The sequence below is a fragment of the Acomys russatus genome, chromosome 22, assembly GCF_903995435.1.
Source record: "Acomys russatus chromosome 22, mAcoRus1.1, whole genome shotgun sequence".
Lineage (NCBI taxonomy): Eukaryota > Metazoa > Chordata > Mammalia > Rodentia > Muridae > Acomys > Acomys russatus.
Window position 1 is genome coordinate 2179778 of NC_067158.1, and position 288358 is coordinate 2468135.

The 288358-nt window shown below is 39.6% G+C and overlaps 1 protein-coding gene across 6 annotated transcripts; it reads left to right on the forward strand.

Annotated features, from left to right (window-relative positions):
* The first annotated feature begins 15746 nt into the window (after window positions 1–15746).
* Ccdc85a (coiled-coil domain containing 85A) lies at window positions 15747–235537 on the forward strand. 6 transcript variants are annotated; one of them, XM_051164826.1, is made up of 7 exons: window positions 15747–16372; window positions 22221–23175; window positions 180559–180635; window positions 225220–225354; window positions 228416–228535; window positions 231439–231537; window positions 235303–235537. In XM_051164826.1, exons 1-7 carry the CDS (start codon window positions 16112–16114, stop codon window positions 235390–235392), a joined length of 1737 nt encoding a protein of 578 aa, XP_051020783.1. In that variant the 5' UTR covers window positions 15747–16111; the 3' UTR covers window positions 235393–235537. The 6 variants fall into 6 exon arrangements, with proteins under 6 accessions (XP_051020783.1, XP_051020784.1, XP_051020785.1 ...); XM_051164827.1 differs by lacking the exon at window positions 231439–231537; XM_051164828.1 differs by lacking the exon at window positions 225220–225354.
* The last annotated feature ends 52821 nt before the right edge of the window (window positions 235538–288358 follow it).

Consider the following 288358-nt stretch of genomic DNA (forward strand, 5'->3'; position numbering starts at 1 on the left):
TTTACAAATGTGGGAGCCCTTGTATTTGTGGCATAGATGTTCAGAATTGTGATGTCATAGTGGTTGAGTTTTCCTTTGATGAATATAAGGTGTCCTTCCTCATACCTTTTGATTAATTCTTCTTAAAAGTCTATTTTATTAGATATTAGAATGGGTACTCTAGCTTGCTTTTTGTGTCCATTTGTTGGAAGACCTTCTTTCAGACCCTAATCCCAGATAATGTCTATCTTTTTGTATGAGGTCTGTTTCTTGTATGTTGGTCCTGTTTACACATCCATTCTGTTAGTCTGTGCCTCTTTATTGGAGAGTTGAGACCATTGATGTTGAGAGAGATTAATAAACAGTGCCTTTGTAGTTTGTCTTTGTATTCCTAAATTTTTTATTTCGGGGATTCCCTCAATTTGTACTTTCTTTTTTGCTTCTATTTCCATTTTCAGGTCTTCAACTGTTAGTAGTTTTGTTTGCTTCAATATTTTGTTTTTGTTTTTTGTTTTGCTTTCTGGGTGTATGTTTATTTTTCTGTTTTTCTTTCTATAAGGGATTTACTCATCTCCTCCAATTGTTTGCTTCTGTTTTCTTGTCTTTTTCTGAGGAATTAATTAATTTCCTCTTTAAGGACCTCGTTCATCTTCATATCACTGGTTTTACAGTCTTTTTCTTGTGCTTCAGTCATGTTGGAACATTCAGGAACTATTCTAGAAGGATAGCTGGGCTCTGAAAGAGACTCATTTCCCCTTTACAGTTTGTGGCTTTACACTAGTCTCTAGGCATGTGGGCTTGGGGTGATTACAGGCCTAGCTGCTGATGTCTGGGCTTGTTATGGTTGGGTGGGCATTTTCTTCCTCGCTTTCTGTTTTCATTCTAGGTTTTCAGAGTGTGTTGGCTGAGTGTTGCTCACTATTCTGACTTTCTAACCTGGTGGGCTCATAGGGGAGCTTGCTGGTTTTGCAGGCTGGGGGAAACGAAAGCGAGGGGGTAGATTGTCAGAGGGATCCACAGGAAGAGTGGAGAGGTGAAGTAGAAGCTGCAGGTAGAATTCTGTTGCAAGACTAAGGGTGACCAGGCGAATTGGGTCTGGGGTAATACAGAGAGTGGAGAATGTCTGCAGGTCTTCTGGCAGGTATGGCATGTGCTATTGTCAATTTTCTATTTCAAGTAATGTTGCCTTAAATACAATTTAGAGTAAACATAATTACATATAAATTATTTTTCTTATCATGATTCACAAAAGTGAAAATCTTGGTTTTCAGGCAACCAAATATTGATGGCTTGCAATAAATACTGCTTTGTTGTAGGAAGCTGTATCATGTTACATTTTCATTAGGAATTTGAAAGTGCATTTTCTACATGCCTTTGATATATGTTGGAATTGTACTTATCAGTTTGATAGATAAGATGTTTCAGTAGTCTGGATAAATAATCAGCCCTCTACACCATGGGATCTGCATCTTTAGATTTGCTCAGCATCTGGTCAACAGTACTTGGGAAAGTTGTATTTGGAGTGAACATGTAGACTAATGGTTCTTTTCTTCATTCCCTAAACAATTGCACACCACATACACTTACAGTGTATGTAGGAAGTATACATATCATAAAATGAACTAAATTACACAGGCAAGTGTGTGCAGCTTATATTTTACTTAAGAAAGTTGAATATGCATGGTATTTTTGGAATTATGACAGGGAAGGAGTGTCCTGGATCTCCCACACAAAATAAACTGAAGGTACTTGTATCATAGAAAGAAGCCTTCAACAAGTTAGCTTGGTTACTTGTAGTAAAGTCTGATTTTAGATGGGTGCATGTTCATTAGTCCACTTAACAAGTTTTAAAATGATTTTCCACAAAGGAAGGGGCATTATAACTTCACATTTGGTGACTATAAAATATTTAGCTGCTTTATGAAAATTAAAAAATGATGATGTTGTTATTTCTCCCCTTCCATTCTATTCACCACCCTTTCCCTTCCTTTTCCATAAACAACTGTTTTATTTTGTTTAGGATGTATAGATGTATATTGTGGTTTATTTTAAGCATCTGTGTATTATATTCAAAATACTGTTTTAGGTTACATTTTACATCACTAAACACTACATTAAACAATTAATCTTTATCCTGCTGTCATGAGCATATCAGATTTCCTTCTAAGTGTTCTGAAAAATCCCTTCATGTACTTTTGAGGTAAAAAAAAAAAAAAAGAAGAATATCTGTGCCTAATTAATCATGGCAGAATAATAAAATGAACATGTACATGTTGCTATTTGTAAATTAAAGATACCATGAAGTTTTACAGTTACCTCTGTCTACTGTGGATAAATAAGTTTCTATGAGAGAAGCAAAACTTCCAGGGGATCTTCAATTAGCAGTACTCTCCAGGACAGTATAGCCTTAGGGAAAGACAAATGTCCCATGTATACTGCATGTTCACTGGGTTCAGGATGTACAGCATACCACTGAGTATGTGGGGACAGTGTGGGTGTCTCATGTTGCAGCATGCCTCTCCCACCACACTATGGAGTGTTATGCAAGTGACTTATTGCTACCTCTGGAATCTGGACAGTAGTCTTCCGTGATCTGTAGGTTGGATGTTTCTAGACTGCTAGTGGTTGCCTGAAATCATAGAAAGCACCAAACTCTACGTGGACTTCTTTTCTCTTATACACATGCCTATGATAAGATTTGACTTCTAAGTTAGGCACAGTCAGAGATTAAAAATAATAACTAATAATCAGATAGAATAGTTATAACTACTATCATGAAATCACCAACATCACTATTCTTGAAATTTTGAAGTTATCATTAAGTAAAAACATACTTGAGCAAGGATTTCTGTGTTACCTCAACATTTGATGCGATGACCAAGATGTTTGTGACTAGTGAATGGGTAGCACTTATGACGTGAATGAGCCAGACAAAAGAGTGACCATGTACCACAGATAAGTGTGTAGGACTACAGTCTCCACAGTCTCACTCAGTGTCTGCCATATAAAAGGAAGCACTCAAAAAGTATTTGCTAGGCAGGTATTGTGGCAAATGATTGGGAGGCTAAAGCAGAATCATTTGAGCTGAGGAATTAGGGTCCAGCCTGGGCCATGTGATAGAATCCCATCTCTTAGAAACATTGAACAGATGAATGGATGAAGAGAAAATCAGTCTAGTATTAACCTTAGAGAAAGAAATAGTGCCACAGGGATCCCAATCGCCCACATGGTGAGCAGTTTCCAAGGAAACAGCTTGTAGTGGCTAATGGTCTAGGATCTGTCCATAACTGGCTCTCTTCGATTGGCATGAACACTACCATACATCTCAGCCCTTCTCATCTTGGTGAATCTGACTAGGTTATGATGATTAAGTGTATCAGAAATGACCAATGCTATCCAGTGCAGACATTTCAGCCAGCATGCCATGCCAAAGCTTCTTGTTCTTCTCTGGCAAGGTGGTTTCACATTCCCGATTGTCCGGTGTGTGTACAATACATTGACTGCCATGCAGCTTTCCACCCTGTGCCCATGTGTATTGAAACCACTTCTCTCTGCTCTTCGAAGCTGCACTGAGATCAGGAGAAACTCTTACTGAGATGTTCAAGTTGAGACCTCAAAACCAAATGGAAGCATCTGAGGCAACTCGGTACTCAAAGCAGAGGGAAATAAGAAAAGACCAAAGCCCTAGTGTAGGACTCAGTTCAGTGGCTGAAGTGGATACGGAGCACGAGGGACTGTGGCTCAGGCCAAGAGATGAGAGAGAACTCAGATTTGGATGGATTAGCTTTGAGAGGCCCACTGAACGTCTGTGCTGTGCATGGGCATCAGATTTGTGCACTTTACAAGGAGACTGGTGATAAGCCATGTTTAGTGGCTGGTCTAGGTGGTCAACTTTCTTGCATTAACAGGTGTCAGAGACAAGAAAAACACACCTCTGTTTGTCTGTTGGGGCATTTGGATTGACATGTAAGATAGCAATTGGTGAGGAAAGGCATGCCTTCTGTGCAAGCAGCAACTTTCATTGGGCTGTAGGTCCTGGTGGAGAGAAGTCGAGGTAGGCAGCAGACCTGGGTGGGAAGCCATTTTCTTTGCTGAGCAGTGGTGTCTGTCACCACTGCATTCATACTCCCAAGCTGTGTAATCCAGTCCAATAAATAAATCCCTTGTATAATATATGCACATTCTTTTGTTTCTGTTATGCTAAAAGATCCTGAGTAGGTCCAGGTACACTAAGTGAAGAGTTAAATACTGAAAGCATTTGGAAACTTGGCTCATGAGTCTTGTGAGCAGGTTGGTTTGTGTTTCATTTTCCCAGCCACTGAGATTCAGCTGTTTCTACAGGAATTGATATTGATTTATCAGCAACTACAGTGGCACATGAGAGCTCTCTTACACCATTAATGGTCAGAATTTGACCCTCTGAAATAAAGGACCTATAACCACCTGTCTCTGAGATTCTGCCTCCTTGTGTCTAGAACTCATTTCCAGGTTTTCACATGTTAGTCATGAGCACAGAAGTTTATTTTAATATAAGGAAATTTATTTATGTTTATCTTTTAATTTGTTTTCAATTTTGAGAATTATATGAATAGCTACATTGTGTTTGCATTAACTTGAGCCCCCTTTCTCTTTGTCCAACTCTTCCTATGCCCTCTAATCTTCTTTTGAATTTATGACTTCAATAATAATAACAACAACAACAACAATAATAATAGTAGTAGTAGTAATTATCACGATTATTATGATATGTATACATATACATCTTACAAAGTCCAGTTAGTGTTTCTCAGGTGTTCATGTGCTTAGGACTACTAACTTAGGCATGGGTAGCCTGCCATGGGGCTTGTCACTGAAGAAAACTGGCTCTTTCTCCCTTAGTAGCATTGGCTGCTTGCAACTGCTTGTCTAGAGGTGGGGCCTTCTGAACTTTTTCCCCATCCATGTTGGAATGCTGGATTTTTTTTCCAGGTCATGTGCTAGCAAACCTATTGTTGAGAGTTTATGGCTGGCAGCTTCTCTGTCATGTCCAGGAGAAACCATCTTTCTGCAGCATTCCTGATCCTCTGGCTCTTACATTCTGGCTGTTCCCTCTTCATGATGCTTCAAGCCTTAAGTGCATGTAGGGGTTATGTTGTAGAAGGTCCAGTGGGGCTCAGCCCTCCACAACCACGTGTTCTCTGCACTTTGTACATCGGTGAGTGTCTGTAATGGCCTTGATCTGTTGGTAAAAGAAGCATTTTTGGGGGGATGCATACCTGCACTTCCGGCATAAGCACAAGTATTTGGAAAGCAGCTGAAAACTATATTATTTTTTAAAATATCAGTAATAGGTTTCCTTCTGAGGTGTGTGGCCTTTACAGCCATGAGTTCTTGGCTAGGCTTACAGTACGGGCATGAGTTCTTTCCTATTAACTTGTTCTTCAGCCCAATTAGGTCGTTGCTGTTACCTCTAATATAGAAGTGCCGCCATTGCACCTTTGAGGTTTCTTGCCAGGCTGGTCATTGTTGTGTTCAGTTTAAAACATGGTGGGACTGTTGATAAGTTCTTCCTTGGCAACTTGCCAGGAAGACCCTCCGACGCTATGAGTTGTTCTCGAGAAGGAGGCTCGATCAGCACGGGCTGGATCTTTCCAAGCTCAGTGATGGAAGTGTGAGGCATCTTCAGCCACAGGGTGTTACCTTCAAGTTCTGGCGGGCAACCAGGAACAGTAGCCTATATTGTGGGGGCCTGATGGACCTCCTGCCTAGCAGCTCAAAGGAAAGTATCAACTGCTGGTATTGGGATTTTTGTCATTTAGTCTTTGGCTCCTGGTGGAGCATCATCCTCCCTGTGGGGTAGCTCCATATACACTGTATCTGTACATGAATGTATATATGTCTATCTTGTAGAATATAGGTTTTCCTATGGCTTTTTCCAACATCCTTAGTATTATTAGTATTATTCTCCCCCCTCTTCCACTCTTCCACTATATCATTCTTCTTCCCTTCTTCTATGTTTGGTTAATATTTTATCTTTTCAGAATAAAAAAAATTACATTTTCAATGCAGAGTCACATTTAGTTTCTAAGCCTGTTACCATAGCAAGAGCTCTCTCTTCCTCAGCTTTCCCTGCCTGCATTGTTTATATTTTTTGGCCAACATCTGAATCATTTCTCACTCTCATGGCACTGTTGTTTATTCCCTCCCTTGTCTTTGTTAAACATTTGTACACTGTACATGTGAAATTGCATGGAGACGTTATGTGTGCCCCTCTCCCTTGTTCGTTTGTAGAAGAGACAGATTCATGTTGATTGGTTGTGTTCTGAGGGCAGCTGCACAGTGTTCTGAGGCTTTGGGGCTTTCCACTCCTAGTTGTCACACATGTGCTGAACTTGACAGCACCCTGTCTGTGGCTGCTAAACAGTGACTCATCCCTTCTGTTGTGATTTTGCACCAGTACCATTTCTTGGACTTGGAGCTCCCAGAATGCTTACTCAGTTTTTATTTCTGTTTATTTTCCAGTGCGTTTTTTTTTTTTTTTTTTTTTTTTTAATATTCTTGGCCTTAGGGAACGCTCATTTTTCCTTTCCTGTATTTTGATTTTGTTTTTTGATTTTCTCCTTTTCTCTGTTCTCTTATTTTCATACCAGGTGAACATTTTTTGTGGACTTTCCAGCTGTGGACATTTGTGGTTTTATTATGTTTTTTTTTTTCCACTGAAAGTGCATGTTCAGCACTGCACCTTTTCTCTGTGTACTTTACTTAACTCAGATGCTTTTCTGGGAAGACTCTATGTTAAAAATAAACAATAAGAAGACTATTAAAAGGATGTTTCATTGCAGCACATTATAAAGTGTTCTGCCCTTTCTTGGGGTATTAGATGTAGCCTATAGTGATGCTCAGTCCTGAAACCAATGGAAGTGAGAAAGGATAGATGAGTGAGGCCTAGGAAGGCAAGACTCTCAGTTCATTTCTGAAGAACATGGACAGTTCTTAGAGCAGATATTATATAGGCCATGGGAAGAGCTACTGCATGATTTAGTAGCCTGATTTCTCTACTAGGGTACCCAGCTCAAGGAAAATGGAGCTTGGAGCACAGTCCATGGCATACACTGCTGCACGGTGATTGATTTTATGTTAACTTGACAGAGTCATTTTATATATGTGAATATTTGATTTAAAATATTCTGGGCAAGTCTTTGAGTTATTTATACACAAGCTTAGCATCTGCACAGTAGACTGAGTAAAGCAATTGTACTCCCCCTACTGCAAATGGGGCTCATATAATCAACTGAGGTCCTAGCAAAAAAAAAAAGGTAGAATGAGGAAGAATTCTCTGTCTGTCTTCAAGCTGAGACAGTTGTTGTTGTTGTTTTCTGATTTCTCACTTAGACTCAGACTGTAGCTCACACAACTGCTCATCTCATTCCCAGATCTTCAGAATTACATAAGTTGATGTACTGTTGGCTCTCTAGCAACTAGGTCCAACTCTTGGGTCTCCTCAGCCTCTGTGACTATATTATATAAGAAATCTATTTGTGTAGGTGCTCTATCTTTCCATCCATCCATCCATCCATCCAGTCTGTCTACCTGGATTTGTTTATAAGGAGAGCCCAGAGTAACACATGGCTGGACACATCACTGAAAAAACAAAAACAAACAAAAACAAAAAACAAAAACAAAAACAAACAAACAAACAAAAAAAGAGGGCCTATTACTAAGCCATACAACTCTTTCCTTGTGGATTATCCAAGGTCTCAGAATTGACTTGGGCATGGATGTAGAATGGTTGGTTAACTCCCATTCCCCTTCCTTTCAATGTAGCTTAGGGTTTGGCTGTGGGGTGAAACTCTTGGCCCCTGCATAGTCAGCATTGCAACTCCAGAGGAACAGAAACAAACAAGGGCAGAGTCCCTTTGTTAAGTTAGTGGTGAATCCTCAGTGGACACTCTGCTGGGTGGAAAAAGACAACAACATAGAGACGAAGAGTCTCTATCAAATGTCACATATTTGGTCACATACTATATTTTCAGAAACTTGTTCCTTTTACTATTTTTACACAAAAGACCTGATACATATTGACATTCCTATTTTAGAGGAACAAAACCTAGAGCTAGTGGTGAGAGTCCATGGCCTTGTTGTAAACGGGAATCAGTTTTATTTCCTAATTAAACTGTAACCTAGGCTTCTGAAAGCTGGCCATCTTTACCTGTAGTCCCACAACATTTCAGATTTTACTAAAAATTTCTCATCTCAGTTCTTATGCTTTTCTTAAGAACAAATATTGGGAATCTTGGTGGTATAGACTTCTTTGGCTTTTGTGGTGAGATAACGGGTCTATCATTATATATGCTGGTGTGCTTTTCTGCAGTCATTGCTAAGACCTGTTCTGTTCTAATAGCTGTAGAGATGAGAATCCATACACTTTCAAATGCACACGGATAGCACATGGGGACATATTATCTCTAGATACACAAACACACACACATAGCACATGTACAACATGGCCATTTTGTTCAGTGATTTGCTGAAATTAGTACTCAAACTTTATTCAGGCCAACATGGCACTTTACAGGGACCTCTGTGACAGAAGCTAAATGAAAGGTTATGTTTTCAGTACCTGATATGGTTCTTATCCTCGGCCAGTACTGAATAAATTGCAGGAATATTATCGTGCAATTGAGAATTCTGTGTGCCCTAGGGAGAAGAGGAAAGGCATTGAACTAGAGAAGCATGTTTTGGTTTTTTTTTTTTTTTTTTTTTTTTTTTTTTTTTTTTTTTTGTGTTTCCCACTACTCAAATTGACTTTATGATTTCTTGAACTTTTACAAAAACTTCCCTCTGGGGCACTGAATGCAAATTAAAGCAACATTGTTATCTACACATTGAACCAGAAATAACCACCTTAGAGGAACAGCACATTATATTTACGAGCATTAATAAGAGATTCCTGAACAGTTGTCTAAGCAATGGTGAGCCTCATATTGACACATCACCCAAGGAGGGTGGGTGAGCGTTGTAGGCAGAGAATGTTTAAAAGAAAATGGTAGAACAGATCTCAAAAAAATGCTTCAGACATGTCACTGCTTTCCCAAAGGTTCGGTTCTAAGTCACAAGGCTATGACCTGTTAGGAACAGGAAAAATTACAGTGTGCATTCTTAGGCCTCAAGTGAGCTTTCACTCTTTTTGACAAATGAAAGCAGGATGAGCCTTGTTTCCCACCTCATACATGCTTGGATGCGATGGAGGCTTGACCACTCCACAAAAGAGTTCCCTCTAGAAAGGAACACGTTAGATTATAAGGGCTGGCTTCTATTTGACTCTGGTTTGTGTCAGCACCTCACAGACTCTGGTGTCCTTACATATCACATGGGGAACCTGTTCAAAGGCAGGTGCCTCTTCAGTACTCCTGAGATGCAGGTGGAGCGCCTGACTGCCTAATGCTTCTGGCCTAATGCTGTGTGTCTTAGGGGATATAGTAATGACACAGTGTGAAGCTCCCTCTCTGGTCCTTTGGTCCCTTTCTACTCTCCCACAAGTGAAATCTCTGGGTGCCTGGGGTTCCTACTCCCTATTGCTGTCATTTCCAACACTGTTCAACATTTGTTGCCAGGAGTATTTAAGAGGGCTTTTTTCTCACTCATTTGGTTCTCCTCAGTAAGTCCAGTGTCTCACAGACTTACAGTTGTTTACATCCCCAAAAGCATATTGCTATTGTTCCCAAAGAAATTACAGTAAAAGTCCCAGAACACTGAATTCCTTAGCTTCCATGAATATTCATTCCTCCAAAGACTCAAATGGACTCTATCTTACCTTTCTTTTTAAGAATGATAACTCATGGCATTATGAAGGCAATCTTAGCCTTAGAATCTTCCCTATACCTATAGTTGGACAGACAAATGGTACAGATAGATGAAAATAGGACTCACGGGACTTTCTTAGGCATTCCAAAGACTCAGAAAGGAGTCTATATAAAAAAAGGAGTTGTCATGACTCTTGTTCATGGAAGAAGAAGAAGAAGAAAAAGAAGAAGGAGAAGGAGGAAGATGAAGAGGAGCAGGAGGAGGAGGAGGAAGAGGAGCAGGAGGAGGAAGAGGAGGAGCAAAAAGAAGAAGGAGGAGGAAGAAGAGGAAGAGGAGCAGGAGGAGGAGGAAGAGGAGGAGGAAAAAGAAGAAGAAGGAGGAGGAGGAGGAGGAAGAGGAGCAGGAGGAGGAGGAGGAGGATGAAGAAGAAGAAGAAGAAGAAGAAGAAGAAGAAGAAGAAGAAGAAGAAGAAACAACAACAACAACAACAACAACACATCAGATGAGACAGGTGGGCCAGGGTCCAAACAGTTGCATTTACGGATGCTCCAGAAATAGCCTTCCATGGGCTATGGAGATGGCTTAATGGTTATGAGCACTTGCTGCTCTCGCCAAGGATCAGAGTTTAATTTTTAGCACCCAAGTTAGACAGCTCATAACTGTCTATAACTCGAGCTCCTGGGCATCGGGTGCTCATTTAGTTCCCTCTTTTGAACTCTGTGGGCATGTGCATATACTTTCACATAACCCTTTACATGTAACTAAAAATAGGGGCTGAAGAGACGGCTCAGTATTTAAGAACACTTACTGCTCTTACAGAGAACAGTGATTTGGTTTCTAATGGTCACATGGAGGCCCATAACCATCTGTAATGCCAGTTTTAAGAAAGCTGAGGCTACTTCTGGTCTCCACAGGCACTAAACATACCTGAGGGTAACATACATACATGCAGGGAAACACAACCATAAAATATAAGTAAGTAAATATTAAAAGAAAAAGAAAATAAGTGGCCTTCTAATAGACATTTGCAGAGCTCACCTCTTACCAGTGGCATGCAAGTTCTTGGAGAAAATCTGTATTATGAAACATACCACTGCTAGGGGCTCCCTATGTTAAATACTCTCAATCCAGGTGGGCGTGGTGACGCACACCTTTAATTCTATCATTGTAGAGGCAGAGGCAGGTGGATCTCTGTAAATTGGAGGCCAGCCTTGTCTATAAAATGAGTCCAGGACAGCCAGGGATCTATTCCACAGAGAAACTCTGTCCCAAAAAACAAAACAGAAACAAACACACACACACACACACACACACACACACACACACACACACACACATCAAACCAAAGCAAACCAAACCAAGCCAAACAAAAGAAAAAACAAAAACAAAAAAAACCAAAAACCACAAAACAAAAAACAAAAAAAAAAAAAAAAAAGTAAAAGAAACAAAAACAACAACATCAAAAAACCTTTCTCAATCCTAAAAGAGCTGCCCATGGAGTCCTCTGCAGCTGTGCCTCCGATGAAACTCACAGTTTAAAGTGAAAATAAAAGGTTAGTGGTTGTGAGCTTAGCCTTTAACAGCTGAGCCATCTCTCCAGCAGCACAAGGAGACCATCAGGGCAGGCAGATCTGGACTTAGGGGTGCTTGTACAAACTGTTGAACCAACTAAGCACAAGGCATGCAGTAACCTAGACCCTCTGTTCAGCTCTAGCCAATGGTTGTGGAGAAGGCGGGGATCAACTATGACGTAAATGCATGACCCATGTTTAATCACTTCCCCTTGGTGGGGAGGCCTGGTGACACACAAAGGAAGGGGAAGCAGGCTATCTGGATGAGACATGATAGGCTATGTTCAGATGGTAGGGGAGGAGGTCCTCTTCTGTCAGAAGTCTAGGGGAGGGGAATAGGGCAGATGAGAGAGGGAGGGAGGGAGGGTAAGAACGGGAAGATTCAAGTGAGGGGATAATAATCGGGATGTCATTTGAATAAATTATTTTAAAAATTCGTTAGTGGTAAGAACTGATCTTGCACTCCTGCCTCTTTAGCATATCCTGAAGGCAGCTGTCCTTAATCCCACCATGCTCATGTTTTGTCATGGCCTACATAGCAATTTCTGGCCACACAGTGAGACCCTGTGGGGGTAAAAAGGATGGAAGTACATAACTGCGCATGTGTGTTGTGAAGGAACCGATGTGGTGGATTCAAGATGAAGAGGTCCATTTTCGGAGATGCTGGTCAGTGATGGCATCTGTTATGAAGTTGTGAAGCTGAGGTGAGGGGATCACTCAGCTGCATGGTGGTGCTGAAGCAGGGAGTTTCCTGCGTGACTATCTCTGATGGGCACAACACTAGGTTTAGAAACTCCTGCCAGTGCTCCTGAGACAAGCCACTACTCATGCCTCTTCACCAGAGGGCAAGAGACAAAAGATCAACTTCTGCTGTCCTCAAAGCCTTTTCTCATTTTTTATTTTCTCATTCACCAATACCCAAACTTTTTCAGTTTTTATTTGCTTTTTAAATTTTCAATTATTTTATTGTGTGTTCTTACTTTCATATTTTATTTGCTCTTTTGTTAGTGTCCAAACCCAGTCTCATTGAATCCACATGGCACGAGGACCTCAGGCTGCCCACTTGGAGGCTTTTAAGCCTCTCCTCCCTCTTCTGGTGAATGTGGACGTCAGAAGCCACCCCGTTATCAGCTGCAAGGGTTTGGACTGAGTCTCTACCCTGTTCTCGGCAGAATGAGCTAGTACCGTATGTCCTGTAGGTGATCGCCGAGACTGTGAGAAAACACTTGTCCAGGATGGCCATGGAGCCCTAGGGGTGGACAGGGAGGTCTGTTCTGAAGGGCACTGAGCAGGATCCCATTTTTAGCCTGCTATTTATAACATGGGGGAAACTTGACACAAACATCTTGGTTGATGCTGCAGCTGTCAGAGCCTGGACTATTGGAGAAACAGAGTTGACTTCCTTCCTGAAGAGCAAGATTCAGTGGGAATACCTTTGCGAACATGTGGCTGGGTGTGGTGTTTTCACTTGCAAGGCTCCTCACCTCCATTTCAGAGGCATGAGCAGAAGCACTCCTGCAGGTGCACAAGCAGCACTGGGCAGGTGCAGTAGGGACTTTGCCTTGCAGGTCAGGCCTGCTGGGTAGGCTCTGCACTTAGCACTCTCTTTTCTCTGATCCTGAGGTTATGGATTCTCAGAACTACTCCAAGTGATGGGGCCAGGAGGCAAGACAGTGGCTGTGATGTAGTGTGTGGTTGGTTGTTTTCCCACACGGAGATCACTTCAGGAAGTGGCCTTCCTACTGTGCTTCTCTTGCCTGCACATCAGCACACAGGCACTGCGGGGACTGAACTTCAGACACAGCGCAACAACCTCTACCGGGCTTCTGTGACAACTGCTTAACTTGCCAGATGTGGTAGAGGATTCACTGATAAACGAGACCTTTGCTCTCTAAAAATGAAGAGGGTTGCGTGGGATCAGCGGTATTCACTAGCTGTAGAGCCCCAGAAAGACAGCAGCCAATACAGGAAGCACAGTCATGCTTTGTTCTAAGTGGCAATCTATTGGTTTCCTGTTGTGGCTATAAACCTACTGCCCGAAAACAACAGGAATGCAATCTTTCCTAGAAAGCCAGAAGCCTGAAATGAATCTTACAGAGTTAAAAATCAGTTTATCAGAAGGCTGTGTTCCTCTGAAAGCCCTATATAGGCTCTATCCGTTTCTGTGTCTTCCAGCTTCTAGTGGCTGAAACAGAGGCTGGAGGAGATTGGAGGCTCCAGCCGTGGCCTCTGTGATCCTACTACCTCCTCCCTCTTCCCAGACTGGGTGAGACTGAGGATGGGGAGGTGTGTTTCCTTTTCTATCCTTGTAACCACCATGCAAGAAGAAACTTCTGGGGGGTATGGGTGTATTTTGGCTCATGGTTTTAGCAAATAAAGTCCATGGGCACTGAAGGCATAAAGCTGGACTCGGAACTTAGGCATCAAAGGTGAACTGTAATGCATTTATGCTGCTTTGCATGTTTCATGGGAAATTGGCTCTTAGTGAAATAAGGCAGAATGTTCTATGGCTGCCTGTGTTACTCTGTTCAACACAGATAAATGAGATTTACCCTACCTTACCATGCAGATTGATTTTATTTGATATCATAAGCAAAAATAACAAAACAAAACAAAACCCAAAAAACCTTGTCAACTGAATGCGTTTTTGCGGAAATTTGAGACTAAGTCATTATAGCCACATTTTCCCCAATTTTAAACAATTTTGAAAATGTCTCAACTGTGCAAAATGTCTCCAACTTCCCCAATATCACAATATTAAACTGTAATTAATATTTTTAAAATTAAGAGTACTTGTGTATATGTTGTAGGTTGTAAGACAATCCAAACAAAAAGAATAAAAGAACCCGGACAAAGAAAGGGCCCTGGCAATTTTGTTCCCTTCAACCATCTTTCTTTTCTCCTCTTTTTATTTAGTACTTACTCCAACTTAGGAAGTAGGTCCTGTCTTAAAGAGCTAAGGGGTTCACGGAGGGAAAACTCATTTTCTTAGTTGGCTTATTTTGGGTGACTCACCAACATTAGACAATTATTTCCCATGGTTCTGGGAAGTCTAAGATTAGGGGCTAGTAGTTGAGGTGCCATCTGCTGAAAGTGCATCTTGCCTACAAAGGGTCCTACAAAGGCAAAAGAACACAAGGGAAAAAAGATGGAAAGGACCAAAGTTAAGCCTGTTATAAGTCCTGAGGACTGGATTCCTGTTGTCTATGAGTAAATCCCATGGTGGTTCCAAGGTTCTGACAAGAAGCTGCTCCTGGTCACTTAAATGCATTTCTGGTCCTTATATTGTCAGGGCCTCGTGCATCCAATCCTTCAGGAAAATCAATTTATTTTTCAGCAAACAGGATTGTACTGTACGTAACCAGAGGCTAGCCCAAACGTAGAACCCAGAGCATTTGGATAGGACCATCAAAGGCCAGCCTCTCCTGCGACATAGAGAAATAGAAAGCTCAGTAAGTATTGGTTGGTGTTTCAGCTCTTCTACGGAAGAGCCTTGCTTTGCCAAGGGCACCAGGTGTGCCGATCTGAAAATCCGGGCCCCAGGAGAAGCAGAAGCTATTTTTTCTAAAGGCCTTGATGTTTGTCAATTGAATGGTTAAAACGTCCAGTACTTCCGCCAGAGGAGGCTTTTTCATGAGGTGGTGAGTTTTTAGAGAAAACAAAGGCCTAGGGATGGGGTGGGTGTCCCCTGTTTTTCTGAGCTTGAAGATTTTGTGACCTCTGGTAATGTTTTTCTTCCCTCTTCTCCAGTTCCCCGAAGCATATTCAGCTAGCTGTTCATAGGTCTTTTTCTCGAATTTTTGCATCTGCAATTCTTCCAAGTACTGAATGTCTCTCATTTTGGTCAGCAGGCTGCCTCTCCTTCATCTCAGGGAGTGGAGTCTGACTTGCGGAGGTGGAGGGAAGGGGACCATCTTCAGTCACTTGGTGGCGCGCTCGAGCCTTGCAAGGCCCTGGCGACTCCTGCTCCGCACCTGCTCTCGATTCCAGCCCCACCCGCACCCCTGTGCTCTGGGAACCGCACCCCCAGCCATCCCTGGCAGCACAGCACCCAAGTGTTCTGGGTCTCGGGAAGCAGCTGAGCGGCATCTGCGTCTAGCCCTAGCTGGAGGCGCTGCGGGATGCAGGCGTCCCGGGCACCAGCCCCTTCTCCCGGCCGCTCCCCAACTCCCGCCCCTCCTCCTCTGGGCTCTGAAAACCCAAGCCTTTCTAGAACAGTTTAGGATCCTAGGCAGGGCTGCAGCCAGCCGGCGGCAGCAAGCCTTCGGGGAAGGGCTCGGCGCTCTCCAGTCTCCTAGGGAAGACCGAGTGCTGAGCAAGCCCTGGGCATCTAGAAGAGCATCGGAGCCTCCGGCTGAGCAAGGGGGAGAGAAGGGCTTGTGCGTGTGTGTGACAGACCGTGGGGGGTGAGGGGGGGGGGAGACTGTCTGGATCTGGGCGGAGGAGAGGGCAGGGGATTGAGGCACCCTCTGGGTGTCCCCGCCCGCTCCCGCTCTCCGGCGCCCTTCACCATGGACTTGCGCAGAGTTGGGACGGACCACTGCAGCCACCGACAGACGGCTGTCGGGCCCCGGGACTCGGCAGGTACGCGCGAGTGGATGGAGAGGTAGGATGGCCGCGCAACGCGATCTTCGCCGTCCCCACGCAGCGGTCCCCGGGCGGTGCCGCTGACTCTGCGAGCACACAGGGGTGTGGGCGGAGGCCGCCCAGCCGCTCCCGCGCCTTCGCCAGTCGCTTCGGCTCTTACACCCACTCGCACCTGCCGCTGCGCGGATACCATGTCGAAGGCGGCTGGAGGCGCGGCGCCGGCGGCGGAAAGTTGTCCCTCGGCTCCGGCCAGCGTGTCCGCAGCCACGGTCGTGGAGGATCTGTCTAAAGTGACGGACGAAGAGCTGCTTCAGTGGAGCAAGGAGGAGCTGATCCGCAGCCTGAGGCGCGCGGAGGCCGAGAAGGTGAGCGCGATGCTGGACCACAGCAACCTCATTCGTGAGGTCAACCGCCGCCTGCAGCTGCATCTAGGCGAGATCCGAGGGCTCAAGGTGAGTACTGGGCCTAGATAGGAGACTGGGCTGGGCGGGGCAGTGATCTGGGAGTCGCGGGTGGGATGGGGGGGGGGGGAATCAAACTTTCGCTCCTCCGTCAACAGGTGAGCTTCTCCTTCCTCCTAGTAGCACCCCTTGTCCCCATCTCCAGCCCTTTAAAGTTTTCCAAACTTTGGAGGCTTTTGCCTTTCTTCTTATGGGGACTTGGCATCTGGCTTTCTCTCTGATGCTTCTGAGACTAAGAGAATAGGAACCAAGGATGCCAGAAGTCAGAAAGGGGCACGGTGAGTACAAGGAGACTTTAATGTCCCAAGAAACCTAGAAAGTCGATGCTTCAGGAATTAGGTTACTGTACCCCATGGGAGAAGACTAGCGAGCTTGCCAGCCGAGGACATCTTCACCTTTAGGGGTCGGGTGTAGCTGCTCTGGCGCCACTAGCTTTCTGGAGAACAGAGGGCAAAGAAAGGACACCACTGCTGGGAAGAGTAGAGAAGCTTCGGGTCCCTCCCCCATCCCCAACCTCCCACCAAGGGCCCGTGTGAGTGTGACTCCGTGCTGGGTGCAGGTGAGAGTGATTTCTGCCTTCAAGTCTTTTACTGGCTCCCATGATTTTCTTCTGTAATAAAATTGGCGTCACCTGGAGTTGCTTTACTTCCCTGCGCTCTTCCCTCTGGATTCCACATTAATTTTAGTAAGCACGGGTGGGGGCAGGTGTAGAGAGCTCCGGGTAAGTGTCCTTGCTGATACTTTGATTTTGAGCCAGGTCTGTTCCCAAACCCACGAACTTTCTTTTCCCTTTGGAGAGCTCCAATGTGCCAGCCAGGCTGCTGCAGACCCGCCGCCAGGAACCGCCCTGCCGCTGTGCACTGCAGACTTCCTCTTGCTCACAGCTAGCCTGGTGCCTGCTGGTATTCCTTCCTCTCATTGTTCTGCTTTTGTTTATAGGAAGCCAGACACAAACGAAATCAATGTTAGGAACCCCGGGGACCAAATTTCCTCCAGGCACAAATTGTTCAGTCTCCTGGTGCTCCAACTCTGGGATTCTGGGGTACTGAGAAATGTGAAGGACCGGATGCTCCAGGCTCACCTATGTGTGAGCCCCAGTGGAGATGGCTCCCGCAGGTCCAAACCCAGTGTCGCACACTCCCCAGAGTAGGTGCAGATATGAACATTCCCACAGTCAAATCCTTCTCGTTTTAATCTATTACTAATGGAGTATTTATTTAAGTACCAGGCTCCCTGGGGAAATGAGAGGAAGGCTAGGGTAGAAGGAAAATGGTCTTGGAAGTACGTTGGAATTAAGAACGCTCACCTATCAGGGAGGTAAGCTTGTGTAATTCGTTTCTCAGATCCTTGTTTTATCGATATAATGTGAATGATAAGATCTACTTCCTAAAGGTGTTGTGAGAATAAGATACAACAGTATGCAGGGATGCTGATGCTGGAAAATATGGTGGTTGCTGTCATCAGTCTTGGCAATAGCCTCTTTGTGATGCTCCAGTTTAGTCTTCTTTCATGGTTTGAAACACACTGTGCCTTGGGAGAGTCTTTAATTACCTTTTTCAAGATTCCACCCAGATGAAGAACTAATATTAACAGCTCAAGGCAACCTTGGGAGTTCTTTCAGGTTGGGTACACCGACTGTGTGCAAGTCTAGAAGAGGGTGTGGAGAAGCGGTGTGAGCATCACACTGTGTGGCCACCCCTCCAGCAGCCTCATTTGGAGAAATAGCTCTTGGGACAGTTAAGAGCAACTTTGCCCCAAGTAGGCAACTTTGAGGTCTGGATTCATGACCCAATATTGCAAGGCTTTTGAGCTACCTCCTTAGCAAGTTTAGAGGTGATGAAGGCTGGTTGCTATGCTGTTCTTGCATGGCTTGGACCTCAGAACCCCAACTAGGGGCAGCAAGGAGATGGAGAAAGGAGGAGACAGCAACACACAGACACACAGAAAAGTTGAGATCAGGTGAGATATGCTCACTCTGGTGGAGGAATAGAGCTATGGCACCCTTCAAGCTCAGCATGTTTCTTATATACAGTTGACCAGGGAGGCAGAGTTATTGCATATAGGTGAACAAGGAGGTGAGTGTAATACATATATTAACAAGGAAGAAGGTTTGCCTAATCTCCATAGGAGCAATCTCCATATGGGAGCAGTCTTCAAGGTCCCTACATCTGGTGAAACTACAATAGGTTGTTCTGCACACACTGTCAACATTCATATTTGGGCCTGAGGAAGGCCTTGCCGTCCTTCTGAGCCTCACATGGGGAAGGTTTTGCCACCTCCATGGGACCATTAGGGTCCTTGTCGTGGCGGTGCCCATGGTATCAGCACACATTCGCCCAGAACATCACTCACTCCTTACAGGTCACTTTCTGTTGCAGATTCTGCTCCCCTTTTGTGATAGATATGGTAGACATCAAGCTTGTTGTCTATCCTAAGTGCACTGTGGTTTGAAGGCTCTTTTTTTTTTTGAGGTCAGTTTCCTTGCTTCTGTTCATCAGTTTGTACCAGAGCTTCCCTGGATCCCATAGTAAGCCATGAGTGTGCCTGACTAAATGAACCATAGATATATTTTGTTATTTTTGTCTTAACTGGAAGAAAGTGATTCCTTTTTGTGGGTGGTCTGAGGGCTTGATACTCTTGAAGACTATAAATGCTGGCTAATTGGAACCACTACTTCTCTCTGTGACCTGTCTTTAAAGATCATATCTAACTATTTTGAAGTGACTAGGTGGGAGTACCATTATACAGTTTGATAAACTTAGGGAAGCTGTTGACCCTTCATCTCAACCTTCTGATCTGTTCCATTTGGGATTTCAATAATACATGTGAGTTCATGAGTGTTAAACATTATACAGACACAGAGACACCAATGAGTTGAGTTCATCAAGGTCACACAGGTGTGTACTGTCCAGAAAAGGCTTAGTGGATATTCTTTGTGTCTCGTATGTAGACATCAAGTCATGGTGGCAGGATATTTTGGTTAGAATGTTAACACTGTAAGCATCTAAGAAGCATCTGTTTGTACTGATGAGCCTAGAATTCTGGTGGGGACTGCTTCGGAGGATGAGTAGCTGTAGCTTTGTTGCCTTGATTATATTAATTTCACCACTTTCTCTTGTGTTAGCTACTTTGATGTTGCTGTCATAAAACACCATGACCAAGGTAGCTTAAAAAGAAGAGTTTATTTGGGCGTATGAATCCATGGGACAATAATTCATCATGATAGCAAATGGCATGCTAAAAGGACATCTAGTGCTTTTTAAAAAAAGAAAGTCTATATCCTAATATGCCATATTTGAAGAAGCTAGCTCATAAGGGTACTAGTTCAAGCTGGTGGCTTTGTTAGAGGGTGAAGAAAATGGATCAACACTGAAGACAGATAATATTCCTAAGAACATTAATAATAGGAAGAGGGAGTCACTGGGAGATGTGAATGGACCACCTGCTCTGCAATGTCAGAAAAGCATCCATTTCACTTCTTAAGGAAAGCCTATGATAACAGTTGTCCTGTGCAATATAGTTATAGATAAGTCAAGAACAGCTAAGGCATTGACAAATTCAAGAGCTTTCAGGTAGAAATTCATTTTCAATGAAGACCAACACAACTTGAACTTCATCTCAAATGCCTGGGTGGACCTAATGTTGAATACATTTTGAAGTTTATCAAGATTGATTTTGTTTGGTATAATTTTCTTTGAATACCCAAAATTTCTGATTTCCTCTAAAGCATCAGTATCAAGGGCTAGCTACCCCCTCCAACTGCACACCCATGCCAACATAACAGGGGCTGTCTAAAAACAGCACAGATTCTTTTCTCAGTTGATCCAGCTGTAGCTTCTTTGGGCTATAGGCCTAGAGCTGTAAAAAAATCTTCATGTCCACAATGTGTGTTGTGTCCATTGTACATAGGATAGCACAATGAATGTGTCGCATATACAGAGATCAGACATCTGCTTCTCACACTGTCATGATTCTACATGTGAAAGGAGATGAAAGTGATGTCTGGCGGATGCTCAAGTATGTCAGAGGCTTTGCATGCTGGGTAGGAGATTCATCATATCATGGTGGTATAATGGTTCTAGAGGATACTTCTCAGAGGAAGTGCTCATGTTGTCAACTTCATAGTGGTAAGAAGGAGATATTTTCTTTTTTTTAATTTTATTTATTTATTTTTTTTGTTTATTTATTTATTTATTTATTTATTTTATTTATTTTTTTTGATATTTTCTACTCTGAATGCATAAGCATCATCTGATAGAAAAGGGATTTATTCGTTTTCCCTGGCAAAGGGAGGTACCCGAGGTGTTTCAGGGCAGGCTCAGTATGCAGAAAATGGTTTTGAAGACCCATCTGGCAAGGAGTGTGTGCTGGAGGTCAGAGAGGGAAGTCAGAAGACAGAAGACAAGGTAGGGGTAGATGGCAGGAGGAAGGGCAGGTTTTCCCATAGCATCTGTCACACATGAAACCTCTGTCTGGACTTGCCTTTTGATACTCTTTAACAGAGGGAAAGCTGTGGGATCCTGGGTCCTAGGGTCTCTTAGATGTTTGTGAATGTATTCCTGACATTTGCACTGGTACCTAGTACCTAATCAGTGCCTACTAACTCTTTGTGAGTGAACAAATGAATCACTATTCATTTGAAGTAGACAGAGACAGAGCATGTGGGGCTGTGTGAGCCTTGAGGGATTTTGCATTGTGTTCTATAGGCAGTGGGAAGCAATTACAGCTTCCAAGGCAGGAATAAAAAGTTTAACTTTTGGAAGTCCAAGTCCTAAAGGTTTGTTTGGCTCAGAAATGGAAGGTGAGGGAGCAGATACGGGGATGGCCCTGTATTCCTGTAAAGATCAACAGGTGGAGGTGAGGTTTGCTAAGACGAGCAATTTGGGGAGAAGTATTAGAACAGGAAGAACAGCTTTGGTTTATGGTAAGTGTGAGTTGCCTGGGTGAATTTCCAGTGTGTATGGGCAGTAAGGGTGGACACGGTGGACTGAAATGTCCCTAGGGGTGCTGTGCTTTTCACTAGTGGCTGGGGGACTGGGCTGATCTTGCCCTGTTGAGTCTGAAAAGAAATGCTGCCTCAGGGCCTATCACCAGTCACAAGGCACAACCAACTTTCTTTTCTCTTTTTCTCTTCTCTTTTCCTTTCTTCTCTCTCTCTCTCTCTCTCTCTCTCTCTCTCTCTCTCTCTCTCTCTCTCTCTGTCATGAAACTCACTGCCTAAATTAGCCTTGAAGTCCTAGGGTGGCTACCGCCTGCCTCAGCCCCTCAGGTTGCTGGGATTACCTATGTGAGCCACCAGTCCACTATCTTTGTTTCTGGAGTGTAGGGCAAGGGCATCTTGTCTCCAGACTTATTTACTGTTATAAACTGGCTGCTCCCAATTGCTGCCAGAGTGGCGCTCCTTGAGGGCCATGTTCTTCTGTAAGACCCATAATTATTTCCTCCTAAACATTGGGGGGTGAAAAACTGAATAGAGCAACTGGTAGAGTATCCCATAGCGAACATAACCAATGCCTATAGCTTAACATTGTGGTCAACTTCAGTCTTTCACCTTTCTGTGGTCTTTCACCTGACACTCCCTGGTTCTCAACCTTCCTAATGCTAAGACCCTTTAATATAGTTCCTCGAGTTGTGGTGACCCCAGCCATAAAATTATTTTCGTTGCTACTTCCTCATTGTAATTTTGTTACTGTTATGGATCATAAAGTAAATATTTTTTGGAGCTAGAGGTGGAGAGCTGCAGTAAGTATTCTTCAGTTCTAAGGCCTTCCATAGCGAAGGTCTAGGCTCCACACCCTCTCTTCTGTCTGCGTCCTTTGAACTCCGTCTCTTTTTTCAGGATATTAACCAGAAACTCCAGGAAGACAATCAGGAACTAAGGGACCTGTGCTGCTTCCTGGATGATGACCGGCAGAAAGGCAAAAGAGTGTCCCGAGAGTGGCAGAGATTGGGTCGCTACACAGCTGGAGTGATGCACAAAGAAGTGGCCTTATACTTGCAGAAGCTGAAGGAGCTAGAGACGAAGCAGGAAGAAGTGGTGAAGGAGAACATGGAGCTCAAGGAGCTCTGCGTGCTGCTGGATGAGGAGAAGGGGGCAGGATGTGCCGGCAGCCGCTGCTCCATCGACAGCCAGGCTAGCTTGTGCCAGCTGGCTGCCTCCGCTGCACCCTATGTGCGGGATGTGGGTGATGGCAGCAGCACTTCCAGTACAGGCAGCACTGACAGTCCAGACCACCACAAACACCATGCCAGTGGGGGCAGTCCTGAGCATCTACAGAAACCCCGGAGCGAGGGCAGCCCAGAGCACACCAAACATAGGAGCACCAGCCCTGAACATCTACACAAACCCAGGGCTTCCGGGACCGCAGATCACCCCAAAACACTGAAAGGACCCAGCCCTGAGCACCACAAGCCCTTGTGCAAGGGCAGCCCAGAGCAACAGAGGCACCCTCATCCAGGGAGCAGCCCAGAAATGCTGCCTAAGCACGTGTTGAGTGGGAGCCCTGAGCATTTCCAGAAGCACAGGCCAGGGGGCAGCCCAGAACATGCCAGGCACAGTGGAGGGAGCCCTGAGCATCTTCAGAAACATGCCCTTAGTGGGAGCCTGGAGCACCTCCCCAGACCCAGGGGAACAAGCCCAGAGCATCTTAAACAGCATTATGGAGGCAGCCCTGATCACAAACATGTAGGTGGTGGTGGAGGCAGCGGCGCGGGCAGCAGGGAGGGCACCCTCCGGCGGCAGGCTCAAGAGGACTCATCACCCCATCACCGGAATGTCTACAGTGGCATGAACGGTGGGTCAGTACGCGCTGGGGAACTGCTTTGGCTTGGCAACTCAGTAGACCATTATGAATGCTGAGGTGATCTCCAGCAGTATTAAGAAGAGGGAACGTTGCCTAAAGGGGCGGGTAGGTAGGACACCTAACGTTTGCCCGGAATACTGATCATGTGTTTCTTCTCCTCGTTCCCCTATTTATTTCATTTTCGACAACGATCAGTCAGCAGTAGCTTGGGTGTGAGGGGTTACAGAGGAAAGGTGACCTGTACCTCCCGGGCTGCTGAGTTGCCAGGGAGAAATTGGTTCTCTCTTGGATAAAAATAGATTCTGTGTCTCTGTCCTTGAAACTTTTCCTAGCTATATGTTGTTTTCTACCAGCTATCTCTTGTGGCACGGTTTCCAGGTGAATCCAGTGAATAGCTTATATCAGGAAGAAATGAATATTTAAAACAACCAAGAAATTCCATGTTCCTAAACGGACTCCATGGGGTTTGCATGTGTACTCATGCATGTTGCCTTTATCTTGACTTTAAAATTTTATTTTCCTGTTGGCTTGGTAGCGTAAACCAGTGATCTTTATCTGCATTAAAATGCAGCAAATGGTTCCTTCCCTCAGAACCTATCACCCTGTTATCCAAAGTCTCAACCATACTGAACAGGATGCTCTTACAGTGCAGGAGACATCTTTCTGGGTCATTTAAATGTGCCTGTTTAAAACGGTGCTCTGTCTGGAGGCTTGAGAGCGGAACATCCACTGTGTTTGCTGAGGAGACGTTTTACTACAGCTCTTAAACCTTCCAGGAGAGGCTTAATTTCTGCATCTTGGTTCTGAAACCACTTCGAACTTTAAAAAGAAATCATTCCTTAAAGAAAATAAAAAAGCTTCCCCTCCTCCCATTCTTTTGTGTTATCCATGCTCGGGTTGGGGTGGACATGGTTGGTGTTTATCAACAGTGGGGTTTCCACTCTAGATATCTGAGGTTTACCATTCTATTTGAGATCTGCTCCAGAGTCTGTGAACAGCAGCCCCAGGCAGGGGTGGAGGTGGCTGCCAGTTTTCAGCAGTGACACAAAAGGGTACATTTCCAATTTTGTGCCTGGGGATTTACCTGCGGAGTTCATTTTATCCTCGCCCTTCTCTCTAGTGCTGAAACGGATGCTGGAAGTTTGCCCTCAGCATAGCCAGTGTCCTCCTGAGTGGAAGGCCAGTGGGTGGAATACAGAGCTGCTGGTTGCTTTGTGGTTCACACTGGGAATCCAGTACCCTGCAGCAGTGCCCTGATGGCCATGGGCAGCTTTGGCCCCTTACTTCTCCACAAGAGACCAAAGTCACTTAGAAAGAGAGTTTGCTTGCTGCTATCATGGCCTGGGTGACTGGTTGTAATGCTTCTCTTCAAGGGCCACAAAGGGGTTAATGAAAGGGTGAAATTAATGAATTTTCCAGTTCTGATTACCTTTTAATGAGCTTGAGAAGTGACTCTGTGTACTATTGTAAGGAAGCTTTTCTAAAAACAAAAGACTGAGGGAAAAGTGATTCACTTACAAAACGGTTCTTTAAATAAAGAATTACACTTTATTTTTTATCTTATTGTGTTTAAAACATTACTATTATTTTCATTTAAAGATTACTGTATATGTTTATTAGGTAAAATGTAGTGTATTGGTACTATATATATATATATATATATAAAATGTGGCATGCTTAAATTAATCTAATTAGCATATCCATCATACAGCTTACTAGCCATATTTATGGAAGGATGTTTGAAGTTCGCCTTATCAGTTTTTTATTTTTTAGATACATAATATCTTGCCAGTGTCTGTAGTGACCCTGTTGTGCCTACTCCTTCTGACTGTCTGTCTGTGTGAAACATTCAGCACCAGTGGAAGAGTGTTTGTGTAGCAAGTGCAAAGCCCTGTGTGAGCTTGGTCTTCAACTCTGAAAAAACAAACTAACGAACAAACCCAGTTGATCAAATATGTTTGAAAATTGAATGCCATGTATGTAGATTTGTTCTTTGGTTTGACCTTGTCTTGGATATTCAAGATCATGTTAATTTAAGATGTTTAAAAACCATTTAGGTTTTGGTAAAGATTACATTGACACTTTTGATAGCTTAGAGTGATTTTACGGCATCAATTCTTCCCATCCATGATTATAGAATATCCTTTACTTTATCTCTATTTTTCTTTTATTTATTTCATCAGTTTTATAGTTTCAGTATACAGGTTCTTTACCTCTTTATAATTGCATGAGTGTGGTATATTTTTGTGGCTTATGCACATATATGTTCTTATATGGAGTTTAGAGGAAGGACATCAGAAGTTATGTTGTATCTTTCCTCTCATTCCCCTGAGATAGGGACTCTTGAACTTGGAGCTAGGCTGGTGACCATCTGCCTCTGCACTCCACCCCAGTGCTGGGCTCTCAGACATATGCTGGGCTGTACCTGGCTTTTCATATGGTTGCTGGGGATTAGAACCTAGTCATTATGCCTGTATAGCAAGTTCTGTTCTCTACTAACCCATCTTAACAGAACCTCCATCAATTTTTCTAGATATTTTTGTTACATGTTGTTCATTTTGCTAGTATAAATAGGATTCCCCCACTTAATTTCCTTGTTGAATGGCAGCTAGTAGCTAAGAGGATCGTTACTTACTCAGAGACTCTAGGTTAATGTGTTTTGACTTCACCTAATTTGATTACCAGTTCTAACAAGTTTTTGTAGATAATTCAGGGAATTCTATATAAAATCGTGTTATCAGCAAACATTGGCCAGTTCACTTCTTTCTTTCCTATCAGGGTGTCTTTGATATTTGCCTTCACAAGGGCTTTCAGTCCTGTGATAAATAGAGCGATGGGAGTGGCCATCTTAGAGGAAAACTTACACTTTAGCTGTTGAGTGTGGTGTGAGCCACGAGTTTGCAATGGCTTTTACCCGACTGAGGCACATTTCTTCTCCAAGGTGTTGACGTCCCTTTTATGAAAAGATGTTGATTTTTGCCAAGTGCTTTTAAAGGTAAACCTTCAGATAAAGATGATATTACACATGACTTATCATTATCTGAATTCAGGTAAACTTAGTAGGTAAAAAATAACCTTGAAAATTTAACAGTTTAATAATTTAACTAGATTTAATAATCTAGTATAATGGTTACATTATTAAAAATTTCATATTTCAATTTCAATTCTTGTATGTAAGTGTTTTCATTCTTAAGTAATGGCTCTTCTGCTAAGAGTTGATATCCTCACCAGAGTAATTCCAGCACATTTGCATTGCATTTTTATTTCAATAATTAATTGGAAAATGAAGTGGCACAATGAGATATTTACGGATCATCAACCTGTAAACTTAGGCATTGGTAACTTGGATTTATTCTGCCATTACAAATTAATTTTTTATATGGATGGTAAAACATACTTTTCCCTACTTTTAAATCTACACACGATTTGTTGTACTCATTGGTGTATGAACAGATAAGAACCAGCCAGGAAGTTAATCCTGAATTGCAGATTGGCTGAGTCATTTCCAGAGACACTCTGTTTGGGGTTGGTGTGAAATATGAGTGATGTGGATTAAGGCCTTGCATATTTTTGCATGAACAAAAAGCACGTGAAAGCAAGTTGGGAAGACGGTTTAACCTCTGCCAGACCGAACCATTAAAACTGTGTGCTGGCAGGGCACACTCTTCCTGCCCCGGTGGGTTCCATCATTACCCGCATCTGCCCTCTAGCTCCAGAAGTTTCTCCTTGTCCTCTCCCCCCTATTCCTTCCCCCAACCTGATCCCTCCGATTCCCATCCCTACCTGCCCCCAGTCCACCCACAATATCTATTTTATTTCCCCTTCCCAGGAGATCCCCATGTCCCTAATAATGCCCTATTTGTTATTTACCATCTCTGGGTCTCTCGGTTGTAGTATGATTATATTATTTACTTAACACCTAATGTGTACTTACTAGTGAGCACATTTGTCTTTCTGGGTCTGGGTTGTCGCATTCAGGGTAATTTTTTTTTCTAGTTCCATCCATTTGCCTGGAAATTTCATGATGTCATGGTTTTTAAATGAATAATGTTTCATTGTGTAAATATACCACATTTTCTTTATTAATTCTTCATTTGAGAGACATCTACATTGTTTCCAGTTTGTGGCTACTATGAATAAAGATCTATGAACCTGGATGAGCAAGTGTCTTTGTGGTAGGATGGAGTGTTCTTTGGGTATATGCTTAGGAGTGTTATAGGTGGCTCTTGAGATGATTCAATTCCCAATTTTCTGAGGAACCACCTTTTTGATTTCCATGGTAGCTGAACAAGTTTGCACTCCCACCAACAATGGAAGCATGTTCCATTTTCTCCATATTAGCCGGTAGGAGAGATGTAATACGGAGACTCAGAGTAGTTTTAGATTTGCATTTCCCTGATGGCTAAGGATGTTGAACATGTTTAAAGAGTTTTTCAGCCATTTAGGGTTCCTCTATTGAGAATTTTGTTTAGATCTGTTCCCTAGTTTTAAATTGTATTGTGGTGTTTGTCTAGATTCTTGGGTTCTTTATATATTCTGAATATTAGCCATCTGTTGAATGTGGAATTGATAAAAATAATTTTCCATTCTGTAGGCTGCTCCTTTGTCTGACTGACAATGTGCTTTGCCTTACAGAAGCTTTTAAGTTTCATGACATTCCATTTGTTAATTGTTGACCTTAGTGCGTGCACTATTGGTGTTCTGTTCAGGAAGTTGTTTCCTGTGCCAATTCGTTCAAAGATATTCCCCACTTTCTTTTCTATCAGTTTTAGTGTATCTGGTTTATGTTGAGGTCTTTGACTCACTTGGAATTGAGGGTGATAGATATGGATCTATTTGCATTATTTTACACTCAGACATCCCGTTAAACTAGCACCACTGGTTGAAAATACTTTCTTTTTCCCGACATGCATTTCTGGCTTCTATCAAAAGTTAGGTGTCTATAGGTGTGTGGGTTTATATCTGTCTCTTCAATTCAATTCCATTAATTGATGCGTCTGCTTTTATGCCAATATCATGTGATTTTAATTACTATAGATCTGTAGTAGAGCTTGAAATCATGCATGGGTGATGCCTCTTGTCCTACTATTGTCCAACTGTTCTCTTTGTTTGTTTTCCCACATGAAGTTGAATATTGTCCTTTTAAGGTACACAAAGAATTGTGTTGGAATTTTTACAGAGACTGCATTGAATCTGTATATTACTTTTGGTAGCATGACCATTTTTTATTATGTTAATCTTACCAACCCATAAACATGGGAGATCTTTCCATTTTCTGATAATCTTCTTCAATTTCTTTCTTCAAATCCTTGAAGTTTTTGTCATACATGACTTTAATTTGCTTGGTTAGAGTTACCACAAGGTATTTTATATTATTTGAGGCTATTGTGAATGGTGTTGTTGATTCCCTGATTTCTTTCTCTGTCAGTTTGTCATATGTATAGAGAAGGGTTACTTTTTTTTTTTTTTGAGCTGATCTTGTATCTCGAAACTTTTCAGAAAGTGTTTTTTAATTGTAGGAGTTCCCTAGTGGAAATTTCAGGGTCATTTATGTATACTGTCATATCATCATCTGATACGATACTTTGGGTACAGTATGTATCCTCTTGATCTCCTTAGCTTGTCTTATTGCTGCAGTTAAAACTTCAAGTACTATACTGAAGAGATATGGAGAGAGTGAGCAACCTTTTAGTGGAATTGCTCGAGTTTCTCTCCATATACTTTGATGTTGGCTATAGATTTACTGTAAATTGCCTTTATTATGTTTAGCCATTCCCCTGGCATCCTCAATCTCTCCAGTACCTTTATCATGAAATGGTGTTGGATTTCCTCAAAAGATTTTTTGCCAACAAATGAGATGATCATGTGGGTGTTTTCCTTTCAGTTTATTTATATGGTGGATTACATTTACTAATTATCATATGTTAAACCATCCCTACATTTCTGCGATAAAGCCTACTTGATTGTAGTGGATGAACTTTTTGATGTAGTTCTGGATTTGGTTGACAATTGTCTGTAATTCTCTTTCTTTGTTGAGTCTTTATGTGGTTTGGGTATTAGGGTAACTGTGACCTCATAAAATGAATTGAACAATGTTCCTTCTGTTTCTATTTTGTGGAATAATTTATGGAGTATTGGTGTTAGCTCTTCTTTGAAAGTCTAGTAGAATTCTGCAATAAAATCATGGTGATGTGATAGGATGCAAAGACTTATTTTCACTTTCTTTTATCTGTTGAGACTTGGTTTGTGGTTGATTTTGGAGAAATTTCCATGAGGTACTGAGAAGAAGGTATATTCTTTAGTATTTGAGTGCAATGATTTGTAAATATCTATTAGGTGCCTTTTAAAAATGAATATAATGTCCGTTAGCTCCAGAATTTCTCTATTTAGTTTTTGTCTGGATGAAGTGAGAGTTGGGTGTTGAAGTCTCTGACAATCAGAGTATGTGACTTAAGTGGTAGTAATGTTTCTTTGACAAAAGTGGGTATGCTGTGTTTGGAGAATAGATGTTAAGAATTGATATATCATGCTGGTGGATTTTTTTCTTTGAATATGCAGTGCCCTTCCTCATTTTTTGATAGATTTCACCTTGAAGTCTATTTTTAAAGACATTAAAATGGCTACACCAGCTTGCTTCTCAAGTCCATTTGCTTGGAATACCCTTTTCCAACCCATTACCCTGAGGTGTTGGTTACCCTTCATGTTGAGATGTGTTTCTTGAATGCAGCAAGCAGATGGATGGTTCCTTTTTTCATATTCATTCTGTTTATTTGTGTCCTTTTACTAGGGAATTAAGTCCGTTGATATTGTGAGATATCAGTGACCAGTGATTGTTAAGACCTGTTATTTTATTGTTGTTATTGTTTTTGGTGGCGGCGGTGGTGGTGGTGGTGGTGGTGGTGTGTGTGTGTGTGTGTGTGTGTGTGTGCACTTTCCTTCTTTTTTTTTTTTAGTTAACCTCCTTGGTTTGGATTCTTTCTTCTAGCATATTTTCACACTACATCTGATGCTTCTGGTTGAGATGCTAAGGCATAAGAGATGGAATCTGCAGTATTTGTGGTTGGGATCTTGTTTTGCTTCCATTCATCAGAGGAACGACTTCTTGACTCTCCATATGAATCAGTCTCTGACATATGTGTACTTTTCAGACAACATTCTGTAGGACTGGATTTGTAGATATATATTGTTATTGGTAATATTTTCTGGGCCTTTGATCTGATATTTTTCTTATGTATATATTCCCATTATTCACAGATTTAGTTTTTTTTTCATATTGTCCCAGATTTGCTGGATGTTTTGTGTCAGGAATTTTTTAGATTTAACAGTGTCTTTGACTGATGTATCCATTTCTTCTTCAATGCCTGTGATTCTATCTTCTATCTCTTGTATTCTGTTTGTGAAGTTTTCCTCTGTAGTTACTGTTCACTTACCTAGATTTTCTTAATTTTCAGGTTCCCTTAGTTTGTGTTTTAAATAAAGATTGCTTCTATTTTTATTTTCAGGTCTTGAAAAGTTTTATTCATTTCCTTTAACAGTTTTTTTTCTTTCCTTAGAGGCTTTACTCATTTCCTCCAGTTTTCTTTTTTGTGTTTTCCTGGCTTTCTTTAAGGGATTTATTAATTTCTTCTTTAAGGACCTCTATCACCTTCACAAATTTGGTTTTAAGGTCTTTTTCTTGTGTTTCAGTTGTGTTGGAAAATTTAGGGCTCTAGTGGTAAAATAGCTGGGCTCTGGTGGTGACATACTGCCTTGGCTGTTCTTGGTCATGTTCTTAGGCTCATGTCTAGGCATCTGAGTTTTGGGTGAGTATAGGTGTAGGTCATGGATTTTGAGTTTGGCTTTGTTAGATAATGCTTTGTTCCTTGGTTTCTGTTTTCTCTGGTCGTCTGGCAGGTGTGGCCTATAGTTTAGCAATGGGTTTACATAAGATTTGGAGGATGGAGTTCTTCTGGTCTGTGTGGCCTCTCATTCAGCAGGTGGTGTCTGCTGGAGTTGGGGGTGAACAAGGTGACAAGGAGGGTTGGGGTGATTGGGAATAAGGTGGGGCACTGTGAGGGGGGTCTGTGGGCAGGTTGCCTATGTGATGTTCTACAGCCAGAGCAGCTTCTTTCCAAGCTGGGGGTTTCTGCTTGAATTAGGGGCTGGGACATGACAATGAGGGGAGAGGGAAGACTGAGGATAATGGGAGGTACACCAGGAGAGTTGGGGAGGTTCAAGGGAAGGTGGTCTACCTGGACTTCTGGTGGTCAGTGTGTCTCTACCTGAGTTGCTTTTGAGCACATTTCAGTGGACAATAATTTCTTGTTCTCCATTACCCTAGTAATCAGGATATATGGGAAGAAATTCTCCACTTGGTATAAGGCAAGGTCTCTTTAGAAATGCTTTTGAGCTCACTGGCGGGAATACCAGAGTTATACGCCCAACTCTTCAGAGAATCTTGCTCCTTCTTGTGTTGGCAGTTTAGAGACTATCTCTAGAGACAGAAAGAGAGGTAGTGTCTCCAAACAAGTCTTCATTTATAGGAGCAAATACAGCTAGATGCTACTGGTCCTTCCAGGTCGGCAGAAGGCAAAATTAAAGACAGGGTTTTCTTCATGGCTCAGACTAATCTGCTTCCTCTTCTACCTCCCCAGTGCTGTGATTGCAGGTACCCTTGGTTCATGAAACTATTCTTCATTGAACTGATTTCCATCTTGCCCACAGGTTAAATTTACTGTATCTTTGAAAACATAGTGTTTGAAGCCTTTACTCAAGTATGTATATAATGTTGACTGGCTGCTCACCACACACAGTTTCAGAAAGCACTTACTACTGGTATGAATGGCCAGGCCAGGGGAAAACCACTTCAAGTATAAGGAGCCATGGGTTAGTGTAAAAACCTCATACACTAGAGCATTCTGGGAAGAAGAGTGCTGAATATAGAAGGTATCATGACTCTTCACTCCAATCAACTCTAGGCCTGGGTTGGTTGAATGTTCACCTACTCTGAGGTAGAAGAATCCATGGTTTTGGTTGTTTCAGTTGTTTGACTTCTTTGAGGGAAAGGTTGTCATGTGAGCAATGAAGGATTGCTTTAGTATTTAAAGGCTCTGTGTCCAGCTGGAAAATGGAATATGGCTTCCTAACTCATTCATGGTGGATATTGGTGGTGCATCATGCAAGCTCTGCAATGCTGAACATTTCCCACAAGGCAATGCTGCATTTCAAACCTCCCACTCCGTTCCTTTTTTACCCAGAGTTTTACCCTGCTCCTAATTTAATGCCAATGTTATTAATGAATAGAAAAAAAAAAAACATGGTGAAAGTAGCTTTATCTGTGAGAGTGAGATAACCTGTGTGAAAGGAACTTGGCAGGGTTTCTCCATGGCAAAGTTATCTGGATTATGCAGTGGTATATGATAGCAGAACTAATCACTCTTACAAACCTGTTGTTTTGCTTTAAAAACAAAAGCTAAAGCATTACTTATTTATACATCCAGACAGTAGAAATTAAAGGTCTCTTGGGAGATCTTCATTTATAAAATATTAGACCTGAATTTCATCTCATGTATGTTGTGTTGTGTTAGTTAATGAAATCGATAGTGCTTTTTCTTGAGACCTTAGCATGATTTGTAACCTTATCCTTAGTTTGAAAGGCAATCAATTGAAGAATTTTTGAGAAGTAGAATTAATGCAGCGTACTTACTAGTATGTGTAAAGCATATCACATTAATCATAAAAGCCATTTGATTGAATGAGGTAAAAATCACAAAGTACCTAAGAGACAAGCCATTGGAAAATGCAGATGGTTTAGCTCAATCTAAAATTATTTGAAAAGTAGAGTTTATTATACCACACTTGTATGTGCAAAGCATGTTGCATTAATCATAAAATATCGATTTATTGAATGATAAAAACTATTTCAAATGCTACAGCTTTTATTTGTGAAAATCACAGAATATCTGAGAGGCCGTTGGAAAACTTGGGGCACATTTATAACAGTATCAGCTGGTGCTGTGATCAGTCCCCCGTGCCCCACTGGACATGATTCTACAAAGCCACGTGTGTTCTTTAAATCTAGGTGGCCGGTCAGAGATTATTCATGTTTGCCTAGGTGTATGCATTTATGTACATTTTGATAACTTAAATTTGTATCTGAACAATGCCAAACACTTAACTGATTGTTTAGTCAAGCAAATATTGAAATGCCTCTGTCAACCTGCCACACGAACTGTTGCCGTGAAACCATTCAAGAATCTCTTTCCATTGATGAAAAGCCTATTCTTTTACACCTAATTTAAATCTTTAAATATGTTCTGGCAATTGAAACTTTTAGAAGATAAAGTTGAAATAATAGGATCATTGAATTAATTGGGCTTTTGAGCAAAGAATGGGAAATACAAACCTCTGAGCTGCCAAGTTTCATCAGGTAAAGACCTTTAAAAAATGTCCTATGGATATATTTGTATGGGTAGATGCTTATCACCATGTGAACAAGCAAGTACTATGGGGACACAAAAAATATAGACATGCCTACTCAGTGATGATGCAGTTTCCTGGAATCATTGTTGGGATCTCATTTAAACTTCACTGGTCAGAAACAAAACATGAACTCAAATGTGAACTTTTGCCAAAGTAATAAGGCATTGATCAAACACAGTGCTCGCGGGAACACACTTCCCAGACTGGAATTTCTGACAATAGGCTTCAACATTTCTCAAACTGCATTCATATCCCTGGATGGACACATGCTCTCAGTGGCACTCCTTTCCGTCTTCAGCGGGCATCACTCACATTGTCATATCCAATAGTCTCCTGTAGCTTGGGGAAGTGGAGAGCCACGCCATTTATAACTGCGTTTAGAAGAGAAGAAATGGCTTTGTGCTGCTCTTCTGTGAGTAAACTGTTATCTCCGTGTATAGGAAACTTCAGGAGCAGAACTTTAGTTCTCCTAACTTAGGCTTTTGTTTTCTTCTTTCTCTCTCCACTACTCTTGATGTGCAGTGTATGTACGTGTGTGCTTGAATGTAGGAGCATTCGTGTGGATACGGAGGTGTCTGCTGTCTTCTATACTACTCACTGTATCTTTTGGACATGCTCTCTCCTGAACCTGGAATTTCCTGATTAGTTAAACTGGCTGTCCAGCAAGCTCAGGAGATTTGCTTATTTTCCATGCCCCTCCACTGTAGGGCTTACAGATGTGTGTGATTTGAACTCAGGTCGTTCATTATGCTTAGCAACTCAACTATCTCCCAAGCATCTAGTTTGCTTTTTCAATATTTATTCTTTTTTTTGTATTAATTTATTCTTGTTACATCTCAATGTTTATCCCATCCCTTGTATCCTCCCATTCCCCCCCCCCCCATTTTCCCATTATTCCCCTCCCCTATGACTGCTCCCCTATTACCTCCCCCTGTATATGCTCATAGGGTATCAAGTCTCTTCTTGGCAACCTGCTGTCCTTCCTCTGAGTGCCACCAGGTCTCCCCCTCCAGGGGACATGGTCAAATGTGAGGCACCAGAGTACGTGAGAAAGTCATATCACACTCTCCACTCAACTGTGGAGAATATTCTGACCATTGGCTAGATCTGGGAAGGGGTTTAAAGTTTACCTCCTGTATTGTCCTTGGCTGGTGCCTTAGTTTGAGCGGGACCCCTGGGCCCAAATCTGCCTATCATTCAATATTTATTCTTTATTTCCCATGTCTAGACTATACTTCAGATAACTGAACTTTTCTGTAATATTAGTACTCAAACAGCTATGCTTCCAGCACTTTTAACATAGGCACACCTTGCTCTTAGTGATATTTTAACACATAATGTGTATGATGAGTATTGTATATATTTATGAAATTAATTTTTAATTTGATTCTGAGACATATTCAGGATAGTTTTGTGTTCTGAAGTGAGCTGATTTTAAGAGAGCTAGGAAATTTGAAAGCAGACCATGAAACACTTGAACAGACACATAGGATCTTGGTGCTCACTTATGGTTGTCTGTAGTCTGTTAGTTTCAAGTTACTGCTGTGCATAACAGAAACTGCTTTCTCTTCAGAGTGTCATTCAACTGTTTCTAGGAGGAAGAAGTGCCGCTCTTTTGTGAGCAGAGAGGCGGGAAGATGGCAGAGGGCACAGCAGGTTGTGGCTTCATCCTGATATAGGCAAGGCTGCCTCTCTTCTCTAAGACAGGTGATAATTTGGCTGTGTAGCATGACTGTTTACTTACAGTGTTCATGTTAGTACTCTGAGTCCTGTGTATTCAGGAGTCACTGTCGCTCAGACTAGCAGGAAGAATGGACGAGTCTTCAGCTGAAACTGGGCACACATTCAAGGTTTGAGTAAATGAGACTTCAGGAAGAGAACCTTCAGAGCTTTAGTCCTTTAGGCTTTTCTGTGAGGCAAAATATAATAGATTTTGTAGTTAATGATACAAAGGCTTTACCTTATTTGCGTAGTTTCTCTGATTTTCCTACTTCCACTTTTCCTTTTCCTCGTACTCATTCATTCCCTGCCTTAGTTCCTTCCTTCCCTCCTTCCTTCCATCCTTCCTTCCTTTCTTTCTTTTCTTCCCACTCCCCCACTCTCTCTCATTTTCTTTCTTTTTAGTGTTTGTGTTTATGTGTACATGTGTGGGAGGGTACATGTGTACATTAGTGTTTGTGTGTATATGTGCCTGTGTATGTGGGGGTAGTGGTACATGTGTGCATTAGTGTTTATGTGTATGTGCCTGTGTGTTTGGGGGTACATGTGTGCATTAGTGTTTGTGTATATGTGCCTGTGTGTGAGGGGGTACATGTGTGCATTAGTGTTTGTGTATATGTGCCTGTGTGTGTGTGGGTACATGTATGCATTAGTGTTTGTGTATATGTGCCTGTGTGTTTGTGGGGGTACATGTGTGCATTAGGATTTGTGTATATGGGTGCTTTTGGGTACATGTATGCATTAGTGTTTGTATGTATGTTTGTATGTATGTGTGTGGGTACATGTATTCTTTAGTGTTTGTATGTATGTGTGTATGTATGTGTGTGTGTGGGTACATGTGCACATGAGTGTGGAAGCCAGAGGTAACTTCAGGTGTTGTCATAGAAGGCTTTCCCATCTGTGTTTGAGATAGAGTTTCCCACTGAGCACAAGAGCTCACTAATTGGCTATAGTGTCTTGCTGTTGCGCCCTGGAGAATTGCTTGTCTTTGATGGCCTTTCCCACATCCTGTCTCCTTCCAGCAGATCTGGACATACGAACATTCACCAAGGTTTGCTCTTATGTGTATGCTCAGTATCCAAGCTCAAGTCCCCGTATTTACAAATGTGAGGCAACTCTGTCATTAAAAAAAAAAAAAAATTGACAACTGGGCCATCTTCCCAGCCCTCCATACGTCTTTGTTCTTGACCAGACAGAGAATTAGGTATGTATATTCACTTACCATTGAACACTGTGGATATAAATGTTTGAGTGACTTTTTCTGCATGTACCCCTTCCACCTTCACGCTGTTACAGACAAGAAAACTGATTTCTTGAAATCTGACAAGTGAATATTTACAGCACCATTTTTTTTTTTTTTTTTTTTTTTGCCTGCTGGTACTGTTGGGAGATAGAATATTTTAGTTGACTTTTTAAAAAATATGTTTTACATTTAAAAATTGAAGTACATAATTTTCCCTTCTCTTCCACCCTTCATCCCTTCCCATGCACCTACTGCTTTCTCTCTACCAAATTCATGCCTCACTTATTTACTTATTTAGTCATTTAAAAATTTTTGTTATTGTTGTTGGTCTTGTGTGTGTGACTAAATATGTAAATATAAACAGCTAAGTCTGTATAATGCCACTTGGGTGTACATAATTTCATAGCTTACCATTTGCTATTGGATAACCAATTTTGGGACTCTTCTTTGGGGAAGATTATTTCTCCTGTTCTCAGAATTCTTTGTGTATAGTTCTTTAGCATTGAGACGCCATGATATTCCGCCTTCCATATGAGTGTGTCTATTGGTGTCATCTTCAGCTCTTGCTTTAGCAGTTGAAGAGACTTCACAGGTGTAGCTTCTCTGACATTTCTAGGAGACTAATATCACAGCAAACTTCCTGTTATATTGGCTCTTGCAATCTTTTTGCCCCTTTCTTCCACTATAATTCATGAGCTTTAGGTACAAGGGTTGCGTTGCTGATGTATCAGTTTAGGGCTGGTACCACACAGTTACTTGTTCTAGGTGTTTCAGTCTGTTGTGATTTTCTAGAATTGTCTTTGTCTACTTCAAGGAGCCACTTATTTATTTATTTATTTATTTATTTATTTGCTGAAGGGTGAAACCTATACTTGTGTACATAAGGATAAATATTCAAACATTCAGAGTGTAAGTAAGGAATCATGCTGGTTTAGAAAAGAGGCAATTTAGGTTTTCTTCCAAGATCCGTGACTTCAGTAGCTCTGAGTAATTAACTAGATTTACAGTACCAGGCATGATTTGTACCGTGTTGAGTGGGCTTTACATCCAATTAGAGGGCTTTTGATTACTGACAAAGTATGCCTGCTACTGTTGCACTTTTAAGGATAACATGTTATGCTGGTTATTGATTTAGTTCACAGACATTATAGCTGGGTAGGACTATTGTTGCATTGCTCCCTTGGAAACTTGCGTAGTGCTTTCTGATATGATGAAAGTCAGTCCTCAGGGAGGAAGAATCCAAGTCAGATCTGGTCCAGTCTTCCAGGTCCTATGTACCAAGTGCATGTCTTTATCCAATAGGGATTTACTTGCAACCTCTGGGAGGCAACCAAGGACATCAGTAGCCTATAATGTTTCAGGAGTCACTTAGGCAACTCTGACCATCAACTCCAAAGGGGGCTTCTCATGCTTGGTCTTGGAATTGTTTTTGTTAGTTTATTGTTCTTTGAGGAACCAGATAATAAATATTTACTTAAACTATATATGTATATGTATACACAGACCTATATATTATATATCATTTTAGGTAGCTTGTGCTGGCTAGTTTTATGTCAATTTGACACAAACTAGCATTAATGGCAAGGAAGGAGCCTTGTTTGAGACGATGCATCAATACATGATACTATTTCAATCTCTCTGAAACGTTAATGCTTCCCCCTGCAAAATGTGGTCTTTTCTTGGTCTGTTTTAGAGAATGTTTCATGATCTAGTGAGTAGAATGTATCTTATTTGGTGTTTGGATAAAATATTCTGTAGATAACTGTTAAGTCCATTCAATGTACGGTCATTTAATTCTGAGGTTTCTATGCTTAGATTGTTGTTGTTGTTGTTATTGTTGTTGTTGTTAGGGTGATCTGTTTATTGAAGAAAGTGGGGAATTGAAATAATCTACTATTAGATTGATGCTAATCTGTCTGTAATTTTAGTAAGTTTTGTCAAATTTGGTACACTGTGTTTGGTAAATGTATGTTTAGGATAGTATGTCTTCTTGGTTAATTGTTTCCTTGGTTAGAGTGAAGTGGTCTTCTTTATATGTCCTGATTAGTTTTTGCTTGAGGCCTGTCTTCTCAGATATGATAGAAACACCTGCTTGTTTCCTGGTCCTGTTTAACTGGAGTACTTTCATCCATGCTGTCACCATAAGGAGGTGCTCAGTGTTGGATGACAAAACTTTTCCTGAGGAGACATAACACACACATTTAATTATCCTGCATGGGGAACCCCTGACAGACCAAAGTATGCATATCATCAAATTCCAGGTGGTGAGCCAATGAGTTCTATAAATAAATTTGGGTTAGTTATAGGGATAAGGATGAAGGGTTAATTACAGGAGCAGAAATGATTCAAAGGAAGCAGAACAACTCAAGCCCATCCCAACACAGTTAACAAATCACAAAAGATGGCAACCTGAAGGACACTATACAGCCTGCAGGGAGCTTGGCAGATTGGAGAACATCCTTTCAAAGAGTCTGGGGAGCTCCACTAGTTTCTGCTTCTTCCATACATCTAGTTGAGTCCCAGACTCTTCTTTTTAGCTTGAGTATGCTTGTCTGAGAGAAACTTTCATCTTGGATTGTTTACTCTGGCAGGGATGAGACCTAGTGCATCTGGTCAGATTTAGGGACTTCTGAAGCTATTTGGAATTTACCTTTCTACTCTGCTTCAGGATGAACTGAAGTTTGGAGGAAACTGTTATATGGATTTTGTTTCTTGGCCCAGTCAACCTTCCTGTGTATTTTGACTATAGAATTGAGTGTATAAATGTTTAAATTTATTATTAAAAGGTATGTGTCTTCCTTACTATTTTATTGCTGAAAGAAGACAGTACAATCAAGGCAGCATTTAAGAAAGCATTTAGATAATGAATTGCTTACACGTAGGGTTAATCCAATTATTGTGGCAGGGAATGTGGCAGTAGGCAGGCAGGCATGGTGCTGGAGCTGAATCTGAGAGCTCCCATCTGATAGCCAAGTTGCAGACAGAAAGAGAGTGAAAATGAGCAAGGAGAGAGAGAGAGAGAGAGAGAGGAGAAAGAAAGAGGGGCGACTTGGCCTCCATGGGATTTTAGAACTTCAAAGCTTACCCCCATATCACAGCTTTTCCAACAAGGCCACGCCTGCTCCAACAGAGCCACATCTCCTAATCCTTCTCAGACAGTTCTACCAACTGGGAGCCAAACATTGAAGATGAGCCTATGGGGGACATTCTTATTCAGACTACCAAGTGCATATTTGTCCTGTTTTTTTTGTTTTGTTTTGTTTTGTTTTGTTTTGTCAACTTGACACAAGCTAAAGTTATCTGGGAAAAGCATGCTCAGTCGAGAAAATGCCTTCGTCAAATTGCTTGCTGTCAAGTCTTTTGGGGCATTTTTTTTTTTATTAATAATTGATGTGGAAGGGCTCTGGTGGTACCTTTCTACCTTTCTGTGGCATAGGTACTGGTGTATTAGAAAGGAGGCTGAGCAAGCCACAAGGAACAAGCCAGTAATGATCATATTCAGGTACTATTGTGTTGTAGTTGTTTACCTGTTCAGAATAGTAACTTATAGTCCAAGAGCCACAGACCATACCATGTAGCCTGTGTGTCTGGAGGGTGTTATCATCTAGGTTAATTTAAGAACAACTTGATATTTGCTTAATGACAAAATCACCCTTAGAAAGTATTCCTGCTGCAAACAGTGGGGTATGCTACTTAGGAGAATGAGGCCAGGGTATCATTTGAGTCTAGGAGTTCCGGGTTATAGTATGCTATGCCAATAGAGTGTCCTCACAAAGTTCAGCATCAACATGGTGACCTTCAGTGAGGGAAAGTGGGGACTGGAGGGTTGGAAGTTTCCCAAGGCAGGATGAAATTGCTCAGGTTGGTAAGTATTCCCCCACCCTAGTGTATGTGAGCAAGTGCCCAAACCCACATGTAGCTACTTATTTTATTATAAATTCAGTTGTGACTATGTACTTATTTCAATATTTAAAAATAGGAAGTAGGGGAAAAAAGAAATTAGGATAGTGTAGTTATGTTCAGTTCAGAAAAGCACATAACATACAACTTAGTTATGGAGTGTTCTGCACTACAGATATCAAAGTACTCAAGGCTCCAGTCTTTGGGAGAAGAGAACTAAATCAGACTGTCTGGTTTCCAGTTAGCATAGGACTAGAGAAATTCAGTTACTCCTAGGGCACAGAGCAGTTTTATGAAGAGGACAGGACATTTGTTCTGGCTTTCAAGGCCATTTGAGGCAGGAGTTGCTTAATAAAATGGAGCCATTCTTATCCCATATATGTAAATTTCAATAACTGAGAGACATGGGATGATGAGAATGTGAGAAAGGTATCTGGCAGCAGACTCTGCTTAGAAAAAATTCTAAAGGAGACCAGATGGCTATCTGATGACGTGAGTTCAGTTTATTTCCTAGGGTTCTCTGGTCAATGTATATGGGGTATACAGTTTCCAACAGATATGCCATTGCTCAGATAAATTTTTTTGTGGCATAGGTTTTTATCAGTCTTATTCTGGGGTCCAGCAACCTTGATGTTCACATGGAATCTGCCTACTCCAAGGATGCATTTTTTTGAGATGCTTTCTTGGCAAGATGGACTGGCCTTCATCCAATCCTTACATACCCATTGTACTAACAGCCAACATGCTATGTGTCTGGAGAGGTGTCAACTTCTGGACAGCAAGCAGCAGAAGAGAATGAGACCAGCAGTGAGAGGATCAGCCAGATGGCAACACCAACTGCTCTCAAGAAGCTTTGCTTTTAATAACTCGGTTTATTGCAAACAAAACTAATTAAGCCAGTTATTCTGACTATGATACTATAGGCAGAAATTTAAAAAAATACACACGTTCCACTTTTGATGGCATTTGAAAGGTCAGAATACCTGAAATTTTTTCTCATAGCAGTTGGTTCATCAAGCTACACTTGAGATTCAAACTAACTGTATTCATTAATTCAGCATCTCTCTGATTTCCCTAGACAGCAGGTGCCAATTCACCCTTCCACCTAAAGAGAATACGAAGACCCCGGAAAGCGAGTCTTGCCTGTAGATGATGAATTAGATGTGATTTAATGGGTAAAGAAGATAAGAATCTACTTATGACAAAGAGGAGAACGAACACAGAAGACAAAGGCAGTCTAGAGATAGCAGTTTGTGAGGGGGAACCTCCATAAAGAATTTGAAATAACATGTCTGTCAGGTGATGCATACAGCTCACGAGCTTAGGTTGATTTGCAGGGCAGGCACATTCAGTGTTACAGAAGCTACCCAGAGTTACTCTTCCTGTGAAGCTATGGTGGGGGGCGGGCGGGAAAGCAGTTGAAGCAACAATGTATGCTTTACATATGGGGATGAGGATGGCATACTTATAATTATTCTCATAATTACATTTGAGGCTTTGGAATAGATCTTAGCCAGGTGGCTCGTTATGAATATAATGATATTTGTGGGAAGCCATTAGGTGTCAGGCTTCACAAAAATCTGTAAGGCACAGACTTGAACTTGCTTTTTTCTGCAGCGTCTCCTCAGCATTTATACAGAAATCAATTCCTCAGCCTTTTCTAGCCTAACACTATATATAACGTAGGTTTCATGTTTAATATCTTCGGATTTTTGTGTTGTAGTTTCAAAAGAGAGTGAGCACACACTAGGAATTGGGCACAAATACATCTCTGAAAACATTTACCTAGAGTATATCCAGTCACACATACAGTTGGCACTGTCCTAGAAAAGAGCCTGGATAGCATTGCTGTGCTGTTGACATTGCACATCTAGTTTCTTTTATGTGTATGAGTGTCTTCGGAAATTCACCCACATGGTACAGTAACATACAGATACTTATCATAAATGAGTTCATCTGAGACTTGTTTATATAGATTTACAACAATGGAAAATAATTTGATAGCCCCCACCCCCTGGCCTCATCCTTTTTCTAAATTCCATTTCAATTCTGAGCATAATGATAAGACTTTGCTGTGAAACTCCTTAAGATGATGAAATGTTGAGCAGAGTTTAAAGAGTGTGATGTGTTAACTTGCGAGGGATCATGGGGTGGGATGGTGCCGCGTGTGCCCTGCTGCAGTTTACACACAGAGTTGGCTCTGATGCTTTCTCAGTGTGTGACCTTTCTACAGGTTGAAACACTGTGGGCATCATCATCTTACCACGTGAAAAGCTGGGAGGAAGTTTTATATCACAGCTTCAGAATTTGGACTTCACAGCTAAAATGCTGTTTTTTTGTTTTTTGGGTTTTTTTTTTTTTTTTTTTTTTTTTTTTTTTTTTTGATACAGGGTTTCTCTGTGTAGCCTTGGCTGTCCTGGACTCACCTTGTAGACCAGGCTGGCCTTGAACTCACAGCAATCCACCTGCCTCTGCCTCCCGAGTGCTGGGATTAAAGGTGTGTGCCACCATGCCCGGCCAAATGCTGGGATTTTTATCTAGCAGCTTTTTACATCTTTGAGTATGGACAATAAAGTTACAATCTAATGCCATCATTTCCTCAAAGAGCCTTTGAACATTTAAAAATAAATATATACAAAGTCAACAGAGAGCAGCCTGTGTCCAGAAAAATAGCTGATGACATTTTGCTGATATGTACCTTAATGTTTTATTTGTTTGTTCTGGACTAAAACGTAGTTCTGGGTTCTAATTCAACAATGCCATCCACTGTGAATTTCTAGTATAAAATATGCATTGGGAATTTATTTTCATTCCAGTTATAAAAATGTAGTTTCACGTCAATAAACATAGGCAGAGTTGAGGTGAGAAAGCTTGGAGACACAGCCCCTGTGGTTCCTATGGCTTCTTTTGATTCCTCTCACTGGCACAGGAGGAATGAACATTCACAGGCCAGGAGTTCATTCAGCTTGAACTGGGAGCCCCTTTTCTGATCTTTTACCCCATCTGACTTTCAGAAAATTTGAAGCTAGGCTTAGTCTCAGCATGGAGAATGAGGGCAGTTTCTAAAAAGAATTATCTGGAAATGTGGAGATTTCACTATGCATGGCACCATTGCTTTGAGTTCTGTGTTCCCCCTTGTGCATGACAGGAAAGTTGTGAGAGCACTAGCAGCCAGTCTAGTATGGTGAGTGGACACTTTCCTTTTAGCAGCCCCACAACAATAAATATGAACACTACAGGTGAGCAAGGAACTCAAGAAACTGCATGAGGGTGATGTGGGCTCATATAGTTCGAAAGTCTGATGGTTCTGTGTCTTTGACCTGAGCAGGTCTCAGATGGCATGAACACACGTGCTGGCCGTTGTAGACTGTGCATTCTATCACGACACTTGCCTTCCTTTTTCTTATTGCTTAGTGTGAGAGTAAGCTGGAAGGTCAGACTGAGGATATTGCTTTCTGTTCTGTGATAGCTGAGTTATCTCAGAACTGCTGTGTCTGTCTCATCAGATGGCAGAGTATGACTTATCAACTCATTTGCCGGGGGGAAAGCAAGCCACTGGCAAGCTAACGGCCATGACTCCTGGCTTTCTTTGTACTTTATCGTGTTCTGCATTAGCAGCTGTTATTGTCTGTTTCAAGCACAATAACAGAATTACTGAGAATGGCTACTTTGTAAAGAGGTGAATTTTGGCTCATGAATTTGTAAGTTCAAGAATATGGGTCCACATAGGAAGACCATCAAGGCTGGTGGATCTGGACCCAGGGTGGCCTGCACAAACTGCTATACCAACGACGGACAATGCATGCAGTAAACCTAGACTCCCTATTCAGATCTAGCCAAGGGACATTTTATTCTCTACAGTTGAGGGGAGAGCAGGGACTGCCCTTGACTGAACTCTGGTGCCCCCTATTTGACCACTTCTTGGTGGGGAGGCCTGACAGCACTCAGAGGAAGGGGAGGCAGCCTATTTGAATGAGACTTGATTGGCTGGGGTCATATGGTAGGGGAGGATGTTCCTTTCTGTCAGAGGTCTAGGGGAAGGGGGGATGGGAAGATACAAGTGAGGAGATAACAAGCAGGATGTAGTCTGAATAAATTATTTTTTATAAAAAATAAAATAAAAAGCAAAAAAACAAAAACAAGGATGTAGGCCTAGTGTGTGCTTGACTTCTGGTGAGGGCTATGTTCTTTATTCTGCTCCAACCCACGGCAAAAGTGGAAGTGCAAGAGAGCAAGGAAGATGCCAGACTCACCTGCTGTCTAGATAACTAATCCATTCAGGCAAGAGGTAAATTAATCTCATGACAAATTAATCTCTATTAAAGACCCTGCTGCTGCTCAGTACCATTGTCACACTGAGAAACAAGCCTCAGTTTTGAGATGGACGAATCCTATTCACTTTATACCACCATATGTTGACTGTACTTTCCAGGAAATCTTTGGCTAAAGATGCATGCTATCCAATTCCTTTGGCACTTTAATGCGGTTATTTTATAACAAGAGCTCAAACTTGTTTGGGATAAAGCCTTCCAGAAAACTGGGAGGGGTGTAGTAACTTAAGGGAGGAGGGGGGGGGAACTGTAGCAGTTTCATTACAAATCATTGCCTTGACTAATCAGGCAGCCATGCATTCTAAATAATGTCAGGGATAATGGAGATTTATCACAGCAAATTAAGGGCTAATCAGAGTGTGTCCTGCGATAAACAATAAAGCGTAACAAACAGAAACGACGGTACAGGAAAGCACGAGCTGGTCAAAGGCTAGTGAGTGTGGGTGGTAGAAGGAAGACCGAGCCTTCACACATCTCTCGTATAAATTTCTACACTGTTCCAAATGCTAATGAGAAATTGAAAATACACCTCTGCTTATGCATTCTGCAAATACTTATCTTTGTATGATAAAAGCTACCGGGTAGGGTGGCATAGTAAGAGGTGAAAAGTTCCTGCTCAGACGTGTCCACCACAGAAGGGATTTAGTAATGAGACCAGTATATAGCTAAGAACCTGAGGGTCAGGGTGCTATTGGAGCTGTGGGATTTCATGGTCTGGGGCATGGCTCACAAACTGCACACCATATTAGGGTTGGCCACTCCAAAGAGGGATGATGTGCGGTTGGTTTCTGAGTAGTGTTTGGGTTTGGATGACAGGCATGTGTGAGCTGCCTGAGAGCTGTAGAGGTGAAAATAAGTGGCATTAGAGATCAGCGAGGAGGTTAGTAGGTCTGTTCTGAGCTCTTGCTTATGTTGAAGTAGGTTGCTTTAGATTGTATGCTGAGGCTACGTTGCTTAGGTATTACATGTCATCCCTGAGTGTTTTCTAATACCAACATTAGTTTATCACATAAGGAGTAGTGGAAAATGTTCTCAAAATTGCTGCCTTTCTAGTGAAGGTGACCAAATACACAGCAAGAAACAACTTCAGGGAGAAGTATGTTAGGGCTTATGATCTAAGGAGTTAGAGTCGTCATGGCAAGAAGGCACGGAGGCAGGCCACTCCATGGAGGCCATAGGGCAGGGTGGATTGGCAGCAGCTGCCTGTTCACATCTCCTTGGTGGGAGAGGAAGTAGAGCAAAGGATGGGGTATAAACAGGTTTGGGGTGTAACATGAAGACCTGCCCCCAGTAACTACTCTCTCGTATTCTCGCTACCAACTGGGGACCAAGTGTGCAAACAGTGGAGCTGCCAGAACAGTGCTTCATTCTTTCCACTTTGCAATTAAACTTAGTGGACCAGGGAAACTAGTACCTTAGTAAAAACAACAACAACAAAAAAAAAACCACATCTCATTGGAATTTTATGACTCAATTTAATTCTAATAGTTTATGCTTTCCATTTCTTTTCTTAAGGGCTCCTGAACTAAAACATTTTACATCAGTACTTGAGGGATTTATTTACCATCCAATCCTCTTCCAATTTTTATTTTATTTTCCAAGCTGGTGTTACAATGAACTATGATTTTGCTGTAGTTGGGGGTTTACAATAAGAGAGTCACCAGTTAAGAGTATTTATCCCTTGATTGAAGCTTCTGAGACAGTAAGAAATACACTATAAAGGTTTTGGGAAAAGATGTTCTAGTTGTCCAGAAGGCAGGCATACATTGGCTGGCAAGTGAAAAGCAGTCAACCAGTTCTTTACAACAAAGGTAGAAAAATAACCTGGGGACATTGGTCTGCTCCGGCTCCTCAGGTATAGCAGGGAATGTTGCTTTGACAGTTGCATTTGATGCTTTCTCACTGTGGTGTTTTGACCTCACCTTCTTCTGCAGTTTCTCTATCAGCCTTTTCATGATTTTCATATCTTGCTTCACTGAACATGTGGAATTTCTTGGGATTGTTGAAGGTGTGTGGGGAGGAGCAGGGCCTCAGTCACCTTACTGACCTCATTGCAGATATCGCTCAGTCAAAGCATCTCTACCTTAAGCTGGTTGATTATTGATGCTTCTGCTTAATGTTGTCCTTGAAAAAAGTGTGACTTTTTAGAGTCAGAGCATCATGGGTCTAACCCCGTGAAACTAAAAGAGACAATAATTTTGGATGTTCAAGTCAGACTTCGGTGTCTGTAACTAGATGTTTCTGAACAATACTGTTTCTTTTCTTTTTGTGTATCTTTGCAAAATTGTGACTTCAGTTACTCCTCCTATGTATCCATCATCTGGTCCTAGTTTTCAGATAGTGTGTTGGCTAGTGTCAAGTCAAACTGACCCAAGTTAGAGTCACCTGAGATCACAGAACCTCAATTGAGAAAATGCTTCTAGAACAGTGGTTCTCACAGGTTGTGTCCCCTTTGAGGGTTGAATGACCCTATAACGGGGGTTACAGCCTCATAGTCTTGGGTTCTATAAGAGAGCAAACAGCAAGCCACAGAGAGCAAGCCAGGAAGCAGTACCCTTCCGTAGTCTCTGCATCATATCCTGCCTCCAGGTTCCTGGTCTGACTTTGTTCAATGATGGGCTATGATGTGGATCTGTAGGCTGCCAAAGTCCAATCCTGCCAGGGTTCAGAGCCCAAAGGAGGATGTGTCGAATAGGCGAAAGAAGATTTGGACCAAGAGGTGTAGTTTATACATTCTGGGGCTGAGACAACTCTAGCCACCTTTATTTATTTGTTAAGTATTTGAACCAATGATCCCTCAAGGTCTTCCTAGCCTTTTGATGATCATCCAGCTGGTGTTTGGAAAAGATAGGTGGGCAGACTATTATCAGAACCAGGTTTCCATCTGGAGAGCATAGATGGATATCAGCTGATGGTACCCAGACAAGACCCTCATCTTAACTCAGCCACATCATCTGTATTAACAAACAGAGGAGTAGTGATCTGTTCTGTTCCCACAATCCTCAGAGACACACAAGCATGAATCACAGATCAAGCTTTCTCTTCCTGATTCTGGGGAAATGTCTGTCACAGACAAAGTGAAAGTAAAAACTTCCATCAGCAAAGCCAAAAATGCAAACAAGGTAAACCAGAGCTGGACATTCCCTGGGGAAAGGCCAGGGGCCATTCCCATAGGCCTTGCCATGTGGAGAGCCAAGCCCTCAGGCCTTGCCATTCCCAGAGGAGCCTTGGCCACTACTAGTAAGCCAAATAAATGCTTTCTTCTTCAGCTTGATTTTGGACATGGCATTTCATCACAGTCATAGTAACTTTAAGATACCTTCTGGAGTTGGCGAGGAAACAGTATAATTTCCTTAAAAGAAATCAAGCTTTCTGCTGCCTACTATAGCTACTGAGATGAGGGCAATACTTGGGACTCTTAGGAAGTAATAAACCATTCTTAAAATACATAACTCTATTTTATATTTGAACCCATGAGCCCTTACCCTTTCCTGTGTTAACCCATTCCTCTGTGGTCACTATGTTATAGAATCTGCTTTAATGTCTTAATTTGGTCAATGTGATCTTTCTGTGATATCAGATACCAATACAAAAGTTCGAGTTCCAACTTTAGTTTCTTACTCTGCCCTGCCTTCAATTCTATAGTATTACAAGAGCACAAAGTTTTTTTTTATAGGCAGTTTCTTTTTATAGTATTCAGAATGCTAATTTTATTAGCCTACAAGCAACTAAGCTAAATGGCTGCTTATAGCTAATTCTAAGTATAAATGAAATCTGAGTGCTGTCTCTCCCTGCTACCCCTTGAATACACACACAAAAAAAATGCATGTATAAGCCAAATGCAGGGATGGCAACACTGCAAGCTCAGTTCCATGGCGTCAGAGTCTTTTGAAAGGGAAGTGTGCGATGGAGCATGGGAGCCTTCACTCCATGTAGCCCCAGCTGCCAGGATGGTAAGCTGACGAAAATCCAGAAGTGTTGGCAAGAGTTTGCTTGGCACATGGGGACTGACTTTCCTTTGTGTCCAGTTACGTCCTCAGCCCAGCTCCATTCAAATGGGCTTTCAGCTCATAGTGAATGAATTGGCTTCAGGATGATGAAAGTGATAGCACCCCCATTTCCAACTCACCTCTTTTACCACTCCCAGGCTTGTCCTGCACATGTGGTAGGTGAAAGGCTGCTGAGGCAAAGGAACACTATTAGTGGCCTCTTTCAGTTGTTTAGTATGTCTATTTTAGACAGAGTTTTTAACGTATTGACTGTGATGAACCAGCTCTATTGATAGGCCTCCACTTGCTATAAAAAAATTGGAGAACATGCTATTTCTGCTTTTGAGACCTAACAATGCATATAGTAGGAATAAATGGTTGTGATATGTTAACAAATTTTCTTTTTATCGAAGTGTCAAAACACAGAATAAGGGAAGGCCAGATCACTCCTCAACTGACAAGGACTACTTATATTAGTTATTTATTTGCTTGCTTGCTTGTTTAGCTACTGTTATGCATAGGCCCCACATTGTTGTTTTATGGTCATGGCTCCTGGCTACCTGAGCTTATTTTCAACCTCTGAACTTACTGGTCCCTGGCTTTGGTTGGCATAACCATGGCTTCCTGTAAGTAAACTGTGACCTGTAAACTCCAGGGGAGATTTGGATCTTGGACTGTTGGTGGGAGGACTGTAGTCCTCAGCAGAGCCGAGTCTCACATACTGCATAAGGAAAAGAAGCACCAGAAGCTCCAAGTGAAGGCTTTCTGAGGCCCTGCAGATGTGAAGGGCTGTACCTGATGGTCTAGTTATATAGTACTTTATTTGGTCCATATGGTATTGTGCAACCAGAAAAATTATATACAAATCTGCTTTTCTTAACAAACTGGAAGACATCCTGACCTTGGCCCTTCATCCACATGCAACAGTGGAACCAAACCTTTGGCTGCCCTTGAAAGGAATATTCCATTTTTTATTTCTATATAGTAGTACAGAATGTTGTAAAACAGCAACTGTTTCGTTATGTTTAAGGATTCCACATGTCAGAGAGAATAGATTTCCTCTATACATTATGTGGGATCTTAGCCAGAGGACTTTTGTTCTGCGATTGGAGTCCTGTGGCTTTATCTTTACATACGTGTCACATGCCTAGGGTGGGAGAAATGTGTCATGTTCTTTGGGCAATCTGTGGTCTGTGGGGGCGATTCCAGAATTCCATGTGGTTTGAGTTCCAATCTGAATGTTAACTGTGACAGAAAGACTATCAGGTGGAAAGCTCCTTCATGAAGCTGAGTTAGCATGACTGACAGGGAGAAACTCCATGGAGGCAGGTCATTCTTTGGGGCCATGTCCTGTGTTTTCACTTGCAGGGATGTGCTCTCATCCTCATCCTTACTTTCCATTTCCTAGCACTGGGTATCTGCACTTCTCCCTGTCTTCTTCCTAGGGATGTGACCATCACTTTAGAACATTTTTAAATGTTCTAAGGATATTGTCACTATTGTTGCATACAATGAAACCATATTTAGTAGTTCGTGGAACTCCCAGAAACTTGAGAAACAAGAAAGTCCAGCTTCAACAAAATTAAAATGTCTGAAAGTAGCATTGCCATCTTTTTATTTTCATTGAAGTTGAGCTGTTGAAGGAAGTAACTTCAGTTGGAATAGTGAATCTACCTCTCGCTCTTGGGTGTCCAGCATTTCAGACCATCTACAGACATGGGCAACTTGTTCTCCCAAACAAGCACTCCTGCTGCCTGTCTCCCGCTCTGTTCTTATTCCCTCAGCTCAGACCCACATTGCTTCTCTCCTGGGACCTGTGGCAGTGGGACCCTTACCTTTAATTTCCCATCATCTCTAATATCTTCCTATTTCAAAGTGTCCTGTATTTTAGAGTGATCTGGAAGACATCTATCAGAGTAGATGAGAAGGCAACAATGAGTTTCATTGCCACAGGGGGAAAACACTCCCCCTTTTTTGTACGTTGTACAGAAAATCCAGGCCTAGTTTAGCTTTTATACCTTATATCCAGGTTGCTTCATTCATCTAACACAGTGGTTCTCAACTTGTGGGCCTCTCATGACCCCACTAGGGATAAAATCACCCTTTCTCAGGAATTACATATCAGATATCATACATATCAGACATTTACATTATGACTTGTAACAGTTGCAAAGTTATAGTTATAAAACAGCAATAAAAATAATTTGATGGTAGGGAGTTCACCACAACATGAGGAACTGTGTTAAAGTGCTGCGGCATTAGAAAGGCTGAGAACCACTGCTCTAACATATCCACACTTCAAGCTGCTTTGGTTATAACTGGCTGCTTGCTTCTAAGTATTTGCTAGGTACATGTCCTAGAGTTTTATTGCTGTGAATAGATGCCGTGACCATGGCAACTCTTATAAAGAAAAACATTTAATTGGGCCTGACTTACAGTTCAGAGATTTAATCCATTATCATCATGGCGGGAAGCATAGCAGCACACAGGCAGACATAGTGCTGGAGAGCTGAGAGCTCTGGATCTGGATCTGCAGGAAGCAGGAAAGGAGAGATTGGGCTGGGCTGCAGCATTTAAAACCTCAAAGCCCACCATCAGTGACACACTTCCTCCGATAAGGCCACACCTCCGATAATGCCATTTCCTATGGGGATCATTTTCACTCAAACTACCACAGCGTATCTGGCCAAGGTTTACACTGGAAACCTTCTCTTGTGTTAGGCTTTCATTTAGGTTTTATTCCAAATGTATGATTGCTGTGTTTTTGTAGCATACCATAACATTTATATCAGCAGAATAGTTTGTTTGCTGTTTGTCTTCCCAATTCAAATGTAGACTTCTTAAGGGAAGTAAGCCCTTTGTTTCCATCCATCAATACTTGAAATAATAGGGTTCTTACTAAGTGTCTGTGAAGGGGCTGGCTGATTGAAGTGCAACAGAGATCCCCTCCCTCTCTGAACAGCAGTATTCTATGTGGACTTATACTGGGGAGAGAAGGCTTTGGGTTCATATTTGATAGAGAGAATGCATCACTTCCTGGGTTGTTCACACTACAGGAGAAAACATATTTATTTAGGAAGATAAATAGGGGCCATCTTTATTTTAAAAAAAAATGTCTCTTGACTCTGTCTTTGTGTGTATCATCAAAATATAAAGTTCACAGCTAAATGTCAAGAAATGCTTTCCTTTGTGGGTAACTGAGGTTGTCATCCTTTTCGTGGGTCCTCCTGTGAACAGCCTCTATTTCCACAGAAGATCTATTAGAAGCTGCCTGACAGGAAGGGGAACATGCTCTCGGGAGCCAGGAGAACCCTGTGCAGACTCTGGTGTGATGTTTTCATACACTGTACACCAGTGAGGATACTTTACAGTATGTTTCAAAGGCTCGTCTGATTTGTAGAGTGTGCGCAGCAGTTTCTGGAGAATGCTGAAAAATGCTAGATTTTTTTCCCCCTCTGGAGAGAACATAACAGTGCACTTCCATTTTTATTTGCTTGACAACAGAATAGCCACGTCCTTTAACTCTTATCTGCTGATTGTGTCCTTCCAACCTGGGCAGCGAAGAAGCTAATAAGCCTCACATGTGAGTTATCATTAACGAGGCACAAAAGAGTCATAACCTCACAGAGTCACAAACACTGGAGGGGAAGAGCTTTCAATGCAATAGAGGTGTTCTTTATTATCATGTTTTGAGACACAGGCTTATGCAGCTAGGCTAGTCTTGACCTTGACATACAGCTGACGATAGATAACCTTGAAGTTCTAATCACCCTTGTACCCCAGGTGCTTGGGTGACAGTCATAACTACCATGCCCAGTTCATTCATGTCAGTTCTAACAACCCCATATAGGTCACTTTGGTCACCTTAGTTTATCAAAGTAAGCATTGAGGTAGGCTTTGGCTGTCTTCAGACTCTCACAATTTTAGGTCCACTTAGTCCTGGAGCAAAGCCAGCATTTCCCGTGTATCTCTTATTCCCCGTAGACATGGGCTGAGAGTGGCTCCATGACAAAGTAATACTGGGGGTGCCTTGTTTGACAAAGATCTGACTCAAACTCAGGATCAGGTTTTGTGTTGCCAAGAGACAGAACTAAGAGGCTAAGGTTGCCTGTTCGAAACAAAGGATGTTTCCTAGGAATGGCTCTCTCATGGAGGATGCTAGGGGAAGGAAGGAGGAGAGAGATAAATTCTCCTTGGATCCCTGCGCTCCAGGAACTAGGCCAAAGAGGGATTGAGCTGCCTCTTAAAATTTTTATTATTCTGCACTCTAGGAACCCTTTGAAAAAGAGACTAATGCACATTTAATGACTGGATTTTAAAGAGTATTTATTTCAAGTATAGAAAGTTGAAGTGATTTTCTTTTCTGCCTTACCTCAGTTCAGGCGTAAAAAATCAAAGCCTGGTAACTGGAAATAGAACAATCTGAATAGCCTCTTTTCATAAATGTGGCCTGATCACAGAGGCTACAGGTTGGTAGGGAAACTTTAGGAGTGACCTGAAAGTTCTGGGAAGGTCAGTCAACAGCAGGATATGGCAGGTAATGAAAGACAGACAGTACAGTTCTAGACACGTCAACAAGGCTGTGTAGACATGAGGACCAGGATTGGCGGATGGAAGATGGTGATTCTGAACAAGACTGAGATGTGCCTATATGGATAAGCATTACTTTCTCCCCAGAAATCAGCTTACTGTGTAGTTAGCAGTGTAGGCTCTGGGGACACATAGATTACATCCTGGCATTTCCAAATGCTAAGTGAACGACCTTAGACACGTCCCTATAACCTTGAGATTTAGGGTTTGTCACTAAAAATAGTGTGCTGTATTTGTACATGTGTTTTGCCTGAATGTGTGTGTGAGCTCCATGTGTGTGCAGTACCTATGGAAGGCAGAAAAAGGTCTCCTGGGACTGGAGTTACAGTGGGTAGTGACCCACCATGCTGGTGCTGGAATTGAGCTGATCTTCTGGAAAAGAAGCTAGTGTTTTAAATGACCAAACTACCAAGTCATCTCTCTAGCTCAAGAGCTCTCATTTCAAAGAAGAGTATTATAATAATTACCACATTATAGAATGTTGAATTAAGCGAATTGTGTAGGTAAACCAACGATACCTGTATGCAGTTAGTGCTGCATAAATGTTTAATTTGAATTACTGGGATTTCTACCATGCTGTTTGCAAACTATGGGTGAGAATCAATGGTAAGTTAAGGGGAAGCCTTTACCAGTATGCATTTGGCCAGTGATGTTTGTGGCTGGGATAGTTTGAATAAGAATGCTCCCCATGGATCCATATATATGAAGGCTTAGTCATCAGGGAGAGGCACTACTTGAGGGATTAGGAGGTATGGCTTTGTTGGAGTAGGTGTGACCTTGTGGAGAAAGTATGTCACTGGGGTTTTAAAAGCCCAAGCCTGGCCTAGTGTCTCTCTCTGCCTGCTGCCTGTGGACCTGGATGTATAATCCTCAACTTCTCCAGCACCATGCCTGCCTGCCGCTATGCTCCCCACTATAATGACATTGACCTTAACCTCTGAAACTATAAGCAGCCCCAGTTAAATACTTTCCTTTATAAAAGTTGTGGTGTCTCCTCAGAGCAATAGGGCACTGACTAAGACTGTGGCTTATACTGAGGCATATGGTTCATTATGAGTTAATTTTTATGAAGTCGCAAAGTCAGTGTCCACTGTTTTGGGGTCCATATAGACTGACAGTTGTCTCAATGCTGTCTTGTGGAAAGAGATTCTTTCTCTTTTGAACTGCTTTGTTCTTGTTGCCGCTGTTAAAGGTCAATTGAGTACAACTGTGTGGATCCATTTCCGAGTTTTCTCCTCTGTTTTGTTAATGTTTGTATCTATTCCTCTGGTAATTTCACAGTGTTGATGGTTAAACAGTGGTTCTTTAGAGTAACTGCAGAACTGCTCTAAGTGTTTTAGATGAGTCCTACAATCCCATCGTTCTTTAGTATCCTGCTGCCCATTCTTGGTCTTTTGTTTTTCTACATTAAAATTAATGCATTGAGCCGGGCGTGGTGGCACACACCTTTAATCCCAGCACTCGGGAGGCAGAGGCAGGCGGATCGCTGTGAGTTCGAGGCCAGCCTGGTCTACAAAGCGAGTCCAGGACAGCCAAGGCTACACAGAGAAACCCTGTCTCAAAAAAAAAAAAAATTAATGCATTGATATACAAAATATATTTTGTTGGGAGTTTTAAAGTTCACTAAACCTGTAGATCAAGTTCAGAAGAAATGGCATCTTGATTATATTGAGACTTCCAGTTCATGGGCATAGATTGTTTCTCTACTCAGGTGTCTCATTTCTTTTATCAGTTTTGTAGTTTTCTGCATATAGACTCATTTTATAGGCTGTTAAATATTTTAAATCTTTTAACTGCCATTTTAACTGAATTGTTTTTAAAATTCTGAATCCCAATTATTCACTATTATAGTTCTTAGCAGTAGTTTTCTTTTTTATTTTATTTTATTTTATTAATTTATTTAGATTACATTTCAGTTGTTATCCCATCCCTTGTATCCTCCCATTCCTCCATCCCTCCTGCTTTTACCCTATTCCCCTCCCCCATGTCTGTGACCAAGGGGGACTTACTCTCACACTTTATGATAATAGGCTATCAAGTCTCATCTTGGTAGCCTGCTTATCCTTTCTCTGAATGCCACTAGACCTCCCCACCAAGTGGAAGTGGTCAAATATGGGACACCAGAGTTCATGTCCAAGTCAGTCCACATGCTCCACATAACTGTGGAGAACGTCCTGTCCATTGGCTAGATCTGAGTAGGGGTTCAGTGTTTACTGCATGTATTGTCCTTCGTTGGAGCAGTAGTTTGAGCTGGGACCCTGAGCCTAGATCGGCCTATCCTGATGTTCTTCTTGTAGATTTTTAGGATCCTCTAGATCCTTGTATTTCCCTATCCTCCCATACTTCTCTCACTTAGAGTTCCATTAGGATGTTCTCACAACTCTCCCAATCTCCTGATAAGTGAAGACTTTCATGGGACATGCCTCTTGGTGTAGTGTCCAATTATAAGTGAGTATATATATATACCATGTGAGTCTTTCTGCTTCTGGGTTAACTTGCTCAGTATAATCGTTTCTAGTTCCACCCATTTGTCAGCAAATTTCAGGATTTCCTTGTTTTTAATAGCTGAGTAGTATTCCACAGTGTAACTGTACCACAGTTTGTTTATCCATTCTTCAACTGAGGGACACTTAGGTTGTTTCCAGGTTCTGGCTATTATGAATAAGGCTGCTAAGAACATAATTGAGCATATGCCCTTGTTGTGTGGTGAAGCATCGTCTGGGTATATTCCAAGGAGTGGAATAGCTGGGTCTTGAGGAAGCCCTATTCCCAGTTTTCTGAGATAGCGCCAGATAGATTTCTGAAGTGGATGTACAAGTTTCCATTACCACCAGCAATGAAGGGTTGTTTCTCTTTTTCCACATCCTCGCCAGCATATGCTGTCGCTTAAGTTTTTGATCTTAGCCATTCTGATGAGTGTAAGATGGAATCTCAGAGTTGTTTTGATTTGCATTTCCCTGATGACTAAGGAGGACGAGCATTTCTTTAAGTGTTTCTCAGCCATTTGATATTCCTCTGTTGAGAATTCTTTGTTTAATTCCAAGCCCCATTTCTCAATTGGGTTATTTGGTTTGGTGGTATTTAATTTCCTGAGTTCTTTATATATTTTGGATATTAGACCTTTGTCAGATGTAGGGTTGGTGAAGATCTTTTCCCAGTCTGTAGGCTGTCACTTTGTTCTCTTGACAGTGTCTTCTGCCTTACAAAGCTTCTCAGCATCACGAGGTCCCTTTTATTGATTGTTGATATTAAGGCCTGGGCTGTTGGTGTTCTGTTCAGGAAGTTGTCTCCTGTGCCAATGTGTTCCAGGCTCTTCCGCACTTTTTCTTTTAACCTATTTAGTGTCTCTGGTTTTATGTTGAGGTCTTTAATCCACTTGGACTTGCACTTTGTGCATGGTAACAAATATGGGTCTAATCCCATTTTTCTACATGTAGACATCCAGTTAGACCAGCACCATTTGTTGAAGGTGCTATCCTTTTTCCATCAAATAGATTTGACTTTTTTGTAAAAAATCCTGTGACCATATGTGTGTGGATTCATATCTGGGTCTTTGATTTGATTCCCTTGGTTACCCAGCCTATTGCTGTGCAGTACCAGGCTGTTTTAATTACTGTTGCTCTATAGTACAGCTTGAGATCAGGTATAGCGATTCCTCCAGAGGATCTTTTTGTTGTACAGAATTGTTTTAGATATTCTGGAATTTTTTTTCCATATTAAGTTGAGAATTGATCTTTCAAAATCTTTAGAAAATTGTGTAGGTATTTTGATAGAGATTGCATTGAATCTGTAAAGTGCTTTTGGTAAGATGGCCATTTTTACTATGTTAATTCTACCGATCCATGAGCAATGGAGATCTTTCCATCTTCTGATGTCATCTTCAATCTCTTTCTTCAGAGATTTGAGGTTTTTTTTTTTTTTTTTTCAAACAAATCCTTCACTTGCTTCCTTAGAGTTACCTCTAGATATTTTACATTGCTTGTGGCTATCGTGAAGGGTGTAGTTTACGTAATTTCTTCCTCTGCATGATTTTCATTTATATAGGAAGGCTACTGACTTTTTTGAGTTAATTTTTTATCCAGTCATTTTGCTGAAGGTATTTATCAGTGATTGGAATTATCTGGTGGAATTTGGGGGGTCACTTATGTACACTATCATATCATCTGCAAATAGGGATAATTTGACTTTCTCCTTTCTGATTTTGATCCCCTTGATCTCCTTTTGTTGTCTTATTGCTCTGGATAGAACTTCAAGTACTATATTGAAGAGATATGGAGAAAGTCAGCTGCCTTGCCTGGTCTCTGATTTTGGAGGAATTTCCTTGAGTATCTCTCCATTTAATTTGATTTTGGCTATCGGCTTGCTGTAAATAGCCTTTATTATGTTAAGGGATAAGCCTTTTATGCCTGATCTCTCCAAATCTTTAAACATGAATGGGTGTTGAATTTTATCAAATGCTTTTCCTTCATCTAAGGAGATGATCATGTGGTTTGTTTCTTTCAGTTTGTCTATATGGTGGATTACATTGATTTCTGTATATTGAGCCACCCCTGCATGGCTGGAATGAAGCCTACCTGGTCATGGTGAACGATATCTTTGATGTATTTGTTTTGCAAGTATTTTATTGGGTATTTTTGCATCAATGTGCATAAGAGAATTTGGTCAGAAATTCTTTCTTTGTTGTGCCATATTGTTTTGGTTTTTTTGTTCATGTTTCTATGCTGTCCTTTAGTCATCTTGCTGTGTTTGATGCTGGGAGACATCTTCTGGAGTCCCTCACTGGTCTTGAGAGCAGTTTGTTGGTGAGTGATTATAGGTTGTAAGCTTTTGCCTGTGGTGGTCATGGAACTCTTCCCTGGGACAGGTAGGTGTCCTGGTTTTGGCTCTTGAAGACTTTTCTCCACATCCTGAGATCCCCACTTGTTTAGCTGAGGTAGGTGCTCATGCTCTGCAGCTCTAGTATCAGTCTGAGGTAGTGTATGTAGAGCTGGTTTTCCTATCTTTGGCTGGCCTTCGAATACTCTGCCCTTGGGCTCTGGGGATTTGGGTCCTAGGCTCAGATCACCATCACATGCTTGAACCCCTGCTGGCTTCTAGAAGTTGTTTAGGTTTCTGCCTGCTCTAACCAGGTAGTGGTACCTCGGTTCTGCCTGCCAGGTAGAGAGCAGCTACTGCCTTCTGATTGTTGTTGGTTGGCTAGGTTTTTTCTCTATCTCCTCTGACCTGCTCAGCCTCTCCCAAGAGCATGAGAATCACTGCTAGGCTGTGGAACCTGAATCAGCTGGGTCTATTGTGACCAGTTGTACCAGGACAGTGCTCTGAGGCCAGCCATTTGGCTTCTGCCCAGCCCTGCTCAGATGGCTGCTGTGGTTCTTGACTCCCACCAGCATCTCTGTTCTTAGATCAAGCAGCTGTGGCTGTGTGTCTCCAATTTTAGAGCCTGCTGCTGCAGCTGAGCAACACGCCCACAGCAGTCTGGGCTATGTATGGTACCTGGGCTTTCTGTGGACTGGTGTGGGGCAAGGGGGTGTGTCATTCGTTTCTCTGAGATTTCCTTAGGCCAGGAGATCTTCTATGCCTCCTTCACACTGCTGAGCATGGTCATAGCACACAACTTGCAGCTTGCAGGCGGGTCCTGACCAGGCACTGGGGACTGGATTGCCGTTGGTAGTGGCTCCTTCTCAGGCATCGCTGGTGATGGACAAAGTGCTCATAGCTGTCTGCGCTCCCGTGTGGCACCTGAGCTTTCTGTGGACTGTCGTGGAGCAAGTGGGGGAGGTCTGAAAAAAGTCCATTTGTTTCCCAAGATTTCCTTAGGCCGGGAGGTCTTCTGCTCCCCCACCACAATTTCAGCCCCAAATACTGAGTTTGAACTGCCCAGCAAGGCCTTGCACACAGCTTGCAGTTTGCAGGCGGGGACCTGACCAGACGCTGGGGACTGGTCTGCTGTCCTTCCTGGGGTGCTGGGTGATTGGAGGTCTGACTCACCCGTGGTCTGCACTGTGTGGATCTCTCTCATCCAGTTATACCCACCTTTCACTGTCAGTGGCTCCAGGTAGTGTCTGTGATCTCTTCCCTGCAGATCAGACACCAAGCGTCTTTGTCACCACCCTCTTGGCTCCCAGCAGTAGTTTTCTAAAACATTGTCATCTTTGACCTTGCTATCCCCACTCATGAGTTCTTTTAATATAAAATTATGTATTCACTTTACATCCCAACTTAGCCTCTCCATCCTCTCTTCCCAGTTCCACCCTTCCTCCCTCCTTGCTGTATCCTTCTCCTCTCCCCCTCAGAAAATGGGAACCCCCTCCCCCACCTACCCATCACAGCACATCAAGCCCTATCAGGACTGAGTGCATCTTTTACCACAGTGGCCTGGTAAGGCAGCCCTGCAGGTGAAAGTGATTGAAAAGCATGTAAGAAAGTCTTTGTCCACTCATTTTACTAGGGGAACCATATGAAGACCAAGCTGCCCATTTGGTACATATGTGTAGGGGGCCTAAATCCTGTCCATACATGGTCTTTGGTTAGTGTTTCAGTCTCCCAAGCACCTCCCCGAGCCCAGGTTAGTTGGATCTGTTAGTCTTCTTGTGGAGTTGCTGTTCCCTCTGGGTCCTTCTAGCCTTCTGGCCTCTCTTCCGCAAGGCTCTCTGCATTCCACCCAATATTTGGCTGTGAGTATCAGCATCTGTTCCAATCCTTTGCTGGGTGGGGCCTCTCAGAGGACAGCTATGCTATGCTCCCATTCGAAAGCATAGAAAAGTGTCATTAATAGTGTCAGGGTTTGGCTCTTTTGCACAGTGTGGGAAGGCATTAGTTGGATATTCCCTTGATCTCTTCTCTTTCCTTATCCATGCACGTCTTTTTTAGACAGGGTAAATTTTGGGTTGATGTTTTTGTAGGTGGGTTGGTGTTACCTTCCTTCTACTAGGAGTTCTGTCTGGTTAGAGAGTGGCCTCTTTAGTCTCCAGATCTGCTGCTAGTAGGATTCTCAGCTAGAGTCACCCCCACATCCCCAGGCCATGGTTTCTCTTTTCTCTGCAGGCCCTCTCTCCTCCTCCCCACATCCTACCACCACTCTCCTCATACCAGATCTCCACCCTCATTTCTCTCCTATCCTGTTCCCTCTCTTCAAACACTTCCTTTGTCTAATCTACGTTCAGTTCTCATTGAAATTCATGAATCCTCCCTTACACCCTTCTTGTTACTTAGCTTCTTTAGGTCTGTGAATTATAGTGTGATTATCCTATACTATATGGCTACTACACACTTCTAAGTGAGCACATACCATGTTTATCTTTCTGGGTCTTGGTTGCCTCCCTCAGGATGATCTTTGACCCCAATGTGATCCCTGAGATTGTGAACTGTAAAAACCTGTTTTTTCCCCTTTGGTGTGGTTGATACGTAGTACACACCTTTAATTCAATAGCTTTCTATACACAGATTTAATAAAGTTAATCTTAGGTCAAGAGGCAGAGCAAGAAACCAGCTGACAAGGACTGCAGAATAGGAGCAACTTTGAGTTGAAAGGTATTTAGGACAGCATGGAGAAGTAGAAGGGGTCCTTGATGTTTCTTTGGGCTTGGGATTTTAGCTTTAGCTCTTAAGCTTCTCAGCTACTTGGCCTTTGGCTTTTTGGGCTTGGAGCTAGCAATCCTTTGGCTTTGTGTTTTGTTGGCCCTTTGTTCCTTGGCTGTCAGTTGAGCTAGTGAGTCTTTTGGGACTTTTGCATTGGAATGTGAGTTGAGTAGGAAGTTCACCACAGTATCTGGCTCCTGAGTCTTTATTGGTAAAATAGAACAATCAGGGATTTTCAATTAAAACAATAATTTTTTCTAGTTCCATCCATTTGCCTGAAAATTTCATGACTCCCTTGTTTATAATAGCTGAGTAGTATACCATTGAGTAAATGAGCCACAGTTTCATTATCCGTTTTTCAGTTGAGGTATATGTAGGTTACTTCCAGTTTCTGGCTATTACAAAAAAAGCTACTATGAACATAATTGAACAGAAACTCCTTGTTTTATGATGGTACAACTTTTGGGTATATGCTCAGGAGTGATATAGCTGGGTCTTGAGATATAGTTACTCCCAAATTTCTGAGAAATCTTCAGGTTGATTTCCAAAGTGGTAGTACAAGTTTGCATTCCCACCAGCAATAAAGGAGTGTTCTGATTTTTCCACATCATTACTAGCATGTGCTGTCACTTGAATTTTTGATCTTAGCTATTCTGATGGGTGTAAGATGGTATCTCAGAGTTATTCTGACATGTATTTCTCTGATGACTAGTAGTGTTGAGCATTTCTTTAAGTGCGTCTCAGCCATTCAAGATTCCTCTGTTGAGAATTCTCTGTTCCCTCTGTACTATATTTTTTCAATTGGATTATTTGGTTTGTTTGTATTTAATTTCTTGAGTTCTTTCTATATTTTGGATATTAGCCCTTTGTCAGATGTAGGGTTGGTGAATTTTTTTCCAATCTATAGGCCTTATAGAAGTTTTTGGTTTCAAGAAGTCCCATTTATTACTTGTTGACTTTAGAGCAAGCTGTTGGTGTTCTGTTCAGGAAGTTGTCTCCTGTGGTAATGAGTTCAAGGTCAATCCCCACTTTGCCTTCTAATAAATTTAGTGTTTCTGGTTTTATGTTAAGATCCTTGATCCAATTGGACTTGAATTTGGATCTATTTGAATTTTTCTACAAGTAGACATCCAGTTAGACTGGCACCATTTCTTGAAGATTTATCATTTTTTCCCCATTGTATGATTTTGGCTTCTTTGTCAAAAATAAAGTGTTCATAAATGTGTGGGTTTATTTCTGGGTCTTTGATTTAATTGCATTGATCAACCAGCCTGTTTCTATGCCAGTACCATGTAGGTTTTATTACTATTTTTCTGTAGTATTGTTTAAAATCAGGGATGGAGATACCGTGAGAAGTTCTTTAATTGTATAGTTTTTTTTAAAGCTATTCTGGATTGTTGTTTTCCATATGAAGTTGAGAATTGTTTTTTCAAGATCTGTAAAGAATTGTCTTGGAATTTTGATGGGAATTGCACTGAGTCTGTAGATTTCTCTTGGCACGATTGTCATTTTTACTATGTTAATCTTACCTATCCATGAGCATGACCATTCTTTCCATCTTATGATACCTTCTTCAAATTCTTTCTTCAGACACTTGAAGTTTCTGTCATACAGGTCTTTGACTTGTATGGTTAGAGTTACACCAAGATACTTTATATTGTTTGTGGCTGTTGTGAAGGGTGTTTTCCTCTAATAGCTTTCTCAGCCTGTTTGTCTTTTGTATACAGGAGGGCTACTGATTTTTTTTTTTTTATTTTGAAATAATTTTTTATCCAGCCACTTTGCTGAAGGTGTTCATGAGCTATTGCAGTTCCCTGGTAGAATTTTTGGGGTAAATTATGTATTGCTCTGGCTAGGACTTCATGCACTATATTGAAAGAGTGGGCAGCCTTGTCTTGTTCCTGATGTCAGTAGAATTGCTTTAAGTTTCTCTCCACTTAATTTGATGTTGGCTATAGGCTTGCTGTATATTGCCTTTATTGTGTTTAAGTATGTGCCTTCTATCCCTGACCTCTCCAAGTCTTTGAGCCCCACTCATTATTTTAGGAAGCATTTATTTCTTATCAATTTTGTAGCTTTTCTTCTTAGATAATTATGCCATCTGCAACAACTCTCAACTTCTCCAACACCATGTCTGCCTGCCTGCCACCAGGCTTCCCACCATGATTATATAAACAATTGAAGTTAATTGGAAATAAATTCAGCTGTTTCTATATGCAAAACAACTCTTTCTGCATACTGAGAGTCATTAATTATATTAAGAGATTCAGTAAAACCTAACAATACTATGAGGATTGCACACAATTCTGATTTTTGTATTGAAGAATATGGGCTTTGGATTATCTTGCTTATTTTGTCTGATTTATAACCTGCCATTCCCATCTTGTAGAATGTAATTACCTCAGGAATTGGTTTTCTCTTTACAATATGTGGAAGAATCAATTAGTTCTTTTTATAAACTGCATGCGTTTTCTTTTAGGATACTTGTTATTAATTTCTGTAAGTAGTTACTATAAATTCTTTGCCAATATTCATTGATTACCCTTAATGACATAATCTTAGTATTAGAAAGAGGGACTACAATTTTGGCCTGGTCTGTTCCTGACAATTGATGAACAATTGATGTAATCATATTCAACCTTTTATAATTATTTCAGAAATATTTTCTATGTATGTCTTCAACTTTTTATGTTGTTTATGTGCTAAGAAAATCCTTTCCATAATACTACCTTGCCTTTGCATAAATGAGAATGAATTAAAGACAACATAAACAAAACATAATCAAATTTGTGGTCAATTCTATCCACATAAGCATCTTTCAGTCTTTGTTCTACCAGAGTTAACTCTTTTTCTGCTTCAGCTGGTCAAACATCTTGGACTGTTTAAATCTGAAACTCCTTGTAATGTTTGAAACAAATCACTTAACTCATAAGTAGCTAATTCAATTGTAGGCCTCAAGCAGTTAATATCTCCCAGTAATCTTTGAATATCATTTAGAGTTTGTAATTGATCTCTACGGATCTGTACCTTTAGTGGTTGAATTTTTTGTTGACTTCTTTTATAACCCAGATAGCCAATAGGATCTCCTCTTTGTATTGTTTCTGGGGCAATCAATAACCCCCAGTACGGTGGAATTCTTTGTCTTTCTTTAAACATTTTCTCCAACATATCTGCATTAGAATCAGCCAACAAAATATCAATCTAATGATAAATAATAGATTGAGGAAACTGCCTAATAATTATTTCTAGAAGTTGCTATACAAAATATTGACATAAAATTGTACTGTTTAACATTCCCTGTGGTAAAACTTTGCATTGCTATTTCTTTATTCGACCACTGTTGACTAGAGTAGGTACTGAGAAAGCTAATCTTTCCCTATCCTGCTCATGCAAAGGTATTATGAAAAACGCAATCCTTTAAAACAATTACTTTTATATCCCATGAACTAGGTAACAAAGAACATAAAAGAAGTCCAGGCTTTAAATGACCATTTGGTTGAATTACTCTATTCACTGCCCTTAAATATGTTATCATCCTCCGTTTTCCTGATTTCTTTTTTATAACAAACAGTAGAATTCCATGGCCTGGTAGACTCTTCTATATGGTGAGCTTCCAGCTGCTTTTGTACCAGTTGTTCAAGTACCTGCAATTTTTCCTTTGTTATGAGCCACTGCTCTTGCCACACAGGTCTGTTTGATAACCGTTTTAGGGGCAAGGCTATTATTATGTCAGCAGTGACCCTATTTATAAACTTGGAAACTCAATCCCTGTGATATCCTGTGTTTGGACAAAGGGCACAGCTTGTGATTGTTCTTGATTACGTGATTACAATACCTTCCCCAGGAGTACCTACCATATCACCCCTAATTTTCTCATTTGCTGTCCCTTGAATTTCAGAAATATTAAGTTGAGTACCCTGTTGTTGTAAAAGATACCTTCCCAATAAATTTATGGATATGTCAGCCATATAAGGTCTCAGCTTCCCTGTTTGCCCTTCTGGTCCCACACAGTTAATCTATCAGACACTCTGTCTTATTTGTGATAATTTACCAATTCCTATAAAGTGTGTGCAAACCTTCTGAGGTGGCCAAATTGGATTCCAAGACTTTCGGCAAAGTCAGCTCCTGTATCCATCAAACCTTCTCTTTCAACACCACTCATTGGTACCATTAATTTGGATCTCTGATCATTAACCACTGTTTGCCAGAACACATTTTTTTCTGTACTCCCAAATGCACCTGTTCTGTCTACTGGATTGGCTTTGCCCTTGATGTAGGGAAACAGTAACAGATGAGCAATTCTATCCCTTGCGTTAACTTACATCTCCTTTTTAAAAACATAAGCTGTGATTTTAATTTCTTCCCTACAATCCTCATCTATAATACCTGCATGTGTAATAAAGCCTTGAGAAGTTAATGCACTTCTTCCCAAGATCATCCTCACTGTCCCTGAATGCAAAGAAATGTAAACACATGTGGATAATTTGTAGCATTTAACTTTCGGGGATAGTGTAAGAGGCATCTCTGGGGCGAGGTCCAAAGCTGCACTGCCTTCTTTTCCATCTATAAGATCAGAAATACTTAGTTTTAATTATCCTGCCTGCTTGGTATCTCCTGGATGACCAAAGAAAGATGGGTCATATAGTCTACTGTGGTGCCTCGAGCAGATAGGCCCTTCTGTTCATTTACAGATGGCAAAAGGTTATCTCATATGTCTTTTGGATTAACAATCCCTAGACCAGTGTTTTCTCTTGCCACAGAGGCTACAATACCTGGAAAGTTTATGTATTCCATTGCAACCAGAAGCTGCGTGTTCTTGGCTGCCAGTGAAATCACCATATTTCTCTGAGTTAATACACCTGCCATTTTGAGCTCCGAAGTTTTTAACCTTACAGTTTCTTTGGAAATGGCCAAATTCACCACAATTAAAGCACTGGGTATTTTCAGTCCTGAGACTTCTATATATGGTGTGCTGTATGGTATTGGTATGATTCTCCTGAGAGCCAATACTAGTTGTGTCTCTTACCCATTGTCTATTGGAGCTCCTTTTTCTTTTAATCATCTGATTGGTCTCTTACATTCAGTATTTGGATTTTCAAATGCAAAAATCTCTATCAACACCTTTCTGGTTTCAGGTCTGATACAGCTCTATTTATAGCTGAATTCAATCTCTGTAAGAAGTTGGCAAAGGGTTCCACAGGACCTTACATTACCTTAGTGAGTGAGGTAGATCAGACACACACACCCCGCCCCCAGCTGCTCAGCCATATCCCAAGCTCTTAAAGCTGCAACTTGACATTGTTTTATTACCAAGTCCTTAGATTGGAGTTGTTCTTGTAGGTAGCATAACACACCCAACCAAGCAATTGATCTTAACAATATTTATCCCTCTTGATTTATTTGGTTGTTCTATTTTTGTGGCTTCGTGCCTCCATCACGATAACCCTTGCAACTGCTGACCAGCTTCTAGTACAGCTGACATCAATCCCTTTGAATCTCGGGGAATAAGTCTATTTTGTAGGACCCAGTAATTTAATACTTGTTTAATGAATGAAGATTCTATACAGCAAAATGTACTCTTTAAAACACTTTAAGACTGACATTTCCATTGGATGCCATGTCATCTCAGCATAATTATCAGGCCTATTTTGTACAAAGAGTGGGAAGGCTGATGGTGCCTCTGTAGCTCCAGGCAACTCCTCTAGTGGTGCACTTGGTGCAAGACTAGCCCTTTTGGACTGTAAGGCTTCCCTTTCTTCCCCAGCCACTATTGCATGCAGGTGCTCTGAGCACCTGGCAGCAACAGCTCATGGAGCAGGGTGGGAGGCAAGAGCAGCAGCGAGCTCCCATTCTTAGTTATGTGTACGAACATTTTCTTTCTTACTTTACCAGGGATGCTGTTTGCTTCCCAAGCACTTTAAACTCTGCCTATAAACTCTCTAGTTACACAGCCAGCTCTGCATTCCTTTCCATAGGAGAAAATTGAATGACATTTCTGTTTTTTGAATTTCATCCACTTTTCCCCAAACCCCTTCATATTCGCTTATAACTTTTCTAATTGTTCAGTCATCCTTCCAACTTTTTAAAAAATGGAATACAGGAAGACGACAAAGCCAAAACAGAAAACCCATTCTGGGAGCATCGGAGGAGAGAACCCTGCGTCATAGCTACTATAAAGTTTTTGCTGACACCTTGAAACCATACATTCATTCCTTCACAACCTACCGTCTGCTCTAAAGCATCAGAAACCCAGTTTCCCCTTATTCCTATTCTGTTTTGATTGCTTTCTTATCAGCCACATTGAGTGCCACTTGCTGATGCATGTTTTTTAAACTCTATTTTATTTGGGGGAATTGACACCTCTATCTTCCTTCCATTAATCCCTTAACCCTGGACATGAGAAAGAATGTTTTCTGGGGATTAAACCCCTTTACTTCTCCCAACTGTTTAGGGTCAACTGGGCTCTTTGGGGCAATACAAATGTTCCTCAACAGCAAATGCAGCATGCGGTCTCCTCCAAGCCACTGGGTTGAAATATTTCTCTCCATCTGGCACACCTGCCTCTGATTTCTCCAGTCGGCTACAAGCCTCACTTTACCACCACATGCCACTCTTTTTTTTCTCCATGCTTTTAATTTTCTTCAGAGTCTTAGGCCATGCCCATCTTCATGTCTCGGGAGATAGGCTGTTACCAGCTGTCAAAGATCATGCCTCATATGAGACAATTATAAGCCATGGACAAACTAAAGTCTGAACTAAGATCCTACACTTGGATTAAAACAAAAACATATTTACATAATTAAGTATACAAAGAAACCAAAACCCCTTTGGCAAACCTCTGTCTCCAAAAGTGTTATATTTCCATTCATAACAGTAGCAAAATTATAGTTATGAAATAGCAATGAAAATAGTCTTATGATTTGGGTCGCCACAACATGAGGAACTGTATTAAATGTTTGCAGCATTATGAAGGTTGAGAACTACTGGTTAGGTAATGTTGAATCTCTCTGTCTCTGTCTGTCTGTCTGTCTGTCTGTCTGTCTGTCCGTCTCTCACTCTCTCTCTGTTTCTACATGTGTGCACGTGCACATGAATGTTTGTGCATGTATACATAGAAGCCAGAGAATAACCATGAGTATAGTCGCTCAGATGCCATACACTCTTATTTTTGAGACAAGGTCTTTCAATGGCCTGAAGCTCACCAAGCAGGCTGGGCAGACTGGCCAGGGACCATGGCATCTCTCCTTGTCCTTTCTCACATTGTGATTCCAGGCATATGCCACTATGCTTGGCTATTTTTGCAAGGATTCTGGAGCTTGAACTTGGGTCCTCATGCTTTCAAGCCAGTTTATAGAGCTATCTCTGTAGCCCTAACTATTCTATATTAACTTGAGAAAGCTCTCTTCCTAGTATTTACACAGACTGGGTGTCAGGTTTTGTTGAGTGATTTTTCTGTGTGATCAGCATATGATTTTGCCTACTTAGGATGCATGTTCTTTGAACATGCTGATTTCTAAACATCAGCCTTGTGCAGAAGCTTCTTTGGTCTCATACAGGCAGTTGTACTTTGTATGTTAAGAAATTGCTATATAGCAGGGATTAGTAAGCTACAGACTATGTACCTACTCCTGAGCTGGTTTCTATTTGACTCAAAATATGACGATTTTTAAATATTAGAGGGTATTTGAGAAAAATCTAAAAAAAAAATGTAATGTGAGAATCATGATACTCAAATTTCGTGGTCCACAAACAGTTAGAACACTGCTGCTCTCACTCAGAAGCATTCATATGCTCTCCAGGCCCCAAACTGTTGAGCATTTGGCTCTTAGTGCAGGACATGTTTGCAGTTGTATAATGTCCTACTACATGAATAGCCCACAAACTATCTTCTCATTCTGTTACCAATGACACCTACTTCTGCCCACCTGCTACTCACATGTTTATTTAAACCTGTATGGTTGTTTTGCCTGCATATGTCTGTGCACTTGTGCATGCAGTGCCTGAGGTGGTCGGAAGAGGGTGTAGGATTCTCTGGGACTGAACTCGCAGATGGTTTTGAACGATGATGTGGGGGCTGGGAATGGATCCCTGGTCCTCTGGAAGAACAGTTAGTGCTCTTCTGAGCCATCTTTCCAGCCCCTGCCCACATGATTCCTGATTGTGAGCTCAGTTGCATTCATACCACAAAGTTCTCTTATGCCTTTGCATTTTAGTAATTTTTTCTTATTTTTGCTAGAAGTCTTCCATTTACATATACCCACAAAGGCAAACACTCACACACATAGAATAAATGTAAAATAACGTCTTTGAAAAAATGGAATTGTTTCTTATCAAGTATGAAGTACCAAAGTATTAACACCACCAGAGAATTAGGTGTAATGCTATTCTGTAATCAATTGCCAATTTAAAATGGCTTATGTGTATAGTGATATTCTGAAGAAAGAAAAAGTATACTTTCAAGAACTGCGACAGAAACCGTGTAGAGGGAGTGGCTGTTTGTTTTCCAGAAACCTTATCACTTAATATTCCATTCATTGCAGGCAGCTTAGCAGGTCAGACATTTCTGAGAAGGCAGTTTGCACTTGATTTTTTTTTTTTCCTCAGTAGCTAAATGGCATTCCGGAAGATTGCACATAGAAATGTCAGTATTCTTAATGATAGTACAAACCACAAATGGATGGTCTAAAAGCTCACTGTGACTGGCTTTACCTAACAAAATAGCAGTGGAAGTTGATCTCCACTTTTTTATTGCTTTCACATTTCTAAAAATAACGTATAATGATATTTTCCCTCACATCTGGAGGGGAAGAAAATATATATAGTTGGCTAAGGATATGGGGCTCTTGATTTGCACTGCCTCCAAAGGCCTTCCTCCTTCCATCCAGGTCGAAGTACTAGATTGGACCACGTCCATTCTCTTTTCAAAATAAATTATCATTTATGAGAACATCACTTTAAAAATTCTAATTCTCTTGGTATTTTCTGTGGTTCTGTGCTTTCTTGACTTTATTTCCTGGTATATCCATAGCAAAGCACTAGCTCATGAATAAAAGATGAACTATATAGAAAAGTCTGAGATAGGCTGGATTCAACAGGTGGCCACTCAAGAACAAAATCTGTTCATGTGCAAGGTTGATCTTGACATAAAACCATCAACAACCAAGGTATTGTGAGTTTGTGAACCACATGTGAATCTAAGCAGTGGAGTGTGCATCAAGATGACTAAAGTTGGCCATTTATTTGATACACCTGGAAAGATAAGTGTCTTTGCTTACATTTATTATTTTTATAATTGTAAAATTGATGTTTTAATTGAGATTTTATATTTAAGGTACAAGCATGATGTTTGGTTACTCATAAAATGATTCATGACTTCAAAAATCACCATCTTCAGCAAAACACTGAAATATAGAACCTCTTGTTTTTATGTTTAGCTATGAAGAAGAAATATTCCCTGTTAGGGTGCTGGGCTGGAACACTTCATTTTTTTTTTAAATAGAAGAATGTATTTCTGGACCTAGTCAGGGAAGGTGACGTGCAAGCTCTTCTGCTATTAGAGAACCCATTATGGATGACTGAACTACAGAGAGTTAATGTCTTTGTAAATTTGTTTTCCTGGAACATAATATTCAGCGGCACATCAGCTACATTTTCCCACCGATTGATAACGTATGTATCTGAAGTTTCCAATTTGAGATGTGACTGGGAAATAGAGACAGATTTACTCAATACTCTAGAATTTAGACATCCAAATGAGCCTGTTTTTTCAAAATAGTGACAGTAGGAGGATCAACAATTATTTGAAAGATGCTGTCTTTATTCAAACTCCTTTTAGAACTCATTGCTTTTTAAAGACATTTTACATGCTTTGTGGAATCATAGCTGAGTTACTTCAGAGATGTCCCTGATTAAAAATGGCAGTTTTCCCTATTGTGATTTGTCATTGCAGTTCCAAATAGCAACCTAACTACCCACGAATACAAAAGTTTTCCATAGGTGTGATGCCCACACATATACACTCCAGTGATGCCCACACATATATACTCCAGTGAAGCCTACACATTTACACTCCAGTGAAACCCACACACATACACTCTAGCGATGTTCACATGTATACACACCAGTGATGCTCACATGTGTACACTCAAGTAATGCCCACATGTATACACTTCAGTGATGCCCACATGTATACACTCCAGCCCTAATAGCTCTGTGGTAAATTTCAGGAGTGACAGGTTGAACAATGATAAAGACAACTAAGACATGAACTATGTGGTGAGGAGAATGCTTTGAAGGAGTGGCTGTTTGGATGAATTTTTATTCATTAATATTTTTCTAGAGAGGGTTCACCAAGGTATTTCTGTAAAGGACCAGATTATAGATATTTTAGAGTTTGCATTCTGTGTATCTCTGTCATCACCATTTTACACTGCACAAAGCAGAGAGATAATACATGAATGAATACACATGACTATTTGCAAACATAGACAGCAGGTTGTATTTTGGCTCTAGATTATAGTATGTAAATCATGGTACTGTTTAATCCTGAAAAGCAAATTGATTATAATATCTCAATTTCATCCATTGAAAATATTCAGTCTTTGATACAGTAATTACTATTTAATAGGACAGCCAATTGTATCAAAGAAAAATTGGCTAAGGTGTAATTATAACCCAACATTTTTTGTACTCAGACAGACCACAGGGGAACTTGCTTCCATATTTAGTCAGTTAAAATGGCCCTCTCTGGTATTCTGACCATCACTGTTATCCTTTCTGAGCATACACATACTTGGAATGCTTCCATTGGTAAGAGGTGAAAAGATAGACCTTTGTCCTTCTGCAAATGATTCTTTCCAGGACACACTGTAACTGTTAGTGGTACTGTTAGGCTGCTGGATCCCCTTACTTCTGGTCTTCTGTCTATTTATTTAATATTTATATTACGTATTATAAAATCTAACCATTTAAAACATATGCTTTAATCTAGGCTATGCGGTAGTGCCTGTAACCTCATCACTTGGTCAAGGAGGATCACTATGGGTTTAAGGTCAGTCTATGTTATATAGAAGAGCATATCTCAAAAACACAGAGTTCAGTGCTTTTATTGTATATTTCCAGAACTGTGAAAACATGGCTACAAATAATTTTAGAACATATATAATTAAAATATAATTTTTATTGAATCATATACCTATTAATAGTTATTTCCAAACTTCGTCAAAGAAACTACTAATTTGCTTTTGCTTTTTGTCTCAGTAATTTTTTTACTATAATCGTTTACTACAAATAGAATCATACGATCTATAGTCTTTTGTGGCTATCAGAATTGTTTTTTATCATATAGCCGTCTTTTAGCTTGTATCAGCCACATTTTTGTATTGATGAATGATATATTATTGTATATATCTATCAGGTTTTTAGACTCTCTTCTTCAACTGATGGTTCATTAGATTGTTCTAATTTTTGGCTATAAGGCATATTGCCACTATAAATATTGTACAGAAATGTTTCCATAATCTTGGATAAATATTTAAGAATCGAAGTGCTAGCTCATGTGGCCTAGTTTCCTGTAATGATAAAAGACCATGACAAAAAAATCAATCAATCAAACAAACAAAAAACCCAAAAGGAATAGTTTATTTAGATTTACAGTTCTTGAGGTCTAAATTCTATATTGGTCAGTGCCCTAATTTGATTTCTATTGCTGTGGCAAAACAACATGGAATTTGGGGAGGAAAGAGTGTATTTTAGTTTAGAGTTCCAGGTCACTGTCTATCACTGAGGGAAGTCAAAACAGGAATTCAAGGCAGGAATCTGAAGACAGGCACTGAAGCAGAAGCCATTGAGGAAGGGTGCTTCTTACTGGCTGGCTCCCCATGGCTTCCTCAGCCTGTGTATAATCTAGCACCACCTACCCAGGGATAGCACCACTCCTATTGAGCTGGGTCCTCCCACATCAATCACTAAACAAACAAGACATTACCTCACAGATTTTTCTAAAAGACATTTCCTAAAAAATTTTTCCTCTCCTTATGTTTAGGTTTGTGACAAATAAAAAGGAAACAAACACAGTGGAGGAAGTGTAATGGCATGTACCAAGAGCAGGAATCTGGCTGGTCACTTTATGCAGGCAAGCAGGCAGGCGGGCAGGCAGGCAGGTACATACATGAGCAGGAAATAGAGTCAGGCTATAAACTCTTACAGACCCCTCCAGTGGTGTATTTAATCCATCAGGGCTTCACCTCCTAAAGGATCTTGGGAGTTCTGTAACTACTGCAAACAGCTCCATGAACTGGCAACCAAGTGTTGAAATACATGTGTTGCATGATTTTTTTCCCATTCAACTTCAATATGTCAGCCTTATAATCTGTAAATAACATTGTGAGAAACTTCTATTTTCTGAGGTGACTGATGGGTTTATCTTCCCACCAGCAGTGCACATGATTTGTCTTTCTTCCCTACATTTTCTCTTTCAGTTTTTTCTTTTTGTTATGATATAAGTGCTGGCTTAGCGTATTTATTAGGAGGATGAGGCCAGTGGAATCAAGATCATTAGTTTGATCACTGTATTAGTCAGATATAACTATATCAACATCTGTCATGAGATGCAGATGGGAAGATGAATTAAGATCAAAGGCCCTGGGTAAAAATTGAGCCCTGAAGCTGCTTTAACTGGAAGAGAGTTAGTTGTTCTCTGTTCAAGATAGATAGGAAAGGTTGATATACTTATGGGATGTATGGTTAGCAAATTTCTGCAATGAACAAAGATTAAAATGCACTGTGTAGATGTGACCTTATAGAGCACACACACACACACACACATACACACAGACACACACATTGACACACACACACACACACACTTGTATTCAGAGGTGAAAGGTTTTTAGATCTGATTTGAAACAATTTACGGTTTTAAAACTTTACTTTTGTATTTCCACCTGTTTTAAATTTTTACTGCTTGGGTAAGCTTGGCTTCAGCCATCTTCCTGCCATTTCTTAGCTATTATTGTTATATTTATGCTTTGTTAATAAAGAGATCCAGTACCACACAGAGTGAAGGTAGATTGAATAAATTAAAATAGTATAAAGCTGCTTTCTAAATATTGATGTTTATGCCGAAATGCTACTCCCAGCTTTAAACAGAGAAGCCTTTCTTTCTAATGAATGGAACTGAATGCACAGACTTGTGGCTATAAAAGAAGACGAGTGTTCAGCCCCAAAGAAATGCTTGTATCCTCTTACCTAAATCTCAGAACACTGCAGAAGAGTGGCCTGAAATAATGCAAGAGCTGTAAGATATGGAGAAGAGCTGTGAAATGACACCCTCTGGTAGTGACACAGCCACTGTGACCAGACACTCAGCAACTGTGGATGCCAGGGCTGGATTCCACAGGAATGGAATCAGCAGCAGCCAGGCATGGGTGACACAGTGGTCAGGGAGAGGCTCCGGGCTCTACCTCTTATTGCTGAATGATTTATTACTATATATTTAGGGAGAGAGAAGGAGGGAGGGAGGGAGGGAGAAAGAGCGAGAGAGCGAGAGAGAGAGAGAAAGAGAGACAGACAGACAGACAGACAGAGAGACAGAGACAGGGAGAGGGAGAGACTGAGATTGCCTTTGGCTGTGTACCTACTTGAAAACCCCTCCAGGCTCATAGGATACTCTCAATCCATCAACTTTCTGGTCACACAGATGATGGACCTGGCTTAAACTAAATGAGTCATTATGAAACTGGGAGCCTAGAAGGGGAGAAAGGCTGTGGTGGTAGGGATGAGATGAGAAAGTGAGAGGGAGGGAGAGAGCAATCAGTATGTGTTATATACGTATTTAAAATCATCAACGAACTAAATAAAATGTGTATAAACATATAAATTTTAAATGATGGGCTCCTAAAACAGATGGGATTTTCATAATGGTCTGGTCTAACCTCCAGTTCAGCACTCCTAGTGCTCATTGTGTCATCAAGGGGGTCACTGGCCAGTCTTCAGGTAAGACACTTCAGTTCTGGGATTTTGTTTTATTTTTAATTTATTATTTAATAAATTAGATTAATTCTATTTTCAACAGGCTTTGTGTGATGTTCTTCTTTGGATTCATGCGCTCTCTCACTTTGGAATCTGCTTATTTCTACTCCTTCAGTCATTTCAAAGAGTAAATATAGTAGCATTGTAGAGTAAATCTTGTGTTTTTTGTTTAAAACATTTTATTGTATAAAGCTATTTAAGGTACCCTCACTTGAGTCCTCTGTTCTGATTAAGCCCCACAGAACATTCTTGATATATCCCAGGTATTCAATTTTCCTTCGCAAACTTAATCTGTGTTGATAAACTTGGTGCCCCCTATTAAAGTGTTCTACATAGAACTGGGCAACATTCCACATGTGATTGCCTTCTAAGAGGCAGAATAGATAATGTCTCCCATCTCTAGATTGCATGTCCCACCGAAGCTGTGTTTGAACCTTAGGATTTGGGGTTAAACAGGCCAGAGTTAAACCTCAAAGCTTGGTGCTTACTGGTCTTGTGGGAAGTTACTGGAATGTGCCTTAGTTTCTTTAACAATTGAGATGTATTATGAATAAATTAATAAAATATCTTTTTAAAAATTAGAAAACTAAAAAAATAAAACAAGAGTAGTGTTAGATGTTGTGTCCGATTATAGATGCACAGGGTTCAGAGGTCACAGATGCTTATCTTTGCTTATGCAGTTACCCAGTTATTAGTACCGTGCCAGTATCACAAATGAGAGGACTGCAGCTGCTGTGGTAACAGCAACATTGCTGTGTTGCTGTAAGTTTGCAGCACCCTGAGCAGCTAGCTGTGCACAGTACTTCTTGCTCCACACAGGATGCTCCTACAGCTCAGGGTCTATGGCTTGTTGCTTGCAGGATAAAGATCCAATGATTTGATATGAGCTTGCATCTTTTGTTTCTCTTTACTTTCGTGTGTGTGTGTGCATGTCTGTGTGTGTGTGTGTGTGCGTATGTGTGTCTATGTATGTGTGCATGTGTCTGTGCATGTGCATGTGTGTGCCTCTGTGTGTATGTGTGTGTGTGCATGTCTGTGTGTGTATGTGTGTCTATGTATGTGTGCATGTGCATGTGTGTGCATGCGTGTGCCTCTGTGTGTGTGTGTGTGCATGTGTTTAGTTTTAAGACTTTATTCTGATATCCCAGGATTCTCTTCCTACATTCCTTCCAGTCAACTCAGGATGTTGATCAAGGTCTCAGATCTTATCAGAGCAAAAGTGTGTTGCTTGGCAACTGGGGAAAAGATAAAATGCTTCAGATTATTAAAAAAATTCACGGTTTTATTTTCCATATTATATTAACATTATGTGGATATTTGTGAGGAAACACCCTGAAGGAAGAGAAGAACAGACCATGGCAGCCATATCTTTCTTGTAGTTCTTGTGCAGTAAGTGTAAACAGGAATTGGATTTTGTTTCTTTGGCCCTTATACATATCCTGTGTCTTCAGCTTCTGTTGTTTACGGTGCCCCTTCCTTCTGCTCTCCCTCCCTCTTTATCTCTATATTGCCTTTTTTTTTAAAACTTTCATTACTTCCTTAAATTTTCATATATATATTTATATATTTATATGGATACGTATCTTCAACATCCCACAGGCCCTATTTCTCAGCAAGCTTTCCTGAAATTAAAGCCTTACCTACTGTCTTGCCCACTGTGAATTCAGGGCACTCATGGTTTATGTCAAAAGTGATGACACATTGGCCTGTTGTCTCTCCCCTGCCAGAGTGCAAAATCTCTGAGGTGTTTCAGTCAACTCGCTGCTACTAACTTGGTTCCTTTTCAGTTTGTGAAGGGAGAGAGAACATATGGCTGTTGGAAGATAGCTGCCTGCAGGGTGGATCTGGAGGCTGGGATATCCCAGAACCTGAAGGGGCACCTGGCCTCTGGTGGTGCAAAATAGCCAGCAGAGGAAATGCCATGGATGGAGAGCTGCAGTTTGTGCTGCTGTGGCTCATTTGTCCTACTGATGAGTGCAAACTCTAGAAAGAAGAGAGAAGTGAGAGTCCTATCAGGTGTACCACAGTGACTCAGCTTTTCCAGGCCTGGCTCTGCCTTTCTTTTAAAAGTCTCACTACTTCCCAATAAGACCCCAGGCTAGGGACCATGCCCTTTGCACATAGGCCTGTTCTAGAGCCCCTTGCTGGAGTGCTTGTTGACTAATGACCTTTTGAAGTGCGCTTACCTCCATTTGAAGAACTTGTAAGAGGCTCTACACTTTGGCCAGCTACGCTTTCTGCATGGTGCTTACCCCTCTTTGGGGGCATTTCATTATGACTTGTAAACCAGATTAGTCTAAAACTGCTGGATTATTGAGAAACAAAGAGGTGCTGTTTCCCAGGACATGCTGGAACAGTGCTCAAGATTAAAGCCCCCTCATTGCATGGGCTAGGAGTGTTTATTTAACTGAGAGGATCTTCTGTGAAGTCCTCCAGGCCAGGATTAACATTCCTTCTCTGTGACGTATGTACTTTGTGGTATGGGCAAGTCTTTCAACTTCTCTGTGCCCTAGTTCCATGCAAATAGAAACTAGTAATACCAGCCACTTAAAAACTATTCTAAGAATTAAACGAGGTAATATACTATCTGGCACATATTGAGTATATAATAAACATTTGCTTGATTGTAGTTGATGCAGCTGGCATTCAGTGCAGTGACTGAGGTCTAGGTAAGTCTATGTGATGTCTTTTCTTCCTCGCCTCTTCTTCTGTTTGAATGATTTAAACTAAATTTTAGAATTAAGTTGAGAAATCTGTGTTCTAAAGTAGTTGATTCAGTTAAATAATGAATCATTTTATTTTACCTTTCCCACTACTTGACAGAAAATAGGAGAACCTGTGGTGACGGTAACTGCCAAGCTTTTGAACATCTTCCTGCTTGAAGTCTCTCTGTCTGTCTGTCTCTCTAATGAAAAGCTAAATCAACAGAAAAATATACCCCCCCTATAGTCCATGAAGGTTGTGATATTGATATTTTTACCAGCAAAATTGAACACCTTTCTTCACTGTTTGAGAATTTTGGTTCTCTTGGATGAATTAATCAAAACCTTCACTTATAATTCATATCCATCAGGCTCTTCCTTTTCAGTGTTAGGTAATAGGTAATAGGCTTACACCTGTTCATTTCTACATGGTATCGCTCTTATTTTATTTTTCCTTTGGATTTTTAATACATGTATATTGATTGTTTAAAAAGATGATTGATAATAACATTGCCACTAGTGATAATGGTAAAATGTATGATATCAATGTTTGACAGTAACAATGATTGACAGTTATTTTAGATCTCATTTATATGAGGTTTTGTAATTTGGTGCTTTGGGTTTGTCTCATGAGTGTCGATAACATTTAGTTTATATGTGATAGATGAGAAAGGGTAAGACTGAAATATGAGGACAGAGGCAGAGAACAGGAGAGGCTTATTTGACCTCCTAATGGACATCTAGCATTTGCTGGTGACCAGACAGATTTTTTCTTGGCTGTTAGTCTCTTTAAAGGCAGAGCATGGTGGTGCCTGCATTTAATCCCAGCACTCGGAGACAGAGGCAGGCGGATCTCTGCAAGTTCAAGGCCAGCCTGGTCTACACATTGAGTCCAGGACAGCCAAGGCTAACACAGAGAGACCCTGTCTCGAACCCTGCCACAAAAGGCAGAGGAAGCATACAAAAGCCCAATTACAGATACCCAAGTCTAAAGCCTATATAGTTTTTCTAAGTGAAACATAATTTTGCAAAACAATACATAGTACAAATTGAAATTAAAGAGTCTACATCACCTTTGTTTTTTATCTGCCTGCTGGATGAACTAGAATTTTCCTCAACAGATGTATTTTGCCAAGGAATCAATACGACTTCACCTTGGACTAACTCTGCAAGAGTACAACCAAAGTATATCTAAGTTTTACCTCTGATGCTTCCATTGGGAAGAAATGTTTTACACACACACACACACACACACACACACACACACACACATACGAGAGAACACTGTTTGGGTTGATAAAGATATTAATGAGGTTAGGTACAGTGTTTCAGGAGTATTGCTGAGATGGCTTTAGAGAAAGTCAGAATCAGCCAGTAAAATTCAGCAAGGTGTTGGAACACATGAGTATCAGAACACCCAGTGTTTGACTCTCTGTGTCTCACATTTCACTTTGCTTTCTGCATTTTGGGCATTTTCTTGAGGCTGCAGAGAGTCTGCACAACTACTTAGATTAATTGAACCATACTCTACTTGGCTTGACATTAACAATCCCTGGTGATCTTCTAGGATCACCTGTAGGGACAGGGAGTTTGGGCAAATATGGAAATCACAGAATGACAGTAAAAAAAAAGTAGCAGTTTCTGTGTTTCCTGCTTTTCTAATTTGTCCTTGAAACCATCAAATCCTTAACTATATCTTCCAGTACCAGGTATGCCTGTTTGTCTTCCTGCTCCCTGCTCAGCTGTAGAGCTTGGCTACTCCATGGTCCTATTAAGCAGAAATGTGATTTTCATGGCAGACTCTATAGACTCTTCCTCAGATCTTTCGAACCTTACTTGCTTTGGCAATGTTCTTTTTTCCTGAGTGAAATCTTTGAGCATCCTGTTTGAGAAAAGCTTTTGGGTTTAGACTCTTTAAATTCTCTTTTCGAAGAAACAGTCAGTCCTTCAATGAAAATCTTTGTTTTTGTTTACTTTGTTTTACCACCTGCTAAAAGTAAGAGCCTCCCACCCCGATTGTTTTAGCGACTTTGGTCCTGCCACTGGTGCTGACCCTTTGAAAGATGCTGGTAAGTCTGTAGGAAATAAAAATTAAATGGTTTCAAGTTTAGACTCTCCCACCTTAAAGGCACTTTTATTGATATTTTCTTTGATAGTTTCATACAATGTGTTTTGATTATATTCATTCCCTTTGCCCAACTCTTCACTAATTAATCCCCTCTTCTGTCCACCCAACTGTGTATTCGTTTTCTTTTTGTTAATCCTTCATGACTAATTTGTACTACTCAAACACTCTTGTGTGTATGGTCTTCCACTGAAAAGTGGCAGCATACAATGGTAGAGAAAACTACTGTTTATCTGCCAACAGCTAAGAATTGACAACAACTTCTTAGCTTGGGCTAGGAGTGTATACCCCCTTATCTCCATGCTAGTTTTTGGTCTGGCTTGGCCTTAAACAGGTTTTTTACATGTGATGCAACTGTTTTGTGTTCATACATGCAGCTTCCCTGATGTTCCCAGATGATAATGTTTTTCTTTTTCTTTTTTTTAAATCTCAAGGATTTTATTTATTTATTTTTTTAATTAATTTATCCATATTACATCTCAATTGTTATCCCATCTCTTGTATCCTCCCTTTTCTCCCTCCTTCCTCCTTTTACCCTATTCCCTTCCCCTAGGTCTGTGACTGCGGGAGACCTCCTCCCTCTCTACATGCTCATAGAGTATCAAGTCTCTTCTTGATAGCCTACTATCCTCCCTCTGAGTGCCACCAGGCCTCCCTATCAACGGGACATGGTCAAATATGGGGCATCAGAGTTCGTGTGAAAGTCAATCCCTGCTCTTCACTCAACTGTGGAGAATGTCCTGTCCATTGGGTAGATCTGGGTAAGGGTTTGAAGTTTACTGCATGTATTGTCCTTGGCTGGTGCCATAGTTTGTGCAGGACCCCTGGCCCAATCTGCCCATTGTAATGTTCTTCTTGCAGGTTTCTAAGACCCTCTGGATCCTAGAATGAACACCCTTTCATTGCTGTTGGGAATGCAAACTTGTACAACCACTTTGGAAATCAATCTGGTGCTATCTCAGAAAACTGAGAATAAGGCTTCCACTCCTTGGAATATACCCAGAAGATGCTCCACCACACAACAAGGACATATGCTCAACCAGGTTCATAGTGGCCTTATTCATAATAGCCAGAACCTGGAAACAGCCTAAGTGTCCCTCAGTAGAAGAATTGATAAAGAAACTAAACTGTGGTACATTTACACTGCGGAATACTACTCAGCTATTAAAAGCAAGGGATTTCAGAAATTTGTGAACAAATGGATGGAACTAGAAAGGATCATAATGAATGAGTTAACCCAGAAGCAGAAAGACTCAAATGGTATATAATCACTTATAATCGGACACTAGCCCAAGGGGCATGTCCCATGAAAGTCTTCATTTACCAAAAAATTAGGATAGATGTGGGGACATCCTATTGGGACTCTAGGCGAGAGAAGTATGGGAGAATGCTGAAAAAGAAGGATCAGGATAATGTTTTTCTATAGGCACTTGCTTTAGGCTCACACATGCTTTCTATTTCTCTTCTACAATGATTTCTGAGCCTTTGGAGAGGGACACAGCATATATGTTTACTTTAGAGCTGAGTATTCTGTAATCTCTAGTTCTCTGCTCAGTAGCTAGTTATGGGTCACTGTGTTAATCAGCATCTACTGCAAACAGAAGCTTCTCAAGTGAGAAATGAGAGATTAATTGATCTATGAATATCATGTTAAATCATTAGGGGTCAGCTTAAACTATAGTCATTTTGTATCATAATAGTAACAGATTCTCCCTAGGGAGAACCTGACAACTAATAGTTTCTTAGTCTGATAATGGTGCCAAGTATGGGTTTCGTCATATTAGTAGGACTTAAATCCAACCTGAAAGTGGTTTGTTACTTCCATGATTTTTTATCACTATGACTCAGTGAGAATATCTTATAAAGCTAGCTACTATTGTGGCTGGAAGGGTTTATTTACTTGTTGTTGCTCAATATCTCCTTAGTTGCTTAAATGAACTGCATAGCATGATTCCCATAGGGATCTGCCAGTCTCTTTTTATATCTTAGCACTGTTTTAAAAAATGGACCAGTGTTGTCATACATAGTGCAGTATTCTACCTTAATAAACCATATACATAAAATTTTTGTCCTTGATACAAAGTGTTTTTATGAAATCCTGACTATGTAGGGTCTGATTACTTAATAATCATGTCTGTATGTTCATTCAACATGAGACTACTGTCTCTCCTGAAAGACTTTGAAGAACCAAAGTATTTTAACTGCCGTATTGGTGAAAAACCTTTGGTTAATCATATCCTCCCCTAGCAGAGATGGCAGGAATAGCACATTGGTTAAGGTGATGAGCTCTTAAAGCCTCTGAATATTGATGCTCCCTCAAGAGACCAGTCCTTGCATAGCCGTCTCTGTAAAGTCAGCCTTAAAGAAAGCAGCACAATGGCTGAATCATCTTGACTACTCCCAGCGTAGATAAGCTGATGGGCTATTACTTTAAATGTCCCTACTTTAGAGAAAAAGAAGCATTCCAATGGGACCAACTTCATGGCTAACTCAATGACTTTATAAAACTGGGGCTGTTTAAGGACTCATGGCTTCTGCTGAAAATCAGTAACTTGGTTTTTACCATAGACCAAGGTTTTGATCTATGTTCCTACCATTACAGAGAGATGTTGGCTTTAGAGATAATTGTGTTTAATACCTTAGGCTCTCTTAGTGACTGTTCTATTGCTGTGATGAAACAAAAGGAATCATTTAATGGGGATCTTGCTTACAGGTTCAGAAGGTTAGTCTATGACCATCATGACAGGGAGGGGGAAAGGCAGGCATAGATCTGGAGTTCTAGCAGTAGGGAGATGAAGATTGAGAGGGAGAGGGAGAAGGAGAGACAGAGGGAAAGGGAGAAGGAGAGACAGAGGGAGAGGGAAAGAGAGAGGGAGAGGGAGAGGCAGAGGGAGAGATTGAGTCTGTTGCAGGCTTCTGTAACCTCAAAGCCCACTCCCAGTGACACATCTTCTCCAATAAGGCCACACCTCTTAATCCTTCCTAACAGTTCCCTAACAGGGACCAAGCATTCAAACATGATTGAGCCCATGGGGGGCATTCTCATTCAAAGCACCACAGGATCCCTAATAATATTTGAGGTTATGTGTGTCTGTAGGCATATCCTTCCTGGGAGAGAGATTCTCAGCTATACTGGGTGTTTCTAGTCCCAGCTTCTACTTCTTCGCTGTACATTCTCTTCCCTCTTTTCTTTTCAGTAGGTTCTTCAGAACCCACCACTTTCCTGGGATAGCTAGCTCCCTGGTTATGTCAGAGGGTCCAATTCATTAGCATGTCCATTTCCATAATTCTCCTAACAAAATTTCCCTAAAGTCTGAATCTGTTCCTCAGTCATCCTGTTCCCAGGCACCATCACTGTGCTCAGCTAAGCAATTTGATTTCTAGCCTCCCACTTCTTTTGATGCAGATTGTATTGGACCAGTGCTTCCATGAAAGCTCAGTAGTGACTTACAGTAACATCAGAAGTCTTCCCCAGGAGAGTTCCTCCTTTCCTCATTGTTCAGCCTACACTGCGCCTCCAGCCCCACCCCCATCTCTGTGGAGGCCTCTGGTGTGGCCTCTGTTATTAGGACGTATGTGGAGGAGCTGTATGGTGAAACGGAAGCAGGGGCAGATCCACATAAGAGGTTTATTTAGGGAAGGGGGTATGGAGACAGTCTCTGGAGACACAGGAGGGAAGGCGAGAGCAGGGAATAGGAGGCATTCCCTTTATGAGCCACCTAGCGCATGTGCAGAAAATGCACACCCATGAGCAGAGGGTGCACTGGTGGCTTAGTGGATCTGAATCCTGCGGGTGGGGCAGTGAGATGGTGCTGATGGCATGCTTCCAGAGTGGCTTTGGTGTAACCTGTTTTCCCAAGGTCATCAGGCCCTATGGGGGTGGCTGTATCTGTCCCTTTACTAACACCTGTCTGGGTTGCTCCTTTGTTTTCTCTTCCTGGCTGGCTCTCATTGTCATTTAGATCCTTGCTTCAGAAGCTGCTTTTACTGTTGATTTAGTTAATAAAGGACCCTGGTAACACTGCCCTCTTTTTGAAGGAGGAAAGCTTGTGTGCGCAGTGTGAGCATGATGAGCCGCTATCCCCTTTTCCTCTGCTCCCCTGAGTATTTCTTTCTGGATAGCTGTGAATAGTCTGCCATGAATCAGGGCTCCTGAGGGCATCATTAGTTTAGTTTTTTTGTTTGTTTGTTTTGTTTTGTTTTTACCTTTTTATGGACTACAAAGAGCTGGAGGGCAAGGTCAGCTCAGCAGCTCTTAGCATGGTAACTCCCAGTGGGACCTCACACTTAGGAGGACCTCACTCAGTAGTTCTTTAATTGTGCCAGTTCCGTCATCCTGAGCTTCTTTAGATCTCCATTCTTGGCCATAGTTGCTTTTGTGATTAAAAAGCAAGGCTCAGAGAACAACACAAGAGAGGAGGCAAAAAGGTCTAAATAATAAACAGCCAACTGAGGGAAATTGTGAAATGCTGACTTCTGGACCTGACATGGCTGTCAGAGGGACACTGACTCACAGCAGCCAGGTTCACCAGCTCAAGACCTGCCCCAGATCAAGCATCTCAAAATTTCAGCAAGGTTAAGGGAGGGGCCATTGAGGCCCCACCCCAGGTCTAGCTTAGAAGCTGTTCAGGGTTAATGTCTGGCAAGGGAGGAAGAGTCACTCTTTTTTCCCCAAAGGAGAGTAGGCACTGGTATACAGTGGATGGTTCCATCCCCTGCAGGATTGGGGCACACTAATTGGACTAGGGGCTATTAACTACAGTAAAAAATAAAAATAAAAAGAAAAAGAAAAAGAAAAGAAAAGGGAAAAATTGGATTTGGGAGGAGTGGGGCACTGTGTTGCCAGTTTTATGTCAAGCTAGAATCATTTGAAAAGATGGAATCTCAACTGAGAAAATGCCTTCATAAGATTTGCTTGTAGTTAAGTCTGTACTGTATTTTCTTAGTGATTGATGTGGGAGGGTCGAGCTCATTGTGGATGGGGCCTGCCCTGTATAGGTTGTTCTTGGGTATATGAAGAAGCAAGCTGAACAAGCTATGAGAAATAAGTATGCATTGTCCCTCCACATTCCTGCCTTGCTTGACTTCCTGTCCTTACTACCCTCAGTGATGGACTGCGCTGTTGAACTGTAAGCTGAAACAAACTGCTTTGGCCATGGTTTTTATTAAAGCATTAAGACCTTGACTATGGCAGGCACTAAGGGGAGTTGAGGGAGGTGGGTATCATCAAAATAGTTACATCAATAGACAATATTTCAGAGAGTACATAAAAACATTGGCACTCCTAAAGCTTCAAGGGGTGTTCTTTGCCAAGTTTCCTCCTGGGCCAGAGTTTAGTTACTCTTGAAGGTGCAGAGGTTGCTTCTCAGATTTGTCCATTTCCTTTCAGTCACTCATGCACACTTGCCCTGAGGGCTTCATTTCCCTTCCAAATGTGCATTTCTTCACAGGCCACTTCAAGCTTTTCCCTAAAGATATTCAGAAGTGATCGCCCCTCTCTGACATCTTGATTGTGCATTCATCTTCCTTTACCTGACTTTTTACAGATTCTTTTCCTGTCTGACTCCAGGGAAGACACTGTGTTTTAATTATTTGTTGAATAATAATTAGCACATTATGAAAGGTTGAACAGTTTTTTTTATCATCTCTTATAATAGAAATAGCTTAGTAGATATTCACATGTCCCTGTGTGCCCGTCCTAAATGAGTTCATCTCAGGTTGTGAAAAACAATTTAGTAAATTCAGAAACAAATCAAAACAGATGTGAGATTTGGGGGCCATTAATTTCCACGGAGAGTTAGGAGCAAGCTGAAAATATCTTCAGAGGACTATGTGCGGTTCCTTCTTCAGTGCCAGGGCGTGCGACAGGAAGAGTCTGAGCCGAGTGCTTGTTCCCAGTCTCTGAGCTTGCTAGTGACACTGTGGATAAGCCCAGTGCATAATACAGCTATTAACTTAAACATAGGTAGCTTTTTGTACGGAATCTTTGCTTTCTGTTAATATCCATTTACTGTAGTACCAAATAGACCTTGATTAAATAGATGTCATCAAATCTATTTTGAATAATAATATAGTGTTTATTTTCATTATCATATTTATTCTATAAAAGTTATATAGTACAATTATATATAATAAACATATTATATATTATTTTATATTTATACATTATATAATGTATATACTATATTACTATGTATTATATAGTAATATATCTAATGTATAGCATACAATCAAATATATAATGTACTATATACTATATACAATGCCATAATCACATAATATATAATAAAATATAATCACCATATAATAGAATATAAATATAAATATAATAGATGAATACATTTATATTGTAACTATAGCCTTTAGTGTTGTTTTTACATGTGAATGAAAAAGGTAAATTAAGGAAAACTAAAATTGAAAGAAGAGAATATATTAGACACTGAAGGCAGACATTGGCCATTCTTATCTACAAGGCATGTCTGGAGTTAACATGTCTGGTGTACTGTGCTGAGCAGATGGCAATGCTGCTGTGGTCAACCTCTTAAAGGTACCTTTCAAATAGAGCACCCCTGCTGGTGGGGAAGCCACTAGCCAGCAAGAGATCATAGGTGAAGCATACAAAAAGGAGTAGAAAAGAATAATCCCATATTGTTTGGGGCCGCAGAGGGATTCTGGAAAAAGGTTAATATATATATATATATATAATATATATATATATTATATTTATATATCAATATATATTTATTGATATATATATTTAATGATACCAAGTACAGTATCATTAAATCACATTGGGAATAGTTACAGTAGCCCCCTAATAGTACCAACAGAGCTATAGCAGCTGTCTTTGGGTTGTTCTAAGTATTGGAAATCAAGAAGGAAAGGCCTTCTGTAGTACTGCAACCCAAGTGCACTGTGACAGCTGCTTTGTCTAGTGTTGGAGGGTGCAAGGAGCTATTTCTGGTTGTAAGAGGGAAATTCCATAATCGTGGCCACTGGGAAGTTTGAAGACATGCCTGCTTTAGGGACTGTATTAAAGAGAGACTTGAAGCAGCTGAGAAACTAAGAACAATTATAGTGTGATTTGTGCCTGAATTTCTATGGCTCAATATTTACCTGTCCTCTTCCCTAAGTTAGAAGTCAGATCTTTTAAAGAAGTTAAGTCATTAGAGGTGAGACAGCATAGATATTGAATTTCATTCAGAATTTTGGACCCAACAAGACAGGAAAGACGTTTACTTCAAGCTAGACAAATAGAAATAGCCAAGCCACTATGAATATAACATTTATAGAACTCATGATTGTCACATGGTTCTCCCTGCTGTATGTAGTTTGTTCTATACATGTGTAATAAAATAAATGTATTGGAAAAAAAAAAAGAAGTCAGATCTCAATAGTAATGGCAGGAGTGATAGAGCAAGGCATGACAGCTGGCTGAAGCAGGGGTTCTCATGATCTTGATCATAGACGATCATTCAGTTTTATTTCTTGCCAGTTTCCACTCACCCATCACACATCCTGATTCAGAATCTTAAGATGCCTCATAGACATAAGGATGAATAAGGAGTGATAAGTCAGGGTGGCTGGGATGAATCAAGCAGCCAACTTAGTTGACAGAGGGATGCAGAGAGCCCAGGGCTCTTGAGTGAGTCCTTTCATCTCTACAACTGGAGGCTTTTACACTTCAGCTTCACACTTGTGCAAAATTGTTAGATCTCTGAGATGCCCATTGCCCTCACTTCTGATTCCATCCATCCCTGAGTGCCTAAGTGATACTGGTCACCCAAGAGCTACTGTCTTTTGAGGAAGTGGCAAGTCAGGGACCTTGAGTGATGATTCATTCTGACCTGTTCTTTTCTGTCGTTCTGACTTCCCTGTGAACTCCCTACTTACTCAGCTCCTTCGGAATTGTTTCAGTTGATTAATAATCTTTGCAAAATGCTGATTTGACACAAAAGGGCTAATTCTTCCTGGTGTGATGCTGAACTTGAGCCGTGCTCTGACAGCCTCCCTGAGACTGCTAGGTGCACAGCGTGCCCAGTGTGGTGATTCCATCTTTCAGCTGTGGCTTGTAGAGCTCCAATGAAGCCAGCTATTCCTTTTAGATTGGTGGCTTGAATAGTCATGGTAGCCTAGAATTAGTCTGTCAAGTGTCATAATTACCGACAGGCTCAGCTTCCCTGGCTGGGAAGGCTGGGCTGCAGAGCTGGAAGGCAAGTGTCTGCAGGTGTCTCTGTCTTTATGTTGCTTTGATGCGTCATGACTGAGATTCAGAAAGTTGAACTATAAAGCAATTCAATGGAGGAAATCACACAAGAATGTGCTAACCGAGAGTAATCATTGCTAATGTGTTAAAACATTTTGTTAAGCAATTCATCTGAACCCTACAACAATTCATTGAAAAAAAAGTACCTCTTTGCGCAATTATAAAGACAAACAGATTGAGTTTGGAAGATTTGACTACATCTGTGAAAGTTGACTAAAGTTCAGTAACTGGCATGCAGCAGAATTAGGCTTGGCTTCCTTTTTTCATCTCTCTGTGAGTGGAGCTCTTCCTGACTGTTAAAGAGAACAAAGGTGGCTGTGATGAAATGTGCTGTGAGGTACAAATTCCTTTTCTTTTTTTTCCAACTGTTTAATTTAAACTTGTTGAAGTGCTGCGTCCCTAGAAAACAGGGGAAAGAGTGTTGTTTTGGGCTTCCTCTCAGAAGCCAATGCCTTGCTCTAGAGTCTGACACTGTGGTATGCATGCAGCGATGATTTTTCCCAATGGGCGTATGTTGTTGTGGGGTCTGAAGGAAAGGTTCCGATAATTGCTTAACGAAATGGTGACTTTGAGGGGTGGTTATTACCCCATATTAAGGAAGGGACATATGAGGTCTGACAAGGTATCTAAGACCTTCCCCAGTGCATGCTGTCTGGTGTGATGGTACTAGGCTTAGAATTCCGGTCACTTAAAGCAGGCTGGTCTACTTTTCCTCTCCCTAAAACTAAGCAAGCATAAAAAATAGTATATCTTTTTACTAGAACTAGAGTTTATTACCTGTGACATTCCTGGCATAGTCTGTGTAATCCACTTTCCCTTTCTTGAACATGATATAGGTCAAACATTTCCAACATGAAGGGGCGGCGGGGGGGGGGGGGTGGTTAGAAGTTATCTCATAGGCTTGTTTTTATGTGGCTGTTATGTTAACCAGAGTGACTAAATTATGAGATTTGTTCATAGGCACAGGATTTCTTTTTCTTAGACAGATTTCATGGTTTTCTTTATACAAAAGCACTCTGCAAGAGTGAATGATAAACCATGCTGCTTTTGCATCCTGGACCCAGCACAACTCATCTTTTTTACAGAACATTGACCCGCCTCAGAGGCATCCTGCGTGGTCTAGGTTGTTTGCCTCTGCAGTGGGCTTTGTGAAGGTTATGTAGCTACTCTAAGTATCCTTTAATTTATTTTCCTAATGAATTGGAGTAGCATACTAATATGCTTATTTCTTACCCACAAGCATAAAGGACCTTTAGCACTAAGCATTTTCTTATCACCAGAACATGAATACAAAAGAGTTTCGAAAGGGAAGGCAAGGCCCAGAGCTGTTTAAATGTGGGGACAGATGGATCTGAGTTTTGAGGTTCCTTGGGCAGACATTTTGTATTTTTGAGGGCAGAGGTCCAGGTCACAGTGTGATCATAGAGGTTATGTAACCAGCCTGTTGGCTTAGAAACAGGGATACTTATTCTTTCATTCTCAGTGTAGGTACCTGAACACTCCTTTTGTTTTAACATGCTAGGAGAGAGACAGAGAAAGAGACAGGGGGGGGGGGAGAGAGAGAGAGAGAGAGAGAGAGAGAGAGAGAGAGAGAGAGAGAGAGAGAGAGAGAGAGAGAGAGACCTTTGGATGGTAGAGCCCAGAGACAAAGGACTGAAGTGACATGCTTGTGCAGGCAACAGTGGACAGATTTCTCTCTGCAGTGTTTGTCTGCCATGCTTCCATTTCCTCTTCTGAATACCTGACAGGAACTACACACCAACAGGAGAGCACCTTTCAGCTTGACTCACTTAGGCTAGGGCTCTGTATCTTGGGCTGCAGGAGAGATCTCTACTACATACTACTTGCCTGGCATGTAATGAGCTCTGTTTAATTTTAGAATGGGAGCCATTAAACGGCGTTTCTGGGGTGAGGGTTCCTTCAGCTGAGGTGTCTCAGCACTCATTCACTTTGGCTCTTCAGGCCAAAGCCAAAGCCAGAACCTCAGCTGGGCTTTGGAGCGGGCGTGGTGTGGCCTTATTTGAGTGTTTTGAACAGATTTGGTCATCACTGGAAACATACTCATCAGCTGACTGATTCTTAGAGATGTTCTTTGAGAGAACACCGCACACTTTGAAAACTCATCACAGCCTAAGGCTCCTATGCCCAACTCGTTGCTGTATGTATGCGTGTTATATGGCATATATTTTGATGCAATTACTTGAGCATTATCAAAACTTGACACACTTTTAAAATGTATATGACTCAAGTATGAAGCTTTTTTTTTTCTGAAAAATTTGGATACAATTCATATGTGCTATGTTTTATTCATTTGTAGTTCCCTGGCCTTAGGTATTCAGGCAACTGTGTAGCAATCAACCTTATGTCATTTTAATTACTGTTTGTCACTCCAAGAAGAAATAGCACACCTGTTAGCAATTACTCTGTTTCCTTTTCCTTCAGTGACTAGGAACCACTAATCTATCATGTCTCTCTGGATTTGCCTGTTGGTACATTTCCTGCACATCGACTTGTTTAACAATATGTGATCTTCTGTGTTTGTGTCTTTTATTTCATATAGCAATTTAAAGGCCCATTCACGCTATGTCAGTTCACTATAATATATATGTGTGTGTATATATATATATATATATATTCCATTTGCTAGCTTATTAACATTGTGTTATTCTCACATTATTTATTATTATGAGTGATGCTACATTAACATTTATGTATGGTATGTATGTGGGCATATGTTTTGAAATTGCATTGTTCTTGGTTCCTCTCTGCTTAACATTTTGAGGAGCTACCAGACTGGATTCCAAAGTGGATATCCTATTTTATATTTACCTGTGAATAATCCTGTTTCTCTGTGTCTTTGCCACCTTTGTGATTGTCTGCACTTGGATTACAGCTATCTTAGGAGTGGGACAGTAGCTCATTGTGGTTTCGATGTGCATCTCCCTAATAACTAAAAAGCATATTTTTAGGTTATTAAATATGTTATCTGGATAAGTGCTTATTTAAATCCTTTGATAGTTTTTGAATTAAGTAATGTTATTATTTTAAGATCAAACATTTGGAATGTGATAATATTAAAAGATAGAGTCTTTCTGAGATGATACAAGCAGTATCCTTCGCTGATAGGACTCAGACCCCTGACAAAAGGCTTTACTCTGTTTGGCTGCCTTGCTTTTCTGCTTCTTGTCATGTGTAGCTATGGCAAGAAGGTTCTCACTAATATCCTCGGTTTTAGACTGCTCATCCTCCAGAACTGTGGAAAATAGATTGCATTCTTCATAAATTACTCAGTTTCAGGTGTTCTATTGTAGCAACAGAGAACAGATTGACATGTTTTCTTGAGCCATAACAGTTCTTTATATGTAGTCTAGGCAAACACCATGATTGAGCTCCAGGCCAAGTTCTTTATATAATCTAACTGGAAACTGTTGATCAAATATAATCTGCAAATGCTTCTTTTTTTCATCCTGTCTTTTCATTTTCTGTGTTCTTTGCAGCATAAAATTGTTAATGTTGATAATAATGTCTTCTTTATATTATTTGCTTTTGCTTTTAGTGTCAGATCTGAGAAACTGGCACATCTTCTAAAGACTTGATATAAGTATATGTTTTCTTGTAAGGGTTTTATAAATTTTCGCTTTGGTGTGTGTGTGTGTGTTTGTGTGTGTGTGTGTTCATGTGTGTCTCTGTCTTCACTGTCCTTGCACCATTGCTTGAAAGATTGTTCTTTTTGCAGTGAATAGCATTTATTACCTTGTCAGCACTCAGAATCCTGACTTTCACCTGTATCATGCTGATCCATGTGTCCATTTTTACAGTGTTGGTTGCCATGGCATTTCTAGAAAGTCTACATTAGATTTATGACTTTTCCAATTTTGCTCTTCTTTCTCAGTTCTGTCTTAGTTATTCTGGGTACCTTGGTTTTTCATTTCCACTTTAGGATCAAATAATATTTGCAACGATGCTTTATCATTTTGATTAATTTTGCCAAATCTATTTGTCTTGTATTTAACTACCATATTTACAATGTTAAAATTTCTGATTAATAGTAATTTGTTCAAGGTTTCTATAATTTGGGCAATGTTTTGTAAATCTTAGTGGATAAATCTTATATTCTGTTATTGACTTTAATCCTGTGTACTTTATCTTTTCATTTCTTTTTTACACATTTTTTTGAAATTTCAGTACTGATAATATGTAGGGATGCAGCTGATTAATACATAACAGGTTAGAATAATCAGATTAAGTTTGTTAAATGTCACTGTAAAGGTAAAAATCTTTCTACTGAAAAAAATTTAAGGTAGAAATTTACTTGTGGCTATGTTTTTGTTTTGTTATATGGAAATGGCTTAAAGACCATTTGCTTCTGATTTCATGCTGTGAAAATAGGTTTATCTTAAGAAAAATCAGTTCTTTCCTGTCATATTTATAATCCAAGTATGTGGAAAGGACTCAGTAGAGTAGTAGTCTTGCGATGTTCAAGAATGTTTTATGAATGTTCATTACTCAATGACATTTTAAGCATAGAAGAGCGTATCAGTCTGTCACACTGTCTTATCTCTTAAAAACTCACTACATCATCATTTATGCTCTGTTTTTAGGAACAGATGTAGCCTTTAGTTTATACATATTTAAAGGCATATACTGGAACCATCAAGGTGGGTAAGAATTCAAAATGTATCTATGAAAATACAATACACAGAATAGAACAGGTTCGTTGACTTATTCTTATGATGAAGAAAAAGAAAACCCAGAAAAAAGATTTTTCCACTGCAGTTCTGTGGAGATCATTCAGCATGCGCTTGAGCAGGGCTTCTGTATGGTCCTAATGTGGGAATGTGTCCTGCTTTACTGCTGAGAGATTGTCCTGGGCTTTTCAGTAGGACCACACAATGAGAAACAGGAACCTGGAAGATAACTCATTTGAAGGTGAAATCTTTGCTGGAGTCTTTTTAAACTGTGTTTTGTTTTGATGACAACTGATAAAAGTGTCTCCTTTGGTCTTGGGTAAAACTGTTAGGCTGGACCACTAAAAGATGTAAACAAAGATGAAGACACCAGGGAGAATGGGGGCCACTCAGTAGATGGTAGATGATACATTTCCCCAAAATTATTCTGTAAATTGCAGTTATGCTTGATCACTAGAAAAAAGAAAGGGAAGCATTGGGTTGAACAAACAAGTAAGAATTGGGGATGTTAGAGTTTTAGTAATCTTGTTTGCTGCTCCTTGAAGCTATTTAGAATAGGCTGAGCTATTAATAGAAGGATGAGAAAGGTTCCTGCAGAAATGCTGTGGCCTGCTGGGGCATGGGGAGATGCATCCTTCACCTGCTATGCAGAAAGCCACAGCAACTTCATCTTTCTCTCCCACTGGATCATTTCAGAGAGTGACAAGGGATATAAGTGATATTACTCAGATGGTTGTTTCTAGATGTCTCAATTTTTTCAAGTCAGAATATGTCATTGTGATAAATGTCTCTGCTTCTGAATATTCTACAGAAACATTGGCTGTCAGGGGAGGAGGTCTTGCCAGCTGGCATAAAAATGATGGACTTAAAGGGAAAACTATACACTGAGCTTGGCTGGCCCTGGTTGGCCTTTGGCTTGTTCTTGCTTAGGTCTCTATCCTGATGACTTCTGCTTTGGAGACAGTACTGCCATCCTCATTAGGTGCCAGGACACTGCACTCACATAAGGACTTACTCATTAAGCCAGTATGGTATGCCTCTAGGGAAATGGTAAATCAGATGACATAAGCCTTTGGCATCTGGTCAGCGACCCTCCTGTGATGGTCTCTGTGGACTCAGTTTCCACTCAAAATCCTTGGTGTCCCCCAGGCCTCCTGTGTTGGCTAGTTTTATATCAACTGGACACAAGCCGAAGTCATCTGAGAGGAGGAAAATTCAGTTAAGAAATTGTCTCAATGGTATGGGATGACAGATTAGTTTATATAGTATTTTTTTACTGATTGATGTGGGAAAGCCCACCCTATTGTGGGGGTTGTCACCCAGGGGCTATAAGAAAGGAGGCTGAGCAAGCCAGTGAGCAGAACCCCTTCATAGCCTCTGCATCAGCTTCTGTCTCCAGGTTCCTACTAGGTTTAAGTTCACTCCTTGATTTCCCTCAGTGGAATATGATTCAGAGTATGTAAGCCAAATAAACCCTTTCCTCCCCAAGTTACTGTTGTTCATGCTATTTCATCACAGCAAGAGTAGCCTTAGCCAAATCACTGCCTGTTGACCTCCACAAGTGGCTTTTGGTCACTCAGAGGTTCAACACAAATGTGGAAATTTCATATAGCAGTGGAATTAGTGAGTGATAAGGTAGGCAATTGTAAAGGTAAATAATAGCAATAATAATGATAATAGCTGTTACTGATCACTTTTATTATTTTTCATGATTTAATTTTATTGTTTAATTATGTGTATGTATGTGTGTCTGTTGATATGTGTATGTAAGTTCAGGTAATGACAAAGGCTAGAGTGGGGCATCAGATCCTGGAGCTGGAGTTATAGGTAGTTGTGAGCTAGCTGCCTGATGTATCGCTCGGAACCAAACTCAGTTCTTCTGCAAGAGTGATAAGTGTTCTTCATAGCTGAGCCATTTCTCTTGCTCCTAAACATGTTTATATGCAGGGACTGAGCCAATTGCCACATTCATAGCTTAATTGACATGATAACACTCTAAACTGTATTTCCAAGAACCTTCATGTTGCAGAAGCTTGAATCAAGCAGGTCACTGAAGCAAAGTCCCTGGGATATTGACTGACAAGGTCAGAATTCCAATTAGGCAGTCTGATTCTTTAATGTGTATTCTGAGCTATTATAATTTCTTTGAAGAGAATATGGAGGTAAGCTTGCATAGACTAGGGCTCTATCACATTGGAGTCTTAGCAAAGGGAAGAAGAGTGTTATAATGAACATGGCCGACCCAAGATGATGCTGGCAGTAGGTAGGTTAATAATTACCATGATCTTATCCTCTACTGGACCACGGTCCTTATGTCGCTTTTTCGTTATCCATTCTGGAGGGAAGCCAGAGGCTGGCAGACTCTATTTCTGCTATCCATATAGATCAGAGGTGTGGGGGAGGAAGTGTCCCTTATCAAAGGAGCATAAGCTTTGCTTTGGAGTAGAAGAGTGTATCCAAAGCTAAAACACAGCTTCCTGGGCATCAGGCTCTCATCTTCCTTTGCTTCCAGCTGTCGCTGTTGACTATCGTTGCCTCAGTTCAATGAGAAGCTTAAAGGTAGGTGAGGCAGGTTGATGTAGTCTTCTGAGACATGGAGCTGGAGTCCAGAGTGAAGCTGGATATGTGTGTGAAAAAGTTTTAGAGATGCTATTTGTGAATCCATTCCTCAAGGACAACCTCAGAAGACACATTATGGTGCTGTGTGGTCAACGGGTCTTGGTCAACAGCTATATTTAGGCTTGTTGGATTTTGTGCACCACATCTCTCAACACAGAAGCATTTTTACATATCCTGTGACTCCAGTCTTTAAGAAGAACCTTGCATCTATTCATGTTGTCTTTTAAGTAAAACTAGCAAATATGGTGGAGGAAAGGTCTTTCCACGTCTGGATGTCTAGTGTGCTCTGGAAATCTTGCATGGGCATAACATGTAGCTGTTTCTCTGTGTCTACATCTGGGACCTCGGACGTCGTGTCCTTTGGATGCTCCTTTCTCTGCTAAACTTACTGAAGGTTCAGCATTTTCTTTGTCTCATTAAAATTTAATTTGCTGTAACATTGCCAGCTCCTGCTGTGGCTATATTTAAATGGCCTTGTATCATACTTTGCATTGTTTCTTTTGAGGACTCAGAAGCAGTAAATGTTTCACCTGTGCCAACAGCCATGAAGGACAGGTACTCTGTGCAGGTGAGATTTGTCTGTTCATTGGTTTTGTTTCTCTGCAAGGTGAGAGGGTGATGAGGGTGCGATGGGCCTGCTGGGATCACAGAATCACTGGCAAACAAATATTTAAGGGCTTGGTACTTCTTCAACTTTTGAGAAGTTCACTCAATGTCTTGTACTTTTAAAGCTAGCAGGTGCTTGTAAACAGAAGCAGTGGGAATATTTCTTTACTCTCTTCTTTAACTGGCACAAAAACCAGAGTTCAGGAAAAATATTCCCAGAATTCAAAAAATAGAATAACCTTCCTATCTGGATATCATTGAGAGTGTTGGGGCACTGGTGTATCAATAATGAGATGACAAAGATCTGTTAAGGGAAAAGCTAGGAGTGAGGAAGAGTCCCTCTTCCTCCAGCCACATGCACAGGACAGACTGAGAACCTTGGGAAGAAAGCAGACAGGAAGGAGGCTAGATTGCCTACAGTTTGTTAGTCAGTCTCCTAAGTAGATACCTTACTTCATTTGGAGTCATGATGCAGAGATGAGGAGGCAGGGTACCAATAGGACAAGGTTTGTTTGTCCTGCAGCAAAGAATAGAGAGGCAGTAAAGCTGAAACAAAACCCAAGGAGGGCCAAGAGATCACTCAGTCACAAGTGCTTGCCATGTATGCAGGAACAAAGATTTGAGTTTGATGCTCAACACTCATGGAAAAAAAAAACCCTCACCACAGAGAAGTAATCTTACAGTCCCAGTATTAGTGATGTACATAGACAGAATTCCTAGGGCTTGTTGACCAGATGGCTTAGCCCGAAGAGAAAGCCCCAGGTCTCTGTGAGAGACCGTGCTTGAGAAATAAGGTAAATTGTTCCTGTGGGATAACATCCAATGTGCAGTTCTGGCCTTCACATTCACATGCATACATGTGAACATGCTTATGTACATATAAATGTGGGCACATATACAAAGAATAAGCCTATCCAAGGAGGTAAAAGATCTCTACAATGAAAGCAAATACAAATCTACATATTCAGCATAATCTTATTGTATTGAATATAACTCCTGTCAAATTCCTAATTATTATCTAAACAGAACTATGAAAATCTATCCTAAAATTCATAGGAAATAGAAATGATTATGAATAGCCAATATAAACACAATTAACAATAAAAGCAAAGAAACAGGAAAAAACGGTCTTTTCAATAGCACTGAAGTGGCAAATTTACTATATCCAGAGGGAAAACCCATGAAGAAGTAGCACTTATTTTCTCCTGCTCATGTGTGTTACATTTCACCGTACTCTTTGGCCCAGCTGCCCTTGCTCGGGTTGCTGCTGGCTGGCCTCTTTTGGCTCTTGGCTTCATTGCTGTCTCTACACCTGAGAAGTTTCCTCTCTTTGTCTTCATTCTTGTTGTTCTGGAGCTTTGGCCCGTGTTTTTCTCTCTCTCAGCCTTCCTGAACAGTACAGGCTTGCTCTTTTCAGTGTAACATCTTCTAGTGAATCTTTCCAAAATAAACACTAGAAAGTGAAAGGGGCCCTGAACAAATAGAAAGACCACAGCGGGCAAGAAGTTGGCTGTGGTTTATTTTATCAGAGATTCTGTGTCATTTGACTTTACCTAGTCTTGTATTTTTGAGTAGAGTTCATCCCATTATAGTTTCTCTGATTTTAGACGTTGACTATTAAGTACTTGCCTACACAGTTTACCTCTGTGGCTCTTACAGTTGCATTGGGGGGGGGGGTGCATTAATCAAATAACATAATTTCAGCTGTGAAAGGTGAATACATATGATTATGCTGAAATGTTTTACAAAGATTTATTAAAGCAAAATATATATGAAGGAAGCATATTATAAACAAATAGCTCAATGTATCTGCACAAGCAGTAATGTGATATGGTTAACATGATGTTGAGAAACAGAACCTCACTAGTACCCAGAGCATCTCTCATGTTCTCTGGGAGTTTTAACTCTTATCAAAGGACAAGCTGAATATATTTTTTTAATGAGGCAAGCCAGTAGAGAGATTTTTATTTTGTACAGTGGCCAGAATTGAGAGCTGAAGGATGAATAGTACAGGTAATTAAGACAAGGATTGATGGGAGAGAGTTTCTCGGCAAGCAATTTCATGGCAGAAAGGGGTATTTAATGAACTCAAAGAACAGAATAGGACAGAAATAGGTTTCTAGAGAGGATGAGACTGGAGTCAAAAGTTGCAATGTAAGGGATTGGGTAGATCTGACTGGGAAATGGTTATTGATGGATAAGCCATGGAAATGCCAAATAAGATAATGAGGTGACTTCTAAGTCTACCGTGGAAAGAGGAAGGGGTGATGCAACCTAAAAGGATGTAGATTTGTATCAAAATCATGTGACAGAAGGACAGGCTTTTGTGCAATTTCGGCAGATGTTGGCTTTGATGCTGCTCAGTTGTAGATTAATATATTTAGTTATTAACATATTTATCTATGTAGTTTTTACTCTACTCAGCTGCAGAGAACATACAAATACCTGTGTGTAAATGTATGTGAGTGTACAAGTCACTAACTGTCACTTAAGGAATGTTATTACAGTTTCACAGAAGACAGTACTTTGCATGTAGGTGTAGTCATGTGATCATCCTGGCCAATGGGCCATGAATGGATATATACAGACACACACGTGTGTGTAGCTCAGTGTGTAGTATATGTATATTTTTCATTTCAATAGGCAAGAGTTATAAAATATGATGATAACAGAGGATTAATACCTCACTCCTCTCCTTTCTCATAAATTTTCTTTTTTGGTTTTTTAAGAGTTCTCTTTTAAATTTTTATTATAATTAATTCATATTACATCTTAATTGCTATCCCCTTACTTGTATCTTCCCATTCCCACCCTCCTTCCCTCTTCTGCCCTTTTCCCCTCTTCTAGATATCTGACAGAAGTGGCCATCCTTTCCAACCATATGACCACAGCCTGTCAGGTCTCATCCAGATAGCCTGCATCCCCTTCCTCTGTGTGTCTGCAGGGCCTTCCCACCAGGGGGGAGTGATCAAATTGGGGGTGCCAGAGTTCCTGTTGGAGGCAGTCCCTGCTTCCTCCCACAACCATGGAGAATGATCTGTCCATCGACTAGATCTTAACAGGGGATTTAAGTTTACTGAATGTATTGTCTTTGGTTGGTGCAACAGTTTGTGACGCCCCCACCCCGGATCCAGATCTGCTGGTCTTGATGGTCTCCTTGTGGGGTTCCTGAACCCTCTGAAACCCTCCATCCCTCTACTCTTCCATACCATTCTCAGCACTCAGCCCAGAGTGCAGCTATGAGTCCCAGCATCTGTCCCATTCCCCGCTGGGTAGAGTCTCTCAGAGGATATCTATGTTGGATTAATATCCACCTATAAGTGAGTATATACCATACATGGCCTTTTGGATCTGGGTTACCTCACTCAGGGTGACCATTTGTAGTTCCACACATTTGCCTATAAATTTCAAGATTTCCTTAAACCTTCCTAATAAGCTCTAAGAGCAGTGGTTCTCAGCCTTCCTACAGCTGCGACCTTTTAATTCATTTCTTCATCTTGTGGTGGTCTTCAACCAAAATTTTTTGTTGGTACTTCATAACTGTAATGTTGCTACTGTTATGAATCATAATGCAAATTTCTGATATGCAGGATATCTAATATAGAATCCCTGTTACTGGGTCATTTGACCCCCACAAGTTGAGAACTACTGTCTTAGAGGGTTCTCCATAGTTTCTTGATGATGCTCCTGTGTAGATGTCATTGATGCTGTGTTATTATACTTGGGAATAGGTGAGTAGTAGTGGTACCAAGTATAAGTGTACTCTGCCCATGAAACAATTGAATGGATGGTATAAGGCATTTAAATTAGTAGCTGTTGTGTCTGAGGGTATCATATTCATTCTTATTATTAAATATTGCAAATACACATGGGAGCAATGTTTACCGAATTAAAAATGTTTTCAGTTTGTTACTTTGTGTCACTGGGCACGGTGTTTAGTGGTAAACTAAAACAAGCATGTTGTTTCTGATTATGCATGCAACATATCTCAGGCCAGAGGAAGAGGCGGGTTTAAAACAAAGAAACAATAGTGATAAGAATATAGTGTTATGAGAACATAAAATACAGTATTGAGTCTAGTTAGGAGCATCAGTAGAGGCTTCTCAGGAGAACTGATAATATGATTGAAGAATAAAATCACTTGAATGGAAAAGAGCACTCTATTGAGAGAAAAATAGATTAGGATCTAGGAGAAAAACATGTCCTAAATTCTAGAGGGTAAAAAATGTTTTCATTTTCCTTCCACTAAATGAATGATATGGTTTGGTGTGGCCTTTCTGTTCTTCAAGGAACTTTGTGAGCAGTAACCTATGGACACATCCCTTCCCAAAGTATAGCGACTACTGCAGTGTGAGATGAGAACACAGAATTTTCACTCCTATAGTGTTCTCTATTCCTACTCCAAAGTAGATTATCTTGTTGGTCCATGGCCCATTTCATTGGCCATGCTGATCACATAACTGTACCTACATGCTAAGTACTGGGTAGTGCTTTCTGTGTGTGATTACAATACTGTTAATTAATGCAATATGTAATAAATCCATAAATTTTGAAATCACATGTGATTGAGTATGTAAATTTTGTCTCCTAATCATTTAATGGTTGATAAAATGTGAGTAGAAATGATTCTTAAAGAGAGAGGTAGGTTTTGATGATAAAGGCACTGGGGGAGAGGAATGAACGACTTATTTCTGTCTTGTTTGTCATGATAGAAAAAGAATGGGCTGTTGGAAGTTTAGGAATAGATTATTCCAGAGGAGGCAGGCTGTAGAATGCATTTTGGAGTGGTATAAATATGGATGTGAGAACTGAAGAGAAGAGATGATAAAAACTTCGCATTGGGGGCTGGAGAAATGGCTCAGTGGTTAAGGGCACTGCCTGCTCTTCTGGAGGTCCTGAGTTCAATTCCCATCAACCACAGGGTGGCTCACAACCATCTATAATGTTATCTGATGCCCTCTTCTGCAGATAAAGTACTCCTATGCAATAAATACAATAAATAAATCTTTTAAAAAAACTTTGCATTGGGAAACACTTCCATATCTATCACCAGGAGGAATAGTGGTATCAATAGAGACAGAAGATGAGTCAAATGGTGGTAGTTGGCCTAATGGCAGCTGGGATAAGGACATTTCAGGAGTGGTAAGCAGGACTGTCAAATGATGGTGACACTGAAGATGATGGAGAATAGTACAGGGTTTGAGGTCATTATGGGAGGATGGAAAGGACCTTGTTGTTAGCTAGGAAGGAAAAAAAGTAGTGGAATATTATGAGATTATTGTTCAGGGATTTATTTTAGGGGGAGACATAATATTGGACATGATGATAAGCATAGACTAGGAAATGTGGAGATAAAGAGAAAACAAAAGGGAAGCCACGGCTTAGAGAATCCACGGGTGTGTAGAATATACAATTAGCTGCAGTAACAGGGAAGAACATTTCATTTCTAAAGAGATGAGAAAGTGCTGTGCATAAATTTCAAGGACTGAACCCATTTAGAAAGCAGGCCTGAGTTCAATCATGGGAGCCCATGTGAAAACGCTGGGTGTGGGGCCATGTTCTCATGTCCCAGTGCAGGAGAGGTGTAGAAGGGGGGTCTAGGGCTCCCAATGGCCAGATGGCCTAGCCTAATTGGTAGGAACCAAGTCAATGTGAGAATCTGTCCTGTAAGTGGAGTGGAGGGCTTCTGAGGGACTAAACATAAGGCTGTCTTCTAGCCTCCACATTCAGACACTCCTGAACTTACACTCAAAAACATGAACACACACACACACACACGCACATATACACACACACATGAGAATTAGAAATTACAAAAAATTATTTCAATCAGAGTACATGTTTGTAGGAATAATTGAAAATTTTGTGTGCCTCAGAATGAAGAATCATTAAGGATTGCCTGTGTACACTTCTGACAAGTATGGTAAGCTTCTTATTGAATCTAGTTGATTCAAAAAGGTCAAAATTCAACTACATCTTGATTACCACCTGAAATACAGCATCTAATCTACAGTAATAAATGCTTCATATTGAGTTAACTATGTATTTTGTGTTGTGCTATTTTTATGAGACCTCAGGTCCGACCTGCTGGGTGAAAATGACTATGTAATCTTTTTAAGCTGTCAAGGGTACCTTGTAGGAGTGTGAATGAGAATTAATTAATGAGACTATCTTTCAGATGTCAGGATCCTGCTTATTATTAGCATTTATTAAATGAACACAATGTGTCCTTGGAGGCCTATTGATCAGTGTTATCAGCTTAAAACCTGTCAGTCACCCTGGCTTATGAATCGCCTGAAGAAAATTCAATTATCATGTAGTTGACTAAAATGGAATAGTTCATGTATAAGGACAGAATGAATTGCACCTCTCAGAATTCATTTGTAGTATTAACTCAGATATATTTGGGGAGATATGGTCTTTGCTGTTGATGTAAAATTTAAAGTACCCTTCTATTCCCTGACTAAGAGATATACAGTTGACTTAGATATTATTTGGTTGGATTTGATTTTAGCCTGGATCAATGCCTATCTCATTTGACTGTCTGTTACTTAGGAAAACCTACTGTAACTTTATAATTTGTGGAAAAAAATGCACACCCAGAAGATTAAAAACAAAATCAGCTGTCACTTGTAAAGTTAAAGTGTTGCTGGATAGATTTTTTTGAGACAGGGTTTCTCTGTGTAACCTTTTCTGTCCTGTCTAGACTTGCTTTGTAGACCAGGATGTCCTTGAACTCACAGAGATCCACTTGCCTCTGTCTCCTCAGTGCTGGGAAAACAGGCGTGTGCCACCATGCTTGGCTTGAATGGAGTTTATATTTAATTTTATGCTTGAAGATGTAAAAATGACTGGAAATAATTCTAAATACATTGAACTTGACAACCACGTTTGGCAGAGACAGAGAAACACTTGTGTATGGGAGTGAATTCATCTGAATTCTATGTGTTAGCGCCATGCCTTCTCAAGAATGTAGAACAACTAAAATGACATATAGTTCACTGTGTGATCAAGGGTAGGTTATTTAATATTCAAGGTGCCATGGTTGGACATTCAGGAAGTGTAAACAGAAGACTCGGCCTTTAGTTTAAGGGGTCTTTGAATTCACACAATTTATCCACAGGGGAAATGGGGGTAAGATATGTTAAAGTAGAGAAGACTTCATGACAAAAGTATTATTTATAATGTGAGGTAAGCCCAAATTATAGTGCAATGGTAAAAGGTGAAGATGGAAAACAAGTGCAAAGAGTAAACTGTATAGAAGGAAAAGAGGTAGGTAGAGCAGAGGTGATTGCCATAGGGTGGCAGAAACAAAGGATGGGAAGAATTTCCCTGGAGAAGCATCTGGGAAGACCATGACATTGTGAACATTATAGGAACCCTTAGATGCCTGACTGAGGATATGGTACTCTTTTAATTGGAGGAAGTTAGTAATAAAACATTTAAGTGGCTTGATCAAGTGTGTATTTGGGTATACGTCGGAGAAGTGGGATATTGGAGATAAACTTGAAAACAATTGTAATGATGCAAATGAGAAATCACAAAGATATGAACCAGGTGAATTGCTCTCTGAATCTGCCATAAAAGGAATGACTCATCACTGGGAAGGGAAGGGAAGAGAAGGAAAGGGAAGGGAAGGGAAGGGAAGGGAAGGGAAAGAAAGGGAATGGAAGGGAAGGGAAGGGAAGGGAAGGGGAAGAAAGGGGATGGGAGGGAAGGGAAGGGAAGGGAAGGGAAGAGAAGGGAAGGGAAGGGAAGGGGAAGGGAAGGAGAGGGAAGGGAAGGGAAAGGAAGGGAAGGGAAGGGGAAGAGAACGGGATTGGAGGTAGCAAGATGTTGATTTTCTTTCCATCAGCAGAAATAGTGAGATCAGAGGCAAGGGCTGACTTGATCAATGAATGGCACAGATTTGCATGTGTGCTTCTTGTAACCATAGTAGGACTTATCATAGATCTTTCCTGGAGTGTTTCTATGTACCATCACCACAGCATTGGAAGAACAAATTGGTCTCAAAAGAGGGAGTAGGACAACATAAATGGCAGAATGCAGAGTTCAGCAGCTCACCTTGGGGTTGGAGATGGCAACCGTGCTACAGAAGTGTGCCTGACGGCTGAAGTGGAAGTTTCTGGTTTCTTTAAAACATCAGTTACATCATGTGATGTTTTCCTGGAAACTGTCTTGTGAGAAGGCATGTGATGTTTTGCTGAAAACAGTCACATGAGAGGGTACATGATGTTTAGAAAGAATATAAGTAGAATACCACAGACAATGAGACAATACTTTTGCATACCTATGCCATGCAACAACACTTCATTGGTCTTTGCTGGTCTTCACTTCATAGAAAGAATTTGCCAGGGAACTTCTCATGGTGCTCTGGCTGAGTCTGGCCACTTCCACTCACTAGTGCTGATTCAGTGGAACCTTCCTGTTTCTGCTGGATCATGCTGCTGCTACTGAGTAGTGTTGCTGTTTGGTGTTTGCTATTGGACTGGACTGCTGGTATTCTGGCAATGCAGAGTGGAATTGTGCCAAGGAACTACTTCTAAACAGGTCCACGGCCCCCTTTTCCTGTTAACTTTCTTTCTTTCCTACCTCTGGCCAGTAGGCTAGAAGAGAGGTAGAAGCAGTTACAAGCCCTAAGTTTAGTGAAAAATCTAAGCCTACAGTGGCCAAGGGAGGAAACAAGCAGGGAGGAGAAGGAGAGTGACTCTTGAATCCTCATCTCTGGGCACAGGCCTGTTCACTCTGCAGCCACACTGAGTGGCCACAGGCAATGAGCCCATGGAGAACTTCTAGACTACTGATGTGTAAATGTGGAATTAATTAATTCTCCTGTATTTTTCATCTGGTTCTTCAGTGTCAGTGGAATTCTACCTTCAGTTGACTCTCTCAGCACTTGTGGACTTGGGCATATGCCAAGATTTCTGCTTGCTGTTTCTCCTTGAGTCCAGGATTACTTTGTACTTTGCTTGCTTGGATGACATTTTTATCTTCCTAGATCTACTTAATGCTTGTTTCCTAAGGAGTAGAGACTTATCCATTAACAGACGTCCTGCTTTTATGCAGTGGAAACAATGTCACCATTTTGCCTTCCTTGTGAAATGGATCTCTAAGACACAAAAGTGATGATGTCATACATACCAGTTTTATTGTGTTTATTAGGATTCTGAGCAGACACTAAAATTTAATAGCTCATCTTGGAGGTCATTGTGAAAGCTGGGTTATCTCTATTAAACATGAACAGTCCTGGTTTCTTATAAGTGGGATTGCAAACTCACTAAATGATGTCATATTGAATTGAGGGATTTACTGCAAACAATAGTTTGGCAACCAGACTGGCATCTAGGACAGGAACACAGAAGAAGAATATGAAGGTAGGGAACTAGAGGTCAAAGTGGAAGAAGACAGGTGAACATTAGACAATACCTATGTGAAAGTCAGTATATGTACTGTAAGAACAAAGAGAGAGAGAAGAGTGGCTCGAGTAACAGATGGAAGATGGGTAGTTCTTTTCTAGCAGCCATGGGACCTTCTGCTATGTGATTTCTTTTCTCTCTCTGTCTCTGTCTCTCTGTCTCTGTTTCTCTCTCTGTCTCTGTCTCTCTTTCTGGCTCTCTGTCTCTCTCTCTCTATCTTTCTCTCTCTTTGGCCTGATTTTCCTAAGGATTTTAGCTAGAATTAGAGTCAGCATAGAGATAAATGAGAAAGTAGAGTCTGAAAGCCATGTACCAGAAGCTTTCCTTTGGCTAGCAACCCTTTCAGGAAGATGATTGCTAGTGTGTGTAATGTGAGAAGTTACATTCGAAATAAAACATTGTAGAGGAATGTTAATTCAGAACATGGCTGTTCTGGCAAGAGATCACATCCAACAACCTTCTAGGTCTATGTGATCTGGCTGACTCAAGAGAGCACTTTCATAGATCTTCTATGTCTGTATGATCTGGCTGGAATACAAACATGCCTTTAATCCAGGAGACAGAGGCAAACAGCTATGTGTTCAAGGCCAGTCTGGTACAGAGTAAGTATCAGGTAAAGAAGGTCCAGGCCTGATGATACACGCCTTTAATCCCAAATGAAGGTAAAGTTAGTTTGCAAAAGGAAGCACCTATGTTTGAAAGTGATGTCTCATTGAGTGGGAGAAAAGGTGATAAATCAGAGAAGATTTGGCAGAATAGGATACATTCAACTCTCACAAGAAGAGAGAGGAAAGGGAAGCTATTTAAGAGGCAGTTTTACAGAGAGTGGAGGCAGTTTTACCAGGACAGTAATAGAGAGATGGGTTGCAGAAAGATAACTTGAGTGAAGATGGAATGAGCCAAGAAATGAGAAGAAGCCAGAAAATTAGAGCAGACTGCTGAGTTAGTTTGAGGCCAAGCAGAGCAATTCAGGGCCGAAAGAGAAGCCAGATTAAATAAGTCAGTTGAGAGAAGAGTTTGAGCTAGAATAGATGAGTTGAACCAGCCAGCCGAGAGCTCAGAAAGAAAAAGTAAGGGTGAGATTATTAAGCAGTAAGTCTCAGAGGCTGAAAACATTATAGGCCTAGGTTAGACTGTACAGAGGTGAGGAGCTTCCAGGACTAGGCCTGGGTTAGTAGAAGGAGATGGTAAGCCTCCCAGACAACAACTGAACCAGGGGAATAAAAGTTACTTTTATAAAACATCAGTGGAAATAGTTTAGTCACATTGTACTTTTCAAAAAGAAAACCTTATACAGGTTATTTTTTAAAGTTCTTTTCTTCTCATTTTTTGTTGGTAATGTGTGTACGAATATGTGCCATTCTGTGCATGTAGAGGTCTACAGTGGTAGTTTTGGTTCCTTTAAAAATAGTTTTGTTATGCAGACAGGTTTTTGTTTTAATCCCAAGTGTGGGATATGTGGCTACTTTAGATTTTCCATAGCTGAAAATTGCCACCTAGGACTCAGAGAGGGGTGTGTTTTTTGTCAGATAGAGTTAGTAGAATTCTGAGGACTCTGAGAGAGTTATAATACCAGAGCCCAGAGAAAAGAGAGGGTTTTGAGGAGATGGACAGAGGAGGAAGAAGGCTGCTTGTTCTTTTTGCTGCACTGGTTGTTTGCTATTGCTGGACTGCTAGACATCCTGATGGTTGAGATTGGTATTTTCCAAAAGGACCCAATGACCCTAACTAGTCAGAACTAAGTCTAAAAAGGTCTAAGTCCCATGATCCTTCTAACCCTCTCTCTCTCCTACCTAGGGCCCCGGGGTTAGAAGGGAGGTAGAGGCATTAAGGAACCAATTTAAAGCATTTTAAAAGTAATGCCTACAAAGGTCTGAGGACAACTTTTTAAGTCACTTATTTCCAGCCACCATTGCCTGGGTCCTGAGGATTGAATTCAGGCTACCAGGCATGTTTGATAAACAGGTCCCTGGATCACAGGTTCCTTTAGCTTCTCTAAGGTCTAGGCAGTTTATCTGACAGCAAAAGAAGCATATGATGTGGCTTCATGTCTCAGCCCAATAGGAGGTCAAGCCTTTGTTAGCAATGGCCCTGTGTTGGTAGCCTTCTTTAGGTAGGGCAGGCCAGATTCATCATTTGCGGGTGAGGTGGCCTAGAGATAGCATGAACCTAAGCGGTTGTGGAAGACACATATGTTACATGTGAGTTTGAATAATTAATGGCCTTGTTTGCTCTATTTCTTTAGAATATAAAAACCATTACTTGGGCATGTAAAAGAATGCTAACTTGTAAACATCTATAGCGATTCTGTTTGCTTGTTGTCTTAGCTAGCCTACATTGTCTCTGTTATTCTAGGGCAGTGAATCTTTCCAATTACTCATATATCTTATATTTACAAAAATTAACATTTTTAATTTATTCACTTTACATCTATATCATAGCCCCTTCCCTCCTCTCCTCCCGGTCCCACCCTCCTTCCCTTTTCCCCCAATCCCCCCCCCCACACTCCTCAGAGAACAAGTATTCCCTTTCATACCAACCCATATCACACTTCAAGTCACATCAGGACTGAGCACATGCTCTTCCCCCATGGACTGGCCAGGCAGCCCTGCCAGGAGAAAGTAACTGAAAAGCAGACAACAGAGTCCATGTCAGAGAGCGCTTCTGTTCCCCTTACTAGGGGTCCACATGGAGACTAAGATGCCCGTTAGCTACATATGTATAGAGGGCCTTTGCCCAGATCTTAGTGGAGCTTTGTTCTCCATTAACACCCCTGGGCACAGGTTAGTTGACTCTGTTGGCCTTTTTGTGAGATTTTTGTCCCCTTCAGGTCCTTCTGTCCTTCCTGCTACTCCTCACTCTGCCAAATATTTAGCTGTGAGTCTCAGCACCTGTTTAAATCTGTTGTTGGGTGGAGCCTCTCAGAGGACAACTATGTTTGGCCCCCATCTGCAAACATATCACAATACCATGAATAATGTCAGGGCTTGGCTCATTCCCTTGAGGTGAGTCTCAGGTTGGGCTAGCCATTGGCTCAACCTGCCCTCAATCTCACTCTTTATCTCGCACAGCTTGTAGGTAGGGTAAATTTTGGGTTGAAGTTTTTGTGGGTGAGTTGGTGTTCCCCTCCCTTCACCAGAGCTCCTATCTGACTAGACAGTGGCCTCTTCAGTTTCTATGATCCCCTCTACGAGGAATCTTAGTTAGAGTCACCCTTATATCTTCCCAGGATCCTACCATGGTATAGGTCTCCAGCTTGTCCTGGTGATGCCCCTGCTCTCAGTTTCTCTTCTCTCCCCAGGCCTTCTGGTCTCCCTCCCCACACCCCGTTCCCCACCATTCTCCCCTCATCTGACCCTCACCCTCACTTCCTTCCCCATTCCCTCTCCTACCTTGTTCCCTCTCTTCATCCACTTCCACTGTCTATAAAACTAAAAAAAATTTAAAATACTTCATGATACAAACAAATCATGTATAATTTTTTGTTTTTATTTTTGTTTTTATTTTTAAGACATAAAACCAACTTAGATTAGTAATAAAACTGACTCTACCATCCTGACCTTGGGCTTGTGTTCTGTGATCTTGGAGAATTTAGAGCTTCTTTTCCAATTAAGTCTCTAGTCTCTTAAGTGAGGGATAATGAAGACGCTTTTTCATCAAGACTAAAACTTGCAGAAAGAGATAGGCTAGAGAAGTTTTTTTTTTTTTTTTTTTTTTTATCAGCACTGTGGTTGCATTCCACTTCTTCCTTATATTGGTCTTTTATGTACATTACCATTGCATTTGGATGTACACTGCAGTGGGAGTGACTTTGGCCTTTTAGTGAATTTAGTCTTCAGTTAGCAAAAGTCATAAGATTTATATCTTTTAAAGAAGTCTGAAATTTAAAATGCATTGCATCCCAGTACGATATTTTGATTGCATGCCCAGAATTTATTATTTGTGTTAGGACAAATTGCCTGACATATACTGAATGAAGATCCAATATGTGCAAGGTGTGTTTGTTTGTAGGCACTGGAAAGCACAAACATCTGTATGGCATGGCTGTGCCTTGTTTTCTGATGGAATGAGTATAACCTAGCTGTAAGCCTTGTGGGTTGGAGAGCAGAAACATAGTGGTTTGTGGACAATTCTGTTAGACTTAAAGTTAGTCTTAACAGCTTTCCTCACATGCCCTGTGCCTACATACTGAGGCTTGCAGTTGCCCAAAATCCTTACCCATGCTATGATCTGACTATTTTCCTTTAATCCCTTTTTCAAATCCAGCATCCAGATGTGCAGCTACAAAGAGCTAATGAAACCCACATTCCATCTGTTTATCCATTCATCCAATAAGCGTTCAGTGAGCATTTGCCACATGACTTTTTATAAGGCTTTGGTATGGTTTTAAATTAATAAGAGATATGAGTTTATTTTCCCTCTGGTGGTAAAAATCACACTTTCCTAGAGTCCAGTTGTTAAGGAATTTGGTAGGTCAGTGGGGAGCCTCCTATAGTGTGTAATTACTCACTATTTATCCTGATTCTTCTACTTAAGACTCTATTAAGGTATGGCTAATTACAACAGGCTATGCAGAAAATTCTATTTTCAAAATTCATCTTATTTTGATGTGAATATGAATATATCAGATGTTCTGGGAATTGACTGAAGAAAGAATAATCAAATTTTCTCATAAATACTTAATTCACTGTTTTATAAGTAACTGCTTCTTTTTCCCTAATACAAATTAGTCTTTCCCCAGATTTCCTTGGCTCCAAAGTGTTTATTTTTTCTCAGCATGAAAGATTCTGGACTGGGAATTTAGGCACTACTGGATAAACTGGTGTGAACCAAGAGGCCATAGGTAATTGAGAGCTGTCTTCACCTCACTGGGAGATCGTCATTCCCCGTGGTGACTATCAATAATCCATCTACACATTGCTCATGTTTCATTAAATCCTCTGTGGTGTCCAGTGGCAAGTAGCAATTGTGTTTGTGAGAGATCACAGCAGGTCAGAACTCACGTTCAAAGTAAAGTTGATGTCGAACATGGGTTTCTTGCATTTCTGTTATGCTTCATGATAGAGACATCCCAGGCAAGCTTCTTGGTGCAAAGAATATCCATATAAAACCAACATGACAGCTAACAAATAGAAATTTCAAGTACTTAATCCCTTGTATCTACCAGGACAGAGCTTTTTGAACTTCTAACCTTAGTAGATCACTCTACTATTTAGGTAAAGTATAGCTACAATTTTCAATTCTATGCTTGTAAAATAAGACATGCGTCAGAAAACATTCTTTTTATCATGACCACTTAAAGCTTTAATTAACAAAGAGACTAATAGGGACAAATAGAGTACATAGTTCAGACTAGCATTAGAATGACTGTACACAGCGTAAAGAAAGTGAAATTACTTAATTAGAATGTGTAGAACTTGACCTTTCCGGAACTCTATGGCATCTTGTAGAAATACAATATATCCCAGGCACAGAATTCCTCCTACTGAGCGTAGCTCTTTTACAATTTCTTTGGTCCTGATGCTTCCCAACAAGGGGCAGGCACCACAGGGTTCTTTGTCTGTCACTTCCCACATGGTTAAGGAGACCTTCAAGTTAGCACTTGTTTCTGTAAAACCTGGGTGAATATGAGGAGACAAGTAGATGCATTTACCTTTTTGGCTGTTCCTCCTTTTGGGGAAACACTCTATGTAACTGAATAGTAACTGCACCATAAAGTTGAGATGAGGTTCTGCTTCCCAGCTCTGCTGGCTTGATGATGTGGGTAGAGGTAGCTGATATGGTAGTTGTTCCCAGATATGCAACACTAGATTGCAAAGTTCCTACTACCCTCCCAAGTGTGTAGTGCATTTGTATATTGGGCTGGTACCGTAAATGGGCAAGGTGAGTGTGCCTATATGTAAGGATGTAGTTTTTTTTTTTTGTTTTTTTTTTAAAGAATAGTGCCTATGTCCACAGGAAATCTGTGCTCTGGAATGGGTTCTTATGGACAGTTGAACATCCGTTTTTCTACAGTCAACAACGTGGGCCTTGGGGAAGTGAGCTGAATCATTCAACCTTTACAGTGTGGTCACTAGGACCGTTTATTTATTTTTATTTCTTCCAAGTTATAAATTCCCACAGTGGACTGCCTGGGGCTTCAGGTGTTGGATCGCTTCCTTTCCTGATCACTACTGACTCCTCATTTGACTTTGAGAAGTATCAGAGTATCCATCCAATCCATAAGCCATCTCTGATTTCTAAGGACAGGATCTTAGAAGTCACTCTCAACTCTTCCACATATTGTGTTTCTTATGTTCAAACCACCAGAAAAATCCTTCTAGCTCTACATTTAGAATACAAGCAGAATTCACCTGTTTCCCTTGCCTACCTTACTTACCATCTGGTCTAATCCTCCCTTGTTTCTCCTAGCTTCATTTTTCTCCTAGCTGAGCCTCCTCCTTGATTGTAACATTTTCCTGTCTGTTTTGTGTGCAGCAATGCCCTCTCTGTTCACATCCTTCCTAATAGAGTCCCATGAGTCTAAAATCTAGAGCCCTCCTAGTAGGCTTCTTAAGCCTTAAAAATAGGCACTCTATGACCTGAGCCCTGCTTTCTATGGTCTTGCCTCTCTGCTCTTTCTATCTTATTTATCAATCTGCAAGCCATTGCTTTCTTTCTCTTTAACCACACCCAGGGCTCTTCTATCTTAGGACCACAGCATGTGCCTCAGTCTCCCATTCAGGTGTCTGCATGACTCAGCCCATTATGGCCTTTGGATCTCTCTGAAAAGGTCACACTTTAAGGAGTCATCTCTATGCCTGCCTTTGTAACATAGCACTCTTTCAGTTCCCTCACTTGTAGTCTCGTCTCTATCTTTTGTTCTTTTCTCGAGTTTATCTTCCATATTGTGGCTCAAATGTTATAGTGTCTCAAATGTTGCTCAAGGATGTTTCTGACACTTTCAAATCTTAGGCAAGGAGAAGAAATAGGGAAAGGATAAAATAGGTGTTGAAAGGGGATATACAAGCTATAGAGAAAGAAAAAGGAAAGTGTTGTATCATTTTCCTAAGAGTTGTACCTGGTTTAAGCAGCTTTCTGCTCTGATTGGAAGCTCTTTTTCCTTTTGTCTCTCAGGCATTGCTGTTGTCCTTTACAGCCCTACCCCTAATGACATTCTTTCTACTAAAGATGCAAGTTGTTAGGTGCTGACATGGAGGATGCATCAGCACAAATCCCAGCTGCCCAAGCAAGAGGCTGAAAGTCTATGAACATTGTAGAAGGTGGTATTGTTTTCTCAGAAGAAAATTTGAGTATCTGTCTGAAATTCCAAGGAAATCAAGATGTGGGAGGATTCTGTTTGAGTATCACCCATGTGTGCTTGCATGTATGATGGCAGCCTGATCTTTTACTTTGTAAATGCTATATAGCAATAGACTAATATATAATTATGGACAATGAAATATATTTATGGGCTTGGTCTGTGACATTTCCAACTGAGAAGTAGACACTATTCTAAAATAGGACAGTGTTCACAGGTCCTAAAAATAGCCATCAACTCCTCCTCCTCACCCCTTAGGCCCTTGCTAATTCTGTGGGTGTCAGCACCTCTAGCCAAGGCAGCAGAATAATTTTCAAACTAGCATCCTTTTTCATTATAACAAACAATATTGTTTTTAATAACATATCTGAGCAAATACTTAAAAAGTCTATTGGCAGTAGATGTTTTTTCTAAATTTCTCTTTGCCCTTTGCATGTAGTCCACACTTAAAATCATCGTAACTCTATTAGTGTAGATTTTAATTCTTCTTCCACAATGTATTTGGAGTATTTAACATAGTGCATAGAGGCCTGAGTTCATCTGGACTTGGGCCGGATGGGACAAGTGTAGGAAGACAGCCTGACTCAGGTGTCCTGCCGTGTCCTACTAGCCCTGGAGGGTTAGGGATTTATTGAGTGCTCACTGCCTGTAGAAAGCAGAAAACTGGCTGCTTTCTGCAGAGGACTGCAGAAGAGAGTGGGGTTCAGTGTAATTCTAGATTATTTTGAACTTCTTTTAGAATGGTAATTATGACAAATTGTAACTGGTCACATATCTTTTAGGATTTAGAAACATCTGTAATTGCTACTTTTACATAATTAGAAACACAGGCCAACATCACCAGTCTTACAAGCTGATGATCTTTGGGGGTGATGTGTGGTAGTTTAAAAAAATCAACAATGATTTTTTTTCCTAGGCCAATGTACTGAGGAACCAGGAAAGTAATTCAGAACTTCCTTCTAGCATGATTCAATCAACTTTGTTTCCATTGTCTTTTAAAAATTATCAGAAGTTTGGATAAGTTCAGCTTTCATTACTACAATTCCATGAATATTTTTATGAATGATGTCAGATTTGGAAAACCATATTAATAAGGTTTTACTATCATTTTTTAAGGTTTGGGGGTATTTTGCATAGACTAGCTGCTGGATCTAAGCTTTTATTTCAAGGTTTCTGCACATCATCCCTCCCTGTTGCTGGACATTGCAGGCCACATTGATTTCCAAGTCTTTTTGTTTTGCATCTTAAGTTAACAACAGAGGCGTCACCAAGCAGTGGGCAATACCAGCCTTCCCAGAAGCTGTTCTCTATCCAGACCCATAGAAATGACTTTCTTCTTTACACAAAAGCACACAAACATAATCCAAAGTTCCATACATGTTAAGTACTTCTCCACTGGGTCTCAAATCCCTGGACACCTACCGTACCCCTCAGCAAGGATGTTCTGTATATAGGAAGAAAGTCATGTTGAAGCAGAAGGAAGCAGCCTTGTGGTGATGGTAATGGAGCACGCTTGCTCAGAATGTGTGGAAATGTAAATCAGTGAGAACATATTCACAGTGGTCCTCCCAGGTTCTCACAAGAGGCTCCTACGAGGCCTGAGGTTATGTTTCATTATCTGCACAGTAAACTGCCTTTGCTAAAATATATTGATGATTCATTGAGTCCATTATCACGAGTGCTCCCCAGAGGCAGCGTGACACTTCACCAGCAACAAGAATCCTCAGTATCACTTGGGCATCATAATTTAAGCAAGTCTTTTGACATTTCTGGATGAGATTGATGCTGTCTTGCCCCTTTCACTGACGCCATCCTCCTCCTCACTCAAATACTCCCTTTTAGGTTGGAATATGTTAATAGTAGGCTGGTTGTGGCAACCCCTTGTGTTATCTCAAATAATTGATTCCCATGAACAGCATTATTTTCTTTTCCATATGTATGAGCTTTGCTAGTGATTTTTGTTTTACATTTCACATGGAGTATGTAAATCTGTCAGAAAGATCACTGATGATCCTGTCTGCTGAGTGTTTTTTCACAGTAGTGTCATTAGCAGGCCGAGTGTCAGATGCTTTTGAGAAATAGCCTGCCAAGCATGTTTCATGTCTTTTCATTATGCAGTAGGTATCCCAGAGATTTTAGAGGGGGAATATATATGTATATACTTATGTTGGTTTGGATTAGGTGTTTGCACTTTTATTTATACTAAGTAGTCATGTAATCCAAAAGTTGTAATGACTTAGTGAATGAAAGTTGGAAAATTTTCAGAGATGATGGAAAAATTAGTATCATTTTTCTAAGTGTGATTCTTATAATTTTATACTTTTGTAGCAAAAATCTCTTAAAAATGAGTCAATTTGTTTCCTGTCCCTATTAGTACAGTAAATATCTTTGAATGCTGAATTTCTAAGATGAGTCTTGTGTAGTCACACAGAATGTTGCTACAAATCACTGTTTCAATGAAAATGTGATAAAAAAAAAACACTAAAGAAAAGCTTTGCATAGAATAGTTTCCTAGTAGTTTTGTTTAAACATCAGGCTTAAAAAAATAACATAATTTATGGGTATCTAGACTTTGTTAAGTGTGTACCTCAAGAATTGTTTAATCTAGAGGGGCATTTTTTGTATTATTTTTATGGTTTCAAATTAATTTAATTCCTTATCATTTTTATTTTGTTATTTTAGTGTATACTAGTTGTTGCAATGTCTCAAAGATTGAAATTTGAAGTGTGCTGAGCACCAAGAAGTCAGATAAAACTATGGAATTTGGGGCTAAAGAGATGGATCAGTAGTTAAGAGCACATACTGGTTCCTAGCACTCAGGTCAGCTTTCTCACGGCCATTGTATCTCCAGCTCCAGGAGATCCAATGCTTCTGGCTTCTGTGGATACTTGCACTCATATTCCCCACACATATAACTAAAATAAATCCTTAAAACATGATTTAATTTGGGAATAGAAGCTCTTTTAAATCAGTCAGAGGTTTCACATACACGTTTACAGCCCATCATAGAAAGATATTCAGTTCCTTACTAGTTCTGAGACTTTGTCTAGTGTCTGTATTACTTGGTCAAACCACCACAACCCTTGGATGTAGGATTTATTTTCACTACAGTTAAAATAGGGAAATAATCTCAAGAAATTGCAAAGACTTGCTCAAGATGCTACAGCTGAGTAGTAGAACTGGTGCTAAACTCAAATCTCCCTGGCTCCAACATATAACCCATAATAATCTGCATCCTTTCACCCATAGAACTTACAATACAGCAGTGTGATGGGGAAAGAGCCAAACCTCGTCAGTTATGAGGAGATGTAAGCTTTGCTTTGGCACTCATCTGGGGCATGGAAGAGAGCAATTTGAGGAATGACTTGTCATTTAACTATACAGTGGTTGATTGCTAGGTCTTGGGTAAAACAAACAGTAGACTAGACCAGGTCAGCAAAGTTAACAGAGATCCTGGCACCTGTCAGTTCCTAGGCTAGCTTGGCAGGACTCAGGCTCTTGGAAAGTCAGAGTACTCACTGTGAGTTTGGGAGATTATGTGTGAGTTGAAGCTACCTCTGGTAGGTGTCAGGTGCATTGCTGTGTAGGAAGGATGGAAATCGCCTTTGACAAGACAGACTGTCAACCTCCACCTGAGAACCATCATCATTTTATCACAAAGATTTGACCAATTAGGAGGCCCCTGTTGCTTAAAAACCACCCAGACCTGTTGGAATATGAGCCATAGACAAAGGTGACGGTTTCCTTTGTATTTAAACATGGGAGAAGCCCTGAGCCAGTCAAGTCCGTTGCTATGATATTACAGATGTAAGGGCATTAAACTCAGTGTGTATCACACCTACTTGGTGTGCATCAGGTTCTGGGGTTCCTATTACTGGGCAGGTCTTCTGTCTTTAGGAAATAAAGGCTTTAATGAGGTACCTTTTGGAGCTTCCCTCTCATCTTATAAATTTTGCTAACAACCGTCTCTGTGCTATAGGCTAATAGTCTTGCTCTACTTAGTTTTTATTGTATCTCTACTTAGTTTTATTGTATCTCTTCCCCGGAGATGTTATCAAATAATATCAGAATTAGTAATGACAGCTGGCCATGGTGGCTCATGCCTGTAATTCCAGCACTCAGGGAGGCAGAGGAAGGTGGATCACTGTGAGTTCAAGACCAGTCTGGTCTGCAAAGCGAGTCCAGGACAGCTAAGGCTACACAGAGAAACCCTGTCGTAAAACACCAACCAAGCAAACAAAAATTATTAAGTGATGAAATTAAGTATTAGTTCAATGGCCAGAGAAAATGGGATAGGAGGCACCAAGGGTAACAGGTTTTTAATGAAGTGTGGCACAGTGAAAACTAGAAAAAGAAAAGTTAAGAAACCTACCTAGATAACAGAAACTAGTGTGTGCCATTCTGCAGAAGGAAGTTGTAAGCTTTGTTCCAGGTGAAAGCAGTCTTGGTGGGCTTTGGCCAGGATACATTGTGATAGACTGGACAGAGCCATCCTGGGTCTGACAATCAGGAAGCAGATGGGGGTGGGGGATAAGGGGGTACTCTGGCCAGGCTAATGTGTGTCTAATGAAACAATGAGAGGAGAGATTCTGACCCAGACCGGCCATTGCACACCCAAGAGAGAGGGGAGGAGGAGGCTGCAGTTTTTGGAGCAGGATCACACATTGATTTGGGGAGACACCAGCTTACAGGCTGGACCAGCGTGCAGGCCAGAGACATCTGGGGATCCATTCCATGAAACAGATACCGGAAGGTTTATTCTTCTTTCCCTTTAACTCTTTCCCCCTCTTGTATGGGATAGTTGGATTGTATAATAAAGTCTAATTGTTAAGAAAAAGAGCCAACAGGAAGTTCTAACCAGAAGCCAGAAGCAAGTGGACGGTCCTCACAGGACTCCTAGTAATGCTGTGACTGGTGACTTATACAGGAGGGGCAGGTGGGGTGAGCCTAAAACTCCAACATACTGAGATTCAGTTAGGTCACACACAGTGGGAGGGCTTAGAGGTCCCGAGACCCTATTTCTTCTTAACATGATTGTGTGATTCTCTTTATTGCATTCCAGTCTCTTCATGTAGAAGAACCAAGATTTATTTTTAGGAGAAGATAATTGGGAAGCCCTGTGGCCAGCTCTGCTATCTTTTGTAGCAGAGAGAAGGGCTGGAAGTCACAGATTTCCTGAATCTACCTGGGAAGTGCTTCAGAAGCAGGATATTAGTGCCTTGTGAAACAGAATGATACCTGGATAAAAACCATTCCCACCTGTATGTTTGATAATCTCTCAGAAGCGAAGAGGCTCAATGAACTTCAATGTGAGATTTATGAATGTGAATATGGAGGTAAAAATTCAAAGTCATTTGAGGATAACTTTCTTTTTTTTTATTAATTTATTCTTGTTACATCTCAATGGTTATCCCATCCCTTGTATCCTTCCATTCTTCCCTCCCTCCCATTTTCCCCTTACTCCCTCCCCTATGACTGTGCCTGAGGGGGACTTCCTCCCCCTTTATGGTGAAATTAGAATAAGGCAAACTAGTGGGGAAAAGGTAAAGACATGTGTCCAAATAATATTTAAGGTTTATATTTGAGCCAGCATATCTGACCAAAAAAAAAAAAAAAAAAAAAAAAGAAAAATTGGAAAGTTACCATCCTAGCAAGTAAGTAAAAGCAATGGAACGGAAAAGAAGGTCTAACACCGAGGAAAGCAAGGAGACGACAATCACATCTGGTATGAACATAGAAACAGACCAGAACTAGGGAACAGAAAATTAATGTAGAAGTAATTAAAAAAATTCTCACAACTAGAAGAATCCTTTTTGTAAAAGATATGACAAGAATCTTAGTATACGGCCAAAACCCCAGAACAAGAGAAAATTATTGTAGAATCCCATAACACGGAGGAAAAAAATACAATTGGTGCCATAGATCTATAGTGACAACATTGGATTTCAGAGAACACAGGAATAACATCCTTAAAATGAAGAGCTTTGATATTCAGCTTAATATTTCATTCCCAAGAGAATGAGTATCCAGGTATGAGGCAAATAGCCATACTTTAGAAATATATTAAAATCTGCCCTTCATATAATCTTTCTCAGAAAGCTATGAGTGGGGATGCTCAGCAAAATGAATGAGTAAACGGAAAGGATGGGTTCCAGAAAGTAAAGTCAGTTACCACAGTAAAGAAGGAAAGAGGAAGTCCTGGGATGACAGCTGTGCAGCCAAGCTGAGGCTGGGGGAAGACCTGTATGAGGCTCATGTTCCCCCTTGTCCCTTCCTAGAGGGCTAGACACTGGAGACGCAAGTCACCCGAAAGCCTTGCTTGCTGAATCAGTGACTGTATTGAGACTTCTTACAGGGGAATAAGTAAGTGGTTCACTCCCAGAACTGTGGGTAACTCATGGAGCTGCATCTGCAGAGCGTCCTGCCTTGGTTGAGATGGCTCCACCAGCTCTACCCTCAGGAATTCTATGCTGTTTTTACAGTCTTAAGAACCTCATGTATCTCTTGAAACTTTTTCCTCTTCCTGAGCTTTGTTCCTTAGCTTTCTGAGTCTCATGTGCCTCCTTCCTTCCTCCAGCGGGGGCTGTTTCAGTGTAGATAAAATAGCTACCCAATAATAGAGAAAGAGAGCAGGGATAGATCAGAGCCTACGTAGCATGTGGGCCAGTGTCCTTACCCTGTTCTAGTGTCTAAACATTTTCACCAAAAAGCAACTCGGTGAAGAAAAGAGTTTATTTTACTTAACAGTTCCAGGTCACAATCCATTATTGAGGGAGATCAGGGTCAGAACTCAAGGCAGGTGCCTGGAACCATGAAAGAAAGTGGCTCCCTGCCTAGCTCACTGCTTCATGCTCAACTGGTTTTCTGATACAACCAAGGCCCACCTACCTTGGGATGGTATCATCCACAGTGGGCTGGGCTTTCTTGTATCTATCATCAGTCAAGGCAAACTCTCACACACATGGCCCAGGGACATAAAATTCTGTTGAAGCTCCCTCTTTTCAGATAAATCTAAGTGGTATTAGGTTGATACTCAGGATACTCCGTGCAGTATCCATGTGTCCAGTTTAAATTTGACTCAGGAAAGAAGGATTTACACTCAAAGAGTTTAATCTGATTCATGTCCCTGTGAGAGCTACATGCAGGCTGAAGTGAGAGTATCTCCTCCCTTATTTTCCTGGTAGGCAAATTTAGAAACTCATCTATCTTTTGTTTTTCTTCTTATTAGAGCTTTCACGTCTAAAGGTAAAATAAAAAATTCCTGGGATTCTGCCATGAATTATTAACAATATTATAGACCTAGAAACATGATTTCTCTTTAGCATAAGTGCTTCTGTATTTATGTTCTGATTGCTGGTAAACTAGCTTCTAGGGATGACTGCTGAAGGGGCCTAGGGAAGTTTTGGAGTCTCAGAAAATGTAATTTTCACTGGAAGGTTGATGTGCACCCGAGTTTCAAATGCAAACCACCAATCACTTAGCAAGTTTCATCTGTCCCAGAAATGAACTCTGTTCATAGTTTTCAGTTAATGCTGATGCCACCAGCTCTGAGGATGTCTGGTGCAGCCCTCCTATGCAGAGGATGCAGCCTTCAGATCCTTTGAGTAGGCAAGTTTTAAGTTTCTCTTAGTTCTAGAACTCTTGGGCTAACACAGTCCTTTCCTTCTGACACTTTTTATTTTCAAGTTCCCCTTTAGGTGAGAGGTTCTCAGTTTTCGGAAAATTTCCCTACCATCCTTTTTAAAACCATAGAGCAGTACAAAGTGTGACTCCCCTATATGTTTAATTAGAGCTTTTACATAAATTTTCTTTTGAGGTGGGTGTTACTATATAGCTCAGGCTACCCTGAAACCCAGAATTTTCCTGCTTTAGCCCCACAGGGCTACGGTTACAAATGTATGCCATATTGTTGAGATTGTGTGGGTGAAATTTCTTGCTATATCTAAGAGACACTGTCTAGCAAGAGTCTTGGTACATTGATTCTTGCAGTCTTTTCATCCTCCTTTCCATGGTGTACTCTGGGACTTACCATGTGGCAATCTAACAGGACATGCAGAATGACCAGACAAGTTGATATGCCATCATGGAAGGAGACCTTTTCAGGATTAAGAGCTATGGGCAATCGTTGGGTGCTGAACGGGAAAATCCATTTTCTCCAGAGACAAGAGTGGATATCCCTAAATATATGTACATAACAGCACCACTTAACTCTTTTGGAACTCCTAAAGGGGTGGATTCATGGAGAGTGGATTTCAGGGGACTCAGTATAGTGGCAGCATCAGGAAAGAGTGGTCCAAGCAAGAGCTACTGAATGTGCCAGGCTAGCTAAGGGTGGATAGTAAACACAGGAAGAAGTTTGTGAAGGTGAAGGTGAGAGTAGGCAGTGATAGTTCTGACACTTGTAGTGTGGGATAGCTTATAAGGTGAGGGTGCGATGGCCAGTAGGTAGCTTGGCAGGTTGCTGTGGAGGTCAGGATCCCAGTGCTGGCTGGAGACATATGAAGGTTTAGAACTCTGTTCTTAATGCCTTCCTCTGCTGCTGAAATTCCTAGATCCTATTCTTAGCTGAGGTTTCATTGCTGTCAAAAGATGCTATGGCCTTGGAAACTCGTATAAAGTATTTAAGTGGGGATGGCTTATAGTTCAGAGGTTTAGCACATTATTATCATGGTAGAAAACATGTCTACACACAGGCAGACATCGTGCTGCAGATGGAGCCAAGAGTTCTGCATCGAGATCAGCGGGCAGCGGGAAGACAGAGTGACACAGGGTCTGGCTTTGTTTTCTGAAACCTTAAAGCCCACCCAATGTATGTGTCAAGGGCAAGCAGGAAGACCTGGGAAAGGCATGCATGAATCGCCTCCTTGACTAGTTAAACTGATAACATTGACAATGTGGCTCAATAAAGTGTGTTGGTTTGAACTCAGGGCCAACTGGCCACGCCCTTTCTTCATACCCCTGAGATGATAAAACTAAGTTCAGTTGGATCCTGCACCTTTGCCCTGCCTTACTTTTTTCTGCCTTTGGGAGAATAGCATGGATCTTACTTGAACATTTCAGATTTGGCTAACAGCTTTCTTTCTTTCTTTCCTTCTTTTTTTCTTTCTGGTGTTGGGGATAGGGTGCAGTGCGACAGAATTTCTTTGTAGCCTTGGCTGTCCTGGACTTACTTTGTAGACCAGGCTGGCCTCAAACTCACAGAGATCCACCTACGTCTGCCTCCCAGAGTGCTGGGATTAAAGGAGTGCACAACTGCACCCCGTTTTGGCTAACAGTGTTTAAAAAATGTGTCATAGCTTTGGGAAGCGACTTCTTATTCAAAGAGGGTGATGCTTAAATATCAAAGCCGTTTGCCAACAGTGGTGGCAATTAAGGTTTAGTAGCTGACAGAATCCCTTGTTTCTGTGTTTAGTTTAGATAGTATCACAGGAAAAATGAGACGTGGGCTGGAGGCAATGTTGCTAGCAATTACATCTCACTGAAAAGTTATTTTTGGCACATTCTCTCTCTCTCTCTCCTTCCCAAAAGCATTTGCTGAGAAGGTAGTACTATATGCTAATGAGGTACATTAGTATCTAGTCTTACAGTGATTGAATTTCAGATGCCCTTTGATGTTGAGAATTAATATTCATAGGTCATTGAAACCATCACAAACCTTAGTTTCTTACTTTTTAAAGATAAAACTTTAAGCAGAATAAAACACACACATGTTAAGTATTTATAGCTGTTGTGCTTTCTGGGCACACCGTCCTGCTCCTTGTCGATGGTAGTTTTGTCTGGATCACGAGTTTCCGTCTCGGATCAGCCACACCTGTTTTTCTGTGTGCATCATTTGCATGCTGTGTATTTTATATTAGTTTTCTTTGACTCTTTATACGGCTTTTGGTTTCATTTTAGTTAGAGTTACCTAGTATATTTTCATTTAATGTCCTTGCTCTTATTGTTAATGATGGTCTGACCTTGTGTAACCTGTTTCTTTCTGTCTTACTTTCCCTTCTCTTTGTAATACTTATTTTAATCTAATACATTGTTTACATTGGATAAAACATTTATATATAACACTTTGTTTTTTAAATGATTGCTCTGAAAATTACAGCATACATATAGAACTTGTCATTTGTCTGAATTTATATTATAAACTTCATGAATGATGTTCTAAGACTTAATTTTTTAAAATTCAGGCCTGAAATTAATAATCCTTCCACTTTAGGCTCCTAACTGCCGAATCACACATGGTATATGTCACCATGCAGCTGAAAGTTTCCAATAGTTACATTTATTTCCCCTATTTTTTGTATGTGTGTCATATATTTTACTTCTTTATGCATCCTAGACTTAACAATGCAATTTTATTCTTTTGATACAAAGTCTGTTTTCTTAATGAAATCAAGAGGGGAAAAGGAAAGGTTGCTTCTTGCTATTTACACATTAACTTTCCCTTGTGTTTCTTTTTTCTCATTTGAAATTGGTATGATTTTCCTACAACTTGAAGAAATCTCTCTTTCTCTCTCCACCATGTAGAAAGTCTAGTGGTAAGGTAATACACAGATACACAGACACACAGACACACACAGACAGACCCGCACACAGACAGACAAACAGACACACACACACACACACACACACACACATACACACACACACACACACACACTCACACAGCATGGCATACAGAGTAAAAGACGCTCTACAAAGCAGAGTGGGGAATTTTGGAAGTGGAACTCAGGTCCCTTCTTAAGGTCTTGAAGGCTTCCACGGTCTTTGAGGCCTCTTTCTTCCCCAATTTCAGGTTAGTTTGTTTGAACCAAGACAAGGGAGGCTAGTAGATCCACAAGTTCCGGTTGAACAAATTCTGGTCTGGCCTTGAACTTCTTTTTTCTTTTTCTTTTTTAAATTTTTTATTATTAATTTATTCTTGTTACATCTCAATAGTTATCCCATCCCTTGTGTCCTCCCATTCTTCCCTCCCTCCCCCCTCCCTTTTTCCCCTTATTCCCCTCCCCTATGACTGTTCCTGAGGGGGATTACCTCCCCCTGTATATGCTCATAGGGTATCAAGTCTCTTCTCGGTAACCTGCTATCCTTCCTCTGAGTGCCACCAGGTCTCCCCCTCCAGGGGACATGGTCAAATCTATCTGGTGCTATCTCAGAAAAAATGGGAATAGGGCTTCCTCAAAACCCAGCTATTCCACTCCTTGGAATATACCCAGAAGATGCTCCAGCACACAACAAGAAAATTTGCTCAACCACATTCATAGCAGCCTTATTCATAATAGCCAGAACATGGAAACAGCCTAAGTGTCCCTCAGTAGAAGAATGGATAAAGAAACTGTGGTACATATACACTATGGAATACTACTCAGCTATTAAAAACAAGGAATTCCCGAAATTGGCCTTGAACTTCTTTCATGGCTCCACAGCGGTGAGTCCTGCTGACAGAAGAAAGCCTGCTAGGCTTTTGTCTCAGGCCAGGAGGGTGAAGAACGTAACCTTTTGGAAATCCACCATTCTGATGTAGTCTTGGCTCTTTCTCTTTCTGTCTGCTGGTCAGGGAATCTATTCTACTGCTAGTCCCTCACTCCTCCCTTGACAGGCTTGAATCCAGCATTTTCTCTTTTGAGTGCAGATACCAGAGACAAGCCTGAGCTTTTGTATTTATGCACAGCCTTTATTTACTACCCTTGGAAGGATGTGGTGACAGTGTGAAGAGTGTTGGGTTGGGGGTCCTCAGTCACTCCAGGGATAAAGATATCTGCTCTTGATTGCTCTGAGGGAAGTTCACTGGCAGCCAAATGGCCATTCCTCTAGAGGTCCTCTCAACTATTTTTCTGGCTGCTTTTATGATTTTTCTTTGTATCTTTGGTTTTCAAGAGTTTGACAGTATTAGGTTATTTATGATTTTCTTTGCATTTTTGGTTCACTGAGCTTTTTAGATCTGTTGATATTTTTCACCAAACTAGAAAAGGCCCAGCCAGGAATACCTTTATACTTTACTGCTCTGTTCTTTTCTTGCCATTTTCACCTAAAAGTTGCACATTTTAGGCCAATTTGGATTATTGAAACTATCTTCACTGAAATTCTTCTATGCTTTAAAACATATTTCACCAGTATAACTAAAATAAATAATTAAAAAATTGGTCCTCAAGTTCAGAGTCTATATTGTCTTCACTTTGCTATTAGCTTGCCTAGTACATTTAAAAATTTAAAATATATTACTTTTCAGTTCTAGAATTGGTTTGATAAGTGTTCTCCATCTGTGCACTCATATGTCCATATTCCCTCTGAGCCCCTGAACGTATTTATAATACCCTTTAAAAAAGTACTCTCCTAATTTTTACATCTGGGTCATCTCTTGGTCACTCTTCATTGGCTCTTTATTTTTCTCTGTCATGTCACGTTGTGCTGCTTCTTTATATGGCTTATAATTTTTATTGTTAATTCAGTGTCAAAGACAGTTCCCCATATGGAATCTGGAATATATCTTCTTCCTCAAAAGGAAATGGAATTTCCCTCTAGAGGTGAGTCAATCCCATCAAATGGTACCTTTATTTTGCTTTAGGATGGTACTCTTTGAGGTTAGTCCTTGGTCTTAGGGCCTGGCCTTAACATTAGAGGTGAACTCCAAGATGTAGCCTTTTCTATCTTCTTAGTACATGACTCAGTCCTTCAGTGAGGGCTCTCCTCCAGAGCACAGACATTTCAGTGTCCCTCAGCAGGCTGTGACACATGATAGGTCCTGCCAGCCTCACTATACATAGACTTTCCACGTCTTAAATCAAGGTCCCATGGAAGGCCATGGAAGACCTCCAAGCATATTTTTGGATGTCCAGTCCTCTGGGGCACTGCCTCACTCGAAAACTCACCCCACAAAGCCCATTTGCTTGAGCAGTAGTGAGTGCCAAGCTCAAGCTTTTCAACTGTGGCCCTGAGGATGCAGGCTCCGTTTCGCTGTGGAAAGTCGGAAGAGTGTCCAAAGCAGGAAGCTCAAGCCTTCATGGGCTGTGCTTGTGGCCTCCTCCTCCTCCTCCTCTGAGGAGTGCATGTCAGAGGTGGATGGCGGGGGTTCTGTGGTCCACATGCTTTTGCTGCCACATCTGTATCAGGCTCAGCTTTTCAGATATGTCACACAATTCTTGCTTCTTGGCTCTAACTCTCGTCTTTCTTCTTCAGCTTTTCATCTTTACCCTTTCTGAATTCTTCCTCTTTTCACAGTTTGCCTGATTGCAAGAAATGGGACATGGCAGCACCCAACACGCCGTGTACTGTGCATACAAATGAGAGCTACTTTTGGGAGTGCGAAGTGTTTTTCCTAATTTGGAATCTGACTTTAGGCCTCAAGCTCCCCTCCTGTTATCTTTGGGGCTTCCTTCTTCTCCACACAGCTGTCACTGGGCAGGCTAAGTCATGGCAGACATCCTCCAGGGAAGCTTGTGATCTTCCAGGCCTTCCTAGAGGCTGCCCATCCCGAGTCTGGCATCCATCTCAGGCCTGAAACACGCAGTTGACAGCTCACTTTCCACTGCTGAGTAGAGCAACAGTGTGGCACGATCATTGATTACAGGGGGATGAGTGAACTGAGGGGACGGAGGTCTTCACATTAGTTATTTATGGCAAGATTTTCATGATACAGCAGGCTTTCAAATCATTCACCGCTCCTTACTTAAAATTCCCTTTTGTTCAGTGTTTTTTTTCCTTTGAAGTATCAAGATAATCATCTGCATATGTATTACCTAAAGCAGAAAACTAGAGATGAGTCACAAAGAAAAACACTGCCAGTTTTAAAGTTCTTCTAATGTATAAAAACTAGTTCAGTGTTTTTGACTGACACTTTTCAATAAATAATGAAGTTATTATGAATTGAAATCAAATTAGTTATATCTCCTTCATGTTTTAGCTTTAGAGAGTGTGTTTATTTGTGTACTTTTGATGTATTATACTAATTATGTTTACCTTTAATTTGGCATGAAAATTACATTTCCAGAACCAAGTTATGTGGTATATTTTTCAGACACACCAATGGAGAATAGTACTTCATTTCTCTGGTCCTGTTTCTGTTTTCTGCTTCATCCAAGCACCATTAAAGTCAAATCAGTGTGGGGTTTGTTGTTATTGCTTCTTCCTTCCTTCCTTCCTTCTTTCTTTCCTTCTTTCCAATGAAGTTGGTTGTACCTAAGTGGTAAATTTTAATATCAAAGCATCACATTTAGCACCAACTCCTAATAGTGTGTGGCTCAGTGTCTATGCTTATGAATGAAAGGACTTGTGGGTCCCTGTAATAAAAGAATGTTAATTATATCCTAAGGTTTGAGTCTGGAAACCTCCACATAATGCAGTAATTGTGCCCTCCACACATTGACCTCTCTGTTGCTGAGTTTTGCTCACATGGCAGTGTCTTGATAGTGTAACCAGCTGTGACTTAATAGCCCAGAGAGATTCAGGATGCAGGCCAGAGTTCAACTTCCATGTAGATTGGCTAACCTGCAATTAGCATGTCAATTGGAAGTGTATGTATTCAAAAGGACCTATGTATTTTGATTATCTACTCAGTTCAGTCTCAGTTCTTCATCTCTTTTTAAAAAAAATATTTATTTATTGTTATGTATACAGTGCTCTGCCTGCATGTACTCTTGCAAGCCAGAAGAGGGCGCCATATCACATTACAGGTGGTTGTGAGCCATCATGTGGTTGCTGAGAATTGAACTCAGTACCTTTGGAAGAGCAGGTGGCGCTCTTAACCACTGAGCCATCTCTCCAGACCCTCTTCATCTCTTTTTGGCATGGGAGTTTTTATAGATTTATTTGTTTTCCCTGTATTTATTAGTCACTTCTTAGTAATTGCTATGATAGAAACTGCATATATGGCCTACAAAGTAAATTGTCAAGTAAATAGATCATCCAACAGAGGCAAGTGTTTTGATTTAGTTGAGTGATGCAGTCTGCTCTCCTGGCTAACAGGAAGGGCAATGGATGTGAGGCACTTGAACCAAGTCATAAAAGATGACTGTGACTCAGCTCTGCAGGGAGGTGTGATCTGAGTGATGAAAGGGTGTGAATTAGAACATGTTGTCCTTAGGGAGGCACACAGATAATCTAGTTGGTACTGATGTCATACAGAGCCCAGAGCCCTCGTGGCGTAGGTGGCAGTGATGGATGAGAGAGACTGAACAAGTACACATGAGCCAGTTCTTGGAAAGCCTACACAGCTGCCACTTGCAATCTTCTCTCCAGTGTTCTTCTGTTTATTATATGTGTTTTACAGAATAATTTTTAGTTCTGATGCCTAAATTGTAAAGACTTTGAGTTGGTTTAAATTAGTGGTTTATTGTATGTAAAAGGAGTCAGTCTAAGTCATTAAGACTTTGGTAAAACAAAACAAAACAAAATAAACAAACAAACAAAAACAAAGAAAACAGACTGAGAGTAAAGCATGCTGTCTTTGTCAAATACTTTTAATATTATACTCACAGGTACAGTCCAAGAGCCTTCCTCTGTGACCAGGCCATGGGCCAACTCTTGTCTTACAGGGTGTGAATGGTGATTGTCCTGTTTCTGGACCACACTCTCTCTTCCTGCTTTTATGTGGTTCTGAAGACGTCTCTGGTCTGCTGCTCTGCTTTGTGACACTCTGACCACACCTGTCCCCAATTTCCTGCTTTTGTTCATGAGCCAGTGTTGACATCTACTTGTAGGGAGTTCTGTCTCTGCAATCTGTTGGTGTAGTCCTTAGATCAGAGCCATCAGTTTTCTGACATTCTGGATACTTTGATTGTTTGAAACTACATAGTCTCTATAAATCCTACAGGTTAACTACCTTTGTCTATGTGAGAATGGAATCCTCCTTTCCTTCACTGCATTTCATCAACCCTGATTTTGATGAGAGGTTCTTATGAAAATGCATCGTCTTGGGCAATAGGAGAGGAAAGTACGTGCTAGTAAGTGTGTTTCCATACTTGTTAAGCATGCCCAGCTCTGCTCCTTCATTATGGCCTGTAAAGTCAAGTGGGTTTTGGTTCACTCTGTGATGAAATTTTGCTGTGGCATTGCTTCAGAATTATCCATCTTTGGTTGGATTTAGTAACAGCACTCATGGTGTTTCCTCCCAGAGGAAAAACAGAAGAAATGGCAGAAGTAGCTCTAAAATATTGGGCTAGTTGATTATCAGAAAAGTAACTTTTATATTTCCTTGTGTTTCAAATATAGGACACTGTTATGTCTTGAATCCAGAGAATGTGTGTGTGTGTGTGTATGTGTGTGCTTATTTCTCAAGTATATTGTGAAGAATATTGACTCTAAGTATTATTAATTAAACAATGATTCTGCCATTAACTATGCAGACTCTCAAGTTGAACAGTTCATCTGGCTTCCCCACTCTACTCCTTTAAAGCTTTTAAAATGCTAATGTGCATTGTGGACTTTCAAGGAAAGAAAAGTAGTGTGCAGTGTTTCTTAAATTCATCCAACCATTCAACTCTATCAGGGTGCAATTTTCTAAAATGATATTATGAGTTGTATAATAATCACTATGAACACAATTGAACTGATTGTGAAAACTTCATCTTAAAGTTTAAATGGATTGCTTTGTTATTTAGAGACAAATATTGAGGAAAAAATAGATTACTGAGAGAAAATATTATTCTTTTAGAAACTTGATGACTGATGGCAGAAACTGAGCAGATTGCTGTAATACTTTATAGGTTCTTATTTATTAACATTCAGAAGACACTGATCATGTACTAAGCTGACTTATGTACTGGGCACTAGGGACCCACCTATGAGCAGACAGCATTGATTAATAGACTATGAAAACATCTAGTGAATGCTGTAGAGTGACAATGGCTGCGGAGAAAATCAGGGGTGGGAGCTGCCATAGCCGGAGTGGTTGGGAGCCACTGTAGCAGGTGTGGTTGAGAAAGATGTCCTCTCCGAGTGAATAGGTAGTGCTCAAGCTGAGATTTAAGGAATATGGACACGCCAGTCCCTTAAAATGTGAAGAAGGGGTCAATATAGCAGAAAGTCTCTAGAATGGAAAAGAATATTTAGAGCTAATGTGGTGGAAGCTTTGCAAATTAAGGGAAGCATAGAATGGAATGAGATCATGAATACAGATAATATGTATTAAGCACTATAAGATAAGTTATCCTTTTTGGCTTTTATTTACAGAAGAATGAGGACCCAATATAGAGATATAGAAAACAACAAGATCACCTGAATTGCTATAATTTGATATCCAAGTTAGAAAGTTATGTTTTTTCCCCCATAGATAAAATTGTAAGAAGGGGAAGCAGATAGGCCATGTGTGTTTTATGGGTGTAAATGGAAGGACGAGATTAGACAAATTTGAGTAACAAGTCTCAGTGAAACATAAAATAAATCAAAACATTTATTGCAGCAAAATTACACTTTGGATCTCAATATATGTACACTTTAACAGAAGATATGCATATTCTGGCTACTTCTCTTGGGTCTATTAAGTGTATATTAACCTGTGGCATATAAGCCACATGTGTCCCAGGATAGCTGAGTATGGGTCAACACAAAGTTGTAAACTTAATTAAAACATTATGAGATTGTATTTGTGTGTTGGTGTGTATAACTTGTTTGCAGCATTCTTAAGCATGAGCTTTGCACACAATGTTTTGTTATAAAAAAAAATATGGATGAGGCTGGAATTTTTCAATTTTTGGCTTTTATAAGGCCCATCTACCTGTCTCAACCCTTTGAGAACCCCTCTTCAGTGTCTCAGAAGGGGGTGTGGTAAGACTTAGTTGTTCTGATGTAGTTTGGAGGAAAATTTAGCTTGTGCTTCTTTAATGTTGTCAGTTAGTAGCACCTGGCTCTCACATAGGAGGGGACCCTCCCATCACTCCATATGATTCATGATTAGTTACTAGGGGTCTCTATGGAGTTTGGGGTCCTGTAGATCCTCCTGTGGACAGATCTGGCCATAGAGCTTGGTTCTGGGCTCAGTATGATCCCATTCTGCCAGAACTGACATCAATTACTCCAACTTTAGAAAAAAGTTCACTTGGGTTGTATTCACACCTATATAAGTGTTGCTATCTCCAGACATTTAGAGGCAGTAGCTCATCTCAGGAACACGACTGATTGAAAGAAGTATTAGATGAACTCTCTAGTCTTTTATGTTATGACATACATTGCAACAACAGCATTTACAGAAATAAATAAAACACACAAGCCTCTCCACTGGAAGCTCAGGAACTCGGGTAGCGTGACAACTCTGATGGAGGAGTAGATAGCTCTGCTCATTAGCTACCTATAAGATGTACCAGGTGGACTGTTCTAGGGTCAGAGGCTTTATATAGAGAAAACCAAGGGTATATGGGAGATGAGTGTCTGATGTCAGTTTTTGTTTTTGTTATTGCAGAATAAATGACAAGGCTCATGTTATCCCACATAGTTTGGGTATAATCTTAATTTATATTTTTGCTCATCTCAATGAGATAAGTCTTCTCAGAGCTGGCAATAACTATGCTTTGCGTTGGTTAACATCTGCTTAGTTACTTGCTATTTGAGCACCTAGGAGCCAACTGACCATTGTGAACAAACTATTTACCTAAGTATCATTAAAAATCAGGAATTATGTAACAAAAAGGGGATCATGTTTCGGGATTTTATGGCCAGAAAGGAACCTTCTGGAAATGTTTACCTTTAAGGCCAAGTCCCCTCCAAGTATCGAAGCAAGTATGGTGGCTCCTACAGTCTGTTAATCAATTTTTATCCTCTCCAAATACTCAAGGTTTATGTATTTATTAGTGTTAGTCCTAACAGTATGGCAGTGACAATGACTTTGGCAACATTGACGTCATCTTACTGAATCACTGAACTATACCCATGGCTGTGGACATGAGGTGCAGCACAGTAGTGTTTAACCACCCATTCTTGGTTGGGTGGCTTCTCTTTGCTTACTTAGTGTCTGCTGATACAGGAGCTGATTCTGTTTTTTCATATTATTCTCCAGATGAGTCATCCTCTTTGTTAAACATCCCCTGTGAAAGGTACTGCGTCCAGCCTAAAAGAAAGAAAGGTTGTTTGACCAGTGCAGTTTTGTGTCTTAAATTGAGCTTTTACTCTTGTTCTTTTGAGCTTTATAACAACTTTTTTTCTTTTGTGCAGTGAGTTCTACATATGATTTCCATTATGCTTATGACACATGTTCTTCTATGATTGTTTCTTTGCAAATGGTTTGATTTTACTATGGCATAAACATAATTAATGGATAGATAGGTTTTCACTTCTGTGTTGCAGGAGTTTACCCAACGCGCACGTCAAGGAAAGCAGGCTGAGCTCATTCTGAAAACGTAGCATTGGAGTTCATCCTTTGGCACTCAGATTTTGGCAAAAGGTGTGAGAGACAAGTATAGATCCATCTATTGAGTGCAGGAGATTTCCCCCTCAGTATTGTTCCAAGTCACTTTTGTTCAAATTAATAGGGAGCATATACATAGAGATTTTTTCCTGGTGGTGTCCACGTCTGCTGTCAGAATAGAGCCTTGTTAAAGGCTTATCCCTATGAGCTATTACCAGTTCAGATGTGCTTCCTCTTGTCCAGATGAGCCAAAATACTAAGAAAGGATTGTAGACTCTATAGAATGTGCATCCCGAGAAAACCTGTAGTGTCGAAGTTCTCCTTTCCATAAGTATCAAATAAAATGAGGAGCTTGTAGGCATCCCACATCCATAGAGATGAAACATGGAGATTGTCACCAAGGGGCCTTGCCATTAGCTTTAGTTACATGGAGGGATTCAGATGGTTTCCACTAAGGTTCTTGTTGAAAGCCAAGTGGTAGCATGTGGAGCAGGTCAGATAGTTTTGAAGGTTTTCCATGTCGATTGAACATTAAAAAGGCTTTATAGTGAAATGATGTGTTAGAGGTTATGGCCTGTTTTATATAGGAATAATAGAACAGAGCATTTGAGTTGTAGATTTGGGGTGTGAGGTAAGGCTAGACCATAGGACGGGCCTTTTTATTTTCCTTTGGAAGTACTGAGTTGTGTCTAATAACAGAGAGAGAAAAGAGTTAGCAATTTAAACAATTTACACAACAAATTAATAGTGTAATAATTATCCATTGGTTTATTTAAAATGGGCCAAGCATGCCTACTTTTTTTTCATGGAAGATTATTTCATTGCATGTACTAAAATAGAATAATGCCATATAGAAAAGCAATGAAAATGAAATAAGACTTTTGAAAACATATTAATGTATAAAATATTTATTGTATAGCTTCAGTAGTATTTGCATTTAATCATTTTTATTGTGGATCTGGGCTTAGTCACTTCATTCTGAATTCTGAAAAATGAACAGAGGATGTTTTGGAAGCGCCGCTTTTCTGGAGTGTGCTCTCAGTGGAATTTACTGGGTAATACTTACTTGTCTAAAAGCAGGGGCATGTGTCTAGAAGCACATTACAAATGCTTCCCACAGTAACACTAAAAAGATCAGAGGAAATGAGAGGCAAAGGTAGGCAAGCTTGCTCCACTGGTGTGGATTCTTCCTAGAATGCTCAGTGGACTGCAGATGTATTGAGAAACTCAGAACCACTGAAAAGCAGTTTCCTATTTCTGCATCTAGAATGTCACTCTTCTTTTCTTCCCCCTCCCTTCACTCATCTCCTCCTTCCATCTTTTTCTACCCTTTTTCTCATCTTTGCACTAGGACATGGTTTCCATGTGTAATCCTTATGTGAAATATGACATGTATTCTGTACATCAAGTATGCAGATATAATTGTTCAACAATTAGGGCCAAGCCAGCGGGATGACACAGTAGAAGGGCTCTTGCTACTAACCGTGGTCACCTGAGTTTGATCTCCAGGACTCAGATGGTGGGAACAAAGAACTGACTCCTGCAATTTTGACCTCTAGCCTAAGTACAAGCGTCATGCATACGCCTTCTTCCCCCACCAAACAAGTAAAATAATTTTCATGAATTTTACACACTTTGTTGGAATGAGTGAGATGCCAGAATGACTCAATTGGAGCAGCACTATACTGAAGAATTGAAGTCAAAAGTTGAGATGTTGATGTTAACTGAAGAAACGGTGGTAGGTTCAGGCTGCATCACAGTCCAGCCTTCTACTACAGTTTCTCATGGGCATGCTTTCTTATTACATTGTGAGGTCCTAAAGGGAACAATGCCCTCCTCTCAGAGAGGACATTCCAGACAGCCAAGGTGTTTTTATATTGAGTCCCACTTGAGTGCTACTTGAGATGGTGTGAGTATCTTGGGTATTGCTATGTGGAAGCAGGTCCTAAGCTTTATTCTTCATGCTACCTTGCCAGACTGAATGACAGCTAGAAGATGGTTACCTAGAATGTGGCTACAACCACTGACTGTATAGGACTATAAAGTGGTCTCTGAACTGGTAATACCTTTCAATGTGAACCATACTTGGGACATCATGATTGGCTCTCAACAATGTATTCATCTTTGGAAAGAACTGCAGGGCTGGTTTTTGTCTGTGCGTCTTTCACATACTGTAGGGGAGCTTGAAAAATTGGGGCCTGAAGCATGAAAGCCAGTTTGTATAACCATGGATGCTTCCAAAGGTTGATGCTGGGTCAAAAAATGATGGTTGGGTGGCAACCCTTGTCACAGAGACATTTTTAGGTAATTGGAGGCAGATTGAGTAGTACTGGTGGTAAAATGGTAGGAGGAGGAAGAATATGCAAGACTAAATTGATATCCAGTGCTCTGAGCCTGGTGGTGAGGTAATTGCTGAAGTGAGGCCCCAATGTATGATTAAATTCTCTATACACACTATTGTCTGGAAAACCACTGAATTTCATATCAGAAGGGAGCACAGTGAAGAGAAGTCCTCATTTCAACTATCTCATTGGCTACAGTATCGATTAAAAACAATTATGTAAAGCACACTGTTTGAGTAAGTGTTTAGATCTTGAATTCTATTTCAAAGCTCTGCAAAAGTGTAAAAAACTAAAGGTAAACTTACTAATATACGTGCCATATCTTGTAGTCTTCAAGGAATTGGCAGACATAGGAGATCTTTAGCCCTTATACAATTTCAGCATTTTTCATTATCACTCTAGGATAGTTATGTCCAGCAGATTTCCTAATGGTTTGTGTGGATATCACTAATCCAAAGACCAGAGAACAGCTGGAATTCACCAGAGGCAGAGAAAGAAGGCTGCAAATTTAAGGGGTCAGTAATGGAGTATTTAACCATGCATATCTCTTCTATTTACCTGGTGGCCTTTGAAGTGCTGTGGTTTTATTAGGTAGTTAAATTCTAGGAGCTTGGAGGGCAAAAGCCTGGTTGGAGCTTGCCCATATAGAACAACCAGAACAGCTGGAAAGAGGCTAAGGATAAGATCAAAGGTGTAGCGTCTTCTCAGCTCTGCCATCCTTATTACCATTTGGAACACACAGGCAGCAAATGCTAGCCTTAGCTGTGTGTTAGTGGCAGGCCTGAGTAAAGCTTCCTGCACCTGAAGTTCTCATGCATTATTTATCCCAGCGCCTCCGTTCTTGCTTCTCTTATAACTGCACTCAGTCTGGAAGGAGAGAGGGGGCACAGGAAATCTGCAGTTCCTGGCCCTGTGCACTTACAGAATATTGACTGCCAATTTAGTAACCGTGATAACGGCAGCAATATCCTTGGGCAGCTTGTTTCCAGGGCATCCTTAATGGGAGAAGAGGATGTAAGGAGGCTATTAGCCATGGCTATGTTAAGTTTAGAGTGCTGTCAGTGATCCTCTGGATGAATGCCTCCTGCTGATTTTTTTCTTGATTAGTCTGTCCTAATGCTCTTGTTTGGATGCATTCACACTCTATGAGAGAATTAAAATTCATAACTTATCCTTGAGACCTTGAAGCTGTATATACTCTGTTCAAGAGTACAGATGTCTTGTTCCTTGGTTTACCACTGAAAATAAAGCTTTGAGCAAGTTTGTTGATCATTGGTTGAATAGCTCTGGACATAGAAAGTGCCCAGAATAGAAGATGCTCAATTACATTCTCTCTGACTCATGAGAGGAGATTCTAGTTGCGACATAGATTAGCAAGGGCTATAGTCAAGAAACTAGGTAAGGGAATAGTCATTTTTAACCATCAAACAGGCTAAATAAGTTCTCACTGATGTCTCTCTTTTCCTTTATCTTTCTTTCTTAGGTTTGGAGATGGGGGTTGAAAAGAAGGAAGGGGGAATATAGAAATATATAGGGATGATAGGATAAAAAGTAGATTATTGAATCTACTCCTCAACTTAAGGCCTTACTTGTTACTCACAAGGTTAGTTTTCAATTCATTCATATAGAATTTTGTATGTAGATACAAAATAAGTTTAATTTTGATACAGTGGTATAGAATTCAAATTTAAGATCATTCTTTACACACATTATATATAACTCTCCAAAGTAAAATTAGCTCTGACTCCTACTGCCAGTGTCCTCTTGCCTTCAACACCCCTATTTCTTATAGCTGAATTCATAAGTCTTACATAGGCTTGGGAGTGACTTTTCACTAAAGGCCTGCTGTGGTTCAGTAAAAGTGAAATGAAGACAGAATTCTAGAAGCTCTCTGAAGAGATTATTTATTCAGATGGACCAATGGAGAATAGGGGAATTAGCTTTATGTTGTTGGGGAGAACTCAAAGGTATGAACAGTCGGACAGACATAAGTGTGTTCCAGTAGTAGCTTCAGGGACCATCCCTGTTTAAAAAGAGATGACACGTGTATATCTAGGCAGTGCTGTGGTTCCTGAAGGGCTTGGCTTACTGGACAAGTTAGCAAGATGGAGCCTTGGGAGATGAGAGATGCATAAGGGTACACAGTGCTCTTGCAGAAGACCCGAGATCAGTTCCTAGGACCTATAACAGGTGGCTAACGACTACCTGTAATTCCAGCTTTGGGAGATACAACTTCCTGTTTGGGCTTTTCAGGCACCTGCACTTGTGTTTATATATCTCATTCTCCACATACATAATTAAAAAAATAATAAGTCTTTAAAAAAATAGTTGGTTCTAGACATTAGAGGAGTAAGTCAGCCTTCCTGTGGGAAGGGCAGCTAGAGTAACAATTATGGATAAATATCCTGCATCTGTTGTGAATAAATACTTGTTGATTAAAAATGGAAAAATGTGTTTAACACTGAGAATAAAGGCAGATAGAGTCTGTAGGCACGGGTAGAGGTGCTGATTCATTGGTGAACTGACTTAAGTATACCCAGCACTCGGATCTCTCTCTCTCTTTCTCTCATTCCTAACTCTTGATTCTGTGGAACGAGGCTGACCTTGAGTTTTGGAGGAGTCTGCCTGAGCTGTTCTAAACAATATTGCTTTGGTAGAAGAGAGTCAGGGAAGGAGGAGAGAGGAGGAGAGAAGAAAGGGAAGGAGAGGAGAGAAGAGAAGAGAAGAGAAGAGAAGAGAAGAGAAGAGAAGAGAAGAGAAGAGAAGAATACAAACATGTACCTTGAAGGGATCAGAATGTGAGCATGCGCCTGGATGATATCAGGTGTTATACTGTTGATGCCTCTGAAAATACCACTTAATACTCTGTTCACTAGGGTTATTTTCTGTCACATAAAAGACATGGAAATAGACATCGGTGTTAGAGTTTTGGAATAGAAAAATCAATTCACGTGATAATTGGAAGAATGATTTTCAAGATAAATGTATATGGTTCTGTATCAAAAGCTCTGGAGAGAGTGTGGCTAGAACCAGCTTTCCAACACAAAGGTACTTTACTAACCATGTGTTGCTTTTGTGACTTCAACTCATTTCTACAACTAAGTTGGAAGTGCTGTGTATATTGGTTGTGAGGTTAAGAGCACTCCTCAGAACCAGCTTTGCGTAATTATTTAGACCAGGGTCTTAGCAGATCATATTTTCTTCTCCTTTCATGTTCTGGCTGACCCTGTGGGAAAAAAATTTGACCTCTGAAAACCAGCATGGGAAGGGGGAGAAGGTTCAGTGGCATGCTGTGTGTCATGCCTGGTTGCATGGTAGATGAGCAAAAAAAGGCTCTTTTTGCCTCTGATACATTTTCCTTTTATGGACCATGTCTGTTTTGATGGTCATGATGCTATTTCAAACACCATTCTCTTCCTGAAGAGATCCACTACAAACCTGTCTCTTGCAATGTTACTATTTAGTAGTTTACTGTAGGCTGGGCTAGGTTTGGAATGAGCTTCCTGAGGTCTGTGACAAGCATCTCCCATGCCATTATTTCTAGCCCTGAGAAGTAGTAAAGTAATCATTATATAAGGTCAAATCAAAGAGTGTACTTAACTCTGTGGTTAAAATAAAAATAGCTTAAACACCTACCAGACTCCAGGAACCAAAATGGTGGACACTGTTTTAATTTTATTCTATCCAGTATTATCAGTATTGACACAATACATGGCACACCATAGTTACAATCAATCACAAAGAAACAGGGGAAAGTTATCAGAACTGCCATGGGCAGAAAAGAACTTGATATGAAGTAGAAACTTGGCCAACTAAGTTGGATTTGCCTACAGGACGGTAGTGGGAAATATATTCGGAGCATGGTTCCTGCTGAGTGAAGGCTGGGAGAATGGGGAGTTTGTCCTTAGGGAGCGACATGGTTGGTTATTTGTTCTGTGAATATTTGCTGTGTTTTTAGTGCAGAGAAGTCACTAGGAACTTTTCACTTTTTATTCAGAAAAGGAAGTTACTATCTTTATAAAAGCTGTGAACTGCCCTGTCCAAATCCAAGAATTAATTATTTGGTAAGTATGGACTAGAATGTTAAATTCTGACATTATTAATGGATGAGCAATGTGTCCGTGGATACTGTGTCTCTTGTGGTGAATCCTGCCTCATGGTGTTTATTCTGAAGGACACTCTGGAAAACAGGCAGTATGAGCTGAGTGGCTGGATTATGTCAAGTCTGCCAGGAAGGACCTGGAGAGAGGTAGAGCAGAGAACAGAAGAGGAGGGAAGACTGGCTTTAGTAGGCCTGTCCTCACCTTATTCAAGTGAAAGAACTTAATCAAGCTATTTCAGTTAGGTAGCAACTGTGACTGCCCCTCACATTGCTGGGACCTGAGCTTTTGTAATTTGTATTTTCACTAGGAAATTTGTTTCTCACATTCTTATTAGGAAATAGGAGGCAGCATCTGAAATTCCCTCCCATTTCATGATCAGGGACACTGAAAATATGGTTCATCATTGATTCTGTAGTTTCATTTTTAATGGCATATGTCTATTTATCTTGGTAGAAAGGAAACCCTTGCCACAGTGTACATGTGAAGAAGATTAGAGGACAAATTGCAGGAATTGACTCTTTCCTTCCATCGTGTGGGAGCAGGGACTGAACCCACATTATTCAGCTTGGCAGCAAGCTCCTTAACCAATTGAATTATCTTTTTGACTCTTAATTCCATAGTTTTAATTGAATTGAAAGGCTATAATTGGTATTTTCTGGCATTATGGATAATTCATAGAAGTGGCATTTCAAAGAAATCCTGTTTTTGAAATGTTATTGGGCTGAACAGTGGCACTGACATTATATTCTGCATATAATCTTAGCTCTGAGGACAGCGATATGCATGAAAATGGGACATTTGTTTTGTGGCACTGACAATTTCCTGTAGGACTGTTGAGAGTTCAGCAGGTCAGGTTGACTTAATTATCAGGTGAATGGCCTTTCTGTGATGATTTGTGACTTTGATGGTGGTGGGATAGTGCTGGGAAAGGAAGTTCAAATTGTTTGAAGAACTGTTGGGCCACTCACAGCAGAGCAATAAAAGTAAAACAGAAATGCTGAAGTAGCAAATATTCAAAAAGAATTGCCCTTTGCACTTGTACCCATGGGAGACTGGAGAGACAGGAAAATGTCTGACGTTAGTATATTTCTTTAAACAATGCAACAGAAAAAAAAAATCCTTGAGACTGTTTGGATAACAAAAAGAGTATAATGGTCTTAAATATTTTGGGGATACAATATTGCTGATGCATAATTAAACAATGGAGTTTAATGCATCCATTTATTAGTAACTCCTGAGCAGTACTATTTTAAATGTTTCACAGGCATTAATTTGATCTTTGAATAAACATCTGACGTGCATAAACTGATTCATAAACTGAATCACAGGAACTATAAAGTGGCCTCTCTGCAGTTACACAGCTAAGAAGTGGGAATTCGGACTTGCACATTCTGTAGTTCTGTGCATTCAAACATGGCCAAACTCCCTAAGTTTGGAGGCAGCAAGATGCTCTGTCAGTAACTCAGAAGGCAAGGACACAGCCCGTAGATAATGACATTTCTAAAAGATTCTGTAATTTGTGTATCTGCCCCACAGGCAACAAGATTAGGTTTCAGCAATGACTTAAGTTTCATTAGATGTAGAATTCAGCAAATTGTATTTCAGCTTTCTCTGATTAAAGCCATGGTCTTGGTTTTAATTGATTGGCTGGTTTATATGCTTAAAAATCCAATATTGATATTTACAAGTGGGCACGGGCTGTGATTAATTTCTGAATTTAATTCAGCTCAGAGAACATCTTATTCTGCAATCAGCATTGCTGATTTAATAATCAAGTCCTCCTGGTTCCCAGATAATGCTATTAGATACCAAAAATGACAACTGAAAGATTGGCACATTTCTTGTTATTTGAACTATAAACTTGTTCCACAAATAGTCCCCTCCTGCATATGGGCATTCTCCTTGCATTGCCTTCCCAAGCTCCTTAGGGAGCCTTGCCAGGAGCCAGACCTGTGCCAGTGGCTGTAGTAGTGCTTGCACCAGGAAACATGTGTCTGTTCTTCCTTTTTTTTCAACTTCATTGAGACTTCTAACATATCCCATTTCCTTAAACAATAGTTTTGAGTTAGGTTGAAAATAATTGGCAATATATTTACCTGTCTGCTTGTATTAAATAACCACTCATACAAACATATATCTGAATGGTATTAACTCAGCAAAATGTGAGGTTACAAGTTTAAGATGGCAAAAATATGAATTATGATTTGCTTTATCGTCCACATTTGTTTCACATAGTAACCTGATGGCTTATCAAATGTCTCCATCTAGGAAGCTGGCAGGTATGCTCAGATTTCAAATAAGCACATCAACCACCAGCATTGGCAGTAGCTGTTTATTGGGCACCTACTATGCCAAACCCGATTTAGAGGCTGAGTTATGGCAGTGGCAGGAGCAGAACCTGTACTACTGAACAGATACCCTGAGTAAAAGACACTGGCAGATTTGAGAAGACTGTCATCTGAGTCCGACCACACCTTTCCTTTTCCAGCTGTTGTTATGTGAGGACGATATGACATCTAATATATTTTCTACCTAAGGTAATTGTAGATTATTTCATATTAAGTGACTGGAAACTCAAAGCTCATAGTTTTACATGATTGATGAAATTTTCTAAAATATTAGATCTTAAAGATGGAGACAAACATTTAAGAGAAAAACTTCAAAAATTAAATCTAAAACCTAGAGAAATCTGAGGAACTTTCTTTATAATTTAGTTCATTTATTTTGAAGTGATAAAACTGGAGGTCTTATTTAAAAGCCCTTATCATAAATACTATTTTTGAACTTATTTTTATTTCTTTGGAAGATGTGGTCTTATGGGCTATGGAGGTTGCCTCTGTACAGAAAACAACAAAGACACCGTGATGAAATAGGAACTACACATCATAAAATTTGTTTATTGCAAATGTTCTTAAACATCTGTTTCATATCCCAGGGCGGCAACCTCAGCTTTTCATTGATTTCAAGCTCCATGTGCACTGCCCTTACCTGTAGGACAACATCCAGTCTCTAAGCTGGTGGCTGGAGGCAACATAGAAGCTTCCTGATCTAACAAGCATTTGCTGAAGAACCCAGCCTATGTCTTTTTTTTATTATTATTATTAATTTATTCTTGTTACATCTCAATGTTTATCCCATCCCTTGTATCCTCCCATTCCTCCCCCCCCCCATTTTCCCATTATTCCCCTCCCCTATGACTATTCCTGAGGGGGATTACCTCCCCCTATATATTCTCATAGGGTATCAAATCTCTTCTTGGCTACCAGCTGTCCTTCCTCTGAGTGCCACCAGGTCTCCCCCTCCAGGGGACATGGTCAAATGTGAGGCACCATAGTACGTGAGAAAGTCATATCACACTCTCCACTCAACTGTGGAGAATATTCTGACCATTGGCTAGATCTGGGAAGGGGTTTAAAGTTTACCTCCTGTATTGTCCTTGGCTGGTGCCTTAGTTTAAGCGGGACCCCTGGGCCCAAATCTGCCTATTATATTGTTCTACTTGTAGATTTCTAGGACGCTCTGTATCCTTTTATTTTGCTATTCTCCCATGCGTCTCTCATTTAGAGTCCCAATAGGATGCCTTTCCCTCTGTCCCAGTTTCCTGGTAAGTGAAGGCTTTCGTGGGACATGCCCCTTGGGCTAGTATGCAGATATAAGTGAGTATATGCCATTTGATTCTTTCTGCTTCTGGGTTAACTCACTCATTATGATCATTTCTAGCTCAATCCATTTATCCACAAATTTCAGGAATTCCTTGTTTTTAATAGCTGAGTAGTATTCCATAGTGTATATGTACCACAGTTTCTTTATCCACTCTTCTACTGAGGGACACTTAGGCTGTTTCCATGTTCTGGCTATTATGAATAAGGCTGCTATGAACATGGTTGAGCAAAGTTTCTTGTTGTGAGCTGGAGCATCTTCTGGGTATATTCCAAGGAGTGGAATAGCTGGGTTTTGAGGAAGCCCTATTCCCATTTTTCTGAGATAGCACCAGATAGATTTCCAAAGTGGCTGTACTAGTTTGCATTCCCACCAGCAATGAAGGAGTGTTCCTCTCTCCCCACATCCTTGCCAGCATGTGGTGTCGCTTGAGTTTTTGATCTTAGCCATTCTGATGGGTGTAAGATGGAATCTCAGAGTTGTTTTGATTTGCATTTCCCTGATGACTAAGGAGGATGAGCATTTCTTTAAATGTTTCTCAGCCATTTGATACTTCTCTGTTGAGAATTCTCTGTTTAGTTCCAAGCCCCATTTCTCAATTGGGTTATTCGGTTTGGTGGTGTTTAATTTCTTGAGTTCTTTATATATTTTAGATATTAGACCTTTGTCAGATGTAGGGTTGGTGAAGATATTTTCCCAGTCTGTAGGCTGTTGCTTTGTTCTCTTGACAGTGTCTCCTGCCTTACAGAAGCTTCTCAGCCTCATGAGGTCCCATTTATTAATGGTTGACATTAAGACCTGGGCCGTCGGTGTTCTGTTCAGGAAGTTGTCCCCTGTGCCAATATGTTCCAGGCTCTTTCCCACTTTTTCCTCTAAGTGGCTTAGTGTCTCTGGTTTTATGTTGAGGTCTTTAATCCACTAGGATTTGAGTTTTGTGCAAGGTGACAAATATGGGTCCAGTTTCATTTTTTTACACATAGACCTCCAGTTAGACCAGCACCATTTGTTGAAGATGCTATTCTTTTTCCATTGAATGGATTTGGCTTCTTTGTCAAAAATCAAGTGACCATATGTGTGTGGATTCATATCTGGGTCTTCGATTCGATTTCACTGATCAACCAGCCTGTTGCTGTGCCAGTACCATGCTGTTTTAATTACTATTGCTTTATAGTACAGATTGAGATCAGGTATGGAGATTCCTCTGGAGCACCTTTTATTGTACAAGATTGTTTTAGCTATTCTGGGTTTTTTGTTTATCCATATGAATTTCAGAATTGAACTTTCAATGTCTTTAAAAAATTGTGTAGGTGTTTTGATAGGGATTGCATTGAATCTGTAGATTGCTTTTGGTAGGATGGCCATTATTACTATGTTAATTCTCCCTATCCATGAGCAAGGAAGATCATGCCATCTTCTCAGGTCATCTTCAATCTCCTTCTTCAGAGTTTTGAAATTTTTTTCATACAAGTCCTTCACTTGCTTAGTTAGGGTAACTCCTAGATATTTTATATTGCTTGTGGCTAATGTGAAGGGTGTGGTTTTCCTAATTTCTTCCTCTGCAAGCTTGTCATTTGTGTACAGGAAGGCTACAGACTTTTTTGAGTTAATTTTGTATCCAGCCAATTTGCTGAAGGTGTTTATCAGCTTTAGGAGTTCTCTGGTGGAATTTTGAGGGTCACTTATGTATACTATCATATCATCTGCAAATAGGGATAATTTGACTTCCTCCTTTCCCATTTGGATACACTTGATCTCCTTTTGTTGTCTTATTGCTCTGGCTAGAACTTTGAGTACTATATTGAAGAGATATGGAGAGAGTGGGCAGCCTTGCCTTGTTCCCGATTTTAGAGGAATTTCCTTGAGTATCTCACCATTTACTTTGATTTTGGCTATTGGCTTGCTGCATATAGCCTTTATTATGTTGAGAAAAGTGCCTTGTATCCCCGATCTCTCTAAAACTTTAAACATGAATGGGTGTTGAATTTTATCAAATGCTTTCTCTGCATCCAAGGAGATGATCATGTGGTTTTTTATTTTCAGTTTGTTTATATGGTGGATTACATTGATGGATTTCCGTATATTAAACCATCCCTGCATGCCTGGAATGAAGCCTACTTGGTCATGATGAATGATATCTTTGATGTGTTCCTGTATTCGTTTTGCAAGTATTTTATTTAGTATTTTTGCATCTATGTTCATAAGAGAAATTGGCCTGAAATTCTCTTTCTTTGTTGAGTCTTTGTGAGCTTTAGGTATCAATGAGACTATGGCCTCATAGAATGAATTTGGTAATTTTCCATCCATTTCTATCTTTTGGAGTAGCTTGAAGAGTATGGGTATTAGCTTGTCCTTGAAGGTCTGGTAGAATTCTGCACTGAAACCATCTGGCCCTGGGCTTTTTTTGGTTGGGAGACCATCGATGATTGCTTCTATTTCTGTAGGGGAAATGGGACTATTCAGCTTGTTTATCTGTTCTTCATTTGACTTTGGCAATTGAAATTGATCAAGAAAATCGTCCATTTCCCTTAGATTTTCAAATTTTGTGGCATATATGCCTTCAAAGTAGGATCTTATGATTCTTTGAATTTCTTCAGTGTCTGTTGTTATGTCTCCCTTTTCATTTCTGACTTTGTTCATTTCAATACTGTCTCTCTGCCTTTTAGTTAGTTTGGCTAACGGTCTGTCTATCTTGTTGATTTTCTCAAAGAACCAGCTTTTGGTTTTGTTGATTCTTTGGACTGTTTTCTTAGTTTCTAATTTGTTAATTTCAGCCCTGAGTTTGAATATTTCCAGGCATCTACTCCTTTTGGGTGTTTCTGCTTCTTTTTTTTCCTAGGGCTTCCAGTTGTGTTGTAAAGATGCTTATGTGCGATGTTTCCAATTTCTTTTTAAAGGCACTTACTGCTATGAATTTTCTTCTTAGCACTGCTTTCAATGTATCCCACACATTTGGGTATGTTGTTCCTTCATTTTCATTGAATTTCAGAAACTTCTTGATTTCTTTCTTTATTTCTTTCCTGACCCAGGTGTCATTTAGCAGAGAGTTGTTTAGTTTCCACGTACGTGTAGGCTTTTTGTTATTTCTGTTGTTGTTGAATTGCCGCCTAAGACCATGGTGATCTGATAGGATACAAGGTATTATTTCAATCCTCTTGTATCTGTTGAGGCTTGCTTTGTGACCTACGACGTGATCAATTTTGGAGAAGGTTCCATGGGGTGCAGAGAAGAAGGTGTATTCTTTCTTGTTTGGGTGAAAGGTTCTATAGATATCTGTTAGATCCATTTGACCCATGGCATTGGTTAATGATGTTATTTCTCGGCTTAGTTTCTGTTTCAATGACTTATCCTTCAGTGAGAGTGGGGTGTTGAAGTCTCCCACTATTATTGTGTGGGGATCGATGTGTGGTTTAAGCTTTTTTTGGAGATCTTTACAAATGTGGGTGCCCTTGTATTGGGAGCATAGATGTTCAGAATTGTGATGTCATCTTGGTTGACTTTACCTTTGATGAGTATGAAGTGTCCTTCCTCATCCCTTTTGATTAATTTTGGTTGAAAGTCTATTTTGTTCGATACTAAAATGGCTACGCCTGCTTGCTTCTTGTGACCATTTGCTTGGAATATTTTTTTCCAACCTTTTACCCTGAGGTAATGCCTTTCATTATGGGTGAGATGTGTTTCTTGGATGCAGAAGAATGTTGGATCTTGTTTATGTACCCATTCAGTTAGTCTGTGTCTTTTTATTGGAGAATTGAGGCCATTGATGTTGAGAGATATTAATGACCAGTGACTGTTAAGAGTCTTAATTTTGATGTTGTTTCCAGTCGAGCGTTTGTGTAGTTGTGTTTTTGCCATGGGATAGTTATCTATTTCCTGAGTAGTTTTGGTTGTAGCTTGACCCTTTGGGGTGGAGTTTTCCTTCTAGTACCTTCTGTAAAGCTGGATTTTTGGATAGGTACTGTTTGAATTTGTTTTTGTCATGGAATATTTTGTTTTCTCCATCAATGGTTATTGATAATTTTGCTGGGTAAAGTAGTCTGGCCTGGCATCTGTGGTCTCTTAGGGTTTGCAGGATCTCTGTCCAGGGCCTTCTGGCTTTTATGGTCTCTGCTGAGAAGTCGGGTGTAATTCTTATAGGTTTACCATTAAATGTTATTTGGCCCTTTTCCCTTGCAGCTTTTAATATTTTTTCTTTGTTCTGCATGTTTTGTGTTTTGATTATTATGTGACGGGCAGTTTTTCTTTTCTGGTCAATTCTATTTGGTGTTCTGTAGGCCTCTTGTATGTTTATAGGCATTTCTTTCTTTAGATTGGGGAAATTTTCTTCTATGATTCTGTTGAGAATAGTTTCTGGGCCCTGGAGTCTGATGTCTTCTCCTTCTTCAATGCCTATTATCCACAGATTTCTTCTTTTCATGGTGTCCTTAATTTCTTGGATGTTTTGTGTCAGGAGTTTTCCAGATTTGGCATTTTCTTTAATGGTTGATTCAATATCTGTGATAGTATCTTCTAGCCCTGAGATTCGTTCTTCCATCTCTTGGATTCTGTTAGAAAAGCTCACCTCTGTGTTGCTCGCCTTCTTCTTGAGGTCTCACATTCTCGTTTATCTTCTGTCTGTGTGTTTATCATTGAATCCATTTTCATTTTCAGACCTTGAACTGATTTTTTTATTTCTTTCATCTGATTTTTTGTATATTCCTGAGTTTCTTCCATTGCCTCTTTATAGATCTTCAGAGCTTGAACCGTTTTATTTATTTCTTTCATCTGGTTGTTTGCATTTTCCTGCAATTTTTCCAGTTCCACTCTATGTGCTTCTTTTATGTCTCTCACCTGTTTGTCTGCGTCTTCCTGCATTTGATTACGAATTTTATTTGTTTCCTCCATTATCATCCTCATTACTAAGGATTTGAGGTCATTTTCTTGTATTTCCATTGTATTTGAGTTCTCTGGGTGGTTTTCTTTGGGATAGCTGGAAACTGGAGACGCCATGTTGTTTTGGGGTTTTTTGCATATGCTTTTTCGTCTTTGCTTTTATTGGGTAGCTTCCAGAGTTGGATGGAGGGTGTCTGACGATAGATTCACTTGTTTTCTCACGATTTCCCTAGGCTGCGAGCTCAAAGCTTTACTGGTGTGGATGTTAGGAGGTTAGCCCTGTTGTTCTGGTCTCTCACAGCCAGTGATCTTCAGCTCTCCTGTGCTGTGGATCCTGCAAATGTTCTGGGTCTCTGAATGAGCGTTGGGTCAGGCCAAGGTATCCACAGCCTTCTGTGTTCCCTGCCAAGTCCAGCCAGGAACACTGGGCCCGAACCATGGGCTGAACTCAGCTAGATTCTCAGGGCCTGAACCGTCTGCCAAGCTCAGCTAGGGATTCTGGGCCCAAAATGCACACAGGGTCCAGCCAGAACTTTTGGGCTGGGACTCGCACCAAGCTCTGCTAGGGCCTTTTGGCCCAAAGTGTGTGCTGTGGTCCGTTATTGACTCAGGGCCCAAACTGACCACCAATCTCAGCCAGGAATTCTGGATTCAAACTACACACTGTGTCCAACCAGAGTCTTAGAGCTGGTGGAACCGAGCGCTCTGTCCAGCCTGCGCCACAGCAGGAGAGCTGCGGCTGCTCTGAGTTAGCGCCAGTGTTGGAACCAAGTGCTCCGCCCAGACTGTGTCTCCGCAGGGGAGCTGCCGCTGAGGTGGTGCCTAGGATGGAACTGAGCACACCACCAAGCCTGCGCCACAGCAGGAGAACTGCAGCTGCTCTGAGTTAGCGCCAATGGTGGAACCAAGTGCTCCACCCAGACTGTGTCACTGCAGGGGAGCTGCCGCTGAGCTGAGGTGGCGCCTAGGGTGGAACTGAGTGCTCAGCCAAGCCTGTGCCACAGCAGGAGAACTGCGGCTGCTCTGAGTTGGCGCCTGTGTTGGAACCAAGTGCTCCGCCCAGACTGTGTCACCTCAGGGGAGCTGCCGCTGAGCTGAGGTGCTGCCTAGTGTGGAGCTGCGCGCTCAACTAAGCCTGCACCACAGCAGGGGAGCTGTGGCCGAAGCTGAGTTAGTGCCTCGGGCAGAATTGCTTGCTGGGCTGGGCCAGTACCCGGGACTCTGGGGCCAAACTGTCCGCCGAGTCTAGTCTGGGTCCGAAGGCTCCACGGACCCAAATCCTGCCCCGAGTCCCCTCTCCTGCAGCAACTCCCACCAGCTACCACACCAATCGCCTCCACCGGAAGGCTATGAGCTGCAAACCTCAGCCACTGCTGCTGGTGCCACTGGTGCTGCTGTCTCTGCCGCTGCTGCTCCGATCAGAGAAAATCCACGCTCCTCCCGTGTGCAGGGGCATGCAGGTCCTCCGCACCCTGGTCCCTCCGAACCGTGGAGCACTCCCGCTGCCATGATGTTCGGCCCTCGGTGTTCCTGGCTCAGAAATCTGTGCAAATCCCTGAATTGTTCACTGGAGCCTCCAAACACGGTCCACACTGCTCGCCGCCATCTTGGATCCCTCCCAGCCTATGTCTTTACAGGATGACCTCGATACCTGAAAACCTCAGAATGGTGCTTTTTTACCTGTTGTTAGCAGGTACTGGGAATAACTAGCACAACACTGCACCCTTATTTTGTTCCAATTAAATGAAATTAAATTATTTATAGCTATTTCACTGAGTACTTTTATAGATCTGAGAATTGAGGCTCAAGCAAACCAAGGTCCATGGAAAATAATGTATGAAGGCATTGTCAGAATCAGGATTAGAACTCACACCTCCATGATTTCAACACTCAAGGGGCTTTCCTGTGTGTTGTATAGATGGCAGGTCTGGTGTGGGCTTTCTGAAGAACAGCATCCATTTTTGGCTATAGGGTATCTGAACACTGTTCTATGTAAAATGTGTAGCATAGCTCATAATGGCTGCTGTTTCATTTAGCTTCTTCTAATGACCAGGTGCCCCTGCTGTCTCCAGCAGTGCCATGAAGGAATAGGATCTCTGGATATATACACCCTTATGAAATACTTTGGTATTTAGAAACTTTGATTTATACGAACAGAAAACAATTCCAGAAATGTCTGTTGTGTGCTGGCAGGTGGGCATGATTCATGTGTAGGGCTTTGAACACTGGCTATTTCCAGTTAAAAAGAGGCTGTCTGGCTGTGCATGTGAACACAGAGAAGAAAAGCCTTTTAAACAGTCATAGTGATGTCATTGTTGACCACAAACCCTTAGGTGTTATTAGAATATATATTTTACATGAGTCACTACAATTCTAGAGTTCATTCATGCCAATAAAATCCCACTTTATTCCCATGGTGTGAGCAAGCTTTTAAGGGGGCTCTCTGGTGAGTCTGACATTCTGGGAATAGCTTGAGATTTCTTCAAACCAGGTCTTTCTTCAACTTCAGGAGGCTGAACACATCACTGCCTTCATGGATTTTTGTCCAGCATCGTGGCCAATGTAGTGTTTCTCTTCTAAGTCTCACTCTTTGAGCTGTTTGAGATGAGAACTCCTCTGTCCCTGCTAAGGGTTAGACTGAAATGAAAAACTTGTACTGGGGACTCCTTCACTGGTATATTAGTGCAGAGGCTCTAGACTCACCCTGTGTTCATTTAGAAAGTTATGACTTGTTAAGTTCTACTTAAGATAGGGAGGTGGTAAAATTTGACTTCTTTGGGCCCAGAAAGCCCAGGGCTTTGGACGTGGAACAGCTGCCTTCTAGCTGGTGGAAAAAAAAGCAAAACAGCACCAAAACAAAGCTTAAATCTCAATGCACTTCAGCTTCCCTGAACTGAACCTGCAACCTGAGTGTTCCCACCTAACTATCTGTTGCAAAGTCTTACTTCTTGGTACTGTCACCTCCTAGAAGCAGAGAGGTCACTTCATTTGGACTCACATTTGCTTGTTAACAGAAGGAAGGATGAACCAGTTATTGAAAGGGAGAGGAACTGAGGCCACTTCTCTGCAAGTGCAGCTTCCTTTGATCTCAATTCTGGAAGAGAAGGAAAAGGACTCAGCTTTGGAGTCACAAGGGTGTAGGGCCGTGTCTTTATCATGCACTCAGAAGGCTATCAGACGGGGCAACTGGGAAGAAAAGTCTTGCATTTTTGTCAAGATGGGCTGGCAAAACAAAGCTGTGTAGAAACCAGCAGTCTCCCTAAGGTAGTGAGAAATGGGGGACTGCTGCTTTCCAGCCTTGCTCAGTTTGGGCCTGAAACTGTGGTCTTCGCAGAAACAATGAGAAGATACTAACATTCACACAATAGTTCTACGAAACTGAGCATTGAATCTTTGATCTAATGGAAACTTATTGCTTGCATGTAAAAATCAGATAGAAATCAACACAAAGAATACTAGCTGTAGAGTAAACCTTCAGTTTTATTTCTTGCTTAGGGGATCTTCAGGAACAAGAAAATAAGCAGCTTATGATATGGTGCCTCGTGAAGGTAATTAAGATGAACGTTCTTGAGAGCAGACATAGCTCCTGGATGTGACAGGCATCTGTGTAGATCACCACGTTTTTGTAAATGTGTTTTATAGGCTTCAGCTTGCAACATATTAAGTGGTACTGCCAACTCAATTATTACAAAAGCATCACAGAGCCTCACTGGCACTGCAGTTACAATTCTAAAATGTCTCATAACCTACTCAATAGCATGGTTTACAATATTGTTCAACCCTAATGGTGGTCATGGAGGGAGAACTACCAATGTTGTATGTGCCATTTGACTAACAAAGGCACTTTCAGATACAAAGTTTGGGACAGGTAGATCAACCAGGGAAATCAGTGGGTTGGGGAAGGTGGGTGTATTTGGATATGGCTTCTGCTTTTTCTGTTGCTTTTAGAAAACAGGTTTTTGGAAGGAGTTTGAACACATGAAACTACTATGTATAATGTTATGAAGAGCTGACACCGACTTTAACCATTGCTCATCCAAGGCCTGAAAGGACGTATACTGATGAAATAAATGCTTTTGGGAGTACTCTGAGGTGTGGGCAGTGGTGTTTGTTGACTCTGTCACAGCATGGCTGAATGAATGTCAGCTTCATCCCCAGACTTCATATGGTTGCTTCTCAAGTGTGTCATGTAATGTGCACTTGCCCAGTGTAGAAAAGATTGAGAATATTCTGCTTAAGTTCTTTTTTTATTTTTATTTTATTAATTTATTCATATTACATCTCAAATGTTATCCCAAATCTTGTATCCTCCCATTCCTCCCTCCCTCCCATTTTCCGCTTACTCCCCTCCTCTATGACTGTGACTGAGGGGGACTTCCTCCCCCTGTATATGCTCATAGGGTATTAAGTCTCTTCTTGGTAGCCTGCTGTCCTTCCTCTGAGATTTCCTTAAGTTCTTAATGTTTTATATATTAAGCCACCAATGTAGTCAAGCTGTCTACACTATCTACTTTCACTTCCTTGCCCTATATGACATAGAAGGAACCAGAGACCTAAAGAAATTACCTGTTCCCTGTCTCATCCCACTGTGACATGGTTGAAGTTTATTTTTCTGTCTCTGCTTCCAGCCACTGTTACCGACATCGACAGTCTTCAGTTAAGTGAGGTTACGTCTTGGGTAAAAACTCATGGCCATGTTTGCTGATGCACCTGATGGTTGAGCAGATGCTTGCATGCCTTGACAGGGAGGAGAAGTGTAGGCAGGAAGCTCCCTGAATACAGGGAGAAGTTTCAGACTGAGTAAGGGCCGTCTTAGGGCCATAGAGAGGTTGGCACATCTTGCTAGAATTTACTGTCTTCTCATTAATCCTCACTTCTGTGCCTCTTAGATATGAGAAGAAATCTCCTTGTTCATCCGGAATCTAACAGAAGCGTCAGAAGAATTGCTTTTAGACAGAATAGTTTTCCTCATTTTAATTTATAACAAAATCTTTTCAGAGTTCACTCACATTGATGGTTTATAGGTTAGGAAGCAAGCCAAATTAGATCTATCAGAGAACAAACAAAACAAGACCTGAATTAACTGATGTGCTTCAAGCCTTTGAGAATGCCCATGTATGGACAGATGAAATAAATGTTAGAGGCCATCCATTCCCACCTACTCACACATAAGTGAAAGTACACCCTATCACTGAGAAAATGCAATGGCTGGTATTCCCACAGAACACAAGTGAGGCAAAGCTATGGGGATATTTGCGTGTTCTCCAGGAAGAGAAGATTCATTCCATTTGATTTTCTACTCCAGTTTCTAGGTCTGGACAGACAGAACCAGACTCTAAGCGAATCATGTTCTCCCCAAAGATTGACACATGTGCCTTCATTCTAGCCTGACTTGCAATGACAGTGGCTTTTAACTTGGGGGGCACAATATGAGATATAATCTTTCCCCCACAACAGCACACTTAAGACATTTCCAGGCACACATTTCCAAAGCACATGCTAGTGCTTTGACGTGTGGCACAGAGGGTAAAACAGTTTTGCCTCATATTTTGTTCTAGATTTAAAGAATTCTCGAAAGTTCTTGATCTCTCATGATAAGGGAGAGAACAAGGAGAAACACAGACTTTTCTCTCTCAATCTGTAGTCAGGCATTTGGAGCAGCCTTTCCCTTTGCTCTGCTTCACTTTCTGCCCTCACCCACACTGTGTAGTTTGCCCCGTCCCCAGGTCTCAATGTCTTATCCCACTTATTTCACAGCTCCTGTCAACACCCCAACACAAGATTTTGGCTCTTGGCTATTCTGATGAGAGTTGTTTTGAAATTGCTTCAAAAACTTCAAGCTAGCGAGCTGTTGATTGTTGACACTGTTGTAGTTTTTAATGGCTTTGCGATGAAAGAAAAAACTATCATTGAGTAAGAATTTATCTATGTGTCAGTTATGGTGCAGAGAATTTTTATGTGAGTTTAGTTGATAACACTAATGTGATGGGAGTGTAGCTCAGTAACAGAGCACTGTGTTTGATACACCACCACCAAAAATGTAGCAATAGAATTGCCTTTGGCAGGTATTGAAAACCCTCTGAGGACAGGATATTAGTGAGTTGAGGTCTCCTGCTCAGGAGAATGCAGAGGGTGAATTTAAGTACCCACTGTCCTCAAAATACACCTCTTAACAGGTTATACTTAAATGAGCTCAGAGTGTCCTTCCCAAGGCAGTCCTACAGAATCTGTTGTATATGAGATTACTTGAGTGCACATTTCTGTCTGAGAACAGAAGCCCGGGCACAGTAGACAGCAGTAGAAGAAGGGGTTCCTCACCCCCTTTCTGGTGGCTTGCTTGTGTGTGATGCTTGGCCTATCCTTTTTCAGCTTCAAATGAGGTAAATGATAAAATAATAGCAAAGAACAGCACAAGTTAATGTGGTCTTTTTGTGTGAAGGACATAACCATCACTACCTTGATCTAGCAAACTCCTCTTAAGTGTCCTGCTTTGAGGAAAGATCTCAGTTAATGAATTTTTTAGGTGGTGAAATGATTTAAGACATCTGTTTGCTATTGGTGTATTTATTAGGAAAAAATAGGAGCCTAACCGAATATCTTACACTATGCTTGTATACCAGGAGGAAGTGCTTAAAAGGCAAAAAATAATTTTAATGAAAGGTTCACTACTTATTACAGCCACTCCAGTACTTTAAGTTTTAATGCCTAATGTAATACCATTGTATTTTGTGATATACGTGGACTTTATGATGCATTAGGGCCCTTTGTATAACCATTATGTACTGTACGTGGTGCTCATATTATAGGGCTTGAAAAATAATCTTATTGGTTTGCATGATTATAAAGGTTTATGATTATTTTATCTTAATTTTATGACATTGTAAATCATGTTCATGAGAGTTGTAACCTTATTCCTTGCTTAGGATTAAAGGGAAAGGACTAATTTTAGCAGTTGAGTAAGAAAGCATAGTGTGCCTTATGCACATCCAGTTTGCATGATGAGATAAAAGATTTTAACTGGGAAGAGGGAAAAAACACTTTATGCTCAGCACTTTGGTTGCAACATTAATTCCTTCAATGTTGAGTAAGTACTTATTATGTATTAAGTAAATTCATTTATAATTTTGAAAATCCATTAAAATTTACCCCAAAAAAATCCACTTGAGTCCTGAAATGCATCTAATGTGTTATTTCTAAAGTTTTATATCCCAATGACAGTTTTTTTAGCTTAGGTTTGGTCCCTGAAATGCACAAGAATGAAAATAAGTAGAGCTCGTTATTCTTCTACAGTGATTCCATATGCAGCATCTTATTGAAGCACTAGATTGGTTAGGTATTATGCCAATCATATAAGAAGATGAATGAGCCAGATGATATCATAACCCTGTGAGGGATTGCCACGTTGATCTGAAAACTGTTATTGTTTGTATGACCTAGTTGATTATACATGCTGCTTTTTGTTCTCCCTTGGTCTTTCATTGTAAATCATAGTTATCTTTTTATGCATTTTGACTTATTTTTCTACTGTTGTGCAAACCTCTAATGTGCTTATTTTCCTTATCGTACCCAGCATAGAGTAGGTCCTGGATTTATTTGGTTGAATGGAAATAGAAATGTGAATTGATCCTCTGATTCTTCATTTGCCTCATTTCTTGGCCAACATTTTCTCTCCAGGTCAATCAGGTCTATGAAGCTCTCTTTTTCAGATCCTTACCTTAAGCCATGTCATTGTCCAACAGACCATGGTTCAACAAAGAGGATTTGAGATACAATACACTCAGATTTGCCAAGTTCCATTGCTTTGATAAACCATCTATTGGCTAAGCTATCTTTGGGGAATTTATTTATGGACTTTTATTTCATTTCCTAGACCCATCTGGTTTCCATGGATACCTGCTGTGGCAAAAGGTTGTCCTACAGAAGTGGGTATATGATGTTGCCTCTGGCAGCAAATAGCTCAATGGGTGGAGAAGGGCTAGAACATGGGTCCCAGGTATTTGGTAAGGGTAGGAGCAATGGTTAGGACCAGCAGAGACCATGGGTGGCATTCTGATGAGAGTTGAGGCTAGACTCTTTGAGACCCAGAGACTGTATTGCTGCAAGCAGATAATTAGCATCCAGGAGATCCACTAAGGCAGCAGGTGATGGGAGAATTCTAGGAGGAGGGAATCTATAGAGATCCAGGGGAGCTGGAATCTGAATCTGTATCTAAGAACACGTAGAATAAGTGAGGGAAACAGAGCCGAGGGGAATTTGAGTGAATTTAAGTTTTTAGACATTTGGGGAAGAGGACAGAAGAGGCATCAGAAAATATACAGAGAGAAAATGTGGCTAATGGCGTCTCTGTTCAATGGAATTGAAGTTGTCCAGGCTGAAATCCAAACATGCAGAATGATAAAGAAGAGAGAACTGATCAGGACCAGGATGATTAGTCCTGAGTTCTAGTGTATTTTGCTTCTTAAGTCTCAGTTTCCTCATGTATTGAAAAGGAGTGAGATGACAGTGATTTTCCTATATATGACCCACATACTATTAACCTTTGTAAGAACTGTTGAAACAGTTTTGGAAATGCTGCGTAGTTTATCTTCTCCCGACCTGGATAACAGTGCTAACATTCTCCTTAATAATTTAAAAGTAGCCCTTAATGAATGATGATTTATTTTGTTTAGTGGTATTAAACCTGTATAGGACATCTCCTACAGCATGGTAGTCATTCACTTACAGGCCTGTTGATGCAGAAAACCACCTGTCACTTTGCATCCCTGTCATAGCCTCCTCCCTCCTCTCCCCCAGGTCCTGACCTCTCAACCTCCTCTTGTTTGCCCCCTCCCCTTTTCCTCAGGAAAAAAAAAAGGATTCCCCCACAACTTGCCCCAGCACATCAAGCTACCTCAGGACAAAATGTATCCTTTTCCACTGAGGCCCAACAAGGCAGCCCAGCTAGGGAAAAGTGATGCAAAAACAGGCAACAGAGTCCATGTCAGACAGCTCCTGCTCTCATTGCTAGAGGACTCCCATGAAGACCAAGCTGCTCATCAGCTACATAACCTAGGTTCAGTCAATGCATGCTTTTTGGCTAGTGGTTAAGTCTTTGTGAGCCCCATAGTCCTTTGTTAGTTGATTCTGTAGGTCTTCTTGTGGATTTCTTGTCCCCTCTGGGTCCTTCTATTTTTCCCTCCAATTCTTTCACAAGGCTTCCAGAGGTCTGCCTAATGTTTGGCTGTGGGTCTCTGTATCTGTTTTGATCTGCTGCTGGGCGGAGCCTCTCAGAGGACGGTTATCCTAGACTCTTGTATGTAAGCATAGCAGAGTATCATTAATAGTTCCCAAGGCTGGCTCTTTCAATGGGGTGTGTCTCAAGTTAGGTGAGACAGTTGGACATTCCCTCAATCTCTGCTCCATCTGTATCCCTGCTGACCTTGTTGGCAGGGTAAATTGTGCATAAGTTGGTGTTCTACTCCCTCCCCTAGAAGTCCTTCTTGGGTATAGGAGGTGGCCAATTCAGTCTCCATATGTCTCACTGCTAGATGTCTCAACAAGACACCTCCATATTCTCCCAGAAGCCTATCCCATTGCTCTGGGACAAGCTGGATACCCCTCTCATAACATATGAATAAGTAATTCCTTCTCTTCTTCCTCTTGAGTGTACAATATAGATTCTGTTATTGTATGGGATTTCCCATCCCCGAGCACTGGTGCTCTGTCTGTTTCTCATCCTTAGATCATTACTTGGAGGAAGGGGTGTGGATTATGGCCTAATTGTTCTTCCTTACTTCTCAGAGCCTCACCTTTGGGGTCACAGTTAGTCAGCTTTCCCAGATTTTCTTCAGTGTCCCTCCTAGGGTTTGTCTTCTTCCCATCCCCTTGATTTCCTCTGTCACTGGCTTCTCGAAAATGATCCTCATGGGAAGCAACATTTTTGCCATGAGAGTTGGGCTTATCCCCTCTCCCAACCAGTAATTTACAAGTAAGCATTGGAATTCCCATGGGCTGACTAAGGTAAGCTCTTAACAATCTGTTTAAACAGTTTATAGTCCAGAGGAGGAAAACAGACTAATTGTTTTATCAGACTGCATTTTACATATAAATAGCAACTTGTTTCCCCCTTAAAATTTCCACCAGCCTTTGGTAACGGAGAAATTGAATAGAATAAAGTTGGTGGAAATAAATTTAAGGTAATGATATTAAGGTGGAAATCTTTTTCTATTAATATTTTATTAATTTATTCATATTACATCTCTACTTAACCATCAAGAACTTAAAGTGGGTCATTGCACCTCTCTACTCAGTCCTGCCCTTAAGGAGCATGTAAGAGGAGGTAGAACCACCATATGAAATGGGGGCTAATCTGTGTGGACTCTCACTGCAGTGACAAAACATAAAATGAGTTCAGGTTCTCATAGGTTAATTTAGCACAGGACATCTCTGCCAAGAAGGAAGGATATGTGGCCAGATCTTGAAATTATGTCTTCAGAAAACGGTAGCAATGTTTAGACGGGCAAATTCATAAGCAAATTTAGCTGTTTCAAATAAAATATATTAAATTCTTGCTGTGTGTTAGTGCACTTTTAGAAAATATTTTATTTTTATTTGTTAAAATGTGTGTGTGAGTGCCTACTTGCAGAGACCAGAATAGGGTGTTACCTGCTGGAGCTGGAGTTACATGTGGTGCTACTACAAGTGGGTTTCAGGAACATGACTCTGTCTTCTTGAAGAGTAGCAAGCACTCTTAGCCACTCAGCCATCTACTCATCCCACCAGATAGTACAGTTTAAAAAAAAAATCAATGGATAAGTTGCAAATCTGCATGTGCATAGAAATGCCGCAAGCTATAAGGAAATAACAGCTGATTCCAAATTCTTTGCTGATTTTAGGTATAGGCTTTCCCAGTTTGGTGAAATAGTGTAGGTCAGCCAAAGAGGACAGCTCAGTGCCATGTTTGACACAGGAAGACATGCTAAGGAGTAGCAGTACTGTGTAACTTAAACTTTATTTCTGGGACAAAGTCTTAGAAGAACTTAAAAAATTTTTGGACTGATTAACAGCCAATGATGTTATGAATGTCACATAAAATGTTGTCAATGACATTTGACCTAGGGAAAAACACAGGTTTCACTTATAGCTTTGCTGTTGTTTTAGAGAGTGAATACAGTGTTGATGAAGCTCTGTGGTCAGATCTTTGAAGCCATCGACATGACTGACCCAGATCCTTGGTTGACTAAACCATGGTCTCAATCGGCCCCATACTTTCTGCCTTCCCTGATAAATACAGATGATGTTATTGTTAAGATAAACAGAGAGGATCAATAGATTGTACCGTAAGGATATGTTCTCTTAAATAGACCTTGGGGATTTTTATGTTAGTATAGATGAATACTAGACTGCCTATAAATGCTTAAACAAATGTGTGGTTCAAGATTTCCAATTTTGTTTCAGATGTATTTATAAAATGGTAAAAAAAAAATGTCAGTTTTCTATGGTAAGGAGATATCACTGAAATGTACTAAATTGAAAATATTAATAATAGTTGTCACAAAGAGTTTTAAAATAGCTTTCGCCGTGCCATCACACATGGCTTATAAAATGTCCTCAAATCAGAGTTATAATTTTTTCTATTATGTTCAAGTAAATTTTCTATTAATAGGACATGTTGTAGCTTAAAAGATTTAGAAATAAAAGGAAATTATCTCATGTTATATGAGATGTAAATATACATGAAAGATGGCAAAATAGATGGGCTTTCTTTTTCTGTTAAAAGAGCCAGCATTTCACAGAGCTAAGCTAATGCAGTAGACTTGTAGACTCAACTGTCTAAGCTTTTCTTTTTGAGTAACAAACTTCAATTAAAGTATATAGTTTCCATGGTTTACTATTTTTACATATAAGTAGTTTATATGTAAAGATATTTTCATAAATAATTTGCATGGTAATTGGAGTTTTCCTTTCTGCTTTAAGGAGCACACCCACTCTATCATGGAATAATCTAGACATTTCAGCTAAGATTGCCACATAGCGTCTTTTGACTCTCCTTTCCAAATGAAACATAATGAGTTTTTTAAAATAAATATTAATGATGAATGAAGGTTATTTCCCTTGACTTGCAAAGCTAAGTGGAAAATTAAATACTTAGCCAGGCAACCCAGTTCATACGTCCCTAGACTCTTCTCTTTCCTCATTATAAGGAGATTTTTTTACCTGAAATATTGAGTCGTATTCATAATTGGAAATGAGGTTTTCAGAGGGACTTGAAAAAAACTGTTTATTTCAGAGCTTCCTGCAGAGTGTTTTGACTGATGTTCCAGAAAAACCTTTGCAATTTAAAATTTAAAATAAAATCTCCAGTTTAATCATAACTTCCTAATAATGGACTCATCTCCTAGTCACTGTTTTGATGCTGCATCTGGCCTTCTCTGCTGATGTCACCTCCATGGTAGGTCTTTTAGGGATGGAGTTAAGGTATCATTCTGCATTGTCTTCCCCCAGTCTCTGGTCTATAAGCCTGCTCTGTGTCCTATGCAGAACGCTGGTATCTGCTATGCATATGGTCTACTGACATGCTCCGCTAGTGTTTTGTGTAGGTCAGTGTGCTACCACCAATACTATTGGTCTGATATGCCTATCAGTTCACCATTTCCTATTGAGATTTGTGGTGTTTAATTATGTATCTCAATAACCTAGGTTATATTCATGGGACTTAACGTTTAGCTAAGACTTTTTCTCCTAATGACAGGCCCTATCAAAGTATTTTTTGTTGTCTCCCAGTTTAGTAGACTATAAGACCTTTCATGACCTTATTGTGTAGGGGGAAGCCTAATGAGTGAGTAAGGCTTTCCATTCTCCCTTCCTGTTAGGTTCATTCTACCACAGGCCCTTTGCACGAGCCACATTCAACCTCAAATTTCCATTTTCTAATTGTGGCTGCCTTTGATTCTTTCATTACTTATAAATGAAATGCCTGACCAGCCAGTTCCTTTATAATACTTAGCATGCTTAAAATAACTCTACTTGGGGCTGGAGAGATAACCTCAGGGTGAAAAGAACTTGCTGCTTTTGCAGAGAATGTGGGTTTATTTCTTAGCACCCATATGGTGGATGACAACTGTCTGTAATGCCTGTTCCAGGAGATCCAATGCTGTAATATTGATACATATGCCTCCACACTCATGTTTGTTATAAGGAGATTTATTGTAGAAGGGAGGAGGGGAGAGAAAGAAAGGGGGGAATGGGCACCTCAGGATGACAGAAGAAGCTGAGAAAGAGACAGAGAAAGAGACTGGGGGCGTTGACAGGTGGGTTATATTCCACTTGCCTTATGCAGGTGGTGACATAGGACCATGTCAGGACCTTAAAGGCCCCTGAGGAAAGGCCAGTTGAATTGCCTGCATACAAACATAGCATCCAATGCCCCCACCTCTTTTTGTTTTTACCTTGGCAGGTACAAAGCATGCATGGGCACATACATACTTGTAGGCAAACACTCATAGACATGAAAAATAAAAAAAAAAGTCAGTTGCTTACCTCTTTCTTTCTTATCTCTTTGTTCTGGTCTGTTATCTCATCATATCTGTAACATTCATTTTTTTTTTTTAACAAAAGAATACACTGTTTAATGTATGATCCTTCCTCTGACCTGAATTTAAAGATTAAGAGCTAAGATATAATTACACAGTTTAGTAATGGCAGTTGGAGAAATTTTACATGTACAATAATTTAGTCAGTGTTGCTCCAAAACATAGGGCATGTATATTCCTATAAATGCCTTTTAATCTTTTTATCTATTGGTAGTTGAAGTTTTATATCTCTGTCACAGATTTCACCTGCTTCCACAGCAGTGACTGAGTACTCATTGGGACCTTCTGTCTCTTGTGGGTGTGAAGTATGACTGGCCAAGTGACACAACAGCTCTGAGTGTCTGGGGCACTTATCTAGGCTGAAGATGACTGTGTGTGTAAAGGGATGCATGCAAATGTTGAGCACAATATTATTTTCTGTCACAGCACTGGGGTGGAATAGAAGCAAGCAATCTATTGGAGAGGGCGGAGGCCCTGGGGTGGTGGTGGTGGTGATATCTAAGGCACAGGCAGCACCAGGAGGAAATGCAGGTCATAGTAAGACTTGATATATGGTAGATACTGACTTAGATGATTTTGACACATTCAGTCAGTTCTCACAACAATTCTATGGGGTACATATTTTTATTGGTCCACTTTACAATAGGGAAACAGAGATGTAAGAGTTTAATATGTTACTAAAAATCCATGTAGTGGCAGGATTCAGACCTATGCAGTATAGATCCAGAACCTGTGGTTTCATCTGAGTCTCAAATGAATTTCAGCAATGTGTCTCTAGGGAGGTAATAGTTAAAGTAGCATAAATGGGAACCTTATAGAATAATTTTAAGTACCCACACAACTTTTACCTTGATCACATTAGCTTCTGCCAAGGGTGTTTTATATAAATATTCTGTGCTTTTCCTGATCCTGTGGACACTGCACTTATGTATATGGAAAGACAGTGAACTAAGCAATGGGCTCACCTGACATTGCCATGATGCTGAACATATAAAGAACCATGGCAAACTATTTTATTTGTGTTACCATGCCCCATTCTGTGGTTCTTCTGGAGTCTGCAGACCTGCTTTAAGGACTTCTGAAGTCACGCAGAAAACAGGCTGTTCAGAGCAGGGACACTGGTAATGTTCTGGAACTTGAATAGAGAGTTCACTGGCAGTCGTACACAAAATGACTGACCATGAACTCTGACCTCATGTGCAGAGACATGAGATAACAAGACAGAGTTTATCTTCTGAGAGTTTAGGGCAACATCCAACCAAAACGCTATTCTAGACTTGAGCTCTAGGGAGAGTCTGCATTGTAGACAACTTTGTTGCCACAGGGCCCAACTGATGGTGAGCGAATGCTCTGGTACTGGGGACTTCAGGAAATTCTAAAAGTGACCTTTTATTATTATTTTATACTTTATTTCTATCTTCCTGCTATGCCTTCCAGCTCTCTTATGTGCCCCCACTCTCTTGCTTTCTAAGCTACACCCATGAAATTATACCAACATGGTTACCTCAGCATGGTGTGGGTAAATACACCCCTCTTTGAATCCCTTCCTGGGGCAGAACCTTTTCCAATCGTATGTGAATGGGTGAGCTGAGCATGGAAATTGGTTTTTCTTTCCTTTAAATGTGTCTCCTAGGCTATCATGATGACAACCACAAAGAGATTGTTTTTTTTTTTTACACCTCAAAACTACAGGCTGACTGAATCTTATTAGCCCAGAATCACAGAGCTTTTGCTTCAAAATTATGATGTGTATTACTTCCAAGAAGTTAATTTTTTTCTGTATGTATTAGGAAATATATTTCTAGCTTGATCACAGTGAATAGATATGAGAGATTGATTTATCTTAATGATAAATTGACTTCTCAGGTGCCCCAACAAAGACTGCATTTAGGACAATAAATTTCAAAGGAATTGTTACATGGGCTAAGAAGATTAATCTTTGTATACATCAGTTCATTAAAATGATACATTTTGAAAAAATACACATTTGTAAATGTAAGTGGTGTTCAACATTTGTCTTGACTGTGAATTTACACAGACTGTGGGTCTATTGCTTTACTCTGTCTTAATGTTTTTGGTGCTTTCTAAGGACAGATTACAAATTAAAAACAATTCATCACATGCCATTCCTTGCTCTAATGTGATGATTCAAGAACCTTCCTGAGTCATTTGGTGATGGTCACATCTCCTTTGGTCTGGATTGTTGATTTTGACAGGAAGATGAGCTTCTGGGAGAAGAGAGCAAGTCTTATTCATGATGATTCTATTAGCAGACCCTCTACTTGCTTGCATTGCCTGAAAATCTTGTGTATGCTTGCTAATTCTTTCAGGGAAAGTTGACCCATCATTCTTTGTTCATTGTGGCTGTGCTCCCCATAGCTGTGCACTCCCAGAAGAGCAAGGAGAGAATAATATTAATAATTAGTCAAAGCAATGAGGCAAAAAATACCCCTCTGTCCAGGCTTTTTATTTTATTCAATATGAATGAGGATATTTTATTAAAATGACATTTCCCAAGTGTATAAATATTATTTAACTATTATTACTTTTAATTAGATTGCCACACTGAAACCATCTGGGACCACATGGCCTTTTTTCCCTCTAATCTTAATACAACCTCAAGGGGCTATTTTTACTTATCTCCTGTGGATTGGTATTTCATTCACAGTATTACTTATTTCACCAGTCAACTGCTTGTACTTTATTTTAGCTCTTACAGTCTTACGGGTGTTTTCATGTTGAAAGGCATGTGCCTTGGTCACCTACTGCTTGAGATTTAAGACAGCTGTCTAACTTGAGCCTTTTCTTCTCAGTCATGAAGTTCACAACGTACTTGAATGTTTTATAGTATTTTTAAACTTCTGATTTATAAATTTCTTTTTGTTTATGATTTAAGGTCCTCCTCAAACACAATGACTATGGAACAAAAATAGGTAGCTCAAGTGAAAATTGAAAGATTTTTCAACATCATCTGCTTTGAAGGAAAAGCAATACTCATCTATTGTGGAGATTAAAAAAACAGCTATTGATTTAAGAAAGCCATTTTGTAATACAGCATGAAGAACCTTTAGAGTGATATAAAATCCATTTGATAGTAGTGCAAGCTGCATAGAATTTGGCAGATTACATTGTCTAGTCAAAATGAATTTAAAATATCTTTTGGTATAGAATTGTATCTAGTGCAATAAACCATTATTTGAAAAAATAGTTATTTTAGGTATGAAAATTGATTATATTTACTCTAGTTTTCCAGATACTGTAAGCATTGCTATATAATTTGAGAGTTCATAGGATTTTGTGTTAAGAATTATGACTCTCTCTCTGTCTCGTGTCCGCTTCCCCCTCTCTCAGTAGGTATAGGTCTGTATGCATGTCTACATAAGGTCAGCTATAGACAAGGCTCTCCATTTTTTGAGTCAGGATCAGATTCAGATGGACAGGCTGGCCAGCAACTCATGGATCCCTCTGTCTCCACATCCCCCGGGCAAAGATTATAAATACACTCTTTGCTGCACTCGATTTTATTTTTTTAAACATGGGTGGTAGGCATTGAAGTTTAGCCCCTCTTGCTTGCTCAGCAAGCACTTAAGCAACTAAGCCATCTCCCCAGCCTTTTAAAATAGAACTCTGAGGTATCTAATTTTGGGAGAAAATATACCCCAACATCCTCTCAAATATCTATAATTACTTCCTCTCAGTGATGCACATCAGATTCTTTTTGTTAGATCTCAGGGTCAATGTCAACGGAATCAGTGGTCATGACTTTAAGTGAAATGACTAGTTCTCTTCCTTTCTTGGTTGCTAGGAGAAAGTTAAGAAAGCAGCCCTTTTAAAGCTAAATAACCAGTCAGTAGTTTCTCCCACTTGTCTGTGCCCATCGTTTCCTCTTGTAGACTTTTGAGACTAGGGTTGTCTTGGGGGAAACTTGGGGAAATTCCACAGGTTTCAGACTAGCATCTGTGTTAGTGAGCCTACAAACATCCAGCTCTTGGCTGGGTGGCTTGCTTATTCTTTGGCTGACTCCTGTTTACCCAAAGGAACCATCAAAAGGTTGAACAACTTACTGCACCATTGGAAATTGCAGTTTTCCTCCTACAGGAGGATCAACTGAGCTGAGTGGCTGATAGTATTCAAGGGCTAGGTCAGGGACGAGGGTTTGAATCTGGCCAGCTGTACTGTGCTGCGCTGTCCACAGTGTTTGGGAAGTGCTTTATGGGAGATGTTGGGGTTGCCCTACTGGATCTTCTTCTTCAACGAGGACTGTAATGCATCAGGGGTGGACATGGGGTGTGTATTTCAGGCCTCAGGTTGTGTTCCAGCTCATCTATAGCCTGTTAGTTTTGTGTATTTCCTAACACCTCTAACTTTTTCATCTTTCACTTAAGATGAGGATCACACTTACATTATGTTTAGCCATGTAGGTTAATTATAGCCAATCATGCCTGGACTTTTGCTTTTTTAAGAGTTGTTTGACATGGAAAATCAAATAGTTATTATCCACAGTGGTATCTCATTTGTTTGTATGATGAAACTGATTATTCTGCTATTGTCTACTAACTGTTTAGTGAAGACAAAATAGTAGCATCCCTTCAAGGCTGGAGAAGCCCAAATGAATTAGGGAGTCAGCAGAAATTTTCCTGACCAAATCTTTCTAATACCATACAAAGTGTCTCTGTAACCAAAGGTGCAAAGAACAGCTTGCATATAATCAGGTTAATTGGTGTTTGTAGGTTTTGATATTTTAAAAACCTATGTTATTTTGGGGTTCTTTAATGACTCTACTTCCCTCCCAACCTATCTACCCTAGATAGGAGAGAAAAGAGGTTAATAGAGACAGGAGAAGCAGACCTTTTTAGACTCAGTTCCTTGGGGGGATTCCACTCTTTGTCATCTGGATTCCAGAAGACCCACTAAACAACAAACCAAAAATTCAGCAAAAGGGGCAGAAACCAAAGCAGCTGGAACCCAAAGCAGCAGCCAGAACCTGGAACCTCAAAGTGTTCTTTGGAGCATTTCTCTCTAGGAGCATCTTGAAGTGGAAAGATGAACATCCAAACAATATGAAGCGATGGAAAAAGCCAAAAGCCAAGCATCCTGTTTGGTGCTCTCTCTCTCTCTCTCTCTCTCTCTCTCTCTCTCTCTCTCCTCCTCCTCCTCTCTCCTCGCTCATCTCTCTCTCTCTCTCGCTCTCTCTCCTCTCTCTCTCTCTCTCTCTCTCTCATCGCTCTCTCTCTCTCTCTCTCTCTCTCTCTCTCTCTCTCTCACACACACACACACACACACACACACACACACACACACACACACACACACACACGGCTTCTCAGAGTCCATACTAGGATCTTTATCAGCTGGCAAAAGCATGCTTTCAAATGAGGCAATTCCTCTTCTAGCGAACAAACACCACCTGCCCTCACACAAGTCTGCTTCATATCCCACACTCATGATCAAAGCAAACACATGTTTATGTTGACTACAGGTGTTGATTATACTCCACAGAAATTTTTGTTTCATTAATGGTAATATAAAACTTGAAATCTTAACATTCCATACTGGTGAAATGTATTAATTTGTATTAGTTTTTAAAGTTAGAAACAAAGCTTTGGGTTCACAGTGACATTTTTATATATGTTTCTTCTCCTTCCTCTCCCTCTCTCCCTCCTCTCCCTCTCTCCCTCCTCTGTCCTCCTTTTTGCTTCCTTTTGTTGACCTCTTTTCTCCCTTCAAATAGTTCTCTCCTATGCTCACATGTCAAGCAGATTCAACAAAATAAATCTAAAATTTTAAGTTTGGTTAGAAAATACCATTAAACAAGTAAGTGCTTAACTTGGTTCTGATCATTTTTCAATTTTGTATTCATTTTTTTAAAAATGAAAATGTAATTATATAATTTTTACTTCCCTTTTTTCCTTCTACCCTCTCCCATGTCCCTCAAACTTCCTCTCACACTGATAGTCTATTTTCTTTGTTTATTATTGATATGTATGTATGTATGTATGTATGTATGTATGTATGTATGTATGTAGTAAGCATCTATCATCTATCTATCTATCTATCTATCTATCTATCTATCTATCATCTATCTATCTATCATCTTTCTATATAACTATCAATATTTGAGAGCTGTTGGTTATTGCCAAGATATGAGTACCACCATTGCACCATGCTGGTCATTGCTTTATCTCATAGGCATGATGGCTGGATAGGACTATTGATTGCTTCCTTCCCCGACAGCTTATGTAGTACTTTTTGTGACCGTGAAAATTAGAGTGCAGGAAGGAGGCTTTCAGGTTAGATTCAGATCCAGTCTTCTGAGTTCTGTGTCTGAGGTGTGTGGGATCTGCTGTAATAGGCAACTGACTTCCCCCTCTGACATGCAGCCAAGGGTAACAACAACAGATGTCACTGTGCAGCTCTGTTCACTACAGTTCTGGTTTTGCCCCATTCTTTAGTACAGCTATTTGTTATTGGCTTCCACATTTAAAAGAAAACTCCACTCTCTTCTTCAATCTCTAGACTTTGTATTTGACTGCTTACTCAATGTCTTGCCTTAGTTATCCATTAAAAAAAAATATTAAGATGAGCTGGCAGCGGTGCCGCACGCCTGTAATCCCAGCACTCAGGGAGGCAGGGGCAAGGTGGATCTCTGTGAGTTGGAGGCCAGCCTAGTCTATAAAGTGAGTCCAGTACAGCAAAGGCTACACAGGGAAACTCTGTCTCAAACATACAAATAAACAAACAAAATTATTAGATGAATAAAAACAAAACAGAACTCCTAATTTCAGATGCCAGGCCTGCTCTCTCTCCAGGTTGTCACACACTTACCACCACTGTCTCCAGTCACTCATGTCAAAATACAGCATATAATATTATTTTTTATTAGTTACTCACCTATTTTCTGAATTACTTTCCAGAGACATACTAGATCCATGTGTGTGTGTGTGTGTGTGTGTGTGTGTGTATGTGTGCGTGTGTAAGTGTGTGTTTTCACACTGATAGGGCTCATATAAAACCCTTCACCTTCTCTCAGTCCATCTCCTACAGTGCCTTTTTCAGTGGACACTTCTCACTATTCTCTAAGCTCTACTCTCTACCCTCTACAAAAACCAGAACAATCACTTCAAGGTATGAATCGGGGCCACATTGTGCCCCATCCCTTCCCTCTTCTCACGGCTCTCCACTGCAAACAGTACACACCCAAGCTCTATAAGCTGGTTTGTCTCTCCTTCCAGGAGGCAGCGTCAGACCCTTCCTGTTGTTTTCCCCCTGAGCCTCTCAGATGTCCGGCTTCACGTACTCTCGTTTTCTCCCCAATCTTTGAATGCCTCCAGCTCATCCCTGTTTTGTAAATACTATAAATTTTGTTGTTGCATATTTGAATTAACCTTCCAGGTCTTGTCTTGTGGTCTACATGTAAAGTATGGGGTGTATATAGGGCACTGTATATATGCATATACATACACATGTAAAGTATGGGGTGTATGTAGGGCACAGTATATATACATATACATACACATGTAAAGTATGGGGTGTATGTAGGGCACTGTATATATGCACATACATACACATGTAAAGTATGGGGTGTATGTAGGGCACTGTATATATGCACATACATACACATGTAAAGTATGAGGTGTATATAGGGCACTGTATATATGCATATACATACACATGTAAAGTATGGGGTGTATATAGGGCACTGTATATATGCATATACATACACATGTAAACTATGGGGTGTATGTAGGGCACTGTATATATGCACATACATACACCTGTAAAGTATGGGGTGTATGTAGGGCACTGTATATATGCATATACATACACATGCATCTGTTTGTGTTTCTATTCTTACCACAATATTCTCTGAAGAAAGGAAGAAAAGTTGACTGTCGCTGAAGTGTGTCTAGTGCATGAAAGAATGCCTAGAGCGTAGTAAATGTGCAATAAATAGGTTAATTCACAATATTTTAAAAGTGCTTGACAAGTATGCTAACCTAGATAAAAATGCATTTAAATGTATAGACTTTGCCCTTTAAGCAAATTAATTGATAGTAATCATTTTAAACACATAAAATGTTGCAGAAATGACCTTGTTCTGCTATTGTTTCATAGCTAGAACAAAGAATCTACATAGACTGAATTTTGCAGAATCTTTATTAATTCTCAATAGATGAAGTTCAAGTTAACAACTTTGCTACATAATTTGATATTTTTATTTTTCTGAGAAGTATAATACCAATAAAAAGCAACTTTAGGCTTATAAAATACCTAAATATATATAAAGCATATTCATTATTCTCAGAGAAAATAGCATTTTATAGAGGTTTTTTGTTGTTTTTGTTTTTATAACAGATTTTCTTCCTTGTGCATTCACTGACAATGCTGTTGAGATGCATTTACAAGGAGGCCATATACATTAAAGAAAATTGTTACATGTATTAAAATGACATTCCTTTTTATTCTCCTGCATTAGGAAATGCAGTTATTGTCTCTGGTAAGTGACAACAATTACAGCAGCAACAGAGAACAGAGCTGCGGGAAGTTAGACACATCTTAGCCCTGAAAAGCAGTTAGGATTGTGCCTATACCAAGAAGCTCTTTGGAATTTGAAACAGTTTTATATTTAAGTATATTTCCAGTCTGTCAGCTCGATTGATTGCTACTTACCTGCCTCTCCTTTGTGGCGTCAGTGTTTGCAAAGGATACAGTAACTGTGAACACAGAATCAAAGCACAGCAAGCCAGCCGTCAGGCAGATTGCTTGTTAGTGTGCTGCATTAGGGGACCTTGGATTACCTTTACGTGTACTGCTTCAAATAGTCCAGGGAACACTGAAGTTTGTGTAAGGGTCTTTGGGCATTTTGGTGCAAACTCAACATTCAAAAACATTGTGTTCATCATAGGAAAGACCTATAAGACCTTCCTTAATGGAGCCTCCAACTCATGCATAACAGGACAGAAATAGAAGCTGTAACAAAGAGGTTCCCACCCGCAGGGTTTTAGTCCTTTCTCTGTTGCTGTAAGAGATTATCTTAGCCGAGTTATTTTCATAGAGGAAAGTTCTGAAAAAATGGCAAGTCCCAGAGCTTGGTGCTGACAACTGCCCAGCTTCTGGGTGGATTAAGGATGTGGCATAGTGAGATGGAGCACACATGTGAAAGAAAACTTCCCATAACAATAAAGCTTCTTCCTTGATAACCTGTCCTTCCAGGGAACTCTGTCCAATCACCTCCCAAAGGCCCAACCTCCCAACTACCAATAGCATGTGATTTAGGGGATTATCTTTCCAACACATGAGGTTTGAGGGGCATATTCAGTCTGTGCCAAGGTTCAGGATTGCATGTGGATGAAAGCAAATATGGAACAAAGCACCATTTTATTTTTGTCGGAAATTTGGGATAAGAGAAATGAATACATTTTTTGTAGTTATTTTCTGGCCAGAAAAAAAAAAAGGATATAGACTATTTTCTTTTTTTAAAGTTAATTTAGAAAGATACTGATATTTTAGATGTCAGTTTAGGTATTTATTCTTTTATAGAAAATAATACCATAATTACCAAATATTCCATAAGGCAGTGCTTACAGCACCACAGGACAGCGAGCATGACTTTTCTGTCAAGCCATTCTGGATAAACCATTCAGCATCTCCAGCCTTTGTTCTGAACCAAACAAGCAAGACAGCACCTGGCTTTGCTGTCCTTTCCTTTGGAAGTGATGGACTTTTCTGCTCTCAAAGTGACACACTCAGTCTGACAAGGACCTCTGTGCATAGCTCTGCTCAGGCTGATCCCTGACAGCCTCCCTCCCATCAGCATGTAGCCAGCCCTGCCCTGTGTAGTATCTGACCACTAGGTCCATGTCTGCTCTCAGAGAAGAGGTAGAAGAGGATGGCCAGATGATATTAACTTCTTTCAGTGGACATCAGTAACCAAAAGTCATCCTTACCAAGGCGCATTTGCATTTTGTACCTTATTTCTAGATTTCAGAGCCACAAAATTGTACATGTATTTTTTTGGGCAATCAATTCTCTGTTCATATCTCCTCACACATCTTATTCCATCTTAGTTTGTCTACCTATTTGCTTCTTTATTTATTATAGATGTTTTAATGAAATGCACTATTTTGTATTTTGTTTTCTCAGTGATATTTTTTGTTTTAATAATTATCTTTGTATTTCTAAAGTGTGATTTTTTTTTTTTTTTTTATTCTTCTACCCACTCTTCCACAAGGCTCTGTTGGCTCTGACCAATGTTTTGCTGTGAATCTCAGCATCTGTTTTAATCCCTTGCTGGGTGGGACCTTTCAGAGGACAGCTTATGCTAGGCTACCATCTGCAAGCATAGCAGAGTACTGTTAATAGTGTCAGGGGATGGCTCTTTTGCATGGTCTGGCCAGGCATTATTTGGACATTCCTTTAATCTCTGTTCTTTTTTTTTTTTTTTTTTTTTTTATCCCTGCATATCTTGTAGGCAGGGTAAATTTTGGAGTGAAGTTTGTGTGGGTGGGTTGGTATTCCCTCTACTAGGTGTCCTGTCTGGTTAGAGGGTGGCCTCTTCAGTCTCTATGTCCACCACTAGTAGGGGGCCTCAGCTAGAATCACCCCATATCCTCCTAGGAGCCTACCCTGTTTTAGGTCTCCAGCCTCTAGCCTGTTTCAGAGATGCCCCAGGCCACTGTTTCTCTTCTCTCTGCAAGCCCTCTGTCCTCCTGACCCTCTCCCTGTGTGCCCTCCCTACATCAGACCCCTACCCTCATTTCTCTTAGGATGCCATCTCTTATCCAGTTCCCTCTCTCCTAGCACTTCCTCTGTTTATTCTATTTCTGCTTCTCAGTGAGACTCATACATCCTCCCTTGAGCCTTTCTAGAAGGACCCAGAGGAAACAGGATCTCCATAAGATGCTTAACAGAGCCAACTAACCAGGGCCCAGAGGGGCTTGCAGAGACCGGAGCACCAACAAAGGACACTGTGTGGACTAGAGCTAGGGCTCCTACACAGAGGTAACTGATGTGTAGCTCAGGTCTCATGTGGGTCCTGTAGTAAGGGTTTTTGTATATGTTTTCTGATCACTTTGCCCTGGCAGGGCTGCCTTGTTGTGCCAGTGTGGTAGAGGATGTGCTTAGTCCTGATGTGACTTGATCTGCCGGGATAGGTAGGTGAGGAGGGAGCTTATTTTTTCTGAGGGGTAGGAAAGGGAGGATAGGCAGAGGGAGGAAGGATGAGACTGGGAGGAGAGGAAGGAGGGGTCTATAACTGGGATGTAAGATGAGTACACAAATAAGATAAATACTTTTAAGAAGTATTTTTAAGCAATACAACAGAATTGATACTGAGGTATATTTAAATACAAACTGTTAGAGGTTGGTCTGAAGTATTTTTATGTTAATTACTACTTGCTGTCTCCGTGCCCCACCTACACCAAGCCTAAGAGCCTAACCTATTGGACCAATAAAAGGCTATCACATCTGGGCAGGGCAAATGGGACAGGCGTGGTTAAGCTTCTGCTGCTGGGGGAGACAGAGAGAATGTTGGGTAGAAGAGAGACTGGAGGAGAGAAGAGAAGAGGAAGCTGTGTCATAGGTTAGGTGAACGAGAAGTGCATGGCTGGAGTGGATGGAGGACTTGACCCAGATGAAGAACAGTAGCAAGTATTTGGGATTATGGATGGGAGGTAGCTTGATAGAAATTATTAGAAGCAGATGGCATGGGATTGGAGCAGGTATGGGATACCTGCCTCACTATGGGAAGTAGTTTAGGGGATTACTATCTGCCCTGCCCCAGGTTATCTAAGGCTATTTTAAAATAAAAGAGGTGCCTGTGTCTTGATTGAGTGCTATCAAGTTAGACAATACTGCTGTAATAATAATTATAGGCTCATTAATGAACATTTTAGGCCATACTGATAAAATAACTGCATCAGCAAACCCTGTCTTACATGAAATAATCAAAAGTGTAGACCTGTATAAGTAAATTGTTTCCAGGGTGCACGTGATTGATTTGTCTGTTCTACAGAATTTCATCATTTCAGAGACTATTCTAGAAACTTGTACAATTCAGTCAACACAACAGAAAACATCATTCCATATAGTTTATTTTGCTTTGAGAGATAGGCCTTATGAAGTAAGTCTATGAACAAATCACTTTACATGATAGGAGATGATGCTGGACTTTGACAAATAGACACAATACAAGGTTAAGACTTGGGTTAGGATTGTAGTTAGGGCTATAGGGTTAAGACTGTAGAATTAAGATTATAGGGTAGGACTGTAGGGTTAGGATTATAAGGTTAAGGCTAGGGTTAGAATTGTAGTTAGTACAATAGGTTAAGACTACGGTGTTAAGATTGTAGACAAGGATTATAGGTAAAGAACTATAGAGTTAACACTATAGGATTAGAATTATAGGGTTAGGACAACAGGATTAGAACTATAAGTTAGGATTATAGCATAGGACTATATGGCTAAGACTCTGGGTTTATGACGACAGGATAGGACTGTGGGGCTAGGGCTATAGGGTAGAACGGCATGGTTAGGACTATAGGGTAGGACTAGAGATAGCACTATAGGATAGAGATGTTAGTTTGTACAGTTCAATGAGGTAGACAGAGTCTCACTAGAAATTTGGATTAGGAACAAAGACTTGAAGGAGAGGAAGTCAGTCACACATCTGTGAAGGAAAGAGGATATTTAGATATGTAATGACTAACTCAAAGACTCTGAGGCAGGAGAATACCTGTGGTGTTCAGAAGAGAAAGAAAGTCTCATGTCTGAGGTAGAGCAAGTGAGGGCAGCAAAGAAAAGTAGCAGTGTGTCAGATCATGTGAGACCCCAGGGAATGTTAGATGGATTTTGGCTTTTCTATGAATCAAAAATAGGAAATAAAGAAGCGTGTGATCAGAAGGAAGACTTCAGAAAACTCTCTGGGTTTCAAGGAGATTGAGAGTGAGTGTTGATCTGGAGTAGGAGGAGCAAGACTGGAAACAGGGGAACAAGACTGTGAGGAGGGTCTCAAACAGTTGCATATTCTGAATGTAGAATGAACAGTTCCAATGGATGATAAATTGAGATAGAGAGGAGCCATGCACAATATTAAAGCTTTCATCAAAAGGAAAATGGTTTAAGCTGTTTGTAAAGGTTTTAAAATTTTGAGCAATGTGGGAAGGTGAGAGGATAAACAGCCATGTCTCAAGCTGCTTTCATGTCCTGCCTCATGACTGTGCCAGGATGTGCATGCTACATTCCCTTCTGCCCAGAACTTCTCTGCAGGACCTTTCCCTAGTCAGCTTTTTCTTCCCACTCCATCTTCATAGACCACCTCATGTGCTTGCATTTTATTGTCTGATTTATTCCATGAACTGTTTATTCCATGAACAGTCAGATTTTAGCATTTCTGCTTGCAGCCATATCCCTTGTACCTAGGAGAACAATTCATACACAACACACAGTAACTATTGAATAAAGGCATCTGTTAGTGTTATAGCAAGCCATAGTGTAGAGATGTGTTAACCCCTGCAGGCAGCAGCACTTTCAGTGCTTGGGGACTATGAAGTCCTTGGTCAAATATTGAAAGCACCACTGTGAGTGAATAAGTGAATAGAGCCCAAAGCACCCAGTCCCAGTGGATAACTGTTTGACAACTGAAGAGAAAACTAACAGAATGAGACACGTATAATGGATAAATATTAACCTGCTGAATCAAAGGCATACGATCATGACACCACACACAGAATGTTTGTGACATCTCCTGGAGCTGTCTCTGTTACAGTTACAATGAGTTTTACACACACACAAAGAAGTTATTCTGACCTCTAGTGAGTCTAATTACTTGAAAGCCACTTTTCACCCCACCCATGGAAGAGTAGGGAACATTTGACTAGACATTAGAATGAGGAGAGTCCTTCTGGCTAACATAGAGTTAACAGTTAACAGAACTCTAGGCCAATGAACAACTAAACTGGTCTCCTCAGAAAATAAGTCCCTCAGCTCTCTGTCCAGTTAGCAGGGCTCTGGATAGTGGAGTTAGTTTAATATGTGGTGGGCAAGGGGCAGATCCAATTTTACTTTCCACTTATTTAGAGGAACTGAAGTTCCACTTGGGGTGGGGTTGTTTAACTATCTTCAAGAATATCTGTCAATAGGATCATCTGAGTGACTGATCCAGGCAAATCTGAGAAGGCCAATTCTTACAATGACTTTTAAAAATAAAAACAGCATTAAATTATTGTTAAATTTTTAATCACTTGCACTTCTCTAGCTAATATAAAATCTAAACAGAAGGTTGACCAAGGAAAAAAGAACCACTTTTTGTCAGTTCTGAAGTAATTTCTTTAGGAGTATGTTAAAAGCCTGTCAGTGTGGAAGTAACATGCAGCTCCGATAAACTGTCTTAGAAGCTCAGGGTTTGCTGAAGACACAGGGCTGTGAACAGAAAGTCACACGGCTGCTTGGCTCCTGCTGAGACTCTTACTAGTTCGTCCATGTGCCTGTAACAGAGCACTATAGACTGCCCAATTTATAACGAGTAGTTCTAATTTACTGGCTTACAGTTCTAGAGACCAAGGTGAAGGGACTGGTATCTGGTTAGGACCTGCTTGCTGCTTATCCCTCACTAACGGATGAGAGACCAAGGTGGGCTTCACAGGCACACTTCCCTGATACAGGGGTACCAAACCCATCCATGAAAGGGATTCTCTCAGGGCCACATCATCTCTTCAAGGCGAAAGCACCACTTCTCACTTTCAGGCCAGTGACAAGTAAACTTGAGCCTGAGGTTTGGAGAAAAATAAGCATTTGAACATATGGGCTCCTTCTCTTTCTGTGTCTGCTTCTGGCTGAGAAACAGTAGCGTATGCAAACTTATGGCCAGCTGAGCCTTCCATGTTGCTTCTACCTTCCTTTCATCTCTCAGATGCTCTGGGCGGTGCTGGAACTCAAGGTAGATTTTATTTGAAAATGTGACAGTACTTTATGTAATCAAATCACTCAGAAGTTGAGCAGAGCTTAGTTTTCATTCCAGTAACAAACTATCTACAATACAGTGATTCTTGTGTGATTTTGGGGACACGTTTCCTCAGGGGGAGAAACGACTGATTCAGAAATAGGGAGGTAGATGTGGTTTTGTATTTTCATCAGAGTCTTTTCAAGCTGCAGAGAAACAGCAGACACTTGTTTGTAAGGTTGAATATGTCTCAGGACAGTTAAAATTGTGTCAAGGATACAAATTGTTATTAAGGTATGTCATTCAGAGATATTATTTTTAATCAAAGTGAAAAGGGGGAGGAGTATTTAGTTATCTGTGTAAAAGACTGACGTTAAGTACATGATGATAAGGTCTGAGGTTGGGATCCTCTGCTACCTTAATAATGAAAAACATTTTTAAAAATATATTTGACTACACAGTGTTACATAAATTCTTCCATGTAGTTCTCTCATCCAAAAACTGTCCTTGAAGTTCAGGTACTGTATAGATTAGAAAAACAATATTTCATTCCATCCATACATTGGGATTACTTAGAATACACATAACTTATGCCTGGACAGCTGGCACTGTGATTGAAAGCACTGGCTGCTCTTGCAGAAGACTCAGGTTCAATTTCCAGAACTCACAAAGCAGCTCTCAGACATTTTTAACTCCAGTTCCAAGAGATCTGAAAACCTCTTTTTGCCTTCATAGGCACTGCAAACACATGGTGCACAGATATACATGCAGGCAAAACATTTGTACACACAACTTAAAAAGAATCCAATGTATATTGGATTCTTAAATGTTTCAATTGTTTGGTTGATTCTGGTGGTGTTGGTTTTGTTTGTATGTGTATTATTGTTTGCGTTTGAGAGTGAGTCTTCTATTTCTCTGATGGTTTGATATTCATTGTGGAGCTCAGGGTGAGACTGAACTGCAGCAGTCTCTGGAGAGCCATGATTACAGGTATGGGGCAACACACTCAGTTTGCATAAATTTCTGACACTTGGAGTGCTATGAACTTTCCATGAAGGCTCAGTGAGCAGTGAGGTACTTGGAGAGAAACGGCTTCTGCATGAGCATCTTGAGCATGTTGTCAGAGGATAAAATCACTTTGTTTGCTGTGCCTAGCTCTTCAAGAGTCCAGCTGATGATAAACATCTCACAATGAAAAGAAAAAATAAAAAAGTTAAAAGCAAATTGCCATGTGTTGTGTGTTTGAGGCTGTTTCTTTAGGCTGTGATTATAGACATTCCTCCAATTGCTAGTTGGTCCCCTTCTGTCTATAGTAGGATCATAGGATCTTTTCTGGCCACCTGTCTTGCTGTGGCTCCTCATGTGCTTGGGCATGTCATAATTCTGATAATCCATTCTGAAGGACAAGTATCTTTTTTGTTATTGTTGTTCTGTTTTAAAGAATGAAGTCAACATGGATTGCTCTATTCCTATGTCTTAGTACTGAGTTTCTGATCACCACATAGATTTGGACTTTTTTTCTTCCCAGCTGGTTGGAGATTTCTTAAAGATAGGGTCCTACCTTATTGGTAACATACATGCATCCTCTCTCTCTCTCTCTCTCTCTCTCTCTCTCTCTCTCTCTCTCTCTCTCTCTCTCTCTTTCACACACACACACACACACACACACACACACACACTATATACTATAGTAATTTAATTGTGATCTTTTGAAATGTCATTGTAAAAACTAAAATGACATGCTGAAATCTCCATCTCATGAGACTTTTAGTCACTGATATAAAGAAACAGACAATTTGAATTGAACTCCTATTGTAAGATGACCACTCTCTGATAGAAAACAATGCTCATGTTTTTCAAATAGTTCTCTCAGGTTTTTCATGTTCCTAATGAGGAGTGAGACTGGCTGATAATTATTAGCATTGAAAATGGGGCAAAGGAAAAGGCAGAAGGGGTAAAGAGCCATAGTGGACATGGAAAGTGAATTCCGACAATGAATAAACTTCATTTCTTTCTCACCCTACAAATGATTCAATCTCTTAATTGATAGTTGGGACCAGAATGTAGTTTATGATGGGATTTTTAAGGCCATGGATTTTCTTATACTTTACCCTATTGTTTATTTTCTAAAACTAGATCATATATTTTATATCTCACATTGGTTAATTACACTAGTCAAGCTTGGATGACATGATTTAGAAACAAATAAGTCTTGGAGTTTTAAGGGACTAACAACACACATATTGATTTTCTTTTTTACATTTTTTATTAATTTATTCTTTATCCCATCCCTTGTATCCTCCCATTCTTCCCCCCCCCCCCATTTTCCCATTATTCCCCTCCCCTATGACTGTTCCTGAGGGGGATTAGCTCCCCCTGTATATGTTCATAGGGTATCAAGTCTCTTCTTGGCAACCTGCTGTCCTTCCTCTGAGTGCCACCAGGTCTTCCCCTCCAGGGGACGTGGTCAAATGTGAGGCAGGCACCAGCCAAGGACAATACAGGCGGTAAACTTTAAGCCACGACCCAGATCTAGCAAAAGGTCAGAACATTCTCCACAGTTGAGTGGAGAGTGGGATATGACTTTCTCACATATTGATTTTTATTTTATGTCATAGTTGGAGGATTAGACAGTTTTTCCCAATGGCTTTTGATATAGAAAGCCAGGATGTTGATATGATAACAAGCATGGCTATTCCTTTCCTACTATGGAGTAATCAGTTCATTCATTGAATAGAAAGACAGCACCAATAGCATCAGTACTCCAATTTCCCATGAGATTAGATACTGTCTCTGTTTTTGTCCCTGTAAGATTTTACCCCATGGGTGATAGCTGTTGGTTGTTAAGGAGAATTGTATGAGAAGGTTAAATGCTTTAGACAGTTAACAAGACTTCTTGGACTAGGAAGATACACCAGAATGTAATTTAAAAGAAAATTGTATTCTGAAGAGCTTCTAATGACTGAAACTCCTTCCTAGAACAGTGACTGACAGATACAAAGCAGCCACATAATTAATTCTTACTGAAGAGATGAACTCAAAACTTCTCTTTGCCTTCATTGTTACATTACTTATAATATAAGAATTAAAAATTGGGGTAGGGGAAACTGATTAGAATATATTATGTGAAAAATATTTTCAAAAAAAATGAAACAACAACAAAGAATAAATAGATTAAAGTGACTGGAAATAATCATTGGTTAAAAAAAATTCCTTCCAGTGGCATTTTCCAGTCTCATTAGAATCCATCGTCATGGCCTCTTCTACAGTGCTTTAAGTTTCGTGGCCTCTTCTCCACTACTTTAAGTTTCATGGCCTCAAAGACAATGCAGTGCAAGGGCACAAAAGACCAAGCTGTCTATTGTGAAAATGAAAAAGATAAGCTAGTTTTCCATAGCTTAAGTAGAATATATCTGGTCAGTTCTTAACTTGGAAGTTGCTTAGCAGAAGGTTACTTTTCTAGAGAAGAAGGCTGGCTTTGCTCAACTGTGTGAGTCAGTCACTTCTCACTGCATCTTAATCTGAAGAGTAAGACAGACTCATAAGGTTTGTAATCTTGCCATTATTTGTCCTCTTTTGGAAAAGTCCACAAAGTATAACTTGAACATTTCATTAAGCTTTGATGAGAGCATATTTCTAGAAAATGCCTTCAGTTTCCCCTGTGCTTTCACCTGCTTGTATGTTAAGTATGAGGTCAGTGTGTCAATATGTTAATGTAATTGCGGGTAACTTGTCTAGACCTTAGTGAACATGGACACTCTATGTTTAAAACAAGATGACTTTTTAATTTGTGAATTAAAGATCGTTATCTCATATAAAATACCAGCGTCTTGCTATTGAAGTTAAAAAAAGAAGGAAATGGGTTCATTTAAGCAGTTCCCAGGTAAATCCAATAATGATTTTCGATGTCGAATTTCAAATCATTGCATTAATGCATAAGTAGCTAAAGCCTGAGGATCGGGGCTCTAGCGTTTGCTGTTACAGATGCTGCAATTCCATGCTTTGCTCTTCTTATGTACTTCCGAGACTCCAGATCAAGAGGCCCCAAGGACAGTCTGCAGTTTCAGTGTTAACTGGATATGGAAATATGTGCTGGAAAGATTGTGCTGCTATGTGCTTTTTGTGACACCTGAAATGTGTCTGTTCTCGGGTACTGCCTGGCATGCAAATGCACTGCTGTATAAGACACTTGAGTATTCCTCTTTCAGTAAAGATTCACATCAGTCACTCCTTTTCCCAGAGCAAAACTCTGCTTTCCTCCTTCTGTGACTGTCCCCCCCTTATGACAAGAAGCTGTAAAACGCAGAGCTTGTGTATGAACAGAATTGGAGCATAACAGTGCTGAGTATTCATCATGTGAACTTTGAAAACCTTAAAACAAGTCTGTTACACTTCTGTTGCTTTTGGTGACTTAAAGATTGAAAGGAAAAGACACAAAACAGACAAGGAAAGAAACAACAAACAAGCAAATCTTGGGTCCTTAGACTCACACAAAATCGAAGCAAAAGTCCAGTCCTAACTTAAATATTTAGCCCTTGCATGAATATTTACTAAATCACAATTAACATCTCTATATTAATGAGAAGAATAAATGTTGTTCCTGAAACTTCAGATGATTGTTGGAGAAGTGCAAAGAACTCTGCATTTGATATTCATTCTAGTTTTAAAAGCTAATGAGATATTGTAGTTGATTTTCTTTACAGAGCACATCACAAAAATGTCTTGTATATGGGGCAAGTAAAAAAATGTGAAGAGAGAGATCCTGAAAGTTCTGAAGCCCAACTTGTGTGGAAAATGTCAGTGTTTTAATATTAGTTACATTGTACAATGCTGAAAACTGTATAGTGTGACTGGTTTCTCTAGAAAGAATTTTTTCCCTTTTTTAAACAACACACTAAGTAGTCATTTTGTCCTATTTAATAAACCAAGCCAAAAGTATCCTTGACAGTAAACCAAACCATACCTTGTGGATAATGTAAGTTCTTTCTTTTTAATTTTAGAATCAACCTTGTCCTATGTTAGGCAGCTGGAGGCCAGAGTCAGACAGCTGGAAGAAGAAAATCGCATGCTGCCCCAGGTGGGTGACTTCCAGAAGCTCATAGCTAGCCAGTGTCATTTGAGTTGTAGCCTTTTATTTGAATTTTAAAGTCTCAATTACATGCTATCCTTTAAATGATAGAAATCATGTTGTAAATAGCCATTCTTCATGTAGACTGTGGTGACATTCCATGATGGCCATCACCCTGATTTCCAAGTGGTGCACTGAAGGATGTAAATATCAGTAAGAATGTGACATAATTTAAAATGAGGAAGAGAACAACACTCATAGTGCTGCCCATTGCATTGTGCATGTGAGCTGGTGGGGAAAGTGAAAGGACCGATTTAAGTTGAAGTCTTGCTAACTTATGTGCTAGATAAAGTTGTAGATTAAAAGTTCACACTTCAATTAAATGAATGCTTTCTAAACGTCTTTGATAAAAATTGAACTCTTTTAGTGAAACAATGTATTGACAGTAATTGGCAGATCTTTCTTTGGGGCTTCAATATCATCCCTGGTGAGTGTAATGTTGCATTTTTTCTGGGATAGTAAATCACTTGCCATATATTTCATTTGTAAAATTTCTGTAGCTGTTAAGTTAATAAGAATCAGGCTGATTTTGTGAGGTGGTGGTTTTCAGAAAAGACTTTTTCTTTGAGAAATTCAACAAATCCACAGGTTCCAGCCTAATTTCCTATCTGAGAAGAAGGCAGTGATGTGTTTCAATGTCTAATAATGGGTTTCTAGGTGATGAATCCAGGAGATCCTTCCATATTCTGTGGCTATTTTCATTTTGTAAGTGACTAAAGGATAAATATACCTCAGGCAATACATAAGCAAGATTTTAAGTGAAATAGACAAACACATTCTATTCAAAGACAATGTTTACAACTAAAGCAAGGACCTTTTGGGAAGACATTATGGTTCGAGTCACCTGGTTTTGCTTTTAAACCATTTTTGCTCAGATGTCATGATTTGGGTCCTTGTGCCTGCGTATGAGAAAGCTTTTCTGTCTTCTCCATTGGCCAACTTACTTCTAGAAATCATGAGATTAATGAAGTGAATCTTATCCTTATTCTTAAACTCCACCTACGTTCTAATTCATGGTACCAGAAGACACTGTGAAATAAGACACTGTTGTATTTTCTTTTATGTTCTTTGTTACCCTTTCCCCATTTCCAAATGTATTTCCTTTTACATTGAGTGTTTAGTATGACTGCACTAAAGTCCTCGACTGAAAACAGTGAACTTCTACCATTTTATAAAGAAAATATTAAAACATGGCTTCTTGTGCATGCCATATCTCAAGCAAGTGTAAATGTGAGAGAAATAAGGAAAGAATGTAAAACGATAATACATTTTTGTTTCCCTTTCATTAGGAATAGGACTTCATCTTAAATACTGAAATGCTAGTGTGTTAGTGTATGTGCCATCTTGTTTGAAAAGAAGTACAACTAATGATGAGATAATTGGTGGTGGTGGTGGTGGTAGTGTAGTTTTTTATTTTACTGTGGGGCTGGAGATGCATGACTGTAGGTAAAAGTACATGGTGGCAAGCCAGGGGCGCCAGTTTGATCCCAGGGCTCCCACATGTCCTGTGACCCTACACATACTGTGGAAGGTACCCACATGCTCTCATGTGCACCCACATGCATACAATACTAGATAAGAAATGTAGTAAAATGTTTTACATGTGCAAAAATAAAGTTATAACTCTTGAAGGAAAACAGAAATATCTTTGGGTATACCTACAGTATGTGAATACTTAAATATTTTGGGGTGCATATTAAAGTGAGGAGATATTACATGATCCCTCATGTTAAAGTGTTGGACATGCTTTAAATATAGCTAGCAACAAAAGTCTTCATTTTGTTTTTTCCCTAATGCATAGGGAAGATTATATTCCACTGAACCTAATATGTTGATGTAAGCAATGTGTTTATTATCTGTACCATTATTAAAGAAAAAAGTCAGTTATACCACATCAAATTCTAAACATTAAAGATGAAAAACAATCTTTTAAGTTTAATTAAACATATTTACATATCACTTTAAAGCAAACTACATTATTTAAAATGTATGACAAAAATATGATGGCTCTCAGTTTGCAAACAGTAACTTTAAGCTTTTAACTTCTGAGTATCAGTTACACTTATAGCTATGGCAGTTTTATGATAGAGCTGCTGGCTGCATCTGTACCTATGAGCACAAGTACACACATACACACGCACACACACACACACACACACACACACACACACACACACACGTGTGTGTGTGACAGCCCCCAATGTAGAACACTATAAATTGGTCTCAGAGTACTGAGAATCCTGTAAAGGGCCTCTCTGAAAAGACTGATACTGGGCTGCATGGCCCAAAAGCACGTGTGACTTGCTTTTAGATGTTTTGGGTGCTATTGCAAATAATGTCTGGTAACCTTTCCCTGCAGAACTCCTTTGTACTTGCTTGATGTTAGCTGGTGTGCAATGTCAATCCAGTCCTACATGGGGATATCTCTGCATAAATTAGCTTCATTATTAGCACACTTGATTTTCAATTATAAGAGGTTTCTCACTGTGCCTTGATTAGATGGTATCTTGTATTCCAAAATTTATTTAAGAGTGCCCATTTGTCTTTGAGTAAATGGAAATAAGAATGTAGTTGCTAATTGGGATCCTTAGTACGTCAGGCTCCTTTGAGGTTCATTTCTGATCATTCATAGTTTAGCCTTGGCAGTTAGAGAAGAAGAAATCCCCCTTTAAAGCACCTACACCTACACCAATTTTCTATATAAAACAGTTTATAACAAAGTCCTAATTGTAAAAGGTTGACCTCTTCACTTGTTAGCAACAAGGTTTGGTCTTTTACAAATTTGGGGGGTGAGGTATACAGACTTGAGACCATGTCATAAAGCTGTGCAAATTTATCAGGCCTCACAATGATATAGCCACCTGAAGGTACACAAGTGTCCAGGCTGCTCCCCTGAGTACCTCCAATTGCCAGGAACACTCTAACTGCCCTCTGGCTAGCCCCACCTTCCCCACCCTACAGAGTAAAATGCCCAAGATCAGGATTTGAAATTCCATCAATCGTCACCCTGAAAACCTCCACTCTGGAAAGCTCTGCCCACCCCCGCCCCCCAATGAACCTTATATGAACCCTGTCTTCTGCTCAGTTCTATGCTGCTTCTTGCCAAAGCAGAGACACCTATCTTCCAGGTTCTTCCCTCTCAATAAATGTCTTGTTGTGCAGTGTGACTTTGTGGTGTTCCTTGGCTCCCACATGTCAGGATACCTTTCCATCTGAGCTGTAACATGTACATCAATGCCGTAACCCGGGTAGACTCCCCTGGTGACTGCATTTCTTCTCAGGGTCTAAGTTTCACTAGGACTCTAATCTTTATCTCCAGTCCACCCACAACAGGCTCACCTTTGGCTTCTCACTCACTAGCAGCCATTAGGTGAGTTTTCTCTTGGGTTAGTGTAAACATTTCCATGAGTCCAAAGAAGCAGTCATTGAGCATCTAGCACTGCTCTGGTAGTCTCGGAGGAGGAAGTTCCCCTAGCCATGATTTCTGAGCCTATAGCTGGGCCTCTTTGCCTGACCCCTTGCCGCCACCATCAGAACTGCAATCCTATAGTTCCTTAGGTCTACGTAGGATATTATACCCTCTTCCTACCTTCTCTTCAGAGATGCCTGGAATCCCATAGTTCCCCTAGGCCTTTGTAGCTTTTGTGACTCCATTTCCTGACCCTTTCCTGTAGATGAAATACCCCCTCCCCAAGAGCTGGGTATTTTTGTTCTTGCTTTCTCTCCTCAGACATAGCCAGCCTAAGCTCCTGGCCACCTATTAGGTGGGTTGGTCCTCATTCTATCATCCCCAAGTCCTGGGGACACCTGTGACTACAGGTTGCAGTGACATTCCCCTTCTTCATCCATGGGAACAATGTCTTCCATACCCTCTCATCCCGCCCCCCCTTGGGATGCTTTTTTTTTTAAAAAAAAAACTTTCAGCCTCTTCCATGAAATTGGAACTGAAGGCCCATAATTTATTCACTTGTGCAATCAAATTTGGCCTCAATACACCTTAAATAATCAATATGAAGAGCCATTTAATAACACCTAGATTCTAATATCATTTGGGACCTTTGAAAATACTGTTGGGAAGTGGAAAGTATTTTCCCTTTTCTTGTTTCTTTTTTTTCTACTCCAAGTCCTGTTTTTGTTGTTGTTGTTGTTGTTTTTTTTTTTTTTTTTGCCTTGTCTCCCCACTCACCTACTCCTGAGCCCCCCTTCTATAAGGTATGAATGTAGCCTTTTAATTTACCATTGATGTATTTGTAATTTTGCTGCAAAGTGGGAGCCTTGAGTCAGACCTAGCATGAGGGGAAGAAAGCGAGGGAGTAGGCCACAGCAGCATGCACACAGCCAGCACACACTCTTTGCTCCCTCCTGCAGAGTCCTCTGCTTATACTCAGAGCTCAAAATTTTCCAATCTCTGAGACTCTTTGTTCCCAGCTTACTGCATTCAGCTTTTACAGGGTTTCGGGTACCTTTTAGGTATGAGTGGCATTAGACTGTTGTTTTATGCTGTTTCAATTTGATTAAAAGTTGGCTCTGGAATCCTGTGGGGCTCCTCCTCCTCTAGACCCAAGCATGCTTATTTAAGGGCTTTCTCCAAAACCTCTGGTCCAAATCAGGTGAGCCACCTGACTATGTGATAGATAAAAGGACAGACTGTTCACAATAGGGACTATTGCTACTCATCTTATATCCTTTTGGTTTTGGTTTAACTCTCTAAAACTTTTACTAAGGCATAAATCTTACTTTAAGATTTCTAAGTATATTGGGTATGATGAAAAACCTGTACAAACTGTAACAAAGGGGTGAACTTAAACTCATCAAACAGGGGTAGATAGTTAAAAATCGATACTTAGTTAAAGGAAGCAGGTGGCTTGCTGCCAGCTTAGCTGCTTTCTTCCCATGAGGATTAGAGCAGTCACATGGCCCACATCCATCTTTGCTGGGATTGGAAAGGATAGCTTTTGCCACATGACTTCACTCCCTTGTTGACTAAAAGTGACCACATGGCATAAGCCAACCAAAAAACCCCCCAAAAAACAAAAAGCAAACAACTCCTCCTAGCTATGAAGCTTGAACCAGATGATTCATTCCCTGTCTGCAATCATGCTAAGAAGTTTCTGCCTTATAAGCCTCAATCCACAGGCCCTACTCTCCCTCGTCAGCCTCTTAGGTCTCCATTTTTCCCTCCTTAGTGATAGGCTGCCTAAATCAGCCCCCTCAGGTGTCCAATTCCAGACCACTGGCCGCCTTTATACCCCCTGCTGCTACTCAGTCCTGCTCCACCATGGGACTCCCTTTATCTTACCTTCCCCGGCCAAAACTGGCCATGGCTCACCTTCGGCTGGAGGTTGCCAGAATGGACACCCATGGTACATGTCCCATTCTCTTTAAGCAAACTCTTCCAAACAGAAAGGACATTCGGGTCCCGCACTGCTAATCTTTCCACATTTATATATTAACCAATCTTACAACATCACCCTCTATGATGGTTATATGATTCTCCACAACCATCTTTTCTGTGAGGAGTACAGACAATTCTGGGACCTAATATTACCCACCCAGCAAGGCCTGAGTCAGTTCCTGACCAGGACCCTGAGTGGAATTACAATATCCCAGAGGATATCTTTGCTAGGCATCAGTTTATAACTTGCCTTATTGCTGGTCTTGGCCAGACTACCCTTAAAACAATAACATAGGAATCAATCAAGAGGTCATTGAGGACAATCATGAAAACCCATCTCAATTCCTAAACTGTTTTACAAAGGTCTCCTACAATATACAATCTGTATTCCAAGACACCAGGTAGAAAATAACTCTTTATGACCTACTTCTTCCAAAGATTCCTTGATATTAGGGCCTAACTTAAACTTCTAGAGAAAGGACTCCTGACTCTACAGGCAGAACTCTTAGCAGTGGCTGTTAAAGTATATCTCTGGAACAATGAAAAAGCCAGAAAGCAAAAAACACTGCATGCTAATGAAGGCCTTTTGATCAGGCCCAGCAACCACACAGGCTTCCGAAATCTGAGAACCTTTGGATGCCTGTTTCAAGTGCAGTCAGGAAGGTCCCTGGGCCCTGGCCTGTCTGGACCCAGGTAAAGCATGCAGACAAAGAGTGCCATCAGTAGGTCCTTTGGAGCGTTGACTGCCCACTTATCCCTTGCTCTGTTAGGGCATCAAGCCCAAATTGCCCTCCAGTCACCCTCCTAGAATTGCCATGGATAATTGAAGGGGTCCAGGCTCCCTTGGCCTCACCACAGCCATCTTCAACAGGAAGCCACCTATAGATATCATAGTATCAGGGTGATCTCTCTCTTTCCTTTTGTACACTGGAACCCCTACTCAGTCCTTACAGTTTTAGGGAACCATCCCTACTTCCTTTTCCCATATTGTCAGCTAGAGAGACAGCTTTTCTAGTCTCACAAAATGATACCACTTAGCCGTATTTTTAAGGATATCTCCTATACTCACCTTTTCCTAGTGGTATTAATCTGTTCCGTCCTCTTTCTGGGGAGGGACCTTATAGCCAAAGTGGGAGCTTCTGTTTCTTTTGCTCTTCCCATCGGTTTAGCACCAGGTTTGCTGACCATGTCCCTCTTTCTCCTCTTCCAAATGACACAATCTGACATACCTGTTCCCTTTCCAGCCTTCCCAGTGTATCCTTGCGTATGGGACCCCCAGGACGCTTCTGTAGCCAAACATAACCCTCCTCTCATTATCCAACTACAAAATCCTTTTAATCCAATCCAGGGCAAAGGCAGGACTTTGTCCACTCACCTGGTCCTGGTTGTTTGGAAAGTTTTGTCTCTCTGTATGCAGATGGGTCTGTGTTTTCTGGTGTGTCCGTAACCCTTGTTGCAAACTTGGGAGCTGAGATGGACATGGGTCAGGCTTGGTTGATGAATGAATGACGGTGGGTGACCACTGCATGTTTTGTTTCTGACTGGTCTTTGACTGTGTGAGCTTTCTGTGTTCTGGGTTTATTCATTTTGTTTTTGCTTTCTCAGCTGCTGCTTTGATGGCCAGAGCTCAGAATTTATCTCTGAGCCCTTTAATCACTAGATTCAGTTTATGAAAGATAGGATTTAAAAACAATGCTTCTTTAATAGTGTATACCTATTTTAAAACTACACATCCACACATTCATGCACAAAAATGTACCTCTGGACACAGATAAGCTTTTTAAACTTGAATCAAAGAGATTAACCTTCGGTTCACCAACTACTGTCTTCTCTTCTCACCACCCACTTCACTTTCTGACATACAAGGATGTCCAAACACTATTTCCTTCCCAGTTCTCTCTTCCTGCAGCATTTGTAGAGTATGCCATAGTTATCTTTCAGCCATGCCTACAGCTCAGCATTTCAAACTGACTCAATTACTAATTTGATTTAGGAACTTGCTCTGTATTTTATTAAAGATTTATTTATTTATCATATAGTGTTCTGCCTCCATGTACACCTGCACACTAGAAGAGGACATTAGATCACATTATAGATGGTTGTGAGCCACCATGCAGTTGCTAGGATTTGAACTCAGGACTTTTGAAAGAGCAGGCGGTGCTTCTAACCTCTGAGCCATCTCTCCAGCCCCAGAACTTGCTCTGTTCTCCTTTTCTATTTCTCTCTATGTTTACTTGTCCAGGGTAGCTCTTGCCTGGATTTTTTAAAAATTTATTCTTGTTACATCTCAATGGTTATCCCATCCCTTGTGTCCTCCCATTCTTCCCTCCCTCTCATTTTTCCCTTATTCCTCTCCCCTATGACTGTTCCTGAGGGGGGTAACCTCCCCCTGTAAATGCTCATAGGGTATCAAGTATCTTCTTGCTGCTGTTCTTCCTCTGAGTGCCACCAGGTCTACCTCCAGGGGACATGGTCAAATGTGAGGCACCAGAGTACGTGTGAAAGTCATACCCCACTCTCCACTCAACTGTGGAGAATGTTCTGACCATTGGCTAGATCTGGGTAGGGGTTTAAAGTTTACTGCCTGTATTGTCCTTGGCTGGTGCCTTTGTTTGAGCATTACCCCTGGGCCCGAATCTGCCTATCATAATGTTCTACTTGTAGGTTTCTAGGACCCTCTGGATCCTTCTACTTTGCTATCGTCCCATGCTTCTCTCATCTACAGTCCCAATAGGATGTCCTCCCCTCTGTCCCAGTTTCCTAGTAAGTGAAGGCTTTCATGGGACATGCCCCTTGGGCTAGTATGCAGATATAAGTGAGTATATACCATTTGAGTCTTTCTGCTCCTGGGTTAACTCACTCATTATGATCATTTCTAGCTCAATCCATTGGTCCACAAATATTGGGAATTCCTTGTTTTTAATAGCTGAATATTATTCCATAGTGTATATGTACCACAGTTTCTTTATCCATTCTTCTACTGATGGACACTTAGGCTGTTTCCATGTTCTGGCTATTATGAATAAGGCTGTTACATGTTTCAGCAAATTTTCTTGTTGTGTGCTGGAGCATCTTCTGGGTATTTTCCAAGGAGTGGAATAGCTGGGACTTGACGAAGCCCTATTCCCATTTTCTGAGATAGTACCAGATAGATTTCTAACGTGGCTGTACTAGTTTGCATTCCCACCAGCAATGAAGGAGTGTTCCTCTCTCCCCACATCCTCGCCAGCATGTGGTGTCACTTGAATTTTTTATCTTAGCCATTCTGATGGGTGTAAGATGGAATCTCAGAGTTGTTTTGATTTGCATTTCCCTGATGACTAAGGAGGTTGAGCATTTCTTTCAGTGTTTCACAGCCATTTGATATTCCTCTGTTGAGAATTCTCTGTTTAGTTCTAGGCCCCGTTTCTCAATTGAGTTATTTGATTTGGTGGTGTTTACTTTGTTGAGTTCTTTATATATTTTAGATATTAGACCTTTGTCAGATGTAGGGTTGGTGAAGATATTTTCCCAGTCTGTAGGCTGTCACTTTGTTCTTTTGACAGTGTCTCCTGTGTTACAGAAGCTTCTCAGCCTCATGAGGTCCCATTTATTAATGGTTGACATTAAGGCCTGGGCTGTTGGTGTTCTGTTCAGGAAGTTGTCTCCTGTGCCAATATATTACAGGCTCTTCTGCACTTTTTCTTCTAAGTGACTTAGTGTCTCTGGTTTTACATTGAGGTCTTTAATCCACTTGGATTTGATTTTGTGCAAGGTGACAAATATGGGTCCAGTTATATATTTTTTTACACATAGACATCAAGTTAGACCAGCACCATTTGTTGAAGATGCTATCCCTTTTCCATTGAATGGATTTGGCTTCTTTGTCAAAAATCAAGTGACCATATGTGTGTGGATTCATGTCTGGGTCTTCGATTCAATTCCACTGATCAACCAGCCTGTTGCTGTGCCAGTACCATGATGTTTTAATTACTATAGTCCAGTTTGAGATCAGGGACAGAGATTCCTCCTGAGTACCTTTTATTGTACAAGATTGTTTTAGCTATTCTGGTTTTTTTGTTTTTCCATATGAAGTTCAGAGTTGAACATTCAATGTCTTTCAAAAATTATGTAGGTGTTTTGATAGGGATTGCACTGAATCTGTAGATTGCTTTTGGTAGGATGGCCATTTTTACTATGTTAATTCTCCCAATCCATGAGCAAGGAAGATCATTCCATCTTCTCATGTCATCTTCAATCTCTTTCTTCAGAGTTTTGAAATGTTTTTCAAACAAGTCCTTCACTTCCTTAGTTAGAGTAACTCCTAGATATTTTATATTGCTTGTGGCTAATGTGAAGGGAGTGGCTTTCCTAATTTCTTCCTCTGCAAGCTTGTCATTTGTATATAGGAAGGCTACAGACTTCTTTGAGTTAATTTTGTATCCCACCAATTTGCTGAAGGTGTTTTTCAGCTGTAGGAGTTCTCTGGTGGAATTTTGAGGGTCACTTATGTACACTATCATATCATCTGCAAATAGGGATAATTTGACTTCCTCCTTTCCCATTTGGATACCCTTGATCTTATTGTTGTCTTATTGCTCTGGCTAGAACATTGAGTACTATATTGAAGAGATATGGAGAGAGTGGGCAACCTTGCCTTGTTCCCGATTTTAGAGGAATTTCCTTGAGTATCTCCCCATTTACTTTGATTTTGGCTATTGGCTTGCTGTATATAGCCTTTATTATGTTGAGGAAAGTGCCTTGTATCCCCGATCTCTCTAAAACTCTAAACATGAATGGGTGTTGGATTTTATCAAATGCTTTCCCAACATCTAAAGAGATGATCATGTGGTTTTTTATTTTCAGTTTGTTTATATGGTGGATTACATTGATGGATTTCCATATATTAAACCATCCCTGCATGCCTGGAATGAAGCCTACATGATGAATGATACCTTTGATGTGTTCTTGTAGTCGTTTTGCAAGTATTTTATTGAATATTTTTGCGTCGATGTTTATAAGAAAAATTGGTCTGAAATTCTCTTTCTTTGTTGAGTCTTTGTGAAGTTTAGGTATCAATGAGACTATGGCCTCATAGAATGGATTTGGTAATGCTCCATCCATTTCTATCTTTTGGAGTAGCTTGAAGAGTATGGGTATTAGCTCGTCGTTGAAGGTCTGGTAGAATTCTGCACTGAAACCATCTGGCCCTGGGGATTTTTTTGGTTAGGAGACTATCAATGATTGCTTCTATTTCTGTAGGGGAAATGGGACTATGTAGCTTGTTTATTTGTTCTTCACTCAACTTTGGCAAGTGGAATTAATCAAGAAAATCATCCATTTACCTTAAATTTTCAAATTTTGTGGTATATATGCCTTCAAAGTAGGATCTTATGATTCTTTGTATTTCTTCAGTGTCTGTTGTTATGTCTCCCTTTTCATTTCTGATTTTGTTTATTTCAATACTGTCTCTCTGCTTTTAGTTAGTTTGGCTAATGGTCTGTGTATCTTGTTGATTTTTCTCAAAGAACCAGCTCTTGGTTTTGTTGATTCTTTGGACTGTTTTCTTAATTTCTAATTTGTTAATTTCAGCCCTGAGTTTGATTATTTCCAGACATCTACTCCTTTTGGGTGTTTCTGCTTCTTTTTTTCCTAGGGCTTCCAGTTGTGTTGTAAAGATGCTTATGTGCGATGTTTCCAATTTCTTTTAAAGGCACTTACTGCTATGAATTTTCCTCTTAGCACTGCTTTCAATGTATCCCACAAATTTGGGTATGTTGTTCCTTCATTTTCATTGAATTTCAGAAACTCCTTGATTTCTTTCTTTATTTCTTCCCTGATCCAGTTGTCATTTAGCAGAGAGTTGTTTAGTTTCCACATACGTGTAGGCTTTTTGTTATTTCTGTTGTTGTTGAATTGCTGCCTAAGACCATGATGATCTGATAGGATACAAGGTATTATTTTAGTCCTCTTGTATCAGTTGAGGCTTGCTTTGTGACCTATGATGTGATCAATTTTTGAGAAGGTTCCTTGGGGTGCATAGAAGAAGGTATATTCTTTCTTATTTTGGGTGAAAGGTTCTATAGATATCTGTTAGATCCATTTGACCCATGGCATTGGTTAATGATGTTATTTCTCAGCTTAGTTTCTGTTTCAATGACTTATCCTTCAGTGAGAGTGGGGTGTTGAAGTCTCCCACTATTATAGTGTGGGGATCGATGTGTGGTTTAAGCTTTCTTAGTAGATCTTTTACAAATGTGGGTGCCCTTGTATTGGGAGCATAGATGTTCAGAATTGTGATGTCATCTTGGTTGACTTTACCTTGGATGAGTATGAAGTGTCCTTCCTCATCCCTTTTGATTAATTTTGGTTGAAAGTCTATTTTGTTCGATACTAAAATGGCTACGCCTGCTTGCTTCTTGTGACCATTTGCTTGGAATATCTTTTTCCAACCTTTTACCCTGAGGTAATGCCTATCATTATGTGTGAGATGTGTTTCTTGAATGCAGAAGAATGTTGGATCTTGTTTATGTACCCATTCAGTTGTCTGTGTCTTTTTATTGGAGAATTGAGACCATTGATGTTGAGAGATATTAATGACCAGTGACTGTTAAGAGTCTTAATTTTGATGTTGTTTCCAGTTGAGCGTTTGTGTAGTTGTGTTTTTTGCCATGGGATAGTTATCTATTTCCTGAGTAGTTTTGTTGTAGCTTGACCCTTTTGGGATGGAGTTTTCCTTCTAGTACCTTCTGTAAAGCTGGATTTGTGTATAGGTACTGTTTGAATTTGTTTTTGTCGTGGAATATTTTGTTTTCTCCGTCAATGGTTATTGATAGTTTTGCTGGGTAAAGTAGTCTGGCCTGGCATCTGTGGTCTCTTAGGGTTTGCAGGATCTCTGTCCAGGCCCTTCTGGCTTTTATGGTCTCTTCTGAGAAGTCGGGTGTAATTCTTATAGGTTTGCCATTAAATGTTATTTGGCCCTTTTCCCTTGCAGCTTTTAATATTTTTTCTTTTTTATGTATGTTTTGTGTTTTGATTATTATATAATGGGCAGTTTTTCTTTTCTGGTCAATTTTATTTGGTGTTCTGTAGGCCTCTTGTATGTTTATATGCATCTCTTTCTTTAGATTGGGGAAATTTCCTTCTATGATTTTGTTGAGAATAGTTTCTGGGCCTTGGAGTCTGATATCTTCTCTTTCTTCAATGCCTATCTTCTCTTTCTTCAATGCCTATTATCTTCAAATTTCTTCTTTTAATGGTGCCCTAATCTTTTGGATGTTTTGTGTCAGCAGTTTTCCAGATTCAGCATTTTTTTTAATGGTTGCTTCAAGATCTGTGATTGTATCTTCTAGACCTGAAATTTGTTCTTCCATCTCTTGGATTGGGTTAGAAAAGCTCACCACTGTGTTGCTCCCCTTCTTCTCTGAGGTCTCACGTTCTCGTTTTTCTTTGGTCTGTGTGTTTAATATTGAATCCATTTTCATCTTCAGATCTTGAACTGATTTTTTGATTTCTTTCATCTGATTTTTTGTATATTCCTGAGTTTCTTCCATTGCCTCTTTATAGGTTTTCAGAGCTTGGACCGTTTTATATATTTCTTTCATCTGGTTGTTTGCATTTTCCTGAAAGTTTTCCAGTTCCACTCTATGTGCTTCTTTTATGTCTCTCACCTGTTTGGCTGCGTCTTCTTGCATTTGATTATGAATTTTATTTGTTTCCTCCATTATCATCCTCATTACCAAGGATTTGAGGTGATTTTCTTGTGTTTCCATTGTATTTGAGTTCTCTGGGTTGTTTTCTTTGGGATAGCTGGAAACTGGAGATGCCATGTTGTTTTGGGGTTTTTTGCGTATGCTTTTATGCTGTCCTTTAGACATCTTGCCATGTTTGTTTTTGTTGGGTAGCTTCCAGAGTTGGATGGAGGGAGTCTGATGATAGATTCACTTGTTTTCTAATGATTTCCATAGGCTGGAAGCTTTGATGCTTCACTGGTGTGGATATCAGGAGGTTAGCCCTGTTGTTTTGGGCTCTCACAGCCAGTGATCCTCAGCTCCCCTCTGTTGTGGGTCCTGCAATCATTCTGGGTCTCTGAATGAGCATTGGGTCAGGCCAAGTTATCCACAGTCTCCTGGGTCCCCTGCCATGTCCAGGCAGGGATAGTGGGCCTGAACCTTGCGTCGAGGTCAGCTATATTCTCAGGGCCTAAACTGTCTGCCGAGCTCAGCTAGGAATTCTGGCCCCAAAATGCACACAGGGTCCAGCCAGAATTTTTGGGCTGGGACTGTGCAACAAGCTCAGTTAGGGGCTTTTGGCCCAAAGTGCATGCTGTGGTCAGTTATTGACTCAGGGCCTGAACCATCCGCCAAGCTCAGCCAGGAATTCTGGATTCAAACTGCACAGTTTGTCCAACCAGAGTCTTAGAACTAGGACTGTGCCAAAAGCTCAGCTAGAGTCTCTGGGCCCAATCTGTCTGCCAAGCACAGTAGGGACGCTGGCCCCAAACTGCACGCCGAGCTCCACCCGAGTCTCCGGGGTGGATTTGTGCACTGAGCTCAGCCAGGGACTCTGGACTCACACTGCGCCCTGAGATCAGCCCGGGACTCTGAGCCTAAACTGCATGGATAGTCCAGCCAGAGTCTTAGGGCCTCTGAGCCTGTGTGCAAAGCTCAGCTAGAGTCCCTGGGCCCAATCTGCCCAGCAAGTCCAGCTAGGGCCTCTGGGCTGAATCTGCGTGCTGACCTCAGCCTGCATCAGCACCTCAGAACTGCCCACTGAGCTGAGCTAGTGTCTAGGGCAGAAGTACTCGCTGAGCTGAACTAGCGCCTCCGGTGGAACTGAGTCCTCCGCCCAGCCTGTGTCAAAGCAGGGGAGTTGCCGCTGAGCTGAGCTGGTGCCTAGGGTGGAATCGAGTGCTCCGACCAGCCTGTGTCACAGCAGGGGAGCTGCTGCTGAGCTGAGCTGGTGCATCGGGCAGAATTGCTTGCTGAGCTGAGCCTGAGTCTCCACGGCACTGCGCACTGAGCTGAACCCGGGACTCTGGGGCTGAACTGTCCACCGAGTCCAGTTTGTGTCTCAAGGCACCACGTGACCCAAATCCTGTCCAGAGTCCCCTCTCCCGCAGCAACTCCCACCGGCCACCACACCAATCGCCTCCACTGGAAGGCTCTGAGCTGCAAACCTCAGCCACTGCTGCTGCTGACGCTGGTGCCGCTGCTGCTGCTGCTGCTGCTGCTGCTGCTGCTGCTGCTGCTGCTGCCTCTGCCACTGCTGCTCCGATCCGAGAAAATCCGTGTTCCTCCCGTGTGCAGGGGCACACAGGTCCTCCGCACCCTGGTCCCTCTGAACCGTGGAGCACTCCTGCTGACTTGGTGTGGGGACCTTGATGTTCCTGGCTCAGAAATCTGTGCGATTCCCTGAATTGTTCACTGGAGCCTCCAAACACCATCCACACTGCTTGCTGCCATCTTGGATCTCAGCCTGGATGTTTAGTGTTCAAGAGACTTCAAACTAACCAACAGCCTATCCCAATAGAGTTAGGAAATTGCTCTACAAGAGGGCTGTCAAAGGCTGATTCAGTTCCCTACAACTCCTTCATCCATTTCTCCTTCACCCATGCCTGTTTTCTCTATCACCCAGAAGATTACTATAAAAAGTGGCCAGAAATGTAAAAGGTCACCCGCATTAGTCCTACAAATACCATGAGACAAATATGTGCCATCCTAATTGCATATCAGTGACTGAATAACACCCTGCCTGGTCACTTTGTAGAGTGCTGGTTGTGGGGTGTGTGTCCCTCCCAGGTGAGTCATGATGACCATTTGTAGCCTCACCCATTAGACTACTAGATTCTCTTACCCCACCTCTCATTAGCTACTCTGAGAAAAATACCACTACTACCCCTTATCTTTACTGTAGCTCTCTCTTTGATATCACAGACTGTTTGAACTCCTCAGGGACATACTTTATGGGAACACTGAATCTCAGATTACTAATACTTCACTCTGAGCATGGCCACTACACCCTAATATTAAAACATTCACAAGCCCTTGATCTTATATCTCACTCAGGTTTACCACTGCCTACCCACTTGGTGGTTTCAAACTTGTGCCCTGATGTTCCTTTCCCCCAAATTAGGAGTGGTACCTGATGAAGAACCCTTGACAGTTCCCATCACCAGGCTGATCGTGGCATTCATGACAAATGGTCAGTTCAGGCCCTACCTGTTCTTGTAGTCCTGGGTATAACTGCTGGCACTGCCACTGGAGCTGCTAAGACTGACTAATTTCCTAGTTATCTGCCTTCAGTTTTCAGATAAATTCATCTAGGTTGTCCAGCAGATGGCTCAGACAATCTGTACACTCTAAGGCCAAATAGACTTACTGGCTACTATATTCTACAAAAACTAAGCAAGGATTAGATTTACTAAGAGTGGAGAGAGCTAGCCTTTGTTTCCTCCTCAGGGAGGAATGGTGCTTCTATGTTAACAAGTTAGGGATAGTAAGAGACAAGGTATGACAACTCCAGGTGGATCTCTAAAAATGTAAGAAGCATCTCGATGCCACTGGCCACTGGTGCATCACTGACACTTTGGTATGGAATTGGATACTACCCTTCTTGAGCCTCCCTCCTTTCCTTAATTCTGCAAGTTGTGCCCTGCCTTATACGGCAACTTCTTGTCTAGATTTATTCAACAACAGATCCAAAATATATCTAACCAGATATTTAGGTACTTGCTATTACAGATTTACTGTCCTGCGATACAGAGCCAGGGGCTGACTATTCCCAGTTATACTTTATTGGTCAAGGCCAAGTTTGCCCAAAAGATTTTGATACCCCTATTCATCAAGAAGTAGTCTAATGATGTCACGCTCCCTTCCCAATCCCTGATTACTTATCAATAATATACAAAAAAGGGGGACTGTAAGCCCCTAGAGTACACAAGTGGCCAGGCCCCTCCCCTGAGGACCTCCAACCAACAGATTCTACCCACAGAGCACTCTAACTGCCCAAATGGCCAGACCTAGTTCCCCCATCCTACAGAGTAAAAAGACCAAGCTCAGGATTTGAAATCTTACCAATTCCCACCTTAGAAATCACCCTGGAAAGCTCCCCACTCCCCACTCTACCCAGGAAACCTGTAAAAATCCCTCTTTGGCTCAGTTCTCTGCTGTTTCTCCCAGTAGCAGAGACAGCTACCCTTCTCAGTTCTTCCTTCCCAGTAATTCTTGTGTGTGACTTTGTGGTGTTTCTTGGCAGCAGACTGATTGGATAATTTTCTGTCTGAGCTGTAACATTTCCAAATGTATAGAACAGTTGCAAGAAGCTGGGCATAATGGAGTTGCTTCTACCTCATGATGGAGAGCTTTCTCTAGGAGGTGGGGATGGAAACTCCACATCTGATGTGCAGTGGGGATATGTCCAGGGAAGGCAGAGTTTCTTGAACTACAATGGTCACAAGAGAGCTCTATCAGGATTATGGAGCAACACTTTAAATCATGTTTATGGGTACTTTTTCAATGCTATCCAAAGGAACATTGGTTTTACTATATTTAAAAAATAGAATATTATTACGAGATACTTTATTTCAAAAGAAGTTGCCTTTTTACAAGTACCCTAACAGCAAAGACTACCTGATCCTAATTCGTCCTTGAGCACTACTATGAACAGTTTTATTAAGAGCACATTTAAAAAAATAGGCCAAAAGATTCTGTATCGTTTCTAGCAGTGCACATAATCCTAAAAGTGTTCAGACTCACCTCCATGCATGTTTGTGGTGATGTGAACCACAGATGAAGATCACATGGTGTTTAAATAAATGTAATTGGTAGCTACACAATTTTATCAGCTAACTAAAAGACCAACATCATCCACAATAACATAAGTAACATAAACAATAGACCCAGCATGGTATCAATTTATAGTTGTTTAAGGAATTTCATATCAAAATGAAAAGTGTTACATCTGTTTTCATATAAACTCACATATAAATACAATGCTTTTTTTCCCTGTAAATAGAGCCACACATTTTCATAAGTGAATGGAAACTTACAAGTCCTTCAAGACAAGCCATACTATAAGTGAAGGAATATCAAGTTCACAGAGGTCAGGGGTATTCTTCTGGACAAACCTCTAGTTACAAAGATTCAAGCCAAGACAGATAAAGCTTGATTGGTTCATACTGTCAATACAATTCTATGCAATAACACCACTAAATCTATTATTTTTCTATATCTATTTTTATTGTCTCATCCATCCTTATTAAGAAAAATGTTCATTTTTTTGGTGAAAGTAATGGTACCCATCAGAAATAAGAAAAACTCCTGCATTTTATAGTATTTTTCCCCTCAAAATATCTCTAAAATACTTTAGAATCATAAAGTTGTATTACACAATAAAATGTCTACATAGAAAATTCACTCATAAAAATGTGGCCAGAGAGGGCTTTTGTTCATGAGTTGGAAGTGGCCTGATGAGCAGAGTGTCGCTGTGGGGCTGCTCAAATTGAAATTTGAAATATAGTGGCTTAGCTCCAAACCCAAACCCCATTTCAACCACTCTTCTCATTTCATCATTGTTTGCTAGATGGTAATGGAGATTTATTCATGCCATCGTACCTGTCTATGTGCTAGTATGTAGTGAAGAACTCTATTCAATGAAAATATGTCTTTACATGGCTGATGCACTTAGCTGATGACCTTATTGTAAAGCGTGGTGCTGCCCTTTAAGGGTTTCAGTTGCCATTCATATATAAACCTGAGGTAAGCTATCATTTTTGAATAATTGTCCTTACCTAGTCCATATTAACTGAATTTTGAATCACAATGAGTATTAAAAATGAAGCAAACAGTTTGCTGTAGGTCCAATGCCAGTTAAGTGCATTTGTTACAAGTCCTACTGGGAAATCTGTTCCCTTTGGATCAGATGCTCTGGCACCAGCATCTGCTTGGCAAGAACACTGTGTGCTCTCTGTCTCTCAGGCCCTTTCTCCTCTTGAGAGATGGGTTCCAGCACCAATACGAGTACCTAGACCTGCGTGATGTCCTTGCCACCTCTGTGGTGGGCTTCAGTAGACCTTCCTGACAAACATGGCTGTGGGACCTCCACCAAGTGGGCCCTTTTAGTGAGCTTGGTTATTTTTGTTGTGCTAGGGCACACAGAAGTATCTAATTTTAGGGCTGGGAATGAAAACTTACCCTCATGTAATTTGGTCACAATGGGGCCTCACAAAGCCGTCTTTCAGAGCCTTGAGAAGGAATAAGGAGTGTTTCCAAATCAGTTTCTGAACAAAGGGAAATAAAACCTGTCACTATTGCCAGGAGTGCTGAAAAGGGTACACTGGAGCTAAGGAAACTGCCTCTCACTTCCATGGCAACGCAGTATCAGTCCAGCTTCACATCCCAGAGCTGTTCCTTCAGCTCTCCTAGATATGTGCAAACATCAGTAGCAGCCCAGTGCAAAGGCAGAGATGGCAGGGTTCTCCAAGAAATGCAGAACCTATGCCCTTTCCCTTGTCCCTAGTGAAAAATCACATGTTGTTTTTGTTTCTTTTTTCTTGTCACATTTTCTGACAAAATTGCCAATATTTTTGCATCTTGTAAGGCTATACATACAGACTTCTTTTAAGGCAAAAAATGCTCTGGGGAGATCAGTAACTGTTTTGCATACACACACACACACACACACACACACACACACACAAAGAGTCACAGAGTAAGACAAGTTTCTACTTTGGTGTCTTGCACAGTAATTGTTTTAGAATTCTTTCTTTCTTATGAATATTGATCCCAATATGTGACACACATGGGTAGAGGCTGGATATCATAGAGAGTTAGCTAATCCATTAAAGACTGACTACTTTTGGAATTGTTATTTGGGGGGGGGAAACGGATAATTCTTATAATTAACAAAAAAGAAAAGTCTACATATATTTTAGTAGAACCGCAAAGGACAAATGGGAACTATACCAGTGTGGGAACATTGGAATGGAGGCATATGTTAATACAGAAAGCAAATTGTTGGCGTGGTAGATGTCATGCTAAGAAACCTAAATGAATGGAGACTTAAGCTAATGCTTACCAGGGAAAATGACAATGAGTAAAATTTTAGGGAAAAAGTACAAGACAATGGAAGAGGTCTCAAAAGGCTAAAACATATTGTTCTCTAATAATAACTTCTCAATTCTCAAAGGGACTTGATTAGGAACCTGATCCATGCCTAAATGCAGCTAGCTCTTTAAAGTAGAGACATAGTTCTATGCTTGATTTTGGAATTATTTTAGTTCAGTCCGAGTAGCATTGAGATGTGGATATCAAAACAGCAGTCCTTTAAGAAACATTGGCTTTCTGGGGACTCATAGGGTCTATGTGATTCTGGATTAGGCTCAGTTTCATTGGATCTCTATTTCCATATATATGTCGCTTGCTTTTGAAACTAGGGTAGAGCTGTCTACATTAAATCACATTCCTCCTTCTGGTTCTGGGATTCAAGCCTTCTATATAAAGTCTTGTGTTCCTATATAATTCCTTGCCTGAAAAAGTAAATATTGCTCATGAAATATAATTGGTAATGACTTGTATGGCCTTTGCATGTAAATAGCAAATATCCATATCATTTAAATTTAACCATATCATGCTCAAAAATATAATATAGGCAAATTATAATCTTTAATAATCTAAGATTTGAGTGTGATTTGAGAAATGATTTGGGACTTTTCTTTCTCTCTTTTTAAAATTTAATTAATTTATTCAGATTATATCTCAATTGTTATCCCCTCACTTGTATCTTCCCATTCCTATCTCCCTCCCTCTTTCACCCTATTCCCCTCTCCTAGGTCTGTGACAGAAGGGGGTCTCTTTCCCCACTATATGATCACAGCCTACCAAATCTCATCCTGGTAGCCTTCTTACCCTTTCTCTGAGTGCCACCAGGCCTCCCCACCATGAGGAAGTGGTCAAATATGGGGCATCAGAGTTCATGTCAGAGTCAGTTCCTGCTCTCCACACCACTGTGGATAATGGCCTGTCCATTGGCTAGATCTGGATAGGGGTTCTAGGTTTACTGTATGCATTGTTCTTGGTTGATACAGTAGTTTGAGCAGACCCCTCTGGGTCCAGATCCACCAGCCTTGATGATATTCTAGTCAGTTTCTAGGACCCTCTGGATCCCTCCATTCTCTCATTCTCCCATACTTCTCCTTCCCAGAGTCCCAACAGGAAGTCTCCTCATCTATCCTAATCTCCTGCTAAGTGAAGACTTTCATGACATCCCTTTTGGGGTAGTGTCCAATTATAAGTGAGTATATACCATGTGTATCTTTCTGGGTCTGGGTTAACTCACTCAGGAAGCTCAAGAAAATGACCTCAAATCCTTAGTAATGAAAATGATAATGGAAGAAATAAATAAAATTCACAAGCAAATGCAGGAAGATGAAGCCAAACAGACTGAAGACATTAGAGAGGCATTAGAAGAAATTCAGGAAAATAAAAACAATCAGATGAAGGAAATAAAATAAAGATTTCAAGATCTGAAGTTGAAAATTGAAACAATGATAAAAGCACAGACAGAAGAAAGACAGGAATGAGAGAACTTAGAGAAGAAAGGAAGCAATATGGAGGCAAGCTTCTCTAACAGAATCCAAGAGATGGAGGAACAAATCTCAGTACTAGAAGAGCTTGAATTGTAGAACATAAAGCAACCATCAAAGAAAATGCTAAATCTGAAAAATTCCTCACACAAAACATCCAAGAAATCAAGGATACCACAAAAAGACAAAACCTGAGAATAATAGTCATTGAGGAAAGAGGAAACTTAAATTATATTTAAATGCTGCTATTGTCTAGCAGAAAATGCCATAATTCAGTCACATTTAAGAAGCCTTAATTGATGACTTTGGACTCAGAGTAATGTCTTGTGACATGCTAGAAAGATCACTGGACAGGGATCTATGAGAATTTGGTCTGAGATTGTATCTGCCTTAACCTCACTTACAGTCCTAGGGGCATTCCTAAATTCCCCAAGCCTTATATCCTTCACCTATATACAGGAGAATTGTCATAGGCAACATTGGAAGGTTCTTACAAGCTCTTCCAGTTTATAACATTATTGGAAGTAATTTAAATATAATATACAGAAAAATCAGGTGTGTTGTGCCATTTATATTTTGATACTAAAATTCCTTAGAAGTTTAATAACTATTGTTTGAGCATTTAATTTATAAATGTATCTATTTCTACACTGTGGGTTATATAACTTAATTTGTTCTAAAGTTAATAAAATTTCAACTGGTATCTACTGAAACTATTTAAATAACATCAGCATAGTTATGCGTGTTTGAAGTGCATGTCACATTAAATATCCATTGTAGTCACTCATATACTGAGCCATGCTGATTTACATGTATTCTGAGGGATAAAATATAAGCTTCTTAGCTTTTAATTTTTATGTAAAAATTTACATAATGAACATGATGAGTCTTAGTTTTCCTTAATAATGTGCATATTTAAAATAAAACAATTATGATGAATGGTTGCAGACTCTCTGGTTAGTCACAAATATCTTATTTTCTTCATTTCTAAGTATGGTTTATTTCAAATCTATATGCCCTGAGCCTGTGTACTTCAAAGTCTATTGCTGTGTGTATCATTGAAATAGGTATAATAAACACCCTTGAAAAGTAATAAAAGCCATAGAATTTTTTAAAATATTAAAAATAGAGATTAAGGATATCATTTAAAATGAATTGGTTCTATGCACTGGTGAGGATCAGCCTGCAATGAGAACAGGGTAGCATCTCTGATAGGCCCTGACCAGTGACTGCTGAGGACTCTGTACTGCCACGGTGGCCAGTGTGTCCTACTAGAGACACTAAGCTAGTTTTAAAGACTAGTCTGTGAATATGACATTTCATGCAGAGTCCGAAACAGATATATATGTCAACAGAAATATTTTAAACGCAGTGCTATTTTTTTAGATATTGCTGTTTGATAAGGAAATCCCTTTAATATAGTTAAAGGGGCTGGAGAGATGCCTCTGTGGTTAAGAATACTTGCTATTCTTCCAAAGGGCACCAGTAAAATTCCAGCACATACCTTAGATGGTTTACAAAACTGCTCTGTTGAGTTTAAAATTATTCTTTTTATATTAATTAATACAGTAAATTATAAAGGCAGTGCTTTTCTTTAACCAGCTAGTTCCCCAATGACAGACACAGAGAAAGACAACTGTTTATTTTTAAGCTACAAGCACTATGCTGGGCAGAATCTGAGCTACTCTAATCCTAGTACCTTTTAACCCTGAATACAAACCAGTAACCTGCCAATCTGATGACTCCCGGAGTGACTTCTGCTCCATCAGTCTGTGCCAGGTGCTCCACTCTCCTTGTCAGGTTCACCAACACACCTCTACCCAGGAGGGTTTGATGCCTTTTAGCTTCTGTGAACACCTACAGACATACTTATGTACACAAAATACAGAGAGAGAGGGAGAGAGAGAGAGAGGGAGAGAGAGAGAGAGAGAGAGAGAGAGAGAGAGAGAGAGAGAGAGAGAGAGAGAGAGAGAGAGAGAGAGAGAGAGAGAGAGAGAGAGAGAGAGAGAGAGAGAGAGAGAGAGAGAGAGAGAGAGAGAAGAGAGAGAGAGAGAAGAGAAGAGAAATGTTTTCAAATAGCAACCATGTTGACCACAGGGCTTGCAATCTGCCATGTGATGTCACTATCTTAAGATGTCCACAAGCCGGGCATGGTGGCTCATGCCCTCAATCCCAGGACTCGGGAGGCAGAGGCAGGTGGATCACTGTGAGTTCGAGGCCAGCCTAGTAGTCCAGGACAGCCAAAGCTACAGAGAGAGACCCTGTCTCAAAAAAAAAAAAAAAAAAAAAAAAAAGAAGGTGGAAGGTGGGACCACGTGGTAAAGCGACAATTGTAAAACTTCTCAGTCCTTATTAACAACTCTCAAATACTTTAAATTGGTATGGATTTTTTTGTAATGGTGATAGAATTTCGAAGTTGTATTTGCTACCACATACTGTATTTGTGATTTAAACCTGGTTTAAAATACTTTTTATATTATGATAAAATGATAAAAATGTAAGATTATAAGGTCTATTCAGATTAATAAAGGCTTATTTAATATATATTTGGAGTGAAAGCCCAGAGAGGCAGAGAAAGCAGCAGCTGATCTTCCTACTCAGCTGATGTCCCAGAAGGAAAAAGCCCCCTTTCCTTCTCTAGGCTGTCTTAAAAACCCTTCAAATTGAATGTTCCTCCTTTCTACTTCCTGTGAGTCTCTCTACCCATCCTCTGGACTTCCTCTCCCTGTCAACTGGTTGTTACTCTGCCTCTTGATCTTTGATTGGCTTTATTTAATACTGTTTACAGAAAGCTCTTGGATTAAAAATAAAAACAGCCAGCAAAAATTATAAGTATCACCTCAATTCTAGGTATTATCATTTGTACGCATAAAAATATTTGCAATATTACATGTCACAAAAAGAGATGTTACATGTGACAGAGGGAACTTTACAAATTATGATGAAAGGGAATATAAACAGAAGAACTATAAGAAGACCAGCTTTATCTATCCTTACCATATGGTCAAACAATAGATAATATTTATTTTAAATACACTATAAATTGTTAGCATTCAGACGTTAGATAAGACAAGTTACTATGAAAAATACTCGAAAGACACAGAATAGGGCACATTAACTTTATTCTATTTTTTATGGTGTTTTCAGATTAAGGAAAGAAACTAAGAGAAAATACATATAAATCAAAGTAAGCTGAACTGCAATATTCATATAAAATAGAGTGCAGAGGAAAACAGCATTTTCAAAAGAGATGTAATCTGTTGAGTTTGTGTCATAGACTAAATCATCAGAAGTAGCAGCTGGTGGCACTGCCCAGGATCTTTCTGTAGAATGTGTGGCTTACATAGAGAATGTGAGAAAAACTGTAGGCGGTACACTGTGGGACACCAATCAGTGTAGTTTTCACAGATTGAAAAGCAAATGCATACTTGGCCTTTTAGAGTGACCTGCATTGAGCCCATGTTGGCATATTCCATTGGTTAAAGGTGCTTCACAAAGCAGGATGGAGTGACCATCTCAGATGAGTGCTAGCAGAATAGAGATGCCTTACTGCTTGAGAGTCTCTGCTCAGCTAAGCGAATACTCTTTAGAGACTTAAGGATTCTTGTACAGTTTACTTTAGAAATTCTATGAAGTATTTCTACATAGCTAAGCAGTGGAATGCTTTAGAACACAACGACACCATTTTTTAAAGTACCACACGATTGCTTCTCAGGCTATATCAGCCCATATAGGGGTAAAAAAATGGTAGCAGTGCTCTCCAATGCATGTCTGTGAGCCTGCCTGTAGGCTGCTCCCTGTTAATTATACAGGTTTCCAGGTATTGTTTTAATTCTAGTTGTGTGGGTTTCTAGATTTTTGCCCCCAGCCCCTGCCCAGAGCCTCACTGGGCTTTCTCCTGCTTATGACAAGGTGCTCTCAAATACTCCCACATTCTCTAACTGAAGAAATCTCCTTAGTCTCACTGGGGTTCTGATTTATGACAGGCCACACATCCATAAGGTCACTCTTCACCCCAGGGTCTAGACAATGTAGGTGGCAGGGAATAATCAGCAGCCAAGAACACCTGCTAACTTGGAATCATATGCATGTCTATCTAGTTTGATTCTTCCTTCTGTGAGAACCTCATTCCTCCTAATTTCATAGATTATCATTAAAATGAACTCATCTCAGTTATTTGGCTATTAAGAATGCAGAATGAAGACATACAAATAACTAAACCCTCTCTCAGAATCTCTTTGTATTTGAACTTGAAGTTATTATCTCAAAAGGGTAGGTAGCAGTTTTGTAATTTCATTGTGTTGCCTTATGGTGAGAACTGTTCACTGAAACTTTGTGAATATAGCCATATCCATAGAGATAAACAAACAAAACAAAACCCAATCCAAACCAAAGCATGCTTCTATCATAGAACTTAGTAGCCTAAGCACACTTTACATTTAATTATTAACAGAGAAATAAAATTTTTAAAAAGCTAATATTAACATGATCTGCTGAGACCCATTGTCTAACTATTTTTATTAGTTCTATTTATGTAGTTATTATTCTTAGGAGAACTATTTCACTGGAAATACATAGAGTTTACAGAAGAAATATATATCTGGCTTAAATAAAATAGAAAAAAAATTAGCTAACATTAACATGATCTGCTGAGACCCATTGTCCATTTTTGTTAGTTCTATTTATGTAGTTACTATGCTCTGGAGAACTATTTGACTGAAAATATATACAGTTTACAGAAGAAATATATATCTGGCTTAAACATAGTGAAACAAATAAAGGAATTTGATATGACTTTTTCAAAGACCCCTCCCCCAATGCCTCTTATTTGCCACACATAATGTTCAAGGCAAGAGTTCTAGTTTTTGACAGATAACAAATAAATTATAATTTTGAAAGCAGATGGGGACCATTTTGGACTGACATATTCACTGGCTCTGAGAAAAGAGGCTTTCTAATAGCCAAGATACATCAGCTGTTTCTGATCCCACGCTAGGTGTGTCTCTATGTTGAATAAAAAAATTGTCCCCATTTAAGCACTTATTTAATAAGCAAAAGTTAATATCCATAACTAGAGAAATAGCCTAATTTCAAAACATAAAATAATCACATAGGAATCCATTAAATTTGTTCACAGTTATCATGTGTGCTGGGGGTGGAGGGTGAGTTCTGAGTTTTCCTCATTTTGGACACTTCACCAATACTGAGTGCCAGACGCAGAGCAGAGAGAAGTTTCAGTTAGAATTCCAATGGTGCCTTTATTAGCAGCGGTTTAAACAAAGAGGTACTTGGAAACTTTGTGCTTAAAAGTGTGATTTTTTTTTTTTTTTTTTTTTTGCCCGGCGGTGGGGGAGGGGTGGTGGTGGTGGTGTTCCCATTCATTCTGTCCCCGCTTTTCCCTCACCAATCCTATTTTAATGGCCATAAACTCACATACTTTTGCCAGTAAGCACAGTCCGGGTTCTTGTCCCCTTGGAGAAGTCTTTAGAGAGCTCTGTTAGGACTGTTCTCCAGTAGCCACTGGTGAGGAATGTGGCTCATGTGGCTTCATAGGAATTGGTTTTCCTTGCAGAGAATTCTCTTGATTAGGGAAACTGGGTCTTCTCAGCTTTTGGAGCTTTGACTGTGACAACATTGACTATTACTACTAACGGATGGGTCCGGCTCAGGATCTTGAGTTTAACAAAATCCATCAGCCCCAGTCATGGGGGTATTATTGTAAAATAGTTTTCCTTTTAGATAAGGAGTTCAGGTAGAATACTTGGCTCTATCCCTTTAAACTCAAAGGATCTTAATTATTTTGTAAAGTTCTAAATAGTTATATTATTTTAGTGCCTAACTACAATGCCTGGCTGTTCTTTCTTTTAGATGTGTTTTGGAGGCACCAATTCTAGTAGATATTAAGTCTGTGCTTAAACCATAATCTTTAGGGCTAAGAGAGATATTCTAGGCCATTTAAAGGACAGTACCCAGTTCCTTAGTTTTACATCATGGGGTGGACTTGAGGACCAGGGTTTTCTGTACCACACATAACTTGTTAAAGAATATGCAATCATGTAAGCTAGAAACGCCTTTGCTTGGACTTGGTGCACAGGCTGGACAATATAGACACCCATTCTATTCTGAGCCATTCTATCTCAAGCACTGACCACTCTATTCTATCTTTTGCAGTCCCACTCTTGAGTCCATCTTGATAACTTCAATTCTTACCTTGGCTTCCACAAGCATCTCCATTTTATGAGTAAGAGAGTGTCTACTAATAGGAAGAAGCAAGTTACACATCCAGAATTTCTTTTAGCACCAGTCTAGTGTTCTTCCTACTTGTTCGCATTTGTGTTTTATATGGCACGGGTCTTGTTTTTCTTGAAGTGAGGTATCTATGAAGAGTGCTATTAACCTAATCTGAAGTAAGGTGTTGCCATTGGGCAGTTTGGAGTTAGCTGGGAGACCTGGGCCTCCTTTCTGGTCTACAGACTTTGATATCCTACATTGATTGGTATTATTTTTAGAAAGAATAAAACATATTTATACTCCCCAAATAAACCATTCCTTAGGGAAGAACATTTGTTTTATTACTTGTCTCCTGGTTCAGACAGTTTCTCTTTAAAAATCTTGCCTGTTTCTAGAAAATTCCTACTACATGAATCTTAACAGCTTCTTTGTGATCTATAGAAACTGGCAAGCCTTTAAATTAAAAACCCAGTAAGTAAATATTTTAAAGTTTGTCATCATAAAATATGTTGCAATTATTTATGTGCCTTCAAAGAGCAAGAACAACACATGCAGCTACAATGGGTATGTTGGAATTTTTGTTTGTTTGTTTTAAATAAAATTTTACTCATGGAATAGGCAATAGGCTTCACTTCAGTTTGTTGGTGTTTTGCTGACTCCATGAGATGAGTTCAAAGCTGAGTTTTCGCTGGTAGCTTTGGATGACATCTTACATCTTAATTGATTTTAAAAGAAAAGTTGCTATCTATACAGAGATGAAAGTTTAGGTAATAATATAAACACTTTATTATGCATACTCTTTTCAGTAAGTTTTTGTCGTTGTTGTTCAAATTATGTTTTGATGCCCCTGAATCTGTTTGGAGATTTGAACTGTGCTGTGCTGCATCGTGGGCTAGCAAAGCCTTTGCTAAGAAAACAAATGTTTGGGAGAACAATGTTTCAGAAACCAAGATGCTTGCATTTGACTTGAAAAGGCAAACTGCCTTTCTAGGGTTGTGCTTCAATTGAGTAGGAAATTTTCAAACATTTATATATAGCAATTGTAGCTGCATTTTAGTGAGTGATTGATTATATTAATTTTGTTTCCTGGCTATTCTTGCAAGCTTTTGAGCAACTGCTAAGAAAATAACCTGGGGGAGGCTTCTCTTTGAAATAAGTATCACAAGAGTGGCAGCTTTGGAAAAAAATGAGTTTCTATAAAGACATGTGAAGTTCTAGCTCCCTGTTTATCAATGAATTAGGAAAGCTATTTCTGGCTAAAAAGGGGCACTCTGAAATCAATCTTTTATTTTCCCTTAAGTGAGGACATTTTTTGCAGACCTTTGTAGAAATTAAGTCAATTCTGTATTTTTCAAGTCCTTTGTATTGATATCCTCTTTTTCCATTATCTCTGCCCATTTGTGCTAATACAAGACAGGTTGGCCATTTATGCAGTATCTGCTCATCAAGAATGTAGAGGGCACTTAGAAGAGATGAGAGGCTAGTTTACCATCTGTGGCACACTCTATGTGCCCTGGGAATGTGAGCAGAACCCTCACTACTTGTTGACATTAAGATGGATAGATATTAAAGAGCTGGGGGTAGAAAGGGCTTTAAAAGATTTCACAGCGTGATGGGATGTTCATGTTGTGCCCTGTAATGCATACAATCACCACTCATCAATTAAAATAAAATAAAGCTTAACAAGAAAGATGAGATAAGTGTATTCACAATGCTTGGGTGGTGACCCAATGACAACCCGGCAATTATTAGGCCTCTCTATGGCACTTAGCATTTTCATAGTGCTTAACTGTCACATATTTTAGTCACCCTTCACAGCTACCACACAAAACTAATTGATAGGGCTCTCCAACCTCCTGTTGAGAACAAGTGACTTGCTGAGAGTCTGGCACCCAGTGCCTTCTGAAGCTCATTAGCGTTTGATCATTTCTACCTTGGACTAGAAAAGAAGTTTTTACTTTCTAAAAGAAGGTACCTTTGAGCAACCTTAGAAAACCTGTTTCTACTAGTTAACCTTCCTTCTAGGATAATGCTATTACAAAACTTCAGGTTAAAACCAAGTCTTAAAGTTGAATTCCTTAAACCTCCACTTTAGCTTTTTCTGGAAAATTTTAAATCAACTTTTCCAGTATTTTGGCTTGTGTGCTAAAAGTTACCTTTATTTAGGTAATAGCCTCAGGAATTTTGCCATTTGATTTCTTTCGGGTCATCCAGAATTTCAGGAAAAGCAACACATTTTTAACTAGAGAGTTTCATCTTGTATCTTTGCCTGTGATCAAGGTTTGTATGGAAGGATGAGATAAAGTGATTTTTATTTCAATTGTTAATGTTGCACTTTATCCATAAAATCTCATGTAGACCTTATTCTTTGGAATGAGAACTGAACATTGGATTGGCGCAGGGAGAGCCATCTGCTTGTCGAAATTAGTGGCTTCCATTTACTTTCATGAATATAAGCAAAAAGCCTTAATAATCAAGTGATAGAACGTCAATAGGTCAAGAAAGACTATCCACTCTATCTTTTCTTTCTTTCTTTCTTTCTTTCTTTCTTTCTTTCTTTCTTTCTTTCTTTCTGGTTTTTCAAGACAGGGTTTCTCTGTGGAACAGCCATGGCTATTCTGGAATTCTCTTTGTAGGCCAGGCTGGCCTCGAACTCACAGAGATCTACCTGCCTTTGGTTTTTGAGTGTTGGGATTAAAGGCATGTGATACCATGCCCATACTACCTCTTTAGGGTGTTTTTGCATCAGTTACACAAGGCACTTTTTTAGGCAACAGGAATTTAATACTGAATAATCAGTCTAGGGTTCTAAGCTCAGGCAAGTTATAGTGTAGAAGATTGGCTACTTTTAATACTGTAAATGTGCAATAATCACCAAAGCAAACAAAGACAACATGTGGAATTGAAGATGCATGAAGTAAGAAGAGGCAACTTTCTATTTAAAGTAGAAAGTTAGAAGTGACACTGAAGCAACCCTAGCAACAGGGATGGGCATGGCATGGAAAGGAGTAGGCTGGAAAGCAAGAACATCAAGAAGTAAAGCCTTAAAGGAAGAAGAAAGACATGACTAAAGCAATGACAGCAAAATGAACAGAATGGTGGTATGGAGTGAATGGAACAGAGAGGAGCAGGAGATTAACCAGAAACAGGTTCATCTGTGGATTTTGTTGGTTTAGGCACCAAAGTCTAGCTTTGGCAGGTCCAGAGGAGGGGATAAGGCAGGTGTTTGCACTGTCAGAGATGTGGGCGTTAGTCAGTGACTGAAGTCTCTTTCTCCTGTTTATACATTTATTTCTTCTGTTCTATACCTAAATTTAAAAACCTTTTAAAATTGCAGATTGCAGGAGGCAGCCAGTAAGGACTGGGAAGAGCGGAAGGAGACAGGGTTTCCTTTCTATGGCTCAGGACAGGCTCTTGGCCACTGAGGAGGAAAGCTTACACTGACCAATTTTCTCCCACGCAGCCAGGAATTTCAAAAAGTGGCTTCTAGCCAAACACTGGAGGGGACTGTAATAGGAAGCTCTTTTATCTGTATATAGGCCTGTTTGTGGAGATCTCCTGTAGGCTAAGATACGCCCACTGCAGAGCCCTGAGTCTGTTAAATTATTTGTGACTCAGTTAAAGAAAAGAAAGATGAGAAGAAGTAAGCAAAGACCACTCATGCACACACATTCGAGAGGAAAAGGTGAATGAAGGTAAAAATTTCAATCATATTTATTGTGCGGTCATAGTCTCTATACTTTGAGAAAAGCTTTCTACATCAGAAAGGGAATTACCTCATAGTCAAAAAAGCAATTAATCACAAAACAGATGAATTTGAAAATACAACAGGACAATAGGTTACATGCTTTTTTACTAAAAGCTAAACATTTTAAAGCTATGCTTCTGTTACATAAGCTCATAGTTAGTTTAGAATGACAAATGTGGACAAAGCCTAAAGGTTAACAGTGTCCAAAGGGTTAGAAGATATATGTCTTTTCCATTAGGAGTGATCTGACTACACATTTCCATCTATCTTTTAGTTTATTGTGAGTTGAGGACAAAAATTCTATCTTTCTTTCATCCAAAATTAGTTAATTGTCTATTTTCTGTGTATACATAGGCCTGTGACTGTGAAAGCATACCTGAGTCATAAACTTGTCTCAAGCCTGTCTCCTAATGAGGCTTCTGCAGGTCCACAACAGCATTTACTGCAGCCATAAACAGTCTCTCAACTATTTAACTTCTAAAACTGTTTGAATCAAATAGGGAATTGTGTAATCAAGAATTCACTAATCTGAACAGCAGTGCATCTTCATAAAGATCCCATAGGAGGATTGTTTAATCAAAGTAGCTCAATACCCAGAAAGTGAGAGCTCACATCATGCCAGATTTTTGAGAGAAGCAGCAGCATAGAAAAGAAGGGGCATCAGAGGCTAGAAGCAGTTCTGGGTGCATTTCAGTACAGACCTGAAAAACACTGAGTTGGCTTGAGAAAGCTTGCATGCCTATTGAACTTTCCTAATAAAATGGTTCTTGGCATTTAAGATTTGAGTCTGAGTTGGTAGAAACCTATCAGAGAAATTGATCTTGGGGCAAAGCACCATTATTTTACAGAAGTCTTTTTCAATATTTGGAGGCTACTAGACTGTACAAATTAGAAGTGGTAAGGTGACACAGGGGACTCTTGAGTGAGCTGTGTGGTAGTCTGACAGAGCATCATGGTGTTCAATGTAGTGGGGAGTTGGATTCACAGTTTACTTTAATATTTTTTCATATTTATTTTATATGTATGTATCTACCTGCATATATGTATGTGCACATGTCCACATACCTCATTCCTGTCGAGGTCAGGAAGGGTGTCAGACACTCTGCAACTGGAGATACAGGTGGTAGTGAGCTGTGTACTGTAGGGCTTGGAAATGAATTTGTGCTCTCTGTGTGAGCATCAAGTAAACTGAACTACTGTGCTATCATTGTATATTCTGAAATACACTCTGTATATTCCCCTCATTGTTTATTCTGAAAGAGAACTAACAGTACTTACAGACAAATTGGAGGTGGAGTAGAGGAGGTTTTGTAAGCTGATCATTGACCCCAGAATGAATCATGAACAGAGCCTAGGTGGTGACTATGGAACTCAGTGTCCCCTTCTTACCAGGGGCCTTGAGAGACTCAAACATGACCCTTAAAGTTTCATTTACGCCTATGAAACTGGCAGCTCTGTTTATTGAGACGAGGAAGACTGGGATGGACAAGTGGAGGTTTAAGATTAATCAAGTCCTATTTGAGACATTAGACACCAACAAGGAGATACAGGAGTTGAATGTTCTTGTCTGAAGCTCTGTGATATTTGAGCAAGGGTCTGAGTGAAAACTTTTTTTTCAGTGAGGAGAGAAGCAGAGGCCTGTGGGCTGTGTCTGGTAACAGCTCATGAACTGCAGGTGAGGTGAGCGAATCAGGTAGTGTAGACCAACAGAAGAAACTGACTTGGCCTTTTTAGTCTCCTGGGTCACTGAGGGCTTACACTTCATGGCCTTACTCTGCAAAGCTCTTTCTTTCTTTCTTTCTTTCTTTCTTTCTTTCTTTCTTTCTTTCTTTCTTTCTTCCTTTCTTTCTTTCTTTTCTTCTTTCTTTCTTTTTCTTTCTTTTTCTTTCTGTCTTCTGTTCTTTCTTTTCTTTCTTTCTTTCTTTTCTTTTCTTTCTTTCTTTCTTTCTTTCTTTCTTTCGCACCCTTTGGTGCATCCTAAAGTTACTTCTGAATGTCATTCACTTAAAGGAACATAGTAATATGACTTAAAATATCTTTCCCATTATAAACTGATTTTGTTGTTGTTGTTGCTATTGTTGTTATTGTTGTTGTTGTTAGGAAGCAAGACGGGGTTTCTCTGTGTAGCCTTGACTGTCCTGGACTCGCTTTGTAGACCAGACTGGCCTAGAACTCACAGAGATCTATCTGCCTCTGCCTTCTGAGTTGCTGGGATTAAAGGCATTTACCACCATGCCTGGCTTGTTTGTTGTTTAAACAAACCTTTAAGTGTAAGATGACCATCAATGTTCTAAGATCTTCAGTAGTCAGCCCAGATAGAACAGCAGCCTGTCAAGTGACTGTACTGACTCAGTGCCAGTCAACTGACTCCTGCTAATCCTTTAACTTTATGTTGGCCTTCTCATTTTGTAGAAGAGCTTTTATGCGTCAAAAACAAAAAAACCAAAAACAAACAAACAAACAAAAAAAAACAACAAACCCCCCCCCAAAAACAAAAAACAAAAAACAAAACAAAACAAAACAAAAACCAAAAACACATTGGGGATACTTACAGCCTTTCCTTTGTTACAAAGCCAAAGAGGCAAAGAACTCCTTACAGGGTAATGATTCTTAGTGAACTTGACAAGTATTTATCATAAATAGCTTTAGTCACAGGGGTTCTTATACTGCATGTGTGTTCTGCTGGGTTCTAATAGCCTGCTGAGGGATTTTAACACAGTTATTAATGAGCTGTACTCTGCAACCAAATGCAATGTTAACGAGCATGACTTATTTGGCTATTGTTTCCACACTGCCAATTCAGTTCTTTGCTTTTTCATGTGTGACACTCATTTCTACCTCACCTACCCCCACTGTATAAACCCAACACCCAGAGATACTCAGACATATCCCTCTATGAAGCAATGACACAAGATTTTTCTCTTTGCTATCAACCAGTGAGAAGGCAAGTTATGTATAATCACCCTTCAAAAAATTCAGTTACTCGTTTGGAGTTGCATGGTTAATAAAAGTCTAAAATTAAGCACATAAACTCATCACCCAGAAGCAGAATGTGAGTGAAAGCAGTGGTCCGCATTTCTTACCTATAGTTTAGCAACTGCTTTTTAAGGAGACCTTCATTGTTATGCTTTGTCTGTTGTTACTCTGCTCCTGGGAATAGAGGGTGTTTGCCATCTTATCTTTTTCAAAATACTAATGCATCTCTCTTCCTGGGGTTTGCACTCTGTCGTTCTTATTTTTAAAAAGTATCCTGTTGTAATTACTTATATTTATTATTTATTTCTTTTTCTTGGAAATTACATTTATATGTTTGAAAGATTCATCTGGAGTAGCAGATATTTCTCTACTCCCTCCAAACATTGCAGAGTTTAATCTGCTATCATCACTAATAATGTAACTGCCATTGTACGAAGCTAATAGCACTTGTAATTTGAATATTTTTGCAACCTGCTTTTGTTTTTAAATCTGGCACCCAAGGAGAAAACGATTTAGAGGTTGTCAGCTAGGAAGACTTCTTCTGGGCTTTCATGTTGTTAATCACCTCTTTGATCTTGGATTTAAAATCTGAGAAAGTAGTTAGATATGTTGCTTCCTTTGGTATTTCCTGCCCTAGATAATGGCATGACCACTTGGTACTCAGCCAGAAAGCTGAGAGCCATTGTAGATTCTTTCCAACCTCACTGCTTCCATCAAGGCTCTTATAGTCCTGCCTTTTAAATCATTATCACCATCCCTTTTAGTTCTCATGTTGTTATCCAGTGTAGGCAACAATAATACATTTTTACTTGAGCCTTTTCTTAGTCACCTTACTAGGACTTCTTTCCAACTAGATTTGACTCACTGAAATTACTCTTCATGTTATTATTAAATATGTCTGTAAAATACAGTTAGTTCCCATTTTACAGACCATGGGTCTATCTACAATAATTTCACTTTTTCTTGTGACCTGGGAGATTAATCTGGCTGCGTGTCACACTGCCTCAGTGTCTGTGGCTCTATGCCTCACATTAATGCTGTGCCCATGTTTCTGCATTGCTTACATTTCTCTGAGTATGTCGCCAAACCAATGGTGTCACCAGTCCAGGGTGTTCTTTCCTATAAACCAAAACTCCTGACCAGTTCTCTGGTGCGACACTCCTCACATGTCAGTTTTAACTGTACTTGGTGTGTGATAAATGAGGATATGAATTCCTTCCTGACTTCTGTGTGTTCTACACTTAAAGAAAATATCATTTCATCTGATTTTTAATTTTATAATTTGCACACACACACACACACACACACACACACACACACACACACACTGTGATTTTTATGAGACTCAGTACTTTGATTTAGTTTATTTTAGTATCAAGGTATTAAAATTGATACATTTACCACAAAAATCTTGAATTATCCTTATTTTGACCTCAATATTAACTGTTAAAATAATTTGTTCAAAAAGAAAAAAATATACGTCACTTTTAGATTGTATTTAAATTGAGTAAATTTACCAAGTCTGAATTATTTTTTGGATGCTTACTCCAGGCCCATGGAGAAAAAGAAAAAGAGGGAGAAGAAGAGATGAGGAATTACACTAAAAAGAGTGACATCCTCAGACTGAACTGTAAGAAGAAAAGGCTTGAGGCCCAGAAAAGTGTCAATAGAATACAATCATACAAGGGGGAAATTTTCAGCAGGAGGTGCACTGTTTCCTTGGAAAGGTCATTGTATTTGGTTGAACCCTTACTCTGCTTCATTTATAGACTGACTGACACAGTATTTATTTCAAAGTGAACACTGAATAATTCTCTACAAATATTTTAGGTGACTACATGGAATACCAATTATCAAAAGGCCTTGTGTTGGTGCAAGTACTGTCTTGTAAAACTGCTGCCATTGTAGGTGTGTACTTAGGAGGAGAGTGAATCTCATCAGTTGAGAGCCGTGTGTGACAACTCATCCTTACCAATCCATAATAAGATGTTCTGAATCTGGTACCCCAGGCCATGAGACATTTCAAGCAGCCTGATCTCCCCCAGGATTCCCTTGAATCTCTCTGTAGTTCAAAAGCTAGCTCAGTAGACAAAAAGAGGAAGTGTCCCATAGAGGAATCCAGCTAACAAAAGACTATTATGAAGTATAAATTATTGAGAACAACAGCAACTACCCAGTTAGTATCTATTAATATAAAAATTTGGGGCCAGTGAGTTGGTTCATCAGGTAAAACAGTTGTGCAAACCTGAAAAGTTGCCTGAACATGAAACCCATTGTAGTAGTGGAAACTCACTCCTCGAAGTTTTTCTCTGCCCACTGCATGTGTGCTGTGGCATGTACATACCAATACTCACATACACACATGTATCCAATATTAATGAATTAGACATTTAAAATGTAAAATACATTTTTACATGGCAGACAAAAAAATATGTCTCCAAAGATGGTTGAAAATGCAGTCATGAGTATGAGTAAATCTAGCTAATAAACATATGTATTATCTCACATAGTTGTTTTTGTAGCTATATGTTCATAGTCAGCATTTTAAAAGATATTTTATGAATTATTACCAACGTATTGTAGAGTAGGCCTCTTGGATTATTATTTCTACTAATTGATACACTGTAGTTTTTTGTCAACATCTCCTTAACATTTGTTTTCGTACTCAACTCTGTATCCACTTCATTTGCTTTACTCTTACACAACCAACATTTTTAGATTCCACCTATAAAGAAGATCCTATCATTTTGGCCATTATTTCCCAGGAATATTTTACTTAATATAGTATAATTCAGGCATATCCACATTGCCAAAATATTACAGAATTTTATCCCCCGAATTGTTTAATGGTATTCTATTTACACAAGTGTGTATGAACACCCATGTGGGTGTATGCATACCCATTTGTATGTGTTAATGTCTTTCTTGTTAGATATCTTAGCTATTCCCAATAATACTTTAATTAAAATTGAAGGACAGATGTTCCTTCAGTCTCATTTCATTTTCTTTGGAAGTACACACTGCTGAATTACACAGTAGGTCTATTTTATCTGTCTGAAGAGGCTCCATGTTGTTTTCCATAATAGGTACTGGTTTAAATTCCTACCAGCAATATATGAATTCTAGTTCCTCTGTACCCCCTTTCCAGCACTTATTATCTGTTTTACTTTTAATAATTGCTTATCTAACTGCATTTGAGTATTTTGCTTTATATTTCCATGGTCATTAGGGATATTAACAATTTTTCCACTTGCCTGTTGTTTCATCCGTACTTTGTCTTCTTTTTGAGAATGTCTAATCAGGTGGCATACCCTGGCTCTTATCTGTAATCCTACCGCTGTGGAACCTGAGGTAATAGGATAGTTAGCAAGTCTGAAGCCAGCCTGGAAAGAGGAAAAAGTGACTCTATCTCAAACAAAAATGTGTATACCAGTTCCTGGCTCCTCTTCTAACAGACTTACTTGGCTATACGCTATTGGGTTGCTTGAATCCCTTACATAGTTTGGACATTGTCTTAGGAAAGGAGGTGTTCACATATAACTGTAGTTTGTATTTGCCAGTTTTAATATTTGACTGACAGCTTTTTGGTAATATGTAGTAGGATCCCAGTGACTGGGAACAGTTATGAGTAAGGCAAGGTGACTATGTAATGTCTATGCACTGAGGAGATGTGTGTGTATACAGACTGAGTGCCTGGTTTCTGTAAAGGAGACACTCGCCTCTGCCATGTCCAGATTTCTGTCTGATGTCTCTCTGCATGTCGTACATAGGTTTGCTTTATGTGTCAGAGTCTTTACTTCTATCTGCTGACAGGCTTTTGTTCTTTGCCAACAAAGGTGCTTAAAATATAGCGTAGAATGTTTGCATTATGTATTAAGAAAGTTCTTTTTTGTCTCATGGCATCAATTTCATTTAATACATCTGCTTTTAAGGTATTGCAGCTTGATCTGCCTCTATAGGACTTTCTCCTTTGACCATTGCCTTTGGCTGCCTCATTTAGTGTGTATTTTTTCATAGTATGGTTACCATAGGATGTTCAGGCCACTTTTAATTTGAATCCATTTTTTAGAGTAATTTCCTTTTATGAGTATATTTTACTTGACTGCTTGAGGACGGAAGTATAGATACTTCATTTTTAAGTAATTTCAAACTCTAAATGTTTTTATATACAGCATCTGCTATGGAGGGTGTATTAGTTACTCGGAGTGGCAATGCTAAAGTACCATGATCTAAGCAGCTTGTGGTTACAGAGAGAATCCATAATGGCAAAGGAGGCATGGCAGAAGGTAATCTGAGCAGTAAGGTGAGAGATCACATCTTGTAATACTGAAGGAATAAACTGTAAACAAGGTGAGGCTGTACACTCCCAAAGCCCACACTCTGTGATGTGCTTACCACAGAAGGCCATGACACCACCTTAAAGGTTCTACATCATCTCCAGAGTATCAAATAAATGTTGCTTTGTCATTTTCCTACATGATCTCTTTATCTAAAACAGAGATTCTTAACAATTTGGGCAGCATACTTCTTTGTTCTGATGGGGATGGGACTGTGAGTTGTAAGATTTCTAGAAATATTCTAGACATCTGTCACTTCATTGTTCATAGAGACTGCCTAGTATAGACAGTAAAATGCCTATAGACATTTTCACGTAAAGGTATCTCCCTAGGGAAAAAAATTGGCCCTTGTTGGTATGTGTGTGTGTGTGTGTGTGTGTGTGTGTGTGTGTGTGTGTGTATATGTGTGTGTGTGTGTGTGTGTGAAAGTAAATTGACACATTATAAAATGTGTTGACAACTAAACCAAAAACATTTGTTATAATGAGAGTAAACACAGAGCAGTTGTATGGGTTAGGCAGTGTTCTGAGAGATTGCTTCATGGCAGCTCTCAAATGCATACAATGAAATATACCATTTTATCATTAATACCTATAATTTTTAGATGGGGAAACTGAGGCACAGCGAGATCACATATTTTTCTTAAAGGCATGCAGCTCCTAAATGTCACATACAGCTCATAATTTGAACCTATTGTATTTTCAATGAAAATTTATTGAAATATATAATTATATTGTGCTTACTATATTACTCAATAATTATCTAAAATGTTTAAATGAATAATGTCTATTTTTAATATGGTATTTTCACTAATTCTTTGAGAATTTTATACATATATATGTACAATGTAATCTCATCATATACTCTTCCTACCTCTCCTTTTAACTCCTCCTGGAACCCCTAATTACACTCCCTGCCAAGTTCCTTTGGGCTGTTGTTATTTTTTGTTATAACTCATTGAGATTAATTTATGCTGCACATGCACACATTGGTGTGAGGTAATCCACTGGAGCACGGTCAATCTAGGAGGTACCACACTTGTAAAGAAAACAGCTTATTCTGACTCTGGGAGCCATCAGCTGTCAATAGCTAGGGACAGAGACTCCTGAGCTTCTCCCCCCTCCATACTGGAATGTTGGAGGGCTTGATCTTATGCAGGTCCTGTGCAGGCAATCAGAGCTGCAATGAGTTCATGAGTGTTTCAGTCTTGTCCTGCCCAGAAGTAACGGTTTCTCCCTGGTCCTCCCCCACTTCCCAAATTTCCCTTATCCTGGGAGGAAAAAGGTATGATAGAGATGTTCAATTTACAGCTAAATATTTCCCAGATACTTATTCTCTGCATTTTGATGAGTTATATGTTTCTAGGTTAACGTCCTCCACTGCACGAAGCTTCTCTGATGAGCCTGAGGCCTGCGCTAATCTATAGATATTTATTTATAGAATGATTTGATGCGTACATCCTCTTAGAAAAAGAACCATAGCAGATTCACCCCGGGGCCTCTTGGCTTCCTAGCCATGGATTCTGGGCCAGATTTACAGTAGTGGGCATGTGTTTTCTCCTGTGGAACGGGACCTAACTTAATTAGAATACAGTTGGTTACCTCCATAACATTCTTACCCTCTTTGAACCCAAAAGCATAACTTACAAGATCATTATTGTCATGTTCACATCTCAGTAAGGTAGTTTTTCTCTCTAAGGAGACTGTGGAGCACCTTCTGGTACCCTGAGAACTAGCTAGCAGTGAAGAAGTTTCCTGGTCAGAACCAGCTTGGATTCTTCATGTTCCGACACAGAAATGTCTTACTTTCAACTGTGAGGAATGGTGTCTTAGTATCAAGTTCTAGTGGGCAGCTAAAAACAGTGGCAATAGGTGGTATCCCCTGACCAACAACTTAAGCAAAAGCATATAAAAATGTTAAATATGTTTTTAATACATTTTAAATGCAATTGGGATTCTCTTTGAATAAACATAATTATATATTGTCTTAAATGCTAAACCTCTCTATACAAAGAAATCTTCTGGATAGTCTGCCCAGGTGATCTGCAAAGGTCTTTTCTCTGATCTATACTTCTCTGTGTGAGACTGAAGTCTTGTAGTAGTTAAAAAACAGAGATTAAACAAAAAAGCAAAGCATTCCTTTTCAAATGAAATAAAACAAAGCAGCCATTTTGCCCTATAATAAGGAAGGACTGATTAGAATCCCCATCCAAAACTAGGCTTGTGTTTTTATGAGGTATGAGGCAACAGGTGGTAGTCTGACAAAGCTTCAGGAGTTATAAATAATTAAGTGTCTTTAACAGGAAACCGTGTTAGCTGATCAACCTTCAGGCGTCTACAACTGACTTTCTGTGTTGATAAGAAGTCTGCCTCCTAAGTTTGTTCTACATACATTGCTTCTACCAAGTGGTGTGAGCATAGGGCACTGCAAGATTATTTCACTCAGATATGCATGTATATGAATATATTTGTATGAAAAATATACGTACTTCACCTATACGTAACTCACTCTCTCATATTCAATAATAAGTCTGGCATATCCATATTGCAGAATTCCATTGTAGAATATAAAACCAAGGAAACATTTTTAATTGCATTTTCTTTAATTACAATGAATCAGTGGGAAGGATTTTTGTGGAAGCTTTATTTTTAGGCAATGTTTTTGTATATAGAGGCAACCAATCAAAGTCTGAATAATCATCTTTTGTGCCTTGTAAATGATTTTATGACTTCTGTAAGGAGTGATTGACACTATAGATTGACTCAATTTTGAGAAAATTATGATTGTATTAAGAAGTTAAATTGTTTTGCAAAATTGGCTTTTGATTCCTTAATTTACATATTGTAACCCATTAAGAGACACTAAGAAAAGAGAGACTATTATATCTTAGAGGACCTTGTATGTGTTCAGAAAATTAGAACTATTTATTAAAAGGTCCTAGTTGGAAGTTAAATGTCATGATTGAAAGTTGAATTTGTGTTTAAGTACAGAAGGGTTAGAAGAGCCACCAAGCCTCTGACCCCTCAACTCCTGACACTGATGACAGTAAAACCCATATGTTGTGGATTTGAGCATCTTTCCCATTTCTTCTTTGTAAGTCAGTGAGATAGAGGTCTCCAGATCATAGGGGTAAAATACCCTTAGTGGAATTATCAGCTGCTTTATTTTCTCAGTCCTTTAATCTCAAGGTTTCCAATGAGCCATAATTAGTGGATATGTCTATTCATCTTTAAGGGGAAGCTTTATTTTGTTTGTGGTTTGTTGAGATATCTGGCACAGGATAGTGCCTTAGACAGTTTCTTTTACTTTCCTCTCTGGTCTTATTGTTCACTTTTATTTTCTCACAAATTTCTAAAGCCATTCATTTTTCACACCTTTTCAGAAATTCTTAGAGTTTGAGACAATAAAAACAAGCTACTATTGCAAACTTCTATTGAAACTTAGAGTGATTCCTAATTTTAATTTCACCCATTTCCTTTCCCACCTTTAAGTATATACTTTTTTTCTTATTGACTCACATTGCCAAACTAAACATAGGGTTATATTAAATATATAGGAAATGAATAAATTTATACATTTCAAAAATCATTTCTGGTTATTGAAGTAAAATTATTACTTTATGGAGCAGTTGATGACTAGGATTGGGTCTCCTATGTTTCCAGAAAGAACTCCAAAGGTGGGTATACTGAAGATTTTTCCTGCTTTAAAAAGTTGTCTCAAGAAAATTTCATGGTGGACAATTGAAGAGCTGGAAAAATCTGAGGTTCATTGTTGAAGATCAACGGATGATGGTTCAAAAGACAATAGCTATTTCAGAATGCATTCTTCTATGTACCCAAATTATTTTTAAAAATTATTTGTTTATTATTACGTACACATTGCTCTGCCTGCATATACACCTGCAGGCCAGAGAGGACATCATATCATGTTATAGATGGTTGTGAGCTACCATGTGGTTTCTGGGATCGAACTCAGGACCTCTGGAAGAACAATCAGTGCTCTTAACCTCAGCCATCTTTCCAGCCCTGTATGAAAATTCTAAGGCAAGTGTTGAATAAGTTAGCAAACCAAGAATTCTGATTCTCCAGAGGCAACTTTTTCCTTTAAAATGGTTATACCATCAAGTAGTTTATTCTACGAATATCTGCTTTTTACACATCACTCCCATTTAGGGGCTGAGTGATATTGTAAAAACATTTTTGCTGCACTGAGGTTGAAGTGTGCCATTACTTTATGTCCTATGGGCATCCCCACAGTGGGAGATATTGTGCATCACTCTTGTCCTCTCTGGATGCCTCTTCTTTGTTGCTAACTTCTTAGTTGGAATTTCTACTGTAGATTTCACGGGTGAGGAGGACAGGCATTGGGATTTGGCCTCACTACATATGAAGGGAGAAAGAAAATAGGTTTTAGTTCTGCATGATTAATTTTCTGAAGTGGATCTGAAAAAAAATTAAGGTATGTGAGATGTCTAAGTCATGGAAATCACCAAAGCCAAATGACTTGTAACATAACCAGAAAATTTGCATTTCTAACTAGTGATCCCCTCTGGCATACAGCTGATTAATGTGGATGGAGAGGGTGTTAAAGCTACCAGCTATTTTATAAATTGTCGAGTATAATTACTTTGATGATCAAATAGGTTAGACATTTATATATGAAATAATCAGCGAAAGAATGATTTTCACATCAGTATTGTATGCTGAAGCGATCATTGACTCTGGCACAAATATATAATTATCTGATACATATAAGGAGAAGGGCTATGTGTGAAGTGATAACTGTCCCTGTGCTGGCTTCACAGAGTGAGCCCAGTCAACGGCTGTTAACAATGGCTACCTGTGACTTAGGAACATGGTGTGCTTTCTCTATTGTTCTGTCTCCTAAAGTTATAGTGAGAAATGATACCAAACCACCAACTTTCGGGAGACATACTTCTGAGAACAAAAATACTTTTTTAAAAGTTTCTGGGCGTGGTGGCGCACGCCTTTAATCCCAGCACTCAGGAAACAGAGGCAGGCGGATCACTGTGAGTTCGAGGCCAGCCTGTTCTACAAAGCGAGTCCAGGACAGCCAAGGCTACACAGAGAAACCCTGTCTCGAAAAACCAAAAAAAAAAAAAAAAAAAAAAAAAAAAAAAGTTTCCTTTATTTTTGAGATTATAATGTAATTACGTCATTCCCCCTTCACCTTTTCTGTTCAAAGTTTCTCATGTAACCCTTCCTTGTTTTATATCAAACACATGTCCCCTTTTTTACTAATTGTTACATGCATATATGTATATACATATATGTTCCTAAATATAGCATGCTCAGTCTGACTAATGTTACCATATATATTTTTTCTGGCCTGACTATTTGGTGTTGGATAATCACTGGTGCTCTAATAGACAGGCCAAATGGATGGGAAAGACAAACTTCAGCCCTACAACAGACATGTAAAATATTTTATTTTCAGTTTGAACCTCTCAGAATTAACTTCCACATTTCCACGCTGGGATTATTGGCCATTGTGTGTGAGGGTGTGATATTTTGTTTGGTTGTTTTTCTTTGGGACACAGTAGCTTTAGGAATAAAAAGACACTTAATTTAAATAAGTTCATTTTGCTTCTGGTAATTTTAAAAGACTTACATAGTTTGGACATGGGGAAAAGCTGAAGTTTCCGGAAAATTATTTTTAGAATTTTATTTTTATTTTTATGTTATTGCTACCACCAATGACTATAAAAATTTGAACATTGGCTAATAAAACTTTATAGTATAAAATTATTTTAATGCAATGATAATGTCTTTGGACTTTGTAATTTTCATTGTGCAACAATTTTTATTGATATTTTTGACATATTATTAGTTAAATCTTCAATTTGTATTCTTTACCAAAAGTGCCTATTGCTTCAAATTACATTACTAATTATTTCTGTTAGGTTTGGATGTTTCACAGTTTATATATTTGGGGAAATTTGTGATAATTTTGTTCCTAATAGATGAAATCCATGAAGTGACATCTTTTAACTATCTCTGAGTTCTTTTCTTTAATCTCATCTTTGTCATCTCCCTTTGATAGCTTGAGAGTGAAGTTATCACTGCTTAGGAGGTATCACCATTGGTCCCAACATAGCCTTTTGACTGGTACTTTGGATTTTCCCCTAGCTACAGGTGCATGTTGTAGCTCGCCATTGTGGTCATCGTGGTTCATCACATTAAGCTTCTTACTCTGTCTGCTTTCTTGAGTCTTGGGAAACAGTATTTTTCTGAGTGATTGTACCATATTGTTCCAAATATAAGGCCACCCAGAATAGAAGTCAACCTCCAACTAGAAACAGCTCAAATATGGAGAAAGGCTGGGGGCCCAGAGCCCGGCGGGTCTTGCAGTGGTGGCAAGGGTGCCGAGGAATAGGACGATGCCTGCCCTCTTTCCCGGTGAGTGAAGATGAGCCAGCTGTCTGCATTTGCTTGTGTATAACTAGATGGCCTCTGTTTCTAGAGGAAACATTATAGCTGGGGAGGGGGGCAAAGATGATAAGCCTGTGCACATGGAGGAAGGTATGGGTGGTGGATGGGAGGGCCATTGTGGAGTGGAACATTTTACCTCTTACCAGTTCTCTTAGTTTATTCTAACGCAGGCATGAAAACTGAGCCAGCCTAGCTACATGAGAAAAACAGAGTACCCCCAGGAACGGAAGTATAAAGTCCAGATGCATCCGGTAGCCTGGAAAAGTATCTTTTGCCCATTGACTAATGACAGACATTTGTGTATATTATATGTATTTGCAGCAGGTCTTCATGAGTGGCTTGAACACAAATAACTCAAGAAAAAAACCATACTTCCAATTTTATTAATATTTTCATCTTTTAAATTCCTCATCTTCTGAGCCAGTCCTGTATAATTTAAATAAGAGGCCTTAATCTCATCAAAACAAGCTCTGAGAGACTAATTACCATTATTTGCTGTACTGCATTCTGCTCAATAGCACATTAAAAACTAGTTTAGTCAAAATGAATAAGTCAACTGAGAATAAATACTGCTCGAACCTAGGTAATTTTCCAAATATCCTCATAATCATTTAGGAAGTTGAAATTCTACTCTGTTAGATTAGGCAGAGTAAGATGCTGGCTTCTATTGTTACAATCGAGAAAGCCATTCAAGACATTTGATTTTAGCATGTATTTTGGATTTCTCAAATTATATATACACATATATGTAATTATAGATGTATATATATATTATTTCAGAGAGAGGAGAGGAGAGGAGAGGAGAGAGAGAGAGAGAGAGAGAGAGAGAGAGAGAGAGAGAGAGAGAGAGAGAGAGAGAGAACACCTTGATAATTCTGGCTGATTACTAGTCCATGGCTCTAAAGATAATTTAATGTTAAAGTTTTGAAAGATATAATTTCCCCTAATAAGTAGTCCAAGTCAGAGCTTATGTAATTACTTTTTAAGGAAGCTAATAAAAACATTTAATTGTTTGTTTCTTAATTGTTATGATCTGCACAGGACTCTCTCTAGGTTCAAACAATGCCAGTTGGCCCAGATGATTAGATTAAAAGATAGTATTAATGCTGTTTTTCAAATCTTTGTTAATCCAAAATGTTTTTAAAATCAGAGGTCCTATGCCCAAGCAAGTCATAATATTACTGATGTGTCTGCCTTTTGGCTAAACATTGGAAGAGAAGCTATAGAGAGAAACCGTGCATGAAAGGGAATGTAAGGAAAGAAATGGCAGGATAGTCACCAGCAATAGGAGTGTTTATTGTCTTGTGTGTCAGGTAACCAAGCAGAAGAAAAATGGCATAGTAATGCCCTGATCCAAGTGGAAGGTGATCTGAATGCATACACCATTAGCAAGTTTTTCTGAAAGTTCCTAGCATGGTACCAGCAGGGGAAGAACTGTGGAAGAGCAATGTCACTCAGGGAAGAAGCCTGTCCTGATGTCGCTCATCCACTGTGGAATCACTTAATCTAAAGAGAAAAATGGTAAAGCATTTAGGGCCTGGAAAGATCTGTTCTCCAACTATCATTAAATCTCAGAAAATTCTTATCAGTGTTATTATGTGTGAGTGAAGTTACCAATTCAGGAGAAAAGCAAACTTAAAATTTTGATTTTCAAGAAGGTTTGGGGAGCTTAAAATGGACAGACCTACTTCATGGCCTGCTTTTCACATGAGACTCCATAGCAATCAAGAGGAAAATCTAAAAGAGTATAAGATATCTCACTGGACTGCTTCCTTTTTCTGGTGGTTTTTTCAGGTGGGAGGCAGGAACAATTAGACTGCATAGTTCTCAAAGCATGAGAAGCATCTTTCCTTCACAGGCTTTCAGAGAGAAAAGCAGAGCCTTGAAATGTATAGACAGAAATGGCAGCAGCAAAGATGGGACATAAATAACATTCCAAATTTTAGCAGTTGTTAAATTCTATGTAAATAACATTGGGTGTATACAGCTGTAACTGTAGCTGTTGCTATGTGCAGCTTGCCCCCTTCCTCCTTAAAAATGTCGACTATGGATGATCTGCTATTGCTATGGAATTCCCCAAAACACCGTTGTCGTCTCCCCCTTTATGAATTTACAATGCACCTTCAATGGGTCTTACTACTTAGGATATTATGTTAATAAGACCAACTAAGTGGATCACTGATGAATCTATTAGTTGTGACCACATCTGTAGTTTTGTTTAAAGTTCCTCAGGCTTTACAAAAGTCAGGCTTGGAAGATTAACCTTGCTCCTTTTCTAAGAGAAGATGACTGCTGCTCTTCTTCCCTGTTGGCTGATTAGTCTTTCCTCAGTCCATACTGGGAGAACTTGCAGACCCTTGAGATAAGTTCCCAGACGCTTGTGGCTCACTCAGGTCTAATTAATCATTTATCAGCCCACTGAGCTGAAGAACCATTGATTAACAAATATGTACGTTGCACTTATTTTGGTTTTCACTTTAAAAGAGGCTAGTAAATGAATATTTGCTCAAAGAATTGTTGAATTTAGTTAAATATCTAAAAAAAAAAACCATTCCATTATTATAGGTCTTAAACTCAACAAGGGTTTTAGAAGAGACAATTTCTCCAATGCAACAGTAAGATGTGTTAGCGTTTTCCTGAGACATATGGAATGTGGCATTTGACCTGCTGAGTAAACATGTTTAACTCAGCTTTGAAGTGACTCATCAATTCCTTGCTCTTCTGGTCTTTAGGTTTCAAAATCATTCTTAAAATGTTTTAATGGGGCATTGTATTCTTTGTTAAATTGGAGGTGGCATCCAGACATTTATGGGGATGGCTCTTGTTTTCTTATCGCTTAAGTAGCAAGTGTGCTCCAATGAATTGAGAATGTCCTAAGATAGGCTAAGAAAATTGAGGGGGAAATGATAAAAATTTTTTTGACAAAATGGATATTGCTTATTTGACGGTGAAACTGAATATTTAATGGCATCGCTATAGTTATAAACGACTTTTGTTTTAATAACAAAGTTGTTGATTTTCTACTAAGGGTTCTTTTAGGTTGTCATCAGGGGCTGATGGGAACAACAGTTCCCCCAACTCTCCAGCTAGCTTCAGTGGACATAACACACCTTCTCAGCAGCCTGAGCCCGTGGTACATTCTCTTAAGGTAACCATTTACCCAGAACCTCGGTTGTGTCGTGGTTTGTCTGCTGTAGTCTGACAGTCCTTGGTCGTGATGTAACCATACATACATTATTTTTAACCTCTTTGTTGATGTAACTTTTTAATCTCTGTGAATTTAATTTGTGAACTGACAGTGGGCTTGAGTGTTTAAGGTCAAATCTCTACTTTTGATATTTTGTTTGAGTAATGTGATTCATTTCTACCTGCAGTGAAGTTGAAGTGTGCTGTGCATGCATATCCATATGAAAGACCAATGCAGGTTTTATATGTGCAGTGCTATTGTGTGGATGTTAATAAGTGTATGGCATCAGTAAGATTATCAAAGTGAGGAAGGCAGTTATTACATGATTTTTATTCAACACATATGGAAATAAACTTCAACCTACTTTTTCTTCTACTAAGTCAAAATTAAGCATTCAAATCCAACTAGTGTTTCTTTATAGACACATTAGAAAAAAATAGATTGTCTCTAGTTTTGGCTTTTACTCTAGATTTGATGGTGACTTAATGAAAATATAGGCAAAATTAATCATTTATTTCATTAATGATGCTTTACAGTAAATAAAGTTAATAAGTATTATAACTAATTCAGTAATAGACAATTTAAATGTTTGCCTGAAAGTAGAAACTGATAACTTATACAGGAGGTAAAACATAACTGTAAAAACTGTGATAATTTCTAAGTTGAAATACTGTCCTTCAGATAGGTTTATGATTTGGAACAGTTTTAACCCACCCTTTATGAGACATGAGGCAGGTAGAGAGCTTAAGGTTATTTTGGGGCATATATGCAGCTTTATAACTTTATATCTTTATAAGAGACGTACCATCAGACTAAAGTTGCTCTTCTCCGGGTATGCTGTATCTTCTATAGGATGCATGGTATGCAGAAATATTGATGTGAACCTCAAAGAAACACTTTGATTTGGGGCATTTAACTTGAATGAGAGATTTAGCTCCCAGGATATTTTGTTTTGGCTAAGGGAAAATGAGCTTGTATTCTTCAAACATGCACAGATTGCGGGTGGGCAACACACTTAGCCTTTCTGGTTTCAGCTTGGCTTTAGCATGAGTCAAGGAGCAAGCAGACCAGCTCCACTTTTGTAGAAGTTTAGTTTTTGCACAAAACCTAAAAGCAACAACTCACACTGCTACCCAAACTATTTGAAAGCCAGCCATTTCAACCTGCTGCCTTGCAGAGTGTCAAATGTGATGTTTGAATCCCATGCACAAAGGCACAAAGTGGGCCACATTGAAATCTCTAACTTCTCAGTGCAACTGTGAGTGTGGCCTCAAAAGACAGTGAGAGCAAGAGAGAAACCCTTGATTTTCTATGAAATTCTTCTCTAATGTCCATAAAATTGTTGAATCAAGAGGGTGAGAGGATAAGTTATCAGGAGAACACACTGCTTTCCTTGGTGTACAAGTGGTGAGACCTCAGCATGCAGAGATCGTTAGAAGACATTAGAAATCAAATGTCCTTGCTGCTAGGACTTTCTCTGTTGGGAGAAGTATGTACAACTTTGGAAAGATCAGTGTGCTAAATGATGTGGCCATTCAGAAATGGTTCAGTTTCTCCCTTTTGGTTCATTTGAAAGTAAACTCAAGGCCTTAATGAACTGGGCCTTGTCTGTGGGGAAAATGTAGGTCAGTGGGAGAGGCTGGTCTGCATTGATAACACCATAATTCACTGGCTCCAAAGTTCATGGTTACTGTTAACTGTAACTTTATTTAGTGGAAATGTAAAGTACACACTATTCTGAGATGTATTACAAATCACATCTGTAGGCAGATGTTCAAGAGGATCTTTACTTTTCAATGTCTGAAGTGTCAGCCATTTCTTCTCCATATGTAAAAGGTGATTATGAAGCTAGTATTGAGACTTTTAGAGAAAGATTGGTATCAATATAGTGATAAAGAGGATGAGTTTTGGGGTAATACTATTAAAACAGTAAACTTAGTAGTCTCAGTGTTTATGAACTTGAAATGGAGGCTCTAATTTTTTCTTGGTGCTAATTATTGGGACACACTCTTAGATGGGGTTTCCCTGATCATGGTTACAATAGAACAAGCCATTCAATAAGTCACAGTTCAATATGAATGCTCTAGAAAAGTAGTTTTTATGCTACAAACCACTACAACAGTGACAAACAACACCCTTATGTACCACAGCATGTTAGAAAAATAATGATATTTTAAAAGTGATATAACTATTTGGGGGACAATTTAGAGAAGTAAAAGCATAGGCCAATAAACCTGTTCTTTAAAAAGACCATTAAAACACTTCACTCAAATGAAAAATATTTGATACAAAAATTACTCAGGTGAAAAAATATTGTTTGAATATTTTCATGGTAAGGAGTCAATATTTCTCTTCAAGATCCATCCCCACATTTCTTTCTTAGACCCTAGGCCAGGCAGGAACTTTGAACTCAGTACTCCTCATCTATATATATACATGCATATCCTTTTTAGCCATCTTTTCTATACGACTTGTCGACATATCGCTCAGACTATTGGCATATAATTAACTGTTTTCACTGTTGCATTGGACCAAGAGTTATTGACTGTATCCAAAATGGTTCCCACTATTAACTATCTTAATGATCAACTTAGCTGCATCTAATTATAATAAATAGTAACTAATTCAGTTGACTATTAGTGATATAGTAGATTGTTTTTAATGACCACTTGAAAAAGATCAATGAGATTCACTGTAGGTTGCAGAACAACTATTTAAAAATATTTTGCCGTATATGCATCCATTCTGATATGCAGACATGGTGAAAACCTAAGATTTGACAAAGTGAGGACAGTGATGGTATTATTATAAACTAACAGCCTTTTTTCCATGTGAAATTTGCTTTTCTTTTTCAACAAATCCAGGTCTTGGATGTTCAGGAAACTATAGATCGTCAACAGGGTAAAGAGTATGACCATGACCTTAGTGAGACAGAAAAAGCTATAGTCAGAGAAATGTGCAATGTAAGTTTGACACGCTTTATTGTATATTCTGTGTTGACAGCCTCATCACAGCTTAGTTGTTCCTTTAAGAATATCTACTTTGAAAATTGATGACCAAATGTCTTTCCATTTTTGTGAAAATAAAACAATTGCCTTTGTTTTTATTTTCAGATTGCTTTATTACAGAGATATTCACACAGTCATGCTAATAATCACCAAGATCAGTAGGTTTGGTGATACAGTGCTTGCCTACTTCATGAAAAGCCCTGGGTGTGATCAGATATGATCAGTCAGTTCTGCATTCCAGAATGACCTATGAACATTTTTAAATGTTGGATTTAAGGAATTTTACAAAGAATAAAAACTTACCATGAACAATCCTACAAAATCAATTACTTTGCTGCCTAATATTTATTTCATACATGGATATGATTTGCCCTCATCATATCTTATCAAATATTGTCTTTACTTTTCATTAGCCAACTCACACTTAGACATTGCTAAGGCAAGACAGGTGACCCAATGGGATAGATGAATAGAACTCTATCCTGAAAGTCAGAGAACTCAGTTATGACATGTCAGTGTGAATGTTGATTGATGTGTTGTTTAATTAAGAATACAGCTGTGCAGCTTTAAAGAGCTAAATGGATTACTGTAGAGCAGTGCATTTGTTAAATGTAAGAAGTCGTCACTAGGCCATAGCTTTAATTGGCTTTGTATCATTGTATTACATTTTTATCTCATATTTTATGCTCACATCATAGAGTAGCAAACTTACTTAGGAATATCCTTTAGCTTTACATTTATTGAGTCCATTTATTCTCAGACCTGATTCACCACCTCAAGATGTTTCTGGAATCCAGTAAATGATCTTTAAATCCCATGGGCATTTTATATGTGCTGGGGTGATAATTTCTAATCCTCTTGCTTGCCTGTGTTGTGGCTGCTTTTATTTTGCAATCCTTTCATTGCTGCACATCTGTTGTTTGATTTTAAATGGTCATGGCTCTACATATCATTTCCTACATGCACTACTGTTCACCCACTGTAGCTTTTCAACTTGTGCTTAAGATCTTTCAGTTTGAATATTTACCTTAGATAAATTTTCAGTTTTGACTTATAAGCCCAGGTATCCTGTTGCTTCTCATCTATTGACTAACAAAACAAATAAAATTCAGTTGATGAGAATTATAGTACTGAGAGAGAAGCACAGAGCCATCCTCTAGTGTCCCTCTAGGAATGTGTGGAGCTCCTTAATTGGATTTCACCTTTAACATCAGTTACCATGATTTGGGGGTGACAGGCAGCCTAAGAGCCCCAGTACTCACAGTGTACGTTTGGAGGAACTAAGACCCAGAAATGAAGTTATTTGTTCAAACTTATTAATGAAGTCAATATATTAGCAAGATAGTTTTTGAGGACCAGCTCTTTCTACCTCTTATCTTAAAGAATGAAAACACTGCATCTCATAGATGATACCTTGTCTGTTTTGGCTAATACCAGATTGACTTTGACCCTCATGCTCTTTTCATTCCCTTCCTTACTTATGAGAACTTTCTGAACATGTCTTGAGATCATGATTAGGGTTTTTGACCTTTTGTTTGCTTTAAAAGGACACTACATTCATGTGGCCTTTTACCTGTACAACAAAGGCAACCCTAAGTTTAGCTTTCTTATTTATTTTAAAAATTCTTCTAGGGTATCTTTTTCTAACTGTCTGTGCTTGTCTTTTATCTGTATATTACAAAAAGAAAATGCAAACCAAACCTTAACTTTTAAAGCCCATTTGGAAACAGTTTAAAATAGTACCTGTGGCACCATTATAAATTACACAACCATCAAACTTATACAGTAAATATTGGGGAATAAATATAAGAGGACATTGCAGGGTGGGTAAAAAGAAAATAAAATTACAAGGCAGTTTAATAAATAATTTTTCTGGAAGATAGCAAAGATTACAAATACTTTCTATTTGACATATATATATATATATATATATATATATATATATATACTTTTGAATGTCACAGGATTATATATGATATTATAAGCAGAATTATGTATGGCATTATAAGCTTTATAAGATTCTGCAAGAATTCATGGTAATGGAAATCTTGTCAGTTTTTTATATTCTTCCAGGATATAATTGGGTGACATGAACTTACCAAAAATGATGTTATCTGTAGACTATCACATTGTTTCATAAATAGTTTGTTGGTTCTTCTCTAAGGATAAATATATGGCCCTTTGAGAATCATAACCACTGTTTTAGTAACCTTGTCATTTTAGGCTTGTCTGACATCTCCCAGTGATAATTGAAATACTTGATGATCTTATTTACACTCTTGTGCGCAGCGTTATTCTGCAGTGCCCCCTTAGTGCTACTGCTTTATTTTAGTAGGAGTTTCCTTAACTGGATGTAGCCCTTTGTGTTCCACAATTCAGTAACTGAAGAGCAGTTCTACTTTTTAGTTGCAACAGCCATGTTTTTACATCTGTAACTTCTTCTGCGGACTTCAGATGTATCCTTTGGTTCCAAACCAGATATTCAAAACATTTTTTGGTAGAACTGATTATATCTATGGACCAGACTGGGGCAATGAATGGTATTTTTTGAGACTTTCTTGACCTCCTTTGTGTAGCTGAAGCTGTCCTTTGCTATATAGTTCCATTCCTGGTATTTGAAGGCCATAACTAAAATTCCCCTTGACTGCAACAGGTTGCTTCTCCATGCAACGGTGACTGTTGTATTCCCACTGCCTTGAAAATGGAGAAAAGCAGTCTGTGCATCACTGTAAATGGTAGTAGGTGTCCCTGATGGATTTTCTTCTAATTAAAAGCAAAATAAAAAGAGATAGTCTCTCAATTACTAATGAACAAACTGGTTTTATGTTTATGTTAAACAGTGTCTTGTGAAATACATTAGTCTAACACAATCCTCATAGTAAATATTCTAGGCAGGTATGGTGGTTCTGCTGTGTATAGACATGCATGCATTTATTCCAGTTAGTACTTGTGTAGTGGCATTTTTGGTCACTTCAGTAGTTTTATACTCATGTTGTTCTTGATCTTACCTTTTTGCCAACATCCACCCCAAATGGTCCACCTTTTAAAAGGTTGTAATTGTATTTCTTTGAATTTCTGAATTTCCTTGACCCTGTGTTTATATGTCTTCTCTTCTGTAAATACGAGAGAATTCTCTAGTAGATCATTAGCTGAGACTGATGACAACCACATCTCCTACTTTGCAAATATTAGGAAACCAAAAATAGAGGATTAGGGATTACGTGGCTTAAGAATAAAAACTCACTCTTCTGAATAAATTAGACGTTTTTGTATTTTTTGTTATAGATGTAATCTATAGAAGCCAGCATGCTCTTTTAACCTAGGGCTCTTAATTCTGTATGTACATTAAACTCATTTTGGGAACATGAAAAAAATGCAGAAGCCAGTGTCTCCTTTCTGTGAGCATCCTCAGAATTTCTTTCGGTGGAAATTACTGTTAAGTCAGTCGAAGACCATATAGATAGTGAGAATGAGAAATTAAGTCCTTCTTTACAATCAGTGCTGGTTGCTGGAGTAAGGTGTAGCATCCTAGCTGCAGATAAGTTTTTGTGTCCCAGGTATTGTCATCATCATGTTTCCTTTGTGTTTAAACTCATCATGTGGAGAATTTGTCTTGTCTTTGCACCCATCTTTGATCTCTCTCATAGTCTTTTCTGAAACGTAAACAACTGTTCTGCAAGATGACACTTACGATGCTTGCTTCTTTTTTTTTCTTTTAAGGTTGTGTGGAGGAAACTTGGAGATGCTGCAGGCTCATGTCCTGGAATTAGGCAACATTTGTCAGGAAACCAGTACAAAGGACCTATGTGAGCAGCAGCACTCCTGCTCACAGAGAGATTACATGAGATCACCACTACTGGAGAAAGAAAGAAAAGAAGAAAAAGGAAAAAAGTTGATTTCTACAAAAATGGGACTCATGGCATCACATGGAGTGATTGTACATTGCACATATCTCCCCTTTAAGTCCTTCAGTACACCTTCCCCCATAAAGCTAGTGTGTGCTATACGTCTCACTTTAGTGTTTACAGCAGTCTCAAGGTAGCTTTGGGAAAATTTTAATACTAATATTTTCATGACAGCTGAAATATTTTGACTCTCCATATCTATGATTGACACATTGGATAATCTGCATGGTTGGATGAGTCCAGTAGAGCCTCTATGGCTTTGATAGAGGTGGTTTATTGTATCTAGTGGTAGGCGCTTTCTACTGTGTGGAAGATATAAAGAGATATTTTCAAGCATACAAGCCTTGTTTGGGAAGCTCCCTCCTATATTTCAGTTGAGGAAAGATTGCTTCCTGATACATAATTAGTTGGATGCAAGATAATATTTGGTTTCTCTTTTGAATTTTGAGGTGCTAAAATACAATCACAAATTCTTTTACCAGCTAGAAAAGTAGGAAGAATTTTCAGAGTACTTAGCAGAGAATATCATCTTTTTTTTTAAATTGTCAAAATAAATTATTAAATTTTGATGAGTTGTTTATAGAGGCATGTCTTTGGGTCATACAACCCTCCCTATATATTCAGCACACCGATGTCAACTAACAAGGAAACAATTTTTCTAAGTGTTTCAAGCTGTGAGATTGTCTATTTCTATAATTTAGTTTCTAGACATGCTGTATATTTAATGAACTTTATGTAGAATTTGAAATCTTGCACTGCACTATGAAACAGAAGCTCTCTTCGCCTATTTACTGCAGTGTCTTATGAAGCTAACGCATGTCCATTATTGAGGCTAAAAGCTCTTGTTCAGCTCGCTTGAGATGTGTGCTAGCTTTGCTAGTTTTCTGACTTTTGGTATAGATGTATAATATTAGAATGTGTGTACTGGAAATGCAATGATAGATATTTTACGTTTATCTAAATGCAATGATAGTTTCTTGTATGAATGTGCAAAGGCCTGTGACAGAATGCTGTTTTTACTGTAGTTTAAGATTATAAAAAGTAGGGATGCAACAATTCCTGGGTATTTTCTAAACTTATGATTTGACTCACACTTAATATTCTTTGTTTATAAATGGTTTTATCATATAGCATATTAATGTTTATTGACGGGAATGAGAAGGATTTTTGTCATAGTAAAAAGAATATAATTGTGATTTTAAAACTTCCTTCTATTTTCTGAAAATACTTTGAGTTCATTTAATATAGAAGGAAGGATCTTTCCAATTACCATAACTGGATTATAATTTAAGACTCTTCCATTAAAATGCTATATTTTTAGTTTACTAAGAGAAAATCGTTTGTTATGTGTGTGTACACCCTCCCACATAGAAACATCCTTCAATTGTTGTATTCCTATAGTCTGAAAACATTTAAACAAGTTTTTGTGCTTGCAGCAGAGCCTGCAGAAGCGGATACAAAGGACATTGGTCTTTTGACAAAATACTTGTGTAAATTTTGATACTGTATTAAAACTATTTTTTTAATGTTCCACATAAAATTGAGTATTATGTATGTGTTCATCTTAGCAACAGTAATAAATTATTTAATCTCACAGTATTTTTCTATGTTTTGAAATGGTCTTCCTTAATAGCATAGTCCCTGAACGTCATTATCCTTTGTGTGGTTATGATAATAATAGTGATGTAGATGATTAAGTAGGGAAGGAATGCAGAAATTTAAAATGCCCACAAGGGACTTAATAGTCAAAGACATTTTAATTTACACTGTTGTCCATGACAATGTCTAGGATGATGGTTTAGTGACAGTTAAAATTTGTAGTAAAATTCTTATTCTTCAAACTTACACTTGGAAGGGAAATACTAAAATAGCTTTTTAGATAATAAAAGTTATGAAACATATTTCTAAGAAATGTATAGTAGTACATACATAAAACTTCTCAGAAGTTGCTAATAAGATGGCAAAATGACACTTCCTATGTTGAGTATTAGCCCAATTTTAAATAACAGAGTACACTGATCACAGGAGTAGCACCGTTCTCTTATGGGATCATTTTTATAAATTCACTACCTAATCAATCCTGCAGCAAAGGCTAATTTACATATCTTGGCAGGACTGCTAGTTGCTGTGAGACTGACAGACTACCACAATGTAACTTTTAGTGAACACCTTTCTCATTTATAGCACATGCTTAAATCTGTAGAAATTCAGTCATCTCATATCACACTGCAAGAGTTTAATTGGTATGATTTGCCTTAGTACAGTGGACATTTAGGGATGCCTACCACTGCCATACAGTTTTGGCTCGCAACCCATGATTCTTAGGGCTTCTCAAGGGATGGGTAATATCTCAGGTATCCTCAGAAGCTTCCTTTATCCTTGATACCTAAGATAAGATTGTCTCAGACAACCATTTTACTTGATCTGAATAAACAGATCCCAATATGTCCCATTAATTCTCAAACTCTGCCTGTGGTAGTAAGCTTCTTGCTGTTCCATTCTCCTGTCACTTAATGGAGAAACTAGAAAATCTTGATATTGATTCCTACAAAACTACTTTCAAACTAGCTTATCAAAGTAGGCCACCAACAACATCAGGACTACTATGTGGAAGTCACATATTGACTTCTAAAGAATCAAAACTTCTCTACCATGAACAATATAAGATTGCCACACATCATCATCTTTGTCTATGAAAACAGTGACTTCTTATAGTTCATCCTCAGTTAAGAGATATTGCATTGGTCAAAGCATTGATAAATACACTATCAGAGAGAACAATCACCACATTAGCCAAGTCACATTTTTATATTATGACGTTTTATTTTTGATATATCATCCAACCTATGAGTTTTGCATTATGAGGTAAGTGTATTATATTTGCCAGAGACTCTGTTCTGATTCCTATCTATGAATACTATCGTTTTAAGCTAAAATCTCCACTACTATTTAATTCTATTTTGTTCATGTTTCTAAAAAGCATATGATGATCAATATTTCTACTTCACAATGGCAGAATCACTACCTGCTATATCATCCTCTTTTGTTCATACCTTAGGATGGTTTAAGGACCATTTTAATAAATTCATGTTCCCACTAACCCAGATAAAATCATATGGTCCCTGGCCAGGAGATTAATGTTAATTGCTATTAGAGAGACAATTAGACCTGAATGAGTAATGAATCTATAACTCTATAACCCAGCATCGATAATGATAATGGAGGTTATTGTTGAGAAAGAAAAGTGTTCTTAAGAAGAAAGAATTTGATATGGGCACTGTGAGAATCTGGGTAACAGACAACAGCTAATCATTTTGATTTCTGCCTATAACCATGCCTTCACTGGGTTAGACAAAGAAGAACAGACATGGTTTCTCCTATTCTACAGTAAAGACAAAAGGGACACAATTCCCAGGTTGTAATAACTCTATAACCTAGAATGGATCAGAATAGATCTCTGAGACTTAGACCAGTAGTTCTGGACCCACTGTTTCCTTCATATTAAAGGGGAATCTATATCTCCTAAACCCCAGAAAACCCAACAAGTGAGTTGTAGAATAAATATCATAGACTTTAGTACTAAACTGAACATATGTCATTAATGACTCAAAATTGGAGGAAAGACTAAAGTATTCAGAAACACAAAAACTGAACAAAGAATGTCCACCAAGTAAAAGAACTTGAGGGGTCCATTTAGAAGAATTAATTTGTTCCTGAGTGTGTTGGTTCATGCATTTAATCCCAGGACTTTGGAGGCAGAGGCAGGCAGATCTCTGTGAGTGAAGGGCAGCCTGGTCTGTTATAAAGAGATCTAGGGTAACACAGTGGGATCCTACCTCAAAAAATAATTCAATAAAACTAATTAATCTTGAGATTCAAGATGGCTGAATAGAGATGCCCAACTCTCAGGTCCTCTTTTCCAAGGAAGAACCAAACTAAAAGGTGATAAATGGCTGAGATAACACAAAATTGGCAGCAGACCAGAATCTGGTAAGAGCAGAAGCCTGAGACAACAGCACAGTAAGAGAATCGTGGCATCTGCTGCTCTGAGGTCACAGCTTGGGAGGAAGAACTTTCCCTTCACAAGGGTAAGAGTTAAAAAGGAATCAAGCCAACAGTATAGAAGCTATTTGTCCTAGCTATTGGAAAAGCTCAAAGTCCCCATAGGCTTACAACCACTCATATTGTAGTCTGAATGCTACATGGGACCCTCACTTTAAAAATAATTTCACATATGACAAAATAGCTATTCTCTCAGTTTAGATGGTTTTGGGGTACAAAGCCCATGCATATTCCTAACTCTGCTGAAATTATAGTATGCAGGCCCCAGGGTATAGCTGTCACATATATAACTTGATACTATGACATAAGCCGGCTTGGATTACTGTACTGCATGGAGCTGATGTTCTCATCAGGAGGTACATATTGTAAACTGGCTCCAAGATTCAGGAAAATGGAACATTTGCCTTCACAGAAAGTGTGCACGGCTTGCTGCATGTTGACTTACACAAGGGCCAAGACTGAAGACAGCCACCCAAGTGGTTTCTGCTACCTTTCCCAGGTACCATTCTTGGGTGCTTATTGCTGACAAATCAGGAAGGGAATCTGATGTTATTACACTTCTATTCACAGCGTCTTACTGATAAGGTCCTATAAAACTCCTTGTCTTTCTATTTATCAGTTTGCCCATGATTATGGGAACAAAGCATGGTTCTGGCAGGCACTGTTGATAAAGCCACATAAAGGAACACCAGTTTCCATTGTCATCCTATCTACAGTTGTTCCTCCTGACATCCCTCACATTGCTGTCAGGATTGGTGTGACAGACATCACATCAATTTTTATATCTTTGGAACCTTTGTACAAAGAGTTGTTATTTGGAGTATCACCAAGGCAATGGTGGGAAACTATCTTGAGCCATGCTGCTGCTGATTTTGACATCAAATGATCCAGGACCTTCTGTATTGCAAGAAGCTGCCAGTATCAAAGGGCTTTGCTACTAGCAAGACCACTGTGAAAGGTGCTTAAGGAAACTCCCATTTCTTAATAGGGGTCATCCCTTTTTTGAGCAAGACATCATATAATGCCTATAGAACCACTACAGTGTGCTCACAGTTCCGTGGCTTATAAAAATGGTGAATCTCTCCATCTCTGTCCCCAGTTATACTTGTACAGATTCCAGGTTTATTAGAGTGAAAGAAGCTACAGTGAGAGCTAGAATGACAAGCTAGAATTAGAGCCAATATTAAATAAAAAACTGACAACTTAAGATACAATTTCAGTTATATAGCAAGGCCAGGATATCCAAAGCTACACAGAGAAACCTCGTCTTGAAAACAAAGAAAAACAAAACAGAACAAAGCAAAAGCACCAAAAATTTTTTTTTAAAGTTTGCCAAAAGGTCACTTAATAAATATGGCAACAGAAATCTGATATAATAAATATTCAAAAAGGTGAGAAGTATACCCCCAGAGTAAGATAAAAATTCTATCAATAGATTCTAAAGCTATAAAAATGGATAAATCAGTTAAAAATAAATTTAAAGGCAAGACTTACAAGATGGCAGCATCAAGGGCACACCATATATGAGTGGCAGAAAGTCAGAGACTACTTTTCTTAAAGTGACTGGCAGATGACTTCAAAACACAAACTTCAGCACATCCAGGTGGCCCAGTGCTTCCTATCTGCAACTGCCCACCTCTCACTTGCCTGACACTCCCAGCCCATGTCTTCCCAGCATTTACCCAGTGACTTCTGCCTTATATCCACTTGAGTGTGGGTCCACAGATCCAGGGTCATTCCTCTCCATTAATCAGACCTAAGATACCTCCAACTTCCCTGAGGGCTATGAACCAACCTTTAATCAATGCCAGTCCCACTGTTCTCCCAAGGAAGATCAACTAAATAACAGGAGCATATAGGTCCCAGGGTCCAGATGGCAGAGACCAGCAGATTCTGATTGTTGGGAGTATAGCTTCCAAAACACCCTTCTTTGCTTTCCTCCTATCTTTCCCTACCATGCTGAACAGGACTCCAGACTCCAGAAATTGGAAGATCCAGCTTTCAACACAGATCTACTAGCTGTCTTGAGGAGACAGGTAGAACTTCACTGGATCACAAAGGCCTGAGAAACCCAACAGATTCTGGGAACAAATAGCCAACATCACAGACAACCAAATGGCCAAAGGCCAGCATCAGAACACAGTCAACAAAAAACAGGTAAAAATGGCTTGCCCCCAAACCCCCCAAAACACTGTATATTCCAATTCAATAAAAACAGAAGAAAATTACCCTAAATCACTACTTATGAAGATGTTTGAGGCACATAAAGAGGAAATGTATAAATCCCTTAAAGAAGTACAGGAAAATGCAATGAAAATACTTTAAAGTAGAAAAAAAATCCTTCAAAGGAATAGAATAACAACAAAAAATTAATATAAACCACATAGAGACCATCAAAGTCATGCTGGAGTATACAATCGAACAGGTGGAAGAAATGAATAAAATGAATCAAGACCTGAATCAATAAAGAAAACACAAACCAAGACTATCCTGGATATGAAAAACTTAAAGAAGGGAACAGGAACCACAGAGGTAAGCATTACTAACAGAATATAAGAGATGGAGGAGAGACCACAAGATGCAAAATATATAATAGAGTAAATCTACACATTGGTCAAAGAAAATATTAAAATACAAAAAATTCCTGACACAAAAATGCAAGAAATCAAGGACAACATAAAAAACAAAACCTAATAATAATAAGAATAGAAGAAAAAGAAGACACCAGGCTTTAAGGATTGGAAAGTATTTTCAAGAAAATCATAGAAGAAAATGTGCCTAACCTCCCAAAAGAGACTCATTTAAACATAAAAGAGACCCAAAGAAGACTAAATAAACTAGAGCAGAAAAGAATTTCCTCCCACCATGTAACAATAAAAACACTCAACCTACTAAACAAAGAAAAATATTAAAAGCAGCAAGGGAAAGGCCAAATAGCCTATAAAGACAGACTTATCTGAATCACAACTGACTTCTCTGCAGAGACTGTGAAATCCAGAAGGGCTTGGGCAGATGTCATGCACACACTAAGAAACCACAGATGCCAGCCCAGAGTACTATACCCAGCACAATTTTTAATCACCACTGAGGAAGAAAACAAGATATTCCAAGACAAAACCAAATTCAAACAATATCTAAGCATCAGTTCAACCCATCAAAAATTACTAGAAGGAAAACTCCAATCCAATGAGATCAACTACACACAAGAAAACACAGAATGTAGATAATTTCACAAAAGCAAAATCAAAAGAAGACAATCACACAAAGACACTTTCACCACCAACATCACAATAAAAGAAACTAATATTCATTGTTTATTAATACATATCAACAGCAATAGACTCAACTCTCCATTAGAAAGACACAGGCCAACAGAATGGATAAGTAGACAGGATCCAACATTTTGCTGCATCGAAGAGGCACACCTAAGCAACAAAGATAGTCATTACCTTAGAGAAAAGGGCTGGAAAAAGCTTTCCAAGCAAATGATCCAAGAAGCAAGCTAGAGTAGCCATCCTAATATCTAATAAAATAGACTTCCAAGCAAAATTAGTCAAAAGAGATGAGAAAGGACACTTCATTCTCATCAAAAGAAAATTCTACCAAGAAGACAACTCAATCCAGAATATCCATGCCCCAAGTACAAGAGCACCCACATTTACATAAGAAACATGATTAAAGCTTAAATCACATGTAGATCCACATACATTAATAGTGGGAGACTTCAACAGCCCACTCTCACCAATGGACAGACAGATTACTGAAACAGCAACTAAATAGAAAAATAATAAAACTAACAGAAGTCTCGAATCAAATGGACCCAACCCATGTCTACAGAACTTTTCACTCAAACACAAAAGAATACACTTCTTCTCAGCACCACAGCGAACTTTCTCTAAAATTGACCATATAGTTGGTCATAAAGCAAATCTCAACTGACACAAGAAAATTAAAGTAACCTGTTGTTATTCATCAGACCACCATAGATTAAACTAGACCTCAACCATAATAGAAAGAACAGAAAGCCAATACAATGTAGAAACAGAACAACTCCTTGCTCAATGGCCACTGGGTCAAGGAAGACATAAAGAAATTAAAGACTTTCTAAAATACAATGAAAATGAAGGCACAACATACCCAAACTTATGGGACACCATGAAAGCAGTAATAGGAGGAAAATTCATAGCACTAAGTGCATTCATAAAGAAATTGGAGAGATACCATACTAGTAAATTCGTAGCTTACCTGAAGACTCTAGAAAAAACAAAGCAAACACACTCATGAGGAGTAGACAGCAGAAAAGAATCACACTCAGGGGTGATATTAACAAATTATAAACATAGAGAACAATCCAAAGAATCCATGAAATCAAGAAGAGCTGATTCTTTGAGAAAATTAACAAGATAGACAAATGCCTAAGATAACTAACTAAAAGGCAGAAGGAGAGTATACAAATTAACAAAATGAAAATGAAAAAGAGGATGTAACAGCAGAAACTGAGGAGATCCATAGAATCATCAGGTCTTACTTCAAAAGCCTGTACTCCACAAAATTGGAAAATCTAAAGGAAATGGATGATTTCTTCATAGATTTCACCTACCAAAGTTAAATCAATAACAGGTAAGCAGCATAAACAGTACTATAACCCCTAAGGAAATTGAAGCAGTCATTACAGTCTCCCAACCAAAAAAAAAAAAAAAAAAAAAAAAAAAAAAAAAAGACTATGGATGATGGGCTCAGTGAAGAATTCTACTAGACTTTCAAGGAACACATAGTCTCAATGCTCCTCAAACTATTCCACAAAATAGAAACATAAGAAACAATGACAAACCCATTCTATGAGGCCATAGTCACCCCGATACCTAAACCACACAAAGACTTAACAAAGAAAAAGAATTTCAGACAAAATTCATTCATGAGTGTTGATGCAAAAATTATTAATAAAATACTCACTAATCAAACCCAAGAATTCAGCAAATTTATCATCCACCATGATCAACTAGGCTTTATCCCAGGTTTACAGGGATGGTTCAAGATAAAAACCCAATAATGTAATCCACCATATAAACAAGAGGAAAGAAAAAAAAATCACATGACCATCTAATTAGATGCAGAAAAAGCCTTTGACAAAATCCAACACCTCTTCATGATAAAAGTCTTGTAGAGATCAGGAATACAAGTCCCATACCTAAACAAAATAAAGGCTATATGCAGTAAGTCAATAGCCAACACAAAATTAAATGGATAGAAACTCAGAGAAATTCCACAAAAATAATGGACAAGACAAGGCTGCCCATTTTCTCCAAAGCTCTTTAATATAGTATTAGACATTCTTGCTTGAACAATAACACAACTAAAGGAGATCAAGTGGATTAAAGTTGAAAAGGAAGCAATCAAATTATTGCTATTCACAGATGATATAATAGTCTACATAAATAATGCCAAAAAATTTTGTCAGAGAACTCCTACAGATGATAAACGTCTTCAGCAAAGTGGTTAGATGCAAGATTAATTTTAAAATATCAGTAACTCTCCTGTATAGAACAACAAATGAACTGAGAAAAAATTAAGAAAACCACACCATTCAAAATAGTCACAAATAAAATAAAGAATCTTGGTGTAACTCTAACCAATGAGTCAAAGACATGTATGATAAGAACTTTAAGTCTCTGAAGAAAGAAATTGAAGAAGATGTCAGAAGATGGAAAGAGCTGTCATGCTTAAGTATTGGTGGGATTAACATCAGAAATATGGGCTTCTTACAAAAGTGCTCTACAGTTGTCATGCAATCACCAACAAAACACCAACATAATTTTTTACAGACCTTGAAAGAACAATTCTGAACTTCATATGGAAAAGCAAAACATCCAGAATAGCCAAAACAATTCTATGCAATAAAAGAACTTCTAGGATCCAGAGGATACAAGAAGAACATCATGATGGGTGGATCTGGACCCAGGGGGATCTGCTTAAACTACTGCACCAACCAAGAACAATACAGTAAGCACTGAACCCATACTCAGATCTAGACAATGGACAGGACATTCTCGACAGTTGTGTGGGAAGCAGGGATTGACTTTGACATAGACTTTGGTGCCCCATATTTGACCACTTCCCCTTGGTGGGGAGTACTGGCAGCACTCACAGAAAGGTTAAGCAGGTTACCAGAATGAGACTTGATAGGCTGTGAGCATATGGTGGAGGAGGAGGTCCCCTTCTGTCACAGACCTAGGGGAGAGGAATAGGTTGAAAGAGGGAGGGATGGAGGAATAGGAGGATATAAGTGAGGGAACAACAATTGAGATGTAATCAATGAAATAAAAAAAAGAACTTCTGGAGGTATTGCCATTTCTGATTTCAAGCTATACTACAGAGCAATAGTAATAAAAACTGTTCAGTACTGGCATAGAAACAGATTGGTGAATTAAGGATCTGAATTGAAAACCCAAAATAAACCCACACAGCTATGGACATTTGACTTTTGTCAAAGGAGCCAAAACCATACAATGGAAAAATGAAAGCATTTTCAACAAATGGTGCTGGTCTAAGTGAAAATCTACATGTAGAAAAATTTAAATAGATCCATATTTATTGCACTGCACAAAACTAAAGTCCAAGTGGATTAAAGACTTCAAAATAAAAACAGATACACTAAATCTATTAGAAAAGAAGTTAGGAAAAGCCTTGAACTCATTGGTACAGGAGACAAATTCTTAAACAGAATACCAACAGCTCAGACTCTAAGAATAATAATTAATAAAAAGGACCTCTTGAAACTGAAAATCTTCTATAAGGTGAAGGAGACTGTCAATAGAACAAAATGGCAGTCTACACATTGGGAAAAGATCTTCATTTATCTTACATCAAACAAAGAGATAATATCATATATAACAAACACAATAACCCAATTAAAATTGGAGCACAGAACTAAATAGAGAAATCTTAACAGAGGAATCTCAAATGGCAGAGAAGCACTTAAAGAAATGCTCAATGTCCTTAGTCATCAGGGAATGTGCAAATGAAAACAACTCTGATATTTCATCTTCACGTACCAGAATGTCTAAGATCAAAAACTCAAGTGACAGCACATGGTGGTGAGGATGTGGAGAAAGGTAAACACTCCTGCATTGCTGATGGGAATGCAAACTTATACAACTGCTTTGGAAGTCCATCTGGCTCTTTCTCAGAAAATTTGGAATAGCTCTACCTCAAGACACAACTGTACTACTCCTGGGCATATACCCAAAAGATGCTCCACCATACAACAAGGACATCTGTTAAATTATGTTCATAGCAGCTTTATTCCTAATAGCCAGAATCTAGAAACAACCTAGATGTCCTTCAACTGAAGAATGGGTAAAGAATCTGTGGTGCATTTACAGAACAGAATACTGCTCAGCTATTAAAAGTCAAGAAATCATTAAATGTGCAGTCAAATGTAGGGAACTAGAAAAGATTATCCTGGGTGAGATAATCCAGTCCCAGAAAGACATACATGGTATGTGCTCACTTATAAGTGGATTTTCAACATATAATACAGGATTAACTTACTAAAATAAAGAGATCCAAAGAAGATAAGCAACAAGGAGGATCCAAGGGAGGACATTGAAGAGAAGGAACAAGATAAGGGAGGGTGCATGGAAAATATGAGGGTGGAGATCAGACCTTGGGAGAGTGGGGACAGGATGACAGAAGACCTGTAGATAAAAGAGAAACTGTGGGCTGAGGCATTCTAGGACAAGCTGGATACATAAGTCAGGTTAGGCTCCTGGGAGGATATAAGGGGGCTTCTAGCAGAGTGTCTTACTGTCAGAGGCCATAGAAATGGAAAAGGACTTGTCCCAACTAGACAAGACTCTTAGTAGATGTAGGCGAACACCAATTTACCACAAAAACTTTGACACAAAGTTTATCCTGCCTACAAGATATGCAGTGATAAGAGAAGATAGAGTAGACTGAGGGAATGTCCAAGCAATGCTGAGCCCAACCCAAGACCCACACCATGGGAAGGAGACAACCTCTGACACTATTAATTTTACTCTGGTATGCTTGCAGACAGGAATCTATCAGAGTTGTCTTCCAAGAGGTTCTACACAGCAGTGCTTCAAAACAGATGCTGAGACTCATAGCCAAAACTTAGCAATACAGAGGGAGTCCTGTGGAAGAGTTGGGGTAAGGTGAAAAGGACATGGAGGTGACAGGAGCTCCACTACAGAGCCAATGACCCAGGCACCAAAGGGGCTTGCTGAAACTGAAGAACCAATCAATGGCCATTCTGGATTGCACTTAAGCACTCAACATAGTTTTAATAAATGAGCAGCTCAGGCTTCATGTAGGTTCTCTAATAATGGGAGAAGGGGTTGTCTTTGACATGGATTCTGTTGATTGCTTTTTGATCACTTCCCCTGGCAGGACTGCCTTGCCAGGCCACAGGGTAAAAGGAAAAGCTCAGTCCTGATGTGACTTTATTGGCTGGGGTGGATGGAAAATGAGTGCCTCCTCTTTTCTGAGGAATAGGGGAGAGGGAAGGGGGAAGAATGACATAGGCTGGGACTGGAAGGAGAGGAGGGATGGAGCTACAACCAGGATCTAAAGTGAATAAACTAGTGATGATGATGATGATGATGACGATCATAATATTAATATTAATAATTAATAATAATAATAATAATAATAATAATAATGATAATAATAATGATAATAATAATAATAATAATAATAATAAATTCCAGTAATTTTCAAAGTTAGTTCAAGATGTGGATAATGCTGGTAATGATTTTGGATGGTAATGAAAGTGTTATGGATCAAATCCAGAGCCTCATATGTGCTTGCTAAACACTGCCAGAGCCCAACAGTCTCTTCCCTTGTTGAAGATTTTTTAAAGTCAGCAGGGTGAGTTTTGTAATCCTTAAAGCCTCTAGAAGCTTAACCCTAATGAAGTTTATGGCTAACAAGAAACACTTTGAAGATGTGTTTTGTCCTATCACCAGGAAATATATTAAAAAAAACATTCACAAGAGTCAGCCTTGTCTATCTAATTCTTCCAGAAAGGTTTGAGCCCATTTTAACCAGGAAAAAACAACAATACACAAATGCAAATTGGGGAACATCTCAAGGGTCCCAATTATCACTCATCAAGAAAGTCATTAAACACACATAAAGTACACCAACACATTATCACCACTAACATCGTAATAAAAGGAACTAACAATCATTAGTCATTAATATTTCTCAACATCAACTGGACTTAACTACCTAATTAAAAAAAAACCCAGGCTAATAGAATGGATGTATAAACAGGAACCAACATTCTGCTACATATAAGAAACATACCTCAGCAACAAAGATAGACATTTCCTCAGAGTAAAGGCTGGAGAAAGATTTTATAAGAAAATGTACCCAAGAAACAAGGTGTAGTAGACATACTAATATCTAATTAAAAATATTCAATCAAAAATAATCATTAGTTCAGAGTAAAGGCCTGAAAACCTTTCCAAGGAAATGAATCCATGGAATAAGCTAAAGTTGCCATCCTAATGTGGACGTTCAATCAAAAATAATCAAAAGTAATGGAAAAGAACATGTTATGCTCTTCAAAGGAAAAGTCCACCAGGAGGATATCTCCATCCTGAACATCTATACCCTAAATAAAAGATCGCTCACATTTGTACAAGAAACATTATTAAAGCTTAAATCACAGATCAATCCACATAGGTTAATAGTGGGAGACTTCAACACCCCATTTTTACCAATGGGAAGTTCATTGAGATAGAAAACAAATAGAGAAATAATGAAACTAGCAGATGTAATGGAACATGGAGTGAATGGGCCTAATAGATATGTACAGAACTTTTCTCCCAATCACAAAAAAGTGTACCTTCTTCTCAGCACCTCATAGAACATTCTCCAGAATCACTCACACTTGGTCACAAAGCAAGCCTCAAACAATACAAGAAACTTGAATTAAGCAATTGTACTTTATCATATCACCATGGATTAAAGCTGGACTTAAAAAACATAAATAACAAGAAGAGACTTGATAACCTATGAGCATATACAGGGGAAGAAAACCCTTTCAGGAATAGTCATAGGGGAGGGGAATAAGGGGAAAATGGATATTAGACCTTTGTCAGTCACTTATATCTGCATACTAGCCCAAGGGGCATGTCCCACAAAAGCCTTCACTTACCAGGAAACTGGGACAGAGGGGAAGGCATCCTATTGGGACTCTAAATGAGAGACGCATGGGAGAACAGCAAAATAAAAGGATACAGAGGGTCCTAGAAATCTACAAGTAGAACAATATGATAGGCAGATTTGGGCCCAGGGGTCCCGCTCAAACTAAGGCACCAGCCAAGGACAATACAGGAGGTAAACTTTAAACCCCTTCCCAGATCTAGCCAATGGTCAGAATATTCTCCACAGTTGAGTGGAGAGTGTGATACGACTTTCTCACGTACTCTGGTGCCTCACATTTGACCATGTCCCCTGGAGGGGGAGACCTGGTGGCACTCAGAGGAAGGACAGCAAGTAGCCAAGAAGAGACTCGATACCCTATGAGAATATATAGGTGGACGTAATCCCCTTCAGGAACAGTCATAGGGGAGGGGAATAATGAGAAAATGGGGGGGGGGAGGAATGGGAGGATACAAGGGATGGGATAAACATTGAGATGTAACAAGAATAAATTAATAAAAAAAAAAAGAAAAGAAAAGAGAAAAAAAGGGGGGGGGAAATGGGAGGGAGGGAAGAATGGGAGGATACAAGGGATGGGATAACAATTGAGATGTAACAAGAATAAATTAATAAAAAAAAGTGAAAAAAATAAATAAGATATATGTGTGTGTTTGTGTGTGTGTGTGAATGTATGTATGCATATCCTCTCAGAGCCCATACTAGTATGTTTATCAGTTGACAAAGACTGTGCCCCCACAAGAGGCAGTTACTTTTCTAGTGAGCAAAAATTCTCTGCTCTCTCACAAGTCTGTTTTCAGCAGAAAAACACCACACACTCTTACATATGTCTGTTTCACATCCCACTCTTGGGATCAAAACAAAAACATGTTTACATTCACTACAACAATCCTTTACAGACCTTAAATAGAAATTCTAAACTTCATATGTAAAAGCAAAAAATCTAGAATAGTTAAGACAATACAATAAAGGAATATTTTCCTGATTTCAAGCAATACTACAGAGAAATTATAATAAAACCTCCATGGTACTGGCATAGAAACAGACAGGTTGATCAACAAACTCAAATCCAAGACCCAGAAGTAAACCCACACACCTACAGATTCTTGAGGTTTGAAAAGGAGCCAAAGTCATACGATGAGAGAAAAAAAAAAAAAAAAAAAAAAAAAAAAAAGAAAGAAAGAAAGAAAGAAAGAAAGCATCTTCAACAAATGTTGCTGGTCTAACTGCATGTGTACAGGTAGAAAAATGCAAATAGATGTATGTTATCAACCTTCACAAACATCAAGTTCAACTGGATGAACATAAAACCAGAAATGAGATACACTAAATCTATCAGAGGAGGAAGTGGGGAAGGGACTTGAACTCATTGGCACACAGGAGACAAGTGCCTGAGGAGAACACCAAAGGCCTCAGGCTCTAAGATCAACAATTAATACATCATTCTTGTTTTTGTTTGTTGACTTGTAAATTAGCATAGTTGATGTGAAAAACACTACCAGAAGTACCACAAAACTAAAATGTATGTATCACATGATACAGATATTATGGACAGATGTCAAAGCCCCCAACAGGCTCATATATTTGAACATTTTTCCTCATCTAGTTATGATGTTTTGAGGAGATGTAGAAGCTTTAATAGGTGGGCACCAACTGGACCAAGTGAGTCTTCAGGAGGGGTCAGAACTAGAGGTTTATAGCTTTGTCCTGATTCTCATTTTATCCCTAGTTCCTCATCTTTGGCTATGGAACATTCTGGAACAAGCTATGCAGCCAGCTCCTTCTATGGATAGAGCCTCCCACCATATCACCTCACCAGGAATCTGTAAGCAAGCATAAATACCCCTTTCACTATTCTATTTCTTCTCAGGTATTCCATCAAAGCAATTCTAAAATTTGACAATACAGAAACAGGCAACAACTCTTACTACCACCTGTGAAAAGCCTGGAAACATGGTTCTTAAACCTTCACAACTTGTTTGCAAGGGGATATGTATTTACAGCTGTGGGTTAGGGCCCTAGGATACCATCAACGAAGCTAATAGACCATTCTAATGGAGTGTGGAGATAAGAATGCTGATAGAATAGGGCACTGAAGGCTGACCTCCTGAAGAGATCAAGGAACAAGAAATCAGAGAACAAAGGACTCTCTTGGGATTGATCATCAGGCTTTCTTTCCTGCTGTATTCTGACTATACTAAAACTTGAGTGAACCTAATACAAAAGTTGTAAAATAATTTGTTTGATGGACAAAATTATGTGTCATAATCTTCAGGATATGGAATGATTATGGCCTGCTGAATTTACCAAGATTTAGAGTGAGAGAAAACAAAAAGTGGAGAGTACATGAAAAATGTTTTGCAGTGTGCCAATTAAAGTTGAAGACAGGAGACATAGATATAAACAAAGAGTATATAATTACTGGAGAGATTTGTGCCATTTAGAAAACTAGACTGCACAAGGACAATAAGGAAGGTGATATGAGAGCAACACTCTATGCATCATGAACTCCATCGTATAATATTGCAAATTTGTTTGAAGGAAGAAGAGAACTTTAATTGAGTATCCAGATGCATGGCTTCTCTGCAGGTCCCAGGTTTAGCCACATATGAGGCCACTACAGCTGTGCAAATAAATAAATAAATAAATAAATAAATAAATAAATAAATAAATAAATAAAACTCAATTACAGCTTAAGATGGCAGCAGAGGTTCAAGAATGCAAGATGCAAGAGTGAAGGGGTGTTGAAGGCTTTTGTGAAGGTTTCAGAGAGCCACTGAGGACAGACAACATGATACAGATTTGGATTTCCTGCAAGTAGGTTCTGAAAGGCAACCACATGCAGCTGTTGACATGAAGCTTAAGTTGTTCTGGAGAACCCAGGATATTGGACATGCCATAAATATGAGGCATTCACAGAAAAAAGCCAAGTGAAACCATGGCAAAAGAAAGACATCAAAGACAATTGAGTTGTAAAAGCAAGGCTATGTAAAATGATTAGAGCCCAGATGGTGCCCCAAGAATATCATATACTGAATTTGAGTATTTGAAAAATTTTTTAAAATGTATTTAATTAATTTATTCAGATTACATCTCAATTGTTACCCATCCCTTGTATCCTCCCATTCCTCTCTCCCTCCCACTTTCACACTATTACCCTATCTAATGTCTGTGACTGAAGGTAACCTTCTCCTCCACTATATGATCATAGGCTATCAAGTCTCATCTAGGTAGCCTGTTTATCCTTTCTTTTAATGCCACCAGGCCTCCCCACAAAGTGAGAATTGTCAAATATGGAGCCACAGAGTTTGTGTCAGAGTCAGTCCCCTCTCTCCACTCAACTGTGGAGATTGTCCTGTCCATTGGCTATATCTGAGTAGGGGTTCAATGTTTACTGCATGTATTGTCCTTAGTTGTTGCAGTAGTTTGAGCAGAACCTCTGGGCCCAGATCTGCCCATGATGATGTTCTTCTTGTAGGCTTCTAGGACCCTCTGGGTCCTTCTATTTCCCCAATTTCCTATATTTCTCTTACCTAGAGTCCTGGTAGGATGTCCTCACATCTATCCCAATCTCCTGGTAAGTGAAGACTTTCATGGGACATGCCTCTTGGGTTAGTGTTCAATTATAAGTGAATATATACCATGTGAGTCTTTCTGCTTCTGGGTTAACTCATCCAGTATGATCATTTCTAGTTCTATCCATTTGTCCATTCTATCCAATTTCTGGATTTCCTTGTTTTTAATAGCTGAGTAGTATTCCATAGTGTAAATGCACCACAGTTTCTTTATCCATTTTTGACTGAGGGACATTTAGGTTGTTTCCAGGTTCTGGCTATTTTGAATAAGACCACTATGAACATGATTAAGCATATGTTCTTGTTGTGTGGTGGAGCATCATCTGGGTATATGCCAAGAAGAGGAGTAGCTAGGTCTTGAGGAAGCCCTATTCCCAGTTTTCAGAGATAGCACCAGATAGATTTCCAAAGTGGTTGTACAAGTTTGCATTTCCACCAGCAATGAAAGAGTGTTCCCCCCTCACCAGCATATGCTGTCACTTGAGTTTTGTTCTTAGCCATTCTGATGGGTGTAAGATGGAATCTCAGAGTCATTTTGATTTGCATTTCTCTGATGACAAATGACGTTGAGCATTTCTTTATGTCCTTTTCAGCCATTCTTTATTCCTCTGTTGAGAATTCTGTTTAGTTCTGAGACCCATTTCTCAACTGGGTTATTGGGTTTGGTAAGTTTAATTTCTTGAGTTCTTTATATATTTTGAATATTAGACCTTTGTCAGATGTAGAGTTGGTGAAGATCTTTTCCCAGTCTGTGGGCTGTCACTTTGTTCTGTTGACAGTGTCTTCTGCCCTACAGAAGCTTCTGAGCCTCATGAGGTCCCATTTATTAATTGTTGATGTTAATGCCTTTGTTGTTGGTATTCTGTTCAGGAAGTTGACTCCTGTGCCAATGTGTTCTAGGCTCTTCCTCACTTTTTCTTCTAACCAATTTAGTGTTTCTGGTTTTGTGTTGAAGTCCTTAATCCATTTGGACTTGAGTTTTGTGTGTGGTGATAAATATGGGTCTAATTGCATTTTTTTTTTTTACATGTAGACATCCAGTTAGACCAGCAACATTTGTTGAAAATGTTATCCTTTTTCCATTGAATAGATTTGGCTTCTTTGCCAAAAATCAAGTGACCAAATGTGTGTGGACTTATCTCTGGGTCTTCAATTTGATTCCATTGATCCACCAGCCTATTGCTGTGCCAGTACCATGCTGTTTTAATTACTGTTGCTCTATAATATACCTTGAGATCAGTTATAGAGATTCCTCTGGAGGATCTTTTATTGTGTAGGATTGTTTTCTATTCTGGGTTTTTTGCCTTTCCATATGAAGTTGAGAATTGAACTTAAAATATCTTTATAAATTTGTGTAGTAATTTTGATAGGGATTACATTGAATTTGTAAATTGCTTTTGGTAAGATGGCCATTTTTATTATGTTAATTCTCCTGATCCACAAACAAGGTAGATCCCTCCATCTTCTGATGTCATCTTCAATCTCTTTCTTTAGAGATTTGAAGTTTTTTTCAAAGAAGTCCTTTACTTGCTTGGTTAGAGTTACTCCTAGATATTTTATATTCTTGTGGCTATCATGAAAGGTATAGCTTTCCTAATTTCTTCCTCTGTACATTTATCCTTTGTATATAATAAGGCTACTGACATTTTTTTTGGGTTAATTTTGTATCCAGCCAATTTGCTGAAGGTGTTTATCACCTGTAAGAGTTCTCTGGTGGAATTTTGGGGGTCACTTATGAAGACTGTCATATCATCTGCAAATAGGGATAATCTGACTTCCTCCTTTCTGATTTTTATCCCCTTGATCTCCTTTTGTTGTCTTATTGCTCTGGCTAAAAATTCAAGTACTATATTGAAGAGATATGGAGAGAGCAAGCAGCCTTGCCTAGTCTCAGATAGTAGAGGATATTTCTTGAGTATCTCTCCAATTAATTTTATTTAGGCTACTGGCTTGCTGTATATACCCTTTATTATGTTGAGGTATGTGCTTTTATCTCTGATATCCCAAATCTTTAAACATGAATGGATGTTCCGTTTTGTCAAATGCTTTCTCTGCATCTAAGGAGATGATCATGTGGTTTTTATCTTTCAGTTTGTTTATATGGTGTATTACATTGGTTAATTTCCATATATTAAACCATCCCTGCATGCCTGGAATTAAGTCTACCTGGTTATGGTAAATGATATCTTTGATGTTCTTGTATTCATTTTGTGAGTATTTTATTAAGTATTTTTGCATCAATGTTCATAAGAGAAATTGGTCTGAAATTCTCTTTCTTTTGTTGGGTCTTTGTGAAGTGTAGGTATCAAGGTGAATGTGGCCTCATAGGAGGAGTTTGATAATGTTCTATCCATTCCTATCTTTTGGAGTAGCTTGAACAGTATCAGTACTAGCTCTTCTTTGAAGGTCTGGTAGAATTCTGCGCTGAAACTATCTGGCCCTGGGCTTTTTTTTTTTTTTTTTTTTTGAGACTATCAATGATTGCTTCTATTTCTGTAGGGGAGATGGAACTATTTAGTTTGTTTATCTGTTCTTGATTCAATTTTGGCAAGTAGAATTGGTCAAAAAATTTTCTATTTCCCTTAGCTTTCCAAATTTTGAGGCACATATTCCTTTAAAGTAGCATCTCGTGATTGTGTGTATTTCTTCTGTGTCTGTTGTAATGTTTCCTTTTTCATTTCTGATTTTGTTGATTTGGATAGTGTTTTTCTTTTACTTAGTTTCACTAACGGTTTGTCTATCTTGTTGATTTTCACAAAGAACTAGCTCCTGGTTTTGTTTATTCTTTGAATTGTTCTTGTTGTTTCTCATTTATTGTTTTCAACCCTGAGTTTGATTATTTCCAAACATCTCCTCCTCTTTTGTGTGTTTCTGCTTCTTTTTTTCTAGGGCTTCAAGATATGTTGTTAAGTTGCTTATGTGGGATGTTTCCAATTTCTTTATAAAGGCACTTAATGCTATGAGTTTTTCTCTTAGCACTGCTTTCAATGTGTCCCACAAATTTGGGTACGTTGTTCCTTCATTTTCATTGAAATTCAAGAATTCAGTTTCCATGTGAGTGTAGGCTTTTTGTTATTTATGCTGTTATTGAAGTCCAGTCTTAGACCATGGTGATCAGATAGGATAGAAGGTATTATTTCCATCTTCTTGTATCTGTTGAGGCTTGCCTTGTGACTTCCTATGTGATCAATTTTGGAGAAGGTTCCATGGGGGTGCTGAAAAGAAGGCATAATCCTTTGTATTTGAGTGGAAAGTTCTGTAGATATCTGTTAGATCCATTTGATTCATGACATTGGTTAATGAAGTTATTTCTCAGCTTAATTTTTGTTACAATGACCTACCCTTCAGTGAAAGTGGGGTGTTGAAGTCTCCCAGTATTAATGTGTGGAGATCAGTGTGTGTTTTAAGCTTTGTTAATAGTTCTTTTACAAATATGGGTGCCCCTGTATTTGGAGCATAGATGTTCAGAATTGTGATGTCATCTTGGTTGACTTTAGCTTTGATACATATTAAGTGTCCTTCCTTGTTCCTTTTGATTAATTTTGGTTGAAAGTCTATTTTATTAGATATTAAAATGCCTATACCAGCTTGCTTCTTTTATCTGTTTACTTGCAATACTTTTTATAGCCTTTTACCCTGAAGTAGTATCTAACCTTGTGGATGAGATGTGTTTCTTAAATGCAGAATGATGTTGGATTTTGTTTATGCATCATTTCAGTTAGTTTGTGTCTTTTTTATTGGAGAATTGAGACCACTGATGTTGAGAGATATTAATGATCGGTGACTGTTAAGAGTCTTAATTTTGATGTTGGTTACAGTAGTGAGTTTGTGTGTTTGTGATGCTGTAGTTATCTATTTCATGTGTATTTTTGGTTGTAGGTTGTCCCTTTGGGGTGGAGTTTTCCTTCTAGTAACTTCTGTAGCGCCAAGTTTGTGGATAGGTACAGTTTGAATTTGTTTTTGTCATGGAATACTTTGTTTTGTTCATCAATTGCTACTGGTAGTTTCACTGTGTGTAGTAGTCTGGCCTGGCATCTGTGGTCTCTTAGGGTTTGCAGGATCTCTGTCCAGGCCCTTCAGGCTTTTATGGTCTCTGCTGAGAAGTCGGGTGTAATTCTGATAGGTTTGCCATTGTATGTTACTTTGCCTTTTTCTCTTTCCTCTTTGAATATTTTTCTTTGTTCAGTATAGTTTGTGACTTTATTATTATGTGTCAGGAAGATTTTATTTTTTGGTCTATTCTATTTGGTATTCTGTAGGCCTCGTATGTTTATAAACATCTTCTTTAAATTGGGGAAAATTTCTTCTATGATTTTGTTGAAAATATTTTTTGGGCCTTGAAGCCTGGCATCTTCTCTTTCCTCATTGCCTATTATCCTCTGGATTCCTCTTTTCATGGTGTCCTTGATTTCTTGGATGTTTTGTGTCAGGAATTTTTCAGATTTAGCATTTTCTTTAATGGTTGCTTCAAGATTTACGTTTGTATCTTCTAGTCCTGAGATTCGTTCCTCCATTTCTTGGATTCTGTTAGAGAAGCTTGCTTCTGTGTTTCTCACCTTCCTCTCTGAGCTCTCACATTCCCATTTTTCTTCTGTCTGTGTGTTTATCATTTTTTCCATTTTCATCTTCAGATCTTGAACTGTTTTATTGATTTCTTTCACTTGATTGTTTGTATATTCCTGAATTTCTTCCATTGCCTCTTTATAGGCCTTCAGATCTTGAACTGGTATATTGGTTTTCTTCATCTGGTTGTTTGTATTTTCCTGAAGTTTTTCTACTGCCTCTCTATAGGCCTCTTTTACATCTTCCACCTGTTTGGGTACATCTTCCTGCATTTGATTACTGATTTTATTTGTTTCCTCCATTATCATCTTCATTACTAAGTATTTGAGGTCATTTTCTTGTAGGTCAATTGTTTTTGTGTTCTCTGGGTTGCTTTCTGTGGGATTGCTGGGATCTGGAGATGCCATATTTTTTGTTTTGTTTTGTTTTTTGTTTATGTTTTTACACTGTCCTTTAGTCACCTTGCCATCTCTGATGTTGGGAGGTAGCTTCTGTTGCTGGGTGGAGGAAGTCTGAGGACAGATTCAGTCATGTCCCCAAGATTTTCCTAGGCCAGGAGCTCTGATGCATCACAGTTGGGATGATTTCAGTCCCATTTACTGAGTTTATGCTGCCGAGCAAGGCCATAGCTCCCAGCTCATAGGCAAATTTCATTCAAGGCTTGCGAAATGGTCTGCCTTCCTCCTTGTGCCGCTGCATGTCAGGAGTTCAGATCCACAGTGCAGGTCTCTCTTAGCCAGTGATACTCAGCTCCCCTGGACTGTGGCTCTTGGTAACATCTTGGGTCTCAGACTGCGCTCTGAGTCTGGTCAAAATGACCACAGCCTTCTGGGCCTCCTGTGTAGCACTGGGGCTTTCTGAAGACTGGCATGGTGAGGGTGGAGGGTGTCTGTGGACAGATCCACCCATTTCCCTGAGATTTCCCTAGGCCACAAGCTCTGATGCTTCACTGCCGGGATGATTTCAGTCCTATTTACCCAGTTCGTGCTGCTGAGCAGGGCCACATCTCCCAGCTCTCAGGCAGGCTCTGGTCCAGGCTGTGGAGACTGGTCTACCTTCCTCCATATTCTGCTGGATGGCAGGAGGTCAGACTCGCCCATGGGCCCATGGTCTGTACTGTGCAGATGTCTTTCACCCAGTGATCTCCAGCTCCTGCAGTGGTCCGTGGCTCCATGTAGATTCTGGGGTCGCTTCCCTGCAGATCAGAGACCAAGAGTCCTCTTTGCCACCATCTTATAATCTTCCGCTACTGAGGACTACTGTCTTCAGATCTCTTGGAATACATAGAAGTAGCATTCACAGTGTCAAAAATGGCTATGCTGACTGAGGAGGAGGGCAGAGTCATCAGTCGTCACATCCCGATTTGGATCCTGTGTGTTGGATCCTTTGCTACAGTGTACTCTGTCTTCACCATCTAGGTGAATATATCTGGCTGAGCAGAGGAGACCTGGGAGGGTCCAGCACTGCTGGGCTGTGTTTCCCTCCACTGCGCTGCTGACTGGTGACTGTCCTAGGCCGGTAGCCAGGAAACTGCACCTCAGGAGAGGTTTTGGGTTTGTAGACAGTTCCAGGCCTGTGTAACTTGCACAAGGTTATGGCCACACGTTTCCCTAAGGATTGTGTGGAATGGTAGGCTTTCCCCCAACTCTGGACTGGATCATGGAGCAGCTCGAATGTTTGGAAGTTTTTCTGCTGCGTTTCATTCTTGTTTTGGTCTGACATTTCCTTGCCATGCCATGACTGACATTTTCTAAGGTGGCTAAGAACATGAGACTACATAGACCATGGACTTGGAAAAACCAAAAACTACTGTTCTGCAAAAGTAACAGCAATATAATGACTGGCAGCATGCCCAAGGCCTGTGCAGGTCTCAGCAAGATATAGTTCCTGTGCTAAGAGAGGAAGTGGCTATAGGATTCCACCCCTAACCTATCTCTAATTGATAACCACTTGTGAGGCAAAGTATAGTTTTCTTCAAGGGAGTCTCATTGGGTATACAAGCCACACTTAATGGCAGGCCCAATGTCCAGCAGTCAATGGTCAACAGACAATGAGCTGAGCTCAGTGTCATTTTGGAGAAATTTGTCTCACAGTATGTTGTTTATAGACTGTGCTTTCTGATTTTATGTTTGTATAGGATTTCTGTGTGTGAATATATACATCTCTGTTTTTATATGTTTATTGTGCCTTTCTGTTGGCTCTTTTCTCTATTTTTAAAAATTAGGTATAATTTTGTATATGCCTGCTTCTTTTCTCATGATAGAGAGAAAGAAAGGAAGTGGATTTTGGTAGGTGTGTGAGGAGATAGGAAAAGATGGGGAAAGGTAAACTTCAATCATAACATTTTCTATAAAAATCTGTTTTGTATATAATTAGTTAATAATTATAATGCATTTCCATTGTAAGAATGTCTGAAATCATTGGAAATTTTGTGTTACAATGCTTTCTTTTGTCCTCTATTTCCTCTTCTGTTCTTTCCATCTTGATTTTAAATGCCTTCTTTTAAGAATCTTTATTTTAAGAGCTATTATAAAAGCAGTTGAAAGAATTTAATGGTAAGTGACATACACTGTGTATTCTGAAGGTTTGTGTTTGTGTCCTCTAAAACAAAGCTCCCATAATCTGCACATTTGCCCACTGTCTTGATGCCTCACTGTAATTCTATTTGGTTGTATGCCTTTCTTTTACAGTTATGGAAACTTTAACTACCTAGATTCTGCTCTGAGGTAATAGCATGTAACATACAGCACCATAATTTCCCTGGCAACAGATTCACATGGTTATCAGGATTGCAGCATTATGTGGCAGCACAAAGCTTCTTTCTTTCTTTTCTTCTTCTTTGTCTTCTTTTCTTTCTTTCTTTCTTTCTTTCTTTTTTTCTTTTTTATAGCCTTATTGGACACAAGACTCATCAGGAGCTTAATATAGAATGTCAGGAAATTTTTATACAAGCTCATTTCCTTGCTTTTTGATAATCAAAGTCAGTCAGGATCAAGGCTCTGACAAGTGAAACAAAGGTCTTTAGAGTAATTTTTCTTTTCTCCTTTACTATCAGGTTTTCCCAGAGTCAAGAGGGTTTTTTTGTTAAGTAGCCAAACACATTGATTGTCCACCCTATAATCGTCCATTATTCTTTCACCCTAAGCAATTGTATTTGCTTGACAAACATCCTCTTTCATAGAACCAGCTCCCAAACCCAGGGGTACATTGTAGTTTGTCTCATGCTGGATTGGGAAGCATCTTTGTTAATGTACTATTTTGTTTTCTGTTGCTATATCACAATACCCAAGCCTGAATATTTTATAAAGAAGTCTTTTTAATTTTGGGTCCTGGCTGTACAAGGTAAAAGGCACCAAGACAGTGCAGCTGAGGACTCAGTCCTCAGCAGTTGAAAGCAGAAGATTCAGGAAGTGACAAAACACAGCCCCTTTGGGTGGCAACCATATAATTTCAACACTGCAAGAAACTAGAGTGGAGAAGTAGCACTATGAATATATTGGAATGGCCCCACTCCCTCTTAAGATATTTCACTAGGACACGTTTATTTTCTTCGTTCTTTTCATTTTTAAAACAAATTTGTTCTTAATCATGGCCAGTTTGTGTTTGCGGCATGCACACTAAATTCAAGTGCCCTGGCAGTCAGAGGCTTTGTCTATTCCTGGAGATGGAGCTAGAGATGTTTGTGAGCTGCACAACATGAGTTCTGGGGCTTGAACGCTGGGTCTCTGCAATAGCAGTACACTTTATTAATGACTAAATCAATCTCTTTAGCCTCTCTCTCTCTCTCTCTCTCTCTCTCTCTCTCTCTCTCTCTGTGTGTGTGTGTGTGTGTGTGACAGAGAGTATGTGTGAGCATGTGTGTGTTTGTGTGAGTGTGTGTGTGTGTGTGTGAGTGTGCATGTGTATGTAGTGAGGTATGTACTTAACACAGTACAATGTATGTACTTGTGTATGTGTGTATAATGGGGTATGTGCTTATGTGTAATGCATGCATTCATATATTCAGGGATGTGTACACCATGTGCACACACTCAAAGAGAACAGAGATTATTGATCTCCTTCTCTATCACTCATACTCTTATTCCTTGGAGATAGAGTCTCCCACTGAACATAGAGCTGGAATGGTGGCCAGAAAGCCCAGAGGTCTTCCTGACTGTGTTTCCTGTAGTACTGCTGTTATGGACACATACACAACCATGCTCAGTGTGTAGGTGGATTCTGGACTACAACTTAGACCTTCATGCTTGTGATCAAGCTCTCTTCCCACTGAGACATCTCTCTAGCCCCTGAGATCAAATTTCTACATGAGTTTTGGAAAGGGCAAATTATATTCAAATTATAGTCATAATTTCACTCTCTGTTAATAACTGATTCAGAAGTCCAATTTAAGTATCTAGCACAGGGTAGACCTCTCTGTTCCAATGGTGGCCATGTGATCAAAGGTGGCTCATGTCAGCTCATTGGGAAGTATTTTTGTTTCTTATATAAGGTAGAGTTTTTTTTTTTTGTATTTTTTCTTGTTGATTTGCCAAAGAACAGGTATTTTTGTCCAGCTGCCATACTATCTTCATTAAAGAAGTAGTTTGAAGGTAAAAACATGAACACACAACATGGTGAAAGCACTGAGATGCTGATCATCTTATGGCTGGAGTCTCCTACTTTTGGAGTCACAAGTTTGAAGATTAAAAATCACATTAATGTTTAAAAGCATTTTACTTTAGGATACTTTTATAATTCTGTGAAGAATGACTTTGGTATATTAGTAGGACTTGTATTGAATTTATAGATTGCTTTGTGTGCTGTTATATTTTGATAATATTAATTGTTACAATCAATTAATATTAAAGAAGGCAAAATAAATGGAAGATATTCCATACCTTTTATCCATGTTGTACAATTTTTATTGTAAAGCTCTTTCACTTCATTTATTAAATGTATTCCTCGGTATCTTACTTTTTTCTTGCTGTTATAAATGGAATTGTTCTCTTGATATCTTTTTCAAATAGCTCACTATATTTTCAGTTCATATATAAGGTAGGGTGTTTTATCTTAGGAACAGATGTCTTTGTCACAAATATGAGAAAATGGATTTTTTGTGTGCTGACGTTTCATCATGCGGCTTGCCTGAATTTATTAGTTCCAACAGCTTTACAGTGAAGTTTTTAGGGATTCCTCCATCAAGATTATAGAAACTAGGACAGTTATGGCTTGACATGATTCTGATTTAGATGATGTTCCTCTTGACAAGCTTCTCTGGCCAGAATTAAAGTGCTCTGTGAATTTATTGTGAGTTCTCATCATGAAGGAGTTTTAGATTTTGTCAAATGTGTGTCTGGTTATATGATCATGTAATTTTTCTCATTGTCATCTTCATGTGATATATTGACCAAACTTTGAATATTGAACTAAATAAAAACACATAGAATAAATGAAAATAACTTTTGGTCATGTTCTATAATTTTTAAGGCATGGTTACTTTTGAATTGCTACTTTTGAAGGCATTTCTGTAGTTTTATACCTATAAGACATATATCTTCATTCTTGTTGCAGTAGTTTTGTATGGTTCATACATTAGAGAGAAATATTTGCCTCAGGGAATGAGTCAGTATTCCCTCTCTGCTTATGCTTTTGGAAGATATTATAAAGAATTAATATAACTTAGTCCTTCAATGTTTAGTACAATGAAACATTGACTAAATCTGAGATTGGTGTTTAGTGATTCAGAATGTTTTAAATTATTTTCTAGATTTCTTTAATAAACACAGCAAAATCAGTTTGTCTTCTTCTTGCCATGAGTTTGCCAGACTGTGACTTACAAGGAGTTGGGACATTTCACCTAGGCTATTAAATCTGTGGACAAATATTCCTAAAATAAGATTTGCTTATTTACCCTTTAATCCATGGGATTAGTAATAAGGGCCCTATTGCATTTCTGATAACAGCAAGTTGTATCTTCTCTCTTTTACTTATTTTTTATATACCATCGTCAGGAATCATGGATTCATTGATCCTTTTAAGATTCATCATGAAGGCTGGAGAGATGCCCAGAGGATAATGTTTTTTTCATAAGTGCCTCCATTCCTCAGACCTGAATAAAAAGCCTGGCAGGCACTGCAGCCTCTGTAATCCTAGCACTGGAGAGGCAAAACCAGGGCAGCCCTGGAGAAGCTGTCTATCTAAGATTAGTTGAGTCAGCAAGCTTTGCATTCAGTGAGACATCTTCCCTTAACAGAATAAAAAGAGAAAGAATCAAAGAAGCACATTCCTCCGCTCATTTCCTCTGGCACCTCCGATGTCCCTTTTCTTCACTCCCTGCCATTTTCCCTCTCAAATGGTTAGCCTTCTTTTCCTTATTATTCTCTCTCTCTCTCTCTCTCTCTCTCTCTCTCTCTCTCTCTCTCTCTCTCTCTGTCTGTCTCATACACACACACACACACACACACATACATGCACACATTCATGCATGCACAAGTACACACACCATTGCTCACACACAGGCACACACACCACACATTTATATATGCTTTGCTTCTGCTTTCATAGACTTAATTTGCTATAACTGTTCTCACTCTCCTTTGTTTCCTAATTATAAAACATAGCTGGTGACTTTTGTTATTTCTTCTTTTCCTCTTTGCGCTATATGTAGTGATGCTATATATTCCCTTTAGTTGATAATTTGGGTATACCCTATGCACGTTGAAAAATTCAAATACTTTCTTGAGAAAATGTTCCTTTTACCCATGCATTGTTTGAGAATGTGAATTTCTGTATTCATGTGTCTTGAGGAATTTTACACCTTCATTCTGTTATTCATTTCCAGATTAGCAACATTGTGTTTTGGGAATAGTCATTTTATGATTTGTATGCTTTGAGATTTATAAAGATTTGTGACCTGAAATTAATGTGTCCTATACATGTTCCATGTGAGCTTGAAAAGAAGGTAAATCTTGCTGTTGGTGGCTGTAAGAAACCAGAGATTACTTACGCCTCATTGATTTATGGTACTGTTGCATTGAAATGGGTTCCTAACTTTACCGGGCTGGTGAAGTTTTTCATGTCCAACTAAGAAGTCTTAACTCTACATTGTCTATGGTCATCTAGTTCCCCTTGCAATTTTATTCATTTTTCAACAAGAGTTTTGATGTTCTGCTTTTAGGCACATAAACATGAAGAACTGTCACATCTCCCAAAGTGTCAAATTTTTAAATCATTATATAACACCCATTGTGATCCCTGATAAACTTTCCTCTTTCGAATAGGCATGTCTGCAATTGAGATAAGTCTACTTTTTGCTTCTTTTGGTTGGGGTTAGAATGGTTCCCCCTTCCCATTACCCATTTGTTTGGACACATAGGTAGTTTGTTCTTAAGGTGGATTATATGGCATTTTTCTGATCCATACTGACAACATCGGACTTGTAATGAGTACATTCAGACTACTGGTATGACTACTGATATAATTGGATTAATGTGTACATTATTTTTTCAGTGTTTATCATCTTTTTTGTCTTTTCCATTTCAATTAAAATTGTATTTCTTCTCATATTTTTATTCATATTTACTCAAGCCTGTATGAATAGATAATAGTGGTTGAATTGTTGCAAAACTTAGTTTGTATAAATTACTGTTTGATATATTTTATAAAGCATATTTATGCTACTCTGAACTTTAATGATCTATTTTCCTTTATGAAACCTAAGGTGGGGATTCATGTCACTTTCCTGCTTATTGAGAAAGTTCTTGCAAAGCAGCTCAAATTTCTCTAGGTTTGCTCTTATGAGATACTTTCTATTATTCCTTCATCCCACCCCATTTTGATATTTGATATTATCACAACATTTTTCCTCTCCTTTTTCTCCCTTCAAACCCTCCCATATAACCACTTCTTGCTCTCCTTCAAATTCATGGCTTTCTTTTTCATCAGTTGTTATTTCATGCACACATGAATTTGTACATATGCATATACATATTATATATGTAATTATACACAGTTTTTATATAGTTATATATATAAAATTATATATAAAGCTATATTTATATGTATATGCATTCTCATATATTTACACATGAATATATATGTATATATGAACCTACAGATAAAATTTTTTAAAATTTTTTTATTAATTTATTCTTGTTACATCTCAATGTTTATCCCATCCATTGTATCCTCCCATTCTTCCCTCTACCCCCCAATTTTCCCATTATTCCCCTCCCCTATGACTGTTACTGAGGGGGATTACCTCCCTCTGTATATGCTCATAGGGTATCAAGTCTCTTCTTGGCAACCTGCTGTCCTTCCTCTGAGTGCCACCAGATCTCCCCCTCCAGGGGACATGTCAAATGTGAGGCACCAGAGTACATGAAAAAGTCATATCCCACACTCGACTCAACTGTGGAGAATGTTATGACCGTTGGCTAAATCTGGGTAGGGGCTTAAAGTTTACTGCCTGTATTGTCCTTGGCTGGTGCCTTAGTTTGAGCAGGACCCCTGGGCCCAAATCTGCCTATCATAATGTTCTACCTGTAGATTTCTAGGACCCTCTGGATCCTTCTACTTTGCTATTCTCCCATGCTTCTCTCATCTAGAGTCCCAATAGGATGTCCTCCCCTCTGTCCCAGTTTCCTGGTAAGTGAAGGCTTTCATGGGACATGCCCCTTGGGCTAGTATGCAGATATAAGTGAGTATATACCATTTGAGTCTTTCTGTTTCTGGGCTAACTCACTCATTATGATCATTTCTAGCTCAATCCATTGGTCCACAAATATCGGGAATTCCTTGTTTTTAATAGCTGAATATTATTCCATAGTGTATATGTACCACAGTTTCTTTATCCACTCTTCTACTGATGGACACTTAGGCTGTTTCCATGTTCTGGCTATTATGAATAAGGCTGCTATGATCATGGTTGAGCAAAGTTTCTTGTTGTGTGCTGGAGCAATCTTCTGGTATATTCCAAGGAGTGGAATAGCTGGGTCTTGAGGAAGCCCTATTCCCATTTTTCTGAGATAGCACCAGATAGATTTCCAAAGTGGCTGTACTAGTTTGCATTCCCACCAGCAATAAAGGAGTGTCCCTCTCTCCTCACATCCTCGCCAGCATGTGGTGTCACTTGAATTTTTGACCTTAGCCATTCTGATGGGTGTAAGATAAAATCTCAAAGTTGTTTTGATTTGCATTTCCCTGATGACTAAGGAAGTTGAGCATTTCTCTCAGTGTTTCTCAGCCATTTGATATTCCTCTGTTGAGAATTCTCTGTTTAGTTCCAAGCCCCATTTCTCAATTGGGTTATTCGGTTTGGTGGTGTTTAATTTCTTGAGTTCTTTATATATTTGGATATTAGTCCTTTGTCAGATGTAGGGTTGGTGAAGATCTTTTCCCAGTCTGTAGGCTGTCACTTTGTTCTCTTGACAGTGTCTCCTTCCTTACAGAAGCTTCTCAGCCTCATGAGGTCCCATTTATCATACAGATAAATTTAACATGTTGCGTCCATATAGTAGTCAGAATAGTATCTGGAAAATAGCAGCTGCCGAACTGAATGTTGTAGATGTATAGGCTCATACTTAGCCAGGTGCAGTGGCCCACACATGTAATCCAAGCATTCGGAGACTCAGAGGCAAGTGGATACCTGTGAGTTCAAGGTCAGTCTGGTCTAAAAAGTGAGTCCAGGACTACACAGCGAAACCCTGTCTTTAAAAACAAGCAAACATACAAAAAAACTTAATAGTTATAATGGTGTTTAAGGAGTTTTTTGTACAAAAGCAATTTCAGCCATTGAACATTTGCAGGTACATGGTATAGCAAAGTATAAATATGGCAGATCTAAAGAACATTGATGCATTTAGGATTAGATGCAATCTCTCCACTGTTGAAAAGCAAAGAAAGTAGGATGATAAAAACAAACAAAATAAAAACCCATAAAATTTATAAACAGAAACCACAATGGATAGCAAAAAAACAACTCTCATGTCATCCTGGTAGGTTTTCTAATTATCTTGAGCAATGATAGTATATGATTATATCTTCTACAAAGACCAGTTTCATGACAATGTATTAGATCTCTATCTTATTATAGGAAGTTATAAAAGATCAAAATTACACTCTAAACCACAGAATGATATAACAGAAACTCTAAAATACTGTCCAAACATGTAATTTATACATGCTGACTGTGCACTTTCCAGGTAGCACATGTAAGTCATTACAGTTTTCTTCTTTTTAAATTAAGCAGTATTGGTAAAAGTTGCTAATGCCACAGAATGATTACACTATCCATGTATGGATCCCCAGGATGCAAACACTATCAGTTCCTTCACACAGGACACATGCTTTCATTAGTTTTCCTCATGTAGAGAAGCTTCTGCAGGGCAGCAATTCACCATAGAGGAAACATTTTTCATAACTGTCCCTAGTGGCAGACTATGTATCATACAAAAGGAATTGCACACTCTAGTGATATATACCAATACCAGAAACTGGTTGCTCAGTGCTCTGAGACTACACATGTAAGTGTAAACTTACCGTGTTGTTCTATATACTCACATAAATGATTTTAGTCCAGTGTGAAAGGCCCATGTAATCCAGTGGAGATTCACTTAAGTCTAAATGAGTGTTTCTGGCTGTAGAAGCATCTAATGTTTGATTTTGACAATAATTTGAATTACAGTAGATAATAGGAGGTGAACAATACATTTATGGTTTGGCAAATCAATCTGTTGAGATACGCTTCTGCAAAAATTCATCAGCACTACAACAAATGAGAGATGAAAGGAAACTAATATGAGATATAGAAGTTATTTCATTTTAAAAATGTCTGTGTTCTTTCACAATGCTGGATATTTCTTTTAATGTTATGTATTTCTTGTTTTCAACTGCTACCTTCACTTCTAATCTCTCTTCAAAAGATTTCCTAATATATCATTACTATTGCTGTTGCTGGTGGTGGTGGTGGTGTGTGTGTGCGTGCGTGTGTGTGTGTGTGTGTGTGTGTGTGTGTGTGTGTTGGAGAAACTATTAATGTTGCTATTTTTAGCTCTTATCTCTTTCAACATTTAGGGCCAGCTTTTTAACTTTTTTTCTTGCAAGTCACTCACTCATGGATATCAGTCACTTTGTGATAGCATCTGTCTTACTTTTCTATTGCTGTGACAAAAGTCCATGACTAAAGGAACTTATAAAGGAAAAAATTAATTGGATTTATAGTTTCAGAGTGTTAGAGTTCCTGATGTTGAGAGCTCATACCTTAATGTACAAGTAGGAGTCAGAGAGAGAATACTGAACATGGTGTGGGTCATTCAAAACTTCAAAACTCACTCCAGTGACATACATTCCCCAAGAAGGAAACACCTCCTAATCCTTCCTAAACAGTTTCACCAACCTGGAGCCAATTGGTCAAACATAGCCGACTATGAATGCCACTGCAGTTTCTCATGCATGTCATGGATTTTAGAAGAGCTGTGTGTGCTTTACAACCAAGGTAGGAATCTAGGGTTCCTTTCTGTGTACTGATGGCATTCTCTGCTAGGTAAAAGCACCTGCATACCATTTTTAATTCCCCTTTGAATTATTCCTCAACTTATGCCCCCTATTTCACTACCATAACCTTAGAGTATGTGGTAGATGGTACAGCATATAATGGTGACTTCAACACTTCATACTACAGTTAAAACTTTCTTAAGAATTCCAGCTTACTTGGGCTCTTATCTCTTCCCTTAGAAATCAAGCATCAAACTGATCCCAGGACCAATGGCTAGGATTGAATAGGTTTTAGTAGATCCATGAGCCTGATGAATTTGTACAAATATCTTTGTATGTGTGAATTTTTGTAATTCTAATTATGTAATTAGAATTTTTTAAGTCCTCAAAGTTCATTAATCACAGTAAATTATCTTTCATTACCTCTGGACAAGATACAAATAGTGTGACCATCACAATTGTTTTGCATATATGCTGTTAAACATCTAAATTACTCAAGATTTGATGCTAACTTCGACAATTCTCTATATCAACCTCCATCCCCAAAACACAAATTATAGGTAAGTAGCTATTATAGTAGGAGGAATATCTCATAATAGTGAGGAAGGCTTTCCTGGCACGAAGGCTGGATGTGTGACATAGCTTTATCACCTAGCCTTTGTGAATTATGTAGCACATCTAATAAAACTTTATAATACAGATACAATAAGAAATCCTATGCCATCAGGTGACAGTGAAGAACTTGAAAATCCCATAAGAACAAAATCTTGTAATGTATATTAAAGTTTATGAATTAGAATAAATACATTATTAAAAGTGCATGAAAAATTTCATCAACTTTTCTACTTTTCACATTCTCTCAATAACCAAAAGGGAGACAGGAACATTGAAGATTGAATCTGAATAGAATATATATATATAACAACAACAAAAGAAATATGCTGTACTCCCTTTACAAAAGGTGATTTGAATAAGATTGGCTTCCATAGACTAATATATTTGAGTGATTAGTCCATGAAGAGTGGCAGGGTTTGAAAAGATTAGGATTAAGAAGTGTGGTTTCGCTAGAGGAAGTGTTTCACTTGCAGGTAGGTTTTGAGGTTTCCAAAGCCCATGCTAGGCCCAGTCCTCATTCTCCCTCTCTAACTATGGATCAGGATGTAGAGCTCTCAGCTATTTCTTCAGCACCATATCTGTCTGAGTGCTGATATGCTTCCTGTCATGATGGCAATAGACTATGTCTCTGAAACTGTACACAAGCCCATTATTAAACACTCTATTTTATAAGAGTTGTCTTGCTCATTGTTTCTCTTCACAGAAATAGAAGAGTTACTAAGACACTATATATTTAAATATATATCTTCATGTTTTATCTATCTTTCAGTCTACTACATTTATCTTATCTTCTCTTTCACAGGGTTTCTGTAATATGAAATATTAAATAGCTTATTGTCTTATATGAAGACTCAGGGGTTGTATCAGAAATATGAAAAGATTCATCTAGCTTTTGTATTTTCCCCCATATATATACTGAATTTGAAATTATTGCCTTGCAAAAAGAAAGTCATGCATTCCTTAGAAATTGGATGTGAATCTGGATCACTCTGTTGTACAGCAGAACTGAGCTAAATCATAACATTCAGAAGAGAATGAGTTCTTGAAAGGATCATCTAGATTTCTGCAACTTTAGTTGTGGAGATGTTGTTCCAATCGAATATTTTAGTGTTGATTTAAATTTTTCCCAACGCCAGCAAGCAATGGAAGGTAAGCAGTCATCCAGAGAAGGAGAATGTGACACTGTCTACTCCCAACTATGAAGCAACGTCAATTAAAAAATGTTCTGATAAAGACCACCTGAGGCTCAGGAACATGTGCACAGACTTTTTCCGGGATACATTCTCAGGAACATGTGCACAGACTTTTTCTGGGATACATGCTCAGGAATATGTGCACAGACTTTTTCCAGGATACATTATCTGGCTTTCCCAATCACTGTGACTGATTAGGAATCATATAAGCTTAGATTTTATCATAAATTCTGGCCTAATACTCTAAATATCACTGTCCAAACAGGGAAGACAACCATTAACACTGCTCAGAGATTATTGAAGAGATCAGCTTCTAAACCTTCATAAAAACTAAGGCCAGTTTGTAATTTACCAGACCAGGTAGTACAATCACCAAGACCATTTGGTCACAAAGAGGAAACTACAGCTAAAGCAGTAAATGCACAAATCATGATCTTTTGTTGGTAATGACAGCCAACTGGCCCATCTAAGGAATACTAGATTTCTACTCAAGTGAAATCTAGATTTGTATAAAGAACCAGTAGTACTGAAGAGCACCTGCAGTGAAGAGAAGATATGTTCTCCTTCATAGCCAGGCATTAACCTAAGGAAATCAAGGGGCGGCTGGACAGGTGGCACAAGAGTTTAGAAAGTGGCCTGCCCTGGTAGGAGACTTATGACAGGTAGTTCACAACTACCTAAATCCAGGTCCAGAGAGTATAACACACTTCTTTGTTCCATCCCAAGGGACAAGTTGAACAGGTTCTTTGAAAGAGGGAGTGGGATGAAAGGGGGACTGAGACATGAGAAATGGAGCCAAGATAAGTCCTGATCAAGCTTCTACTTTATTCCACGCAAGCAAGGCTTATATAGCAAGGACACCACAAGTGCCATTACAATCTCACTTGCCCCTAGCCCTCCCCCATAGAAGAAGACACTCCTCTGAATAGTTCCCTGTAAGAACTTCCATATTTATTTCAAAGGTAAACAATCCAAAGATAGCCTAAACACAGTGACCTCCTTCAGCAAAGGCCAACAATTTGAAGGTCACAACATGCAGCCTAAGCACAGGATTTCTTCTAGCATGGCTGATTTCTTCTATCATGGTTCCCCACACTTGTTTGGTCTCCAGGAGCACCAGACATGCATGTATCATATAGCATACATAAAGAAAATAAGAGCAATCTTAATACATGTGGTTTACCTTTTCCAGGAAAAAGGCATACAGAATATAAAAATATTAAAGAACAATATCTGTTCACATATTACATAAGCAAATCCTCATTCATAGAGAATGAATGGGAAGAATAAAGAAAGATCTATTCTGACAGAACCTAGAAGAGGACAGTTTCAGTTACATTTGGAAAAACAAGCAGACTTTAAAAAACTGTAAAAAGACACAGAAAAGGCCATTACACAATGATGGAGAAATGAAAATACACAGTCACAACACTGCAACACCTAGATTCATAAATCCACCACTAAATGATCTGAGGAGACATGTGTACTGCAGGGAGGAACTGTAATGTCTGCCTTTTAATGATGACTAGTGACCACAGAGATAGAAAAATTGCTGAACAATTTGTACTTGAGTAAAATTTGAAACAAATGGATCTATTGGAATAAGAAGTCTCCCCAAGAGGAGCAGGCTATGTAAAATTACCGGTATACAATGGACATTCCAAAGAAGGAATTAGACCACAAGACAGATTAAAAATATTTATAAATATTGAAGTCATTATCAAGTTATTTTTCAGAATACAAAGGGGTATACATAAATTATAAATAGATAAATCTCAGAAACTATGTATGTATACTAAAGGTAAGATTTTTTCACAGTCATCAATGTGTCACAGGCAACGCATCACAAGATAAGTTTTTTAAAGTTATGAAAACAGACTTAAGAGAAAATAAAGTGTAAACACAGCATGTCTAAAGTTATTGACTGTAGGGTGAGTGGTCCTAAACTAGGATGTACAATGTTATCAGCACCCATAAGCAGAAGGAATAAACATCACAAATAATCTAACTTTATACCTGAGGAACTAGCAGAAAAGAATGGCAAATTAAGTATGAAGTTAGCAGAAGAAAGAAATTGATGAAGATCAGATCAGAATCATGCAAACTAAAAGCTGGAAAACAGAAAAATCAGTTTTCTTTAGTAGTGTGGCTCATGGTAGGTTGCTCAGGGGTGGTGCCATATGCGTTTGCAAATATGTGCAGTACTCATTAAACTTAATGGGTTATTAAAACAGGTGGAGGAAAGAGAAGTAAGAGATGAAGGAGGAGAAGAATTATAAGAAGAATAGAAGGAGAAAAAAAAAGAAATTCAGCAGAGGTGTGTGGATATGTTGTAAGGGACATCAGAATGTGCATATGCTCTAAATATGCTGTATTAATATATAAGATTACCAAAAAATAAATAAAAATTTTAACAAAATCACCCAAACTGAGATTTGATAAAGTCATAGTAGAAAATCCTTTTGTCAGATTAATGAAGAAAAAGCCAGAGACTAATCACTTGAAATGAGAAATGAAAGAGAATGGATAACAATGAATACTACTGAAATCCAAAGGATCATGGGAAAGATTCTCACAACTGTACAACAAATTTGGTAACCCAAATAAATATTGAATATATCTTAAGTATACAATTAAATCTCAAAAGATTAAATACCTAAATGTAAGACATGATCATAAAAGAACTAGAAACAAACAAAAAACAAAAGGCAGGACTTCTAGAAAAGCAATTCAGAAAAATAATTTTTTTAGACAGGACACCAAAAGCATGGTAAACAGAAAAATTGATCAGTAGGAGTTCAGTCCAGAAGTTTTTGCACAACAAATAAATAGAGGAAAGAAACAGTCCACAGAATGTGAGGAAGATATTTGTCAACTATTCCTTTGACAGTGGGTTAATAGCTAGAATATATAAACAATTCAAACAAATTAAAAACCAGTTACCAATTTAAAATAGGTAAGTGTTCTGAAAAGACACATTTTGCTTATAAATTTGTGTATGTGTATATGCCTGTATGTGGGCATCATGTATAGGTGAGTGCATGTATACATGTGCGACTATGCCTGTATTTTCTCCAATTTTGCTCCACCTTATATTTTCATGTACAGCTCCATGTTGAATAAAACTCACCATTAGAGTTAACATGGACAATTAGCTTGCTTTCCAATTCACTCCTATCCGTGGGTTTTGTAGCCTGGCTACTACACCTACTCAATTTGTATGTGAACTCTGGGACTCTGAAATACAGTCATCACTCTTGGGTGCGGAACACAATACGTGAGGAACCATGGTTCCAATCCCAAATATGCTCTCCTTCTCCTTCTTCTCCTTCTTCTCCTTCTTCTCCTTCTTCTCCTTCTTCTCCTTCTTCTCCTTCTCTTCCTCCTCCTCCTTCTTCTTCTTTTGATTTTTCGAGACAGGGTTTCTCTGTGTAACAGTCCTCACTATTTAGGCTCACTTTTGCAGACCAGGCTGGCTTCAAAATCATAGTGATTTGCCTGCCTCTGTCTCCTGAGTGCTGGGATTAAAGGCATATACCACTATACCTGGCAGATATGCACTTGTTAAAGAAAAACACAGATGACAAAACATGAAAATTTTCTCAATATACTTAGTCATTAGGGAAGCCTAATTCAAAACAACAAAATATTACATTACCTCACTTATAATAAAACAAATAATGAATGTTTGTAAGGATATGTTGAATGGATAATTACATATTATCAATGGGAATGGAAATTAGTATTATCATTATGAGAAAAGTACGGAGTTTCCACAACAATTTAACAACAAAACAACCTAACCACCTAAGTTATAATAAATGCTCAGAGGAAACAAAATCAGTATACCAAAGAGTTACATAAATACACTTGTTTATTGTGGTGCCTCTCAAAAGCTGGGTTAAGCCTAGTTAATTTATCAATTATATATATGAATAGATATGAATATTACAAAGAATATATAATATATATATATATACAAGAGGGATGCTATTCACCTATAAAGGAGAATAAAATGTTTTCATTTTAGATAGTATATGCTACTGGAAGCAATCATGTTAGTGAAATAGGCCACTAGTTTTATTTACACAGAAAAACAGGCACCACATAGTCTGTCACAGATGGAAACCTAAAATAAGATCATATGGGAAGCAGCACAGTCATAACTAGAGGCTGCAAAGTAGATATGTAGGTCAGAGTGCAAAAGGAAGAGGAAAGGTGAGCCTGCGCTTCATCAATGCATACTACAAATATGCACAACATATCACACTGAGACAAATGGGTGTGCAAATAAGCACTACTAATGGCATCCATTGTAAAACACTGTAAACAGGTTTGTATGTGCAGCAATATTTTTCCTTATACAATGTAATAAAATTAACACTTTCTCAGTTAAAAACAAAACTAAACTTAGGCATAGTGTCCCATGCTTATAATCCCATATACTTGGATATTGGAGCAAGAGGAGCATGTGTTCAAGACCATGTTACCTTCTATAATGCAATCAAATACAAATTAAATAAGTCTTCTCAAACTCTTTGAAAGAAAGCTAGTGTGAAGTGATGTTTTTTGTCAACTTTATTCTACAAGGGTAACATTGACTAACAGTACAACCATACAAGGATACTACAATATACAAAAAGTATAAGACAATATCTAATTCTCACCAAAAGAATAAAAGAAACCTTTGAATTCAAGTATATGTTAGAAGAAGTGTTCACCATAATCAAGCACTGTTAATCTCAAGGTACGAGGCTAATTCAGCCTGCTCCTATAAGTGAATGTTATACATCACATTCATGAAATGAAGCATGAAAATTCTCAATAGATGTAGAATGAGTATTTTCCAATGTGCAGTGAGATATTATCAATAGATCAGGTATCAGCATGTATTAGCCTGTTTTGTGTTGCTATAAAGAAATATCTGGCCAGGAGGTGGTGGCGCACACCTTTAATCCCAGTACTTGAGAGGCAGAGGGAGGCAGATCTCTGTGAGTTCAAGGCCAGCCCGGTCTACAGAGTGAGTCCAGGACAGTCAAGGATACAAAGAGAAACCCTGTCTCAAAAGAAGAAGAAGAAGAAGAAGAAGAAGAAGAAAGAAAGAAGAGAAGAAGAGAAGAGAAGAAAGAAGAAGAAGAAGAAGAAGAAGAAGAAGAAGAAGAAGAAGAAGAAGAAGAAGAAAAGAAATATCTGATGTTTGGTACTGCAGAAAGAAAAAAAAAAAACTACCTCAAAGTTCAGAGGCTGAAAGGACAATACAGGAGGTAAACTTTAAACACCTTCCCAGATCTAGCCAATGGTCAGAATATTCTCCACTGTTGAGTGGAGAGTGTGATATGACTTTCTCACGTACTCTGGTGCCTCACATTTGACCATGTCCCCTGGAGGGGGAGACTTGGTGGCACTCAGAGGAAGGACAGCAGGTAGCCATGAAGAGACTTGATACCCTATGAGAATATACAGGGGGAGGTAATCCCCCTCAGGAACATTCATAGGGGAGGGGAATAATGGGAAAATGGGGGGGGGGGGAGGAAGGAATGGGAGGATACAAGGGATGGGATAAACATTGAGATGTAACAAGAATAAATTAATAAAAAAGAAAAAAAGAAAAAAAAAAGTTCAGAGGTTGAAAATCCAGACTGTTTGGTGTTGGCTCTTTTCTGGTTATCAGAGATGAATTACATAATTTAGGATGACACCTTGCAGGAAGAGATTACATGGTGTGATAAGCAGCCAGAGACCAGGGATTGGGCATTATGCTAGTAAGGCTGTTATGGGATCCAAACAGCATCTTACAGTCATTCCTTTCCAAATAAGTTCTACAAATATCTTTGAGTTTTCATTATACTCTACTTCTTAAAGGTCTTATTAATTACTAATATTGCCAGTTTGGGGAGCATGCTTTTAATACATGATCTTTGGATAGAGTATTGAAATTGCAGCAGAGATTGTATACCTCACAAGGTACTTAAGACAAGCCCATGTCTGATATCTCAACAGTGAAAACTTTAAGATTAGGAACAGGAAAATTATGTCACTGATTTTCTTAAATATGATACTGAATGTTCTATCCAGAGCAGTTAGAGGAGAGACATAAAGAAAAGGCATGAAAAGAAGAAAGAAGAAAGGGGAAATTTCTTTCTGGTTTCTGATGATATGCTTCTGAAGAAAATCCACAGGATGACTGCATAGAGTCCATCTCACTTGTCTAACTCAGAAAAGGACCTATCACTGAGCCTGTAAGGTGTCCTGCAGGGTTATTGCACTACTCCATCTTGAAATCAAAGATTCTGCAGTCTTGCTTGCTTTCTGTGTCAGTGGTATTATATCCTTCTATGTCTAAGGTTCATCCACTAGTGAAAATGATTCCTGTTTGTTATCTTGCTCTCTCCAGATGTGGGCCAGGGGACTCTGCCTGCGGAGATGTTCTACCTTCATTTCCCAACTACTGCTGCCTCTTGCCTCAAGGTCTGAGGTCAGGCTATGTAAAACATAAGGGATAATAATAACTTGACTACCTTGAGTAGTTCTGTACTCCTGTGAGTGAACTGACTTAGGAAAACATTTCCTTGGCTGACCAGTTTAGTGACAGCCATTTCCCCAGACATAAGCTTCAGCAGTATTCTGCTTCAAAAGTAAATTTCAGAAAAGTTATACGACATGATCCTAAAAGAATCCATGACTCTGCCTGCATCCAAGCTTGCTTATTTTTAGGAAGAATTCTCTCTGTAGCTTAAATGATGACATTTTCCCCAGTGGCTGGTTTGCTACATTTGAAGACAGCTCTATAAGCAGGTTTTTTGATTCTCAATACCTTCTTTGAGATAGGCTAAGTGTTTCCAGGAGGTAACCTGTTTTATTGTCAAAGAATCCTTAAAACAATAAAAACATCCTTAAATGCCATATTCTGTAGGACTCTGAGGATTTGGAGGACCTTATCTACCTCTGCCAAGACAGGGTAAGCAAGTCCTAAATAGTTCCTGCCTCACAAGTATTTCTGTCAGATATACTGGGCCAGAAGGCTGGAGATGATGCTCCAACACTATAGAGAGTTATGGGTGATTGTTCAGGCAGCAAACTGTCTCTGTCAATATTTTTTCAAATTGGAAGCTGCTAACCTGTACTTCCTGTTTACTCCGGTAATTAATCTTATTCCTTATTAAGTCTCTGATGGAGTTGAAGACCAAATAGCTTAGTTTTACAATTGAGCTTAGTTGTCTAGGGATTAAGATGTTTTTGGGTCTAAGTAGATGTTTCAAGTTGATGAAGAAGAGATATGATAGACATTGATTTACATTCATAATTTTAGGCTTACCAAGATAAGACATGTTTTCTTCAAGGTTGCCAAATACAAAATAGCCAAACACTAGAATGTAACATTAATATAATCCCTGATTGTTTCATGGTTCTTCTTGTTGTATGTAACTTATTTTATATATATGTAATAACATAAATGAAAATGTAAAAAAATTCAAAAAAAAAAAAAAAAAAACAGTACATGAGCATGCCTGTGCCTTGGCTGAGCTGAACTCAGTACTGCAAGGATAATTGTATGGGGTAGTCCATATGCTATGTAAATTGATCATTGCTTAAACTGAGAACTTTTCCACTGGTGGAACAATTCTATTACCCCTTTCCCTTAGTGACAGTTCTTTGGTGTTCTCTGTTCCCAAGATCCCATACAATGCCTGAATCCCCCCCTGCATGGGCTTTGATGATGCTGCATCTCAGCTCACAGAGTCTGGGGTACAATTGTATAGAAAAATTGCAGGGTCCAAAGTTATTACTACCCAATGCTTCCTTCTCCATGACTTGAGTTGTTACAGAACTGTATTGGGTCTTGTTCCTAAATTGTAGCTCTGATTGGATTCTTAATCTAAACCTCTTGCATTTTCCACAGTAAACCCAATAATACTGTGTCCTGCCTACTAGTTTCAGAGTTGTGCTACAATCTGTATTTTTAGAGGAGCTGCTAAGCTGCTATGTGGTGATCCTGCATCTCAGATGTTGGCTACATACAATATCTGCATTTGAACTTGTTTCAGAATGTAATCTTGCACATCAAAACTAGAGAAACAATACATACACACAACTTAGCCTTGGACATTTGTTCTACAGCTAGTCTGATCAATTAAACCCAATAATCTCACTATTCCAAGCTGCTTGTAGGCTATGTTAAAATTAATATCAAGAGGGAGTCCTTTTCTTAAGTCTTTCTATCGTGGAGAAAATGAGCATCTTGTTGTTCCCCAATTTTTTGGAGCTGAGGACATTATCATGGCATTGTTATTGTCATTGACTGTGCATCTGTATAACGGAGAAAACCACAGCGAAGGTTAGAACCAATCACAATTGCCCAGAGGCTACTGTTCTGCATCTATTTGGATCTAGAGGTACCATAATCTTCTAGAAGTACCATAAGATCAATTTTTAGGTAAAAATCTCTCTATGAAAATCACTGTTTGGAATGGGTGCTCTGATATCAAGGAAGGTGAACTGATATGGAGGAAGGAATACACAATATGCAGTGAAGAGAGACACGTCATCACAAAAGGAGTGTGAAAACTCTTTAGTACCTAGCAATAAAGAAAGAATTTATAACTTGCTTGAAGGAATTCAAAATAATGATCAAAAGAAAGCTTTAGGTACAAAATAAAATGAAATCCAGGAAAGAATTCATGATCAGAATGAGGGTATACACCTCAGCATGAAAAAATTCCCCCAGCTAACCTATGTGGAATAAGCAAGAGCTGGAAGATTTTTCTTTAGATTTGGAATAGGGCAAGAATGAAGTTGTTTGCATAGAAAGGAGCTAGGAGAAGGAAACATGACCAAAATATATTGTATACTTTTTAAATTAAAAATACTTGTTTGCATTTCTTCTATTTAACACAGATTTCAAAACAGAGCACTCAGGCAAGAATAAGAAATAAAAGCACAAGAGTAGAAAGGAGGAGGGGCTAGAAAAAGAAAAAAATGATCAAAATATACTGTATACTTTTAAAATTAATACTACTTATATTCATGACTTCTGTTTAACACAGAAGTCCAAACAGAGCACTCAGGCAAGAATAAGAAATGAAGGCACAAGAGTGGAAAGGAGCAGATTACATAATCTTAAAAGCACACTTATTTGAATTACACCTTCTTAACAGAGACTCTAAAATCCAAAAAGTACTGAACAGATGTCTCAACAGACTCAAGAGATCACAGATGCCATTCCAGTCTATTATAACTAGCAAAATGTTCAATCACCATAGTTGGAGAAAATAATTTATTTTGAGAAAAGGCAAATTTAAACAATTATCTGTCCACAAGTTCAGCCCTGCAGAAGGCTCTAGAAAGAAAACTGCAACCCAAGGAGGTTCACTATACCCATGAAAACAGAAAATAAATGATTTCATGCAAGCAAAATCAAAAGAAGAATCTCTCTCTCTCTCTCTCTCTCTCTCTCTCTCTCTCTCTCTCTCTCTCTCTCCATCATCACCACCAACAAGTGAAAACAACAGGAATAAAACATGAGTCATTGATATATCTCAATATCACTGGACTCAAAAAGTCAATGAAATAATTATGAACTATATTCTGATATACTCATAGATTTGTGCCTAGCCTAATTGTCAGCAGTGAGGCTTTATCCAGCAACTGGTAGAAATAGATGTAGAAACCTACAGCCACACATTAGACAGAGCTCAGGGGAAACCTGCTGAAGACAAGGAGGAGGGATATTAGGAGCGAGAGGGGTCAAAAACACCATGAGAAAACCCACAGAATTAACAAACCAGAGCTCACAGGGGCTCATGTATCTCATCTAGGCCCTCTGCATATATGTTACAATTGTGAAGCTTGGTCCTTTTGTGGGACTCCTAACAGTGGGCATATGAGTTATCTCTGAGTCTTTTGTCTGATTTTGGGACTCTTTTCCCTCTGAGTTGCTTCTTCCAGCCTTAATATGAAGTGATGTGTTTATCCTTTTTTCCTATGAATGAATTAATTAATTAATTAATTAATTAATTAATCAATTCACTTTACACCCTGGTGACTGCCCCCTTCCTCCTTTCCTCCTATCCTTCCCCTGTTTCTTCCTCCCCTTCTCTTCAGAGAAGAGGAGGCCTCTCCTGGGTTCCAAATCACCTTGCACAGCAGGACTGCGTTTATCCTCTCTCATTGAGGCCAGACAAGACAGCCCAGTTAGGGGAAAGAACTCCAAAGTCAGGCAACATAGCTATATTGTTAAAGACTAGATAGCCACAGTATAAATATAAGCTTTAGTTTAAAGATTAAAAACAAGCTTATAGATTGATAATTGTAATTTCTTTTTAAATTTAATTAATTTATTCAGATTATAATTAAATTGTTATCCCATCACTAGTATCCTCTCATTCTTCCCTCCTCCCACTTTCACCCTATTCTCCTCCCCTAGGTCTATGACTGAGGGGACCTCCTCCCACATTATATGGTCATAGGCTATCAAGTCTCATCTTGGTATCCTGCTTATTCTTTTCTTTGAGTGCCACCAGGCCTCCCCACGAAGGGGAGGTGGTCAGTTATGGGCCCCAGAGTTCAGGTCAGAGTCAGTCACTGCTCTCCACATTACTATGGAGAATGTCCTGTCCATTGGTTAGATCAGAGTAGGGTTCAATATTTACTACTTGTATTTTCCTTGGTTAGTGGAATAGTTTGAGCAGACCCACTGGGCCCCAATCCACAAATCATGATGTTCTTCTTGTAGGTTTCTAGGACATTCTGGATGCTTCTATTTCCCTATTTTCCTATAATTCTCTTACCTAGGGTCCCAATATGATGTCCTCACATGTATCCTAATCTCCTGAGAAGTGAAGACTTTCATGGGACATGCCTCTTGGGCTAGTGTCCAATTATAAGTGAGTATATACCATGTGAGTCTTTCTGCTTCTGGGTTAACTCACTCATTATGATCATTTCTAGTTCCATTTCTCCACAAATTTTAGGATTTCCTTATTTTTAATACTTGAGTAGTATTCCATAATATAAATGTACCATAGTTTCTTTATCCATTTTTCGACTGAGGGACATTTAGGCTGTTTCCAGGTTCTGGCTATTATGAATAAGACCACTATGAACATGATTGAGCATATATCCTTGTTGTGTGGTGGAGTATCTTCTGGGTATATTCCAAGGAGTGCAATACCTGGGTATTGAGGAAGCCCTATTCCCAGTTTTCTGAGATAGCACCAGATAGATTTCCAAAGTGGTTGGAAGTTTCCATTCCCACCAGCAATGAAAGAGTGTTTCTCTTTCTCTACATCCTTGCCAGCATGTGCTGTCACTTGTGTTTTTGGTCTTAGCCCTTCTGATGTGTATAAGATGGAATCTCAGAGTCATTTTGATTTGCATTTCTCTGATAATTAAAGATGTTGAGCATTTTTTAAGTGTTTCTCACTCATTTGATATTCTTCTGTTGAGAATTCTACATTTAGTTCTGAGCCCCATTTCTTAATTGGATAATTTGGTTTGGTGGTATTTAATTTCTTGATTTCTTTATAAAGTTAGGATATTAGACCTTTGTAAGATGTAGGGTTGGTGAAGATCTTTTCACAGTCTGTGGGCTGTCACTTTATTCTGTTTACAGTGTCTTCTTCATTATAGAAGTTTCTCAGCCTCATGAGGTCCAATTAATTATTTGTTGACGTTAAGGTTTGGGCTGTTGGTGTTCTGTTCAGGAAGTTTTATCCTGTGCCAATATTTTCCAGGCTCTTCCCCACTTTTCTTCTAACTGATTTAGTGTCTCTGGTTTTATGTTGAGGTCTTTAATCCACTTGGACTTGAATTTTGTGTATAGTGAAAAATATGTGTTTAGTTACATTTTTGTACATGTAGACATCCAGTTAGACCAGCACTATTTGTTGAAGATACTATTGTTTTTCCATTGAATAGATTTGGCTTCTTTGTCAGAAATCAAGTGACCATGTGTGTGGATTCATTTCTGTGTCTTCAATTCGAATCCATGGATCAACCAGCCTATTGCTGTGCCAGTACCATGCTGCTTTACGTACTGTTAATCTATAGTACAGCTTGATATTGGGTATAGAGATTCCTCCAGAGGATCTTTTATTGTATAGGACTATTTTAGCTATTCTGCTTTTTTTCCATATGAAGTTGAGAATTGAACTTTCAGTGTCTTTAATTTTTTGTGTAGGTATTTTGATAGGGAGTGCATTGAATCTGTAAATTACTTTTGGTAAGGTTGCCACTTTTACTATGTTAATTCTCCTGATCCATGAACAAGGGAGATCCTTCCATGCTTTCATGTCATCTTCAATATCTTTCTTCAGAAATATTAAGTTTTTTTTTCAAACAAGTCCTTCACTTGTTTGGTTAGAGTTACTCCTAGATATTTCATACTGCTTGTGGCTCTCAAGAAGGATGTAGTTTTCCTAATTTCTTCCTCTGCATAATTGTCATTTGTATATAGGAAGACTACTGACTTTTTTGAATTGATTTTTAATCCAGTCATTTTGCTGAAGGTGTTTATCAGCTGTAGGAGTTCTCAGATGAAATTTTGGGGGTCACTTTTGTATACTATCATACTATTTGCAAATAAAGATAATTTGACTTCCTCCTTTCCCATTTGGATCCCGTTGATCTCCTTTTATTGTCTTATTGCTCTCACTAGAACTTCAATAACTATATTGAAGATATATGGAGAAAGTGGTCAACCTTTTCTGGTCCCTGATTGAGAAGAATTTCCTTGAGTATCTCCTCATTTAATTTGATGTTTGCTATAGGCTGGCTATATATAGTCTTTATTGTGCATAGGTATTGCCTTGTCGGCTTGATCTCACCAAAACTTTAAACATGAATGGGTGTTGTGTTTTGTCAAATGCTTTTCTTCATCTAAGAAGATAAGCATGTGGGTTTTTTTTATTTTCAGTTTGTTTATATGGTGGATTACATTGATGAATTTCCATATATTAAACCATCCCTGCATTCCTGGAATGAAGCCTACCTGGTCATGATGAATGATATATTTGATATGTTCTTGCATTCATTTTTTGAGCATTTTATTGAATATTTTTGTGTCAATGTTGATAAGAGAAATAGGTCTGAAATTCTCTTTTTTTGTTAGGTCTTTCTGGGGTTTAGGTATCCACATGACAGTGGCCTCATAGAATGAATTCAGTAATGTTCCATCCATTTCTATCTTTTGGAGTAGCTTGAAGAGTATCGGTATTTGCTCTTCTTTGAAGGTCTGGTAGAATTCTACACTGAAACCACCTGGCCCTGGGCTTTTTTTGGTTGAGAGACTATCAATGATTGCTTATATTTCTATAGGGGAAATGGGACTATTTAGCTTGTTTATCTGTTCTTCATTCAATTTTGGCACGTGGGACTGATCAAGAAAATTGTCCATTTTCCTTAGATTTTCAAATTTTGTGGCATATATGCCTTTGAAGTAGGATCTTATGATTCCTTGTATTTCTTCAGTGTCTGTTGTTATGTCTCCATTTTCATTTTGATTTTGTTGATTTGGATAGAGTTTCTATGCCTTTTAGTTAGTTTCTCTAACAGTTTTTCTATCTTGTTGATTTTTTTCACAGAACCAGCTCCTAGTTTTGTTTATCCTTTGAATTGTTCTCTTTGTTTCTAATTTATTGATTTCCACCTTGAGTTTGATTATTTCTAGATGTTTCCTCTTAGGTGTTTCTGCTTTTTTTTCCTAGGGCTTTCAGATGTGTCATTAAGTTGTTTATATGGGATGTTTCCAATTTTTTTATAAAGGCTCTTAGTGCTATGTATTTTCCTCTTAGCACCACTTTCAATGTGTCTCACAAATTTGTGTATGTTGTTCCTTCATTTTCATTGAAATTAAAAAAGTCATTAATTTCTTTCTTTATTTTTTCCCTTACCCAGGCATCATTAAGTGCAGCATCATTTAGTTTCCATGTGTGTGTAGGTTTTTTGTTATTTCTCTTGTTGAATTTCAGCCTTAGACCATGGTGACTTGGTAGTATATAAGGTGTTATTTCAATCTTTTTGTATCTGTTGAGGCTTGCTTTGTAACCTATTATGTGTTCAATTTTGTAGTAGGTTCCATGGGGTGCGGAGAAGAAGTTATAATACTTTGTGTTTGGGTGTAAATTTCTGAGGATATCTGTTGGATCCATTTGATTCATGACATTGGTTAATGATGTTATTTCTCACCTTAGTTTCTGTTTCAATGACCTATCTCCTTCAGAGAAAGTAAGGTGTTGAAGTCTCCAACTACTAATGTGTGGGGATCAATGTGTGGTTTAAGCTTTATTAATAGTTCTTTACAAATGTGGGTACCCTTGTATTTGGAGCATAGGTGTTCAAAATTGTGATTTCATCTTGGTTGACTTTACGTTTGATGAGTATGGTGTTTTCTTCTTTGTCCCTTTTGATTAAATTTGGTTGAAAGTCTATTTTATTTGATATTAAAATGGGTACACAGAGGAATGTGGATATTCTTGGACCAGACTGGAGTGGCGGCAGCTGAGGTTTACAGCTGGGAACCCTCCGACAGCAGCAATTGGCATAGTGACTGGTGGGAATTGTTGCTGAGAGGGGACTCAGTGCAAGATTTTGGCCCCGTGACCCTAGCTGAAATTGGCTCGGAGATTAGGCCCTGTGTCCCAAGCTCAACACAGAGTGCGGCTCGTGCCATGAGACCCAAACTGGACTTGGTGTGCAGTTCAGCCCCTGAGACTCTAGTTGAACTCGGTGCACAGTTTAGGCACAGGGTCCCTAGCTGAACTTGATGCGCAGTCCTGGGCTTGAGTCTCTGGCTGGACTTGGCACACTGTTAGGGCCCAGAGTCCATAGCTGAACTAGGCAGGCAGTTTGGTCCCAGAGCCTCTGGCTGAACTCAGCGCATGGTTTGGCCCAGAGTCCCTGGCTGAGGTTGGCACATGGTCCCAGCCCTGAGATGCTGGATGGACTCAGCGTGAGGTTTGAGCCCAAAGACCCTGGCTAAACTTAGCTGGCAGTTTGGGTCCAGAGACTCTAGCTGAACTTGGCTGGAAGTTTGGGCCTAGAGAAACTAGCCAAAGTCAGCGGATGGTTTGGGCCCAGAGACCCTAGTTGAACTTACCTGGCAGTGTGGGTCCAGAGACTCTAACTGAGCTTGGAGCGTGGTCCCAGCCCTAAGACTCTAGCTGTACTCGTTGAACTCAGTGTGCGGTTTGGGCCCGAGACCCTTGTTGGACTCAGCACTAATGGTACCAAGTGCGTGGATGAGTCCCCTAGGCCTGTTTGGGTCCAGAGATGCGAACTAGACTTAGTGTGTGTGAAGTTTGGGCCCTGTGGCATTAATGTGGACTTTGTGAGCAGTCTGGGTCCTGAAACACTACTGGGAATCACATACCAGTGGAGCATTAGAGCTCTGGGACTAAGGAAATCTTGGGGAGACAGGGAACAGAGTGGCCATCAGATACCCTCTGGCCAACCTGCTTCAGTCCTTGGAGAACTCTGGTGCCACAAGGAGATCCAGAAGACTGTGGACACTATGGCCTGACCCAGCATACATTCTGAAACCCAGGATGATTACAAGACCCACAGTAGAGGGGAGCTGGGGATCACTGGCAGTGAGAGACCCAAACTATAGGGCTGGCCTTCTGCCATCCAGACCAGTGAAGCATCAGAGCTTCCAGCCTAGGGAAATCATGAGAAAATGGGTGAATCGGTCCTCAGACTCCAGAAAACAATATGGCATCTCCAGATCCCAGCTATCCCAAAGAAAACAACTCAGGGAACTCAAACACAACAGAAATACAAGAAAATGACCTCAAATCCTTAGTAATGAGGATAATAATGGAGGAAACAAATAAAATTCATAATCAAATGCAGGAAGATGCAGCTGAACCGGTGGAAGACATAAAAGAGGCCTGTAGAGATGCACTGGAAAAAATTCAGGAAAATACAAACAACCATAAGAAGAAAATCAATAAAACTGTTCAAGATCTGAAGGCCTATAAAGAGGCAAGGTAAGAAACTCAGGAATATACAAAAAAATCAGAGGAAGGAAATCAATAAAACAGTTCATGATCTGAAGATGAAAATAGAAAAAAAATGATAAACACACAGACAGAAGAAAAATGGGAATGTGAGAGCTCAGAAAAGAAGGCGAGCAACACAGAAGTGAGCCTGTCTAACAGAATCCAAGAAATGGAGGAACGAATCTCAGGACTAGAAGACACAATCATAGATCTTGAAGCAACCATTAAAGAAAATGCTAAGTCTTAAAAAATCCTGACACAGAACATCCAAGAAATCAAGAACACCATGAAAAGAAGAAATCTGAGGATAATAGGCATTGATGAAAGAAAAGATGCCAGATTTTAAGGCCCATAAAATATTCTCAACAAAATCAAAGAAGAAAACTTCCCTAATCTAAAGAAAGAGGTGCCTATAAACATATAAGAGGCCTACAGAACACAAAATAGAATAGATCAGAAAATAAAAACTCCCTGTCACATAATAATCAAAACATGAAATATACAGAACAAAGAAAAAATATTAAAAGCTGCAAGGGAAAAGGGCCAAATAAAATTTAATGCTCTATAGGTCTTGTGGCATCTTTGACCCCTCCAGCTCTCTCAATCCTTCCTCCAACTCTTCAATAAGATTCCCAGAGCTCCACCTATTGTTTGGTGGTGAGTATCTGCACCTGTTTCCATTAGCTGCTGGATGAAGCCTCTCCGAAGACAGTTATGCTATGCACATGTCTGTAAACCTTGTAGAATATCATTAATAGTGTCAAGTGTTGGATTTCTCCTATGCAGTGAGTCTCAAGTTAGGTCATTGATTGACCATTCCTTCAATCCCTGTTCAATCTTTATCCCAGTAAATATTCTTACTGGAGCTTGATGTGATATGTTCGCTGGATATCCACTGGAGGCCTGTCTTTTTTTGAAGAGAAGCAGAGGAGGGAGAAAGATAAGCAAGGTAAGGAGGAGTGGTACTTGGAGTGGGAGAAAGGAGGGGAAACTAGTCAGGATGTAATATATGAGAAAAATGAATTTAAAGAATTAAAAAGAAGACTCATAGAGTGGTACAGTAGAAAATGTGGACTAGAAGTAAATCTATACACATAAAATTGGATGTTCCAGAGAAAGTTGCCAAGAAAATAAATTGGGAAAGAATATTATTAGAAGCAGATGACTCTAGGAAAGCAGGCTATCCATATGCAAGAGTT

What these genes read in the sequence shown, in the direction of transcription:
- Ccdc85a (XM_051164826.1), top strand. Translation starts at nt 16,112, where the DNA reads ATGTCGAAGGCGGCTGGAGGCGCGGCGCCGGCGGCGGAAAGTTGTCCC. An exon ending in TGTCTACAGTGGCATGAACG is followed by an intron (nt 23,176 to 180,558) that starts GTGGGTCAGTAC and finishes TTTTAATTTTAG; the next exon opens with AATCAACCTTGTCCTATGTT. An exon ending in CCGTGGTACATTCTCTTAAG is followed by an intron (nt 228,536 to 231,438) that starts GTAACCATTTAC and finishes CAACAAATCCAG; the next exon opens with GTCTTGGATGTTCAGGAAAC.